This window comes from Oryzias latipes, chromosome 9 (assembly GCF_002234675.1).
Source record: "Oryzias latipes chromosome 9, ASM223467v1".
NCBI classification, from domain to species: domain Eukaryota; kingdom Metazoa; phylum Chordata; class Actinopteri; order Beloniformes; family Adrianichthyidae; genus Oryzias; species Oryzias latipes.
The window spans coordinates 25,453,949-25,693,303 of NC_019867.2; the positions used below are offsets into that span (position 1 = coordinate 25,453,949).

Genomic DNA, 239,355 nt, shown 5'->3' on the forward strand with positions numbered 1-239,355 from the left:
CCAACAGCTCAAAAGATGGTTGGAGTGGAACTTAAAAGCATTTCTTTGCAGTTGGACTGCCAACCCCCTTCCAGCCATGCATGAGATGTCTTTAGTGCATTGGTTCAGTGAAGTCTCCCTGCCATGCAGGTTATTTAACTAGATGATAACATGCTCCCGCTCCTCTAATCTACATTGAGCTAACGGATGACTTGCAGCGCCGCTGTTGCATAACTGACCTTGCGTCATTGAGCCTGTAGTTCCCGTTTGCCGCCGTATCCGTGAGTGGCATCCTACTGCTCTCACTGTATTAAAAGACATGTCAGCATTTTTTGTAGTTTAGTCATGTTTAAGAGCTCTCTTTTGTAGGCATGTATTGCTATGCTGCATGATTAAATATCTGCAATTACTATGACCTATAGTGATACAAAGAGAGCCATATATTCAGCTTTAGAAAATGGAAAACATCGGCCGTCAGGACATGCAAACAGGAGCCTGGTAGGGGGTTTGTTTATTCATTACCAGCATTAGTCTAGCAGTCCTCTTGTTTTATAAATTTAATTTTCTTATACACTATAAGCCTCATTCAGCTCAACAACTGACTATTAACGTTTGAGCTATTTGTGAGAAATGCTGTCATTTTAAGCTAGCAGTATTACACAGGCTTAACTACATAACATGAGTCTGAACGCACCTTCTTCCTGTTGGACTCAAGATTCTTCCCCAGTCTTCTCTGTTTACTATGGAGAACGCCCTTTGCACACGAGGCCACCCAGCCTGGCCCTGTCAGAGACACTTTGTAAACTGCAGGTTAATGTGCTGTCCTAAACGGACTTTTTCTCCTTTCACTTACTGCAGCTTGTGCTGCCACCTGCTGTGTCAGCAAAAAAAAAAAAAATCTGGCTGTGTGACTAGACAAGAAAAAGAACAAAAACATCCCACTGACCTTAATCGTATTTGCTTTTTTTTTGTCTAGATGTTTGTTGTGAATAAAGCTGAAGGGGACAGCTGCTCCCTGTCAGAGTTCACCATCACTGGCTCCACTTATGCCCCAGAAGGAGAAGTGTGAGTGTCCCAGCAGCCTCTCTGTCATGAGCACATCCAGGGAAAAGCGAAAATATCTTTTAGCATTTTTCCTAAAAACAGTATTAATACCATATCATGTACACCTCAGGTACCAGGATGGTAATCTGGTGAAGTGCTCCCAGTTTGATGCTCTGGTGGAACTGGCGACCATCTGTGCGCTCTGTAATGACTCCTCGCTGGACTTTAATGAGGTGTGCACTACATTTGCTTTGTATTCCACTTATGGCATGAATCCACATACACCATGAAGACAGGAGCACACATCTCCAAGAATGTAATTTAACTTCAGAGAAGGTTTCCAGCTCAAAATTCACTGACTTTACTTTACCTTCCGATCTGGGTTCAAACTACACACCCTCACAATGTTTTTTCCTTGCCTGTCAACTTGTAATATTATACAATAAAGGCTGGCAAAGACGAGAGGGATATGACGCACAATGTTCCTGGTGTTTCAGGTGAAGGGCGTGTACGAAAAGGTTGGCGAGGCCACGGAGACGGCGCTGACGTGTCTGGTGGAGAAAATGAACGTCTTCGACACTGAGGTCCACAGTCTGTCCATGATTGACAGAGCCAACGCTTGTAACTCAGTGAGTGACAGCTCCCTCCTCCCTGCACACTGTGCACATTCCCCACCGCTCCCACTCAGCAGCTTTTCTGTCCGACTGTGCTTTCACCAAATCAGGTGATCAAGCAGCTGATGAAGAAGGAGTGCACGCTGGAGTTCTCCAGAGACAGGAAGTCTATGTCGGTCTACTGCACCCCAAACAAGTCCCGGTCCTCTATGGGAAAGATGTTTATCAAGGTATATTCTAGGGCTTTCATACAAATATTTCTTTGAGTGATTGATTAATCAAGACTTGCCATTAATTACCGGTAATCTGTTTTATTATAACCTCTAAATTGCTGTGTAAAGCCTCATTTTGAGGTATTTTCATTTAAATTTGTGACATAATAGGGCAGTAAAAGATCAAACCACAATTTCCATTTCTTTACTTTACTTTTATTCCACCAAGAGATATTTTTTTCAGTCTTGAAAAATTAAGAAAAATAAAAACAAACAAAAAAAACAAACTGTCAGGTCCAGAATGCTCTAATTTACCACTTCAAAAGACACTAGGAACTTTTCTGAGCAATCCAAATATATTTAACACGTACTTCTTATTATTATCATAATAATACATATGTTGACATACCTTATTCTACAGTTTATCATAATAACAGGAAAATACATAATTTCCTTTAACCTGTTTGGTAAATTTGGAAATGATGAAGACTGGGATGCTGCAAAAAAGAAGACGATGCACGAAGGAAGAGATGAGACACAAGGAAGTAAAACCCGAGGAATTGAACAATTTAGAATTTAGTCTTTGTTACTTTGTTGTGACTGGATAAAAACGGGCAGCAAGAGGTGAACTTTCCCTCTCAAATTATTCTTTTTTTAAACTTATTATGTGGTTTATAATATATACCACTTTCTTCTGCTGCTGCAAAGCGAGGTTGGTGCAGGTTCTGTAGCAGGTACCATGACAACGCGTTGCACCGAGTGTCAGTCCGCTTTTTGTGAAAAACAATTTAAACCACAAAAATACCAAGATCAAAGTACTAATAATTTATTTCATATAGATTTTTTAGTAGGGGTCATTTAAATATATTGGATTTGCATCACAGGGGGCCCCAGAGGGAGTCATTGACAGATGCACCTACATCAGAGTCGGCAACAACAAAATTCCCCTCAGCCAAGGCAGCAAAGACAAAATCTTGTCTGTCATCCGTGAGTATGGCACTGGACGGGACACCCTGAGGTGCTTGGCTCTGGCTACAAGAGACAACCCGCCCAAACTGGAGGATATGATCCTGTCCGACACTGCCAGATTCTCTCAGTATGAGGTGAACGTCCATTGTTTACTTGGTTTTTCCTGTAGTTCTCCATTCACTGACCTTCGCCTGCATCTTTTCTTGCAGTCTGACCTCACCTTTGTCGGCTGTGTTGGCATGCTGGACCCCCCCAGGCAGGAGGTGGCTGCCTCCATCAAGCTGTGTCACCAGGCTGGCATCCGCGTCATCATGATCACAGGGGACAACAAGGGCACAGCTGTGGCGATCTGCCGCCGCATCGGCATCCTGACAGAGGACGACGATGTGGAGCAGATGGCCTTCACCGGCCGCGAGTTTGATGAGCTGTCACCCTACGCCCAGCGGGAGGCCGTGACCCGGGCGCGCTGCTTCGCCCGCGTTGAGCCCTCGCACAAGTCCAAGATTGTCGAGTACCTGCAGGGGTTCGATGAGATCACCGCCATGGTACGGCGTCTCTGCAGGGTTTCTGACATGTAGAATCCTCAAATGCATGACAGAAATGTCATCTGTTCACTAAAACAATGAAAAAACTCCTTAACACTTTTTTTTTACAATGCTTAACTAGTAAAGTGTGTACTATCTGACTTACTGTGAACAACTTTGTGCACTGTTTGCTCATCGAAGCCTCCTTTTAAAACGAGCTGCTTGTCTGCAGACGGGAGACGGCGTGAACGACGCACCAGCTCTGAAGAAAGCGGAGATCGGCATCGCCATGGGCTCGGGCACCGCTGTGGCCAAGTCCGCCTCAGAAATGGTTCTCGCTGATGATAACTTCTCATCTATAGTGGCTGCTGTAGAAGAAGGCAGAGCCATTTACAACAACATGAAGCAGTTCATCAGATATCTTATCTCCTCCAACGTGGGTGAGGTCGTCTGGTGAGTGTCCTCTGCAGCTGATGGGATTCCTGGTAACTGCAATTTCAAACAATCATGGTTCTTTATTCTCATAGAAAAAAATGATGCCAGGAAAAATAAGACAAAAACTATTCAAAGTATTAGGAACTATATAATAAAAGTTGCAATGATTTTCTAACCGGGAACTTAACTGACAGCATCTTCCTGACTGCGGCTCTGGGCTTTCCCGAGGCTCTGATCCCGGTCCAGCTTCTCTGGGTCAACTTGGTGACAGACGGCCTCCCTGCCACCGCCCTCGGGTTCAACCCACCAGATCTGGATATCATGGAAAAACCACCCCGCAACGCCAAGGAGGCACTGATCTCTGGCTGGCTCTTCTTCAGATACCTGGCCATAGGAGGTGAGCTGATAAATCATGAAGGGAGTTTCCCCTTCTCTGTACAAAAGCTCACAGGACCAAAAGTGTAGATTTAGTAAAACTACGATTTGTGTGTGGTGATGTATGCTGTTGGTACTTCAGGTTATGTGGGTGCCGCCACCGTGGGAGCAGCTGCCTGGTGGTTTATAGTCTCTGAGGACGGTCCACAGCTCACCCTGTACCAGCTGGTACGTCAGTACATGTGACAAAGCCTCCCATGGATCCTCAAAACAGCCCTTCCTCCCCTCACTCAGTTTCCTTTTCTGCCACAGAGTCACTACCTCCAGTGCAGCCCGGAAAACCCAGAGTTCGAGGGCCTGGACTGCCAAGTCTTTGAGTCGCCCTACCCCATGACCATGGCCCTGTCGGTTCTGGTCACGATTGAGATGTGCAATGCTCTAAACAGGTGGAAGGGCTTTTTAGGGCTGCTGAACTTTCTAGTTAGGAGATAGTAACTCAATAGACGTTTCTTCCAGCCTCTCAGAGAACCAGTCCCTGCTGCGGATGCCTCCCTGGGAAAACATTTGGCTGCTGGGGGCCATCTGCCTCTCCATGTCCCTTCACTTCCTCATCCTTTACGTGGAGCCTCTACCCGTGAGTACCACATTAACAGTGACTTTCTCACTAGGCACAGTTGGAGTTTTAGCTGTTATGTGAGCCTTCTAGTTGTCATTTTTCACAAGAACAGAAATGTATTTGACTTTACAGCCACCTTATATTATAACCTAAAAATCATTTACTCTGTGTGAAGACAGTAAGTGGAAACAGTAAAAAAATTGCTTATTATTATAGTTGAACAGTACATTTACAGGGTTGCCACGGATCCCTAAAAGTCTTTAAAGTTCATACATTTTTTTAACTAAAAGAAGGTCTCTAAGACCCATGCTGATGAAAATTTTGTTTTCGGTGTTTTTACATGTTCATGTGGTGTTTTCCTGATGATGGAGGACAAATATACAGAAAATTCATCTTGAAATTGCTTTTCAAAATATTTTTCTTTATTCAAATTGTTGTGAATCAGGAGCAAACAGAAAAATCTATTGGGGAAAGACTGTATTTGTGAGGTAGATAATTGCTGGCCAGGCCACAAGCTCCCTACTCCGCTCTAGTCAAATTCATCCACTTGCAGACGAATAGATCCATGTACGTCTTTGTTTATCTCGGCTGAGATGACATCTGGCTCAAAACTGTTCAACTAGATAGCTCCGATATTCCATTTTTGTTGTTAGCTTGGGGTTGTGAGGGGCTATAAGCTAGCGAGAGAGTAAGCAACAGGAGGGATGATGGGAAATGGAGACGGGCTTACTCCCTGCCAACACTCCCACCCACATCTCAGTGGAAAATTTCTAATGAACTTCTGCTGATCTGCAGAGAAGATACAGGGTTTTAGATTTTGACTAAACACGGAATAATCATCATTAAAAGACCATCAAAACATGATCAGACGTGGACTTCACAAACAATCAAATCGTCTTAAATTCTGGTGAATGGGTCTTATTTTTTTTCTCATCAATGCAATGTGAATTCCAGGATGGGCTGTGTTGTTGGGTTGTAAACTGGTCATAAATTGTTTAACCTCAGCTGCCCAATTGGTGTTTGAAAAATTACAAATTCATTGAGAAATTGCTTAAAAATGGGGATTACACCCGGTGGTTAAAACCACTAGTAAAGTTTCTGTATGATGCAAACTGTACGGTTTGCTGAAAGACATTTAACCTTGGCACAATGGAGATCATGGCCATCAAATTGTAGACTCTGGCTGTTTCTTTCAGTTTTTTTGCACATACGGCTTAAATTAGAATTTAAGTATTTTTCTTAAAAATCCCTTTTGTAAATCAGTGGACACCTTGATTTTGATCTGATAATTATAGATACGTTTGCATCTCAAGGCGCAAATGATTTTGCGTTATAGTATGACTTTAGTCATCTTTCCCCTGGGAGCTCAAAAGAATCATGGCATCTCTTCAAAGGAGACATGTTGTTCCCTAGTTTAGAAGATTAAAACAGCTTCCTGAGGCCTTTGTCATGAGAACCTTTGGTCAAAATACCATGGAAGCTCCCTGTTTAGTCTGATCTCAACTTTCTTTGTAGTATTTAGCTTCATGCTGACAGATTTCAAAGTTGTTTTTCTAAATCTGATCAGCTGACAAAGACAGATTTTCATGGACTGCTCCAAATGATGTCAAATTGTATTGTTTTGGGTTTGGTAGTAATTTCAGGCACCCAAATAAATGCTGTCAAAAGGGGACATTGGCCATAAAATGTTCCCTTTTTAAAGTGTTGGAGTCAAACGTGAGCCATGAGCTGAAAGATTGCTCTTCTCGCCCAGGTCATCTTCCAGATCACCCCCCTTGATATGACCCAGTGGATGATGGTGCTGAAGATCTCCCTCCCTGTCATCCTGCTGGACGAGCTGCTAAAGTTTGTGGCCAGGAACTACTCTGAATTTGGTAAACAGCTGGAGAAGCCGACCCGCAAAGGCTGCGCACCATTTGCATGCGTCGATGGCATCTCCTGGCCCTTTGTGGCCGTCGCCCTGCCCGTGGTTCTGTGGATTTACAGCACTGACACTAACGTGTCCGCCGTGTTGTGGCCATGACTGACTCCGGCACACAAACCCTCCCGCGCACGTGTGTGAAGTGGACATTAACACACATCTAACACAGTTACAATAACTTGGAATAACCCGCTCCCTGCCCTGTCTGCGGTATTAAGTACACATTCACAAATACATGCTACTGTTGGCTCAGGTCAGGGAGGGGCATCTCTTCATTTTATAATTACTTTTACAGACATTAGATCCTAGTTTTTAATCATTTCACCCCCCATCCTTCCTCTTTCACTGGTTAGAGAAACCCTTTGTGTTGGAGCTTTGTGCTGAGCTGTACAGAGAATTCAAACTATTTTATGATAATGATAATATTTTGTAATTTTTCGGGAGGGGCTTTTGGGGAGATACCGTATAGAACAAATTTATCTTCCCTGACACAAATCTCAAAGTTCTTCTTTGGAACCATCTTCTTCACCGATGGTCATCTTCTGCATAAGGCAGAACACAGCTACCTCAATGCTGTTATTGTCATCACAGGAACCCACTTGTCAGAACAGTTCATAGATCCTCTTTAGACGTGTTGAGGGAAGCTCCAGTTTGTTTTATCCGGATTCGTTTCCATACTTGCGAAATGAATTCAAGAAAGCCTTTTCCTCCCCTTACAGTTGCACCCTTTTGTTTCCATCCTTATCCTTGTAATGTATATAAAATGTGCACATACTGTACTTGAATATGTAAAGACGCACCGAGAAGCTGTTGGTCTTATCAACCGAGCACAACGTGAGCGCTTCAACAAGACTCTGAAGGCTGAAGCGGCTGACCATGAAGAGCTTGTATATTTGTACATAGCACAGAAGGTAGAGTGTATACTTTATTCGTTGCTGTCCAAATGTTCCATACATCAACACTGTTTACTCATGCCGTGGCCTTCCGCATGCCCGCAACAACCCCACCAGACCTGTCTGTGAGTGCTGAGAGACTTTCACTTTTGTAGTTTTGTAGCTAACCGTTTAGCTATGCCTTCCACATTTCTATACATTAGTTGTATTTGAGCTGCATGTTTTCAACCTCATGCAGTTGTTTGTATTTATATACATAAAGAGAGATTATTATGGTACAAGAGGGAAGTGAGTTTTGGTGCTGGAGATTTGGTTACTCTGTCTGCCAGTTCTACGCTTGAAGTATAAATGGTTATTTTTGATTGTAGACTGACCGTCGGACCTCTACCTGAGATGATGATGTTTAAGTGCCCGCATATTTCAAGGATATTTGAAATATTTTTCACATTCCTTCTTTTTTATTTTTTTTCCATGCTTTGCTCCTAGGATTTTAAGTTATTTGCTGCTCGGATCTTTGACGCCTTTCCTCGTATCTCTTTTTCCTTTGCAGCAAAGGCCAAGTAAGCCCAACTCTCTGCTAAAACTGCTTGCAAAATCTTTGGGTTTGGTTTTTGTGGTGTGCATGTGTGTTTTGGGCAGCACATTTTACATGAGCTGCATGCTACAATGTGATACCATGACAAGAGGTTCAATAAGTCCATAAATCACTGTAGAACGGCCACAAATGAATGTCCGATGGAAACCAGGCGGTCCCGACTCATCAGTCCTTCCTGCCTCCTGCATGAAGAGTCGTAGATGAAACTGTCCTCATGCCGTCTTTGTAGGCTAAGATCTTAGAACGTGTTTGTTATTCCATGCCGCATGTCTGCTCAGTCAACCATCTGTTTACCAGACTCTTTAAAAAAAAAAGAAAAGAAAAAAGACGGTGTATAGTGATAATAATTAGACATTTGTCAAATAGTTCAATAGGCTCAATGAAATCAGTTTTCCTAAGGATGTACTTTGAGAGATAAAAAGAAAAAATCAAGCACACTTTCTCTGCTCTGCACTGAGATGTGCAATGTGATTAGAGAAGGTTTTGCCATATCTGGAAAGGCGGACGTGCATTAATGATTGTTTTACTATGAAACCGGTCAGATGTCACTCCACCCATTTTTTTTTGGCCAAACTGCTGTACTGTATTTTTAAACGATTGTACAACGTATCACATGAACGGTTTCAGGTAAATAAAACTGTCATACATGAGGACTTTACTCTTTTGTTCTTCACATTTCTTTTATTGTTTGCAACCTGAGGCTCCTCTTTATTTATCCATTGACTTTTTTGCCTTTAAGGAAAAATGCAATTGGTTTGAATAAATAATAGGCTAGTTTGTTTTAGTCAATTAAGTTTTATGTTTAGATTTTTACCACGTCAGAGGGTTGATCAAAATGATTAAAAGGGTGCATCTGGTTTATTATTGGAATAATCTTAAAGCACATTTATATCTTTGACTGCACAGCAGTGTGTAGTCGCTGTTCAGAGGCAAAGGTAATTTAAATTAATGTATAGAATTTCATACACACGATGGATTTCTTTTTTACTTTGTAAATTTGGATTCTGCACCAATGTCACATTTGAGTTGGCTTTCTTGCATTTATAATTCAAGTAAATCTGCTGCAGCAGGAGGAGCTTAACACAATGTTTTATTTTGAAAGGAACTTATGTCCTGTCAAAAGTTAAAAAAATTAAATGACTAAATATAGAAAAAATATAACACTGCTCCTGATTAATTGTCAATATTTAAAAGCTACATTTTATAAATGAATGGCTTAATGGGATAAATGAAGTTTATTTTTCTTAGTGGGACTTAGTTTGCAGCTCTCTCCGTTTTGGTCAATAAGAAACTGGGTCTTTTAGCAAAAAAGGTAGACCCCTGCTTTTGTGCTTAAAAAGCAAAGATCTAATAGATATTTACAGATGTTTTATATGATGGTCTTATCTAAGAACAAATTCCCGCTTCCTTAGAATTAACATTTAAGCGTTCATCAATTGAAGAAAATTTAAAGTTAGGATTTTAATGGACCAATCTGTGACTAAAAACACCAGTAAAAGGGATAAACAGTGCAGCATTAGGTTCCATCCTGCAGCTCTAGGGACAAAAATGAAGAAAAAACACATTTTAAGTGACATCTTTTTTAATTATATACAAAAAAACAATCTAAACATTTGAGGCAAAATTGTTAAGTAAAACTTTGCAACCTAAAGAATGAATTATGGGTTTGTTTTTGTGCTGCATTAATACAAAACACACAGACATAAATTACTGGATGATGCATGAAGCAGGTTAGTTGATAGAGCTTCATTGTTGTTTTAGTTTGTCAAACTGGTAAAGCTGTGAAACTTACTGAGCTGTGGATCCAAAGACAATATGAGGACTATTTGTAAAATGTCACCAACATTTGCGACTGACGTTGCTCACAAAGAAAAAATGTATATATCAAGACTGATGTGAATGACGCTAAGGAAACCTGATGTAAAGGATGATGGTGAAGAAAAATGGGGTCCAGGTCAGGCTTTGACTGGAGTGCTGCAACTAGCTTCATGTCAGTAAACGTCTGCCGCTATGACGCCATCTCTGTATTCTCCTCGGATCGAGCAGGAAGTAAAGAGCACGCGGCCCTGCGGGGCAGTTTAACTCTCATAGTGGAGCACAAAGGCCAAAGGCTTCCACTGTGGTGACAGACAATGCAGTGGCCTGTGGCCTTGGGTCACTGCATCCCAAACCACTGTTCCTGATCAGCCCACTGAGCTGCTTCGCTGTCACTGCCCTCCAGATCTCCATCTTCTCCACTCCCCTCCATGTCATCACCGTCCAGCTCCACGGTGGCGTCTGCAGGGCTCTCCTCCTTTTCCATCTTCTGCATGCCCTCCAGAGATTTCTGGTCATTTGGATCCAGGCTAAGAGGAGACAAAACATTTCAGTTTTCATAAAATCTGCAGGGATCCACAAAAAAAAACAACAACTGTTTGAGTACCTTAATGCAATGCTGTACTGATCCATGGCTTCTTGATAATCATTTACAGCCACCAGGAAATCTCCCAGCATTCTGTGCAGCACACAGTCACTTTGATTGGCGAGGGCGTTCCGTAAGAGAGCAATCCCCTCTTCATGCTTCTGTTCTCGGCCTTTACCAAAAAAAGAGACAACAATAAGTCAAGCTGAACTGTGTCCTTGGCTTAGAGGGTGGTTAAGACGTCTTTCAACGACATACTGAGCAATTCTGCTTTTTTGATCACAGCTTTGGTGTAGTCGGGTCTCTGGGCCAGGGCTTTGTCCAGCAGAGTTTTGGCTTTCTCCTGAGTGACTGGGTCTTCCAGACACACTGTGGCCAGGATGGTCAGGGTCTGAGCGTTGGCCCCCAGAGTCTTATAGATGTTGTTTGCCATCCCCATTGCCTCCCGAATGCCATTGGAGGCCAGGTAACAGTCGATCAGACCTGGAACATTAAACTTTGAGTGAGGGCTTTTCTATGCACGTGGTCCTGTGGTTTTAAACACAAACAAACCTTCGTAACAGTCGAGTCGGCAGGGCGCCAAACGCATGGCTTCTCTAAAATGGATGATGGCTTCCTGGACTCGGCCCATGTTTCTCAGTGCTGCCCCCTTCAGGAGGAGGGCCTGCACGCTGTTGCTGTTCAGCTGGATCGCCTTGGCCCCCAAATAGAGCGCTCTTGAATAACGCTTGCTATAAAAACTGTGACAACTGGAAGGGAAAAAAGAAAGAAAACAAACATTGCCCTTACAGATGAGATGAATTATACAAACAAATGTCTGGGAAAGCAACTTGATGATCTTCAAACCTTCACTATTCGATCAAAAGAAGAACAGTTCAAGACTTACCCAGAGATCACCCACGGCTCTGCGTGCTGGTCAGATATATTGAATAAACGCCCACCAAGGACTTCAACATCTTCTAAGTGTCCCTCACGAGCCATCAGATAACCATAAACATCCATACCTTCAAGTGCAAGAAGAGAAAAAAAAAGTCAAGTTTTACTGGAAACGGGGCCCATAATGCTTCTGAAACATGCGCACAATTAAATACGCGACTCTTCCATGTGTCTATGGCAGATACTAATTCATAAAAACACAGCTGTATAAGAAGACCCCATCCCATAACTCACCTTTGATAAGGTAAGGATCCAGCATCTGGGCCTGTTCAAATTTTAGAATGGCATTTTTCGTGTCCCCCGCCCTGAAATACACGTCTGCCAGGCTGACCAAGAGGTCCACGTTATCCCGCAAAAGAGATTTCTTCTCCAAAGAGCTGAAAATTGGATTTTTGGAAATGATTCTTTGAGGAGGATGTAGTAAGACGCACCCAGAAAGACACAATAAAATAAAATGGCGTGAAAAAAAAACAGTACAAATACCAAATAGTGTTAATGGCCCTTTGATTGTCCCCAGCATGTATGAAAGCATATGCTTTGATCCAAACAGAGAGCCAGTCCAGGTTTGGGATGCTCTGGATTACATCCATCGTCATGGACGCCACTTCTGCTCCTTTAACTGACAGAGACAGAAGGCCTGGAAAAACAACAACACTTCAAATTACTAAAAATGAACAATCAATGAAGTTGTAACTTTGGTAAGGGAAAGAAAAAAATATATCAAACTTATGTCAACTTGTTTTTTTTTTCTGAGGCATTGGCAGGAAATGTAGAAAATAAAAATGGCAACTCATGTAACAAAACATAACTAAAAAAGGAGCCACTGAGCTGCAGTAGTGAGCACCTTTGTGTAGTAGACTAATGAAACCACTTAGAAAAAAGATTTAGAAGATAAAATCTAAAGAAATCATTGATCAGGAGACAAAATACTTCTGGGCTGACCAGCAAACCACATTCAACTAAGAAAACCATCATTAACTTTGTCAGACATTGATTTAAAAAATTCATTTAATTTAATCAAAATTGAATCAAGCCTCACTTCAAGACTTTGGTATAAAACAGGGGTTAATTACCTGCATAAATGAATATTTTTTAAAGTATTTCTTGTCTTTTAGCTTTTTGGTTCATTTTTTATAAACAAATTCAGAATTCTTATACTGAAAGTTCCACTGTTTAAAATTGAACTGCGATCAAATGTAAATCAAATAAAAAAATGTGGAAGTAGTTCATTCATTGGCTTTGCAGTCTTATCCAGCCCTGTCAACTGTATGACTGCTTCCAGTCCACGTGCACGACCCAAGTGCTCACCAATGATGGCATCCAAGGCGAGAGGACACTGCCGGAGCACCTCTTTGTAGCTGGTCACAGCAGAACGCTCCTGCCCAGCTTTCCTGTACAGGTTAGCGAGCATCATGTTGATCTGAAGTCAAAAGAAAAGCATAAACTCACATTTCTGCATGGATCCTCACTTTGTTATGCAATTTACATGAGAAATCTGTTTATTTTTTTGACAAGTGCCTTATTTTTTATTGCTCTAGCTTAGAACTAAAGCACTAAGGTAAGGTTAGTTCTAAACCTAAAAAAAGTCAAATCTGTAGACACAATTCTCAAAATAACAGTTTCTTGCTCTGGATTATCAGAAAAACTGGTTTTGAACAACAGCAGATCCAGAAGAACCGCACTAATATCTATTCTAAGGTTAACATCAAGAGCAGGAGAAGAGAACAGGCCAGCAAGGGAGCAGAAAACCCAAGGACGTGAAAGCAGGAGTCTACCTTTGGAGTTCTTTGTCTGGATGGGATTCCATCGAGCACAGCAATGGCGTCTTTGTCCAGCTTTAAAATGGTGTAGCATTCTGCTATCTTGTATTTCACTTCAATTTCTGAGGGTAAACTCTGAAAGACAAAGACTCTAAACATCAGACTCATGTAGCATTATTTAGAGGCAGAGAGTAAAATAGGTTTTGAAAAAAACGGTCTTAATATTGCAGTAGCGGTCAGCTGTTGTTAACCTCTACTACTTGATCAGTTGTTTTTACATGAAAGTCCATCTCCAATCATCTTTTGATTCATTTTCAAAAGAGTTCCCAGTGGTCTTTTAATTGTGATGCTGTTTTTGGACAAATAAAAAAAAAAAGTGTCTTTTTCTAGGACATAATTTGTAAGAGCTGAAGGGGTTCATTAGAAATTCACCTCAAAGCTCAGGGAGGGACTGTTGGCATGAACCAACGCCGCCACCTCTTCCCGTTACCCATAACTGATCTTTCTGTTTACACACTTTCCCACTAGCTTTCAGCCCCAACCTAAACATATTAGTGCAACAAAAATAGCTAGCAATATTGGAACTATCCAACCATCTTAATAGTTTTGATTCAGATGCCAGCTTGGAGGGGGAAAACAAAGAAGTACACGGATCTATTTGTCTGCAAGTGGATGTATCAGATTGGAGCGGAGCACGGAGCTTGTGGCCGTAACAAATACAATCTTTTTCAAACGGCATTCTTTAAATCTGCTCCTGATTCACCAAGATTTGAATAAAGAAGTACTCAGAAATGCTTTTTTAAGGTTAATTTTTCTTTACATATGTCCTCCATCAAGAAGAAAATGCCACAAAAAAATGTAAAAACTGTTTTGAATATTACCTGAAGATGAGGAAAAACAAACCAAGAGGTGCCCTTCAAGAGTCACTTGAGATAAAGACGTCTGCTGCCAAAAATGTGTCTATGCAAGTGATTAAAAGGTAGTTTCCCCACTCTAGGATCAGTATTGGTCATAGATCAAAAGCAGCAGGCCAGCAGACACTTTCATGGTCTTCAGTGTTATTATTTTCTTGCATATATTGTAGGGATGCAACCATTAACTTCTGAGATCTATCTATCTATCTATCTATCTATCTATCTATCTATCTATCCATCTATCCATCTATCCATCTATCCATCCATCCATCCATATTTTTTTTTCCTAAATGTGTTGAAGCATAAAGCCCTCACCTGTGTCTGCATGTTGGAGGCTGCTCCACCAGCTGATGTGCGAACCTTGGATGTTTTGCTGAGCACCTTCTTCTGCTGCAGCGCCATGCTGTACTTGCAGGCCGCATTGCGATATTCCTTATCGTGAAAAATCGCATCGGCGTGGTAAACCAGCAGTTGGTACTTCTGAGCCGGTGAGAATAGTTCACTGGAGACAAAAACGAACAAGTTTCATTTAAAAATAACTACAAAGCACAATACCTCTATTTTATGGCACTAGCTTCGCATTTAAAGTGTGCAACGTTACGAAAACAGCAGCTGTATAAAAAATTACATTTTGATTACGGGGAGTTCTGGGGGGTATTCCAGAAGCATGTTTAAACTACCCTGACTTTAAGCCTGAACTCTGGCTGAAATCCGCCTGAACTTGCTTACTCTGGGTATGTCGGTTCCAAAAAACCGGATATGAGTTAGCGTAATTACGCTCCACTTGGTAACCCTGGGTTAATGCACGTGCACAGCAAGTACATAAAGACATTTTCAATGGATTGCCGATCTACGGAGTCACCATGGAAACGCGTGGTGAAAAAAAGAGAGCGCTATACGTCAGTGAGACGGAGTCGGAGATTTGAATGACGGCGTATGAAGATTAAAAAAGTAACACGGCTGCATCAGCAAAAGAGAGTTTCTGCTTGGAGAAAAAGAACGGACAAAGTAAACACAAGAGTTTCTATCTCATTTCCATTGTGATGTGTATATATATATATATATATATATATATATATATATATATATATATATATATATATATATATATATATATATATTTATAAAACTTATCCAACTTAAATGAATTAATTCAATTGGTAACAAGAAATTGAGTTAAATATATTTTTTACGTCTATCCAACTCAATATTTTTTTTAACTCAAATTTACATATTTATCTAACTAAATGTCATATCACTCCAATTCAATTAAATGTTTTTTCATCTTAATTTATTGTACTTCTTGAACTCTCATGTGTTTAAGTTTGAGCCTGCAGATATGCTCATTTTTACAACAATAAAATGCATGAATCAAAACAGATTTGCAACATGACACGTAACTGACTTAACAAAAAACAAAAAAGATTTATCTCAACTAAAGCAAATAATTAAGTTAGATCAATGTAACAAATGTTATCTTTCCAACATCCATATGTGGTCTTATCACCCTCTATGGTGGAAAAAGTATTATCTGAGCTTTTTCATCCACTAAATCATCTTCAAATGGACACACCATGCTGCCTTCACCTCTCTGAAAACAAACTAACCTTCAACTAAACCTGTTCCAGACCGGGTTATGTTCAGAGCATGAGTTGCTATGGCAACTTGACATACTGTGAAACAGACCTCCACTGTTGGTACCGAAAACTGAGATAATCCGCTTCATTAGCCTTAAACTTGCCGTGGTAACTAGCATAACCTGCTTTCTGGAATACCCCCCTGGTACATCTTCTTGAATATAAATGTGGCGAAAGAACAAATAGTAACATCTAATCAACTCCGGAAAATGAAAACATTTGATTAATGTAAATAAAGAAAACATCAATACATGTGAACAAAGTGGGGGGATTTGAGTTCAAACATCCCTCAATGACACTTCACCAAACTGTTATTGCCAAAGTCTCCACATGGCTATGTAATGGAGTGAAGGCTAACTGTATGCATCTCATAACACAAGCTAAGCATGTAGAAAGAAGCTGTGTAGGCTGCGCATTCAAACAATAGCGTAAAGACTACGACAATATGTTTTTTTCATATATATAAAACTGTCGCGACAACGGAGGAAAACCACAAAACACTTGCGTAGAGACTCATTCGGGAAATAGACGGGTCCCAGTCAAGCCATACTTACGGATTGTTATTGCTCATCGTCAGCAGCAAACTGCTCACAATGCGAACATTGGAGTGAAGGCCGGCCGAAGCCATGTCCCGAACGTGATCAATAACATTCATTTTACCGAAAAAATGCAGGCTCTTCTACAGGTTTCGGTGTGAAGTTAGAACTTTTAGCTAAAAAATATCTAGCCTCTGATGTATTAAATATGGCGCTCAGCAGCCTTCCTTCCGTGCACTGCTGCATTTGTAGGTCTGTACAAATTAGTTTTAGCAGACGATTCACGAATGACAGGTTAAGAGCGCAATCAATTCACCCTCATACAATCTTAGTATTTTTATTTAAATCGTTTTAGTTTACACATTCATCATGATGAACGTAAATTTAAACATTTGTTACTTTGTTTTTGTTCTTTGTAACAGTCTTCAATGTGAATTTGATATTTCCGATGGTTATGAACGCATCTTCTGCTTTTCACTGTATGTTTGTATTTAGCTCAAAAATCGACTTTCGCGTGAATAATTGAAAATTAAAGGCTTACTTTATAATTGTTTATTTTTTTCAACCATGTATTATTATGTTCGTGTGCCGAACGAGTTCTTCAAACATGTAGATGTCAACAAACATACGGAATTCAAATATCCAAAAAGCCCCAACATAAAATTTCTAAATTGAAAACATTTCAAACAACGAGGTATTCTGTGTATTTTTAATGCAGTCCTTTTGTAAGTCTAATTCATTGGCAGAAAGATATTTTAACAACACGAACGCGTGGTCAGCTTGAAGCACGCATGCGCACTTAAGCTAGCACCTGAATCTTGTGTCAAAACACGGAGCCAAGCGGCGGCAGCAGCAGCAGCATCGCAGGACCTCCTCTCTGTGTGCCAGAAGATATTTGTCTATACAGACAGTTTTTTTCTTAGTTACGTACGCGTACCATGACCGAACAATCAGCATTACTTCTTCGAAAACAATTGGCAGGTAATGTGATCGCATTCTTTGATATTAAAATTACAGGGAGAAAACAGCTAGTTATGTAGCAGCAATAGGCTAATGCTAGCTTTTGTGAAGCTATGTTTACGCTGTAAGATTCTGGTTAACAGGCGCTTTAATGACCGAAATTATCAGGACGTGAGCAATCTACTTGAGTTAGATGCCCATTTGTGTGGCAAAATTATGATTTCAACGTCACGTTGGAATAAAAGATAAACTAAAACCCACGCAGACCAGCAACGCCGACCGTCCTAGCAAGCTAGCAACTTCGGCGTTATTTAGCGGGCAGAACAAAGGAATAATGAATTCAGGGGCTCACAGCCCTTTTGAGTTTAGCTTTACCAATGATACACATGAATACCGTAATACGTTGGGCAACACACAAACATATATTTTCTTAGTAAACGTAATTGAAAATGTGAAACTCATTATTTAGTTATGTAAGATAATATCTAATCACTTTCTCTGGTAGGATGATAGCGGTACCCGTTGGCATTTTTTAAGTATCGAACGAAGCCCACACAGGAAAATAAATGCGCTGCTTTTATATTGACTAATTTTAAGAGTCATCACCAATATAATCAGTGATGTCATTTTAATGCCAAGCACGATCATCTGCTGAACATGAAGTACGGTTTGCACTGCAGCAGTTAAGCTAGAAAGCAAACGATGATTTATAAACTCTGCGAAAAAGCATCAACTCACTTAATATTTGCGTTCATTAGCTTTACTTAATTATCTAACCTAGTCTTTTTTTCCTCTTCAAAATCACATGTACATACCTACTTTACAGTACGTTTTAAAAGGCAGCATTAAAGCGTGAACAACTTAAGAAAATGTTTCATGTAATTATCATGGCCATATATATATCATATATCATATATATCATGGCCATATATATATATATATATATATATATATATATATATATATATATATATATATATATATATATATATATATATATATATATATATATATATATATATATATAAATTGAAAATCTCTGTTTTAGAGAGATAGATATTCTTCATTGATCCCACGTTGGGGAAATTCTATTGTTACAACAGTTCAGTGAAAAATAGAGAAACAAGAAGAACAGCACTTTTACTTAAGAATATAAATGTATTACATGCCCTGAAAACCTGGTTTATCCTACATTTTTTAATATAAATGGCCCATATCACAGTGCGAATGTTGTACATACAAATGAAAGAAGAAAAAGCTACTTTTAAAGTCAAAGTGGCGTTTAGAACAAGTTAGACATGTTGCAACCATGCTTTGCGTGGCAGGTTGCCATAAGCACTGAAACCGCCATGCCTGAGGATATGGGTGATGTCAAGATGTGTTGAAATCACAGCGTTTAGCCAACATTGTGTTCCAGTTGATGACGGATATAGCAGATTGAGTAATATGACACTTGTACAATTTGTGTGTGACTCAACTGTGTTGCACTCTGATTCCCTGCCACTTTGCTAATTGATGAATCACCTGTTGAATCACTTCAGGAGGGATAATTTCCACAAAATATTATTTTCTTTTTGTGGCAAAATGTAGTTTTCATTTGTTGGATAAAGTAGCAATATTTGGGTTTGATTTTTTTCATATGTAGTATCAGAAATCAATCATTGAATATCTTAAAAGTAGACAGAAAATCATGTTTGTGTTTTTTACTTGTGAAAAAAATGAAGAAACATTGTTATAAAGAGATCCACATTTTAAAGACCCATGTTAATAAAATTGTGCTTTTGATGTTTTTGCGGAATTTTCCTTATAATGGAGGACTTCATGTATATGTGTGTGTGTGTGTATATGTATGCATGTATGTATGTGTGTATATTTAAAAAAAAAAAATATATATATATAACTGCTCTTTTATATGAAAAATGCCACAAGAAAATAGATGACTTATTTATAATAATAATAATAATAATAATAATGGATTGGATTTATCTGCGCTTTTCATGACACTCAAAGTGCTTACATTGTAACCATTATTCATTCACTCCTCATTCATACTTGGTGATGGTAAGCTATGGTTGTAGCCACAGCTGCCCTGGAGCAGACTGACAGAGGCGTGGCTGCCATTTCGCGCCTACGGCCCCTCTGACCATCACCGGGAACATTCATGCAGATCCACACACCAGTGGAGCCACACTGGAGGCAAGGAGGGTGAAGTGTCTTGCCCAAGGACACAACGACATTCTTGGCTGGTGGGAGCGGGGATCGAACCGCCAACCCTTCGGTCATTGGACGACCCGCTCAACCACCTGAGCCACTGTCGCCCCATTTATAAATGTAAATTAAGCTAAAATAGCATTTCTAAATGTATCTTTATTCAAATCATTGTGAATCAGGAGCAGATGAAAAAAGAAAAGCTTGTAGTAATGGCACAGGTTTTGCAGTAGGTGAACCAAACCACTTGCAAACAAAGGGATCCATGTAGGTCTTTGTTTTCCTCCTCCAAGCTGGCATCTGGATCAAAACTCTACGGTTGGATAGATCCAATATTGATTGTCATTCTTGTTGCTTCGGAAATGTTGGATGGAGCGGCTGTAAGCTAGTGGGAGAGCGTGTAAACAGATTGACGTTGGGAAGTGGGGTCTAACATACCCCGCACCAATTGTCCCGCCCATAACCAAATTAAAATAATAATAATAATACTGTTGCTCTGCAGAAACTGTCCTAGAAAAATACTTTTTTTTAAGTCTTTGCTAGAAATTGCATAATCATAATGAAAAGACTGCGAGAGCACTTTTACAATAGATCAAAAGAAGATCTGAGTGGGACTTTAAGCACGAATATGGCTTTTAAGCATAGTTGTCAGTTTTACCCTCCCAAGACCTTTTGTGCACATTAGGGGACAAATGGCTCAGAGGAATAAAAAAAAAGGCACTTCAACCATGAGGTCTCAGGAGGACAGCTATTTTTATATGTACTTTGTCCATTACCAGTATTACTTTTTGCTAAATTTGGTGGAAAACCTATGCCTTCCATCTGTAGCAGATTAGGTTCTTAAGACATATTTTTTCAGCTACACACCTACACACCTTAATCAAGGATGCACACCACCCTGCACACAACCTGTTCATCCTTCTGCCCTTGGGGAGGAGGTACAGGAGCCTCCGCTCCCGCACCACCAGGCTCAGAAACTGTTTCACACACCAGGCCATCAGGATGCTAAACACCCTTTCCCCTGTCTAAATTGTTGTAAATTTTCTTTATTTTCTTTCCTTATTTATTTTATTTTATTTTTTCTTCTCTTGAACAGACATGAGAGTAAGAAACGGAATTTCGATTCATTGTATGTGATGCACATGTGAAGAATCGACTTTTGACTTTTTGTTTCTATATTATTAAAACAAGTAATCTTTTTTTTCTTTTTTCAGAGCTCAACAAAAACCCAGTAGAGGGCTTTTCAGCTGGATTGATAGACGATGATGACATATACAAGTGGGAGGTTGTGATCATCGGTCCACAAGATACTCTGTTGTAAGTAGGACCTACTTTATTTATGATTTTATCTGATTAAAGTGTTAAGTACAGCCTTTTTAAATAAAAAAGCAAAACATGTTTAGACTTCTGTCTTATTCTTATTGTATTTTTTTTATAGTGAAGGGGGGTTTTTCAAAGCATACCTAACCTTTCCCTATGATTACCCACTGCGACCACCTAAGATGAAGTTCATCACAGAGATCTGGCATCCCAATGGTACTCACAATTGGCAGATTCTTGTTTCATTTTGGAGCAATGCTTTTGCAACTGTTACAGTTTCTGCGTGTGTGAAGAACATGTGTTAACTTAATTCTTTCCTGTTGCCCTTTTATTGTTGGCTACAGTTGCCAAGAATGGTGATGTTTGCATCTCGATTTTGCACGAGCCAGGAGAAGATAAGTTTGGTTATGAAAAGCCAGAGGAGCGCTGGCTTCCCATCCACACAGTAGAGACAATCATGATAAGTGTTATCTCCATGTTGGCAGACCCCAACAGTGATTCACCAGCTAATGTTGATGCTGCGGTGAGTCACACTACTTTTTGCATCCCCCCCCCCCCCCCCCCCCCCCCAAAAAAAAAAAAATCATTTATCTTGACTCTTTACTTAAAGTGACTGAAGGATATTTTATTGTAAGAATCTGCTGCTGCTGTTGCAGAAAGAGTGGAGGGAGGACCCCAATGGGGAGTTCAAGAAGAAGGTTGCTCGTTGTGTAAGAAAAAGTCAAGAGATGGCATTCGATTAGGAGCCAGCTGTAAATTCTAGGGTAAGTGGAATATTTCTTACCCAAAATACCGGACCTCAGGAAGTAATAATGATCTTGGTGTTCTTTTTGCTCGGTTAAAGGAAATTCCTTCAGAGGGAAAACTTCAGCGAAAGGCTTTTGCACCTCTTGTTTTGCCAGTCAAAGGTTGGTTGGCCCCAACCCTATTTTCTGTGAATGGTCTGCCAGATGAGCCAATTTGGAAAAACCCTACCAGCGAAATCTCCTGTTTCCTACCTGGAAGTGTATATTTAATTTTATTTATTTTGAAAATTAACAGTGTAAGATATGTCACTACTGTAAATTAACTTGCTTTTTTATCTGCTGCTGAACACTTTCTACTTTCTACCAGGTTTCTTATGCAATGTAGTGGTCAAGATTGTGAAAAAACAAAAGCTCGTTGTCGTTAGGTCACCATGTGTCCTCCCTGCTGTGTACTAACCAGACCGTCAGCCCAACTAATTGCTCATTTGATACCATTTTCGTCAGTGAATCACCGTTGCCTTCTGTTGGCTTCATGTCTCCACACCTCGCTATGTAAAAACTGATGGGTTGAGAACCTTTAATGCAATTTAAGAGGTTTTGGTTTCATTATTATTCTGCATAAATGCCTCTTGTTTCATTTTCTTGTCACGCCAGTGTCTGAAATGTTAACCCCAAGGAGCTCTAAAATCTAGGATTTGAGCCTTTGAATACACCAACAAGACTATTCTAAATTTGTTTTGGGTGATACATTGCAAATTCAACAGTAGCAGATTTTTTGTGCCAATTTTAGGTTCAAACTTCCTAAAAGTCTTGATCAGCCATGAGTGAGACAAATGTAAAATTCCATGTTTTTCCCTGAACTTGTCTTCCTCCTGTGGACATGGAAACCTGGATGTCGTCAGGAAATATTCCAGCCCGTTTCTGCCGGTAAACCAACATGTTTCAATCTTTTTACCAACAACACGTTGAGGGGAAAAACTGGAAAGATTTAGAGGCTCAATTGCAAAGTCAGGCACTATGTATCACATTTGGCTTGAATGAATGTATGTGACTAAAATAATCCTTACTTTGGCATTTAAACACTTGATGGCTTAAATTACGCCCCTTTTCCTTCTGACTCATGCCAAAATAAAGCTCATTAATCCCCATTGTATCACTAAACGGCTCATTTTAAAGTATAAATGCGTGTTCTGTTGAAAATTAAAGACAAATCTAAACTATATTTTGAGAAATTATTAAACGCCTTGTTCGGGTTGTATTCGCTTTTACTAAAGGTGTTGCTGACTATTAAGCCATGTTGACCTCCAATATCAAATGTATGTTACATGTTAAGCTGTGACCAACAGTAAAAGTAGCAAACCCCATCTTTCGGCGCATACAATCAGGTTTGCAGGCGCGAGGTATGTTTTGAGTAGGACGTTGTCGTTGGTAGATTCCGGGTGAATGCGATGTGTACCGTTGTTGCATTCGTGTGGATCACATAACTGCTGTTGACATAACCTTTTTCAGTCTGAATTTTCTAACCCACCATAACCTCCTCTGACCGGTGTTCACTGTATTTGCACAGATTCGGTGCGTTTAAAAATGTCATGAAGCAATATGCTCTGAAAACGCTGTGCGCAGGTGATTCATCCCAGCGACACCATCCATCTGTTGTAGGTTTTGTTTTTGTTTGTTTTTCCCGTTTGTGTCAATGCAATGTATATTGGACATGATGCTCAATAAATTGTGTAAAGAGACGGGTAATTGTTTTGTGTGTTTTTACATAATGGATGAGAACACTCGGGGTTCAAGTGTATCTCTCCTCAGTAACTGGAAGCCAGAGGTTGTGTCACGTTTCAGTACTGGCCTCCTCCTCTTAGGCACCTTCTCTGCTGCCTCTGCAACCAATCGGAAGGAAACATTCTGGTTTATAATTTAAAATGAAGAAGCAGGTTACTTTTGTTGAGCACCTGAAGAACGAGAGCCGTGTCAAACGTGGAAATGCTCACGTCCTAATGAGGTAACATGCAGAAGTCCTTATTTTGAGGAGTTTATTCCCCCACTGAAATTACTGTCTCGTAGGTCTGCAGAATCTGTCAGGAGACACAAAGATGGTGAGTTTGATTACTTTTTAAGGTAAAAAAAAAAATTATCTTTAAAAAGTAGTGAATTTTAACAATTGGCTAGGTTTCTTTTGTTAATTAAATTAAATCTTGTTCTGGGTTTGTCTTTAACTGCCTGAAAGTGATTGAAAATCACCAATTAAAGAAGACACGATTGGTTATAAAAGCGATGGCTCAGCAATGTAAAAGGTTTAAAGGTGATGTATGCATCTGTCATTGTAAGAGTCTCGGGGTTAGCCTGTCTGGTGTCCACACCTCCCACTTACAGAACAATACATCAGTGAAGGACAATGTGTCACATACAGCCTTCAACTGCTGGGAACCTTTTTCTGACTTTAATGGAAATAAAAATCTATCACTGTTATTTAAAAAAAAAAGCGGAAATGCTAAACAAATCCATGCCCAACTATTTTGAGATCTGTAACAGGGATCCATTTGGAAATGGGTTTGTGGAGTGGATCAACTGAAAATGAAGTGTAGAATTTCTCAGTTTAAATTATTTTTATTATTGTATACTCTCCATCCACTTTAGTAGCTACACCTTGCTAGTAACAGCTGGACCCTCTTTTGCCTACAGAACTGCCTTAATCCTTGGTGGCATAAATTCAACAAGGTTCTGGAAACATTCCTCAGAGAGTTTGGTCCATATTGACATGATGGCATCACGCAGTTGCCACAGCTTTGTCGGCTGTATATCCATGATGCCAATCTCCCGTTCCACCACATCCCAAAGGTGATCTAATGGGTTGAGATCTGGTGACTGTGGAAGCCAACTCATTTTCATGTTCAAGAAACCAGTCTGAGATTATTCCAGCTTTATGACATGACGTGTTATCCTGCTGGAAGTAGCCACCAGAAGATTGGTACACTGTGGTCATGAAGGGATGGACCTGATCAGCAACAATATTAAGGCTGTGCCATTGTAACCATTCTCAACTGGTACTAAGGGGCCCAAATTGTGCCAAGAAAATATCCTCAAAGCATTAGATCACCACCAGCCTGAACCATTGATGCAAGGCAAGATGGAGCTTTTTTTTTTTTAAAAAGCAATGCCGTCCTTAAATAAGAATTGGCAGCAGATTATTTGTTATTTCTCTTTTTTTGTAAGTTATGGGTCTTTGTGGCCACCTTTTTAGTATTTTGCATCATGTTGTCAAAATGTCTTATCTACATTCTTAGATCGACCCAAACCAGTGCAGATGTTTGTTTGTTTTTAAGGCTGCTTATGCATTACATTTCTATTTAAACCTTTTGTGCATGACATCGAGAGCTGATGGGGGCTCTCATTTAAGGCATTTCTGTATGTGGCTTTTTGTAATAAATAATAATTTGGACACTTTTTCCTGTTTTTTGTTTTACAGTTCTCCAGCAACCAGCCTCCCAGAGAATGTGTGCAGGTACAGCAATGAAACTGGCAAAAATTGGACATTTAAACCTATTGAAAATATACGGTATATATAAAGTTCTGGATGCCTATAAAACTAAAGTATTAAAGTTGTAGTTCCACACATTTATGGAAAGAAAAAGCATGAGTTGGAAGACTGCAGATTCTCTGAGGTAGAGGTGTCATTGTGTTCCAGGCTCTTCGTGTCGACCTGATCAGCAGGTGAAAGCTCAGTACAAAGAAACAGCCACTGATCTTTGTGGCGACCGACTCCTGAAGACATTACTTGCTCCCATAACTGTCACCTCTGCAACTTTCTTACAGGTAAAACTCTGAGTTTTTATCTTTGCAGTCAATGAGTTTTTCATGTGCATTTTTCAGCGCAGTAACGTTTTTTGTGGCGCTTAGCAGCAAGTCCTCACAGCTGGACAGAAGAGCCACATTTGCAGTGCAGCAAATATGTGCAGCACAGAGCGCATGAGATGGCAGATGAAGAAACACTACCTCAATGTGCTGCATGCATGCATCCAGTCAGGTGTGTATGCTCGTCCCTGGAACACAAACCCCACTGCTGTTTATCTTGTCTTTTGTTTGTGTCCTTTAGGTCAGAGTGACCCCTGCAAGAGGAAGCATGTGGATCAGAACAGAACGCTCACAAAGGATGTGCAGAAGGACACATGGTGGACAAACAAGCCACAACCACAGAGGGAATGCAGGAAAAGGGCTCACTCTGACCTGGTTCTTCCAAAAATTTCCAAAAGATAATGATAAAAGTTCAGGTTTTGTTGGTCTTGGTGACTATACAAACAGTGGTGACTTTTTTTTTGTTTTGTTTCTGCAGAAAGCCGTAATTTCTCAAACTTCATAATAAAATAAATGTGTTTCTCTATTTACAATCTGATTGTATTACTATAAAAGGCATTTTTGAATGCAGAGAGATGGTTCTCACAGATTTCTTCTGCCTGGAACATTTTAACAATGGAGATAAAGTTCTCAAAAATGATTCCTCTTGGTGCTTTTAATTCTATTTTAAGACAAAGAGTCCTTCAAACAGTTACAATCCTCATTGCATATTCCTCTGGTTCTTTACTATTGAACTCTCAAATGCAGGTTTTATGTACAATTTTTATTCTTGTTGCTCAGTCAAATAACTAGAATTTTACATTTCTATACAAAACATACATTTGTGTTTATAGCGTTGAATCCCATCACTAGGCAGCAAAATTATCTCCAGTACTGTATCATTCCTCATAGCAACACTTTTTATTTTTATTTTGTGTAAAAGTATCAAGAGAAATTGGTAATTTATTACAGTGGTTCATAGAGTTGATCAAAGTATTTTAAAATTAATGCTGAACACATCAGAATTGTACCACACAACATACAGCACAAAGAAGATTTACAAAGTAGTACAAAACGTTTAAAAGAACTTAAGATTTTCCTTTGCCAAAACTCAGAAAAAAAAGAAAGGAATCAAGATATGGAAAAATCTAAAACCATCAATTAATTTTTTTTAACGATCTGCACAAAAAATACAATAAATGAAACATGTTGCTTAATTCCAGGTACCCAAACTTAATATGTCTGAGGTATTCTAAACTGAATAATTGTATGTAAACAATAAGAATATCTATATTGTGTATATTAAGATACAGTACATTTTCTTCATTTTATATATATTTATATATATTGTTTTCCTTTTTTCTTCAAAGACTGTAAAAAGGGTGGGAAAAATACGTTTTCTGCTTTCTGTTCCCTTTCATTTCTGGATAAGATCTTGAGTATAATCTTTAATTTGTGCTGTTTTATGGAAACGAAAAGAAATTTTCCAAAATTGAAAAAGAAAAGGAAGGGAATCGGAACAGAATGAGACGTTCACATGCCCTCTGGAACATCTAGACATGGATACAGGAGAATCATAAAACAACTAGAAAAACGTAATTTGTCCAGGTGTTTTATGACCCTTTTCGCTTGCCATAAACATCGACTCCGTCGTAATCCTCAATGGTTGGAATTTGGTTAAAAGAGTTTAAACATGAAGTGTGTCATTGAAGGGAAAAATGCCAAAGGTAATAAAACGCCACAAACCAGAACTGTGGCAGTTATTTAGATCTAGTTTTATGTAAAACTAGTTTTATAGTTTAGTGGCTTAAACTAGCTAAATAAAGGCGCTTACTTGATATTTATTATTAGCTTCAAGCTAGGAGTTTAGTGAATATTTGAATGGAAAGTGTGTTGGAACAGAGTGTTGCTGCTAACCCGGAGCTCTTCTGTCCTGCAGTGTTTGGCAGAGCTGTCCATGCCCTCTCCAGGGTTGGAGATGAGCTGTGGTTGGACCCCACTGTCAAAGGAGTGAGGAGCTCAAAAGAGCATACAGACAGAAGCAGGGCCTCCTGATGGTTCCACAGACAAGTTGTTTTAGTCACTGCATTTTCTAAACTACCAGTCCAATCTCAGTTTTGTTTGTTTAGGAAAACCAAATACAGATCATTTATTCATCTTCTAAAGCCGTTTTTGTCCCTTTTGGGGTCGCGGGGCTGCTGGAGCCTATCCCACTTGCGGCCAAAGGCATGGGACATCCTGGACAGGTCGTCAGTCTGTCGCAGGGCCACAATCACACACCTAAGAAAATTTAGATCATTGTTGATTTAAAATGAACAATGATCTTAACATCTAACATTTGCATATACTTAAATAAATACAGGATATTAAGAAAAAATAACTAAAAAGAATGATCAGTCAGGTTTTTAAAAACAACCTCTATTTATATTTGAAAATCAAACATTACTAATTATTTGATCTGTCTGTCTGTCCAACTTAAAACACCTGTTTTTGTTGTGATTTCTGTTTTCTTTATTAAAAAAAAAGAAAAGAAAAAGGGCATAAAAATAAAGCTCTTATGTAAAATCTTTCTTTATTTTTTTTAAAGTTTCTAAACCAAAGCAGAATTTTATCAGAGGCTGATTCAAAGAAGGTAAAGCTTCTTTGCTTTTATTCGTCTCTTATTTTGTTGACCAAGAATCTATATCTTTCCGGTGCTTTTTGGAACATTGTAACAATCCTTTTTTGTGATTAATTTGCTTTTCATAACAACTTTTAATCCCATTTGTGTGTCTTAAAGCTGGCTCTCAGATCAGTGAATTCGGCTCAGTCCGCCTACGCCTGCTTCATCTTTTCGCCGCTGTTCTTCCAGCAGTACAGCTTCATGGGATGTGTGCCAAAGCAGAGCAGTAAAACGGTCAAATGCAAACTTCTAATGAAGGTGTGTGAGTCATGCAAAAATTGTTTTCCCTTAAAGTTTACAGGGGTTTTGTAGCTGAAGGGTTTTAACAGGACACGAGTGAGCCTATCTTGCCTCTTTAACCCTTGTGCTATCCTAGCCCCTTTAACACTGGGAGTTGGGTCATCTAGACCCACTAGACAGTGTACTGAACCTTTTCTCTTCAATGATTTGTGATCTTCACTGGTGTCCATGGATTACATGAAATCTTTCCACCTTTATCCACCTTTGTCATGGTAGGGAGAACACGTCAATGTAAGGGGGGGTCATTTAAGATAGCACAAGGGTTAAACTGTTTCAAATATGATGTAAGTCATGACTATTGTGCTGCCTGTAGCACTAAAATGCTTCCCACGTGTCTTCCAAGTCTCTGCTTCCACTTTTTCGCTGTCTGACTTCCATTGAGCGCAACGTTGAGTGCTGTCAAATATCAGTCAGTGCATCCAGTGATTGGGTGATTATCCAGTTTTTCTGCAGACATGGTAAGAGACACTTTCTGCAATCAACCACATAACTGTTGACTAACTAAAGAAAACATATATTTTTGTGGATTTCTTTTGTTTGTTTTTTCAATCGTAGCAATTGTTTTTCCAAACCACAGTCAACTGTCCTGCAGCTTCTTTTTTATTTTTTTTATTATAAACCTGTTTATACACCTGATTCAGCTCACCATCAAGGTCTGCAAAGACCCAATAAAGCCCTCACAAAAAAACACATTATCACTGCTCTCCCAGACTTGATGATAACTTGTTCTCCTCATTATTGAAATGGAGCACATTTGTATTGTGAGATATGTAGAAGTTTTTTTTTTAAATCAACTTTATTGTACATTATGCCATTTTACAAGGATATACTTTTAGGTATGCAATAAAAAACACAACTGCAAATATCAAACACACATCTGTAGCGATACGTAGAAGTGTGTACTGTAATGGGAAACACTCTTAAGTTGTAATGTTCCTTTTGAACACTTGGTGGCAGTATGCTCCAAATCCACTAAAACGCCCTTTTTTGTTGGCAGGCATCACCAAAACCCATAACCTACGTTTCCAGGAAAAAGAAGCTCTGCAGGCAGAGTTTGCCTCACACCTCTGCACAAATGTGTTAAAAGCACCTGCCAGGTTTGCTCATCAGCAGTCCATCCTTTACCTGCCTTGATAATCGCAACAAGCTCCATATTAGGTCATGTCTTTACATTAATTAATCTTTCCTTAAATTTTGTGTAAAAACAGCAGCAGGCTTGGTTCAGCAATCCAGTGTATTTATTAACAAGTAAATATACAATCCCATGTGTGTTTATGCAATCAGATTCCTCTGAAGCACGCTCAGTTGAATAGCACTTTTGTTCTTCGTCAGTAAAAAAAAGAATATAAACTTTTTGATCCAGTCCCCCTTTTTTCAGGCTTCTTGGCGATATGGTGATGCACTTCCCGGTGTTTCAGGAGGAGATAACTCTGTCCGCGACGCCGCTGCGATTCAGCCTGAGAAATTACGAGGAAAGTGGTGAAAGTGAGTTCAAGTTATTCCACATTTCTTCGAGTTGAAGTCACCGTTGCACCAGCTTTGATTGAACATGAATCAAACATTGGACAGTCACCTCATGAAGTTAACAAAATAACCCTCTGAAAAGCTGCATGAAACATCTGGTGTGTGTTCCTTCTTACAGGCCAAGTGAAGATGATGTACACAGAGATGTCCTTACACCCAGAGGAGTTTGAATACTTTCACGTCGACGTAAACTCAGAAATAACCTTCTGTCTGAAGGAGCTGAGGGTAATGGGATCATTCAAAGGGGTTCCTTTTGACCCGTCACATAAATATCAATGTTCTTTATGCATTTAAGCCTGGTTCTAAAGAGAATACTTGAATCCAGACACTCTTGAGATTCCAGAAACTCAAGGGTCTATAAGCGAGAAGCTCAACTTCTCTGTTAAACTGAAGTATTTGTACGAATAATGTAGGTTACACACGCTTATGACGTATGGGTAATGTTGTTGTACATTGCTCTCATGCCACACTTTAGCCATTAGTAGGGTGTGTGTACTGGCTCCCTACTGACCTCCTAAATTCTGCACACACACACGGTGTACAGGTGATGCAAAAGTGCTGGAAGGACGCCCATAAGATGTCCACACAAACTACATTCTAATTTCCTCATTTCTAACAGTCAGGCTGCACCTAAGGAGCCTGCAGTTATCACTTGAAGACCTGCATCTCACCTTATGTGTTGTATAAGTGTTCACTGCGACCCGTCACCCACAGCATCATCGTAGAGAAAAAAAAGTACATAAATGTTTTGACTTTAAGCGACTTGCTGACTGGTCTGTGGCTTTGATATTTTGTGCACACCACCTGTGTGCCCTGTACACCAATGATCACCCGCAGCCAGCCTGTATCCACGCAAAAGAGCAGTTATGACTAAGGCCTAAGGAGCTGCTAACGTTCTAAATCTACATCTCATCGTAAAAACTTTTATCAAGTTACTTTCTTTGCCCAATTTTCCAAAGCAGAAACTTTCCCTTGAAACCCCAGATTAGCAGTATTTGTAGCCATGCAGCCAATGAGGCTTGACAGAGATGAACACCCACAACTCTTGCCTGTTCTGTCTGAAGACGCCTCACTGATCAATTATGGCTGCCGCTTTGGGAAAATCTTGTTGAATGGATCAGAAATCTGACTTTAGGTTTGAGTCAGGCTCAGATCACATTTGGTGTTTTTCTTTGTTGTTTCATTTCTAAATTGCGGTTTCCTTTCAGGGTTTCTTGTCCTTCACAGAGTCACATTGCCTTCCAGTGTTGGTTCACTTCGACTCAGCAGGAAAGTGAGTTTCCCTGCTGTTGCTGTAAATGAGACTGACTATCACACTTTTTAAAATCTTCCTCTCTTTGATGCTCAAACAAACGACAGTCTTTTCTTCTGTCTGCAGGCCTGTGTGCTTCTCTGTGGAGGACACGCTCTTTGAGGCCTCTGTGGTTCTGGCTACACTGATAGAATCTAAAAGCACAGACTCCATCCAACCTGTAGGGATTCAGGTCCACGCCACATCCAGGTACCAAATAGTGCCCCACAACTTCAGGTCTTTAGTTTGGAGAAGGCATATTTCTCTCCAGATCTACAGACAGGAAGGCAAATATGTCCACATTCCATTTTTCCTAAAAAGGGTACAGCGTAAGCGCCTCTCCTTCTTTTCTTTTTTTTTAACCTCCAAAGAGGCCAGTCTGACACTGCAATGGATGCAACAAATACAGTGGTGGACAAAATTGTTGGTACCCCGCAGTTAAAGAAAGAAAGTCCACAGTGCTCACTGAAATGACTTGAAATGTTCAAAATTAACAATAAATTAAAATTTATTGAAAATTAAATAATCAAAATCAGCCATTACTTTTGAGTTGTTGATTAACAGAATTATTTAAAAAAACAAACTAATGAAAGTGAAATAAGGCTGGACAAAAATGATGGTACCTCCATTAAAGACTGAGAACTAATTCCCCAGGGGGTCATGGGCCGCCTTTACACTGCATGGTTCAAGTGACCCAATTCCGATTTTTTCCTCTCACGTGGCACAGATCGGATATGATCGGTGAACGTGTAAGCAGGACAAAAGTGCATCGATTCTGTTTTTCTCAGATCGGATACAGGCCTCTCTCATATGTGGAAATAAATTGGAAACGAATCGGATACGTGCATTTGCTTGTGCCATGTAAGCAGACAAATCGGATATTCCCAAATAAATGCGAGTCGTACGTCAGTGACGTCAACTCAGGACACCACCAACTGAGATCACATGACTTATTAAGGTGCTTTTGTGCGCTGATTTTGCTGTCAGCGTGTTACCTTTCAGCCTCAGGCTTCAGACCGTAGTCGGAAACCGCTGTTATGTCCGGTCCGGACGCAAACGGTGACTAATGAAGCGGGACACCGTAGCTCTGGAACAGGCTAGAAGCCGTTTATTTCTTTGGGTGATGTGTATGATGGGGACCGTGTGTGTGTGTGTGTGTGTGTGTGTGTGTGTGTGTGTGTGTGTGTGTGTGTGTGCGCGCGCGTGCTTGCGTGTGTGTGTGTGTAAGGAGAGAAGGGGGGTGAGCATGGACCGGGGGAGTGTCGGAGAACCGTAAATTAAAAATAAGGTGTCTCGCCCAAAAGTTTTGGAGTCTTTCTTAACCCACTCTGGAGGCTGAGGGTTCAGAACGGAAAAGAGAACCCCGAGGAAATCTCCCGTGTGTTTCTGACTACGGTCAGATAAGAGAAGTCATCGCGCAGGAAAGGTTGAACACTTGGATCAAACTGTTAGTACAGCACGTCTGCAAACACTTCCTCATTCAAAACTCAGAAAGAGCCGAGCAGCCCTCCTTTTTTTCCTCCCCCGTGCATCCCCTCTAGTCTGGAGCGCCCAAGGCAACGCCTCCTTCCGTCGCCGCCTTGCCTCCATGACAACCGCAATCACAAACGTCCAAAAGAGGTCCGCGGAGTGCGGAAATACTGCCACGTAGTCCTCAGAACGTCTACGTTTGATAGTTTCAGCATTGTATAGTGTAAATGCAGAAATCAGATACGGGTCACTTTTAAAAGATGATGTAAGCGGGTCGTCAAAAAAATCGGATATAGTCAGAAAATCGGATATGAGCATCAAGACCTGCAGTGTAAAGGCGGCCATGATGAACTCAGGTATGTCCTTTAATTGACATCACAGCTGTTTTCAAACCCATAATCAGTCAGTCTGCCTATTTAAAGGGAGACAAATAGTCATGTTGCTGTTTGGTGAAAAAGTGTGAACCACACTGAACATGGACAACAGAAAGCAAAGGAGAGAATTGTCCCAGGACATTAGAAACAAAATTATAGACAAACATCGTAAAGGTAAAGGCTATAAAACCATCTCTAAACAGCTTGAAGTTCCTTTGACGACAGTGGCAAATATTATTCAGAAGTTTAAGACCCACGGGACAGTAACCAACCTCCCTGGACGTGGCCGGAAGAGGATAATTGATGAGACGGATAGTTGGAACTGTATCCAAAGAGCCCAGAACAACCTCCAAAGACATTAAAGGTGAACTCCTAGATAAAGGTACATCAATGTCAGATGGTAAATGGTAAATGGCGTATACTTATATAGCGCCTTTCTTCCTACAAGGACAATGCGCTTTACAGTCACAGACCCATTCACCCAGTCACACACACATATTCACTCACACATTCACACACTGGTGGCGGCTCCGCTGCCAAGCACAGGCGCCCGCCTACCACCAGAGGCAAGGTGGGGTTCAGTGTCTTGCCCAAGTACACTTCGACTCATGGGCGTGCAAGGCGGGAATCGAACCTGCAATCTTACGATCATGGGTCGACCGCCCTACTGCTGCACCACGGCCGCCCCAGATCGCACCATTCGTCCTTGTTTGAGCCAGTGTGGACTTCATGGGAGACGACCAAGGAGGACACCACTGTTGAAAGGAAATCATAAAAAAAGCCAGACTGGAATTTACAAAAATGCATGTTGACAAGCCATAAAGCTTCTGGGAAAATGTCCTTTGGACAGATGAGACCAAACTGGAGCTTTTTGGTAAGGCACATCAGCTCTATGTTGGTAGACTCAAAAATGAAGCATCCAACCAAAAGAACACTGTCCCTACTGTGAAACATGGAGGAGGCTGCTTTGCTGCATCTGGCACAGGGTGTCTTGAAGTTGTGCAAGGTCAAATGAAATCTCAAGAATATCAAGGCATTCTGGGTAGAAATGTGCTGCCTAGTGTCAGAAGTCTTGGTCTCAGTCGCAGGTCATTGGTCTTCCAACAGGACAACGATCCAAAACACACAGCCAAAAATCACCAAGAATGGCTGAGAGAAAAGCGTTGGACCATTCTGAAGTGGCCTTCTATGAGCCCACATCTGAATCCCATTGAACATCTGTGGAAGGAGCTGAAACATGCAATTTTGGAGAAGACTCCCATCAAACATGAGACAACTGGAGCAGTTTGCTCATGAGGAGTGGGCCATAATACCTGTGAACAGGTGCAAAAGGCTCATTGACAAATACAGAAACCGTTTAATAGCAGTGATTGCCTCAAAAGGTTGTGCAACAAAATATTAAGTTAAGGGTACCATCATTTTTGTCCAGCCCTATTTCATTTTTTTAATAACTCTGTTAATCAACAACTCAAAAGTAATGGCTGATTTTGATTATTTAATTTTCAATACATTATAATTTATTGTTAACTTTGAACGTTTCAAGTCATTTCAGTGAGCATTGTGGACTTTCTGTCTTTAACTGAACCACTGTATGTCAAGCGTAAGACATGCGAGGTCATGTAAAAAGCCTGTTCTGTAATCGCCTCCTCTCTACCACACTGTCCTCTTCAGCTTCACTACTAGAGCAACGAACCACGGTGCAATTCCTGAGTCCTTTCAATTCTAATAAAATTATTTACATGCGAATATCATTCTATTCCAAACCAAGCTGACAAACCCTTTCTAGGTGACTAGTGGTTTGAACGGCGCAGAGGTGAAACTTAGGTCCATGACAGCAGTGGTCCTTAACCTTTTTCAGGCCACAGTCCGGTTTAATGTCAGACAATAGATTCGCGAACCAGCCTGAACAAAGTGGGCATTTGGTCTTTTTCTTTTTTTAGTCTCCAGCAGCGTCGTTGTAACATTAGACGGGTGGTTGCTGAATATTATGCATTATGGTGGGAACAGCTGTCACAATAAATGCATTTTTGGAGTAAAGGCTCCTTGTGTAAATCTGTTAAATGCAGATTTTTTTTTTAAATCAAAGGCTCTTTTTCTGTTTCCTCACTGGCTCTTTTCTGTAAAAAAAAAAAAACAAAAAAAACTTTCCAAATACATTTGCTTTTTGTTAACTTGGGGGGTCTCAATTTAGCAACACGGCGCAGCTGCTTAAAAAAAGTAGTTCATGTGTTTTCCACACGTGACTGAGTGACTTGACATGAGTTAAGAATGAGGCCGAGGGGATGGAGAGAATCCAGCAGATTTTCAAAATAAAACTTTCTTTCGTCTGCATCCCCCCCTGTCCCACGGACCGGTACAGGACCACGACCCAGGGGGACCACTTCCTTACAGTCTATATGAACATGTAAATTAATTTCTGTCGACTCTTCTAATTGAAAAAAACCTACATGTGAGTCTTTTGAAATGTAAAAAGCTGTCACTGCCTTTTAATAATTTAGCATTATGGTATGTAACGGGTTGAACATGTGAGATGCTAAACACTGGGAAGCTAAGAATATAGGATCATTTGCTCACCTTTCCTCTGCTTCTACTTGGGATTTATAGACTTTACTGCCACCATAGTCTTTAATGCCTTGAGGGGGAAGAATATGGCAGGTGTTAAAAGCTGTAGAAAAGCATCTAAGCCATCAGTGATGATTCTTTTTACCTTTTTAGTTGGTAAAATATATGTAGGGTCAAGTAAATCAACAAAATTTCTAAATCCTTCATCCTCTACCACTGAAAATGGCTGACTGTCCTTGATCACCATGTCAACCAGAGCATCGTCTAATAATTGTTTCCTGGAATCTGGAGAAAGAAAAGTAAGAAAAAAAGAGGTTGAACATGTAAAAAATAAAGAAAAAAAAGAAAAATTTTCGTTAGATTGGGTCCATAACATTCATATTTTTGTGTTTAGTCCTGATTTATTCACAGATGTCTCTGTTTTGGTATGGGCAGTCATTTTATTAGGCTGCATTTAAAAAAAATCTTTTTAAGGCCTCAGTTTTTTTGTTCACTCCGTTTTACTTTTTTTCAAAGCAGATTGTTTTATTTTGTACGGAGTAAAACAGAATAAACCCGAGGGTTGCTCGTCCAATCGGGCTTCCTGTGATTTCACGTCAACAGAAATAAAGTTTATTATTACTAATCATTATTACCGTAAACTACTTTTCCTAACAAATGTGAACCACTTTGTGGTCCATCTGTCAGTTCAGGTGTTTTGTTCTACATCTGCAGATAAAGAAAGAAACCTAAAAGTCATACATGTATGACTTTACATCTTTGAGGAATACTATAGTCAAACTTAAGGGAATACTTTTAAACAACAAAAACAAGTAATTTATATTGTGGTTTAGAAATAACTTACACAACAAATTACTATTGGACAAGTACCTGTGCAACAAGGTAGCTTCGTAATTTGAGGACCACATTTTTAACACATTATGAGCCAAACCTTTACTAAAATTGTGTCGCCAAAAAAAAAGCATTTTTTTCTTCTTTTTTTTTTTGCATCTTGCGCATGTTTACAACCATGACTAGTCTCTGCTGAAACACTGCATCGCCCAGCTTTTTGCACACACACACAACACTCAGGAATTCCTGAGGAAACAAACAGCCAACCTTTGCTCGGCCTGTCTCCAGGCTCATGGAAGGACCGGTGATGTCTGATCATGGACGACGTGTTGTTGTTGTAACCAACCTCCTTGTCACAAATTCGACATTTCACCTTAAAAACAAATATAAACACGTGAGCAGAAATCCAGCAACTCGCTGCATCCGACAGACACACACCCCAGAGTCTACCTTGGTGGGAGAAATCATGTCAAAATACTCCCACGTGGGTGAAAACTTTCTTTTGGGTCCCGGTTCCATAGCAGGTCTGCAGAACTCTCCCGAAGCGCTGCATAAAGGAGCAAAACGCCTCTCTGCGCTAGGAGGCCTAGAATGTCGTCATGACGTCACGCGTTGGAGCTACGCTGCCATGCTCACGCTGCGGCATAACGCCACACCCGGAAGTGAAGGGCCTTTTTGTGTGTTGTCAAATTCAAAACAGAGTTTACAAAAATACGTAAACCTACAAAGATTTTCTTCACACAAATGAAAGTATAAAAATTTTGAACAATATCTTATAACAAAATATTCAACCTAACATACAACAATGAAATTAAAAAAACAATTAAAATTAAAATATGGGCCTGCTAAGTAGATATAATAAATTAAAAAAAAAAACTTTGAGCATTCTAATTATTTTTGTTAATTTGATTGTAAATTTTAATTTTTACTATAGAGACAAAAGTTATTAAAGATTATAGATTACAGATGAAAAAACCTGAAACCTTCACTTAATCATCAGAAATATTTAAGTTTTTACCTAATCGTTTTAATCGTCTATTTTAAAGTTATTTTAATGGTTCATAAACAATTTTTTATATAAAATATTATGTGTTTTTATCTGGTTCCGAATTCTGCTTTTACCCTTGTATTCTTTTCACACAGTTCAATGAAAATCCCTGGAAGTGTTTTCACCAAGTACTGCATTTTGCACAGATTGATCTTGAATTATGAGTGTTTTTGCCAGCCATAATTTATGTTTATCAATTTCTGATCATTAAAAAGTACTGATACTGGGTTTGTGTTCCTAGATATGTGGATGCTGCTGCCCTCCGCGTGCATGCATGTGAAGGACACGGTGAAACAGGCAGAGAGCGCATCACATCCAGTCAAGGCAGCACCGTCAGCCCTCAACCCGACCCAATTCCTCCTTTGCCTCAGACTCAACAAGCTAACAAAGAATCTATAAGTGTTAATACAAGTCCAGCTTCCTCTATGGTACTGACAGATGTTTAATGTTTTTTTTAGTTTTTGTTTGTTTCTAAACATTCAGAAAAAATGGATTGAAAATATTTAGGCCTGAAATCTTTTTCTGGATGACTGTTTAACTGCTTCATGTTAAAGGTTTATTCTTCTGCAATCCTCCAAAGAAGAATAAATTCTTCCAATAGTAATGCTCCTATTTCATCCAGCAAGAGGAATTTCTTATATTCCTTTAACACAAAGCAAAGATATTTTCATTCTTTTTCATGTTTGTGTTCTTTGATAAATGTATTTTCCTCAAATAGTTTGTGAGAGTGTGAATAGAGAATGTATTCAGATGATCATTTTTATAAATCACAAGATGCATGCGACACAATTTCACAGTAAAAATATTTTCTAATCTAAATTCTACAAATCAAAGCAACACAAATAGTAAAACCAAAAGTAATTAATGTTTGTTTTGTCTGCAGGTCTGCACTCTTCTATTCAAGGCCTTGTCCTCAGAGCACGATGACAACGTTTGTGCTGCAACTCCGCCTGTTCTGGCTGGTTACAGCGATGAGGAAATGATGGAGGAGTTCTGTCCAAAAAGCCCTTCTCTGTGAGAGCTGTTAAGATGTCATCTGTTCTGACTTGTTCTTTCTGCTAAAAGCAATAGAGTTCACATTTAGTTTGAATTTCCCTTCATTATCAAGCTTTGCGTTTCAGTGACTTAAGGCATGTAGCTTCCTGCTCAGAGGCTGCTTTAAATATTCAGGATGAAGGCATCCTTCTTTGATAATTTATATCCCGACTAGCTTTTCAAAATGTGTATTAATTAAAAGCGAACGGTAATCCTAAAAGTTTGGAGCATTGTTGATTTCGCGGAGAGAAATTTTATTCCAGCAAATATTCAAATGCCAAATGAATGTGAGACTAACCCACACAAAGAACAAACTGTCCTTGAGTGTTATCTGCGACTGGCGTGCACAGCAGTTCAGGCCGAAGAACGCTGTACACAGCCAGATGTCATGAAGCCTTGGTGTGAAAAAGCAGCCTTGAATGGTTTGGAGCAGCTGGTGGGAAGAAACCCCCCCTTGTTCAGTCAAACATGACGTTTGTGTCACAGCAAAGAAGCACACCATGATAATAAATACTATATTCTTTATTTAAATAAAATACAGATTGGATTTCCCCTTGACAGTGCCGAGACCTCCTTACATGTTTATGGTCAACGTGGTCTAGAAGATGAAGTCAATGGGAGATGGACAGAAAATGAGTGGAGGTGTGAGTCAGGATGCAGGGGCAGTGGTAGAACCAGAACATTCGCCTAAAGCTGCTTAGATTGTCATCAGGGATCACACTTTTAAGTGTGAGCCATCCAGTGCCAGCCGAAGTGACGACAGACACAGCAGTTAACGTTCCACTACACGAGTGCAGACCACTGACTGTAAATGAGAACTGGACCGAGTGAGACCAAGTAAAAATGTCTCCAACCAAATGAAGTCCATGCATTCAGTCGCAAATTTGGGGGGGGATTTGCCTTGTTGGAGCCAAATGACATCAGTATGCAGTGATTAGTCCGAGTCAGTTTGGGTCGACGCCTCTATGGCAACAACTCTCGCCAATCAGGAGGGGGCTTGCTGGAAGTCGACACCCCCACTACAAGGAAGCGGGCTTGGGAAACTTTGGTTATATTTTATTTCCCACCCTACTTCCTAACTTCTAAAAAAAAAAAAAACTATTGAGTGCAGGACTATCTAGTGCCCTGGACTTTAAATGCAATTCAGACACCGTGCTAACTACATTTTTTTGTTTTTTAACTGCAAATATAATATAATTGATTTCATAAAGTAAAAACCTAAGTAATACGAGCATTTAACAAAGATTCATTGAATCTACTACATTTTAAAGATGAAAATTAGGAATATTATGTGAAAAAAAGACATTGTGGTCTATATTCTCCAATCCAGTGAGCAATGTTGGGAAATTTCTAGGGCACTTAATTTTGGAATTGTAGATTTTGCCAGCACTGCAAAATGGCAGATGCACTATATAGTGAGAAGTATTGGACTTGGGGCGCCAGCAGGCACCACATACTTTTATTGAGGCATCACATTGGTCAGTTTTTAACTGAACTAGGAAGACCATGTTAAAAAAAAAAAAAAAGGTAATAGAGCAAGAAAGGTTATTCTGAAAAATATGACAGTGATAGCTGTTTATTTCTCAATAGATGTTTACGGGATTTTGGCTTGGATTGGGTACGTCCTGTTAGGAACGCAAAGGGGGGAGGAGTCTCTCAGTCCAGTTCTCATATAATGCAATGAGGAGAGTTTGGTTTCTAAACTTTAAGACTACGTGCAGAGATTTCGGGAGGGGAGGAATCCGGTGGGAATGAAAAAGCCTCTGTGTTTAGACAGCCGGCGCTGTTTGAACTCTTATGGCTACCGTACAGTTTCAGGTTGTGCTCTAAACACCTGGCATATAGGAGGTTGAGAGAACAAAATAGGAATTTGCCAGTATCAACATCACCTGATACAAGGCACATCATTACATTTTTTGCAAGTGCGCACACACAAAAACACAATTATTGTCTTCAACTGTGGGTCCAGACTGCAGGAAAGCACAGAACTCATTAGTAGTGGTGGGATGGAGACATGAGACCAGTATTCAGACAAAACCTACAGTGTGATTTTACCAAAAACAAAACAGCTTGATTGTGAACCACAGTTGAATCCAGGGCAGAACAGATCCAAAACAAAAAAGAAAAAGCTCTGAAGAGTTACAGAAATACACTTGGTCACGTGACCTACTTCCATTTTTCAGATATGTTCCTTAAGCTTTGTGCGTTTATGGCTGCCAGACTATTGAAGCCCAGTGGATATAAAGTAGTCTGAAACCTTCATACCCATTTCAGCAACACAGATTACCTCATAAAACAAACAAGCACGGATGCATTCGTCACACAACAACCCTTCCGTCCAGACAACACGCACAACCACAAGACTTCAGCAGCAGCAGTCATAAGATTAAAGGTAGGACATCCGTTTGACACACAATATAGTTCTAGAGAGGCTTCTGAACTATAAATAACTCTCCCATTATGTAACAAAATAGGTGCGAGTCCTAAACGGCAACGTTAAGGAAAAGGCAGCTGTTGCCTCTCACTATGTAATCTTTATGGGTAAATCATCCACATGTATGCAAATGTACTCTTTATTCAGTAAAAACTAAAGAGTGCATGTTTCCTGAACACACACAGGAGTTTTTTTTCTACCTTTCTTTGTACCATGGACATCGGCGTGCACAGAGCAGCCTGTTCGTTGAGCCCTAGAGCTGCCATTTCCTGTACTCTTCCCTTCTTAACACCAACGGCGGCCATCATCATTTCCCTCCTCACAGGCCAGCTTGCGGCCTCTTTCTGACATCCCAACGCCATCTGCCCCCGTTTTCAGTTTCAGCATCCTCTCTGTTTAATTCACCTTTTAGAGAAAAACCCCTTCTTCCTTTCTCATGAGCCCAGAGACTGCTTATCCTTGGCATTGGGATTACCCAACTAACCATGCAACACTGCCAAGATGCCAACAGTGGAAGCAGGCTAAAATGATTTTATGTTTCCTTCCTCTAACTCTTCTCTTAAGCGCACAGAGAAGATGACCTGTAAACAGTTTTGGAGGACAGGAAGCGGATAGCGTACGGCTGAGGGCGTCCATCTTTCATCCTGACCAGCAGGAAACTAAGCAGTTTATCGCTTCCAGAGACAGAAGTCTAGTCTGTGTATTCTGCCACTATGGAGAGCAGTACTGTGATGTCATCTGGCTTTCCTCCTGCACAGACACAACAGAGATCAATCAGCCTGGAGCAAAAGGAAACAGCAACTTTTCCAACCATGTGTTTCGGCTTACCTCTCACATGCAGTCCATTGGCACAGGCAAACTGTGCAAAAGGGGACATGTAGTTGGGGTCGTACGCCAGTACGTGAGCGTGCTCTGCGATGCTGCGCGCAGTCTGCTGGATGCTCTCATAGTTTGTGTTCTGCTGAGCATAAAGAAATCAGTACGTTTTTAGCTCTGACCCAACCTCGACATCAGACGTGCTGTGACCCACCTTCAGCTTTTTGAGCTCTTGCAGGATCATGTAGTCGGGCATGTTGTCAAAGAGGCCATCAGTGGCAGTGAGGATGATGTCACCCAGCTGCACGTCAAAGGAGGAACTGTCGGCGGCATCAGGGCTGCACAAACACACATATTTCACTGTGCAAACCATGATTACATAAACTATGCACACAAACAAGACGTGCAACAAAAAGTAATGTTTTCCTGGCTTGAGCTCAGAATGGAGACACACAGATGGATTTTTGGAGCACCAAAACCCCACTTTGTTGACACAAATCTAGCAATTTGTTTTAACTTCTGAAGGTTTTAGGTGTTAAACTTCTGCAGCCTGGGAGAATTTTGCTCAACGTCGCATGATTTCACAGCGGCCAATCAGATGTTCAATCCGGAGGCAGACTTTAAAGCCTCAGTCAGGAGCGTGGCAGCATGACTGGCTGAGAGTAAAAGAAGTGCATCTTGGGGCTATTTGTCAACCACAAGTATTTGTTAATGCAAGTGGTGTCACATAACAGAAACACCTTACACATCCCTATGCTTCTATAGACATTGAACATTACCATGAAGAATATAGAAAAGGCCTCAATACACCACCTACTGTCCACCAAAGGACACTGCAGGAGATGACAAACCTTTAAAATCGAATAATCCCACAAAATGAAGATTAATCATCCATCAAATGATTGACATTTCTGTTTCCATCATTTAGATTAAAATATTTTAAATTTAAGACCAAATAAAGAAAGAAAAGAAAAAATGTTTGCATGTTTTGTAGAAAAAAATAAATGATATGAATCATTGCAATTTGTAATAAAAAAACAACAAAAACTTATTTATTATAAACCTATTTCCACTTTTAGCCAGCCTTTCTACTGTTAATGTTCCTCAAAATAAAAAAATATGAGTTTATTCTGGGTTCATCTTTGCTGATGAATAGGAACTGCCAATGCAAGATGAGGATACATTTGATGAGTCATGACATGATTGCAAGAAGCTTTGCAAAGAACAGCCAAAGGTGCTGCCATTGCTCCGACATGAAGGCAGGAGCTCAGGTTGTTGCTCGTGTCTCGTTTGTTTCTTGAAAAATGTCCCAACCCTGCAGCAGACCCCCTCAGGCCAGTCATAAATGTTACTCTGTACAAACTTTAGACGGCATCTGCAGTCACAGCTCCCGGTAACAACCCGTCTGGTGCGGACAGAAGTGCTGAAAGCCGCCCCCCCAACCCCCGGGGCTGCTTAGCAGCCTATTGAAACGTGAACATGAGTCACTAAAATGTCCAAGTGTCGGAGAGAAAAAAACTCATCAGCCACATTAGCTGCTGTGAAGATAATCATAAAAACTGCCATCTATGCCCCAAAGTCATTTTTCCAAATGCCACAAATTGGTCAATAATTCTCATATGTTCAAGAATTGTAAAGGTAATCCTCAGCCAAAGACATCCCAGTGGGTTTACAGCTTGACTTAATGTTAAGAAAGTATCTTACCGGTATTTTGAACAGGATAAACACTGAAACAATTGTATGTAAATAAAATACAAGATGTGGATTTCTATAGGTGATCTCAAACTAATTTTCACCATATTAATATGTTTTACTGGATTTTTAATAAAAAGAAATTGAATTGCTGCATGTTCTGTTTTTGTAAATTAGTGATCACTACACAGAAAGGTAATTTCAGTAACCGGATTTTGATCATCAGATTACTGGAAACTGAGTTGAGGGCAATCAAGGCAAATAAAAATCATCATGTGCTTCTGATCTACACTTTAATAGTTTCCTGCCAAATGCATTAAAGAGTCTTAAAATAACTTCCAGATTAGGGATGAAAAAGTAAAAAGGTGTTTGTCTGCTGGAGCAGGATTGGCTGTTGACTCTCCTCTTTCACCAATCAGCTTGACAGACTTTGACCCGAGTAACAGGGAAAGCTTGGCAAACATCCTTCGCTCTACTGGCGTCTTCTGAGCTGCTTGCTGGCACGCCGCAGCAACGAGACGAGGCGGCACGTGGCCCCCCGACCCACTCTGAGGCCCTACTTATAGCACAGCAGTTGGACCATACCAGAGTCCAGCTGGCCCTACAGTATGGCTCTTTTGGTAGCTGTGAGGGCTCTGGTGCTCCGACCTCTGGCTCGTCTTGCAGAGGTGAGTCACATTTTGTCACTTTGTGGGGACGTATGCCAGCTTTAAAGTTAAAGTCAAACACCTAGGTGTGCGAAAATTGTTCTCCGCATTTGACGCATCCCTTGGGGGAGCGGTGAGCTGCATACACAGCCGCGCTCGGAAATCCTTTGGTGGTTTAACCCCCCAATCAACTCCTTAATGCTGAATGTCAAGCAGGGAGTCATGGGGTCCCATTTTCAGTCTTTGGTTTGACTCGGCCTGGATTTGAACTCACGAATTCCAGTCAGAGGGCGGACACTCTACTGAGCAACCCTTGAAGTTTCTCGTGGCAAATAGGAGTAAACCCTGGCTTCCACTGCATCAGTTAGCTGTACTTAGATGGCGAGCAATCAGCCCCCCCATGACGCTGTTGGCACAGTCCAACCAGCGTGCCCGCACATCGCAGTGACTGTCAGTTAGGTCTGCCACATTTCAGACTTCTAAATCAACAGAGGAGTTAGACCAGCCAGCTCACCTGTACTGTTCATTGATGCATTCATTAAACACCGACAGAAAGAAACCAAAGGAGGGGTTTTTGAGGTGCCTCACCTATCGCTGAGGACAGCCCCCTCTGCCCCTGGGGGAGCTATGGACAGCTGAAAGGGGGTGTTAAAATAGTGCTGCTGCTCATCTGAGCGATGGACCACCTCTCCACCCCGGACCACGAGGAAGCCGGAGTCTCCTAGATTGGCCGTGTGCAGACGGTGACTCTGCCGGTCCAAGACCACAATGCAGGCGGTGCTGCTGCCTACAGAGATGTAGAAAGCAGAAAGATCTTTACAACTCATCTACAAATGCTAAACAAAGATCTAAACTAAAACACAAAAGTAAAGATTACGTTTAGAAATAAAGTAAATAATGTGGAATCAAAAACAGTTACTGGAATTCTATAATGCTCTTTTTTCCACTAGATATTGCACACAAATATAGAAACTGCTTGTGTAAATTAATATCAATAACACTACATTAGTGGTCATTTTACAAATTCGAAACGTATAAACAAAATGTGCACATAGCTACATTTTTTTTTTCAAACCGTCAGGTGTTTTTGATTATTCACGCAAAATATAACTTTTGGATGATAAAAAGCAATGGGGGAAAAGAAAGAAGAGGCCGCCATAAATCAGTTTTTCTCTGCACTGATCATCGGGCCCTGATGCCCTGCATGCTTTGCATGTTTCCCTGCTCCAGCAAATCGAGTTTAAACCATCAGCTCTGGAAGCCTGACGGTGAGTCACAGTCATCTGAACTGGCTGGGATGAGGAAGGGGAACAGAGACAACATGGGCGGATTGTTAGCATAAAGAAACTGAACATACATCAATGAGTGAAATGGTTCTAAAAATTGTTTATAGGTTTCTCCATATTTGGTGGTGCTGTAGTGAAAAAGGAAACAAGCTGGGTTTAGAAGAATAGAGGCACACCCGATGGATGATTCATTCCCAGCACACTACAAAAAATGTTCTCTGGGATCAACCTTCAGAAGCCGCACGCACTGTGACTCACTTCTTTCCTTCTCACATTTCCCTACAGCTACATAAACGGCACACGCTACCACTTCAGGAACCTTACGAACAATAAAGCCATGTTACCCTGAGCTGCTTATGGAAGGATGGGTGGAAAAATACTGACAATCACTTCAAAAGAGACAACTCCACAACACTTCTTGGTTTTGCAGACTTGTGTGCACGTTTTGTCCGAAAAGTAGTGGAATAGGAAAGCTCTGACTCATGATGTAAAAATCTCTATCTGGAACCAATAAACTGAACACTGAGAGCATAGTCCAATTAAAGACTGGAACAGTCCCTGTTGGTTGTTTCAGTGCAGCAAAGACTTTAGCTTTAAAGTTCCACTCTGATCATCTTTTAAAAGTGATCTTTTGATTATGATGATGCCATTTTTAGGCCAAAAAATTTGTTTTCTAGGACATAGTTTCTGTAGAGTGGCAGTAGGTCATTAGAAATTTGCCACTACAATGTGGGTGGGACCATTGGCAAAGAGTAAGCCTGCCCCCACTTATCGTCATCCATCTGTTTACACTCTCTCCAGCTAGCTAACAGTCCCTTCACATTCCCAACATAACATTATTGGTGGAACAAAAATGGCGAGCAATATTGGAGTCATCCAGCCGTACAGTTTAGAGCCAGATGCCATTTCGGAAAAGGAAAACAAAGACGTACATGGATTTTCTAGCTCTTTTCAAAAAGCATTTTTTTTCTGCTCCTGATTCACAACTATTTGAATAAAAAATACTCAGAAATGCAACTTTGCGCTTCATTTCCTTCATAAATGTCCACCATCATCAGAAAAATGCCAGAAGAACATGTTGAAAACATTTTTTTTTCATCAGAGTTGGTCTTTAAGGGGAATATATTTGACAACCTTTCCTACATAAGTGAGATAGAGTAACATGGGAATAGCACAAACTATTCACACGCTGATGATCATCCCCGTTTTTGAAGGCGATCACTGACCCTTGTTTGAGGCAACAGTTACGCTAAAGTTCTCAACCAAAGTCTGTCTTTTTAGTCTTCCATTACACTCATCGCCATGTCTGATTGATCCACTCACCCAGTAGAGGTACTTTGTTCTGTAGTAGCTCATAGTAGCTTGTCGTCAGGACACCAACAGGGTTACTGGGGACAAAGCGTCCTTCCTTAACGAGTCTCTCACACGTCTTCATCAAAGTTCCTGAAAACTGCGATGGATCAACACCATAGTCTCTCCAGCCTCCAACCCCATCTGCAACACCTTCAAGAAAGAAAAAAACAAACTGTGCCTTTAAAAACACAATATATACATTTGCTTTCATAGCATCTTTCTTTGAAACGCTATATATCCATAAATATACATGCAATGCAAATATAATATGAGACTGAAAATAAACATAAAATTAAAAATTGTTAAATGCATAGATGCCAGAACTGTAGTTTCCATGTAAAACAGCCTGTGATTTTCAGAACTTCATCTTGTTAAAAGGGACCTTTTGGTCCAATAGATCCAAGGTTTTCCTGGGAAGGAAACTTTATTATGGTTACTCCCAGAATGCCAGCATCTGCTCCCCTGCCCGTACAAGGACAGCATCTCCTCTGCAGGAGTCAGAGCTCAGACAGGAGCTGATCAGGTCTGACACAACTAAACAACTAATCAGGATTTACTCCTGTAAGTCGATTTAAGTGAGGAAAGTTTGTCTTGTCTTGTTTGATTAGGGAGCCCTGATTCTGAAAGGCCTTAACATTTTTGTTTTGAGGTTCTAAGCTCCTGTGCTTTAGTCGCTCTAATGCAGATTCCAAGGTCTGCATTGTGCAAGAATTTGCGCTAAACACTAATTTAGTATCAATAAACCACAGAAAAGTGGAGGAAGGTTAAGGTGCAGACCTGTAAGGATGTTTAAAAGAATTAATATAAGTCACTGTGTGTGAACACTCAGTTAATAACATGCTTAACAAACATTTATATAATAATTTAACTGTTGCAAGGAGTGACCCCTGATCCCTCAGTCACTTACCCAAAACATCCGCCGATCTGTGTCGAGCGATGAAGCACGCGTCGTCCCCATAACACATCCCCTTCTTTAAAATGCCTCGCCGGAAGTCCTTTCCAAAGCCGCAGCTCGCCGTCACCAGACTGTAATCGCGGCTGTCTGTCTGGGAGAGTCCGCCGATGACAGCTCTGGCTACAAGTCTACCGTACGACAGCACGGACAACATCCCCCACGCAGCAGCGACGCGCGAGCGCACCGGCCAAGCTAGCAGGGCTGCTAGTTTAGCGTCGCCGCTGGAGCCCCCGAAACGTTGCCTTGTTAGGAAGGTTCGAAATGCGCCGCTGAGCTAACCTTAAACCCGCGCCGAGAGCCGGCGGACACGCATGGATAAATTATCTGCGAAGCCTAAAAATGTCCAAAAAGGCTGACGCTGTTTCATCTACGCAAAAATATGCTCCAGATAGAAGTAGTGGCGTCTTCCACTCAGCTGAAGGATTATCTCTGTACGACCATGATGTAATTTTCTACCCTTCAATCCTCACACGCGAACTGCGAACTCGCCGCTGCGTGGCCTCAGACCTCACTGAATGCTGCGCGAGCGCGGTCTTGTGACTGCTCTGACGTCAGACGTCTTTACGCAAGTGACGATTCCAAATATGAAAAGCAGCATCGCCAGGACTCTTATCTAACCCGCAGGTAAAACATCCAGTTTCCAATTGAAAATGGTAGGATTTCGCGTGAATTATTTTTTTAAGTAACAAAAGTGAAATAATTACAAAACACAGGATTTTCACAACCAATACAGATGTTTTTTATGGAAAGTCTCTAATTCTCTAATTTTAATTTTTAATCTCTAATTTTATGTCACTGACAACCCAGTAGGAGCCACCAAGTCTAACCTCATCCTTTACAAAAACATGACACTGATTTATATTTATGTTACTGTTACAATAAATATGAATTAAATTAAGTTTTTTGCGTAAATAAAACAAAGAGAAAAATGTCTTTTTTCAAAATATAAAATAATTTATAACTTTTGACAGAGGTTCTGACTTCATTTCAAAATAAGACATTTTGTCACATAGGATCATCTCAATGCAGCAAATGTAGTAGTAAGGAGTAATGTCAGTACTGATTAAAAAAAAAAAGTTAATTTCAACATTTCTGGTGCATCTCAGCCAGAAATGTGTAACTAACAAATCAGAATTAAATAAGAGCTATTTAGGTGACCCTTATCTTATTTTTTGAACCATAAGGTGCACTTAAATCCTTTCATTTGTTCCAAAAATAACAAAAAAAAATCCATCTCATAATCTGGTGGTCTTTAACTCTGGTTGTGCCAACTGACCTTCAATTGATTTTCCGTTACATGGTGCAAATAAATCTGTTAAAGTGTGATACGTACCGTCCTTCAAATGTTTGTGAATGAGTTTTAAAAAAAGTTTGAGTTAACTTACTTTTTAAAAAACTTTCTTACTTCCCTTATAGTTACTTTTAAATATGACAATCATTTTTCTTTAACCAGAGAGCCACAACAGAGCGATAAAGAGCTGCAGGTGGCTGAGCGCTGGTCTTCGTGGGTGTTTTTTAGTACCTGCTTTATAATTCATGAGCACTTATTTAGACACAGTGAAGTTTTCAACTTTTTATTTTCATCAAGAGCCATAAAAGTTTTAGAAACAAATAACATTAAGATATCAACCCCCCCCCCCAAATACTCTCAAAGTTTATTAGAAAGACTTTGATATTACAGAATGTTTCCTTATTCGTTTAACTTAGCGCGACTTATTTAGAAATATGATGCAATTCTGACAATTCTCTTTGACACTGACAGTCAATGGAGTTTACAAAGGTAAATGTGTCTGTGACTTTCCTCATAGATTTATAGCCATTGTTTATTATTACTGACAGTGAGGAAAAGAGATGACAAATAAACGAGACATGGAAAAGTGGAAAAATTGTGCACAGCTTCAGACAAAGGCATTCCTGTGCACAAGTAGCCGTATTGTTACATTTTCCTGATTGAACAGTCATTATGTGGCAAAGACTAGCTGCAAATGGAGTGCAAAACACCTGAGGTTTTCCATGGTGACTTATCAACTTACCCCTTGGGACAAAACAATAAAACATTTTGTTTCATCGAGTGGGAGCGGGTATCTTCAGTATTGGCAGCGTGAAGAAGACCCGATCTTTCAAATGCGGAAAACAAAAGCAGACCAGAGGAGTGGGACTCTGGCCCCCACCAGCTCCCTGGCGCCTGCCTCATTTCTTGGCTTGCTTGGTCACCATGTTGCGAGGGGGAGTCACAGGACGACTGCCGTTGGGCTTTTTTTTCTCAGCTGGTTTCAAGATCTGCAAATCCAGTGTAAAGAGTTACGCCTTTGTTTTATCACATCCCAAAAAAAACCACACACCCAATAACAGTCCTTTGAGGCCTAGACATTTCTTATTTTCATATTAAAGCTTTTAATAAAGAATAAATAAACAAATGTATACTCAAACTAAAATTCCCTAGTAATACAGAATAAGAGTTACATTTCCTCTTTACTGCTACACAATAAACGATTTCTGCTTGTAAGAAACGTTAAAAAAGAAACAAACAGGTTAGTAAGTGGAATATGTTAATACGGCTTCATCTCAACAACATGGATAAAAGTTATGCTTTAAGAAAAAGGGTGTATTTTCCATGTCTTTGTTTTGGAAAGTTAACCCCGCAGAGAAGACTTCCAGCTGTTGCTGCTGAGAGGCAGCAGCTGCAGCGCTTTATCCACTTTTATAGCTGTCTGACTGCTTTTTTACTCGATCAACACAGACATTTGGAGAAATCAAAAATCAAATACACCTATAGATTCTCCCTGAAGATAACCCAGGAACACTAACACCAAGAACGGCAGCATAAACCACTTGATTGACATTTCGAAATGCAATGTCAATCTTTCTTTAAGGCAACTTTCTATTAAAAATTGACTGTTTTTTTTGGGGGGGGGGGGGGGGGGGGGGTAAACCTGCAACCTCCTTCCCATCATCCTTAACCAGGAGCTCTGTGTTCATATGCTCTCCCACTATCTTACAGCCCCTAAAAACCCAATATTACATTAGTGGTGGAACAAAAATGGCGAGCAATACTAAAGGGTTCCAGTCATACAGTTTTGATCCAGATTCCAGCTGAGACAAGGAAAACTAAGACGTAAATGGATCTATTTGTTTGCATCAGAATAGAGTAGAGCAGGGAGCTTGAGGCCCGCCCAACAAGGTTTCTACGTCACACATACACCTTTTTATAAATAGTGTTTTTATCATTTTAAAGAAAGACATAGAAATGCAATTTTAAGCTTAATATGTTTCCCTTGTCATCAGAAAAATGACAGAAGACCATGCTAAAAACACCAAAAACACACTTTACCGAAGTGGGTCTTTGAATAGGGAAGAAAAGGAATGTGTATTTTTGTTTAGTTTCCATCACTCACTTAGTAAACATTTATTAAAAAAGCAAATCAATTGGTGTTGGAATTAAAAATGTATAAATCAAATCAATATTTAAGTAACTGTATCAAATCCTTAATCAAACTCAAAACAAGCAGTTATGTTTTAATGTCTTGAAATGTAATTTTCTTTAAAGGAATGCTTAATCTAGGGTTAGCCTGAGATCATATTGGTGCAAACAGCTTATGGTAGTATCTTCATGAATAAAGGTAGCCCACCTGAAAAGAGCACATAAGAGTCTCGTCGACACTCATCATGGCACCAGCATTGTCAAACTCCCCGCAGTAATTTGGAGCTGAAAACAGGGTCACAAGCTGCCTCTTTGCAAAAAACTCATAACCATCTTCAACCACCTGAAAGAGGCAGAACGACAATAAAGGGGGTTAAAAGAAAATTCCAAAAAGTGTGACATCATCACGCTTAGTTTTACTGTCACCATGATTACACTCTCTCTCAACTAAAGTGCAGTTTTTTTTAAAACAGTTGCATTTAAAAGGAAATTGATTTTAAATGTCAAAGAATGTCATTTCTATTCAAAAGCTCAGGTTACCAGAAGAAATGCTGTTTTTTCAGGGGTCAAAAATAAATGTCTTTTGATACACTTTAGGTTTCAAAGTCAAAAACAAAAAGTAAACACTGTTTTGTTCAGACAACAGCCCTGAAAGTTAGTTGCACAAGTCGTGATGTTCCTGTATCACAATGTTCTGCCAATGTGCAGAAGCTCCTGCAATTCAGTTTGCAGAACCATGAGGTGACGGTTACCTGATGGGCACGACAGATCAAATCCAGGTCGTGCTTGTGCAGGAATTTGGCCACCACCTCCGAGCCAAAGGTGAAAGACACCCCCCTGTCATTCTCCCCCCAGCCCAACACATCCTTGTCCGGATCAGACCAAAGCAAATCGCACAGCAGGCCCTGGTCGGGCACGTCAGTGGGGCGCATGATGCGCCTGATTTGCTCCATGGACTGAAGGTCGGGTGAAAGTCCTATATTTAATGACAAAACAAATCACATAAAGCAGCGGATTTGACACCATGTCCTATCACATGCAAGTGAGTCCAAGAAGTAGCTGACAAACTGCATAGGCAGCGTTTCACAATGACAAATGCTGACGTCAATGCTGCGCTACTTTCGACATTCAACTTTGCCACAGTGGGAACGTTGACATTATGTGTAAATATTGTTACAAACATGCAGGGTGTAACCATGCTGCTATGAATAAAACATAAAAACCCACCTCCATGACAGCAAAAGATCTTCTCATCAACAATTGCAGCGATAGGAAGGCAGTTAAAGCAATCGGTGAAAGTCTTCCAGAGTTTGATGTTGTACCTCCTTTTACCTAAAAAGTGACGACAGATGTCTTTGATTATGTAAGAAGGTGTTTTCTAATCCAACATGCAATTAAATGGCCATAAACATCTTTATCAGCCACAGCAACTATGTGTAAAGATCAGGGTTCAGCTGTGCATCAAGGTGCACGTGTCCAAAAGCCTCTCTAAAGTCAATATAAAACCACTCACACTCATCGTAGAAGCCATATATTCTGTTGATTGAAGCACACTCGTGGTTTCCCCTCAGCAGAAAAAAGTTTTCTGGATATTTTATTTTGTAGGCCAGCAGAAGACAGATTGTTTCCAGAGACTGCTTCCCCCTGTCCACGTAGTCACCCAGAAACAGGTAGTTGCTCTCTGGAGGGAAGCCCCCATACTCAAACAGCCTGAGCAGGTCGTAGTATTGCCCATGAATATCACCTGAATGATACAGAATACAGGAAACCAAACTGATGAACACACATTCATTCCTTTGTTAATTAGAAGCACCCCTCCAATCATCTTTTCCGGTTTGGGAAAATGTTCTGTGGTATTTTTAAATTATGATTAAGCCTTTTTTTAAAGCCAAAATCAAACAACCTGTGTTGTTTTCTAGAACATAGTTTCCGCAGGAGTTCATTCTAAATTTGCCTCTTGAGTTGTGGGCAATTCCGAGGATGCTTTCTGAATTGTGGAACTGTTGGTATAGAGTTAGCCCACCCCTACTTCCCATTATCTATGTGTTTACACATTCTCCCGCTAGCTCACAGTCACTCACAACCCCAACATAAAATAACAAAATGGCTAGCAATATTGCAGCTATCCACCATACAGTTTAGAGTCAAATACTAGCTCAGACACAGAAAACAAAGACGAACATAGATCTAGTTATTTGCAAGTGGATACGTTAAAAGAGCGGGGGAACTTGTTGCTTGCTGATGGTAGCACCTACGTCACAGCTACAAGCGTTTTCCAACTGCATTTTTCTTTCTGCTTCTACTATTTCAATAAGGAAATACTCAGAAATGCACATTTTAAGCTTAATTTTGTCAACATATGTCCTCCATCATTAGAAAAAGCCCACAAGAACATGTTAACACAACTTTCATCAGAGTGAGCAATTAAGCCTAATACAAACAAACAATACCACAAATCTTCAAAGGGGCCTCAAGCTCGAGGAGAATGGGTTGACTGAGAAAGATCTCCCTAGATTTGAGGCATAATCCACGGATCTCGTTCTCCTGCAGCTGCACATTCTTGCCGGGCTTTGCTCCTCTGACTGCAAGGAAAAAACACAAACAACAGTCAGGAAAAAAAAAAAAAAGTACAGTTCCTGTCAGGTCAGCAATGCCCTGCACAGTTTGTATTAAGACCGTGACAAAATCACTTAATGTTTAGCAAGCTCTGAATTCAAAATGCTCTTTTTAGTCATTTTATGGTCTTTTACAGCATCTATGGGTGTTGTGTCTTTGACGGTAAATGATACACAGATTTTTTTTTGTGATAACAAAAACACGTCGTACTTTAGTTTCACCAAACCTGAAATGAGATAACATTAAGCCAAAACAACATGAAATGATATGATGGTCTTTTTACAAATAGAAACAGACACTTAAATGACTACTATAAATAAGAACATCTGCAGAGCCTGAACATTACAATCCCGGGGTTGTGCGTTACAGACACCATTTACGCTTTACAACACGGTGATTATAATGCGCTTTTGTGCATTTTTGAAACACCAACAATCTCTGTAAAACAGAATTCAGCTAATTATAAAAAAATACGTATTTATCTTTATGTGTTATCGAGTGCGTAAAAAAAAACCGGCGTCGCTACGCTAGTTGTTTTTTTTTTGTCAGATGTGTAGCACAAACAACCATAAAAGCAAAAAAATGATAATTTCCTTACCTTCTAAAAGCCGTTGGATTATACTATCTATGTTGAGCTTGTCAACATCAGCCATTGCAAGCGCCTGCGTTAAAGTCGTCTCTGTCTAATCTAGATCTTTACGCTAACTCCTGTGAAAGCTAGCCTGCTAGTTACCGTAGAATTAGCTAGCTCGGCTGATTTTCCGGTTCAACCTCAGATATGTTAGTCGGACGCACGCGCGGGGGGGATGAATATATAATATTAAATCCTAATTAGGTTATTTGCACGTCGCAGACGTTAAAAATAATCCCATCCGGCGGCGGGTTTTGTTGAGCGTTCGGGACTTGAAGGAGGACGTCACGGGCTCTAGCTGTTAGCTGGTGATGGTGTCCCGTCTGTTATCTCCTCTGCCGCACCTTCGGAACATAGCTGCCGCGCTGCGTCTGCCCCCTACTGGACGGAACGGGGAACGCAGCGTGAAGGAGCGCGCCAACTTCTCAAAATAATGTTTCACCATTCTGTATAGAACCAACAAGACTTCATTTACTCGTTTCAAAAAGCAGTTTATGACAGCAAAATAAATCACATGTTTTGCTACAATATGGTAATTTGAGGTTTGACGTAATGATTTGCACATTTATACATTTTCTTTTACTCCATTTGAATGTTTATAATAAAAGGGCTTGTTTTACTTTGCTGTTGTACTATAGGTTGATGGAGTTTTTTTCCTCTTTACCCCCTAAAGTAAATAGACTATGTTGATTTTAAGAACTAAACAAGCTAATTTCTGGGATTGTTCTTCAGCTCTGGTTTCATTTTTGATAAAGTGAAAGCAACACATATCAAAATGCTTTAAGAAATATTTTTCTACTTTTATTAGCATCTCATAATAAAACCAGAACCAACTGTTTTTATGGATAGTTAGTGTCACGAATACTATCTATATTTATGTGGAAAGTTTAAATCAGAGATAAAAATGTTATGTAATTTTTTATGTTTATTTGGTCTTTTAAAGGTAATTGTTTTTTTTCCTTTAAACAATAATCAACATTAATAAAAAAAGACTGTGCTGAAGCCTCATGCTTATCAAAGGCCATCCAAAAAAAAAAAAAAAACCTACAATTTTTTGTTTTGTTTTTGTGATTCATTCCCTGACTCTTATGTGATCCAAATCTAAACATATAAGTATTATGTCGATTCATAATTTTGGAGCAAAATAAAAAAATGTATTTAGTAAATACAATAAATTAATAACTATGAGTAAGTTTCTCTTTTCAAATTCAATAGTATTCGGTTTGCTGTTTTAGAAAAAGATGCATCTTATCAGTATATAAATAATCAGTACAGATGCTTGACTGGGATTCATTGTCATTTTAGAGGTCTCTGTCCTTCCCTTTACGAGAAATAACCAGCAAGTCAGTTGAGGGCTTTATACATTTTCTGAAATATGATCCGCATAATTTGAATTTATAACTGTGAAGATATGAAAATATTGTTATAAAAGTACTTTGCCTATTCAAAAAAATATCTAGCAAGCTAGAAATAGCATGAATAATGTGGGGAAAAAATTAATGGTTAACAAAAGTCAGCGACTTCGGAAGCTTCAATTTAAAGGTTTTTGGCACAACTAACTTTAGGTTTGAATTCAAGCTTGACAGTTTAAAAAGGAAGAATGAAAACATTTCCTAGAAGAGTGTGCTTTAAAATGAAACTTGGTAAAACCGGCTCAAACTAAGTCCTGCTCTGAGTGTTTTCCAGATGCAAACAAAAGATGCAAAACTGCATAAGAGTCACACGCTGGAGATTTAGCGAAACAGCTTAATGAATGCGTGAAAACGGTATAAATGTTCAGTAATATCCCTATGTTTGCATGAAGGTGACCCTTTTGCTTAAAATGTTGTGTTTTAAAATATAACTGGACATTTTATGGACACTGGCACATCCACAGTTTTTAGTGATGAACCCCTTTATTTAAGGTTATAATGTGAATTGTTTTATTTGTTGCAGCAGTTTGTGAAATAGAGCACATTTCTGGGCACAAACGTGCTCCGCTTGTCATCCAGACTGAAATTTCACAGCGAGGTCATCTATTCTTGGTCTTTCTCTTCCCCGTGTGTTATGATGTGGACCAGGTTCTTGTAGTCTAGATTTCCCGCCACATCTGGAGGAAACGCCACAAACATCTGCTCCATCTGTGGGCATGAAGTAAAGTGCATGATTGAAATGTCGACTGAAAAAAAAAAGCTGTCAGCTCAGTGCTTCTGCAGCATGCGGAGCACAGACCTCTTCTGCGGAGAACCTGTCAGCCTGTGTTGTCAGCATCTCCGTCACACTGAAAAGACGCAGTGAAGGTGAGTGAACTGCAGCTCCTCGCACTGAAAGTCTTTGCACATCCCTGATACTTACAAATCTTTCTTTAAGGTTCCTGTTCCTTCCGGGTCAAAGACTTTGAAGGCATTGAGGATTGTCTCTTCTGGGTCAGCACCTTAGAACAGACATTTGGGAGATGATGAAAACCTCCCTGATCTTTTTCTTGGAACGTCTGTTTACCAACAAACCAAAGTGTCAGGTCATGAGATCACCTTTTAGTTTCTCACCAAACATGGTGAGGAAGACTGTAAAATTGATTGGTCCTGGTGCCTCCTTCAGCATGTCATCAATCTCCTCCTGCTTGACATTCAAACGGCCTGGTGAACAGTAGGAGATAAGGCAGACCGAAGTTTAGATTCGATATTGATTGCTGGAACCTTTTCCTCGCTAATCAATAAGTATTAAACGAAAAGATAGCCAAATTTGGTTTCAAAACCTCCCAGAAGAAAAAGGAACACAAATGGGCACAGTGAGCTCACCCAAAGCGGCAAAAGTGTCTCTCAGGTCGTTCTTGTCGATGAAGCCGTCTCTGTTTTGATCCATGATGGTGAAAGCCTGCAGAACATTGCATGTTTCAAACCAGCCCTCCAGTGGGAGCAGTCACTGCACACAGAAGGTGATAAGATTTGGGGAGAAAGACATCTGCTGAGGAACTCACCTCCTTGAACTCCTGGATCTGGGTCTGTTCAAACATGGAGAACACATTGGAGCTGGCTCCTTCAGATCTCTTCTTTGCCTTCTTGGGGGCCTGCAGGATTTGCCAGAAAACACCCATGCTCAGCAACTCTAATCCGCACACCCCTATAATAAACTAATGAGTCAGCTTGTCAAACGAGCCATCAAAATGGATTCCTAGCATTGTTATTCTGCCATGGAGACACTGAATCATGGCTCCAACTTTACAGAGTGGCAGACTAAGCTTGGAAAGGGTGCGGCCCATTGTCTGTGCTCGTGCAGAGCCCAGATTACCGGGGGGAATAACTCCACAGGGCCTGGTGAGTGACGGGATGGTGGCCCGAGTCACGTTAGATCAGAAAACCCCTCAGAGGGGGGGATTATGTGGAGCCAGCGACAAGACAGCTGAGGGAAAAACAGTGTGAAGGGATGCAGCTTGATGACATCATAGTGCTTGGATTCAAGCACTTTTTTCCACAGCTGCTATGAAACCCTTAAAATGTCACTGTCTTGTGGGAAGCATGGTTTAGTTTGTGGATTTGTCAGACATCTGTTGCTGTTCTTTAACTTCTGCCTCTTTTCCTCAGATTTTCTGAGTATTTCCACACTATTTTTGAATATCTTTTCTAAGTTTTACCATCTTACTTGCTGTTTTTTCTCTCTTTTCTTGTCAATCCACTCTTTTCTTCCATTCTTCTCTTGACTAATTCCTCTACCAATGTCCTTCACCTGTGTTCCTGCTTTACTTTCCCTTTTCGTACTAAGTTTAGAGTTTCCTTGTGAAAAAATGATGAACAGAACTGTAAAAAGATTAAATAGAATTTTTTTTAAAGCCTTTTCATCTTCAAGAGCAGACAAATATAATCAATTTGTTGTCAGCACAGCAACTTGAGCACAATCCTATTGATTCATTTTTCCAAATTTGTATTCTGCACTTATTCTGCATTGACATGAAGTTTATTGATTCATTTTAACTAGATAGAGTTTGATGTATAATTAATCTAAAGAAAGCAGGACAATTCACTGTAGAAATATTTCTGAGGATGTCAAGCATGAAGCATTTCTCGTTCCTTTTGCGTTGGAAAGCCATGACAGTGAAATGCGTGGACTCACCATGGTTCAGTGGGAGCTGGATGGACCAGGTTGCGTCCTTGCTGCTGTTTGATGGAGCTGCACACCAAACAAAGGGTAGATATACTGACCCCTCTGCCCTCAACTGTATAATGGCACATGCTTTATGGACTATAAATATTCCCATGCCTTCTTTAGGCAGGGACGCAGGTAAAGGGACCATTCTCTCACCGCTAACAGCCTCCATTGTCTGAGGACGTGAGATGTAGGGATAATAGCCAAATGCACATGCCCCCATTACTGAGGCCCCAGAATAACAACAGGACATAGCTGTGGCTCAGGAAGGACAGTTGTGTTTGTGAATGACAGCTGCACTTGATGGGATCCATCATCTGGCTGTCCTGCTGGTGCTCCGCTGAGACCCTGGCCAAACCTCGATGGGAGCCACTTCTTAGTAGCACAATAAGCAGAACAGCTGAATAAAGCCTGTTAATAGCCAGCATGCCAAGCTGCAGAAAACATTACATAAAAAAAAATACATATTTTTGCCAAATATTTTATTTTTCTTGAAGAAGGAACTGTATTAATAATCAGGCTAGTATAATTGTTAGTTTTGGTCAATTTTACCCAACAGACAGAAGATGTCTATTAGATACCTAATATACACCTTTTAGATGTCTACTGGACATCTCTGACATCTCTGTGTCGTTACTCTGTTAGACGTCTACAGATAGTGTTCGGAAAGATATCTGTATATAGAGGTCTACTATACATCTACCTGTAGCCATCTAACCTTTGGATGAATCTTTGGAAACTTTTACAGGATGATAAATAAATACTGCAATTTTATATCCATCCATTCATCTTCAGATTACACTCAATCCCTTTTGGGCTCACAGGGTTGCTGGTGCCAACCCTGTTGGGCAACACGTTGCCAGTCTGTCACAGGGCCACACGCTCATACCCTGGGGCAATTTAGAGATACCAGTTAACCTATGAAAAATGTTTTTGGACTGTGGGAGGAAGCTGGAGAAAATCCACACATGTACTGGAAGAACATGCAAAAGAGCTAAGTGGCTGTGAGGCACCATGCCATTGTGCAGCCTTTGTGTTCACAGACAACAAGTAATCTCAAAATTCTACATTCTAAGAAGGAGCAAAGATTTCGACTAATATCTTCCCGGGGTTAAAGGTCTTAGCAACTATCATCAAAACAACAACTACAACAATCCTGCAACTTCATGTGGGAACATCACATTTTCTCAGAAAAATCAGAACAGCACATCTTAATTTTTCAACAATCTTATACATCAAAACCCAACTTTTGGGACATTTTAAACACACACAAAACCCCTAAAACAGGAATCTGCCACTCATGTCTCTTTTAAACCCTCCATTGTGAAGAAAAATTATAACTATTTGATTAAATAATGGTATTTTTGGTGTAATTATTTAAGTTAATTAAGTTTTTAGTCATTTCTGTTTAGACTTTTAACTGACCAAAATGATTGTAAAGGCTTTGATCTATTGTCAGAGTGGATTATCACTAGAATGAGCTTTAAAGCACAGTTTCTTATCTTCTACAACACCAACTAGTTGCTGTTCAGAGGCAAGGTTCTTAAAGTATAGAATAGTATTAACATGGGTAGATAAAGAAAAAAGTGAATTCCGCACTAATGTTGTCATGCTCATCATATTTGACAGTAAAAAGAGAAAAAAGATGGTGATGCATCAAACGTTAGAAACATGTTTGACTTGACTTTTCCAGCAGTTTAATTTCAAGCAAATGTGCTGCAGCAGGAGAATTTATTTGATACACTTATTTGGGTGTGAACTTGTGTGTGCTGCTGTTAAAGTAAAAAAAAAGTTCAAGTTGTTACAAATTCAACAAATATAAAACATCATACTTCAATTATTGTAAATATTTTAAAGCTACATTTTATAGACTAATGGATTAATGGCAACAGAAACATTACTAAATTGTGTTTTTCAAACAGGGAAGATGAACTATGTGGCTCTCACTGGATTTTGTTCAGTTAGAAACCAACCCCTGCCCAAAAATAGCAATTCAGGTAGCAACAGAAACAGGGTGCAACAGACTGGTGATCTCTTCAAGGTGTACTCCACCTTTGGTCAACAGCAGCTGGGTTGACACCGGTAATCCTGTGAGCCACAAAAGGGATTTGGTTGGTTCTGAAGATGGATGGATGGATGTAAAATTGCAGTGTTTATTTTATATCTAGTAAATGTTTAAAAGTCCTCTAATAGACATCCGAAAAGATCCAAAGTTCAGATAGGTAGATGTTAGGAGACCTCTAGATCCAGAACACCATAGGTAGACCTCTAACAGAGTAACAAAAACAAAAGAGTTGTCTGAGATGTCCAGTAGACATCACAACAGATATATATTAGTTATCTAATAGACATCACGTGTGGGAAGAAACCTTTGTATACAACATGTATACAACAGGCTTGTACACAACATGCAAGACATGATGGGACCGCGAGACGATTAGCCGTGGAAAAGTCGTCTACTGGATATCTATACTGCGAAATGCAATAGAGCTCTATGAATCGATGTCCATGGGATGCATAACATACCTGTAAACCTTGAAATAGCTATGATTTAGATACCCAGTGAGCATTGGTTACCAATTTATCTTTCATGTATTGAAATATTTTAAGGATTTTAACTTATGTGTCACTTTCCCTTTAAAGAAAAAAAAAACTTCCTTGATTTATTCCGGAGCCTGAGGTGACCGAGTGAGTAAAGTCTTGCCTGAAAAACAAAAACAGATTTATTTGTCCTTTTAACACATTCCATCCATATTGAGAGGGTTCAAAAATAATTGCTCACCAAATATTTATTGGAGCTGTGTCATTTGTAGTCCATCCATCAAACAGCTCACACTGGGTTAATACAGAGTTGAGAGGTGACATTTAGACTAAGGTGGGGTGGTCAATATGGCGAGCACAGAGGGAATCGTGGTGCAAAAGAAGAAAGCACATAGAGGGACAAACAGAAAAGGGTCCTCTACACTGATGAAACAAAAATCAATCTCTATTAAAATGAGGGAGGAAGGAATAGTGCCAAACAAACAGCCCCATTAGATAAAGCACATGTGGGCTCAAATTGCAGTCAGTGAAGCTTGAATTTATAGCTGATCCCACATTGCATGGAGGCAAATTTTGAATGACAACTTGTAAGGCAAAGTCATTAATCAGATGTCAGATCAGATGCACATGTGTATCTGCTCACAAAAACAGTCTGAGCATGGAGGTTTTCTGTCAAACCCCAGAAAAGGGTCAGGTTTAGAAATTTCCAAGCATCCCCACCGGCAGTGAGAACTGTAGATGCGTGGTAAACTTCTGATGAAGCTGTAAAAACCCAACATGACCCAGATGACCATTCCAGTTATTTTTTAATGCCAGTTTGCTTAATACTAATTTTACGCAATAACAGAAACAAGACTGGACATCACTCTTGGAGAATACTGTTTGCCTTACAAGGTTTAGATTTCATGAGGACCCTCAGCTCAACAAGAAAAAAAAGCTTTAAATTTTCACTGCCTGGTTCTAAATTGAGTACTTTTTCAATCATTTCTATGTAATGTCTTGTCATGAAAGTGACGCTGCGTTATGCAGATATATTTTCCTAAAGGAGGTTTTTAAAAAAAGCAAGTCATAATGAGACAAACAATCTAAAACATACAGTAGATTATTTTTATCAGATAAACTTTCTCTCATTAGCAAAAATTTTCTGCTCTTCATGATTAAACTCCACAAATTTAAATGTGTCTTATTCACTGTATAGACTTCCTTTGCTGCTTCCCCCGACATTTAGCTTGATATTTTGTATTAATAAAGATCTCCCTCTTCTTTTATGCCAAGTTTTGGATTAGTCCTTGAAATATTACTTTACAATCATTCACTGTCCTCAACTGCTTTAGTGATGGGAGACATTTTGTTTTTTTCTTGTTTTCCTCCTTATATTTTTCTTCTTCTAAATGAATGTGAATGCAGCTTATTTTTAACAGACCAGCTTTTGTTTAGGCTCAATCTGTAGACTTTCATTTGGGCTTTTTGTAAGGCATGGATTGTTGGGACTCTGTTTCTGACTTTGCCTTTTTTTTCCTGGTATTGTCTCACCAACCCTTAGACACAGCTCACTAAGAATAACCACAACATCTGATAAACTTTCTATTGTTCCAGCTGGCACTGTAGATGTGAATGAAGCCTTAGGCAAGGCATTTAACCACACCTCACTTCTGATGTGTGCTTCTGTTTGTCTGGCTAAAGGTTAAAATAGATCATGACAATGAGAATGAACAATAGGAATGTAGTAGTAGTAATGTGAAAAAGGATTTAAGGAAAGAAGTCAAAACACTTAAATTCTATTTGTTAAAAAGTATATCTAACGTTTTAGGTTTTCAAATGTATTTTTCCAAAAGTTACACATAAATTTACATTAGTGCATAAAAACTAGAATTTATCCTTTCAAGCATAGTCATTTTTTAGTCATTTTTCTTGCTAAGGATGGGAAATGTTCTAAACTAAATGAAAATTGAGTATAATGTTACTACAATTTTAGGGAGTTTCAGAGTTCTAATTCAGTCGTTCTCCACAGCAGTTCTGTGTATTTGTTTAAAAAATTGTTTAAAATCACATGAATACATGAAATAATTTCCAGAACTGCAGAGCGCTCTTGCCTCATAGAAAGAAGCCCCCTGGTTCAAGTCCCGGCTGGGGGACCTGAAACAGAACATCAATGACCATGACCTTGTGTCTCCCCGTGCATGCGTGGGTTTTCTCCGGGGACTCCGGCTTCCCCTCACTGTCCAAAAAACCTGCTTCATAGGTTAATTGATTACTCTAGTCTAGATTGTCCCTACGAATGAATGTGTGTGTGCATGGGTGTGTGATCGTGGCCCTGCGACAGACTGGCGACCTGGATGTCCCCTGCCTTCGCCCACAAGCGGCCGGGATAGGCTCCAGCAGCCTTGTGACCCCAAAAGAGAAAAAACGGATTAGAAGAAGATGAACGCAGAGCAAGAATCAATTTAGGACAGACCACTTTCATCAGAGTGAGCTGAAAAAGATTTTCTGCCCATCTTGTGCTCTAATAGATCCAAATTCTATAAAGAAAATAAAGAAAATCCTATAAAACAAATTAAGCTTATGGTAATAAGGTGTTACAGTTTAGGTTTCTCCTTTAATTGATTCGTTTTTCTGTGTTGATTACTGATGCTGGTGAGCATGTACTTCGTCATACTTCAGACTCCACCTTCGTCTCCTGTGATGAATCATTACCAAATGTTTCCACTAGAGGGAGCCAGCAAACCACAACAACCTGTTATTTTGCTCCCTCTAGTCATGCTGCTAAACTGAGGTACAATCCTGCAAATAGTTTTACTTCTAACCATTCCACACTTTCCTTTTTTACAAAGAAAATGGCACATTGTGTTAATTTATTTATTTTCATAAAAACGAAAAAACATTGTGCCTACATTTGACCATAAATAGATTTCTAAACCGGCCTTGGGTTAAGTTTTCATTTACCCTCTACAACAATGAAAATAAGAATGCATCATGGTAATTTATTATGTTTTGAAAATTTACTGTAAAATTTAACAAGTCACTTTGTAACTAATACTAAATTTGAAACGGTTTAGGTCCAAAAAGGGGGAAGACAAGTGTAGCCCCTTTGTGAGGCGATGCAGAATTTAGTTTCTTTGTGAAAAATATATGTTTGCCAAGAAAAACAAGTTGATAAAAGATTACTGGTAAATATGAGCTTGATTTTGATGAAAGCTGAAACACCATACTGACAGATTATGCTTTTTTTTCCAACTGTGACTAAAAATGTTTAGGAATTTATATTAAAACGAACCTACTCCAAAGAATTTCATTTCACATTTTATTGCACATACTGCCGCTTAATTAATCAACATAATTTTTGTCTGTGACACAATATTTGCTAGCTTCAAAAAGCATAACAAAGCCATAAAATTCTATAATTTATCAGAAATATGGTGCTACCCTAAATAATAACTGTCAGTATTTGGAGAGAATTTGTTCATGTAAATCCCCCGTTTGCTGAACTCATCAAAACAATGATTTCCTGCTCAAAGATAATTTCTCGTCAGTGTCTGCAGTCCTCATGGAAAGTAGCTGTGCTGCCTCTTAGATTAAGCTTTTTTTGAGTAATGAATTAATTTGAAAGAGGTGACGAGGTTAGTGGCGGAGGCCTGTAGTGCTTTGTTGATGTAGGCTGGTGAATGTGAGGTCAAGATTATATTCAGAGGAAGAGAGCCGACTGAGGATATGGAATTCAGCAGTTTTTCACAAGGCTGATTGCGGATTCGGGAGCTGTGCGGATGAAGCGTCAAATTCGGAATGTCTGAGGGTTTAAATCCTGCCTGGGAGCTCTCAAAGCCCAGGCGTTGTGCATTCCTGCTGAGCCAGAACATGGAATTGCTACCTGACATGTGGACATGCCTGTGATTACAAAGACTTTGCTTGATCTGGGGGCTTCTTGTGTGTCCTGGCTGTGCATGGACACACAAAATAGAAGAGTTACTACTGAAAATCCTCACTTAGTTAGAAAAAAGAATAGAAGTGCTAGGTCTTAAAACCTTCATCTTACTTATCCAAGAGGAGAAAAGTGCAATTTATGGATGTTAAATGTGTTGAAGAGGAGTTCACTGTAAAAAAACAATGGAAAAGGTCTTTCTGAAGCTCATTTGTGAGCTCCTCGTCTTTGTTTCCCTTGAATCCAAGGGTTTAGCCTCATCATAAAGCCACAATGCAATAAACAAAACTTTTAATAAACCTCCTACACTCCCCCTCTGGTGTTTATGGCAGATGAATATGCCACTGTCCCTTGAGGTGTTTGGAATCAAACTCAAGGGAATATTATTTTTTCACCTGGGACTGATTTTCATAAGGTACATCAGCAGCTCCAAGTTGCTTTGTGCTGCAAGGCGCATGCAGCAAATGAAACAGAAACCATCTGTTTTGATGGATACCTGCACTTAGGGATAATGATATATACAGAATAATTAATGGAGGGGATCACAGGATCTGCATTTAACTCCTGGGTGTGCAGTGTCAGCAGGGGGAGCACCTGGCACCGGTGTGGCAGCAGCTGCAGATCTGCTCCTTGACCAAAGGAATTAGTTACTTTAAGTTGACAAAAAGCCCCCTCAAGCCATTCTTAAATCAGAGATAGTTTTGGGGCAACGAGGTTGTTGAGGAGAGCTGTCTAAAGATGCAGCTCATAATAACATTCCCTACTCTTTAGTTTTTTAGAGGAGCACTTTTGGAATAAACGCATTTAAATAAAAAATGTTTTATATTGTGACCATAAAAATTAAATAAAGGTCAGTTATAAAGGAATTTGATCAAAAACACAGATTAACTGAAAACAACATAATGAAATACCTTTATCAATGCTTCAAATCCTTATTTTAGCAGTTCATTTGCACTTATTTTGGTTTTCTCCAGCTTCACAAATATCCTTATTTGCATGAGAAGGAAACAGCGCGCGGACTATAAGTGACACCCTAATAATAGTTCACTACATTTATCGATAACGCAGCCTATTCTAATTTGCTGCCCTGCCTCTAATTACTGCGCGCTCCCGCAATAAACACGCCGAAAAAGTAGGCTTGGCCAAACTCCCAGAACTTCACTAATCTACACATCATCTCCTTCCTTTTCCCAGACAATATTGATCAACCTCGGGCTTTACGTCAGTATTGATAACTTTACCAAGACACGACCAGTTAATGTTACGGACAGAGGCACGAAGAGATTTTATTTTTAATTGTAAAGATTCCAAGAAGGCGCGGGCTGTGCGCCAAATACTCCACTTTCTCTTTTTCTTCTTTCTTTTCTTTTTTGTTCTTTTTTTTAATTCAACTTCCTTTCACAATAAACATGCTGCCGGACTTGTCAAACACATCGGAGGACTTTGACGTTAAGTCTGCAGCTTACTTTTTCTAAAAGTGGGACCGGGGATCGCAGCCGTTGTTTACCGGTTGGGAATCCAGCCCACATATTTATTGCAGCCGCTGAAAAAAAATCTCCTCAATATCCCCCAAGATGGCCGCCGATGTAGGATCGATGTTTCAATATTGGAAGAAATTTGATCTACGGCGGCTCCAGGTTAGTGCTATCTTCATCTTTTCTGCGCGTATTTGGTGTGCGGCGCGTCTCCTCGCGGCGCTCGGCTGTTGGTTTGCGCGTTCGGGCGAGCGCAGGACGCAGAGCTGGCGCTGTTTGCATTGATAGTTATTAGAAATTGATCCCTCTTCTGCCTTTGTTCAGTTCAATCATTGATCAGCGGTGGAGCGACCGTGGAGCAGCGCCGCCTCCGCTCGCCACACCGATCTGGGATCAGCACCGCGGACAGCACTGGCGCGTTACGCGCGGGGGGCTTTTTCCGCCGTTTTTACCCGGTTTATGGCAATCTGAACGCGCACGGAAAGTTTCAATCGCGCCTCCGAATCGCTGCTTTTGGATGTTCCCTGCAACTTTTTCCTAACCCCCCCAACCGTAATGTTTTATGCGGTTCGTGCCGACGGCCGTTGCTCCTGCGCTCCACAGTAGGCTTTAGTGACATTTTCTCAAATGTTTTTTTCTTTTTTCACGTGCATGTCTGGAAGTTTAAGTTGCCATTTTGAAAGTTTATTTCTAATTTGTTTTCATTGGGGTGCTGGTTTCTCCACTCTTCTCCATTAGATTCAAAACATCCAGACATGTCTGTTGTTGTGGTTTCAGTCGATCATAGACACGGAGCGCTGCGCCTGTGAGGATGAGGAGGGTCGTGTTCTGAATAATAGCGCGGAGATTGTGTCAGGTGAGCGGCTTGTTTTGAAGCACACACATAGCGTCGCCCACTTGGCTAAAGTTACGTTTCCCAACGTCCGCCTTTTGCTCGGTTTGCAGCGGATGAGCTAAGCCTGGGCGCAGAAGGAGCTGCAAGCCTCGTTCAGGTGTCCACTCCCCCCCGTCTTGTCCCCTCTCTGTTCCCGCATAGGGCTGCCCGGCCGGGGGCGGGCGGACGGATGGTGGTGGTGGTGGTGGGGAGCTGTGTAATTGTATTCCCCGCTAATGTTTGTAAATCAGCCTCGGCCGGCACAAGGGCACCGTCTCGGCCGCCTGACTGATGTTCTGTAACATGAGAAATGACAGCGGGGGTGGCAGTCCCGAGGAAAAGCCGACGGACGAGCAGAAATCCGAGCGTGGCTCGGCTCGGCTCGGCTCGGGCTGCCTCTCTCCGTCCTCATCCTGATGGCGCTGTTGTTGCGGCTTCTTGGAGCTTCCTCTGCGGCGGTTCTCCAAGTGGAACAACTATAATGTGCAAATGCAAGTTGACATGATGAGGATTAAGCCTCCATAGGATTCACCTGAACCGCCCCCTTTAGGATAACAGTGTTTCAGACTCCAATGTATACAACATAAATCTAACAATTAACAAAATACAGTCACTTTCTTTACTTTAATAGTAAAGAAACATGATATTCTACCCAAATAGATAGTCTCAGAGCATCATAGGGTGAGTATTGGCAGATTTTGTCCAATCTTTTCGTCTTTTAGATATTAAAAGCTCACACAATTATTTATATTATGGACTAAGATTTCAGTTGAACTTAAAACCAGAAGCCTTTTGCACAGGTGGGCGCATCCCACAATGACCAGAACCCTCCCGTCCTCAATAAGGGCGGCATGATATGAGGAAAACTCAAGATAAGCAATTTTAGTGATCTATACTGCATATGACTTGTGATACATGAACCAAAAAGCCGATCCATCATTTTCCTTTCACTGTACCAGTTTTATTTAAAGACCCACTCCAATGAAAATTGTGTTTTTATCATGTTTTTTTCTCACGCAAAAGGGCATATATAAAGATTATGAAGTTTAATTTTGAATTTCTGATTATTTTTTTATTCAAATTGTTGTGAATCAGGAGCAAAAACATGACGTTTGAAAAATATTGTTTTTGTTTGTTACACTGGGCGGACCACAAGCCACCTGTTCTGCTCCATTCTGATGCATCCACTTGCAGACAAATAGATCCATGTACGTCTTTGTTTTCCTCATCTGAGCTGACATCTGGCTCAAAGCTGTACAGCTGGATAGCTCCAATATTGCTCGCCATTTTTGTTGAACCACTAATGTTGGGTTGGGGGTGTGAGGGGCTGTAAGTTAGCGGTAAAGCGTCTAAACAGATGGATGATTGGATGGGGGCAGGCTTACTCCACGCCAACAGTCCAGCCCACAACTCAGAAGCAAATTTTGAATGAACTCCTGCTGCTTTGCAGAAACTATGTCCTAGAAAACAACATTTTTTTTGGATTTGTTTAAAAACGGCATCATCAGAAGTGAAAGACCACTGTTAACGCTTTTACAATGGATCAAAAGATAATCAGAATGGGACTTTAAAGAAAAGTCAGAGTAACTTAAATTATATTCCAAATGTCCCTCATCTACGTAGGAGATCGGCATCATATATAAAAGGGCTCCATCTGATTGCATTATGGGCTCCATTTCTTTTATTGTTTTTGCGTGTGTGTAAACATTTAAGTTAACCATTGATTGTTGTTTATGCAGTTTTGTGCGATATGCATACTGCACAGGCTAATAGATATATATTTGCGATTTATTGTGCAGACCCACCTAAATCGCAGCTTCTGTTTTCCCTTCACCTTTAGCAGGACGTGTAGGAATGGAGATTATAGCTGACGGCAGCTTCTTTTAAATGTTCTTAAAGTGCAAACATGCCTGCAGCTTGAGTGTGACAGCCGCTCATAATGTGTGTTAGAAATCAATTAGTTCACTTATTCTCATTCAGTCATGGCTGGTGGTGCAAAATCGTTACAATTTCCTCACCGTCAGTTCCTGTGTTCTTGCTATAGGTCACCTATAAGTTATCTACTGTAGTGGCTCACGTTGGGACTTTTATTTGCTTCTCATAAGTTATTATATCAGCAACCTGAGTGTGCAGTTTTTTTTTCTTTTTTTTGGAGTGGTGGATTTGTGCACTAGAGTTGCTCAGGATGAATAATTCACCTGCAGGCTGATGAAAGGAGGGCAGTGAAAGTGTGAAGCATTGAGGTGGAGTGACCTTGGTTCCTGCTGGCTGCAGGTCACCTGGCCGTTGCCGTGGTAATCATTCACAGCAGCCAGATGGCATTTCCGTGGGCGAGCATGAAAAGGACGGGTCAAGATCTGTCCTTCCAGGTCCTGCCAAGCCCAGAAACAACTCACGGGCTGCCGCGCTACCTGGGGAGCCAACATTCAGGCTGCTGGAAGACTTTGGGCAGCCTGTTGAGTGGTAATTCCAGGTGGTTGCTACTGTTGAGGCAAAATCCTCCCACATGAAACTGTATTTCGGAGGACTCTTCCTAAAGCCAAGAAACTCTGGATTTGACTTTTAACGCGAGCTTCTTTCATTCCTCAGTTTTTAACTATACAGCGATGTTGCTCCCTTACGACAGAGCGCCATACCCTCCTTTGTTTTCAGCCCTTTTTCAAGAATCAAAAGAGGCTGTGGGGTTTTAGATCAGGAACCAAAGCCTGTGATTGTACTACATTTAGCATGACTCAGTTGCTCTGGTGTCAGCTCTAATCCGCACACAGAGACAACAGTATTGCCAAACAGTGAAATTGCTTTGCAGCTTGTGAGCCTGGCTGCCTTCGCTGCCAGCCGGCTCCGTGTGCTGTTTGCCAGTAGCTCTTCCGCACACACACACACCACCTCTACAACCTCAAATTGGCTGTGAAAATCGTTCTCTGTCTCCCTTTCATTCATGCTTTCTCTTATTTGTTGGCTGTTATTGTTCATGTCACATGCATCAGTATAATCTTGTTGTGTTCAAGAGTAAGAGCCTCAGATTCCTTTTTTGAAATCACAATCACTGCATCCTTTCATATGTCGCGATAGAAAAGAACAGCATCAGAGCTGACCTCCACTCAGGCCATATTATCTAATATTTCCAAGACGTGTCTTTTGTTGTCAGGTCTCTTCAGCAGATTGTGTTCAAGTGCAGATACTCCAACCATCACGCTCTTGTTCTGCTTTAAACGTTATTCAAACGAAGTGGTGGAAGCTGCTCCTCTCATCCTTCAGGTCGCCCCTCTTTCCCTTTCGATGGCGATAACAAAGCTAACGTGAGAGCAGGGAGCCGTTAGGTCCATGTGGGGTAAATTGAGATGTGAAATCCAGGAGCCATAACCCTGAGCGCGTGGAAAGCGGGAAACGTTACAGAGCGAGAGGAGTGGAACAGACTTGAGCATTAAGCTGTTTAACCTCTCTGTGTAGCATTAGTGGTAGAGACTTCAAAGCAGATGCTGCAGCGTTAGAAGCAGAATGACAAATGGGTTTAGAGACGGCAACGGTGAGCATTCTCACAGGAAGACTAGGCCTGTCACTAATGTCAGCTTAATCACTTTGACCTTCCTTCAAGTAGATTTCCATACCTATCCAGTCATTTTGCCCGGCTTTTGCTCCTCTTTGATAAGCCTGGCTGTGATGGCGCTCCTGTTTATATTAGCAATTGTTGACTTGACATGTCCTTAAAGCTGCAATAGTAAATGTTCAGTTCATGCAAATTGCCATTTTTTTCTGTCCTTTTTGACATCTACATTTTTGGTAGTTTGCTTCGTCGTGGCAAAGTGAGGATGACTGCCATTTTCAAAGATATTCCCGCTGGTTTTAGTTTCTTTCAAAGCGGGATTGATGTGGGTTAGCTTCTTAAAAAATCCCAAATCCTAACAACAAGTGTTCATCGTCAAGTTTTTCTCCTACATATACTCCATTTGAACTGACATTATTCTTTAAAAACTGTTAAAAAGAGTTAAAGAAGGAAATCTTCAAATAACTTCTCTGTCCCAGCTATTCAAACACATGGAAGTACTTTATTTTGATGTCAGATTAATTTAAGCTGACCCTTTTTGAAACATCTGAAGTTATTGACAAATCGTAGATTTATGCTTTCTTGCTTTTGCCCACAGACAAATTTGACAATTCTTTTGCCAAAATGAGTACCACTTTTTGTCAAGAGCCTAAATCGACCTGCCGTGGTGTTTTTCCTTTGATCTACTGTTTTTTTCTGTTTTGTGTGGCATTGTGTAAAAGAAAAGTGGATGCGTTTTAACAGAAAAGGCCCCCTCTGATTGTCAACAGTGCTTCATTGCAAGCTTCATAGCTGCCTGTTTTCCCCTCCGCGCCCCAAGGCTGGAGCAATGGCTTTGCAGGAGTAAATAACCAGCGTTGACAAAACTTCAGGGACACATCAGGGTGCCGGAGGATTGCTCCACGGCAGTGGGGCAGCCTCTTCTCCTACGGTAAGGCGGGTGGACGTATCAGGAGGAGAGGGGGTAATTCCTCCTTGGCATGGGTATAAAGCTGTGTCGTCTCTTCCTGCTGACAGCCAGTTCTCTGATTATCCTGTGATTCTCAACTGTGGCCTTGGCTGTATTTGTTTTGAGAGTTGGCTGCATCCTTAACTATGTACATGGCATGTTTAAGAACGCACCAGGCGTGGTGTTCACACTGGACTGTCCCTACCCGATACTGGCAGATGCACATACAGTTGGAAGAGTATTGGTGCGTGGCTGCATGTTTTATACGTAGAGCCTGAAAACTGACTTAAAAACTTGCTTCGCAACACGTGAATGTGAGAGTTATGAACGCACAAGCTTAAAATAAGCATTTGCATGCCTTCACACAGACTTTTTACAAATGGCTGCTTAAATGCGCGTTGCAGAGGCCAGTGTAAACGTAGCATCAGACGTACCGAGTGTGTGTGTTTGTTTCACACTCTGCTCTTGTTGTGCAGGCCTCCATCCTAGCAGCAGCGCTTGCACCTGACACGCCTTTGCTGTATTTAGAACAATCAGCTTTTTTAGCTCCCGAGAGTCTATGTTGTTGTCTGATGAAGACAGAAGCACCCCCCAGCATTTTTACATTGCACATTCAGACGCTGGTTGTCAAGTTACAGGATGTTAGTGCGACATGACGGGCGCCCCCGAACTTGACACACTCATTAGATCGATGCTTGACTAACCTCGTCCAGGTTGTCTTTGGGGAATCTCAGATGGTTCCAGCGCTCAGTCTGTTTGCTGCACAGGAGAAGTGATCCTGTGTACGCTGCTGATTTGTAAGGGCTATTTGTCCTCATTTAAGTGAGAAAACACTTGCAGGAAAGGGGCCCTCCTGGTGGTCTTCCGGGTATTAAAGCAGCATTTTTTATTACTAAGCAGATATGCTCTTATTTATCAAAATAATTTGAAAGCTGTTTTTTAGGAGAGGGAGATGGATCAGCCTTGTTGCACGAGACGGTCTCGTCTACGTGTGGCTTGAAGACCCCCCCCCCCCACGCACACACTTAATTACTTTTATTCATGCCCAACAAAAGGGAAGGACTTGAATAAATCTGAGCTGCTTCTTCACTGGAAAGGTGCATTCTGGGACCCTAAAGCAGGTGAGGTGTCTTCTAGAGGAACAGTTAATCATTTTTAATGGAGAGGTACAGGAAGTGGAGAAATGAAGCTGGGCTCTGTGATTTATACAGCGCCTCAGTCTGGGGAGAAAAGGACGAGTCCATCTCCCTGTCCTCACCTCTGATTTTCCGTCATTCTTGGTGCTCTTTGCTCATCATTCTCATTCTGTGCTTTGCCTGCATAACACTACATGATTCTTGGTAAAACATCTTTCGATGTTTAACTTTTTGTGTCTACTGTGCGTCTGTCTGCTGCTTCCTGTTTCTTGGATGTCAGGGTTTCATTGTCACCTGTTCATATACGTTCCTCCAGGAAGGCATCGGCGTATTGATCAGGGTTTGCAACAGCGTTAGACGTGCTGCAGGTATGTGATACAGGCCTTCAGGCTGTTCTGCCTCTCTTTGCGGTCTCAAAAGCGCTCCCCGAACCTTGTAATCTTATATGAATATGCAGCTTTGGCTTCTACAGAGTCACTATTTTTGAATGCGAGTGTGGTCACGCATAAACTGCAATGCATCCCGCCTGAGTAAATGTGTTTTCGCATGTCAATGAAGAAATTGAGAAAAGAACAATACACAGAGTTGTGAATCTTCCCTTTCAATTCCCCTTGTTAGCCTCTTCTTGCACTCCCCCACCCCTTATTTTTCCTCTCTCCTTTTTTCCAGATGATTTTTTATGATATTTCTCTCCCCACCGCATCGCTCCCTCTGTATCGCTCTTTCACTTCTCTGCAGTTTTCCCCAGACAGGTTCCACAGTGTTTTAGAGGGGATGGATTTAATTGCTCTGTGGGGATTGGTTGGCTGTGCTGGGCTCGGCTGTTTAATTAGTGTACCCTGCCGGGATTGGTTTAATGCTTCATGATCTTGAAATTGTCTGATTGTTCAGCCCTCTGGGGACTCTCACTGCCTACGTAGGCCAGCAGGTTTAGCTAAACACTGCTCCAGGCTTTTGCTGCATGCAGTAGAAGGAAGATCTGCCTAAGGAAGTGGAGTGTGGCACTGATGGGGGGGTGGGGGTGGGGTCAACCTTAGTGACAGTCAGGAGGGCATCTACGTGATTCTACGAGGCGTCATTTTTGTATGTTGCATAATGCAAATGATCAAATTGACTATTAATGCAAAACCAATATTATCTTAGTGTGATGAGAAAGCACATAATTTTGGGCTGATTTAAAGACCCACTGCAATGAAAACATGTTCTTGTGGCATTTTTCCCAAAGATGGAGGACATGTATAAAGAAAATTACGGTAAACTTAAAAATGCAACCCACAGGCTCTGCTCCATTCTGATGCATTCACATACAGACAAACAGATCCATTCACAATTCCCTGTCCTTGTTTGAGCTGGCATCTACCGTAAAAGTGTGCAGTTGGACAACTTTGATATTGATTAGGTTGGGGGTGCGAGGGGCTGTAAGCTAATGGTAGAGCGGGTAAACAGATGGATGAAAGGGAGGGGGGTGGGGTTACTCCCTGCCAACTGTCCCACCCACAATTTAGAGGCAAATTTTTAATGAACTACTGCCGTTCTGCAGAAATTATGACTTAGAAAGGGACAATCTTTTTAAAATTTTGGTTAAAAACTGCATAATTGTAATTTAAAAGACCACTGGAATCTAAGGCTATTAGTTTGTCTTGACCTTGTATTTTTCTTGTTTTAGGTAAAGTTCTACTTTTAAGGAAGCTTCTCTTGCTGACTTATATTGCATCTGTGCTGCGGTGGGGTGATCAGAATTGTCTCTCAATGATGTGCTTGGTCACCTTGAGTTCTGTGGAAGGGGAAATTGCATTTGCGTAAACAGTCGTTTACTGTGTTGTCGTCCCCCTCTGAAGCCTCCCGCTGGATGTCCTTGGTTTGGTGCAGTGATGGCAGCTTTGTCGACCTCAACAGTAAATGCGCTTGGCGTCACATCCTGGAAAAAGGGAAGAGCTCCTGGCGCAATCGTCCAATAATCGTCGTGCCTACTGAAGGCTAAACTCATTCTGCCTCATCAGACTGAAGTGCATAAATCTCAAGTGGATGATAATAAGAACACACTCCTCTGCCTTTCTGCTTGGACTTAATAATGCGTTTGTCCTCACAGAGAATCATGACTGAGTGTTGTAGCACAAAAATGATTACTTTTTGTCTGAAAGCTTTCTCCATTAAGAATCCTCCTGGTAGATGCTGCACAGATCTTTCACAGTGCTGCTGCTGCTGCTGATTGCATTACCTTTTCTCTTGTATTTTTTTCTGTGCCCGGTGTTTATTATTGTGTTTTCCCCCTCAGAGTCTCCAAGTACAATCATAAGATCACTTAGGTGACAACATGGCAACGGAGTCACTCCCAAATGAGACCAGCACCCTTTCTCTCTGGGAGAGATGCCCTGATTACTGAGTGGCTGTGAGTTGAGGGCCCCCTCCAGCTGTTTGGATTAATTGTGCAATGGTGATAAGAGGTTGTGAGTAATCAGAACTACACAATTCTTCTTCAACGTCTACATTGTGAATGATGTACATTCAGTGCAGGGTCAACCTGACTTAGTGTATTTATCTCAGATTAGGTAGGAAACGTCTTTCTACCATAATCTAATATCACCCACTGTGCAGTTTTTTCTTTAATATACAGGTACGGATTCATTATTGCTTTTTTTTGTAACCCAGCAGTCTTAAATAATAATAAGCCCCAAGTCCCAATAATACAGAATTGGTTCATTGTCAAAGATAAGAAAATATTATTGCGTCCCACACGCGTTCCCCTCATGCCATTTAGGCAGGGTGCGAGTTCAGCGTCCGTCTAGACATGCAGCATCATTAACCTGCCACGACCTCGGTCCCTGATGAATTCCTCCTCACATCCCCTGCAGCCCAGCTTTAGCAGTCCTTCTTTAGTCCGCTGGGAGCTGGGGCTCCACTGGACTGTCCATTAGAGCCACTACCCTCTACTGGCAGGCATTAATAGGCCAAGTGGCCCGAGCCTTTCTCTCAGACTGCTGAATAATTCAGACCGTCTGGGCTGTGTCTAGTCCCGGGGCGCAGGGGGGATGTGAAGTGGGGAACAGGGTGCGGGAAGGCATGGAGGTGCAGGGGTTAATAACAGGTCTGCGTCTGTTTCAGCAGCTGCCCCCATGCCAAAACCCCCATCAAACACTCCCAACCCCACCTCACTTATGAAAGAATCCTATTCAGTTGATTAGATTTTTCAAAATGGATCAATTTTTAATCAGTGGAGCATCTGACTACGGTCAATACCATTGTCGCTGAGAAGACAGTTGCTGGGCAGTCGCCTGTATTTACAGGAATGTTTTCTTATTTTTTTTTCCTTATGCAGATAGGGAGGTGGTAAATGGCTAACTCAGATCATTGCACCACTCGTGGCGTTTTTTCGGGCAGAGTGCGGCAGCTTCATTAGACTTTTCGTGCTTGTGAAAAAGCCATTCGACCGCAACAGTTACCGGAACATCAATGGTGGATATTTGGCAGAAAAGTGGATTCGTCTAATATCTTTCCCTGGGTGGGTGTGGGCTTATCCAAAGAGGCATCCTCACACATCTGCATCTCCATGAGTAGGAGTGAGCAGCCAACAAACAAGCTGTAATTCTGCCATGCACATTTCATTGGACTATGGGGAGACCCTAACATCTTAAATAATGAGATGCCCATAAACCTAATGTTCAGAACCTCTTTGCAGCTGCTGACAATTTCTAGTTATGACGGGTATGCAGAATTATGACGTGGCAATGCTTCCCCCTTTATGCTCTGCTCTAGTACACATCTGGTTTTAACATATTTATCTTCCAACTATATTTTGTGTGATAATTTTGACAGCAGAAAGAAATACTTTGTTTACAGGGCAGTTTTAAACATCTTTTGTCAAAATTAGATATTTTTTTATACAAAAGTTAAACTGTCAGCTGTTAAGAACTGACAACATTTCTAGTACCGGTATGTCTGCCTCCCACTGCTCCTTTACTCCCACTATGCACTATGAACAGGATGAATAGGCAGAATGTTTCTGAGGAATAAAATGGACATATATATTCAAACAGACATTTTTTAAGCTTCTTTGCTAAGTAAATCAAATAGCTACTTTTATTAAATAAACACATAAATTACAATTTAAAGGCTTGCAAAAATTCACAGGCTTAAATTAATACATTCATTATCAAAAAAAAACTCTATAATGTCCCCTTTCTGCAGCCAATGTTTTAGTAAACAAGGTCAAATGTGCAACATAGTCGGAAATCAATGAGCTTTTCTCTTGCTGGGGTTAAATCAATTGATCAATCCCTAAAAAAGGATGAATCTATGTTGTGGTAATGAAAACACTCATCAAGCTATCCATTTGAAACCGAATTTACTCAAAGAAATTTTCATTTGCAGGCTAAAAACATAGAAGAAAACAGGGAAATTAAGCTTTTAAAGGCTAAACTGCATTGCTAAACTTTTTTTTACAATATTAAGAACTGCACTTTGTGTGATTAAGAGAACAGGGTGCTCTATGCTGAACATATTAAACTGAAAACAAATTGATAATCGTTCATGATTCATTTAAATTCCACTGATAAACTTAATGATAACAGGTCAATCACACATCCTATAGGGGTAAAGAATGGAAAAAAATGTCAGTAAAAGAAGCATGCAATAGCATTGCATTGGCTTTTATAAATATAAATTAAGGACAAGAAACCTCAGTGTCTAAGAAACATTTTTGGACAGATGTTTGCAATTGTTTCCCTTAAATAGAAAAATGTGCTGTAGACTTAGTTTATATATTGTGGAGGAGGAGGACAAAGAGCTATCAGAAAGAAAATGAATAGCATGGATGTTTAACATTAGTTAACAGCATAATATTGAATGTTTTTACAGTAGCGTTTTAAAGTTCCGGACGACTTTGGTGTTGATAAGACTGAGCAGCTGACATAAATCAATACAGTGGAAGGACTCTGAGGCAGCGACTGGAGAGTGGAAAAAAATCTATTTGCAAGGATACAAAAACAATAAACTGTCATCAGAAAAAGCCCATTCTTTCAGCTTTAAACACAGTTTATAGAGTAAGCATTGGAGTGGACATTTGAACCACAGCAGTCAGCTAACTAAACACTGGTTTCTTTTTATTTTTTGTATTTACAAAGGCTTGCTCTGAGATGCTCTCCATTGTATCTAGCTGGACTGGATGCTATAGATATAACAAGATAAGAACTATCCGTGTCACATTTATGTAGCATAGGATTTTTTCTGGATATATTTGCAGCAAAATGTCCAAAGTGTCCTTCACAAAAACATTATCCGTGTTGAATAGTCTTTTGGTTCAGTGGCAGCATGGCATCATCCCTATCATTCACATTGATTTCACAGCAAATTGGCATAATCACTTATTGACACAGTGCTGTTGTGGTACTGACATTGCAAACAGTGGTATGTTGTCACGCCCTACTTTGCATCTCTGTAATATGTTTAGCATCATTGCAGGGACCCATTGACATGCTGTCAGTTGGATTATGACTTAGAGCTGTGTCAACACAATGACTGACATATCACCATTTAGAACAGATGGTGACTTAATGGTCTATTTGTGTTTTAAAAATGATTACAGTATCATGGTACAACGTGCTCTAAAACATAGAGTTAAATGACGGAACAGAAAAGTTAATTCAGCCTTATTTACTTAGTAAAACAGACACAAAGGATATATTTATGACCATCGTAATTATTAAGCTGTGTATTTGCAATCTTCTTCTGCATGTGGCTTTTGAGTGTTGCCTTTCTCATCCAGCCCTTTTGTTATAAGATAATCTTTAAAGTCCCACTCAGATCATCTTTTCATCTATTTTAAAAGCGTCCCCAGGGGTCTTTTAATTACAATTTTTAACCAAAATCCAAAAACTTGTCATTTTCTAGAACCATTCCTGCATAGAGGCAGTAAGAAATTCAAACTCTGGGCGGGAACGTTAATGCGGAGCAACCACGTCCCCACTTTCCATCGCCTAACTGTTTACACCCTGTCCTGCTAGCTGACAGCCCCTCAGACCCCCAACCTAACATTAGCAGACCAACAAAAATGGTGGGCAAATCCGGCTGCACAGTTTGGATTCAGCTACCAGCTCAGACGAGAAAAATGAGTTGTCTACAAACTGATGCATTAGAATGGAGCAGAGCAGGGAGCTTTTTTCAAATGGGCATTTTTTCATCTGCTCCTGATTCACACCGATTCGAATGAAGAAATGCTCCGAAATGCAATTTTTAGCCTAATATTCCTCTTGAGAAAAATGCTACAAGGACATGTTAAAAACACCATAAACAGGATTTTTATTGGAATGGAGTCTTTAAATCTTTACAAAAATAAATTATTTTTTGTTTCCCTATTTAATATTCAGTCTCTGATTTAATTAAAACTAGATATCATGACATTTGATCCATAATCTGCATGCTTTACTTTCTGACTGACATTGAATAAAACAGAAGAGACCCAAACTTAAAATGAATAGTGTAAATTGTACGTTTTTTTTGCAGAGTTTAGACATGATTTAGACTGTATTTTTCCATCTAATCTCACTGCCTAAACATCATACTTGTGCAAAAAAAAGGCAATGCTTTCACGAAGAACAGGTTTTTTTTAGTTCACTAATGACAATGTTTTAAATCTCCTTGCCGTTCTGCCAATGGCATTGTTCATTTGTTCTTCTTTGCTCTGATTTGTGTAAGCTGAGGTTCAGAATTCTTCGCTGATTGCGCGCCTCTAGTCATCCACTTTCTCTGCTTTTCTCTCCAGACCTTTGTCTCCTGAAAGCTTTTTTCTTTTTGCAGGTACAGAAATGCAATTCACTTTTCATGCAGTTATGCTGAATAGCTGCTGATGCGTGTTGGAAAATAGTTTCGTAGTCAAAACGTGCAGCAGATAGGCAGTCCCACAGTTTGTGTTTAATATGTCCTCAATCACTCGGGAGATTCCCGTTTGTGTGCGCGGTGTTCTGAATCTGCCCTGGCGCTGCTGGTCTTCAGCTGCTCTCTTGTCCTCTCAACAGTTTGCACCCTTCACCTGCTCGCCTGCTTGATATGCTAAGTTCATCATTCAGGGAATCATTTTGAACCAGTGTAAACGAATTGGCAACAATGATTAGCTGGGGCTGCAGAGGGAAACACAACATCATTGCGTTAGTGCATTTGGAGACCATCACCCCTCCCTCAGGTCATCTGGCTTAAAGCACTCCCAGCCTGGAGTGAGGCGCTCTTTAAAAAAAAACAGCCAAAAAGCACCACAGTAATTACACTGAAAATGGACTTACTTAATGGGAGACTTTGCATGCTTAATTGCAAGTATGGATTGAAGGTCCATTAAAAGACATCAGAGTCCACCATACAGTTTGAATATACTTGAGATGGATTGATCCATTGGCTTCCTGGCTTTTCTACCTGAAAAAGTCATTAGAGACACAGAGCGAATACCTCTTTAGAACATGAAGGTATAAAGCATTATCATGGTCCAAACGGTCCTGGATATTTCTGTTTGTGCAGTGTATGAAAGCCTGCTTGAGGGTGCCACAGGAGAAGTCCTGAGAGAAATATCCGACCTTATTTATCAGAGCCTTTTTGGGCCCCAGCTCAATAGCAGCGGTCTGACGGTCTCAGCACGTGGGGACTATCTGGAAAGGAGGAGACGGGTGGAGGGAGCCGGGCCCGGCGTCAGTTCCACTGACAAGCTCTTATTTACCGTCCAGATCTATGAGTCAGTTTATGTACCTAATCGTAAAACACTGAGATTTATCGAAGGTAACGGGACAGTGGGGAATACCCCAGGAGACTGGCAGATTCGGCTCCTCCCCCTCCTGTGCCTCTCTGTACAAGCGTCAGGTTTACTCCACCTGATCCAGCTTGCCAGGACTTTCTGGGAAAGGGGGGAGGTTTCAGGCCAAATGAGAGAGTCCCATAACTCTGCCAGATATAGACAGCTGATTGTTCATCTAATAAAGAGTAGGGTCATAAAAATTGGATGGGCTAATGGATGACTCTGGAAGGATTAATAACAGTTTACTGGCCAGGTCGAGTGACCTCTTGCAGAGTAAAGAATGCTCTGGGGTAAGGGGCACATAGGTAGGGCCATAGATGACGGAATCTATAAACATACCTGTTTATGCACACAAACCTCAACACCTTTACCTTTTAGTTGACCCATATCTAGGTTGGGAATTCGAATTGAAATGTTGTCTACGTTTACAGGAGAAAAGAGATTTTTTTTAATCTCTTTTTGCCCCATGTCTGCCACTCATGCATCATGATGGATGACAAAAGCAAGAAGGTACTTTAGCGCTGTCGTTGTCGTGACAGGAGCTTGTTTCATTCTCCCGTCGAAATTAAAACTAAACTTTCATTGTTGTGCACGCCGTTTAATCCAATAACGATCTGATGTAACAAACTGCAGCAATATCTCTCTGCATACTTAATCGGAGCGGACTTAGCCCTGTCACTTTATATTAACCTCTGCTGCAACCAGAGAAGGGCTTCACTAATCTGCCATTGTGGTGTTTGGCAGTGTGTAGCCAGTGCAAAACACTTTTGGCAGCAAATGTAAAAGTAAAGACTTTATAATGACAGCAGGGCCTCTCTGCTATTTGAGCTAATAATGTCAAAATCTAATAATGCTGTGGCCCTTGGAATTAGATGGGAGGTGAATGAGTGGGAATAGTGGGGATGTGGAAGGGGAATGTTTTGGGGGGGATGAAGCCTTAGCCACTCCACCGCTCCCCTCATTATGTCATTCACTTTATGGCTGTAAATTGGCAAACAATTTAATCCCTAATGACCTTAAAATCCTTTGTGGTTGGGGTTGGGAGTGCAATCACACACTGGACTGTTTTTTTTTTTTTTTTTCTTATCCAAAATGTTCAGTTTCGGAAAACTGTGTGAGATGGATTGATGGCTGGCATGGTGTTTGGATGTAATTATGTTAAGAGGATTCAGGGTTAGCCAGTAAGAATCCACACACTGGACATCAAGAGTTGATCTCACTCCGTTCAGCAAGGCAGCATCTGCCCCATTCTCCAAACACTTGTGCGTTCTCCCCCCAACGCAGCCCTGTAACTTTAAAAGAAGATGGGTTGCCATCACCTCCTCCTTTCATCTTCTCTGCGCAGGGATGAGGTCTCAGCCAGAGGAGTTAAAATAGAGGTTGTTTTACATGTGCTTTAGCATTTTGTCAGTTTGACTGTTCCACTTATTCAGTGTTTTTTGACTCGCGAAGCTTAAGGGGATGTGAGTGCCATTTCGCAGCCAGATCTGAGTTGTGTTGATTGAATTAGACAAAGTCGGAAGATAATTAAGAACCGCAAGGCGCTGCAAAACTGTCTGCTTCCAAACTGGTGAAAATGAGATGCTGCCACATCAATGAGCTAGCTGGCTCTGCTTGATGTCAGTGCTGGGTTATATCAGTTGACACCCTTACCTCCTAGAGCCGAAGCCAGTTTTCTCCTTTCCCTTTAATGTTCTTCCAAATATGATTATTCAAAAGCGCCAAAACTGTTGCCTCTGACGGTGCTCAACAGTCTTATAGCTGTGTTGGTTTCTCTGTGTATTAACCTTGCCTGCCAGGTGCGGTTCATAGTATCAAACCATCCTCTTCAAATGGCATCCTCCCTTGTTCTTGAACACGTCTGTTACTGCTGCTTAACCTGCACTTTATAAAAGCAAAAGATTGTGTTATCTTAGTGTTTTATACCAGATATTATCAATGCTTACTTTAAAAAACGTTATCCTGAATTTTAAATTGTCAGGGGTGTAGCGATTAATTTGAACAACTATTCGATGCATTTCATACTTTGTGCTCGCTGATATGATTCGTTGTCAATTTGGGCTCCTTTTGAACAATCCAGTTCGATCTGATTTACTGACCTAAAATCAATCCAGGACATCTTTAGTCAACAAATCCACCAGTGTGAAGCAGAGATAAATACCTGGATCCTGAACAGCGCAGGTGAAGTTTTTCAGATTCCTTGGATTTCTTTCAAGATAATCAAGTGTAAATTAAATATGTGTAAAAAAAACAAGTAAACAAGAATGAATGTCAAATCCATTCACATTTTAGTTTCATAAAGGTCAGCCTAAAAATGATACAGATTATTAGAACATTACCACACTGTATGGTCACATGTCTTTGCTTAATTCAAAGTGTTTCAACACATTGGACTATAATGATGGACTGATCTGTTTTTCCTTTCATCACGTGTGTATTGTCCACTGTGATGTACTTGGTCATTTTTACGTTATAGTAAAATATAGGCTTACCCAGCATGCCTCAATCCAAATTGTATTTTCCAATATCAATATAATCGATTTGTTTCATTTTGAAATGATTTTCTTATAGAATAGGTCAATTTGATTAACAACTTGCCTCAGACAGATCGATCTGGTTGGATCGTAGGAATATAAATTGATCAATCCATTAATCGATACCTATAAATTGTGGTTAAAAACATTTATTAAAGTGTGCGAAACAAAGAACTTTTCCTGAAAGTCCAAATTGAGTGATGAAAACTGCTGGAAGGTTCTGGCAGCTTGTGTGTATTCAGGCACAGAGCTAAATTAAGTCCCCCCTCCCCTCCTGCATTGTATTTTACACTTGATTTTTATGGGGCTTGCCATGGGTAATGCAGCCATGAGCTTAATGTTGAGAATTGTATGGTTCCAGCACAATACAACTGACACCTTAAGACCCAGAGAAATATGTTTATAGTTGTGCTGTGGGTGTGCCTTGGTGCTTGCTTGAATGTGTGAAAGGTTTTGGACTTCTCTGGGGGGAAGCCCCCCCCCCCCACCAGAGCAGGACTGCAGGCTATGCAGGGCAGGAGCACAGTGGAAGATGGGGTGTCAAAGGCTAATTTTCAAAGCCACTCACGGGCGCTCATCTCTCACTGTGAAGTGGCAAGCGTGGCAAGTGGCTTGCACGTTGTCATGGATACTAAAGCATGGGACCCCAGAGATGGGGAGTGGGGGACGAATTGCTGCCCTGTCTATAGGATTCCTGTCAGCTCTAGCCTGATAGATGGCATTGACGGATCATTTGTCATACTGTAATTGTTCATAGCAAACACAGAATATCCACTAGCATAAACAGCAGTGTGCTGCAGGACTAATAAAGCAGGGAAAAAGGGAAGGAGTTTGCTCTGCTCCTCTGGCTCCCAGAGACAATGGCTCTGTTGTTTGGGCTAGGCCGTCTGATTAGAGCTGCGAAGGCTACGAAAACTGCGTCCGAGAGACTAAAACAAAGCAATCATAAAGCGAAGGGCAGTCACTTCGTTGTATCGACGTGACTAGGCGGGGATGAAGTCTGTGAGATGTGTTGACAGCTAAGGGAACAACAACAGTAGGTCGAGGAGTGATTCGTTTTCTTCCCCCTTTTCCATTTGGTAAGTGAAATGGAGAGACTTGTCCACAATAACAAATACAGCACAAGTGCACATGCATAGCTGGGACGGGGAGCTCTATCTGCTCTGCTTCAAGATAGCCTGGTGTCTGCGCTGGGTACAAATGACTCTGGGTACAAAGGTTCTGTTTGTCCACCCTTGTTTTTGTATGGGCTTGGTGTCTTTACTACTACTATTTGGATTGACCCAGTGTCATCTTTGATTCTGTCTGCATTTAGAGCTCCTCAGAGATGCATCACTAGTGCGGTACGTAGGAGATGTAACATGACGTATTCAATGTAAACAACAATTAAATTAGCTGTAACTTCTTTGTGATTAAAAGTGGTGGCAGCTGGACACAACCGTGCAGAATTATCTCCAGTGCTCAACACCAGTCATCCTGACTGGAATTATTAGGGTTTTGGCAAATTGGATCAAAGTTGTCGACTTGTTCACTCTAAACCTATCTAGGGAGCATGTCTCTCTTATAGCTGTAACCCAGATGTTAGCCTTTTTATGCAGTCGGTAGGTGGATGTTGTGCTGACTAATGTGTGTGTCCTGTCAAAGTTGTTTGGTGAAGCTAAAGGTTTCTGGCACTTCTGGTGGAGGACCTCACCCTACTCATTGTACCTGACACACTGTGGCGCCTGGAGCGCTTCAGGGTGACCTGGCTGCTCACCTCCCGCCTGATGGACAGATTAAATGACCATTAAGCATAATTACTGTTTCAGTTGGAGAGGCCAACTCATCTTGTCAAAAATGGGTACAAATTGCTGCGCCTCTGCCCTCTGCAGCTCTTAAATTCACAATTTTATACCACATGTCTAATTTTTCTTTATCAACAAGTTTGAACTTTGAAAATTTGAGCTCATATACAGAAGATGGTCAAACAAGGAAATAGTTTAAATGGAAATGGGGAGTTAAGTGTAAGCAAGTATATTAAAGTATTTTCATAGGCTTTCCTTTGGCTTTAGTACATCAGCCGATCTGAGAGGGTTTGACGGCTGTGCAGAGAAGTGTGACAGGCAGGTGATGTGATCTGGAGTGGAACGGTGCAAGTGTGTGGTCTACTGTGCTGTCTGTGTGATTATGTAAAATGCAGTGTAACACTGGCTGGCTATTGCAGCGGCCTGCCAACTTTGCAAAGCCTACTGCCAGTTCAGAATGAGAATGTGCGGCAGTGTCTGGTAATGTTCTCCCATGCGCTCGCTGTACCCGTAAGAAAACCCACGCTGCAACTAGAGGGAAGTTGGTCGATACCATCATCCCAGCTGGAGGCCCTTGGCGGCAGACAGAATTTTCCCATTTTTACATCAACACAGAAGTTTATTAGGAGATCTCCCCACACTGTAACATGCTCCTTTTTTTGCTCCATCTCTTCCACATTTGGCCGATTATTACACCCATGGTGAGAACAAACAGTTTCCCTACTTAATAATTCACATCACTTTCATCTGATACTCAGTTACCATGGGCAATTTAGTAGTTGAATAATTTTGTGAAAAATTCATTTATTATCGCTGCGCGTTATGAATCTGGAGAGATGGAGAGTGGAGTAGTGGAGGATTTCAAATTGCGTCTGTGGAGCGAGGGATCCGAGGGTAGGTAATGTGTTCTAATGTTCCCAGCCATATGCATTGTTTTCAGGGCTCATCGGTTTTACATCGATTCCCACTGAAGTGTTTAATTGCATCATGAATATGATCTAATTCTGTCCTTTTCACTGAAACTGGAGCACTCTTTGCAAATGATGTACGGCCTTGACAGCACCGCATCAGGATGTATTTTATATGGAATGTAAATTATAGTGTTAAATTAGCCTGGAAAGATAACTAGCTGGCACGGGGGAATGGACTCAACAGTTTAATTTAGTGTCAAAAGGCCATGAAGGGATAAATCACCTATCTCTCTCCCTCTCTTCCATGCCATATTAGGCTTTAATCATTCTTCTTTTCTTGTATTATCTCTTTTTTCTCACTGCTGCTTTAGGAAGGCTCGAGAATTATACCATATTTTCTACAGCATCACCTGGCTGCTAATACATTTTCGTAGTTGGAGCAGATCAAAACGATGTTTGCAGCTTTTATATACTAAAAAAAGAAACTGATTAAAATGCCTCTGAAATACCCAAAAATCTTTTTTCCGTAATAGTTCCATGCAAGAACAAAAGCAGGTAGAGAACTGTGCTATACATGGCGTCACTGCGAAGTGTGGTAGGTGGAGGATGCATAAAACCAGATGAGAGCCATTGTGTAGGCTTTACTTTAAAAAAAAAGAAACTCTCCTTGCTTCCTGTTCTCCAGACTCAAGTGTTTGTGTGAGTGGCCCCACCATTATTTAAGGTTACCCAAGTGGGCTGCTGTGCCTGGCAGAAGCCCCTTTGCAGCCCAGTGTGTGCCGTGTGATTGGTTTTCAGAAGAAACCACCTGTTAAAAATCTGTTTGTCCTAATGTGAGAACTCACATGGCTTTATGTTCCCAGAGTCCTTACTGGGAGATGACATTCAGTCTAAATCACTTCTTATCCCCTTTGTGGAATGAGAAACAGGGGTGAGGGCAGCCGAAGTGGCAAAATACACTCAGGTGACACGAATGCAGTGTCATTTATGTGGCTAGTAACAGTCACAGCCAGTTGAGTCACCACAGCTCAACCAAAGCTCTCTGTAATGTTTTTAGTTCCTCTTACTGTACTTTTCATTTGACATCTCCTCAAAAAAGAGAACTCTGAAATTATCAACTTCTGTTTACGTTGTTTTTTTGTTGTTTTCATCACCCAAGTGGGAGTACGTGTTGCACTGGGGAAGAATTGGTTTGTTAAATGAGCTATGGGAGGTCTGAGGGTTTTTTTCCGAGACGGGACGCTGTTCAGTCAGACGAGAATTGCTGCGTTGGACGATGGAGGCAGCTGTGAGAAGTCATTTTCCGGGAGTGCAAGCGGGAGAGAGGTGCGGATTAGGCAGCGCCTCTGAGCCGGAACACGTCTGTCTGGGAAGGGATGAAGGCTACAAACCTTACATCTAATTCCTGCTCACGCTGCTAGACAGTGCAGACACTCGCTTGTAGCCAGTGTGAATTAGACCCATTTGCTCCCCTCAGTCTGAAGTGAGCGAAAACGGGGAGAAGACAAGGGAAACTGACAGACTCGTCTCATCCTGGCCTCCTCCCAACTCCCTGCATGGTTTCCAGCACCCCACTCCAACTGTCTCCAGCTTGAGGCTTTTTTTTTGTTTGTTTCTCGTGCTGTAAGTCTCTATTATTGCTGACATTAAAATGAACACACTGCGAAAACGGGATCCAACGCAATTCTAGGAAGAAGTGCATTCTACTGCTATGGCAGAAACTGTTTGCACCTGTGGCTCCATTGATTGCATGCTTGAAACTCCATTGCCCTGAAGTTCATGTCTTTTTAATGTGTCTAATGCTTTGCCTCGGGTCATGTGGTTGCCCTGAGGTGAGGAAGGTTCATGAGTCTGTGTTCAGGGCTGGATTAGCTGACTCTTTGTCTTTTCTTGCTCCCTGTGCACCAAACCAAATATACAATCTTTTTTTTGTTGAGAAAACCTTAAAGTACCACATTTTTTTAAAACTAATTTAAGTGTTCCGAGTGGTCTTTTAATTATCATTATGCCTTTTTTTGGGCATAATCAAATAATCTGTCTCATTTTTTAGAACATAGTTTCTGCAAAGTTGCAGTAGTTCATTCGAAATTCACCTCTGGGTGTTGGGCAGAAGTGTAAGCCCATCGCCACTTAACCCTAACCTAACATAACCAGTACAACAAATATGGCGAGCAATATTAGAGCTATCCAGCCGTATAGTTTTGAGGCAGATGCCAAGGATCAAGTTGTCTACAAGTGGATGCATCAGAACAGAGCGAAGCCTGCCTAACATATTTTTACATCACAAACAAGCTCGTTTTCAAACAGAATTTTTACTTGAATAAAGAAATACTCAGAAATGCAGTTTTAAGTTTAATTTTCTTGATATATGTCATTCATTATGAGGACACAAGAGCATGTAAAAAACACATCAGTCATCAGAGTGGGTCTTTAAGCACAGATCTACAGTCAGATTTCCCTGCCTGTTTCTCACTGGAAATGTCTATGAGAGATTCAAATCTCTTCCAGCAACACTTTTAATATTGTCTTTGTAGTTCCATCAGTATTTTGCCAATTTTAAAGGATGCGAAATGCGGCGGTATTGCTTCAGTCATTAACTATGGTTTTTAGAGGGATGTTGTTGTGAAGAAAGATGGAGATGTTGGGTTAAGAGGCTCCCAATTCACTCCCTGCTGTACTTGTCTCTCCCATCACAGTCCTCTCCACCCTGTGTGCTCAGTAATGAGTTGTATTACATGCTCTGTGGTGGGCATGTCTTGTAGTACGGGGCTGTTTTCAATCTTTGTACAGTGGGTGCAAGGGAAGACTCTGTGTGTCTTTCAGATGCACTGAGTTGTAACGGTGTGCGCCGAGTGGAGCTGATGAGGAGAGAGCGAGTCCTAAGAGGAACATGTGGATGCCTGGCAGGCAGCAAAACACGGCTGTATGGTTGTGTGCACTAATGCTTAGACATGCATCTTTCTGCTTGTGTGTGTTCACTGCAGAGGCCACAATTTCAGGAAAGCGTGTTTGAGCTGAATGCGAGTTCTATTACCTTTTTTGAGTTTACTTAGTCTATATTTGTGGTGGCAATCTTGGTGCATATTATATCAATGAAAATCTACAGAAGTTGGCTCATTCATCACTTGAAACTTTCATTGTGACCTGCTTTGAGGATGTGGTGAGGGGCTTCGCTCAGGGCAAAGTGATTTTCATGAGGCACCATCACAGGGCTCAGGTCTTATTCATTTTTTGTAGGAATGCATTTTCTACTTAGGTGGCAACAAACTGCATTTGCACTTAAAACATATTCTGTAATCTTCTGTTATTTTACATACAAATTGCATCTTGGGCGACGCATTCATCATCGCTCATATTCAGCCCACTCTTAAATGAAAAATGTATCTGAGATGAATAATGGAACCCTCCATAGTATAATTTTGTGTGTTTCTTGAAAATAGTCTGGAGTTCCTTCTCCATTGTATCCTCTAACCCTCCTCCCTACTTCTTGTTTGGAGGAAGTTTTAGATATGAAAAATATCACTTATTTATTCTGGTTATTGTTTACCTGAAAGCCGTACATTATGAGCTTGCTTTAACACGTATGTGTGTACTAATATTGTGCTGCTATTTTAGGACTCTTCACATTTGAGCGCCAGTCAGTCATGACTTCTCACCATGTTTAGTCTGTGGAACACTGGACTGGAAGATGAGGTTGGCACTCGCAGGGGCTGGTGCAGTGGTTTTGTTGTGGGTTTTCCTCCCGGGTTTATGGGTGGGCAGCCTTGTGTGAAGCTCGGAGAATTGAGGCTAAGTAGCAGAGCCCTCTGTTTTTTATTTTTTATTATTTTTTTTAAATCTCTAATTACATGGTGAGGCTTGGGGGAGATTGGGCAGAACTGGAAAGCTCCCACAGATCACTCAGTGGACACCCTTGGCTGTAACACAGCAGGGTCTTAGTGTGTGAAACAGAACTGGGTCTTGTGGGACTCTAATCCCACCACATCTTTTTTCCCTGGGGAGCTCCCCTGCTCTTTTGTTTTTTCTCCTCACGTCAGCCTTTCAATCCAGTGCTGTAGTGAAATCACACAGAGACTCCAGCAGCCCACGCTGTCGTGCTCCACTTGCTGCTGTCGGTTGAAGCCGTCCCTAAAGTTTTCCAGGCTGTCCTGGGAGACATCCTGACACAGAGTTGCAGATGGGAGCCACTGGACCGAGGCAGCTGGTGTCACAATGTGGATTGGAATTCACTGTTGGGATAAAATATGAAAGAACTTTGTCATTATACATATGTTTTCTTCTGTTTGTTCATTCAGCTGTATTCAGCTGGTAATACGTTTAAATGCTAATATTTCATGGTACGTCCCATTGTGTGCTATTTCTCTTTGGGTGGGCGTAGCTTCTTCTGTGTATTATCATCTGCTGCTTAAATAATGTCTGTGCTTTGTTGTTTCTGATGGACGGAGACACTGACGGCACTGCCTTGCAAATGAAAGCAGAATTTCTCCCAGTCAGATATCAGTCTTTTGATTCTTTTGCAAGTTTAATCTTGCGCAAATCAATAAAAGGATGCATGCTGGTCTTGGGAGTCAACAGCAGCAGTGTTTGATGGGTAAACGGATAGCCAAATGGATGATGGGGAGCAGCATTCATCTTTCTTTAGGCAAATTGGGCTGCTAGGCTCTGGCTAATTGATTGATTGCATGAGTTGCTGATACAATCAAAGCCTGACCTGATTTATGGCGATAAATCGATTGATTAATAAGATTTTCCCGTGATGGGTTTGGTCCTTGATGGTGGTACAAAGTGGGGGAAGATGCCTCCTAGTCACACATTCGTCTTGCTGCCAGGTTGTTGGTTTAGTGTGGCAATAATAAAGGCTTGCATCCCCCTGCTGACATTTACAAAGAGCCAGCTGGCAATGACCCGTTCCCAGATTAACCTCCACTTGTTCTCATCAACACCCCTGATATTAAACAATGGAAATGAAGACTGACTTTTGTCAGTTTGGCATTTGCATACGCGGAGAATACAAAATCAATTGCACATTCCTGAATAAACAAAAACAAATATCTTGAAGCAAAATGTGAGGGCGCCGGTGTTGACTCTTTCCAGTTTACATTTAGTTGGGTATTGAAATGGTGATTTACAGCAAGATGGAGTCCACTCCCCACTCCAGCCTGTCTGTCTGCCTGCCTGTACAGAATATGAAATGGAAGTTAAACACTGTGAATCTCCAGTGTGAGGAGGAGCGCTGTGCACGTGTGGGCAGTGTTGCATCAAATAGATTGTGTTTCCTCCCGTGTAAACGCCTAATGTGTGCCGAGTGCTCTGACACAGATGAATGTAAGGAATTTGCCGTAAAGTCTTTACAGCCCTTTTGAGAGACAAGGCTGGAAACTGGCTGTGTGGAACTCGCTCCACGCCCCCCTGAACACACGTCGGCACACATCCGCTGTCACAAATGCTTACACATGCACACATGTCAAGGCACACGGCCCTCCAAGGAGAGCAGCTACATCAAACTGGTGAGGCTTGTGCAGACATCAGGGATACGTTTTATTTGCTTTGGGTCAGAAGTGGCAGCCCTGATGATGTGATGAGAATCATCTTGCAGACCTGCTCTACCCTGCATGCGCCATTAAGGAAAAACGCAATCCTAGTAGTTCTTCAGGCCAAGTTCATCCTGACATCGTGTTGGAAGGAACTTTCGGTGCACAATGGAGAACATTTTAAAATGAGTCAAAAAGAAGCTGAGATTTTAAGTGCCTCTTTTTTTTCTGCATCAGTTGAACTCTTCTTCCAGATACTCAGACCTTTCAGCTCGTGTTAAAAGCTCCTGACTGCCTGTTGTCATTACCAATTTCATTCCCACTTTCATTGCTCCATTTAGACGCATTTTTTTTTTGGTTCGGTTCAAATGTTGTAAAATGAAAATGCATCAGAGAGAAGGAGGTTGAAAGAGTGCTCCTTCCCTCCAAGACAGGTGGCCCTGGTTTTTTTTTTTCGTCGCCAGGCCCCCGGGGGCCTTGCTAACTGAGTCTGAGTGAGAGGAGGGACCCGTCTCTCAGGCTACACAGGTGGTGTGAAATGCAGCCCTGTCTCCACACCTGAAATATTCAGATTCTTCCAGCAGTGTCGCTTTGATCTCGCCGCGATCGACATGGGAAAACGAAGAGAGTAGGGGGGTAGAAAACAACAAAAACAAGAGGAAGAGCTGCACACCTGAGAGCGAACAGATTGACATTTCTTTAGAGAGAATAAACAATTGCAGGTATCTGTGCTGCGACGCTGCAGTTTTCCGTTTCAGGTGAAAGTGGGCCATCGTGGCGATTGCCGCATCTGTGCAGTTTTCCTCCTCTCAATAGCTAAACGGAATGGAGAAGCTCCTTTGCTGAAATAAAGCTCTGTTCCTCTTTACTCACCTTGAAAAACACAGGAGGAGGAAAAAGAATCTTTTCAGCAATTTTATCAGTATGTTTTTCTTTTATTAATGTAAGGTTGACTTCAGATGGCTGCTTTCTCAGCAATTCAGGGATTTATTTTTTCAAATAATGTCAGTTTAGAAAATAAGACACTGTCTGTGTCCTTGGGTATTGAGAAATGCCTGGTGTTATTTCCCATTCGTATCGCCGTTTGATTTGATCATTTGGCCGACAAGGGTTATCGTGTCTTCTCTCAGGTTTCAACACAGCACTCCGCTAATGAATCATAGGACGGTGTAATTAGTCATTCTGGATGCTCCGCACTATGACAATAGATAGGCTGATTGAGAGCCACAGAGTTTGAAAGGAGAAGAACAATGGTCAGTTTTAATGATGATATAAGGTGTTGTAATTGGTCTTGGTGTGGAGCGTTCGGTCAAAGATTGTAATTTCCAAGTTTATAATTGGAAGACTTTTAAATGCATTCATTTGAATCAGAGTCAATATGAGATTGTTTAAGAGGATTCTAAAAGGGCGGTTTGGTGATATCAGTCTGAAAAAAATTAAAGTATTTTCATATAACAGTACAATCATGTGACTTCATGTTGGTTTTAAGGGTAAAGACTGTAGTGGGGTATGACGAATAGCAGTTGACACCACATGTCACACCGCTTGCTGATCACTGTAAGGCTCATTTGGTTCTCTTTCCTGTTAAAGGATTTAGCTTGCTGTTTAAGACAACCTGACTGACTGGGGATTAATTATTTTGGATGAATTTTCCGAGTTTCTGGTGTTTAGAGAGCTAACAAAGTAAAACTCAATTTTATGTTCCTGAAAGGTGAACCTTCTCTCAAGACTAAACAATGTCTGCTAAACATCCACATGTGCTGTCAGGACTAACCCCTCCAGAATAAAACCCAAAAGAAAACTAGTTTAGCTGTTTTAAACCATTTTCATCCAAAAAGACCAGTGGCTCATCAAGTCTTCCTTCTGAATTTGATTGTTATTTTGTTTTTGCTTTCTTTTCTCTTGATGATCTAATCACAAAGTCATAAAATATAAAATTCCGAGCTCAGAATTTTTTTTTTTTAAATTTTTGTTAATAAAGAAAAAAAAATCAAAAGGACGGAAGGTTCAAGAAAGTTTCATGACTGACAAAGTAAGATTGTTAATTTTTGTTTTTATAACACAGAAAAACACTTATATTAGTGATACAGATTTAAAATTTCCCTTTAGGAGTTGATCAAGCATTTTTTTAATATGTTTTTGGTGTTAAAAAGTGTTAGGTTTTTTTTTATTTTATTTTTTTAATCTTCATAAAAACAAATAAATGGAATATTAGTATAATTGAAATCATTTGACTGTTAGAGAAACAACATTTTGGGACAACAACATGCCTGATTATGCACAAAAGTGTAATTTACTGTGAGTATTTGGCAAATCGTGGATAATTTTTTTTGTTATATTAAGTTCATCTGTACCTAATCTGTTGTGAAACACTGCACCAAGAGCAGCTCCACACATGCGGCACTTAGTTTAACAAAAACTCTTGGAATGAAATGCACTTCCAGTTTGACCCGTGTGCAGCGGGCTCTCACAGCTCTATAGTGATGCTGTGAATTGGAGCTGCTCTTGCCAACGTGATGGAGAGTAAAAGTGGATAAGCAGCAGTCGTGGGTAAACAGATGGAGGGAGATGGTCCCCCCTCTCAGCGATTCCCTGTCAAAAGCCTCTTGCTCAGACAGCGTTTATAGTGCGGGGTCACAGAGGTCAAAGGCTCCTCCTGTCCCTCTCTGTCTGAAAAGGTCTAACATAGACATGCAGACACACACACAATCTGGTGTGCCTTAAACTAAAGCTCAGGTAGCCAAAGTAGCCAGATAATACGTCTTGGGTTATTGCTATGCACAGGCACCATGGCGTGCCTTCCCTGCACCCCTAACCCCCACCCTGTCCAATCACTGCCCCCACCCTCTGTGACTGGGGTGGATGCCAGTAATAATGCAGAAGCCATACTAGACTGCCATTGATTGTGGGGGATTGATTTATTGATTAGTGCTCCCTCTCAAATGTGGCTTCTGAAATGCAGGGCTAATCTGAGGCAGCTAAAGACAATCTTGTGGCTCCCAGAGAATGGGAGGCAATAAGCAATGCATGAAAGGAAACTACACTTATCTTAATCACAGGCTAGTCCCCGCTCGGCAATGGTGCAGCCCTCACGTGCAGATACGTGCAGCGCCCGTGTGTACGTAGTCTCTCTTTTGTGTGAGATCTTGCATGCAAGTGTGTTTTATTGTTGCATCAGTGTGTGTGTGTGTGTGTGTGTGTGTGTGTGTGCAGTGGGGGTTGTGAGCCAGTACAGTCACCAGGCAGAACAGAGTGGATCTATAAATTGATGGAATTCAAAGCCTCCAGCATTGATTACCATTATAACAAACAGCAGCACACAGAATGTCTGATTATTTTTAGACAAAGATTTTGTGCTCTCAGCAGCAATTCTGCTGATGCTGTCACACTTTCAGACATCTGCTTATGATTGCAATTAGATGGGATACAAAAAGAAAAATAATATCCCATCTGCATTTTCCCTTCTCTCCTCCTCCTCCCTATTTTTTCCCTCTTTAATTTGTGCTGTCCAAGCCCCCCTGCACACAATAGTGATTTTAACTCAGTCTACCTCAATGCAGTACCTTGGTAGGGTTTTTTTTTCTGACTGTCAACACTTTCCACCTTAGCTTGTCCCTCTAAAAGTCCAAGAAACAGCTTACATCTAAAGATATATACAAAAAACCTGAGGTTTAATGAATCAAAGTCAAATATACCTAAACCCAATTCACAGGTCTGGGAGTTTAGACGTTTCTTTTAACGAGGTGTGTCCCTCTCATCATTTAATTGAACACATTTGATGTCACTTATTTGATGTCACATAGGACGTCCAGCATCTTCTCCACTCTCCCCTTTAGTCAGTTTGCGGCAGACTGTCTGCATAAGTCTGATATTTTTATTGCTTTTTCAGGTCATGCCTCTTAAACCTCATGCCTCTAGGAGTCCTTTTATTTGTTGGGCTATGTTTCTAAATTGGATGTTGCCAGAATTTGTGTCTTCCTGGCATACTGATGTGAGCACATCAGGACTGGCCCCATGCTCAAAATCCCTCTGTCCTGGCCCTCCAGCCCCAGTGACACCCCCCCCAGGGGAAACTCATCAATTATGGCTGCATATTTGACTGGCAGAGGCTTAATGACAGGAGTACTTGTATTGACCAGAGTGTCACACATTGGAAATTTGCTCCTAATTGTCCTTTGTGTAATCTGTCAAATGATTACCAAGAAAAAAAAATCTTCAAATGTAGCTACCCCTTCAGTCTTTTTGTTAGGAAAATTCACATGATGAGGGGTGCAGTGAGAACAATAAATGTTGGCAAAAAGCAAAAAAAAAAAAGTTATCTTTTAGAAGAATATTGCAACAGGCAGTATTATTGTTGTTTTTAAATGCACTATTGATTCATACATTTTCCATTGTTTGTATTTATAGTTTAACTGTTTTTATTCTGTTAGGGAAGGTCACTTTGACTAAACCAAATGCTAAACTGATTCAAATGAAAAAAGACTAACAGATGCATTTTCAATTTTGTTCTTTTAAATTGGGTAATTTATATGGAAAGTTGACAGTTTTAATTACTTTTTTCCTTTTCCTATTTCCACTTTTGTTTGTCTTTGGTATCTTTAAACATATTTCATTTTTGTGTGCACTCCTGAATTTTTTGTATTATTTATTCTTTTTCATGGTGCACTTGTCACTTACTACACATGGTAAAAAGAGTTTAAATATTCCGAAAGGATGACGCACAAAACTTGAAGATGTGTGAGTTTTCATTAAAGTCTCAGATACGGTGTCCCTGAAGAACACATCAGGTCAACAAATCACATCGTGCCAATTGATGAAAAATCTTAGGAACAAGCAAACAGAAGCAAAATAAAAAGGAAATGTTTTGGAAAACAAAAATAATTTCTGTAAAAATTAAAATGAAATGGGGAAAAAAGAAGTAAATTAAAAAGGTGGCCATTATGGGATATTGGTGATTAGATGTTGTTAGTTTATCTTTTCAACCAGAAGTTATTTGGTATGGAAATATCATCTGACAGAAGATACTTCTTAAGGCTTCTGACCTCAGCTACAGTAAAAGTTGGGTAGTTGATTAATCAACTCAGACATCATCATTCAATCAGTGGTGTCCCATAAAACCTACTTTTTCTGATTTATTTCATTTCATTTATGTATTTATTCCTTTCATGAAAATTATTTATGCCCAAATGTTTACATGTTTGTTTTACCTATTAAACATTGTCATGATTATTATCATTATTTTGTTTCATTTTTTTTAACGTTTAATTTTGATTCCTGGAATTTGGTCGTTATAACTTTGCTTTTTTTCTATACATGTAATGTTGTTTTTAAGTAATTGTTTTGCTTTTGTAAGTGTTGTTGTGATCTTTAAGTTTTTTTTTTGCGTTGATCGATTTGTTAATGTGATTTGCACTTCAGGGCCACCGTACTTCTTTATTACCTTTTGTCTCCAACAGTAGGAGTTCCTCCTGTTATCAGTCTGAAGGAAGACACCAGGGTAGCAGTTGGTTCTCCCTCACCTCGTTCCAGAAGGACAGGCAGTAGGTTTCATTTGATGGGCTGTTGCCCAGACTCCCCTCCCTCATTATGGTTTAGAAACTGTGGGGATGCTTTCAAAATAACCACGCCACAATGGCCGCACTGTTTGGCTTGGATACTGCATGAGTATCCACCATTCTCATCAGCTGAGCGGCAATAAAAGTGAACCCAGCTCTATACAGAAACCACTGAAGCACTGAAAACCACCATACTGTTGTATCTTAAGTACTTATAAAATCCACTCAGTGACTTCTTGAAGAATTTTCTCTTGGCAAGATTAGCTGGTCTGGGGCCATTTAAATCTATCCGAGGTTGGCCCGCTTTTGAAAGCCCACTCTCTAATCTCCGGGAAGGCTCATCCTAGATGGACTGTGAGGGCTAACAGGAATTTATAAAGCCCTGTCGCCTTATCCTTTACAGCTACGGCCATTTTGGTGACAATTCACAAGGAATAATGCTCTTTCTCCACGCCAAATTTATTCTGAACATTAGGATACTTTAAACCTTTAATTAGGAAATGCCAGAGTGCTAGCTTCATCACTAAAGAAATTCTCTTGTAGTTAAAAAATAGTAGGGAGTTGGAGTCTCTTTGGCTGTGGATGTTACCTTACCATAAAAAAACTGGCAAAATTACAGTGTTTGTTGTATTGCTGCTTAGTGCATTTTATTTTCCCAAAACTTTAGCCCATCTAGATTATTTTTCTCTTATCTCATTTGGGAGCAAAAGGCAAGACACTGACGTTTCTTATTCAAATATCAGATGACTCTGCCACAATGTCTAGTACAATGTGTCATTTACTAGTTATAGACCCACTCCGATCATCTTTTGATCTATTCAAAAAGCATTCCCAGTGGTCTATTAATTAAGATTATGCTATTTTTAGGCAAAATCCAAAAAACCTGTAGTTTTCTAGGACATAGTTTCTGCAGCGTGGCAGTAGTTCATTAGAAATTCGCCTCTGAGTTGTGGGCGGGACCGTTGGGGAGGAGCAACCCCTGCACCCCCTTCCTCTCCCTGTTTCAGTTGCATGCTGTCACGCTCCAACAAAAATGGCGAGCAACATTGGAGCTATCCAGCCGTACTGATTAGAGCCAGATGCCAGCTCAGATGAGGAAAGCAAAGACGTACATGGATCTATTAGTTGACAAGTGGATGCATCAGAATGGAGCTGAGCAGGGAGCTTGTGGCTTAAGCTTGTAGGTGACACTTACAAGCTTTTTCCATCTCTATTTTTTTCTGCTATTGATTCACAGCAATTTGAATAAAGACATACTCATGCATGCAACTTTAAGCTTAATTTACATGTCCTCCATCATTAGTAAGTGCATGTTAAAAACACCAAAAACACAATTTTTATTGGAGTGGGTCTTTAAAATGCTCATGGCTGGTTTTAGTCAGATAAATAGGCAGGTTTTGACCTTTTATTTTGGTGCAACCACTCTTTTGAGGACCACCTGTTCTGTAACAAAGAAGGTGCATAGCTGCATATTGAAATTGATTTGTAGTTGTTATTTTTTTATTATTGGACAATAATTAGTGTCTATCACGTTAAAAGTTATTTTAATGAGCTTACATTCATCTGACCAAATTTTAAAAAGATTTGCTGTCTTATCGCTGCTTCATGTTTATCTGCAGCTCATGGTTGCTTCCTTCCTACTCTGTTTACATCCAGTAATGCCCGGCTACGGTGGCTGTTTGGTCCAGTTCCGAACACTGATCCTATTTAGACTGAGGAAACTCAGATTGAACAGGAGTTCAGTCCGATTGGAAACAAAACGGACCACAAAAGATGGGTCGGAGAGCAGTTCCTGGTCCCAGACCAGAGTCTCCTAGGATGGATATAGGCTGGAAATTTGCTTTAGATTATCAGGGGAAAATGAACTCAGGTTCACTTTAAGTAAATCAAATGTGTCAGAATAATTCTTAAAAATGGGACCTAATGCTCTCCTGCTTGACACAAGAGGTTGGAATTGGGGGGTTAAACCACCAAATGATTCCCAGGTGTTGCTGTGACTGCAGTTCATTGCTCCCCCAGGGGATGAATCAAATATGGAAAACTAATTTCACACACAGGTCTTTGACAACTAATGGGACTTTAACATTGGATTCTTGGGCAAGAGACTGAAGTCCACATAGAACTCTAATTAACTTGTAATTTGCTAAAGAAAAAAAAGTTTTTTTTAATGTCAATGTATATGACTTAAGGTGTATGACATCACCTGTTAGTTCGAATGGGGACATACATCACATATGTATTATTCCTTTAAGCTGCGGTCGCCATCTTTGCTGGAGATTACATCATTAAAACCCTCCCTCTCCGAAAATCAGTGTTCAAATGTGACGCTTACAACGTCTGACAAGCCTTCTGTATGTGAAAAGTGGCATCTCTCACATTAGACTTCACAATTATTTCTACTTTAGGCACTTTCTGACTTGCCTGTCCAGGGACTTGAACCAGCAGCCCTTCAATTAACTGCTTAGTTTTCTGACCGGCGGTCTGTCACCATCCCACGAGGCCCCCACTGTTGAAGTTTCATCCTTTCATTTTCTGTCCTTTTTTTTTCCATGTGTGATGATTTATTAAATTGCCTTTGAGTAAGACTGCAGATTAATTAAAACACAGTCAATTTAATTTCCCGGCGTCATATATAAATTCGCAGTGGTAATTGAATCCCTACTCTACTTTTATATTGTAACCCAGCAGTTGCAAGAGAAGGTCCTCATAAATTACTGATAATCACAGTGAAAGTGGAGAGCAGATGAAAATACAGTTGTCTGTTGTAGCCCAGCTCAGTACAGATGAGTTGGAAACTGTTTTCCTTTTTTTCTGTTTGCTGAAAGGCCGGGAATTGGATGGCTGATCAATAATATTGGATTTGCGGATGGCATGCGGTGCAGCTGAGTCCAGCATGAATGCAAGGTTCTGATGAAGCGCCTACTCCACACACAGCTTTGAGTAGTGGATCAGACCGCTGCTGGGGTGGAGTCGGCGTTTGGCATAACAGAGACCTAAAGGAGCGACGTGCAGCAACATTAATGGAATAGTGACCAGGGCTGTTGCTTCAGCAAAAGGGGTAATTTGCTTAAAACTATAAGGGCTGCAGTGGCATATTGAAAATCTGTGCGGGATCAATATAAGGATTGGTTCAGGGGAAGGGAGGGAGATTGAAGAGGCTGAAAATAGATCTGACCTACAGTAATTACGACAGCAAGCGAGGCCATTGAATTGAGGAATCGGGTCCTGGCAGGGCTTAGAAATCTGCCCTTCATTTCAGAAGAAGGCTCTATTTGTTTGTAGGGGGGTTTGTCAGGTTATTGGGTCCCTCCACGTGACTCCCCCTCACCTCCTCCCTCCTCTTTATACACACTCTGTACCTCCTCCCACTCGCCCCACTTGCTTACTGGCGTTCTATAGCTGTTGCAAGCCTATTGATTATTTCAAATACTGATTATCTAAAAGGCCTTCTGCTACTGTAGGCATTGGATTTATTTAGGCTTAATTATTTATGTGCCAGGGCTAGCTGTAAGTATTACTGCTGTGAGATCATGAAGGATTTCATTGTTAATATTCAGCAGTGTATTTTTATTTACGCACATGTCGAGCTTTACCGGATGAGCGCTGGCAGGCTCCCTTAAGTGTTGTGTGTCTCCGCTCTTCATCCTCTCACCGTTTTTCTCTCCCTTGTTGGGTGTGTTTGCAGAGGGAGCTAAACTCTGTGGCGTCTGAGCTGGCAGGTCGACAAGAGGAGAGCGAACATTCCCACAAGCACCTGATAGAGCTGAGCAGGGAGTTCAAGAGAAATGTCCCTGAGGTGAGTCTATCACTTTGGCCCCCATTATCTCAGCTCCATGTGTCATTTTCCTCATCTTCACCTCAGTAGGTACCCGAGTGCCTGCATCTCCTCTGGAGCCTGAGCCTCCACCTGTGCCTTTGGAGCCAGGAATTATTTATTCCGTTATAACTGCATTAGGAGATGCATGAATGACAGCACATACGATTTTTGTAAAGTCCGAGCTGACTCCTCCCTCCTTCTTTTGTAGTCCAGGTGATATTGAAATGCTGAGGCCTTGCACTAGTAACCTCTCCCCTGTTAAGATGGGAAACCAGGGTTCATTTGCAAACAGGAAGGCTCCCATTGGTGTTCCACTCCGCTCCAGGGCTAAAAACAACTATTTGGATTTTCAATGTTTTCCTTCCTAGCTTTTAGGAGACTTTTCAGCACAATTTTGGGCAAAATGGAAAAACTTTATGAAAGCTTTTTTTCCCAAATAGATCTAGCAGATAATAGTTCTTTACATGGTTTTATTGCAAAAGTGAACCTGTAATCTGTTCCACTTGCAAAGCCTTTCTACAAAACAGGTTCTGGTACATTTGCACATGCAGTGGTGTGGAACTTTCTTCTTAAAACTTTTTTTTTTATTGTAGAAAATCTAATGAAGGTTTTTATAGGGGGGGTTCTGGCACTGCACTGCAAAAAGAGGCACCTTGAAAATAGGAAAAGAACACAAATCTTAAGAAAAACATTTCTAGAAAGTAGTAAAATGATCTGTCCATGGAGCAAGTCGTTTTACTTAAAAAGAAATCTTATAATAATGATAAGATATCAAAATCTTAACAAGGAGTTCCACACAAGCATTCAAAGCCTAAAAAGCCTAAAATGATGTTAAGTAGAATTACTTACACATGAATGTTAAATACCCCCCAAAATAAGTATTTAATTCTAGTTCCAAACCAATAGTTTGCATTTGAGTTTTTATGTACCAAATTGTTATTCATTTTGATTACATAGACATAAAACTAGTGTAATAAGCAAAAATAACTACTTTTTGAACAAAAATGAGAATATGATCTTGGTACAAATTAGCCTATCTTAATAAAACCTCAAATTGTGCTCTTCAAAACAACTGTGTTCAAGGTTAAAAACTGTCTGAGAGATTTATTGTTGACTTTCCATGTTCTGACGTAATTCTTTTCATTAATAAAATGCATTTAGATGTATTATAAACATTTCTTTAATGAAGCAATTTGAGTGTTTTGAATCCTAAATTATGTTTTTCTATTGTCAAGAGTCTGGAGCAAAAATGATTTTGACTTATTTTTTTAATAATGTCCTTATTAATGAGATTAATAAGACAGAAAATCCTCCATTGTGCTGATTTTGTCAGAAGGTTGGAAAGATGTGGAGTGAAAATAAAGTTAAAAAAACTTCAAACTTGGTAAAAATATCTTGAATGTCTAAAAACAAGGTTTGAAATCTTTTGCAGGAATCTAACAGTTTTCAGTGTGTAAACAGTTGTTCCCCAAATGTCCACCCGTAAGCCAAGTTTGTGCTTTTGTAGCAATTAAAAACACCTTAAAATGATTTTGTGTAATGTTTATTTTTTTTACCATATCCTTTTAGTTGCTTTGATTTTTCTAACAAAATCAATTTTTTGTGATGCAAAATAGGTATTAAATCGGGAAAATCCAAATCTGTGATTAATACAGATAGGAATCTGTAGTTTCTTAATTGCTGATTCATCTTCTAAACCTGTTTTGTCCCTTTCGGGGTCACGGGCTGCCGGAGCCTTTCCTGGCCACTCGTGGGCAAAGGCAGGGGACATCCTGAACAGGTCACCAGTCTGTCACAAGGCCACAAATCACACACTCATGCGCACACACATTCACACCTAGAGACAATTTAGAGTAACCAATTAACCTATGAAGCATGTTTTTAGTCGGTGGGAGGAAGCCGGGGTCCCCGGAGAAAACGCACGCATGCGCAGGGAGAACATGCAAACTCTACACAGAAAGGTCCCCATTGATATTCTGTTTCAGGTCCCCCCAGCTGGGATTTGAACTGGGGGTCCTTCTTGCTAAGAGGCAAGAGTGTTAACCACTGCACCACTATGCAGCCCTTGGTAGTTTCTCATCATTTTTTGAAACGATCATCTATTGACATTTAGCTAAAGTCAAAGAGAATATTTCTATGTTTTATAAATGAACCCTCCGGCTATTTGCTGCACAGCCTACCTATCTTACTCTGAGTATGTGGTGTCGTTCTGTAATCTTGTCAGGATAATTCAGGCATTTAAGACAGGATCAGGCTGTCACCACTGGCAGCACAATCCCCTTACCTGAGGCTGAGAGCTTCACACAAGTCTGGGGTTTTCAGCTTTCGCACACACCAGTGGAAAGCCCCACATTCTGACTCAAAGCTTTTGTGTTAAATCACAAATGCCTGAAAACGTACAACTACCCCACTATATCCGCACAGAATCCATGACCATGAAATACTTAAAAAAAATGTTTTCTTTCTTTCCTGCAGTGGGGCCAGTTGGTTCCTAAACAGGTGGAGCATCTGCCCAGTGAAAAATGCTGAGACTGAGTTACTTTTTTTTTGTCTCCACACAGGAGGTTCGGGAGATGGTGGCACCTGTTCTCAAGAGTTTTCAAGCCCAGGTGAGCCACATATCCCCTCACTTTACAGTTTGCAAACTCTGCAAGGTGAAAGAAAGTACAGAAACTACTGGGTGCCCTTTTATTGATAAATTCTTATTCTTCTAAGCGACAAAAAACAACTGAAAGGAGTCGTTCCTGTTGGATATTGCGTTAAACATTGAGTACCTCGGGCCGCTGTGCACCTGGAAGGAGCACGCTTGTAGATAGGGGAAAGAATCTATGGCGTACTTTTCATGCTACAGCTCATCTGCTGCTTATTGACTGATGCCTTTTCTGTCAAAGTGAAGTAGCATCTATCTGCCATTAGATGATCAGATATCTGGCTATCATATTTTCTCAGCTGAGACAAGCTCTCATTTCCTGTTGTGATGGTGCATCCACTGTGCCCCCTCTGACGTCGCCATATTGGAAAAGTCATCTGATACCTACCAAGTCTCTGCTCCAGCCATTAAACCAAGGTCATAAATCACATTTGTGAGCCGCGTTATGGTCCGCAAAGCAGAGACTTATGGAAATGATACCGCAAATATGTTTCCAGGCTCGTTCTCTCCTTTAAACTCTTGCTCAGTGCCAACCTGAAAGCCCTATCATCTGTAAATATGAGAACACTCTGCAAGGATTGTTCAGATCTCTTAGAAGTGATTATTGGAAGCTTCTTTTTAATGTTTTCAATTGACTATGCAATCATGTCCAGTGCTGCTCTTCACAGCACACTACTCTGTGGTTGATTTTTATTTTTTTTTATTTTGGCCTAATTTAATTATTTCCGCTGCAAAGTTACAGAAGTATCAGAAGCAGCCTTCCATATCTTTATTGTGCAAACAGGATCCCAAAGGATTAATTTAAGCATCACTGATGTCTGACAACTGGGAGTCTAGAGATGTCGTATAGTAGATAAAATAGATAGCTGATAATGAGCGTTGATATAATTTTTTTCCCCCTTCTTCCCCTTAGCTGCAGGCCTCTCAGGGTACCTTAGTCTCTCTTGTGTAACTTCCACATGCCACTGCTCTCTGCTATGGCAAATATTCTGTGAAAGCAGACTGTCTGTATACATTTTTTTAATCCAAACTCTGCACACCATAATAATAAAATCCTCTAGTGTTTTTCCGATGCACTTTGACCTTATTGGTAATGTCAAACAGCTTGCAGAGGCCTGTGAACTTTACCCAACAGCAGTCTGTAGAAAGTCTGTGCGAGCTGTGGGAGCTCGGCCTGCTGCTGTGGGCGAGACATGGAAGGGAAGGTGGAGATGGAGGCGCATGTTTGGCTGTGTGGTTTGGGAAAGGCTGCGGCTCCCCTGCAGCTGCGCTGCACAGGTGGTGAACGCCTGAGACGCCCTGACACGCGAAAAAAGTATGCACATGCGAGAGAGAATTGGGTCCTCGCCTCCTCTTTCTCTCCAAACAAGCACAGTTTGGTGGCCCAGAGGAGTCCCTCATGATATTTGGACCATCATCTTGCCACTTCTAAAGGAGAAGACGGCTTCTTTGAAGTGTTAGCGACATGACAGGTTCTCTTTCTTTTCTTTCTTCATTTCAATGTTCCCCACCCACTTTCTCTCTCTTCTCCCGTCCAATCTTGCCTTCTAATTATCACTAACCAGCCGACTGATTAGAAACACGATGCCGACCTAGTTTTTCTGCGGAGCTGGAGGAGGAGAAAGGGTTAATCCCATAGCTGGTGGCTGTCATTGGTCGCTTCTTTCCTTCTTCTCCTCCTTTTCGTTCTGCTCTTCTCTTTTCTTTCCCTGGAAGTTTGCTAATGAGGTCCCGTCAGAGCTGAGGAGAGGTGTTAATTTGGCCTTGTGAAGTAGGATGGAGATTAAGGACAGTGAGGAGCTGAGTTTACGGCTTAAAATACACCGCTGTCCTTATTAATCCACAAGGCCCCGAGAGACCAGCGATTTTGGTTTTATAATGAACACTCTCTTATAATGAAGGTAATTTTAATAAAAATTTACGGTGGAGAAAAGGAAGACGTCCCTGCGTGTTCGGGCACACCTTCGAGGGCCAGCGATGTGGTGCTTTTATTTCTCAAATAACTGATCACTCGAGAGCTGGGCCCGGTGGAACGCACTTTCCTAGAACTTTCACTCAGACTTCTCTGTGACATCTGAACATGCACAAAACAACCTTCCCCAAGATCCTGCTCTGCTTCTCAATACAATTTACACCTCACTGTCACTTTCCCCTGTAGAGTCCCTTCAGGATAAACGTTTGCGAGGCAGGGAGAAACAGAACAGTGGCTGATTTCTCCTTTTTTTTCCTTTCTTTTTCTTTCCCTCAGAGATGTAGATTCCACTTCACATTTTTCTTATGTCAGCGTGAATATCGGGCCCAAATTAACCAGCCGTCCTATTTTTCTCCTCTCCTCTTGACTTCGTTTGGTGCTTTCAGAGAAAGAAAACGGCAGTATGGCTTGCTAATTACTGAAACTTGCTTTACAATGATAATCCGTGGAGTAATTTAGCGTGCACAATGAGAGTAGTGGTGCTTGCGCAGATGGAGATTCTGATAAATAGTTTGTAACGTGTAATTAGCATCGCTGCCGGTTACATACCATTAACCCCTCGAGCTCAGGAATCATTATTGGTCCTCATTATCAAGCAGCAAGGTACGATGGAGCTGACTAGACATCAAAAACATCAAACAGCTATTAGAGCTTTGGAAACTGGGGGCCGGTGGACACCTGTTTATCAGTGTAACTGTGCCACCTCTTCCCCCGAGGTTGGGAAGTGATGATGAGAGGGAAGACGTTGTGTTTATGCGTGTTGTTGTTTTTGTTGGTTGTTTTTTTCTCTCCGAGAGCAGGAGGAAGTTTGAAGGCGCGGGAGCTTTTGTCTCCACCAAACTAAAGATCCGTCTCAAAATGGCTGCGGAGTCTTAAATCTCAAGCTGTGAAAAGGTGGATGTAAAAACACAGGGGTTGCATCTCTTTGTACATCAACTTTTTCATGATCTGCACTGCAAAAGCAGGGAATGAGGTAAAGCGTGCTTCAAAAGTCAAAAGAGTTGCTTGCGTGTCTAAAAGAAAAAGATGAGGTAGATTTTTTGGTAATTGTATATGTTGCATATCTTGCTCATTGTGCCTGAACAGAGACAGCCCTTCAGACAAACATCTTTGATTATCCATCAGGAGCTGACCAGTTCTTCCTCCTGTAGATTACTTCCTAAAGGAAATGATAATTTCTCTTGAATGTGTGAATATGTTATGAATAGTGGAATGAATCAAAGAGTAAAGGATGATAATTAATTACAGCGCTGTGATAAAAAGCTGTGGGTGCTATGACGCAAGCTTCCTTCGTGTCATTATGAGAGGCTCCGTAATTACCTTTCTGCACGAGCCAGCGCTCCTGGCGGCGCTGGCGGTGAGAGTGCCACTCACTGAGTGAGTCTAACGGTCATAAAGCTTTTCCCTGCCTAATTGTCTGAGGGGCTCTATGGCACTTTCATAGATGAGGGACTGCGCTGTTAGGAAAAGCGCCTGGCGATGCTGCAGCTTTTCCAGCTCAATGAAGACAGATCTTCATCATGGGCTAAACCTTAAGCTTATTAGCTGCAGATTGGTTTGAGTGGAATGCTAACTTGGGAAGGTGCAATATGTAAGCAGCACATTGGTACAGTTTGGTATCGTTTTTAAAGCTGCGCTGGTTTCTTTCTTCGCCATCTATTACAAACTCAAATTTCTGTGCCTCAAAGCCAGATCCCAGATTTAGTTACCTCTGTTTGTTGTTATTCGTGCCCCACCTTATCTGAGTAACCTTTATGACACCATCCTACTGTTTTCTCTGTGTCTCACTCCCACTTTCCTCTCCTCTTTTACGTCCCCCTCAGCTACAATCAGGCTGCTCCATGCTAGGGTGATGAGGTTCCTCCTAATGTCTGCTGCTCAGCTGTCAGGCTCATTGAGCAGCAGGTCAGGCCCAGAATCTCCAAACCATTACCTATTCCCAGCACATCCAGACCTCAGGTCTATTTTGGGGAGCATAATGGGCTCCAGGGCCATGTAAACCACTGGCTTTCTGCTCCGGGTTTATCACATGTGTCCTGTTCATACTAAGCAGAGCGCTGAGGACAGTGGGAGGCACGAGGAGCAGCGTATGTCGTTGTTGTGGCAGCGTGTGCCTGCCTGTCTGCCTGCATTGTTAAAATAGTGCTTTCTTAGAGTTTTTAATGTCTCCTGCATCCAAAGTTTTTATGGTTCCCAATCTCAAAAGCTAATACGATATAAGTCCATTTTTTATGTACTTCTTTTCACCTGTACTAATTCTTTCTTTGACTTATAAAGTAAAACAAGCTCATTTAATAAGACAATTGATTCTAATATTGACCAATTTATTACTGAATTACCTTTGTGGCATGCATTCTTATCAAAATGAAAGCCCCTTCCAACACTGCATAAACAGGCCCTATAGAAATAAGTCAAGTAAAATCTTCCCCATCTGTAAATTTTCTTAAAACAAGCAAAAAATCTGCCAATCGGGTAAGGGAAATGGTCAAAGTGAAAATGGAATTACCATCAGAAAAGGATCTAGTTTATTTTGCTTTCGAAAAGAAACTTCCATAACCCTTGTGCTATCTTAGATGACCCCACCTTGCATTGACGTGTTATTCCTACCATGACAAAGGTGGATAAAGGTGGAAAGATTTCATGTAATCCATGGACACCAGTGAGGTTCACAAATCATTGAAGAAAAAAAAGTTCAGCGCACTGTCTAGTGGGTCTAGATGACCCCACTCCCAATATTAAAGTGCCTAGGATAGCACAAGGGTTAAGACAGAAATTAAGACAATTTTTCTTGAAAAAAATGGTCTGAAGATTCAGTTTTTGCTGTGTAATCTTGTAGGAGGGTGGGACATGATGGGGTACGTCCTGCTCACTGATATGTACAACAATAAAAAAAAAAAAATCAATTTTTTGGAGCAATATCCGAAATGCCCTTTGTCTAAAATTGATTTGGCCAAAAGTCAACAGCAGAATCAACGTGTGAGAAAATGTTTTATTTTATTTTTGTGCATCCCAAACAAAAGCTACAACTCACAATGCTTGGTATGGTCATTTTTGAGATGGTAAAATTGGTTTAAATGGGTAAAAAAAATTGAGTTTGGACTCTTCTTTTTTCCAAAGGGTTTCATAGTAATTTTAAAGACCCTTTCTGATCATCGTTTTATCTATTGTAAAAGTGTTCCCAGTAGTCTTTTAATTATGATTGTACTGTTTTTTAGGAAAAAAATGAAAAAATCTGTGTTGTTTTCTAGGACATAGTTTCTGGAGAGCGGCAGGAGTTCATTAGAAATTCCCCTCTAAGTTGCGGGCGGGACTGTTGGTTCAGATTAACCCCACTCCTACTTCCCATTACCCAACTGTTAGCGCTCTCCCGCAAGTTTACGGCCCCTCTCACCCCCAACTTAACATGGCCGGTGCAACAAAGCCGTACAGCTTTGATCCAGATGCCGGCGAGGTAAACAAAGTCGTACATGCATCTATTTGTCTGCAAGTGGATGAATCAGAAAGGCCCACCCTGTGTATTTTCCATGTCAAAAATAAGGTAGTTTTCAAACGTCATTGTTTTGTCTGCTCCTGATTCACGTTGATTTTAATGTATAGGCAGAAAAGCAATTTTAATCCTAATTGTCTTTATATATATTCTCCATCATCAGAAAAATGCCCACAAAAACATGTTAAAAACACAAAAAACACAATTTCCATCTGAGTGGTTCTTTAAAATAATGTATCATTAGCTCTGCATATGACAACACAAACAAAGCCCAAAGGGTGTCAGCATTTCATCAGTGAGACACCATTCAGCTCTACGTTGGGCTTTTTGTAGAAGTTTAATATATCTGACTGCCCTTGTTTTGTTTTCTGCGAGGTGACTGATTGTTGTGATTCTGCAGGGTGTTTTTATGCTGAGACGCCTCAACCTTTCCATCAGCCTTCCCAGTGTCAGTCTTATCCCTCCTCTGCTGTGAGATGATCTGACAGTGTGTGTGTGTTGGCGTGTTTGTTTTCCTGTCCTGACTGATGCCCTGTCGTAGTGCCCCAGTTGGGTGTATTCATCATTAAGGATGCGTGTTTAGAGCCAGGGAAGCACACCAGGTAAAGAGGAGAGAGGGGGAATTTATAAATAGGCACTTGGCTCTCTCTAGCCATGTGGAATTGATGAGTTTCAGCACATTCTGCTCTGCAGTGCCAGGTTTAATTTCTGCCGTCCTGACAGCACAAACCTCAGAGCGCAAAGACATCACGCCTGACTGCCGCCGCTGTGCAAATGTTAGCCGTGTTTGAGGACGGACGCAGGCGTAGAGTCGGCTTTGGCGCTGAATCTCTGTGACTACCTGCGTGCAGATCCCCTGCTAAACTCCTGTCACCTTAGGAGGCAAGCGGGCGCATTCCTCTGAATCCAGACCAAAGAGGCTGCCCGCAGGAGCACACTGTAACAAATGGAAGAGACGGCCTTAGGACCGAGGCTCCAAAAGCCCATAGTGTGGTCAGCTTCTTTTTTTATTAGATGGTAAAAGGCTTCCTCCTCCCTTTGTGGCCCCCTCCACCCCAAGCAGCATGAGTCAGAGAGCAGCAACACTGGCGGCAGCAGCAGTAAAACTGAGATTCTCCCATTCCTGGCTGACTCTCAGCTGCTGGCAAGAGCACAGTCAAATTAGCCAATAAAAATGTGTGAAATCGGTGGCTCAGCGCCGGCGAGGACATGCCAGGAGGAATAAACATCAGCCCTCGTGCTACCAGGAAAAGCTCGTGTGAGGAGGAAAAGGCGGAACGAAGGAGCTGCCTCGCCAATTCTACGGCAGGATTCTTTGATTCCAGGCGCAGAACTGAGACTGCAAAGACAGAGTAAAGTTGTTTCCTCACTCCACTAAGCAGCGAGACCCAGCCTCCGATCAAGCCACTGGCAGCACAAGTCGAAAGAACATGAGCTTCTGTCAGAGGATACACAGCCCTCACTTGCTGAGCTGATTTAATTCCCTCTGTTCATCCTGCGTTGTCCCCCCCCCCCTCCACTCGCTGCAGTCTGGGAATACTAGTCTTCATTTCACATGATGCTCGGCTGTGAAGTTTAATTTCAGCAAAAATCTAAACACGCTAATTAAATATCATAACTTTCTAAAGAAGGCTGTGGTAAGGGTACCTGAAATTTTAATTTAGACTTCAAAAGAGCGCAGACTTTAAAGCAAATCTATTGTTTTTCATTTAGACTTGCAATTTTCTTTTCTCTGCAGTGCTGCAGCACATAGTTATGATTGATCTGGTAATTAAAATATGCAGAGAGGGAAAAATATTAACTGCTCTTTCTCTTCGCTTTCTTTTTGTTTTAGAAAACAGCCGACACATTTTCCTTCTCTTTGCAGCACAGATAATTAAATTTTGCACATTGATGTTCTTTACACAGCATTCATCTGCCTCATTATTTTTCCATTTTCATCTTTCTGGTGAGAGATCGATAGATTGATAAAATGATGGAGTCTATCTTAAGTTATGCAAGCGGCAAAAAGTTACACTCACTTTGCTGCTGGCTACGTGTTTGAACTTTTATGCTTCTTTGCAATTGTTTTTAATATCCAATGAAGGTACATCTTGCAGTTTTACATGTTGGGGTAAAACATTTATTCAAATTTCTGCTGTCCCTTTGAAGAAAACAGATAGAAAAGAGGCTGCTCATCTTTATTTTATTGTGCCTGTGGTATACGACATGATGCTTGTCAAGGCTAATATCCTAAATGATAAAGAAACTGGCAATTCAAAAAACACAGCGGAAAGTAGGCCAATTAGTACCTTGGGAACATTTAACTGGAAGAGATAGCAGCTCGAAATGTCACATGCAGGAACATTAGGACAGATTGTTTATAATATGACCTGACAGTTTGGGTCTCTTTAATATGGGATTAACTGTAGTGCTAATGAACATGTGGCTCTATTAAAAGAAGAATCTAAAAGTGCTTTTCTCCTGCTAATAAGGAAACGGAGGAACTCCTCTGATGTCCACCTTGCATTGGACTCCTGCTTTTGCCCACTAAGCTAAAGCAGTTTTACACTTTATTACACTATATTCTGCTTATTTTCTCAATTACCGTACTTCTGGATTTTTGGCATTCTGAGTCCCATTCATCGCTCATTAAATATCAAGGCCCTCACATCAGAGTGTTGCTCTTCTGTCACTGACAGATATGTTTTATAGTCCCACCTCGGGACTTTCTGTTTCATCACCAGCATGGAGTGGACACAGCGACCTGTGGAGAGTGTTAAACACATCCTCAATTAAAGCAAAGTAACTTTGCATCTCTTCGTGATTTCTCCTGCAGTCCCTGTAATTGGGTCTCTGTGGACTTAGCCGGAGAACTCAGACTCTTCCTTATGAGTGGATGCCCCAGCCTGAAGTGGAGTTTAGGGGGCAGTCGGAGAGGAAAACAAGCTGTTGGTTGGCAAGACATAAGCTGATGGCCTTAGCAAAAAGGATTGGCTTGTGTGGACTCTTTATTTAAATGCAGTCAGAAGCAAACATGGAGCTCCCAGAACTCCCTGGAGCACCTTAACATCTGGAGTTTTGTACTAATGTCTTATTGTAGCAATCAAACTGCACTTTACATAGAAAAAGAAGAAATTCTGAGGAATTACCTGATTCAAATGAGATTTTCTTAAGTTCATTAATAATGAAAAGATAGCTTTAAGAAAGTATAATTATGAAAAGAGTATCGAATCACAGCTGCAGAAAAGCATTAATCTGAATACAGTCATGATAATGCAAGACTACTCCATAACAGGTGTAGATGAGCTGTGAGCTTAGGGCAATGACATCCTAGGTCATTTATCTATTTATGGAACAATTTGGATTGCAAACAATAGCACTGGCCAACATTAAACTGATGCAGATTTCGGCTAAAATGCCTATAGATTAGAGGTAGAACAATTTGTTTTAACAACAATTCAAGTCATATCATAAATTGTGGTTCCTGCACACAGTAAATATCGAATATACTATACTATCGACTAATATCGACTATACACAGTCGATATTGGTTCATTTTGAACGATCCGATTAATTTACCTAAAATCGATCCAGGATGTATTTAGTCAAAAAATCCACCAGTGTCACTCAGTGATAAACACCTGGGTACTGCACAGTGCAGGTGAAGTATTTTTTTTTTTTTTTACCCCTTAGCCTTCACTCCCTTGGCAAGATAATCAAGTGTAGATTAAAGAAATGTGCATACAAACAAGAATTAATGACAACTCCATTCACATTTGAGTTTTTATAAAGTTCAGTCCACTTTTGTTTTTCCACATCAATATAATTAAAAGGGAACATTATAAGAACTGTTTGGTCACATGTTTGTAAAATTCAGTGTTTCCACATATTGGACTGGAATGATGACTTGATCAGTTTTTGCTTCCATCACGTGTGTTTTTTGCTGTGATGAACTTGGTCATGTTTATGTTAAAGTAAAATAAACCTACCATGTCTCAATCCAAAGGTTATTTTTAAAGATCAATTATAACCAGTTTATTTCATTTTTTAAATGATTTTATAATGGTATAAAGTCGTTTCGATTTGATTCGATTAAAAATTTCCCCCTAGACAGATCGATAGTAATATAACCCAATTTATCAATTAAGTCGATTAATCATTACACCCCTAGTATAGATTGTTTCCCCGTGGATCTTGACCTCCAGATACTTTGATAGTTATAAGCTGCTGCCAACAGATCTTCTATTGTAGCTAATGGTTATAATAAGGAGACCGTAAATGCAGCCTTGAGTGACTCTGATTGCTCCTAAATAGAAAATTGTTCTAACAATCATGCCCTTTATTCAATTTTTTTCTATCAAAGAAAACACAAAAAAGGGAAATCACAGCAGACAAAAAAATCTTACCAAAAGTCTATTGAAAACACTTTTTGTAAATTAAGATTAAATTTTAGGCAAATCTACAGTAATATCCAACAAATCCAATGTCAATACTTTTGTTTTACTTTAAATTGTTGTTTTTTTCCCAAAGGCATCAGTTTCATGAAGATGAAAATGCTTTTAGGTTGACAGGTAAGAAGACGTTACGCTTTTATTTTGAAAAGGAACACTCTCTTCCTTTTTTTTTTAGGATGATTGACAAATGCATATTAAACAGACTGTGTGCTGTTTCAAGCAGAGTAGTGTGATATGTTGTTGCCTCACTAGCTTACCCAATGTGCTGCATTCATGGACAGAAGGGGCTTTGTCTGCATTTGTTTATTAAAAAAAATATGCATTAATTGTAGTCAAATGTTCCTCCTTAACCTTGACAATGTAGTTAAACTAAGTTTGTTGTAGGTCAGCAAAAGTATGGGGGGGGAAAACATTTTTTTTAACCTTTTTATTAAAAAATATAAAAAACAAACGTCACACTCAGGCATGTAGATCTAAAAAGTCTGAGTGGTGGCGTGTATGCAGTGCCTCAGCAAAGCATGTGAAGGACGGTAGAGGGTGTTGTGAGATTCAGTGATGGGATTGTTTTATTGCATCTCCGTCCACTCACCTGAAGGACAGCCAGCTAACTAAATTAGCCAGCTGCTGTGGTGTTAGAGGGCCTCCGCAGGAATGCACAGTCATGCGCTGACACCAAGACAAAATCACAGGCTTGTGTGTAATAATGTATAGTTTCCTACACCAAAAGCCGTCACATTCAAGAACTCGTGTGCACTCACCTACGTCTGCAAAATGAATTTTATATCTCTATAAGGACATAAAATACATTTCCGCCCCTCTCATCCTGGATGTTCTAATCTAATGAGGCTGAGCCAGAAATAGCATTTTGGGCTAGCACTGCAGAACTATGACATCCCATGTGAGAACTTGCCCAAATCACAGTGGCTGCAGCCATGCGTCAGGTTTCTTTATTTATAACCCTTACTGAATTGTCCTGCACATGGTGCATATGAAAGATTATGTAAGACTCAATATCCAGTGGGCAAATACTAAACTCAGGCGACACTATAAAGTAGTAGATACAAAGCTTGTTAAAGACCCACTCCAAGGAAAATCAAGTTTTCGAACATGTTCTTGTGGGATTTTTCTAATGATTGAAAATTCAGCTCAAAATTGTGTTTCTGAGTAGTTATTTTTTGTTCAAATCATTGTGAATCAGGAGCAGATATAAAAAAAGAATTAGAAAAAACTTGTAATTGGACATACAAGCTACTACAGCAATACACAAGCTCCCTGCTCCACTCCATTCTGATGTGTCCACTTGTAGACAAATTGATCCATGTACGTCTTCATTTTCCTCGTCTGAGCTGGAATCTGGCTCAAAACTGTACGGCTGATTAGCTCCAATATTGCTTGCCGTTTTTGTTGCACCTCTAATGTTAGGCTGGGGATGTGAAGGACTGTAAGCTATAAGGAGAGTGTGCAAGCCGATGGATGATGGGAAGAGATGGGCTTACTATTAAACTTCGTTTTTTAATTTTGGTTAGAAACAACATAATTATAATTAAAAGACCACTGGGAACGCTTTCAAAATAGTCAAAAAATGATTCGAGTGGGACTCAAAAGACTTGTTTTTGTACAAAAATGCTCTTAAATAACAAGAATTCTGTAATGGTTTAGGCATTTTAGGTGTTCTGTCAATACTGCATCTGTTTGCCACCATGCTCATTCTTCTGCAAGACAAGGACTTTAGAGCTGGTATCACAGGGATCTTTATGTTCAGCAAGAGTAGGTATCTTACAGCAAATTAACGGGCCTCCACAAAACTCTAATCTCAGCATCATGGAATCAGTCTTGGATTACACAAGGAGGCAGAAGATGCTGAAGCATCTTAAACTGACACAAGAACAGCAACAAATCCCCCAGAAGGCTCACAAAAAAGTGTTACAGAAACTGTCAAATGCTGTAAAAGGGAAAGTAAAATCTAACCTTTTTTACTTTATTTTAAGCCCAACTGTATTCTTTTAGTTGTACAATAATGTCAGACATCAAACAAGTATAAAAAAGAAAAGAAGCAGTCTAATTTTTATATATTTATGTGGCTAGAATTTATGTTTTGACCAAAATACACACATTTTTTTTTTTTAATCTCAAACTAATATAGATCTTAAATGCTTTGATGCATTGCCAGAATATGCATTTGAAAACAGTATTGGGGCGGCAGCTACAAGCATCTCATCTAATTACCCCTCATTTTTTCAAACTGAAATGCCACCTCACGCCTGTCACATTGTATATGAGTGATCAGGCAGAAAGCTGGTCATTACAATCATGACATCAAATGCCTGGCAGCAGAGGTCAATCAGCGTACATTAACCAAACCGAGCTCATTTGTTTTACAGCCTTTAGTGGCATGTTGGCACCAAAGTATATGAGCTGCCGGCTGGCATCCAGCAGGCACAGAGGGCCCCACAGGGGCAAGAATGGTGCCTGGTCACAGAAAGGCATTTATCCCTTTCCGTCAAGACTGTTCAAATGCACCGTTTGAACCCAAAAGATTTTACTTTAATGTGTACGTCTTAAAAATGTCCTTTTTTCTTTAGCCCCTGTTTTGGTGTTCTGCATGCTAAGGCATTACTATGCCCCCATGCACATACCGTTTCATAAATGATGCCCCTAAAGATCCCCTCTAAGCCCTACCTGCTCCTAATAATAGCAGACAAATGCACATTTTGGTGGCAGTCTGGTGATTTGTCATCGACAGGCCCACTCCGGTCTGCCTGGGAGTGATATCTCTCTGTAAAATATGTATGATATTAAAAAGCCTTAAAGGTTATTACAAATTAATAATGAGTAGTGGGCTGAGAGTAGTAAAAAATAGTCTCCCCTTGGTGTCGTGTTTAAATGTTTAATTTAACATGCTCTTGTATAAATGTGGACTGCCTCCCAGCGATGAGTACACAAGCCCCGAGACCCCAGCAGACGTTCAATGGTCTGGAGCAGGCAAGCCCCGACCAGAAGGCTGACGTGTATTGAGATCGACATTCAGATTAGACCGATTCATGCAGATGCGAATGATCATCCGTCAGGAGACGCCGCCTGTTATCTTGAAAGCCGTCTCTTCATCTAACAGTGCACAGAATTATAAAGACACTAAAGAAAGCAGTTATACTCGCATCAAGCTCAAATTCTCTGAGGACTTCCAGACATAGAAAAGCTCTCTCTCTCTCTTTGAGCGTTTTTCCTGAAGCGAGTCAAATCGTTGGCCCTGAACCGCTCTCGCAGTGATGTCAGAAGACACTGTACAAAATTGCCTTATTTATGCCTGTAATGTAAGCTGTCTGTTCTGGTGTTGCTCATTCTCTGTGGAACCAACGACGGTGGCAGCCGAGCCAGGAGTGAATTTGCCGGGCGACTACCTGGGAAACATCAACACTCATTAATTATGTAAAACCCTTCTCAGGGTGGCAGCAGAAAGAGCTGCATACAACTGCGGCGCCCGCTCCTATTAGATCCAGCGTGCTCTACAATGAGCCCCCACTGCTGGGGGCGTGAAGGGATTAGCAGCCCACCGCTACGACCTCCCACAAGAAGACATGCATCCAGCACAAACCCATGCACGAAGCAATGCAACGCCCTATTAATTCCTCTACCCATGTGCAAGTGTGCGAAACTGATTAGAAAAACAGCAAAAAATCTGCCATCTGTTTTCACTGGACATCCCATCACTCACCTCTTTTTTTCCTCTTTTATGTCTGACATTTGGCTGCCAATAGGGGTGTAACAATTCATTTTAACAATGATTTGATTTCTTGTCATAATTTGAGGTTGCCGATGCGATTCATACTAGTTCATTTTGAACAATCCGATCTGATCTGATTCACTGACCTGAAAAGGACCCAGGACATCTTTAGCCAAAACTTCAACCAGTCTGAGTCATAGATAAATACCAGGGTACTGAACAGTGCAGGCGAAGTTTCCCAGATTCCTTGCATTTCTTGAAAATATAAATTAAATATGTGTACAAAAAAAACAAGTAAACAAAAGTTAATGTCAAATCCATTCATATTTTAGTTTCCTAAAGTTTAGCCCACTGTTGTTTTTCCACATCACAATTAAGGGAAGTCTAGAACATTGTATGGTCACATTTTTTTTTTAAATTCAGTGTTTCCACACATTGGAATGTAATGATGGACTGATCCGTTTTTGCTGCCATTACATGTGTGTTGTTTGCTGTGATCCACTTGCTCCTTTTCATGTTTCAAAAAAATAAACCTACCGTGCCTTAATCCAAATGGTATATTCCAGGATCAATATTATTGATTTTATAATGGTATAGGTTGATTTGATTAACAACTTGCCTCAAACAGATCAATCTGGTTGGATGGTTGGAATATTAATCGATTAAGTCAATTAATCATTACACTCTTGGTTGCCAGCAAACTTTCTTGCTTAAATGGATCAAAATGAAAATAAAAAAAACAGAATAAGCAAACGACACAGTGTGTGATTGGCAGCCTTGTTGCCACCAGTGTTGTGCTGGTCTCTTCCAAACTACCTGCAGTGACGTCCTATTCAAAACCTACCAGAAATCTTTTCCCCTGGCAATCTCATTAACAAAAGCAGAGTTATTCGGCAAATAATAGATCTAATTTGAGCACCGTGTGTTTCTAATCCATCTTCTGTAAGCAGCGGGAGTGTTTGGCAGACTTAAAGTCATCTTCACAGCTTAGATTCCTCCATCAGCCACACACCTCAGCGAGACTCGTTCATCAGCACTGTTCTCTTTAGCCAGTGTGGCTTTGGCATGATGTTCTTCCATGCTGAAACAAAGGCAGCACTGACACCTGTAATTAATTAGGCTATTATGCATTCCGCAATGATAATTGCCTCACTGGAAAGTCACCAGCCTTCTACGAGGAAGAGAGAACAGTGGTGAATTGAGAGCGCTATCCATCATGAAGGAGTGCTCTCTGCCTTTTTACACTCCCTCTCCCTCATCCCCCCTCGTGTCACGCTGTCTCACCTTGACTGGTGTAGGCAGGGCTAGAGAAACATTGTCAACATGTGTCTGAGGGCGAGACATGCAGCTGTGCCTCCCCTTTGCCAGGAATGTTCTAACAGCAGCCAGTCCGCTCCTTCCACTCCAAGGCTTTGGTTTTTGCATGGACTCTGTTTCTCCTGACACCCCATCTGTTGAAGCTTTGTTCACTCGGGCACTACAACCCTATGATAATGGGGCCACCTCATTTTTATAATTAGCCGCTTACCTGTTCTTCTGCTGTCCTCTGAACAGTTCTCTCTGTATTAAATCTGGTCCAGGTGCACTCATTACTACCTTTTGCAGCCCTCCCTTTCAGTGCTTTATCTCTTTTTATCTTATCCTCAGAATGCCCTCACGCCCCCCGTCATGCCATGATAGATATATTTTCAGCTATCATCAAGGTTTAGGTCATTCATTGCTCGAAACATTTAAAGGAACGAGCTCAAAGAAAGTGACAACTCCTTTTCTTTTGAAGTACAAAGACAGTCAGAAAAGATTTGTTTTCTTCACCCCGTTTGTCTTCTGACTTTGACTTTGCTGTGACTTTGAGATGCTGGTGTAGAGAACGATGCTTTTGAATGTTGTCAAGAGGGCTGGAAACGCTGTGGTTCTGCTGCCTGTTGATGGAGAAGAGTACCCGGAAGGCACCTGCTGCCTGCCGCAGACAGCAGGCCCTTTGATCTGGGTTTAATGTTGTGTCATGATGTTGATCATACGGCTTCACGTGCCATGTCCTTGGGGATTACGCCAGATGCACCTCGTTCTGCTCTCTTCTGCTTTTAGGTCATTGTCATCTGTTTTTTTTTTTAACATATATAAAATTATGTCATGTGAACACCTCGGTTAAGGCCAAACAATAGTGTCAATTAATGGTGTCTTTACAACAGTGGTTTTTATTGAAAATCAGACACTAATTTATACAAAAAGATGTGATCTAATGTGGTTTTACTTGGACTATTTCATGCCTTACAAAAATATTGAGATCATTTATCCTATCAAACTCAAAGTGTTTACATTTTCAGTGGTGGTTGTTGCTTTTCCTAAATATGTACATTTTTTGATATTGCGGGCAAAAAATATTCATATTGTAAATATTTTGGTGCTTAGAGATTAAACAAGATGACAAAAACTTTATAAGAAGAAATTTAGGTGTTTGATGTCACCCACTGGTTTGTATTGGGCTGATTATGATTCAGTTTTTCACTAGGTCAAAGAATTTTTATCTGATTCAATCTGCATGGTGGTCCCCATCTTGACTGAACATTACACCAAAAATACACCAAAAATGTATCAACATTGCCATATCAGCTTGAGTAATACGCAAACTGCAAAAAACAGCGTAAACTGCCGTAAATGGTTACCTTAAATGTTTGCACATATGCATATACAGAGAAACTATTACGTTTTCTAAATAGCCCAAACGCACACTACTTACATTAGTCTGAATTGTTGCCCATATGTTGTCCAGTACTACCAGAAAGGTAGATAATTGTTCTTTGGTGTCTTTCCCGAACATACAAGTTCTTACCTGCGTCCCATTGAGATAACTTACAGTATAACATAAGTTATGTTGAGTTTTATTTAAATACAATTGTTGCACTCAAATGGAAATCAGGTTTTGGTTGTTTTTTGTTTCGCTTTTGTTCTGGTATCGCAAGTTATATCGTCATTGCAATATTGATCTTGAATATTGCAAATCGCAAGTTTTCCTCATTGCATTTTGTGGTACAAGCATTTTCATTGATGTACCTCAGAAAAGCACACTAGCCACGATAAAATCCAAGATTTTAAAATATATATAATATATATTTCATATACATGTAATAGTACCGTAGCCCATAGGTATCCATCAAGTTTAAATCTAGCTTTTTGTGCATGAACACCCCATATTGCTTTGACTGGGGCAAATAGACTGAATATTTTTTTAGCAATTGAGTGTATGGCAGCCATTATTTATTTTTCTCTTGGCAGATGTGCCTTTCTGAAAGTGGGGATCCTAAGATACAACCATGGAAAATGTTGTGCTTCTACCACAAAATGCATGATTTGTCTGAAATATCAACCTAACCGGCTGACGGTGGTGAACTGTTAGTAAAAGGACCTGTTTTGATCTCAAACATAAAATATATTGAGGTTTGTATAGATTTCCCCCCTGTGTAATTGTTTAAAGGATTTGTATTTCTGTAATTTGATTTTTTACATTGCGGTGAATGGGGATGGAGTTGCCTGTGTCACCTTGACTATTCCTTTTAATATAGCCTTAAGAAGGAAGTGAAGTGTTCCCTCTTGATGTTACCCAGGAAAATGTTAGCAGCAGTGTCGAAAAAAGAAATAAAGTTGTGGTTAAAAAAACCACAAAAGCCTCCTTTTTTCAGTGGTGGAGCTGCTTCTGTCTTGTGTCATTGAAGGGTTGAAATACAAATCCAGGGGAGCCCTTTTTATGTGCTCCAAGCTATCAGGCCGCTGTGACTTATGATGTATTTTCACATTTAATTTGTCACTGCATCCTTACAGGACTTAGTCGCACAAAGAGCAGAAAACTGGTTTTAAAGAATATTGGTGTGGTCAGCTTTGGCCATTTGTTTGGCTGAGACGGCAGCTCTGCAGAGGCTGAGCGGTGGTGGCGTTCGTCTGTTGTGAGCACAGTGCGTTGACTGACAGGCACCACTGATTGGAATTGACGCAGCGACGAGATGTGTGTCAGAGCTCTGACTGCTCATCTCACCAGGCATCCAGAGACGGCCGCTGTAGCCACCGCCATGCTGCCACCATGACTCCAAGATGGCTGTCACTGTGATTAAATCTGCCCTCAAACATAAAATGTGTGCATTGTAAACTACGTGTGCACACAAATGATTTGCTGTGTGTGTGTGCTTACATGCCTCTGAGTTCAAGTGTGTGTGTGGGTGCACATGGGTTTCTAACCATCTATTCTATTGCAATAGTGTTTACCTCTGCCCCTCACCTCCTCCCACTCATCAGTCACTCCTCAGCATCTCATCTCTGCTCCCGCCTTTCCTGTAAACCTACACACACAAAAATTAAAAAGAAAATAAAACAAGACAGCTGCAGAAATGCTGGCTGCTATGGCTAATATGTGATTTTTTTAAAGCCATAAATGCAAAAATTTAGAGATTTCCATATGTTAGCATCAAGCAGCTGTGCGTCTTAGCTTGAAGGAGCAGTGAACATTTTTATTTTTTATTTCTAAGGGCTGATTCAGGCAGTTGGTGGCTTCCTCCAGTTGGTCCTTTGACAAGTGTTGCTGTGGTGGTGGGCTTTTTCTCTGTTTTGTTCTAATAAGCATGGAGCGGGACTGGGGTTGTTGTGACATCCTGTCAGCCTGTGGGCTGGACTGCCGCTCAGTGAGCAGCACAGTAAGAGGGACTCCCTATGATTGTGCACTGACCTTTGCATCATGGGAGAGATGACAGGTAATTTAGAGGCCTCAGGGACTGTGGAACCATACATTTGCTGTCCGCAAACCACCCACCACACAGACCACGTTCACCTTGAGATGGGAACAGCAGGTCCATAAACACTACGCACATGCTCGCACAAACGTACACACGTGCATGCAGTAAAAAGGTGGAATTAAACCGCCGCGTATGCAAACACAGGCCTAGACACAAACACAATCGGGTACACACATTTATTTGCACAGACACACTAGGTGCAGAAAGAACCTTGACACTTGCCCAGAACCCCCCGTTATTGTCGCACTTCCTAATCACCTGCGTCAACACAACCCATCCTAAAACAACCAAATCACAATGGGTGGCAAACTGGCAAGGCAGAGAGGAAAAACGATGATTTAGAGTGCTAATTGCATAATCACCAGTTGTGATAATTGTAATTGATGACTGCATAATTGCTAACTGTGCTCTTTATGGGAGCCTCTCTTTCAGTTGTCTCTCCTTTCTCTGTTGATCCGTTGCCCCTTAACGCTGATCTTTCGCCTTCATTCAGATTTTGCCTTCACCTCCATATTTTTCCTTCACTGAGTACCTGAATTTGCTCTAAAACATACAGTGTACTGTATATTCTGCACCACAGGGCACAACAGGTTATAAGCCACACAGTCAATGTATATATTTTCAAACTCATTTCATATTCGCTCTGAACTACAAGGCGCATTAAGTGAGACAAGATTTAGCAATGAGTCCCTCAGTCAATCAGACTTTATTAACTGCTCTAGCACTTTTTGGAACAGGCTACATGTCAGGCCTGTTAGCTAATGCACAATACCTGTAACTTCCAACCTTGTTTGCAACACATAAAAAAACAAATTGATAATGCTAAATCAAACTTTACTATGACTACACAAACTCTCAACATTGTTAGTCACGTAAAAAACACAAACCGATACCACTGGACTTTAGCTATGTCAGTGTCCCAAACAAACATTTTGACAGAGCGCCGTGTTCTCTCAAAACTGCTTCAACATCAGAATTAATCTATATATAAGACACTTCTTCTTAAAGCGCACTGTCATTTTTTGAAAAAAATTAAGACTTCTAAGTGCACCCTATAGCTTGGAAAATATGTTATACATATGCACACTTGGGGCTGGGTATTGCAAGTATTCTCTAAGGCATATCAGTAAGTATTTCCCAGCAGCCTTGTCCCAGAGGCTGTGCTCTGCCCACTCTGTTTCTGCATGACGACTCATGGAGGAGGGTTAACAGGTTTCCTTTGTTGCTGTCTTTATACTGTGCCCTGGGCTTTACTCTTGCTTGTAAAATCACCCTGCGACAAAGCCTGTTCCCTTGATAGCTGTATCCTTTATCACAACACAGGTGAAAACAAAGAGTGTTTTGGGGGGGGGGGCTAGAGCCACAGTTGTGTAGTGCAGCTCAAAAGGCGATGACATTTTGCGCTGAAAGTCCTCCCTCAAGCTACATATCTGTGACTTCAGGCACAACAGTCCTATCTGCCACTAGTGTGTGACCTGTTGCTCCGAACTCCCATCTGCGTCACCGATAGCAACTTACCACGTACATGAAGATGACTCTGCCATCAGCCCGTCCTGTTTGCAACACTTCAAAGGGCTTTGAAGATATCAGGGGCTGGTTGGAGGGTATCTATAGGCAGGGCTGGCACTAATGTAGGAAGACATCATACAGGGGTGTGATTGATGTCTCTGCCTGCGTCTGTAGGCAGGTTAATGATGTGATTGTGGAGGTAATCTTCATGTTCACTCGTTAAAAGATGATAAAGAACCAGGATGTCCTGCACATATATGAAACAGGAAGTAGTTGCTTTTGAAGGATCTCAAAGTGAAGATTAGCTAAGAGTCAGTAAAAGCTGATCACTAAAGGTGCTCAGCAGTGCTTTTGGTCGTTTATATGCTAACATTCTTCTCCATTGTATTTCTCTTTGCTTGTTATGAACAGTAAAGCTAAAAAAAAATAGATTCATAAGTTGGAATAAAATCCACCTTAGCTTTAACTCAGCTTGGTGAGGCACTTGCAGCAACATGCGTTTATGATGCCGACCCACCTCACACATTTTCATCTTCAATGGAAAAGGTGGTGGGGACCAGATGAAGGTACTTGGGTGGAGGGGAGTCTGATGTTAAATTGAGGACAGAGTGAAACAACAGCAGTGTGTAGCAGAGAGCTGGCAGGGAGCTGCAGACTATTGCATCTGTATTGATTGGACTCTGGCCTTTTCCATTTTCCATGAACTCCTCTGAGCTGCTCCAAGTGGGAGTGATGGGGGAGATTTGCTTGATCTTTATGATATTTCTTTAAACATGATGCTGTCGTTATGTTTCCCTGGGGAACACGCCAACCATTTCCAGTAAATCAAAGGCTCTCTGTCTCTTGCTGTTTTCCACGCACCTTATTTATAACGCCACTAAACAGCCCCAACACACACTGCCACCAGCCTTATAAGTGTTTTCAGCCTGTGTGAAATAAATGTTTTTGGAGTGCGTCTATACTGATGAGAAGCAGCACAGCTCTCTCAGCTCTCTGTTGTAGGGCCCATTTAACTGATTTGACAGTAGTTGTAATCAACAGTGACAGCAATGACATAAACAATACATGACAATCTCAATTCTTTGGAGAAGGCTGATCTGATTTAGTCCTTGTAAAGCTGAGCACATGCAGAGGAAGCTGCTGAGGATCCCTCTTTGCAGGAGCAGACCGACGTTCAGTCTTTGCAAGGTAACCTACATACCTACTAGTGCAGGTGTCCTCTCCATGGGGCCAGGTGGTGCTTAATTTGCTTTTTTTGTCCCTCCTAATGAATCGTTAATTGGTTTGCATCACCCGCCGAGCGGAGGATAGCAGGTGCCGAGTGCTGCCGGTGATGGAGGCCACTGGCAAGCGTCAGCACACACACCAGCACCTACACTTTAGAGGGCCAAATGTCACCTCACAACATGCAACAGCTTGACACGTGAACAAGGAGAATGTTTGTACAGCGGTGGAAATACTAAGTGTTTGGAAACAAAGAGACTTTGAGCTTCCTTCTCTTTACAGTACAGTCTTAGTTTCTAAATTCTCTAAAATAAGTTCAACACTTTCAAATGTGCTTTTGTGAAACAATGTTTTCTACGAGTGATTTGTTGGCCATTCTATCTGTCAAAATTGATTTTGTTAAAGAATGCTAAAGTTTGAATGGAAAAAGTAAAATGTGCCCAGACAATCATCACATCACTCGTGTTTGACTGTTGAAATGGGGCTCTTATTGTGAGATCTTGCAACTGGGAAATACAAGGAAAAAACATTTTCTATCTGTCTTATCGCTAAAGGCATAAGGACATGTAATAAAGTAATTATATAAAATACTTTTTTAATTAGAGGAGTACATTTTTTCCCCCAGAATGTATTTTCTAAATAACCTTTTAGCACACAAAACAATGTTTAGTTATCTTTGTTACAATCTTCAAAGCAACTAATGAAAGCTTTTTTTGTTGTTATTCTTTGTGAGCCTAAATGTCATTTCAGAATTTCATTATGCAATATCATTAAATGTTTCCAACGTCGTGTATTTTGCAGATCAGTTTAAATTAGGCCTGCAAAAATAATTTAATTTAAAAATTTATCGTTATTGTGATATCAGTCTTTTGCGATCCGAGAGGACACCTGCATAAACTGTGATAAATGGTTACCTTTATGCCCGGTGCTCCCATGAAGAAGGCAAAGAAGTCACTGGGCAGTTTTTTCAAGACAGCCCCACTACCTTATCTGGTAAGCATCTTTCACAAACTGTAGAAGCTGAGATTAATAGCTACTTGCTGTCCATGGTCACAGAAAGTGAGGAAGACCCCTTGGTATGGTGAGAACTTCACCAAACTACATTATAACATATAAGCAAGCTTGCAAGGAAGTGTCTTCCGCAAACCTTCAGTACAACAGGAAACATAGTAACATGTCAGCACACATTAAAATCTTGCAAAGTAAACATGTTGGTTAACCTCTCCTTCATTGTAAAACATTCACTGAGGAAGGATGCATATACAGAGAAACTATTACGTTTTCAAAAAAACCCAAACGCACACTACCTACATTGTTCTGAATTGTTGCCCATATGTTGTCCAGTACTACCAGAAAGGTAGATATTTGGTCTTTGGTGTGTTATAACTTATGTTGTTTTTTATCTAAATTAGATTGTTGCATTCAAATGGAAATTATGTTTTGGTTGTTTTTTATTTCGCTTTTGTTCACGTATCGCAATTTATATCACATTATTGATCACAAATATTGCGGATTGCAAGTTTTACTCATGTTGCGAAGCCCTAATTTATACCTGATGTTGATTAAAGGTACCAAGCCTCATGCATGCTACTGCATGCAAGGTTTTATGTCAGTCCTTGTTTTCTCTAATAGCCTGTTTTCCCCTGCAGGTGGTTGCTCTGAACAAGCGCAGTAAGGAGGCAGAGTCTGCATTCCTGGGAGTCTACAAACAGCTTATCGAGGCTCCAGGTGAGTCTCCTGCCAAGACCAGAGCTTTGCATCCTCATAAACAATACCATTTGGTTTCTGATTTACATATGATTGGTATTATTCTTCTAGAGGGACCATACAAACCAAACAGCATGATATTTGATCATTGACGATGAGATGTCAGCATGCTCACAGTTATGTCATGGTTGTGCTGTATGGAGTCACACAAACTAAAAAATAATCTTCTTGCTCTGGATGTAGTGATATAGTGCGATATAGTGCAACGTTACATAGATAGAGGAAACATTAAAGCATATACGCTCTAGCTCTTATCTATTTTCAAAGTCTCTACTCTCTGAGTGGTTTCCAAACTCTGTGTGAGGCCACTTCAAAACGCAGCATTGGTCCTTGAATGTTGCATGGCTGAAAAGCGAACACATGCTTGAGAAGCTTTGCTGTTGATTGCAGAGGGCCAATTAAAATCCCAACTGAAGTCTGGCTTTGGATGGAACGCAGTCCTGATAAGGCCATAGGGGGAGAAAGGGGAAGAGAGGAAAAGACAGAGGGTTAGGATGAAGGAAAAGATTATGTTTGCTTGGTCGTTATTTCATTGCCAGTTCACATGTGCCGCATTGCTGCTTGTTGCAAGAGATGGCAATAAAACGCAGCCCAATCTCAGTCTAGATCAGAGAAACACTTGTGGCAGGAGTAGAGAATGCTGTTTACAGATTCAATGAATACAAGATAAAAGTCGGCGTCTGAGAAATTGCGTCGGCGACAACTGACTTTTAAAGGTCTCCATTTTTCCTTGAAGTCCTTGATATTTATGCCCCCGCGCACACACACACAAACACACATGCAGACACTCACTTTCAATGAAGCTATTTCCCTGATAGGAAAAAAAACTGTTCTTTGAAGACGTATTCAGTTTGATTTTCTGACCTACTCCTTTAATATCAAGACCTTAACTCCAGCATCGAAACATTTTAGGGGCTATATATTTTTTTCTCAGTTTTTTTTCCAAAGGAATGAGTAGAGTCATCTTAATGTTACTTTACCTTGAACAGTAAGAACTTTAAAATAAAGACCAAGACCACTGATATTTGAAGTTTTCGTCATCCCTGTAATCAGTAGTTTGTTTTTGAAATGCAAAACAGACAAAACATTTTTTACACTCGTCTGTGTAAAAAAAAAAGTAATGCATCAGGGGACATCAGGTAACTCGGCCCAGTCAGACACCCACCTCCGTGTGACCTTACACATGTGAAAGGACTAGACAGTTTCTCTTTGTCACTACCACTCACACAATGGGAAGCGAATTGTTTTCATTTGCCGTAAAGGTCAGAGAGTTGGCTGTAATTCTAAACACCATCAAATCTTTACTCATTATAACAAACATGGATTTAATAGTGTCATAAGTAATTAAAAGGTGGCTTTATATGGTTTATCTATTAACAAAACATGATTGTTTGTTGTGCAAACCAGTTTGAAGCCTCCATAGCAGTTTAGGATCTTCAAGGTGCTACAAAAGCTTCAATTCTGAACAAAAAGATGATTTCCATTCATCATCTGCTACGATAATCTGCTTAAATGTGAGGACACGACTTTTGGCAAGTGCATTAATCCTGTTGAGATGAAGGCTAGCTGTCGCCACGCACCCGCAGCTTCTCCTGCATGTTTGGAGCCAAAATCAGAGCGAAGAGAGCTCACTGTAACCTGTGCCTTTTTGTCACTGTACACCTAGCTGCTAGTGTCCAAGGTCACCCCCCCCCCCCCACCCCTCTGTCTCTGCATCGCCCCCTGTCGTGCCCTCCTCTTCCTCCCCAGAATGGATGACTCCAGGTACACTGGAGGACAGTCATTTGGCTGTGGCCCCACTTCATTTCTCTTTGCCCCTCAAAGCCAACAGTGAGCTTTCCCACCTTTCCCCCAACAAACGCCACAGCTCATGTAATTTTAATTTTTTGACAGATGCAATTATTCTTCGCATGCCACGCTCGTTAATCTTAATGCAGTTATTACTATTCACGGCAAGGCATTTATTTCCCCCAACTATTATTTCGTTTTGAAGTGCCTCTCCTCCGATGTGCGTATTCTCTTGCAAAGGCCGGGGGTCCAATCAGATCAGAGCAGGAAGAAGAAGGAGGGAACAGACTCTGCCATTAGCTAAACAGTGACCTTTTGTTTTTAAATATTGTGAACATCTGGCCTTATTAATTAGTTTCATCCTTAAAGACCCACTCCAATCGTCTTTTGATCTATTTTTAAAGCGTCCCCATTATTATAATTAACAATGATTTATAACTAAATTAAAAAAACCTGTGTCATTTTCTAGGACCTAGTTTCTGCAGAGTGGCAGTACTTCATTAGAAATTCGCCACTGAGTTGTGGGCGGGACCACAGACAGCCCACCCTTGCTTCCCAATATCCTTCTGTTCACACTCTCTTCCTCTAGCGCCTGACAACCCCAACCTAATATTACCGGTGCAACAAAAATGGCGAGCGATATTGGAGCTACCCGGTCATGATTTGCCAGCTCGAACGAGAATGTTAAAGAAGTTCATGGATCCATTTCTCTGTAAGTGGATGCATCAGAATGGGTCAGGCACCGATGCTTGTGGCCCACCGACTGTAGCTACAAGCTTTTTTAAATGCCATTTTTTCGTCTGCTCCTAATTCACAATTATTTAAATAAAGAAATACTCAAAAGCACAATTTTAAGCTAAATCTTTTATACATGTCTTCCATCATTAGAAAAATGCCCCAAGAACACGTTAAAGACACCAAATGTTCATTGGAGTGGGTCTGTCTTTAACTACTTTTCAAAACCAGAGAGATTCCAGCAGGAAAACCTAACAAAGTGTTAATACTCCTTTTCAAAAAAACTGAAAATGCTGCAGTAAAGTCAGAGTTGACATACCTTTTTGATGCGAGTGATTGAAGTGTTTTTCTCACTACTTTCACAAGACCTGAATGCCAAGATGTCAATCCACAGGATAGTTTTATTAGCGCAGTATATTTTGATTTGACTGTGACATGTCCCCATGCTGTGCACTGTAACGCCTACCTCTTCTAGGTCTTGAAAGAGACCCCTTAACAGTGCTTCCCTAACAATGTTTATATCATCTCTGCACGGTTTTGATCAGTGTGTAAAAAAAACAAAAAAAAAAAAAACACCTCCATCACTGAGCTCTGAAAAACAGCTGCTGCTTTTTGCCCAAATTTCCAGCTCCTCCAAGAGACTCACTCCGTCGGCCCTTTTCTTCTCCTCCTTCTCTCGTCTCGTTCTGCTCCTCTCTGCTGGAGTGCGCGCATTTGTGCGTGCGCCATTTGAACATCAGCGTTTGTTGCCACCTCTGTGAGAGCAATGAAGCCCTGTCGCCAGGGGCGTAGCCCTGAGACTGACACTCCAGGTGTTTGCTCTTCCTCACCTCCTTTCAGTCTACACTCTCATCCCTCAGGATCCACCCTGCTCCCCCTCTCCTTTAGAACACGTCTCCTTTCATCTAAGCTGGAAGCTCACTGAGATCTTGTGAAGATCAGAATACACGCTTCTAAGTTTGTGTGTGTCTCTGCACTTGAGTGGGGACCACAGCATGTCTAAGAAGTGTGTGCATGTGTGTTTGTGGAAATGTTATGACAACAGCGCTTGCTAGTGCCTACCATAAGTATTGCAGAATGGAAATATGCCTTTTTTTATGTTTTGTCATAAAGACACATATAGTATCATGTTATAAGATGGTTATAAGTGCCTTACCAGTGTCTCTGAGGGTCCTGGGGTTTTCTGATCAGAACACAACGACCTTAATATTTCAAGCCATTCAAATGCATAAAGAGTTGTACTTTACGCTCCCTGTAAACAAATGCAAGTACTAGGAAGAGAAGCCTGCAAGGCAGACTGAGCTGGTTTTATTGTGATTGTGCAGCTGAGCACCTACAGACATGATGAGAGGAGAAGTGCTTTGTGCAAATGTGGCAGTCTGCTGAAAAATAAGGGCATGTAAAAGCTAAAGGAAAATGAAAGCTCTTTGGGCGGGATGAGATTATGCACAAGTGATTAATAAGAGCAGTAATAAACAAAGGCCCAGGAGATGTTTGAGGTGCTTAATAATGCATTATGTTCATAAAAGAGCCGGGCCTCTCCAACTGATCCCCATGGAGTAGGAGACCCCAAAGGGACCGGGAGAGCGTGTGCTCTTGAAAGACAGCAGCTGTGTTTGTGTGTGCATAGGAATGTCTGGATTCATGTGAACCTGACAGTCCATATGGTGCGGGACTGGAAACACCAAGGCTTTGTCCGAATTCCTTTAATACTCACCATATAGTCATTTTGTAGAGCTGTCCAAATCTACAATTCCAAAATCCAGTGCCTTAGAAATGTCCCAGAAATCTCTGCAAAAACCATGTGAAGAAAATGCATTTTTTTTATTTTTTTATATTTTTATAAACATCCAAGTTTTTATCATCAAAACACAGTGGATTTAAGAGTCATCATAAAATGTTCATATTATTGATTAGGTTTTAACTTTGTGAGAAGTGAGAATGGTGTCTGAATTGCTTTGAAAAGACATGGTACTAGATAGTCCCCCACTATGTAGTTTTTTAGTAGTTAGGGAGTAGGGAGGGAATTCAGTCACAACTCTAGAGATCCTTTTGATGGTATTTATTTTCACAGAGTTAGTGGAGGGAAGCTGACGGTTTTATTTCTGTATTATTTCCTGTCAGGTTGGTTTAAATGTCACTGATACAGGTCCCCCCCACCACCCCCCCCCCCCCCCCCCAGTGCAGCATCTTGTGTTAATTTTAAATGCTGCCTCGCTCTTGCTTTTGTTCCTTTGACTCTGCTCTTTGTTCTGAGCTTTAAAATACCCCACAATTGGTGTCATTCCGTTTCCGTCCTTCAGTCTGTCAAAGAACGACGTGCAACAGCTACGGAAGGGAGCACAGGTTAAAAAGTTTCTCTTTCAGCTTTGTTTTGTTCACAGACACACAAGCCAACGTTTCCCACAGTCATATTTTTCATACCACCTCTCCTTTCATGTGAGTATATTCTCGTTTTCCACCACATCAAGGTAAAGTGAGACTTAAGTTTTGCAATGTGAACATCAAATGTTTGATGGATTAAAATATGCTGCAAACAAAAAAATTCAAGGATTTTTTTCCTTCTTCACCTGCTAAAAGCAGTTTGCGTTGCTTTTAATCAAAACTGTGCCTTGACAGGTTGAAGAAGAGAGGTGGGCAATCTTTTCTACATATCTTAAATCCTTTTACATTGTCTGTGAAGGTGAAAGTAACAGGCTTCTGGCATCCCAGTTTTGGTCTTTGCTAACAATATTGCGGCAGTGTTACTGTTTGTTGCAGCAGCAGAGCGTGTTTATGGACCTTGAAGTCCACTAAGAGAAAAGGAGGAGAAAAAAACAAATGCCAGAGTGTTTTGAATGAAAAGAAAAAACCTTGGAGCGCAGCCTTGTAAATTAATTTGTTCATGTTGTATGATGGGAACACAGCTGGCCTCATTAACATGCGCACAACAAATAATTATAGTATGTTTTTTTTCTCTCCCTCTCTCTTCAGCCAGCCAATGCTTGGCTAATGGGCTTGCTGGGTTAATTATGTCAGAGCGTAATTACACAGGGCCCAGGGAGACATAATGGTGCACCCTACTGCGCCCACACCGCCTAATGATGGTGTATCGCTGACAGGGCCAAGACGGACCGCCCTGACACACCTGCTTGTCTTGGCACACAACCCCCCCCCCAAATCCATGCAGACACACATCTAAAACCCATGCAGAACCCCTCCACTAGCATGGCCACCTACAGTCTGCTGAACTGTCAACTCCCGACCAACTCTGGCTCCTGAGGATTCACCCCTAATACAGTAGCTGCCTTCTGCCTTGTGATGTGCAGCAGCACAAACGCAGCAAGCAGCTACAGGGCAGTAACTTCATGATGAAACTCAACATCAATCCAGCGAAGAACTCAAAAGTCCTGCTAGATATTTAGATTATCCGCTTTTACAAATCTGCTTCTTGTGTCGTTTTGACGTCTCTATGGTAGTAATGAGTCAGATAAGCTTTGATATAAGTTTTTGTGGAAGTTGGTCAGAACAAGAGTTTCTCCAGACCGGTGCTTCCTTAATTTTAAGAACATAAGTTTGAAAGTTTTTTTTTCTTTAAATATACAGTGAGTATTAAAAAGCATAAGCACCCAGAAAAATTACATCCATATGTCATGAAATACCTATTCCAACAGCAGTGCCTTTAGCCAAGCTCAATGACATACAACACCATGATAAGTTGACAATTCCTTATTCCTTAGTCACATGCACCTGACTACAGTGGCCTAGTCATTGGTGAGGTGTGCTCATCGGCTCCTTATTGACCGTGTGCAAATACTTTACACACAGGGTGAGCAGATGATGCAGAAGTGCCTTAAGACGTCTGTGGGTTGCCCACAAACATGACACTCTGATTGTCTCATTTTGTAATTTCTAAATGCCAGGCAGCGTGCAAGCCATGTGGAAAGAGCAGGCACTTATCACCTGAACAGCACTAACGGGCTCCCTGTGCAGCGTACAGGACTGCCTGCATCTCACTTTACTTACCCTTATGTGTCGCCTAAGTGTTTTATACAGCATGGAACCCCTGTAGAAAAATGTGCATCAACATTTTCACCTGACGGTAGAATCTTAAAACTCCCTGTGGGCCACCTACATGCACCGTACAGATTTGCCCATCTATCACCCCTAGACAGCCCTTTTCCACCCGTTGGGGCAGTTATGACTAAGACTTTAAAGACAACATTGTATGAAAATTGTTTTAAAAAAAAGTTTAAAAAAAATTCAAACTAGATTTTAGAAGGAATTTAACTGTAGGTCTTCGGAAAAAATCATTGCTGCTCCACACAGGGACAAACTTTCAACTGACATTTTGTCCTTAGAGGGGATAAAATGTCCATAAAATCATCTAACTGAGCCTTTAAAAGAGCTTGTGAAGTAAACTTGGAAAAGAGAACAATCAACAGGGTTTAACACTTGCTCAAAAAATATGAAGTAGGTTACATTTTTTCTTTTTTTTTAAACTGCTGGGACCAAATGCAGAGATTTTAAAACGTTTAGAGAAAACAGCCCTCAATATTATTTTGTCCATATGTAACTTATATTTGCTGGACGTGGATACAGATTAGGACTTTCCTTCATCAGTTAAGGTTTTTTGAGGGGATCTGTGATTTATTCACTCGCACAAGCTGCTGTAAACCATTGACCAGCTGCATCTCAGAGCAAATGTTCACCCATTTATGATTGCAATAAGGGCTGAACTAAACGTTGAACCATTTATTTGCACACTGGTGTGATTTAGAGTCTGTAATACTTCATTAGTTGTGGTATATTTTGTGGTTAACGGGAATGTGAGCTTTGGCGTTGGTTTAGAATTTCTCCTTCAGGTTTTATTTGGTGGATTTAGTGTCAGAGCTGCTTTGAGTAGAGGCTCCACTGCTTCTTATTAGCTGCATCAATTAGGATCTCTATTTTTCAAAGTTATAAGCAGTCTTTCTGGACTCTCCTTCAGTAACTGTAGATCCTGGGCCCTTGAGAAAATCCCTGCTGCTCCACTTTGATGGGGGTTAATTTTGTATACAGACTTAAGTTATATCCCTTCACTTTAAATTTGACTTTACTTTACTCCCCTGCCGTTGATTGATAATCCTAGCTTGTCCATGCGTGAGAGATCCCTTACCATAATCTCTGTCCTTTGATCACTAAAAGTTGAAAGGATATATGGGAAAGAGGCTGATAAAGTGATTTCTGTGACAGAGAGTCGATGGAATAGCACTGCTTTTAGTCATCCTGTTTGTCTTAGAAGAGCTGTGCTCTTAATAGTGATGTCCCCTGTGACTGATGCAATAGCTCTGCAGTTGGTGTAACAATGAAGGCAGACGATGTTTGAGTGTAAACGGTCCTGGGAAATATGGTTCAATCAATTAAATGGCCTAAAATGTTTGTCTGATGAAAATGCAGATATGGCCAGCTGCAATGCATGGCTGGAGTTTCAACAAATTGCATTGTGCAGAAGTTTTTCTCTCCGTCGACTCCGAGTTTTTATTCTCTCTGTGGTGCGTGGCAAAGTTTTATCGTCTGTGGCTCCAGTTCCTTATAGAAGTCGCTTCAGTCACTGCCCATGTAAAAAAAAAAGGATCCAATTGAGTTTCACATGGAAGTCAAAGATGAGTGGATGAAAGTTGTGGGAGAAAAGTTTGTGCAGCAAAGCAGCGATTTTCTTCCTCTTTTAGAGTTTTTGAAGGGCTCCGTTTTGTGTGTATTTGTGTGTGTGTGTGGCTCTACATCTCGCCTCCCCCCTTGTCAAGGATCTCCCCTGAGTTTCCCTCTCTGTGCTTTGGCACTAGAAGTCACCTCCTTTGGTGTTCAGCAGGCAGGTACACAACAGGAGCAGCTCTCTCTCTGAGCTGTTGAACTTTTCGGGAAAGGAAGAAAGGGAAGGGGAAGATTAAAAACAGCCCTGTGATGTGGAGTGCTGAGCTGCCTCCTGAGAATTCCTGGCATAATAATTTAAATGATCAAATGATACAGAGGAGACTTGTTAGCTGAGAAACAGCCTCCTAGTTGGCCCCATGGGCCCGGTGCTGCCGCGCATGCATTGCAAAACAGCTCCTCTGTTGTGCTAAAGAATTACGCTTTTTTTTTTAACCCCCTTTTCAGGAGCATACTTTTTCAACACTTTACCTAGGTGTATATTTGGCACTGAAGTCTCAGTCACATATTTATTGTAATCTTTTTGTCTTCCTTGCCATTTATCAGCATAGTAGAAGACTCATTAGGTTTGAGCTTTGTACATGCGAAGAGTCTGAGCAGCACTTGTGTCATTAGGTCCGGCCTGTGAACATTTCAAAGGCGAACGAGTGAGGGAAGTTTAAGAGTCACTCTTTGGAAACAAGTCTCGGTGGAATTGTCCCCCTGTGTTGAAATTCCGACGCAGAAAGCTGTAGAGGTTTACAGGCAGCACACACAGTAAAACGGCTTTTTTTTCTTTTGAAAATGAATGGTGTGCTCATGTGACTCGAGCCTTGGTAGCTCTATCTGCAGAGATTTGTTTCTGTCTGTGTTCACAGATCCAGCTCCGGTGCTGGAGGCCTCCCATTCCCTGGAGGAGAGACTGCAGCAGCTTCAGAGTTTCGCCCCGGACAGTGAAGCGCTGGTACGGGAGATCAGCGGGCACTGGAAGAAACAGCTGCAGTGCCTTGAAAAGACAGGTCAGGCCATAGTGGTGCAAAAACTCAAAAATATTTTGGAGGGATTATGATTTTGCTTCCAATTTTATGGAGGGCTGATCAACTAAACTTCTTCATTTCAGCAGAGCCTGCAGGGGAGTGTCTAGCAGTTACAGCTTTGACAGAAAAGACACCAGAGGCCAGACCTCCAGCCTCCCTGATGACCCCCAACAGCACACCGGCTCCTGGGGCCCCAAGCTCTCCCGGCCAGGACTACTCAAATCAAGGGTGAGAAGAAAAGCAAGGGTGTATTCAGACTGAAACACATTTTGCTTGCTTGAAGTGGACCAGAATTTGTTTTCCCCGATAATCCGGAAAAAATTTTCAGTCTGAATACACCTAAACAGCTCCTGGTCCTGGACCAGGAGCCGCTCTCTGGCCCATCTACGGAGGTGGTCTCGGTTTGTTTCCAATCCAACTGAGCTTCGGTTCACTCTGGGATTCCTCAGTCTGAATACAATCTGTCCTCGGCGCGGAACAAATGGATCAAAACAGCCACCGTAGCCAGTTGTCACGTGATGTAAACACAGTCAGAATGTAGCAACATATGAGCCCGGACAAATGTAAAGCAACAATTGTCTTGTCATCAAAGAGAAAAAAAGGGTTATAACGTTTATTTTAACATGCTTTCCTGTGTCTCCTTACGCGGCACACGCTGTGGTGACGTCATCCTAAAAGCTAGCTTGTAGTTCCTTAACATAATTCTCTCAAAATAATCCCATAACAGCACAACAATGAGAAACAGCTACTCATTGAAATGTGGTCGGATGAATGCAGGGTCATTAAAACTTTTAACGTGATAGACATTGCTTCTCACTATTTTCTCCACAATCGATATGTCATAAACACTTAATCCGTGTACCTTCTTTGACGTCTTCTTGCCAATAAAATTAGAATAAAAAATGTTTAGCCATGTCGTTGATCCAGGCGTTTTCAAATTTTTAAATTGGTCAGTAAAATTAAAAGTTTAAATGAACTACCTCGAGAAGGACTACAAAGAACTTTCATATTTTCTGTCTCTAGTTGGTTTTCTCCAGCCTTATAATTTCTGATCAATGAGAGAAGATATTTTTGTTCACGTGGTTTTGTTTACTACCTTTGGTTCATATAAGGAAAGGCTGTTTGACGGCAGTCTGAAATACCAATCAAAGGCAAGATTCAGGCCTCGATTCAGGCCAGAATAAGTGGACTGGGTCCGGAACAAACGGTTTTCCCAGTCTGAATGCACCCTTAGAGACCTCAACTACCTAAGCTTTCGGTGTTTTTTTTTAGAAGAACCAACCAGTAAACATAGCAGTTTTGACAAAACGGCATTTGCATTGCAGCTTTATGTTTTTGTCCGTGATGTAGCGAAGGGGCTGACAGTTTGTTCTCGTAGGGAGGAGGAGGAGGAGGAGAAGAAGAGCACTGATGTCGGCTCGGCTGACAGACTATCAGAGGCCGAGGAGAAGATCAAAGTTCTGCATGCATGTAAGTAGTTTAAACACTTGCATGTATGCTGCTGTAAAATTCAATTTTAACTTGTGAGGAAGATATGTTGTGAATAACTGCAGTTTGATGCCCCCTGCTGAAACAGATCCCCCCCCCTCGTATCTTGTTTTTACTTGAATAAGTGTTGAAATGATATTTGTATCTATTTTTTCCTTCTGCTGAAATTGGCTGATTAATACTGGAAGAACTACATTGGTTTTGCTTTAACCAGTCGCACCTACAGAAAAACTTCTGGGAGGGCCAGAAGCCTAATAAACATTTTAGGATGGCATACACATCGCTACTTCATGGTTCAATAACTCTGGTTCAGTTTTGCCAGACTGTGGCTATATGATACATAACTTCAAATGAAAAAAAACATGAATTTTAATTCTGAGAAAAACAATAATTTCAGAAAAACTCTACTTTTCAACAAGACTTTGTTCATTCATGAAACTCTTTGGAACATGAAAACTTGGGAAGAATTACAAATAAATCAGTAAATATGAAACCTATATTGAAACACTGGGTTTTTGAAGGTATAGCAGCAAGGGTTAATGGTCTAAGATGTCGTTTTATTTTAGTTTAATTAGACTTATGATAAATTATTTAATCCTAAAATGATAGGAAAGACCGAAATGCAACAAAATGTTCTCCTGTGTAGCTTTAAGGTCAAAGTTTGTGTGTTTTTTTAAGTTAATATCTCACTTCCTCTGCTTTGTCTCACCAGCCTTGAGTGCAGCACAGACAGAGCTGCTGGACCTGCGTTGTAAATACAACCAGGAGATGGCAAACAAGTAAGAACCTGCCTTACGTTTTACCTTTTGCTTTCCTCATCTGTCTTCTGACACGCTGTGGTGTGGTCGTGATGGTTACACCTTTCAGTTCGTGCAGCCTCCTTCCTCTCTTGTGGCATTGGAAGCAGTTCTTGTTCTGGACTTGAAGTCATGTGCAACACAGAGCTGAAGAATGCCACGGAAAGGCAAAAAGTGAGAGTGAGTCAGTCGCTAATGCAGGTCGATGAGAGAGGTCTGTGTTTGCTTCTACTGGCAGCCGGGCCTTGACAGCCCTTGGGAAGAATTGCTCCATTTAAAGATTGCTTCAGAAAACACTCTACCTTGTCCTGGTCTTTGAGCGCAATGTATCCACTGCACGGCTGAAATGAATCTAGCGCGTATGAAGGATGTCAATAAACTTTCAAAGTAAACAGTCCGTTGTTTGGGTTGTGCTCGAGAGCACAGTCAGCCGCTACTAATGGATTTTCTCCCAGGCTTAATCCATGGTGCAATTGAAATGATGTTTCTAGACTCAAAGCCATCCGTTTTGTTGAAATGGACACATTTTCCATTTGCCCCTTTCCTGTTTTTACTCAGGGCAGCATTTTTCATAAAACCAAATATTTCCACAGATAGATCCGTTATATTGGTTGTCACCGAACACTTGTGCTGTCCCCGCCACATTCCTGGACGGCGGCAGCATTGGCAGCACTGACCTCGAAGCTCACGTCCATCACTCTCACTGACCGTTTCCTCAGTGTTGATAAGAAAGACTGTTTGTCTGCTTCAGCTTGTGCAGCTGAGCAGGTAATCAATACAAAACATTTTCTGTAGTGCACAAGTTCATTAAACGTAATGCTGACACCTGTTAGTGCTTGCTGTCAGTTTGGCGCCATCTGTCTTGGCTTATTGATAGGGGACTGGGCCGTGTCCGAGACCCTTTGACACCAACTCTGTACCACGTAATGTTGAATAACATTATTGTCCATTTTCTGATACTGTCTTGGTGTATGTTTGCTCTCCCTGTGGCTAAATTGTTTTGTGATACAAACTGAGAGGGCTAACATGAAAGATGAAGACAAGTTTTTAATCTCACTGCAGTCAGTTTTATGTTAAACCAAACGAGAAAGTCTATGTTCTCTGACAATCTTTTTCCTCTCACTTTTGATTAAAAAAGATTTGCATGTCCAGAAACTTAAGAAACCTATTTAACTCAATCACAGCCTACTCGTTAGTTCATCCTTATCTACCTTTTGAAAATGATGTCCCATGTGAGCAAAATGAAAGTATTGAACTTCAAACAAACCTCATAAATAATCCCAGTGAGCTTCTGTTTTAAATTAGACTACTCCGATTGTTGGATACAAGAAGCCAGTTGGAGTTCAGTCTTAGGAGTTCTGAGGAAGCAACTGATTAATTCAGCCACTTGCTGCTCGGCCACCTAGTTGTGAAGTGCTGCAGAAATCACTGAGGACAAACTGATGGCCTCACAAGGATTCTGGAAGACATGGTTCAAACTTTGGTTGGCACACACAAAATTAGATTTTAAAAAAGTGCACGTCTTCCCTTAACAGATATATTAGCATTATTTTATTACATACACATTCACACATCCTTGTTTTTTTTCCCCAGCCAGCATATTGTTCTTCATCTTTTATCTTATCCCTTTGGGGGTCGCCAAATATGATTTTGGCAGAGATTTTTTTTTATTTTTTCTCATGCTGGATGCCCATCCTAACAAAACCTTGTATTTTATCTGGGCTGTGGCCCCCTTGTGGCTACATTGTTAGGCAGTAGCGTGTAGTGTCTTGCCCAAGGACCCACACTAGATGCAGCTCTCCCTGGGAATCAAACCCCGGTTTCCTGCGGAAAATAACATAATCCTACAGAAAATAAAAAGCATTGATGGATCTTTGAGAAAAGCCTGTTTGAAGATTAAAAGTTAGGAGGATAGAAGACGAAATGAATAAGAGTTGACTATTATTTAAAAAAATCAAATACTTTTTATTCACATTTTAAAGTAAAAATACATTAAAAAACTACTAGGTTGTATTTCTGTTTTTATTCTGGATATGTGTCGGTTAACGTTTGAAATTCAATTATGGATGGTTATTATATTTTTGTGACATTCCTCACTGTCGCTGTCAGTATAGTCATGCCATAAATGGAAGTTACAGTGTAAAATAGTCTTTGACTGCATATTTTCATTAGGTGTGCTTAAATCTCATAATACTAGAAAACGTGATGGACGTAAATAAAAACATTTGACTGCTAAGCGTGAAAAAGACTTGACTTTGATTATCATTAAAAAGTATTTTGTTGAAATAGCAGCAAGTACAAAGAGGCAAAATTTGTTTCCATCCAAGTTATAGTTAGTTATTATAATAAAACGTTTTAGACAGACTTAATGTGGCTGATCTTTACAGTTATCTATGTGAGATTCTTGTCCTCTTGTAGATCAGAAAGGACCTGATAGAAGTTGAGCCTGCAAATCAATAAACTGTTGGCTGTTGTCTTAGTTGTACCTAGAAATGATTATGCAAGGCATTTGGTAAAATCCAGCTGTATCTTTAGAGTAACATCACTCCAGATGTAACAGCTAATACTGATGCATGAAAAGACAGTGAAAAGAGTTCTTAAATTAGAGAATACTATAATTTTATTTATATTTTGTTTGTATTTGGATTAAAATAATTGCATTGATAAACCTGCGGTGAGATTTGACCTCAAATTGACTGTATATGATAACTGGACTGAGTGACCCCTCCCCCTATACTTTCCAAATAGGAAGTACCCGCTGGCTCCAAGAATCCATAATCTCATAGACTTCTATAGAGAAAAAAACAGCTGTTACTCAGTCATTTTGTCAGAATAGCCATTCTTGCTCTGACACCTTTTTCAACATGTTCTTGCTAGTCCCCTTTTATTCACAACTTGCTTTCTATAAAAGCAAGTTGATCAAGGTATAAACTGGCCAATAAGATGCCTCAAAAAAAGTATGTGGTTCCTGCTGGCCACTTTGGACCAATCACTGCAAGTGATAACATCCGGCTTCAGCATGGCAGCGTCCATATCGCAAAAAAATGACAACCGAATTGACTTCATTTTGTTGGAACCGGAAGTATCCGTTTTCTATGGATGATGTCACACTCACTCGATCCAGTTCTCGCTAGCTAGATGGACATTTTGAACATTTTCCTACACAGCAAATAAACCAAAAATTATTAACGCGTAAAACTGATTTTTTTTTTACAGGTGTTCTAAGAATGAAAATGACAAAAGTAATTGAGCTGAAAGGCTACGTCACGTCAAAAAAGTTGTACAACACCCATCCTGGTTACGACATGGTTGTTGTTTTTTTGGGGGGGGGGCTGTTTTAAACGTTCGTGGGATAAGGCGATTGTCTGCAACCTTTCCCAGCAAGATTACCTTAATTAAAAATGGAATAAAAGCCAAGTCAAATAGTATTTTCTATGATTATGACTTTGAGGGACATCATCATTTTTCTCCTCTTACAATAGAATAAAAACATAAATTCCATTTTTCATCTATAAATGCAATTCTAAACTTTAAATCTTTACTTCTGAACACCAGCTAGCTAGACAGGAGATATGAATATTTGCTTTAAGCTTAATCTAATGATAAACTTCTCTGTTGGTAGATTAAACATTTTTCCATTATTTGTTAGTTATCTGACATCTGAAAATAGAAACATAAATAATACAACATAAAAACTATAACCAAAACTAAAAAAAAACATTATTTACTCAAATCAATTGCCTTTTTCTTCAAATCTGCATGTGGCTCTGGAGCCTCAGGATGCAAATCCCTGGTTTAAGCTTTATTATGTCATTTTAATTTTTCAAAAAGTGTAACTGTACCTTGTAGGTTTGGGCAGAATGTTAAAACATTTGATTTCCAGGTTTATCAGCTTTTTTCTCAATAAAACTGACAAACAAGGTTAGGACTTCTATTTTATTTTTGGGATCATTGTTTTAAGATTTTGTATTCACCACAATATAATTTTTTGTAGTAAATGTATTGAAAAGGGAGACTCTCAGATCTCCTCATTAATCTTCTTGTTGCGTGTATGTGTTTTTTCCAGGGCTGCTGAAATCGATGCCATGATGGCAAACCTTGAGAAGGCAAGCCAGGTGAGTGCAGTCCTGTTGTGCATTTCTCTGATTGAGAAGCTCCTTCGTTAACTTAATCACTACTGTAATCAAGCTTTGCCTTTAATTAGACACGTCCTTGCCCCTCCTCTTTCCTATTCTTCCTCCCTTTCCCCGATTGTGTTATTAGTGAGTGTAAACTGGAGGCCCTGTTGGTGGGCGCCATACAGCAGCACGGCTCCACTCAGCTGAGATCAGAAGATTATTTAGCATTGTTTGTGCCAGAGAACTGAATACTGGGCTTTTGAGTTTTTTCATTGCCTTGATTGCTTTGTCTTCTGTTGATAGATCTTTCTTCTTCTTCTTCTTCTTTAAAGTCTTCTCTCTCTCACGCTCCTTCTCTCACTCTGCCAGCAGCTCCCAGATAAATGCTCTCAAAATGAATCATTACTTAGTAGGCCGGGTGTGACAGAGCAGGTAAACAGTTTGGGGAATAAAGTGGGCTGACTAAACAGCCCCTTCAGCAGCATAAAGCGGTGGCTGCACTCATCTGCTTGCACTCCTGCTCAGGTTTCCTCCCAGCTCTGAATTTCAAGATCTTTGATTTATGTTTCTGCTTTGGACTTCATCATCTCATTAGCCAACTGATATGGATGGTGTATGTAAACTGTAAAGCTGGTATACCTGTTTACAGAGAGCAGAAGTGGCCCAGAGGGAAGTGGAAAGGCTTAAGGAGCAGTTAGCCAGCGGTTCTGGTGCCACTGCAGCCAGCTGCCTACCAGAAGAGGGAGCCAGCAGGGTGAGAACAATGCTGTCTAAGGATGCAGATATTTATTTATAATTGGTGTTTTTTTTTTTTAAACTTCAGTGAAAAATATTTTCTGCTTTGGTCGCTTTCTTTCAGTTTCTTCAATAGTTTTAGACTGCAGGTGCTGCATTTTTATTATTTTCAATAAAGTCATTTATTAAAAGGAGACTTGCCCTTCTTTTGCTGTTTAGCCCCCAAGGACCACATAGAACTTTGCTTTTCTGCTTATTAAAACAGGTTTAAAGTGTGTGAATGCGTCAAAACCTCCTAAAATAAAATAAAAATTAAAAAAGAGCCTGACACGAACAAAGAAAATGCTTGATTTAAATCCAACTGTAGGATTATTGATCCTGAAATGTTTTTAAAATGTATTCTTTTTTTTCTGATGACTGTTTCTAGTCCCTGTCTCATTCTCTGTCCTCCTTCCACCTCTGCCAGGCTAAGAACGGCAAGGTCGACACATTGCCTTCCCAGCTGGAGGCCACTTTGTTGGCCAAAGACCGCGAAAACCTCAGACTTCTTGAAAATATTCAAAGGCTGCAATTTGCACTACAGGAAGTTCAGGAAACCTCGGCCAATCAGATATTGGAGCTTGAGCGGCAGCTGGCGTACAAGACAGAAGCTATTGAGGTGTGGACCAACTCATCTGTCATCATAATGTGATCATGACCACGCTTGTTTGTATCACCTAAAGCAAATTTTTTCCCCCACATCAGAGATTAGAGGCTAAACTACAATCCCAGATGGACTATGAAGAGATTAAAACTGAACTCAGGTGAGAAGACGATCTGTATTACCCTAAAAAGTGGCAATATGTTTGTATATACAAATATCTAACATTTATTTCTGTACAGCATCCTAAAAGTTCTGAAACTGGCTTCTGCAAACGGCAGCTCGTCCCAGGTATTTAACTTTTGTTGACACAGCAGTTTGAAAAAAAACCCAGAGACCTTTGGTTTCTTCTTGATGTTTTTGATAGTGTCACATAATGCTTTACTGATCCATCACCTATTATGAGATTAATGATATCCACTGTAATTGATTAATCTGATTTTAACAGCCTATGTGTATTTATAGGATTCTGCCAAAGCTGCTGAAGCTCTTCTGCTGGATAAAGAGGCCTTTCTTCCATCTCACAAGTACTTACTGGAGAAGACCAGAGTATTGCACAGCAATGGTATACAGTTCATGTCTCTCTTGTGTCAGTTTCTTTAGTACAATATGATGATTATTTGGTATTTAGTGGTTAACATCTGTCCATTATGGAGTGGAACTTTCCAGCTCTATTTAGTTAGAACTTTTAAAACAAAAAGAGCAGGTTATTAGTTCATAGGATATCTATTATTTGAAGAAGGGCACACCAACTATGTCGACTGTTTTGTACCATCAGGTAGTGACCACTCCGAGGAAGTGGGAAGAGAGATGGGCAGGCCACCTGGCTCTCACTCTTCTTCCTCTCAGGCAGACAGTCGTGCCTCCCCCAGCCCAGGTCTTCCCCCCCTGGACGGCTCCTCTTCCAGCCACGATCTCCCCCGCCCTTTCTCTGTGTCGCCGTGCTCTGGGGACCGACTGTCAGGGGACCACATTCTTCACAAGCAGCTCCTCTCTCCGCATTTCAAAAAGGATGGCCTCATGGCTTTCCCCACCGCACTCTATGCAGCCAAAGTTGCACTCATGTCAGCCACTCAAGGGTCCGCAGGTGTGGGCAGCGGCGACGCCAGCCTGCCAAGTGACCAGTCAGAAAGTGGCAGCTCCACTGCAGGAGATGACGACCAACTGGACACAGCAGAGATTGCCTTTCAGGTGAAAGAGCAGCTGCTGAAGCATAACATTGGCCAGCGAGTGTTTGGCCACTACGTGCTGGGTCTCTCTCAGGGCTCAGTCAGTGAAATCCTGGCAAGACCCAAGCCCTGGAGGAAACTAACAGTCAAAGGGAAAGAACCTTTTATCAAGATGAAGCAGTTCCTCTCTGATGAACAGAACATTCTGGCCCTCAGAACAATCCAGGTCAGACAAAGAGGTAGGTTAAAAAGACTCAGAAGAACATTCAAAAATAAAGAAATATCACAAAAACACCTAAAAATATGTTTTTACAAGGGGTGTATCGATTCATTTCAACCACTTGATTCATATCACAATTTGTGGTTGACAAAACAATTTATTTACTATTTTGGTTCATATAATTGATTCGATTCACCTAAAATCGATCCGGGACATCTTTAGCCAAAACTTTAGCAAGTGTGACTCAGAGATAAATACTTGGGTCCTGAACAGCGCAGGGGAGGTTTTCCAGATTCCTTGTATTTCTTACAAGATAATCAAGTGTAAATTAATTATGTGTACAAGCAAACAAGTAAAAAAGAATTAACGTCACATCCATTCATTTTTAGTTTCATGAGTCAGCCCACTGCTGTTTTCCACATCAAAATAGTATAAATAGAATGTTTTAGTAAAATAAACCTATTGTGCCTCAATCCAAATGGTACTTTCCAGTATTGATTTATTTCATTTTGAACAATTTATAACAGTATTTGTTAATTTTGAACTTACCTCAGACAAATTGATCTGGTTGGATCGTAGGAATATAAACTGATTAAACCCTTAGTTTTTCCCTTGTTGTTAAAAAACATTTCAAGAAGGTCATTTTGAGTATTTTGTTCATGTTCTGTCTCACCTTGAAACACTTTAAAATAAAAGTTTGCACTTTTTTATCTTAAAAGGACCATAGCCAATTTAATCATTATAGTTTTTCATATTTGGAAAAGAAATACACTTGCACAGGAGCTGCTGTGTATGGCCAAAAGTACCAGAACATGGACGCTGTGAAACAACAGGGCTTGTGTGCTTATGCAACGATGCCTCTTGGTGGTTAAACCCTCAGACCTGTGTGTCTTTAGACCTCTGATTCCACTTGGACCACATCCTTGACTTCTTAACAGCTTCCTCTGCCATGTTTATGGTTTTCCTTTAAAACATTGTTTTTTCCCTAGATTCGCAGCTTTTTGAAAGTTGAGCTTTCCGTACACTGCAACCTCAGACAGCAAACGCTCAAAGGCAGCCATTGATCTAGCAGTCAAAAGCAAAGCCTTGGAACTGCTCTCTGATCAACCATCCCACTCAACCCCCTTCCCTCTCTCTCTTTCGGTTACCCTCTGTGGCAGGGAGCATCACTCCACGCATCCGAACTCCTGAAACTGGGTCAGACGACGCCATTAGGAACATCCTAGAACAGGCCAAGAAGGAGATCCAGTCTCAGAGGGGAGGTGAGGATGAAGCTGCAAGTCATAAACATACTTGAAGGCTATATTTATAGAGCTTTACTTCAACCTGACAGTGAATTTGAGCGTGTATTTTTATCATTGCTTAAATGCATCTCGGTTGGAAAGGTGACTTTAAGAGGTTTTTTAAGGATGGATTTTTTTTTTTAGGTGATGGCAGGTCCTCTTTGCACACCTCATCTGGCAGGAACAGCAACGGCGCAGGAAGCAGCTCAGATGAAACCATTAAGAACATTTTAGAACAGGCTAGAAGGGAGATGGAGGCTCAGCAGCAGGCCTTGATGGAGATGGAGGCCTGTGGAAGGGCCTCCAACAACAGTTCAGGAATCCAAGTAGAACGTCTGGGGCCACCGGAGCGATCCAGGGTTTTCCCTTTACCCATCTCTGTCAAACAGGAGGAAGGGGGCTGTGTTACAGTGTGCATGGCCAACTCCATCAGCAGCCCCCAAACACCTCTCAGCGTTCTTTCCCCAGCTGCTTTTGTTCAGAACATCATCCGTAAAGTTAAGTCTGAAATCGGTGAAGCAGGAACATACTTTGATCAACACTGGTCTCAGGAGCGGGGGTCCATGGTCCTCGGTGGAGGGAATGGCTCCCAGCCCTATAGTTCTGTGTCTCCCTCTCTTTCCTCCTCTTCCTCCGGGCCTCCTGCCATGACCCGGCCCTGGCCACGCCTTGAGAACGGCGAGGGCCTTCCCAACAGTGAGGAGGCCTCAGCTGCGGAGGATGAGCTGGGCCGGCCAGTGGAGGTGGAGGTGAAGGTGGAGTCGGACACCTCAGTGAGCGGGGAGTCCCCGGGCCCTGGACGCCTTTCCTACTACCCCGCATATATTCCTCGTGCACTGAAGCCCACCGTGCCCCCGCTGACCCCAGAGCAGTATGAGATGTACATGTATCGGGAGGTGGACACTATAGAGCTGACCCGGCAGGTGAAGGAGAAGCTAGCCAAGAATGGCATTTGCCAAAGGATCTTTGGTGAAAAGGTGAGCAGCTGCTTTTTGACTCCTTTTAGGTACCACAGTCAATAAACCCCCACCAAAAAATAATGAATATTATATTTTGTGATCAGTTTAGCAGCATAAACTGTACTTCTAAGCAGCAACAGATTCAACATAGGTGCTGTGCAGGTTCCTGCTATCCATGGTTTAAAATTGTGTCATTTGTTAAGATGAAATATATCTAAGGGATTTTCCAAGGTAAAATGAATCATCGCAAAAAAAAGTCAGTTTCCTTTTACTCTTAAAAGGTTCAAATATTTAGTTGCAGCATCTGACAGTTTAGACATTTTTTTTTCTTAAAGCCTTACAGCTCTTAAGTGGGACCTTAGTGGATTCTGCTTTACTAAGCCTCCTTTGTACTCCAGCTTTCATTTCTCCTGATATCTGGGCCATTAGCATTGGTTTAGCTGAGAGGCCTGTGTTTGGATGAGTGGTTATTTGTTCCCTGAGAGAGCTTAAGGCACAATGCTTAGGTTTTATCATAAGACGTTATTTTCCACATAGATAGCTCCTGCTGTACTTCAACACACATTTGTCTAGGTTGAAGGAAATTAACAACCTTTCTTTACTGCACCATATTTAAGTTGATTGAAGAATTAAAAAAAATAAGAAAAGAAAAACCTGCTCCACTTAATAAATTAGTCAAACTTGTTTGAAGACAATGAAAGATTAGTTAAGTAATTAAATGTGTTTTTTTTTACATATTATGTTTTATTTAGAATAAAAAAATGAAAACATAAACTGCACTAAAAGTGGCAACATAAACGTGAAAGTTATAGAAATATCTTTCTGAACTTTTTTCTTCAAACCAATCTTTTCTATATGTGATGTGCCGTCTCCCTCTAGTGGCCGCTTTGTAAAATGACCACTTCTGTTATTGAAAAACTATATTTTGGTTAAAAGGGCAAAAGCTCTTTTCTGCTCTTTTTCTGTCAGCAGTGCACTGAAAGTCCAAAATGTTTACATGATATATAACGCTTACCGCACTGCACAGGTGCTAGGGCTCTCTCAGGGCAGCGTCAGTGACATGCTGTCTCGACCCAAACCCTGGAGCAAGCTGACCCAGAAAGGCAGGGAGCCCTTCATCCGCATGCAGCTGTGGTTGCTCGATCAGCTCGGCCAGAGCCTCAGTCAACCCACAAACCAAAGCCACACTCAGGGTGAGGCTGAATTTTACTAAACATTTTCCCTTCTTCAGAGAACCACCTTGCTTTGCACTGTCTTGCCAAATGTAGTCAAATGCATCACTTGAAAAATAAAATTGACTAAGGGGATTAGAAACTGACCAAAAATTCCCGATTTCAGATAAAAGCCCAGTGACAGCCCAGGCATCACCTTCCCCACCTCCTAGCCCAGCAGAGAGCCACCCAAGTCCTCTAGCGGAGCCTGCAAGTCTCTCTCTGGAGAGCAGCAAAGAGAACCAGCAGCCAGATAGTCTAGTAATTGGGTTGCCCACCCACCCAGAGGGAGGGAAGTCCACCTCAAGTCTCATGACACTACATCAGCCCACAAACCCACTAGGAATTCAAGAGCTGGTGGCCATGTCCCCAGAGCTGGACACTTATGCCATCACCAAGAAGGTCAAGGAGGTGCTAACAGACAACAACCTGGGTGAGTCTTACTTGCACTTTTGAGCTAAGATGACATCCACATGAATGCAGTCACACACATGTTGTGTTTGTTTGCCACAGGCCAGCGCCTTTTTGGAGAAACCATCCTGGGTCTAACTCAAGGTTCAGTGTCCGACCTGCTCTCCAGGCCCAAACCTTGGCACAAACTCAGCCTAAAAGGCAGAGAACCGTTTGTCCGCATGCAGCTTTGGCTCAACGATCCCCACAATGTAGACAAACTGAGGGCCATGAAGAAGATGGAAAAGAAAGGTGAACACACAGTACAAGTTGAATGTGATAAGGTACGATTTGTGCTATAATCTTTTTTGGATATGTGTTTGCTCTTTAGCTTATCTAAAGAGACGGTACGGGCTGCTGAGTACCGGCTCTGACAGTGACTCGCCCAGCACTCGTTCGGAGTGTGTGAGTCCAGCCTCAGCTTCTCTGGACTTGTGCCCGTTCAACCAGGTGAAGAAACCGCGGGTGGTGCTTGGAGCTGAAGAGAAAGAGGCCCTGAGGAAAGCCTATCTGCTGGAGCCCTATCCCTCTCAAAACACCATTGAGATGTTGGCTTCACAGCTCAGTCTAAAAACCAACACTGTTATCAACTGGTTCCACAACTACAGGCTAGTCCAATTTCCCTTTGTGTCAAGAATTAAAGCTTATTTAACTTCTTATTTGACTTTTTTTGCTGATTGAGTTCAGTTTAGCTAAATATCTAACAACAGTATTTGCATGCAGGTCCCGGATGCGACGGGAGGTCCTGATGGAGGGTCTTCCAGACAATGACACAGATGTTGAACACCACAGCTATTCCCCCTCAGTGACAAGGAGCCCTCACTCTGATGGGGAGGAGAAGAGGCTTCAGCAGCCCCCAGCACGCACGCCCTTAATCTTAAATCCCTGCACCAACGCTGGATCCCCTCATGTCAAACAGGAGGCAGCAGAAGGGGAAGACAATAGAGAAGGGGAAGAGGCTGGCTTGATGAAGCTATCAAGAGAACAGCGTTTTTCCTCAGCAGTGTCACTCCCTCTGTTAAAGACTGAGCATGAGCACTCCATTACTGACTGTTGTGAGGCCAACTTGGCTGGCCAAAGCCTGAAGCAGGAAGACGGGGTGAGCAGTCCGGTTCAGGGGCTCTACCCTAGTGCTGTTTCCGTGGATGGTCCTCAAAGAGCTAAGCAAGCTAGGCAAGAAGGAGAAGAATCTGTGAAGCCAAGTGTTGATCCAGTCAGCTTCAAAGCTTCATCAGAACCCTGCCGGAGCAGCCTAGAAGTTTCCCTCAACTCCCCCTCTGCTGCGTCGTCACCCGGACTCATGATGTCCGTCTCTCCCATTCCTTCATCGTCGGCTCCCATATCACCTTCGCTGCCCAACCCTCCATCAACAAGCACCAATCCTAGCCAGGACACAAGCCCAATCCCCTCCTTCCAAGGCCCCAAACTCAACAGAAGCACTCAGAGACGCAATGAGAAAATGGCCAATCTCAATAACATCATTCACAGGCTGGAGAAAGCAGCCAATCGAGAAGAAACGTTGGAGTGGGAGTTTTAAATTCTTTGTGTCTGTTCTGTGTCTAGACCTTCGTGGCACGCAAGCAGTTGAGGTGGACATTTTAAGGAGGCTGGCTCTTGAAGAGACCTCAGATCGATCGGTCGCTGGAAACACAAAGCGAAACATGACGCTGAATTCACCAGAAGAACTTAAAAATTGAAAATATAATTTATAAAAGCGTATTTGCTTTTTTTTTTTGATAATGGGTACTACTCCGAAATATATTGGACAGCAGTAGCTGTTGTTTTACGTACTAGACTTGACATGAAGACTTTTACAGCTATGGTGTCATAAAATGTACACTGGAGTTCTGTAGATTGCCACTGGGTGAGATTAAAAAAAGACCCCTGTCTTAAGCCATTAAAAGCACTATAACTATTTGAAAAGGGACTCTGACCAAATTTGCTACTTTTTGAATAGTAATTTTTCAACATTTGTCTGTGAGACCGGACAGTTTAAGTCAAGTAACATGAAATCTTATTACTGACTGAGGGATAGTCCTTTAAGACTCTAAATATACAACATCCTGTATGTACTTAGTTTCTTGGTAATATGTTTTAAAATCTTTGTAACTCACACTTATAAAATGTGGTTGTACATGTTGTAGGGTTGTCTGCAATAGCCTTCTCTAAACCTGATGTAGCATGGTACTCACCTGACCCTGTTATTCTCTGTAGTTAGTCATCTGTGATAATACACAAGGAAAAAAAGTTGAAAACCTTAAAAAACAAAACAAAAAAAAAACATAATTTTAAATTTAGTACTTCTATACTTTAAGTATTTTTTGGGTTATTTCTTCAATAATTGTCCAGGTTTACACTTTAGGGCCCTTATGCTTTTGGTGGAAAGTGAAAGTTTCACTTTACATGAGCACAGTTTACCTGTCTTTTTATTTTATTTGGTCAAACTTACCTCTTTAAGGCACTGGTTCTCAGACTGTATTGGGCCAAGACTCTTGGTATACCTCAGATTTTGTTAACGCACATCATGCTTTGACCACACATTTCCTTCTTTTACCTAAAACTCTTCCTGGATTTCTTCGATTTGGCCGAAGTGAAGTCTTTTCACATGACACTTCCGCTCTCAGATCAATCGTAAAGCAAGACGAGTGGTTTTTCTTAGCAAAATTGTAGTCTTTATATTTTAAAAAACAGTCGCTGTTTGCAGATACGAGAAGGTAATGGTTCCTTGGTGCAGTGTGTTTGTGACCCTTTTCACTAGGTATCACCTGATTGACCCCTCAGAATGTGTCATTTATCGTGACATAAATAAACTGCCCTGGAAATAACACCTCATCTTCCAAGAGCTGAAAAGGGATTTAGGTCATTAAGTGTGTTGTGTTGAAAAGCATGGCACATCTACAATCCCTCATCAAAATGAAAACACTCTATCAGTATGTATACTATATTCAAGAGCGCCCTGTCATATCTTGGACCACTTGTGTACTTGTGTCTGTAGCTGTTTCTTTGTCATGCTTGCAGAACGTTCTGTTGTACTTTGCATTTTATATTTCATACTCAAAACAGCTAACTAGATATTCAATACCTCGTGTATGAAGTACTTGCAGCACTTAGATTTTGATAATTGTGAGGACTCAAAAAAAAAGAAAAAAAGGCAAATATCAACATTATCTTAACGTAGTGTCAACAAGTCTTTGCCTTTGATGTATTGTTGCAGTTGGTAGAAAACACTTGCACATGTCTACATAGTTCAGAGGACTTGGATTGTATTATGTAGAGAAATATATAACACAATTATTAAAACAAATGTCTTACATTCTTGGGACAAAATGTGCGGCTTATATTAAAATAGAGTGTACAGATTTAATAAACCAAACCCATTTAAGCCAGTTGGGGTCTGGCAGGCTTGCCCATGTTTTAGAACTTCTCTCAGGGTAGTCTTGCTTTTTAAAGCTTTATTGAAACAGTCACTAGTCAGCAGTGATGGGTATGAGAAATGTGTGGTGGAAACAATGACTCTCTAATGCTGTATATTAACTGATGATGTGGAAGTTGAATAGTTATTGAAATTCAATATTTCACACTAAATGCTGGTTACCTAAAGATTTGTTGCCATTTTTTTTCCTTTTCAGGGCACAGGTGTTCCAAAGTACAGTGCAGAAATCCCTAGAAGATGCTGACGAGTGAAATCTTTTTTTTAGATCGGTAGTCTTGCTCGGTAAAACACTGTTCTTGTTTTCTCTGTGATAAAAAGATGATTTACTGCAGGTTTTCTTACTACCATATTTTGTGCATAATATACTGTATGGTTACTGGCATTTTCTTATGTAAAAATGCGTAAGTGGAAAAAAAAAAGAATTGTATTTACCTTGACCATTTTCTTCTCATGTAAAGCTCATCTCATTGTTCTGCATGCAATCTATTCTGGTCATTTATGAAAGAATAGACTGATTTTTTGTAATACTGTTCTTGCACAGGGACGTTTAATCTGCACTTAAGGTCTTCTTGCATTAGTGAAGTCCATGCATGGTGCAGTTGATAGATATGGCTCTCACAAAGTCACGATTCCAGTAAAACAGGAACTCTAGAACAACCTTGTAAACTTTGCTTCCAGGTTAATGTTTAAATCAAGATTATTTAGTGCCATATCGTATGCCTCATACATTTTTTTTTTGTGTGTTACAATGTGGTATGACAGGTTTTTGGACCCTTTTGTAAACCAACTCAGATAAAGCAAAGCTTTTGTTTTTTAAAAAAAAAATATATTTATGATTTCTTCAATTTTTCTTTATCTTATAATTGACATTTAGTCACTAAATCATGAAGTATCTTTTCACCAAAATATGATTAACTGTGTTAAAAAGTTGTGCATTTTTTTCAAATCTGGCACCAGGGTGCAAATGATTAGTTATTTGACGTGAGCTGAGAGCCGGTAAAGAAGTGCCCTGCAGTTTCCAAGAACTTTGTAATGCCTCACATTTACAAATGTAATGGATTAAAGTCTGCCAAGCATCATGGAAGTTAAATTACATATGTAAGCCATCAGTCAATACATATTTGTTTAAGACCTTGCTGTTTTGTGTTTTCATTTATTTACACAGACGTGGGTGTCCTTTAGCAAAAAGCAGTGCACCTGAAGTTTATTTTATTAAGCGTTCCCAGTGGTCTGTAATTATGATTATTTAAATAAAAGTATAGCAAGTATAGGCAACAATAGACCAGTGTTTTTCAACCAGTGTGTGTCCAAAGAGATGGTGAGGTGTGCCACAGGAAATTACTCATTTTCACTGAGCTAAAAGCATTTACCATCACCAGAATATCAACTCTACCACAATCAAAAAAGGCTCAAGTTTCACACTAAGTAGTTTGCCAATAGCTTTCTGGAGCTCTTCAAAAACAAATTAGCGTTTAGAAAGAATGTCATTTTATTTGGTTTCTGTGAGGTTACATAGTGAGGTTACATAGGACAGGACAGAAACAAGAACTACCTGGGTAAAGTTTTAAACTAATTTAGTTGAAAATTATTATTGAAAACTATTGCAACTTTTAGGAAAACCAGCTGTTACTTCAAATTTTTTGTGCCTCAATTTTATTTAAAATTTCATGCAAGATCAAGGACGGACATCAATACAGAATTTCACTTTTTTGGGTGCTGGTCTGCTGTTTTATGTTTGTCAATGAAAAAGTCTACCTTGGTTCCAAAAAGGTTAAAAACACTTCTGTAGAACTTGTACATGTAGTGTTGGAAATATATTACTTAAATACTTCCTCAGACTAAACTGGAATATTTTAAAGACACACTCTGATCATGTTTTGATCTGTTGTAAAAGCGTTGGTCTGTGATTATGATTATACCATTGTATTTCAAAATCAAAAAAATGGTGTTGTTTTCAAGGACAAAGTTTCTGCAGAGTGGCAAGTGCAGAAAGGTGGCTCTGAGTTGTGGTTGGCGCAGAGTAAGCTTACTCCAACTTCCCATGATCCATTACTTTACACCCTGTCCTGCAAGCATGCAGCCCCTCACACCCTCAACCCAACATTACCGGTACAAATAAATTAATTAATAAAAATAATAAAATAAAAATAGGCGAGCACTATTGGAGCTACACAGGTGTATAGTTTAGAGACAGATTGCAGCTCAGACGAGTAAAACAAAGATGCACATGGATCTATTTGTCTGAGAGTGGATGCATCAGAACAGAGCGGAGCAAGATGCCTTTGTAGGTTCTACATTACTTCTACAAGTTTTTTCCAACTTCATTTTTTCATCTGCTCCTTTTTCTCAATGATTTGAATAAAGAAATACTCAGAAATAAAACATTAGGTTTAGAGTTCTTTATATATGTCCTACATCATCAGAACAATTCCACAAGAACATGTTAAAGACATCAAAAACACAGTTTTCACCCGAGGGGGTCTTTAATTTGCCATATAATCATGATACATAAAACGTAAATTTAATGTATACTGCCTCACTTTTAGTACAGACTAAGCATAGACATACACTTAAATAGACTACTACATGATTTTACTAACTAAGGGGTCTCTTGTGGGATTTAAAAATCACATTCTGGTAAAATAAATAAATAGATAAATGAAAATAATATCAATAATAATAAAATAAATATAAAACGAACTTGTCACGTGCATTTGCAGTGATCTAAATGCATGACTGTTATTTTTATTCTCTTAAGTGGAGGTTATTTAAATGGCGCCATGCTTTCTCGACGTAGTACTGTATTATCATCTCCATCCAGTGTTTACATGATCGCACCGCGTGGTACATCTGAGCCCCTCCCTCTCGCAGAGCGTGATGGCGTCACTCCAACGTAAGCTGTCGGGCTGGAGAATTCGCGGCGATGGCGACGACGACTCCGAGCTGGAAGGGGATGCCGTGAAGCTAGCGTCGGCTCGGATATGACTACTGCCTATTTGATGGAGATTGGCTTGCTGTTCTGTTACTGCATGGGCTTCGGATGACTGCTTCGCCTCGTACTCGACGTCGCTCCGTTCTCTGGTGAGTCCGCCGGCAGGAGCGCGTCTCTGTGTGTTTTGACAGAGGCCTCCGCTCTGGGGTCCGCCCTCCATCTCATAACAACAAAAACAGTTGCAGAGCCGCGCTAGCACAACCGGCTAATGCTAACTAGTCAGCTTACTGGCTAGACCGTGGAAAAGCTTTTAATGCCAAATACCGACAGCTAAGAGATTGCCACACCACATGGACGTGTTTATTAGGACTGTTTGCAGCCTAAACGAACCCTTTGACCAAGTCTTAGGCCGTTAACAGTACTTTTCCAGGAGACTGTTTGTTCGTGGATGTTAAGGCGCTAAAATGTTGACTGCCGATGTGAACCCTTAACAAATACATTTAAATAAAAAAGTGGAAGAGCTTTAATATTAGTCACTGCATGTTACTCTTCGTACTTTGATGCTTCTGGCGTCAGTTAAAAATAAAAAGTAACCCAAAGGAAATTCGTGTTTATCTTAGCGTTAGCCTGCAAGTCTTAATATTGCGTATTATTTTCAACACATATTCACATTATTATTGTCAAATGCATACTATTGGCCTTGCAGTGCAACTTTAAGCTAACAAACCCAATTTTTAGACTTTTTAGAGCGCAGCTGTTTATATGGGGGTCGCGCTGCTTACCTACCTAGCCTCGTTTTGCTGCATTTTTACTATCCACGTCAGTGAATATTAAACCTAAACGAAAAGTTAGTCTGTACTGCCAAAGCCCGCAGTGCATGCCGGTCTATCACGGGACACGAGTAGGGTTAAGGCTCTAACGGGCTAAGCCGTCCGTGCGTGATTGAGTGAACTCGCAGCCAGACTTGATCCGTGGGTCATGAGCCTGCTGTCGTAAACAGAGCCGTGCGCTGGCAAGATATACTTTATCAGGTAGCAGCAGCAGCAGGAAAAGCAGGGTGGCCCAGTCAGTTTTGACCCTCCTTGGCCTCCATACACAACACTGAAAGACCAAGCTAAGCAAAAAAAAAAAAAAAAAGCCTTATTGTTTCTTATATTTTTCCATATAAGTATTTGGTTTTTTTTGCATATGCATCTGCACTGTTACTCAGGTGCGCTGAAACCACTGATTCAGTGACCCCCTTGGATCAGATTTCAGCATCTCCAAGAGTGGCCGACGTTTTTTAACCGTTTATTGGTCAGTTATATCTCTTTTTATTTGCCTGCCATGGCTGCTGCTCAGCTGGGACATGTAACAGCTTGCTTCTTCTAAAATGAGATGTTTAATCTTACCTGTTGAACTTATTAACAATGTAAGTGGCTGATTTTATACTTATATTTATGTCCCACCTAAAAGAAATCATTAGGAGTTCTAAATATGTGCATGCATTTTTTTTTTTTACTTTTGTTTTTACAGTTCCCATCAACCTGAAGTAAGTGCCTAAACTGATGTGGAGTTACAGCTGGCACTTTTCAATTTTGCATATGATTTTGCATTATATATCAGCTGGAATGCAAAGTGACCACAGACAATATCATTTAAAAAAAATATATCATTAAAGTGTCTGTAGGGCTAGTCAGTTTCATGTGTATATATGTCAAGAACAACTTTGCGTGATCAAGAGCAATGTTTGATGGTAAAAATATGTTATTTTTTATTTTGCAGATGTTCTTGTCCTACTTTGAATTTCCAAACAGGATCATCTTTGCTTAGTGATTGTCTGTGGGTAAGTCAGAAACTGCCATCATGTGAAGTTACTGTTTTCACCACAATTTCACACGTGATGTAAATGTTTACACAGAGGTTGTACTAGAAGGTTATATCTGCTGTTGTAAAGCCTTTTTATATAGAAAGTAAATGCTGTTAAATATGTAAAAAATATTATGCAAAAGGTCAGCAGATACAAAATGACTTCAATGGAAGACCTTCTTGAATTCTGAGTTATCACAGAACCAATGCATTGAGCAGAGTTTGCTTAGGTTGTTGCTGTGTTTTCTATTTTTTATGATCACTTTTCTCACTGACTTTAGTTTTTCTGAGCAGTGTGCTCTAATACAGACATTTATCCAGTCGTGAGTCAGGTATATCACTGGGCCTAAACATGTTTTACTTGAAATTAGTTTCTTTTGTTTCTGCTTTACATTTTTCAAATAATTATAGTCTTTTGACGGACTGTAAAACGCCTTGATTCTTATTAATTTCTTGTTTATTTTTAAAATTTGGTTCAACTTTAAACATAAAGAAAATCTATTTTAACTTAGATTTATGTATTAATGTGGGATTCACGGAAGGTTAACTCATCACTGTCTGAATCTAATTTAAGTCACCAAATGTCGAAATAAAAACCAACTTCTGGTTGCTGTCGAAGCGGAAGTGTCTACGGCCTCAGAGACTCAAAGATTCTTGTCTCGCAGAACGACTTCTCGAACACGTTTAACATCTTATCTTGACTAACCTGCATTTGTTTGCACTGAAGCCACTTTCCATTCATTTTAACCTAAATTTGATTTCAAATTCTTGGTCTTATTTGTGGTTGAGAAATAAACTTGCCTGGATACACCACAATCTTATCCTGAGTAGCTGCTGGTTTGTTGCAGTTTCAGAAGGTCCCTGGTGGTCCTTGAATGTTTGCTGTTAGTGACGACTTCCCTAAAAGTAAATCTTTATGTTCTGTTGGCGAATTTTATTATGTTTTACGTACAGCTGTTATTTAAATAAATGAGGTTGATCTCTGTTCTTTGTTTGTTAGATCTGTGAATACAGATGCTTTTCCCAGGTGACCTCCAGTTTTGCCTCCACTCAGAATTTAAAATGCATTGATCCGTCAGTATTCTTAGGAGCCAGAAAAAAAGCCTCTTGATATGTGTGTCAATATAATCAGTCAGTGTCGCATTCTCAGCATCAGGCTAGTATTGGATTTTTGAAACCTCAACTCAGACTAGATGGTGAAAAGGTGATTTAAGGATTGTGGATAAAGATCAAATTGGGTAATGCTACAGTATCTGTGCTTTTCTCTAATAGTTTAAACATTTTGTGCAAACAATTACTGTAAGTAATTTTATTTTTGTGTTTTGTTTTTTAAAGACTGATTTAGATCAGCATCTGTTGTTGGGTGACCCACACTCCTTCCCAGGGGCCATGGTAAAGTATCCACTTTTCTATACTTTGGAATAATGACTTCTGTGTTTCTTGATCAATGTGCTGTCTGCAAAATCGGACTTCTAAATCAACTGACCTTAAACCAGTTTTAATCAGCACTGTTTATCTGGAAGTAGACTGTTGCGTCACATCCAACAGTGGTAAAGGTCCTTTAAGGTTGCTGTGAAAGCAAGATAACTTTCAGTTTCTCCTGTAAGGTTGTAATTTCTGTGATTACATTGTGACACGAGCCCTGATCTAGAACTTTTTCATGAAATCCCAGCTTGTGCAAGAGTTTGTAGTCTCTTTAGGCTGTTCTGTGGTGTCAGCTGTTTGTTACCTCTGCTTTTGCTAAACCATCATCCCACAGGATGTGTGGCCAACAACTATTGTGTATTTGTATCCACAGTATCTTCCCTTAGTAATTGTTTGGTTTAAACCCTGACAAAATATGCTTTAAATGTCTGTTTATATCTGTCACTGTGACAACAGTCTTGTTTTTCTTTTACTTGTTTACTATTGAATAAGTGACTATCGCTCCTCGATCTTCTTCTAAAAGCTTTTTCTGTCTGGTGAAAGTTTTTGTTTTACAACATTGCTGTTGCAGTTGTATTTTTTTTAAATCAGGTATACACACACAGATTTACACACACATACACACACACACACACACACACACACACACACACACACACACGCACACACACGTAAGTTACAACTTTAGACTTTTGACAGGACTGTCCTGTCTGATCTAATCAACCAATCAGCACCTTTCTTTTGTGAGCAGCAAATCAGATTGCAAAAATCCACACATGGATGCATTTTCTTTGTTCCTCATAGTTTAATTGTTGTCACCAAAACACTGTCAGTGTATTATTTACCATCATGAAGCACACATCGTCAGAAACGAGTTTGTCCAGCCAGGTGCTCTTCAAAACCCCTCACATTAATCCATTAAAATCAGAATTTTATGGTAAAAAAGAAAAAGCTCTCCTACACTTGCCGTTTGTTGTGTTTGCAAAAAGATCAAAAGTCTTCACCTGTTTATAAATTGTTTAAAAAATCACACAAAGTAAGGTGATCTTTTTCATATTCATGTCAATAATCAGATGCCTGCCTGCAGAGAACCAGTTCATCATGTCACAAAGAAAATATTTGATGATTTAGCTTTTTTATGCTCTGCTTCAGCTTGTAGAAGGTGAATCAGTTATAACGTAGTTTCCAGTGAAACACAGTGACATGAAAACTACTTATATTTGTTGACCATGAGGCCACTTACATATAAATTTAGTATACACTTTTATAGAAAATGCTATTTAAATTACAATTATTGGTTTTAATTTTTCTGTGCTTGTTTAAAAAGTTTTCCAATTACGAATTCCTGAAAACCAAAAGGTTCCATGAAAATTGAATCAGATCTTTGGTTGGAGGTAAAATAACTTCTGGATACTGGTAGTTTTATTGGGTTTTGCTGTACAGCATAGAAACATGTTTTTGAATACGTATTTCACAAAAAAGCTGCCAAAATTGCACACATACACAAGTCTTAACACGCTGAAATCACTGCACACACCAGCACTGTAACAAAACAAAAACAAAAGCAACATTTGAAAAGAGGTGTCATAAAACAAGAAGGGAGTGGTTGAGTATGACCTTTGGATCTCAGATTTCTTTGAGTTTTTCTGGGGTTGCCTGAATTGGCTGCCAGATCCTCTCAAAGTGCACCATTGTTCCTTTCTTACTGAACGGGATCAGTTTCATCCCAGCGTTCAAGATCCTCTCTCAGAGACACATTTTTAAACACAAGTCAGAAGTAATCAAACTTCCCAAGTAAAGGGTTTTATTTTAAATCACAAATATGAAATACCAAAGAATAGGTACACAAACAATGTGGAATTTTGAAATAATCTATTAAAAATTGGATGTAGAAAATTTGATATATTTGCATTATTAGCACAAAGTGTAGATCAGCTGATTTTCAACCAAAGAACTTAGAACATTTTTACCTTTTGTGTTATAAAAATATTTTTTTATCAGAAGAAGATGATCTTTTTGCAAACATAACTCATGTAAAATGAAAGCATAATATCAAAAACAAGAGTTTAGTTGACGTGAACATAGTTTTTCTGACAGAAATGTAAAGTAATGACCTGTTAGACTGACTGTCAAAAGTAATCACAGATTTCACGAAAATTAAAATAAAAGAAAACAGTAAATATCTGTTTGTTTATACCATGTAATGTTTATCAATCTGTGCTGGTGGAAAGGTAGCTCTTTGGTTGGCTTCTAACAGGTGAACAGTGCTGATTGGTTGTTCTGTTGAGATGGAACATTCATGTCAAAAGTCTGCGTGTGTGCGTGCACACTCAAGAGAAACATGTGTGTATGTGTTGAGGACCTGCAAAAAATGTTTTTTGAGGTGGAAAATGCTTTTCCAAATGTGCAAAATATTCATCAAGTATTTTTTACTCTCAAAAATCATTTTTATGCAAAGACAAATAGGTTATTAACCAGGCCAAATTATTCTGCACTTGAACATTTTTATAGATACTAGCCTTCTGTTTGCAGATGTCAAATTTGTTTACTTGAATGAACATCTTTCCACGAAAGATAGCTCCATAGCTGTCACCCCAATTGCTTGTCCAGTAACACTTGTACCAGTCAAATAGTTGATTTAGGAAGCCCCAATGGGCTCCAGGTCCTATTTAAATCAATTCACAGTTTTATTTCTATTTTTGGAGCCTGTTGCCCTCATTGGTTATACAATGACTCGTCATACCCCCAGTATGACATCATCCAGCAGCACAAAACAGTGTAGGTGTGAAGGGAAAGAACTCTACATGCAACACTATCAGATTGTTAAAAATCAACTGTTTGTCCCAAGTGATTGTGACACTTTTAGGAACTCCAAACAACCACCGGACGTTGATGGAGTAAATATAGAGATTAAGCTCAGAAAAGGTGTAGCACTGCTTTTACTGCTGGGAAAGAAAAAGGAAAAAAAAAGGACAGTTATGTCAGTTATTTTTTGGGGGCGGCCGTGGTGCAGCGGTAGGGCGGTCAACCCATGATTGTAGGATTATACAATCCTACAATACGCCATTTTTTATTTTAAAAGTTCAAACTAATGAGAAGTATGTATGTGCAACGATGAAGTGGTTTGAAAGAATGTTGGTTCCCTTTAAAACAAGATTGTCTTCGCTCTGCAGGAGGAGGAGGGGCAGCAGAGCCTGGAGTGCATCCAGGCCAATCAGATCTTCCCCAAGAAGTCCCCTGTCCTGGAAGAAGAAAACATGCAGGTGAACAATTCCTGATGTTTTTGAAGAAAAGAAACAGGAAAAGAGAAACTAGAGCATTCAGTACATTTTATTTCGTCAGTTCTAAAGCTTGTTACTTTGTGACTTTTACTGCCTGTTTAACCACACAGTAGAGCACATTGAAAAAAACATCGATTGTGGGTATTACTCCCCCGAGGCAATAAGCAGCAGAAAAAAACGTTGTTTTTTTTTTTTTTAATTGATTTGGTCTTGGTTGGGAAGTTAAACAGTTAAACTGTTGTATAAACGCAAGAAAAGAGGAACTAAAGAAGAAAAATAGAAAGCCTTCAATGAAATGTAAGTCAGCATGACCCAGCACCATCAAAACGGTTGCAGATCTGGACTTTAATTCCATCTAATTAAGCCAATTCTCTTATTTCTGCATCCGCTTGTAAAAAGAGGCCTTTGCAATGCCACTTTGCACCTGTTTGCCAGGCCACACGGCAGGTCCACGTAAAAACCCGAATGACATGGGCTAAGCGGGCTGACCATGTAGATCCCTGTCCATCTGGGAAAACAATAACAAGAGGCACAGACAACACATACATCCTTGTTGCAAAAAAATGTTGCTAGACGGTTTGTATCATCTTAGTCTTGCAGTTTATTGTTGTATATGCTCCCTTGTGTGAAGGTTTTTGGTTCCTAACCCCCAAATTTAGTTTTGAGTAGAATGTGCTCACTTGAAGAACACAATTATGTTTGAGGTCAATGAACCCACAAGTCCAAAATGGTCTGTCAAACTGTTTTACTTTGTTTCATTAGAACTGAAAATAATGCTTTGAAATCCTTCTGAATATTTCAGGGTTGTTAGTACAAATTATCAAAATATTCTTGATGTTTTTGTTGATGTTTTATTTATGTTATTACTAGTTTTATTTTGTAAATGGTTGTAACTGCTGGTTTGATTTGTGTAGTTTTTATATATAGATATATATTTATTTCCTGCTGTTGCTAGGTGCCCTTTCCTGAGCTACACGGAGAGTTCACAGAGTATGTGGGGAGAGCAGAAGACGCCATCATTGCAATGTCAAACTACCGCTTACACATAAAGTTTAAGGAATCTGTTGTCAATGTAAGTATCTCTAAAAGGGGATTCATAATTTCTTCTATGTAAAGTACTGTAGTGTTGTGGAGTCTGTGTGAAAGTACGTGTTATTGTTTTGTGAGTAGCTGGAGCCTGGGCTGCTGTGCCAGAGCAGTGGTGACTGGGTCATTCAGACCTGATCTCCACTGGCAGCAGCACCACGTGACCCCTCATACGCTCCCTTTCTGTAGTCACCTGCATGCTATGCTTTCTCTCTACACTTGCTGTTGCCATGGTTGCACAAGTTCCAGAAGGGATGCATAACATTCACAGCCTCCCTCCCCATCTCTTTTCACCATAATATAAAAGACCAAGTACCTTTATTACCCAAATCTGGAGTTTTTCCTTTCTACATTAACCAGCATCCTCATTTACCACCACATGCTCTTCTATGGTATTTAGTATCCAACATCAAAGCATGTGTGCACACTCCTTTTATGTGTGTTGGAGTGCATTTTTTCTTCATTTATTTTGTACCTGTGAAGGATTAAAACTGTAGTCCGCTGCTAGGAACCTTACAGCACCTCCACTTTGTTTGAAGACATCTTTGCTCTATAATTACACGTTGGCTGTAATTTGATAAAACAATAATTCCCTTGAGAAAAACACAAGGTACGTTAGATCACCAAGCTGCTCTTATGCTCATGCAAGAGAGAGGAGATTGTGTAATGGCAAGTCATGCGCTAGAAAAAAAAAATAGGGGATTGTGATCTTTCTTCCTGTTTTTCTGCAAAAAAACTAACATGGTTGAAGAAATGACATTTTGCTTTAAAGAGGTAGCAAAATGCATGTTTAGAAAACTTTGTTTTACTCCTAAAAGCTTTATTCTACAAGTTAACTGTACTCCTGGAGCATCCTATTGATCAAGTTTCTAGTTCTAAAACTAATTTCTATGACCAACAGTGTTGATCTGTTAAAAGATGTTATTAGGCATTTCTCTGTTTATTAATGACTCTCCTGGAAGGGTTGTTGTGTTCGGTTGGTATGAATGTGTTCGGTGCTTAAAGCCACGGCTGGGCTGGAAACGTTGGAATCAATGCATTGCTTGTTTTTCTGCCCTTTTGGATGGCTTTGCACAACCAAAAAGGATTAAGCTACTCCAGTTACAGCCTATGTTGTCTGTCCTGCCGCATTTTTGACCCATCAGCTGCTTTTATACTCAAACTATGATTTACGGCAATATGGCTATTTACACACAGTACTTACTAGACTAGGTAATTTGTAATGAAATTACTCACTCGAATCCCTATTCTCTACTCTTAACTTTGGTTTAATGTAGTTTGTTTAGTTTCTTCAGGGGGCTTCACAAAAAAAAATATATGAATACTATTATTATTATTATTATTTTTTGTTGCACCAGTAAGGTTGGCGTTGTGAGGGGCGGTAAGCTGGCGAGAGAGCATGAAAACGGATGGGGGACAGGAAATGGGGGTAGGGTTTCATCATGCCAACAGTCCCGCCCACAACTCAGAGGCCATTTCTAATTAACTACCGCCGCTCTGCTATGTCCTAGAAAACGACAGTTTTTCTTTGTTGTTTTTGTTTTTTTGGCGTAAACATGCATAATCACAATTGAAAGACCACTGGGAACAATGTCACAATAGATTAAATGATGATTGGAGTGGGACAGCACTTCCAATGAAAAAGATTTTTGCTTTTCAGTGAGTTTAAATAAATAAATTAAAAACATTTGGAATGTTTATATCAATCCTGAAAATAAAAGGCATACAATATTTTATTTTGGGTTCGATTGAATAACTTCGCTCTACAAAATGGTAATAAATGTATGCATTCATTTTTCATATAGTTAGAAAAGATGTTTTTTTTCTTTACTAATTTTAACTTCATGGATGAGAAAACAGAAGCATTCTAAAGGCACTCATCACTCTAACTGTAGTCCAAGTGAGATGATCGTGTTAAATTTTACATTATATATTTACCTGGGTAGGTTGAAGATAAACAGCTGATCTGTAGTTCTTGGCCATTCTTTGAAAAAGTATAACCATCAACCATCCTCATGACTCAGCAGAAATGTTTCCACTGTCGGCACCAACTTTTGTTAATGTACAGCTTTGGCTTTTTACTGAGGTGAATCTACTGTGTATTAGCCATGCAAAGCGTCTTTATCTGTGGACACGCTCACGCAGTCAAAACAAACACTACTAGATTGTTAACTTTGACATTTATTCTGTGGAGCATGCGTGTGATTACATAAACTGGTATGTGACTGAGTTGTATGATGCAGAATTTCTGTCTTCTTTCAGTTTAAGCCGTAAACTTTCTGGGATTCTGTCCTCATTTAAAGCTTTTATTTGAAGGGCCTTTGCCTAAAGTGGAACAAGTTTATCCTGCATTAATTATTGAAGAGAGTTTTACTGTCAGTGTATTTTTTATTTTATTTTTTCCACGTAACAATGACAGACGTCATATCTTATTAAATGGGCAGCCGCAGTGCAGCGGTAGGGCGGTCGACCCATGATCATAAGATTGCAGGTTCGATTCCCGCCTTGCACGCCCAGGTGTAGAAGTGTCCTTGGAGAAGTGTAGAAGTGTTCGGAAGCGGAGCCACCACCAGTGTGTGAATGTGTGTGTGAATGGGTCTGTGACTGTAAAGCACTTTGGGCCTTGTAGGTAAAAAAGCGCTGTATAAGTATACATTTACCAATTACCAAGAAGGAAAAATGGTTGAAGCACTCCCAGCAAAACTGTAAACAGCGACTTGAATTGACAGTTACACCTCCAATGTGGACTGATTGGAGCATTGTGGAGCAGTGTGAGTACGGTAACTAGACTGTAAATTCCACTGAATTTACCCAGCTTTATATCTGTAGATCACATCAGACGTGGATTAAAGACCCACTCCGATCATTTTTTGATCTATTGTAAGTGTTCTCAGTGGTCTTTTGATTACGTTGTTCTTAGCCAAAATCAAAAAAAACTGTCATTTTCTAGGACATAGTTTCTACAAATCAGTAGGATACAAGTTTACTTCTGAGTTATGGGCAGGATTGTTGGAGCCCCCCCCATTCCCATTGTTGAGAGCTCTCTATTTACATGCTCTCCTGCTAGATTACAGCGCCTCATACCCCCAACCTGACATTACAGGTGCAACAAACTTAGTGAGCAATATTGGAACTGTCCAGTTTTGAGTCAGACGTCCGCTGGGACGAGGAAAACGAAGCCGAACAGGAATCCTAGTCATCTACAGCTAAATGAAACTGCAGGGAGATTGTGGACTTAATAAATAACAATCTTTTCCAAACAGGATTTTGCTCTAGATTTACAACGATTTGAAACCGAAATAATCAGAAATGTAATTTACAGTCTAATTTTTTCTATTTATCAGAAAAATGGCAAAAAAAAAATGTGTTGAAAACAAACACCCAAAGCACAATTTTTTTTATCAGTTTGGTTCTATAAAGAATGATGTGTTCTTGGTTCCTTGGACTGGGTATGGGCCCAGGTCTGTTTGGATGGATTGATGGGAGATCTGTATCACATGACTGGACTTTTGGAGCTCCTAAATCAGGGGCGGGAGGTACTGAAAAAGAACAAATGTGGTTAAAAGCAGCTCAGGAATTTTGATGGTGGCCAGATTAAGAATGTAGAATCGAGCTCGGCAATTAAATAATGGCAGCAGGACGCTCAACACCCAGAATGTACTCTAATTACCTCTCACACTTGCAAAGACAGAAATGGACCAGCAGCCTTTTTGTAATTATTCTTTCTGTTTTCTTTTGGATAGACTTGTTGTTGTGAGGTGTCAGTAAGTATACAGCAAAGCTGCACGGAGTGAAATATACGATTTAACTTTGTGTGCCTGAACTAGCTGCTGCTGTTTGGGAGTGGACTGGCCTTTATTCACCCGTTTAACATCACACCTTACACTTTTTAAGGATGAAAGATTTGAGCAGCAGTTTCAGCCTGTGGACTCAATCTCCATGTCCTGTCAGTCTGTTTATGAGAGTTCATCCATATTAATGACCTGCTGGTGTCTGTGCATGACTCCTGACTGGATGAGCACCAAGCTTGGCCCACTCATGTCACACAAGCCCAGGATGGTGCTGAAAACAACTCTTAACTAATTAACAGTTGGAAGACAGAAGCAGCACAGCTTTCTTCTTGAACTTTTCAACATATTCTCTTAGGTTATGAGCACATGACAGCGCTGCTCTTCAGATGGTATTTGCTCTGAACAGATAAGACTGCAGCTCTGTGTCAAGAGGGAAATGAAAACAAGTTATTCACATTGAGTTGTCCAGCGGTTTTGCTCTTCCTTAGGCAGAGTTAAGAGGATTAAGCCTATTTAAAGAATAATGAAAGCTGTGCTGTGGAATACTAATAGAAATGCATCGTTTTGGCATAATACTTGATCATATTTTGGTCTTAAAAAGTACTTTTTAACTGTATTTACTACAACTAAACGTTGCTGCCCACCACACTTTTTACTGACTGCATGAGTTTGGTACTTTTATGATAAATGTCACTTTCAGGAACTCCAGTATCAGTGATGAGAACATTTTTCTTCTCAGCTATGTAGCATCAGATGAGATGTTGTGTGTTTGATTCCCTCCCTGATATTCTGCTCCACAGGTTCCTCTGCAGCTGATCGAGAGCGTGGAGTGTCGGGACATGTTTCAGCTTCACGTCACCTGTAAAGACTGTAAAGTTGTCAGGTAAGGACAGGAAAAGTTGCAGGCGTTGTCATTCAAAATGCATCTATTCCTCTGCATTTGGAGGCTGCACATTCTTTTCATCCAGAAGCAACGGATCAGAAATAAAAAGTAATTTCTCTAAGTTCTTAGAGTTTAAGAGAAGCCTCAGCTTTATGGTGTTTTTCTGTTTTAACAAGAAAGCTGTAGACATGTAAAGACGGTTGGTTGAATAATGATTGCCACGTTCAGAAAAGCTCACATTGATGCAGCTCTAATATTGTTGTGGAGTCTGAAAACGTTTAGTTCTGTGGGTTAGAAACATTGAAATTAAGTCACTACAGTAGTAAAAACATTCCCTCTTTTTTGTTCTTTTTTTTTTTTAACAAAAATGTAAATTACAGGTAAAGATAGTTTCAGATGTGTTTAGTTTTGTGTGTAATGTGTGTTCTACCAGCCTTGAGGCATGTTACAGATGGTTTGGTGTCTCTCTCAGGGGTCAGTTCTCCACCTTTGAGCAATGTCAGGAGTGGCTCAAACGCCTCAACGCAGTCGTGCACCCTCCATCTCGCTTGGAGGATCTCTTCTCCTTCGCTTTCCACGCTTGGTGCATGGAGGTGTATGCTGGGGAGAAGGAGCAGCACGGTGAGCTGTGCAGACCAGGTGCGCCGGATTCTCTCACTGGCCCCCAGGAGAACACGGAAACTGGTCTGGCTGAATCATTTGTTGATGATCTGCAGGTGAGCACGTGACTTCTTGGTTCAAGAACGAGGTGGAAAGGATGGGCTTTGACACTCACAATGCCTGGAGGATATCGGACATCAACAGCAAGTTCAGGTAAAGGAGGCTTTGACAGGGAACAGTGCTGCATAGATTTCCTCTGTTCACACAGAGGATCCTGTCCTTTGCTGTCATCGGCAAACAAGGCTGTGTTTGTGTTATACGGCGGGTGGTTGTGTTATTGTACTCCAGTGCTGCTGCACCCCTGGGCTGGCACAAGGCTAAAGTAGGATTAGGTGTCTGTAGACAGAGACCTTTGTTGAACTGTCACTCTTTTTTCCTGTTTGACTTTGCTCTCTCTGGTCCTCTGTCATTCCAGGCTGTGTCCCAGCTATCCACAGCAGCTCCTGGTGCCCGCCTGGATCACTGACAAGGAGCTGGAAAATGTGGCGGCCTTCCGATCTTGGAAGAGGTTTCCTGCTGTAGTTTATAGGTTGGTGCTCTCATTTCCTTCAGTGTTTCTCAAACTTCATTTTAACTGTAGTGGCTGCTGCTTCACATACGTAAACCCTCTGTTTTTTATAACCTATGGAAGTTTTATCATTGACACACTTAAGTTTCAGTCTATTATTACACAGAAAAGAAAACTTTTTTTGCGTAAATAAAACTGATCTTTGATAAAGTTTCTGTTTGGGACTCAGGTCCTGGATCTTAACTCGCTAACAGAGTTCAGTCACACCTTCTGTTAATTAATTACCTTTTTTTCTGCAGGTTTCAATCTCTTTTTTTGTTCAACAACCTTTTGTGTTTAACTTTGCAAGTCTGTATCAAAAATGGCATGAAGATGTTGCACACTATGCCTGATGTACAAGTCGTAGCTTTTTTATTTCTTCACAGACAAATTATTTCAGTTCAGTTAGTTTGTAGTTATTTGGTGCATAAAGGTTTTTACCGCAGAAATTCAAATTTGGCTGCACGGTGGCGCAGTGGTTAGCGCTCTTGCCTCACAGCAAGAAGGCCCCCGGTTCAAGTCCCGGCTGGGGGACATGAAAACACAGCATCAATGGGGGACCTTTCTGTGTGGAGTTTGCATGTTCTCCCCGTGCATGGGTGGGTTTTCTCCGGGATCTCCGGCTTCCTCCCACCGTCCAAAAACATGCTACATAGGTTGATTGGCAACTCTAAATTGTCCATAGGTGTGAGTGTGAAAGTGAATGGATGTGTGATTGAGGATATTCTACCCTGCGACAGACTGGCGACCAGTCCAGGGCATCCCTTGCCTACGCCCAAGTAGCCGGGATAGGCTCCGGCAACCCCGTGACCCCGAAAGGGAATAAACGGTTAAGAAGATGAATGAATGAAAATTCAAATTTGAAATTTCAAATGTTTTTTCAAGCAATTTTTTTTTTTTACTTTTCCAAAAGAAAAGTTGAAAAACATAAATTTATTTTCATATTTGTCAAAAAATTGAAATAAAAAGTTTCCTTTGTTTGCTTATTTATAGAAGAGAATATATAAATTCTTGTGACTGATTCTTCTTGGTCATGTTTTTCCCAGTTTTACTTGAAGCTAAATGTGTTTGTTTTTCAGTATGATTGTTTCTATGGTAACTTATGTCCTCTCTTCTGTGGCTTCCTTCTCTCCTGTTGCCTCTCGCTTAGACATTTGAGCACAGGAGCCGTTATCGCCCGCTGCGGTCAGCCGGAGGTCAGCTGGTGGGGTTGGAGGAACGCTGATGATGAACATCTAGTTCAGTCCATTGCCAAGGCCTGCGCCGTTGACAGCAGCTTCCGGAAAAACCTTCAGAATGGCACCTACACCAACGGCTCCGACCTGCCCGACACAGACTTTGGTAGAAGCTCGCCATCAGTCTGACTTGACGTCTCTTAAGATGCACACTCCAAACAGATTACACTTTAAGACCGACTGAGCGATAAACATACTGTAGATTAACAGTCAATAGATAAAGGAAAAGCCCGTCTCTCAGCAGGGCTGCTTTATTCTTTTGCAAATCTAGATGTGAAAAATCTCAGTATTTTGTTTCACTGATAAAACATCATCAAAATCACCTGAGAGATGCCGTCACTCTGTCTGCACGTCTGTCTGAGTCCAGCTCTTTGTTCTTTGCTCTTCTGATGAAACCATTGTGAAACATTTGATCGGCGCTTCATTCCTTTCTTGTGAATATTTTATCAAAGAATCTTTAATAGTCACGGGAATATGCGAGTTATTTGGCATTTGGCTAGACTGAAAAATGACTTCATTTTTTTTTTTTCGATATTTGTTTTTCAGTAAACTTGTAAAAACAAAGAGTTCTTTGAGAAAGGAGGCAGGAAGTTGAGGATTTTTATTCAGTCAATGCTTCCAGCTAATTGCACACCCTGACTTCCACATGGAGGTCTTGCTATCTGAGGAATTTGCGCACACTGTTGTTTAGAACAACCTGTTGGAGCATGTCTGAAGTTGCTGGCTTGAACTTAACGTGTAGATCAAAGTCAAGCGTTTCTTCTAGATAAATTAAATGAATCTTTTCTGAGCTGGAGTTTTTCCTGCAGAAAAACAAACAAACTACATCATCTTCCTCATGAAGTGTTTTCTCTGTGTTTGTGTGTCAGAATCCTCCATGACCAAAAGCTCAGAGGTAGAAACTTTAGCCATCCATCCCCACAAGCTGTTAATCCTGGATGCAAGGTCTTACGCTGCAGCCGTGGCTAACAGAGCAAAGGGGGGCGGCTGCGAATGTCCCGGTACGTCCTTTCAGTTTAGTCTAAACTTTGAAGCATAATTGAATCCGTGTGTGCGGCACTTTGAAGTCGACCTCGGATTACCTCGAGCACCATTGTTTCCCCAGCTGAGGTCAAAACTGTTTCGTCTTTGTCCAGAGTACTATCCCAACTGTGAGGTGGTGTTCATGGGAATGGCCAACATCCACTCCATCCGCAAGAGTTTCCAGTCTCTGCGTTTCCTCTGCACTCAGATGCCTGATCCAGCCAAGTAGGATTTTTTTCTTTTACCTAGGAAAGTTCAGTGGAAAATCAATAAAATTCAAATAGCAAACTGAAAACAGATTAACAAATGAATGCATGTATAAATCTGTATATAGATGTCAGTGCTGGTATGTCATGTACAGGTTTGGCAGTCTGTCACAGAATTTTTCATGAATCATATTTTAGCATAGATTTTTTAAATGACCAAGACATTTAAAGTGAAGCCTGAGTCTTTTATTTGGACTTGATTTCTTTGAGTGTTTTAGAGAAAAACTAGCCTAAGAAAAATAATTCAGATCAAAAAGCTGCTATACTTCATTTAGCCACTAGGTTAAAGGTGGCAAGGGCGACCCCCCCCCCCCCCCCCCCCCAGTTTTTTTGCATTACATTATATAACAAGTATAATATGGTACATACAGTGTTCCTTCATTTATCGCAAGAGTTACAGTCTAAGAATAACCCCCGGTAGGTGAAATCTGCAAAGCAGGATTGCAGATATTTTCAAACGGTGAAAGCCCTCACTACACACTTCACATTTTCACACTTTTCTCTGTTGTTTAAACTCTCCAAGTTTAAAATTTCATAGAAATGTAAGTCCAGTATTATAGAATGACAACTACCTGATCGCGATTAAAGATTTATGTAAACGCATTCTGTACAGAAGTCACAGCACGAAGGAGATTGATTGATAAGATCAACTGCCAATCAGAACGCAGAACAAAATTAGCTTAAAAAAAATTCATCCAAAGTTGCACTGAAAAAAATCTGCTAAAGGTGAAGCCCGATATAGCGAGGGAGAACTGGATATTTGAAATTGTATTTTGAAATGTTTTCTTTCATGTGCTGAAAATGATTCAATATAAAAAAAATATTATTAACAAATCGTAATGTTCAAACATTGCATTTAATAAACATTGCATTGTACAAACCCCAGCATGTAAGTAGACATGCTGGTGTTGATGAACTGATTTCCTCTGGTGTTTTGTTGTATGAGTTTCTGTTTTGCTACATGAATCTTCAGGCAGATGCAAACTTGCTTATGTTAAAGGCTCATGAGCGCTGTCATTGTCCACAGCTGGCTGTCGGCTCTTGAGAGCACCAAGTGGCTACAGCACCTGTCTCTGCTGCTAAAGGCAGCCCTGCTAGTTGTTAATGCAGTGGACCGAGACCACAGGCCCGTCTTGGTCCATTGTTCTGATGGCTGGGACCGAACGCCCCAGATCGTCGCTCTGTCCAAGCTGCTTTTGGATCCTTATTACCGCACCATAGAGGTATGGACTACTTCCTTTCCTTCAGTTGGATTACCATTTTCTGTCAGCCGATAGGAAGCGGTGACAAACTGACATTTTTAAACATTATCATGTTTCGTTTTCGTGCAGGGCTTTCAGGTTTTAGTGGAAACAGAGTGGTTGGAATTTGGCCATAAGTTTGCTGACCGCTGTGGCCACGGAGAGAACTCTGACGACCTGAACGAGCGCTGCCCCGTCTTTCTCCAGTGGCTGGACTGTGTTCATCAGCTGCAGAGGCAATTTCCATGCTCCTTTGAGTTTAACGAGGCCTTTCTGGTATGTACAAGTGTGACAAGTCCCACACTGAAAACATTTTTTTTTTTTTTGGTAAAGTGATGAGGTGTAATGCCCAGAGGGGCAGTGTTTGTACATGTGGCACATGTACGGCTGTTAGGAGTCTTGACCTTTGTTGTGTTTTTGCAGGTGAAGCTGGTGCAGCATACCTACTCCTGTTTGTTCGGCAGCTTCCTGTGCAACAGCGGCAAGGAGAGGGAGGATCGGCACGTCCAAGAGCGGACCTGCTCAGTGTGGTCGCTGCTCAGACCGGCTAACCGCACACTGAGAAACATGCTGTACTCCTCCCACTCTGAGACCGTAAGTCCAATGTGTCTGATGCTCTTTTTGCCATTTGGTGCAACAGTTAGCTGCTATACTTTTACAGCTAAAATTGATGAAAGCACAACAAAGCAGGAAAAAGGATTCTTGCAAACATTGCAAACCCGACAGCGTTCACGCCTTGGTTTCTTGTTTGTGTTTGGAGCATGCCATCAGATGTCAGAGCAACCCCCCTGCTGATTGCACAATGCTTTTGAATTATTGTTTACTGCTATGGTTACTTGGACGATTTATAGTTTTTTATCACACCCTAATGAGAATTAAAGTTTTATGGTCATAGCTTTGGTTTTGTTATTCTGTCTGAGCCAGAATAACAAAACCAAAAAAAATCTATGGTACATAAAAAAACTTAGCTCTGATTTTTTTCTTCAAACTGCCAATAAATAATTCTTTCCATTAGTTCTATTTCATGTTTGGAGGCGTCAGAGTTTAGATGTGCTTCAGATTATTTTCTTGTTGCTTTTCTTTGTCTCCTGTTTTTATCCCGAGTGACGTCTGAAGCTGTCTCTGCAGGTTCTCCACCCTGTGTGTCATGTGCGCAACCTCATGCTTTGGACTGCGGTCTACTTGCCCAGCTCCTCCCCCACCACTCCCACTGATGACTCCTGCGCCCCCTACCCTGCGCCTGGTGCCAACCCGGAGGATGCGCCCCTGGGCAGGTGAGCCTGACCCACTGGCATCCAACCCCTTCCCCACTTCCTGTCTCATGTAAGATAAGTCAAGGAATTTGCAGCAAGAGGGACCCGGATTTTCATCTCTACTGCTTTTGTTCTTTGCTCTGCACAGGCCGATCACTGATGCTGTTTTACTGAAACGCTTTCTAAAAAACGTTTGTCTTTTTCACATCTTGACATACTTAACGATTGTTGCCTTCAAAGTTAATGAGTCAAAGCCTGAATGTTTTTCTTTTATTATGTTTTGTGTTGCATTTTTCCCACTGGAGCTTGTATATGGTCAGTTAGTAGAGCGCTTTGTTATTCTGTTTTTTCGGGGGGTTGTCTGTTCATTTCTCCTTTAATTTCCTGTTCAGGCGAACGAAAACTCGCTCTTTTGACAACCTGCCCAGCGCCTGTGAGCTGGGGAGCTCGCTGGCTCCCAACCGGCGCTCCAGCGACCCGAATCTCAACGAGAAGTGGCAGGACCACCGGCGCTCTCTGGAGATCAATGTTGCAGCAGGACCCGAGGAGGGGGGGAACCAGAACCATGAAGTCCCGCCTAATGGAGAATGTCCGTATCCCGATGGAGTGGACTCTGAACCGGTCAACAGCCCGCAATCCCAGGACTCTCAAGATGTTGTCTGTCAGGAAGCCTCTGTGAACAAAGCAGGGGGGGGAATGAAGGAGGCGGAGCTCTCCGTGGCAGTGGGAGTGGCTGAGGGCCAAATGGAGAATATTCTTCAGGAAGCCACAAAGGAGGAAACTGGGACAGATGTTCCAAAAGAAGGAAGTGATGTTGTAGCTGCTGCTGTCTCGGATTTGAAGCTGGAAGAGAGGTTTGAGCAGGAGCATCTGAATTCAATGATCTGTGGAGCTGAACAGAGACAAATACTTGTAAATGGTTACCGTCCAGAAAAGAAAATGGTTGAAGTTGAGGAGGATGGTGACTCTGCTCCTCCGGCTCCTCAGGAGAAGGAAGCGGATCAGCCAGAGGCTCTGATGAAGCAGGGTCTCCAGAGCTCTTCTGTTCACAATGAGCTTGAAGAGGGACCCAGGGAAAGTTGTTTAGGTGAGCCGGAGCAGCCTGCCGCTCAAAGAGTGGTAGCCAACGGCTCTGTGGACAGCTCAGCAGAAGATGCAAGCTTAGATGATTCCTGTCCGGACACTGATCGGGTTGAGACATTGGACAAGAGAACCTCCTTGATGGAAAGCTCCACAGAGACTTTGACAGATGAAGCCTGTGGTAGACAAGAGCTTTCAGCACAAGGTCCTGTTTGTGTGAACCTTCAACCCTGCAGCGATGACAGGAGCCAGCTTCCCTGCTCCAGAAAAGAGAAGTGTCTGGAGGCCGGAGAGCTCGGCTTCAGTAGAACTTTAAATGGAGGCAGTAAGCAAACCTCTGTCAGTGCCTTTCTGTCTGCAAGTGCCGACCTCAGCAGGGACGGCCTGAGCAACGGCGACTGCTCTGATGGAGTTCCCAACGGGGCTCCTCACTCAGCCAAAGTAAACGGGGAGCGGGCCCCTCTTAGTCGACAGGTATCTCAAGTAAGCTGCAACTCTCTGATCCTCCACCCGCGGGGCAGCTGCTCTCAGCACCGCTGGTGCCACTCCATGCTGAGCCGGGCCACCACCAGCCCAGAGCAGCCGTCCCGCAGTCACCTGGACGACGACGGGCTCACCCTGCACACCGACGCCATCCAACAGAGGCTGAGGCAGATTGAGGCGGGTCACCAGATGGAGGTGGAGACTCTGAAGAAGCAGGTGCAGGAGCTATGGAGCCGCCTGGAGAATCAGCAGCACGCCGGCTCCCACAGAATCAATGGGGACATGGGAGATGAGCTGGTGAGAAAAACACAAACCTGATGTCTTTGGATGAGTTTGTGTCATCATGAAGCTAGTCTAAACATCAACATTTACTGGGTGAAGCGTCTGTCATTAGAACGGTCTTCTCTCCACACAGACCTCAATGACAGACTCTGAGTACAACCTTGATGCAAACTGCTTGTCGCGCTGCAGCACGGAGCTCTTCTCTGAGGCCAGCTGGGAGCAGGTGGACAAGCAAGACACTGAGGTACGGAGTTGCTTTAAGAGACTTATATCAGGACAGGAACGGCCTTAGCTCTCAGAGCAAAGCCAGATTTTTACCAGTAGTTGTGGATGGAACGAGTGATGTGATGTGACGTGACGTGATGTGGTTTTGGAAGCTGTGAAAGACTTTTCCGTTTCAGGTCACACGTTGGTACCCGGATCATTTGGCTGCCCAGTGTTACGGCTGCGAGAGCAGGTTCTGGCTTGCTACCAGGAGGCATCACTGTAGGTAAGAACAGAACCCAACCTGGATCTGATGGACTTCTGCATTCCCCCTTTTTCTTCAGTTAGCAACAAATTATTTTCCTCCTCCGGTTCAAATGAGTAGCTTTCGCCTTCGTTCCATCCATTAGTGAAATATAAAGTGTTCTGTTCCAAAACACCTCTTCTCACAGCTCTAAGTATGAAAGCTGTCTTGCTTCTCTGGAAGCTCTGACCCAGTTTTATTCCTCTAACATCTGGTAATCTGTTTAGGTTGTTTCTAAATACTCCCACATGAATTAGGATCAGTATAGTTTAAGGTCTAGTATTGCCTAAAGGCTCCAACAGAGTAACGGCATCCTGTCTGATATCCGGATGACCTGCTGATCTTCAACATGGAGTTCACGTCATCAAGTCTGATGGTTTTTAGAAGTTTTTTTTCGGATTCTCTGTGTGAGAAGTTAACTAGTTTGCTTCCTTGACTGCCTGATGATTTAAACTTTGTTGAATGGGCTTGCTGTTAATGTGGACCGGGATGACACAGTCAGAAGAAATGGAAGGTCTTTTTCTGTCTCACGTCATCTGCCGAGGCATTTCCTCTGCTCTTATCGCATCTCCACATCGGTTAAGTGCTCCTCGCTTCCTTTTTCTCTGCCGCCGCTTGGATCAAGTGAATCCATGGAGTGAAAGGAATATCCGGATGAAAGCTCTGTTCTCGCTGCAGCTTCAGGCTCAGCTGGGGCAGCGTGCAGCCTGTTTGAAGGCAGCTCTTCAGCAGGCCGTGCGCTCTGTGGTGTTTGTTCTGTCCACTGTTCAGGCAGATCTTACCCATTGTCTGCCCCTCTCCTCCTCCACAGTGGCAGGGAGCCTGTCCAGGAGGTCTGGTGAGATCCGGCTCCCCGGTCCTACCCCAGCCTTCCCCTGCCCTTCTTGATCTACCATTGCTGCACCCACCTGCTCCTTGTCCTAACCCCCCACCCCCACCCCACCCCCCACACTGCATTGCCGTTCAGTTTTGATTAGCAGCGGCTTCATACGATGTCTTCTCATGTTTTTTTTAAGAAAGCGTGTTTCCATTGAGTGTTTTTACTCGTCTGTGGTCGTTGGCACTGTGCGGTCAGCCGGCCGGCTGTGATTGGTCGAGGGCTGACTAATTTTTATGGGAACGCTTATTTAAAACCAAACAACCCCTCCTTTCAGCCTCAACCCACCATAGCAACGCATTTACCACCAGCCTCCCACCCTGCAGATAACCTGGCAGCATGCTGCCCAGCACCGGCCCCCCTGCATCCCACCCCCTCAGCAGCACGGCTTGGTGTTAGACGCCTCTCAGTCCAGTCAGAAACTGCAAAAACCAGCCGACTCAGAGTTGATCACAAGTTTGTTTTTTGTTTTTTTCTCTTGCTCATGATGCAGGTGAAAGGGCACTGTGTGTGTGTGGGTGTGAGCGCATGGCCTTACATTGAAATCTGAGCATGTGGTTCTGAATCCTTTACTGTGCCCTGATGTGTTCAGAGTTAAAGACCCACTCCAATCGCCCTTTGATCTTTTTTAAAAGCGTTCCCAGTGGTCTTTTAAATTATGATTATGGCGTTTTTAGCCCAAATACAAAAACTTTGTCGTTTTCCAAGGCATAGATTCTGCAGAGTGGCAGTAGTTCATTAGAAATTCACCTCTGAGTTCAGGGAGGGACTGTAGCCGTGGAATGAAACCTTCCTTCACTTCCTGTCACCCATCTGTTTCCACTCTCTCCTGCTAGCTTACAGTTCCTCACAACCTCTGCCTGACATTATCCGTGCAACAAAATGGTGAGCAATATCGGAACTATCTAGCAGCACAGTTTTGATGACGAACATGGATCTATTTTTCTGCAAATGGATGCGTCAGAATGGAGCGGAGCAGGGAGCTTCTGGCCTGCTGATTGTAGCTCCTGATTCACGATGATTTGAATAAAGAAATACTCAGAATTATATTTTGAGCTTTATATATGCCCTTTGTTATCAGAAAATACCACAAGAACTTATTAAAAGCACCAAAAACACAATTTTCATTGGAGTGGGTCTTTAAGAATTAAGGTACTGTTGTGGTAGAGCACCTTACCTGAGACAGCATGTAGAAAAGTTCCACAGCAGAGGTTAGACTTTGGGGTTTACTTGCATTTGTCATCTGCACTTATCACATGTCTCTGGAGGGTGGAGTCTGTGCTTATGTCAAACATGTAATCAGTTTATAATGAATACATAGGAATTCTGTTTTCTCTGACTCTCACCAGCACAATGTGCCCAGGAGATGTGTGGTAATAGGAGCTGTTAAGCGGCTCTGTATCAGTCTGGTCCTCTGATGTGTCTACGTCTCACTGCAGGAACTGCGGTAATGTGTTCTGCGCCAGCTGCTGCGACCAGAAGATCCCAGTGCCAAGCCAGCAGCTGTTCGAACCCAGCCGCGTCTGTAAGACCTGCTACAGCGGCCTTCATCTCAGCTCGCCTCCCCTGGACCTGGAGCTTGAGAAGCCCATCACAGCCAGCTCCAACTAGGCTTTTTTGGGGGGGAAGGAGGGTGGACTGTACCACCACCAGCTGCTGACACAGACACTTGTGAAGAGCACGGGAGATACACAGAATGTCCCTTTTTACTTTGTGCGTGTGCTGCAGGTATGAATAGACAAAGTGTTGAATGGTGGGTGTGCACAGGGAAAGAGTAAAGTGTGTGAGGGATGTGTCCACGCAAGCTGTGTGTCAGGGACGGTTTGCAGTTCGAGGAAAGACGAGTGAGACTGCACATCCAGGCAGAGCATAGCAGAGCAGAGCGGGTCGTCTCACTTCTCTCACCAAAAGTCTCATGTCTGACTTGATGCTTCTCGTCACATTTCTAAGAACGTCAGAGCTTCGACTCCTGACGGAGCAGGGACTCCCATTTTATCCAGAAGTTTAAAAAAAGAGGTCTTCTTTTTTAAAATTAACATTTATTTAAACTTTTCCCTGCCTCCTGTCACAACATTGTAAATTCTGTCAAGTTACATATTCCAGCAGAATGAGAGAAAACAGTTGTTTGCTGTAGAAATTTAAAGATTCCCCTAAATATTTTCTGTAACGATCTAGTTTTTTATCTGAACACTTTCAACAACTGCAGTTTCAAAAATATGGTCTTCACTTGTTAAGCACCGATAAGTTTCAAACTCCTCTCCATCTCCATGCTGTGAGCAGCAGCAGTTTTTGAGCAACAGCTCAAAGTGTAGCTAGAAGTCAAACGTGTTTGTTTTTCCCAGGTCTTCTTATCGATTCTTGAAAGTCCAGACTTGTTTTCCAGTTCCTGACAGCACTGAGCTTGTGAAACTCTTCTGTTAAATCTTCCAGCAGCTTCAGACAGAAGCCTGGCCATTACCAGCTGACAGCTGCTGAGCTCTCTCCCCGCTCAAACACTGTTATTATTCGTCTGCAGAGCGTGAACCGATGAGCTGTCAGTTTCTGCAGGACTGCAGAGGTGCTGCAGTTAGTTCATTTAACCCTTACTGAAACCTTTCAATTTGTGCCCCTCGTTCAGCCCGGTAATGACGCCCAGAGTTGAACATCTCCCTTTTCATTTATTTTTTTAGTCTTCTGGTAGAAATCAGGTGGTGATGTTTTACACGTTTCTGAACTGTCTGAGCAGATACTCAGTCAGGATCTGACAGATTTCCAGCAGAATGAACGCAGAGCTGCAGCAGCAGCAGCAGCAGAAAGGGCTCTCGGCGTTTTCGCTGTAAACACACATGAGGCATTCGAGTGAAGCTTTACTGAGACGACCGCTCTGCAGCACACCCATTCAATGCCCTCTTTGCACACACTTTTGTTTTTGTAAAATAAGTAAATAAAATAATATATTCAGATACGTATATAGCATTTAAGAAAATGTATAGATTCCGTTAATAGTGGCTCACTTAGTCACAGTTTTATAATGCTTTGTTTCCCTTTGTTAATAATTGCAGAAGAATACCTATATTTTGCAAGCTTTGGAGATGAAAGGTGTGTAGTTTTTTTCTAAATTATAGAAGCAGGTTGTCCTGTTTTGATGCTGCAGTGGTTTTCCCTTTCAAATGCGATCTTTCCTTTATTTATTGAGGTGTTGTTGAATTGCTCTTAAACATCCAGATGATTGAACGGCCTCCGGATAATCAGTGTTTATGAGGCGCCGACTGAAAGATGTCTCTGAACTGTGGATTTGGCGGCCCTAATAGTTTCAGGATATTTTGCATTAGCCAAACACGGCGGGATGAGGGGATGCAATCATCTCCCAGTCATAAGGGGGGTACCGAAACGGAGGTTGAGTGACATGGTCAAACTCCAGCAGCATCAACCCAGTACCCCCTTAAACCCCCCAAAACAAAAAGAAACACGGAAATGACTTCATTCAAATTTTGTACCAAAACTACCTCTATCTTAGTCCCACTTTCTTTTGTACGCTAAGCTTGTAGTTGCAGAGTGGTTCCTGCTTTCCACATCTTCATTGATGGAGGCCTTTTGTTGTTGATCTGAAAGGTACAGCATACATCCGGATGGAGCTGGCCTATCGTTTCCCCGTCATCCCCGCTCATCCTGCTGTGCAGCGCGCGGCACCACAGTTCTGACTATCAAACGAAACGCACAAACGGACCGTGTGATCAACAGCGAGGTTCCGCCTCGTCACAACAGCGGCTTGGCCCGAGTGCGTGTTCCTGACGCCTCCTGCTGGATGTGAGGGTGGTTGTAGGGTGAGGGGAGGATTGATATGCAGCGAAGCTGCAGACTTGAACTCGTCATAGCCAGCCTCCAATCTAAAGCTGGTTTGTCCATTTCTCAAATTTTGAAAGGGGATCCAGAGGGATGGCTCTCAGAGATGGGAGGGGGGGGGATGTTTCCTCATAGCTGGAAGCCTGCATCGCTCTCTCCTCTTTTCCACCACCATCACAGAGCACGTCTTGCTTAATAATCCATGAATGTGAATTGTTCATATAGTAAAAAGACAGAAAAGCTCCTGTTTTGCACATCAGTAGGCAGACACGGCCACAGAGCGCATCAAGAAAAAAGTCCACCGGAAAGAGCGCTGCACTTTTGGGTGGTGTAATGAGCACGATGAAGACGGCTTGTGACGGCCGTCATTAGCCGACACGCAGCTGCGCTCTTCCTAGCGCCTATTAGCTCCTCTCACCTGCTTTATTCTTCTCCACCAGAGGCTCCACTGCATCGGCCCAGTAATCACTCATCGCGTGGGTGCATCGAGCATTAGTGTGACTGTGCGAATGCGTCTCTTTTCTCGGAGACTGGTGCCAAGCAGTTTTTATTACGGGTCTCTCACAAAGGGATCAGTTTGGATTTATTTGTTTTCTTTTCTTCTTCCCTCCTTTTCTCCCTCCCTTCTTTTTGATAAGCACTTTCAACCTCGTGTCTGTCAGAGGACTGTGTAGTTGTACATAGCGATTTCCTGTAACAAGTGCTCCTTGTTTCGTCTGAATATTTTGTTTTGTTGGATTTACTTTTCAGAGCATTACCTTGTAGAATTAAAGGAAAATAAACTAGAAGAACCGACTGCAGTGTGATTCCTGCTCTCCGTGGCCTGTGGGAAAAGTCACAGTCAAAGAAGAACACAGATTCTTTGATCATGTTTAATGTATGTTCTGATTTACATCTCTTAAAAACTCAAAGTCTTAAGTTACTGTCTAACACCAACACCTACTTATTGAATGCAGATAAATACATAAAAGAAGAGAGAATCGATCAGAAAGCCTTAGGTTAAGTCATGCCATTGATGTGTTGGATGGAGGTGATCTCACTGAGCATAAAGAAACGGCCCCCTGACGGGTAGAGTTCATATCACTGCACAGAAAGAGGACATGTACGAGCAGCAGTAGCAGCGGCGGCGCCATACTAGGAGCAAGCTGAGGCGGGCGGCTTCAGCCTGCTGGACTGCACAGCATCGGGCACAGAGCTGCATGTTTCTTTGTCATAGGTTTGCCAATAACGACACAAGGAACACCTGCAGCAAAACAATGCTTACTTGCTGTATAACAGGTTATAGCTAGACGGTCTATAAAGCAATCATAGGCAGTTTAATATTAAAGGCTATGCAGTGAAGAAGATCAAATGGTTGATCAAAAGAAGTGGGTATGTAACAAGAATAATGTCTTAAAACTCCTGTTTAAGCTCTTGTGCAAAGTGTTGCCCGTCAAACCTCTTCATGGTTTAGTTGAGTCGTTAAAAAGTTAGTTTGACTCTAAAGAAGGAAAAACAAGTGACATTCAGATCTAAAGGAGAACCTGATTCCCCAGTTTTAACCAACTTCATCAATAATCTTCCTGCAACACCTCTGGAAATGTTTTTCTTTTTTTATAACAAAAATAGATGTGGCTTTTCCAGCCGAGATTCCCTTTATCTATAAAAACTCCCTGTGATATGTACAGCTTTGATTATATTATAAAGAACCTGCCGGTCGGTGTGGTTTCCCTGCCGCCAATTCCATTGTGGGAAAACGAAAGCCCGAGCCACAGAAGAGGATTGTCTGAGGAGACGTCACCCGCTGCAGGTTGGTGTTGCTGAACAAGAACTCAGGCAGCACTATGTACAGGCAAAGGGGCTGACGGTCAGCCTTGGCGATGCGTTTGTGTGCTTGCAGTCGGAGGGAATAAATGGTTTTCCCACACACACTCTCTTCAACCTCCGGTCTGGATTTACACTGAGGACTGATCCCACACCTGAAACAGGGCAGAAGATGAGAAAACGTCTGCAAACAGATGTCAAAGGTTGTTCTTGCAACCTGATCTAAAGATGGGAGTGGGTTTTTATTTCTAAGATGAGAGCTGTGTTCTTTTATTATGCCAGATTACTGGTAATGCTGTATCGGTAAAAATTCAAATGTCACAAAACCTGAACATCAACATTCAAAGACTTTTTGACAAAACTAAACTGTAGGATACTACTCACAATAAGTTAGGGATATTGTGTCGTAAACGCAGTGTTTGTTTCATTTCACAGATTTTTGGGATATGGAGGTAATTTTATTGGAATGATGGACACACCTCATTTAATGTTTTCCACATAATAGTCGCACAATGTTGACATTGAGCTTTACTTATTGGGGTCAAAACCAAAACATTTGAATGCAAAAACTTTTCAATGTGGTTCAACATTTTCAACATTCTGTGGGTATAAAAAACAGACTTTACCAGTAAGTCTTTCCAAATTCATCATTCAAACAGCCATGATCACATGGCGTTGCGTAATGGATGAGCAGCGACACCTGGCCATTGCGCCTTCAGGTTTGTAGTAGTCAGTCAGCTGTTGCAGGATAACTTTGTGTCTCAAAGATTCATCAGCATCAAGATACAAAACTACTGACAGAGTTTAAGACACGCCCAGGAGCTACCATGACCAGTACCTGAGGACCCGTGCCCTCGGACATGGTTCTGAAAATGCCACACTGCTGCATTACAGTGGGCACAACACCATGCGACCTACACAATGGTGGTCTACCATCCAGTTCACTAATGAGAGTTGGATCACCTTGCACAGAAATAATGGTCATCAGCTTTGCAAGAGAAGGCGAGGTTAGTGATACGCAGAGGTCAACATGGACCCTAGGGTTTACTTTGGTGGAGGAGGTGTAAGAGTCTGGACAGGCATCACCAGTCAGCGCTCATTTGGTTAATTGTCATCCATCATCATCTCCCGGTTCCACCAGCACACCCCAACTTTCTGTTCATGGATGGTAGGGCTCCACCAAATGGTACCAGAATTATCACGTTTGGACTTCAGGAAGTGGTATGCCTTATATGGTATGACCAGCAATGACCCCTGACCTGAACCCCATAGAACATGTCTGAGACAAGCAGAAGCAGAGACTGGATGATGGTACCCCACTTGCAAGTGACCAGGCAGAACTGCATGTAGCACTTATGGAAGAGGGGAACGCAGTGCCTCAGAACAACACCATCAGATTAGTGAGGGACATGGGATGCCGCTGCCAAGCTGTCATTGGTCAAATGTGGAAATAACTAGCACTGACAAGGTCATTTTTTGTTATCTTGGGGCTATCGTTATGGCCCCCAAAAGTCTTAATTATTTTGGTCAATGAATGATGTTTCTTACCAGTAAATAATAGGAATATCTATTTGAACTTTTACGTATTTCATTCAAATTCAGACCAAATAGGAAAACCCCTCATGTAAAAAACAATATCCCAAAAATAATGCGAGCAGTAAAATTCATTGTCTGTTTTTTTCTCCTTTAAAGTGTTTTTATATATTTTGTAGTAGGTACAGAAACTTAAATCAATAATTTAAACCAGTAATAATATATTCAAAATCTACATTTTTTTTAAATTCCTACTATGTTTGAACAGACAGGGGTACCTTGTTGACAGGGGCGAGCTGCGTTCTGACAGACCCGGCATGGAGTCGGGTGCTGTCTCCAAACCTCCCCGGAGACCTCTCCCTGCGGCTGTCCAACACCCTGCCGGGTGACTTTTCCCTGTCCAGCGGTCGGGCGGGGGACTTGTCTCTCCTGAACTCTGTGCGGCCCTCACGGTAGCGATGAGGGGTGCTTGGCTCACGGTGCAGGCCGTCGTGGCTTCCAGGGCCCGAAGTCAGACGCTTGGTGATGTGCTCTGTATACGTGGGGGGGCATCGCTTGCTGGGACTTCTGTTGAAGAAGAGGACTCACTTCAGGTCTATGTCATTAATCATAAAGATATCCAAAGATGAGTGGTTACGATAATAAAGGTCAAAGGTTTTAGTGTCTATGTGATTAGCTGACCCGCGGCTGGAGCCGGTCCTCTGCAGCTCTCCAGACTCCCTGATCAGGCTTCCTTTGCAGCAGATAACCCGCAGCTTGTTCTGGTAGGAGGACGCGAGGTAAATAGCGCCAGAGGAGATAGCCGGACCCAAGTAACGAGGATTTGGGATATCCAAGTGGGCTAGCACTGTCGGACTGGAAACGAGCACAGAGATGCATCAAATCTACCAAAGCGATGGAGTTTTTAAAACAGTCAGAAGGTCTTAGATGTGTCTCACCCTAGAGCTGAATGTCCCTGAACCTCCACAACATCCAGGGAATTAAAATAAGTGACAAACAGGTAGGGCTCTCTGTAGGCTGCATCAAAGGAGGAAGGCAAAGGTTAGTAGTGACACACAGTAAAGACCTTTAATCAAGCAGAAAAAACAGCAAGGGTTACCAAAAGACAGAGGCAGGCGGCTCCACTTGATCTCTTCAGTGCGGCTTCTTCGTCCGTATGAGTCCACAAACACACCAAACTCTGTCACACAAACGGCACCCTCAGCAAACTGGATGTCAAACAATTGCACAAGCAGCCGCAAGGCAAGAAGATAGGACAGTTTACGGTGTACACCCTAGCTGAACTGAGCACAAGTGTTCGATGAAAAACATTAGGGTTTGGGCTTTTCATCAGCTCCTGGTGCATTTGGAAAACAGCGCTCAAACATACCGTGAAAGCAGAGAAGGTACTCCTCCTTCTGCATACTGGTGCCCACCTGCATGATGGCGATGGGGAAACTGTGAGAGGAGGCTGCAAACACAGCAGACGCCAACGACACATCGTTCTTGTCTAAGAACTCTGCAGGGGATGGAGAAGAAGGTTTTGGGGAAATAAACCAAAGTGATCCTCCAGTGAATCCACACTCCTTCCTTGTACAGGTCGTATGGTTCTGCTGCTCACTTTGATCCAAGACCATCAAAAACTCTTACCCTCCAGCACATACTGCTTCATTTCAATCTCGTAGAATTTGTTGGTGCCGATGATGATGCTGTAGCTGGTTAAATGTATGCAGCTGCAGGGCTCAAGAGTTTCAATTTCCTGTGAGACAAAATGTTTAGAAGAAAGCCCAGAAGACTATTTGCAAGTTATTACCCTAAAGAATAATAAGTAACATAAACAGACAGGAAAGGGGGACAAAATTGTAAAGAAACCTCTAGTTTACTTAAAATGTAGGTAATAAGAAAAAGAAAGCTACGTTTCTATTTTTAAATTTAGGGAAGACCCCAGCAATGGCGAGAACTGTAAAAACAACCACAGACCAAGCTGGCGAGACCTGGTGCAAAGAATCCCCACAGGATCTCCAAGCTACTGTTGGATAAAGGAGGGGTTACTCCCTGAACAGGTCGCCAGTTTGTTGCATGGTTAGATAATCCTAACCCTAAATTGCACGCCTTAAAGAAATTTAGAGTTACCAGTTGACCTATAAAACTTGTTTTGGGACTGTGGGAGGAAACCTGAGTGTCCAGAGAAAACACACAGATGCACAGAGAGAACATGCAAACCTCACACAGAAAGCTCCCAGCCGGGATTCAGACCTGGGCCTTCTTGCTGTGATGTGAGTGCTAACCACTACGCCCCCATGCAGCCCTTTGGAAGATTTCATGATGCCTTTTTTTTTAATTGTGATTCAACTTTTGTTTTAATAAATAAAAGTAAAATTATTTGAGTTCTATCATATTTGTCCAGGTTTCAAAAGCAGACACAAACTATGATACTCCCACCACCTCAGGTTACATATTTTGTATTTTTGGTATGATGCTGCCCTTTTATTTCCCGGAAAAGTCAATGTCTTTTTACTTTAATAAGGTCTCAGAATTCATACCAAGAGTATAAGTATTGACAAAATGCTAAATAGTTCTAAGCACATTTTCCCATAACCTGCATTTTTTTACTAACAAACTATAACTTAATATAAGTCAATGAGGTCAAACATATAAAGCTTTGGTTTGAAAACTATTTAATGAAAATAAATCTGAGTGGGAAAGATTACAGTGTTAAACCAACTGTTTCATAAGGAAAAAACATAAATTGTGTCATTTATGAATGTACATTTGGGAGAAATAAATATTGCCTTTTATGTTCAACTTTAACTGATAATTGATGTCTCTGTTTCTCAGTCGTTCACCTTACGAATGCAGTATTTGTTGAGATTTTCATTGTAACGAAGGATGGTGATTTTGTTCGGCATGGCCGCACATATACAGGGCCCATTGTCGACCTACAAAAAAAGAAGCGCAGGTGTGTCAGTATGAGCTGCCAAGACTACAAAACATATCAGACAGCGATTGCATACCCTCCCAGCAGCGAACAGATGACAGCCTTTAACCGTCTCAAAGATATAGGGGGCCAAGTCAGACTGGCTGGGGAGGTGGGACTGAGCCAGAGACTGCTTCACTCTCTTGATCTCCACCAAACACAAAGCTCTCTCGTCTCCTGCAGAACGCAACACACACAGATTATCTGATTTAAAATAATCATAACCTGACATTTTGTGGTTTTTTTCTGGGACTGATAAAAGACTGAATTGCCAATGCTTCTTACCAACAATCATCAGCAGCTTCTCCAGTTCTTTGATGACTTGTATCTGAAACACAGATCCGAGTCCTGGAATGTGAGTCAGGGAGTTCTTGATGACATTCAGTGCGTACAGTCCTTCCTCAGATCCCACCAGAACGATCTGCACAACAGCAAAGAAATAGAATAAAGCATCTGCCGATCCACCAACACCAATGAACTGCTGAGATCCTACACAGAGTGAGCTCCGGTACCTGATCTGTGAGAGGAAGGGTGCAGTTAATGTCCAATCGGTCGTCTCCTTCCAGTTTCAGCAGAGAGTTCCCAAGAAGCTTCTGAAAGAACAAAGACAAGGGGCAGTCAGCTGGACCTGCTCATTAGGATTTTAAGGGAAGCAGCAGGAGTGCAGGACAGAGGAAGTCTGGTGCGGGCCTTGGGTAAGGGGTGGGACTAAGCCACATGTCAGTCTCAGACTTCAAATTCAAGTTTGAGTTCCACATCATTTCATTCTGAGCGTCCACTGAATGACTGAATTTCTACTGCCTGCCTTTAAAAAAGCCAAACTTTAATCATTTATGTAATAAATGTATTACATTTTCAACTGCATTTTGTAAGGTAAGAGTAGCAACAGCCTCCAATCAAGTCTTTAATTACCATTTAGATGTTTTAATTTAAAAGCTGGTCTTTCAGAGTAAAACTCCATCTGAGTCAGCAGTAAAGGAGGCTATTATAATAGAGATTGTAAAGCACATCTATGTCAAAGTTTTCTATGTACTTTACAGCTATTTATAAAATAACGCTAATGTTGATTCGATGGAATATTTTACATGATTCCTAAAAGTGAAAAACTAAGTCTGTCTAAGATATATTTCAAGTTTTAAAGGAAACTTTTGAGACATTCGCATCTTACATCTTGCTTCTAGGTCATAGTCTGTAGCTTGCATTAAAATGTTGCCATTTCAACAATACCAGCCTTCTGCTTTGCTGATAAGTTTGATTGACAGATTCGTTAGCCAATGATGACATTAGTTGACCTGCAGCGTGAAAGGAGTCTCAATATTCACCGCAGAGAAATCTCTCACAAATGTGGGGTGATTCACAAATGAGAGTGGGTTTGTGAATACACATTCTACAATTCGCATGATCTGCGAGTTCATATTACAAGTGTACCTAAAAATTATGTTTGTAAAGAATCTATTGTGCATTTCTGAAAAATTTGTGGTGAATTTCTGAAACATTCATTGTGTTTTTGTGAAACACAGCGTGCACATTTGTGAGAAACACTTATTGTGCATGTGTGAAACACAATGTGTGTGTTTGTGAAACACAGCATGAACATTTGTGAAACGCAACGTGTGCATTTCCAAATTTATATTGCACGTTTGCATAAAATTACAGTTGGGAATCAGACCGTGTGTATTTGTGAAACAGGTTGTGTGTATTTCTGATTATTGAAACCAAAGTTAAATTCCATAATCAAGTATCAGAGCTTTTTACATCAGAAGTTGGACAAAAGTAAAAAGTTTTGTGCTTCTTCCATCATTTTGTTGACAAATGCTTTTTGCTTCCGATTTTTTCAATGACCCATGAAAACTCAGTCAAAGGAGTTGTTTCTGCCAGATTGTTTACTGTCATTAGATCTGATGAAGGCCAAAACACATTTAATTAAATATCACTCCCTCTTTGTGGTGGAACACCATTGCTTTCTGATCCAGATCTCACATTATATTTGATCAAATGAGTCAAGTCACTTGAATCCCAGTCTGAGAGAAGGCTCAGAGAAAAACCTAAAAGGGTGAGCAGACATCTTTTGATCTGAACCTGCAGACATGTGCATTAATTCCTCTTAGAGACAATCACACATTGTCATGTCAAAGCGGAAATTAATTAAGGAAAGGATAAAACAAAGGAGACTGAGGAGGAATGAGTGGGAGATGCTGGTGAGGGAATGGGGCAAATGATACAAATGATGACAAAGGTGTTGTCTGTGCCTCAAAAGGGTCTTGCAAGGTTTCATTTCCACTTCTCCGTAACCCTTTACCTGGACCAGAGAAGACACTACCATTTGTCTTTTGAACATTGCAGCCTGTGTGCAATAAAACCCAATGGAGGTAACAAGAGGAGTTTAAAAAACACATGCCCACATCCAGACAGACAAGGTGCAGTTTTGACAGGAAGAAAAGCAGCAAACAGATGAGAAAGACAAAGAAAAAGAAGGAAAAGAGAAGCCAGTTAATGACATGTTAGTATAACATTTAGCATTTCAACAATTTTCAGATCTTTTAAATGCAGACAGAACAGACACAGGGTGTAAATGTTTGTGATTAATGTCTGCAGACATCCAGAATGTGACGGGCCTTCGTTGATGCGTCTCTGCTGCAGAATCACTCACAGCGTCCGCCTCTGCTTTCTCTCTTGAGGCTCGCCCCCCTGCCACCACTGACTCCATCACAGCCACCCAGCGCTGTTTGTCTGGGAAACTCGGGGCCATGAAGTAGATGGACTGACCAGGCCAGCAGGGGGTATGACAGCGTGACTCCAGCTTCAGTACGTAGGGGACATCTGGCAGAAGAATCAGAGAACATGAATGATAAAGCTGGAACCCGCTCAAACCAGGGATTTGATACAGTGAGGCCATGACTCCTTTAAATGGAGAGCTGGGAATCTTTGGTTTACCTGATTTAGCGGTGTTGGGCAGTTCAGATGCTCCGACTGCTCCGTGTACTAGCACCTCTCCATCAGACAGACAGAGGTCAAACTCTTCCAGAGGCTTCACCGAGTCTGAAAGCAAAGACATCAATGACGAAAGACGACAAAAGCAACTCCAGCAGATCTTCGGGTTTAAATGTTTGATAAATGAACCTCTCAGGTCTAACTGTACCTTCTCTTGGCTCTATATCAAAGATGGACAACTTCGTGCCATCCAAGACCATGTACTTTCTCTCCCAGCCCTGGCCTCGTTTTCCATTCCTGCAAACACAGGATGAAAGACAATCCTGTGACATTCCTGTTTAGGAAATTCTAAATCCTGTCAGAATCTGCCTTCTTTGTTTTAAGCATGTAAAATGTTCCCTAGTATTTACATTATGGGTGTAAGGATATAGATACATTTTTTTAAAATTGATCTAGTACTGGAAGCAACAGCAGAATCGGTTCAAAACCACAGAAAAGATTATAGAGTATTTTGTTTAAAAAGGCATTTAATTGATCAGGAAGTAAAAAATCCCTTTCTGGCCTTTTATGTGTTGCAAGCAGAAAGATGTCCAATCACAAGCTTGATTCTACCAAGTCAGGTCATGAACCACAGCAAAGGTTGTGTGTTGATTGCACTATGATAACTCATTTTTTCCCAGCATTGTAAACAATACCTGAATATATTGTTAGGACACTTGTTTTACCACATAGAACAAAACAGTCTAATAGATGGAGGTTTTTATGTTTGAAGCTGTCATGTCCGAAGATGAAACATGTCAGTAAGGAAAAGAGAAGTGTCTCTGTAAAAATCTATTTTCATTTATAGTTTTAATGCTAAATATCTAGATTATATTTATGTAGATAAAGGAATTGGACTGTATTGTATCAACTCTCATGTTTGTTAATTCTGTTATGTATTGATTCATGGAGCATATTTTGAGACATTGGAGCATGCGAGAGGGTAAGATACCCAACCCTAACACATATGATGTCTGCAATGCATGGTGTGGGGAAAAGCTAGTTTCATTCGTCTTCATCCCGGCTGCAACCTCTTAGTTTATTAACAGCAGGTTTTACCACAGACATGAGTTCCGAAACTTTATTTCAAATCACGGAAATTGGTTTCAGTTGTTTTTCGCACTTACAGGTCCATGAAGTCTTTAAATGAGATTTATCAATGTAGATTTTACTTTTTTTTTGCCACTGCACAAACGCAGAAGTTTCTAAAGTTTATGCCTGTAGAACAGATTCATTCATTTTTCTCAAAACAGATTTAGTTCCCTTTCCAGGGTAAAAGTTAGCAACAATTCTAATAGATTTGACCATCCCTGAAGAGAAATCCATTTGTCTGTGTAAGTCAATTAAAATAAAATCTTAAAATGTAAGATGCTCACCCTTACTGCAAGTTTTCTAAACATACAAGTCTTTGTTAATCTGAGGTGTGTCACCAACTTTAGGATTGATTAGGCAACAGATTACTTTTCTAAAACCTGTCAACTTGAGACTGAAGGTTTTGCGTCTCAAATGTCTCAAAGTACTTTGAATAAATAAAGTTTCTCCTAATAAAAGGATGCAAGGATTTTTTCACTCAATTTGCTTGTAGTACAGATTTTCTGCAAACATTACAGTAAGCCAAAAAGTTATCTGTATTCAGATAAAACCTTTTTGGAGGATAACAGGCAGAAGCAGAAGTTGAAACACAAAGTTTGTCCGTGGCTGACCTGGGCTGTTTCATCCAGCCCTCAAGGTGCATGTGTCCTCCGGTCTCTTTGAGCTGTTGTGCTGGAGAGCTGCCTTTGTCTCTGCACGAGCCCTCGGAGAGGTGCAGGGAACAGTCGCTGGACATGCCACACGTGGCTGGAAGGCAGGGGGAACATTTTGGGTGGCACAAAGCGTGACATTCTAAAGGGTGGGAAACAAAAACCATCAGAAACAAAGTGATCACTATTTGACTCATTTTCATCTGCCCAAGAGAATAACAAACCTCAGCAAGGACTCAAAGAACAGAGAGGTTTTCAAAACACCAGAGAAAGGAAGTGGAGAAACATCACAGAGATTCAAAAGAGCAGGCAACTGAGCAAGCAGATGGAAGAAGACAGTGAAGAACCAAGCCAAGAAAAGAAAAATATATAAACCAAAAATTAGAAAAAAATAAAACCAGGAAAGAAGAAACCATGACAGAAGCTATACAATTGGGGAAAACAGGCAAAATGACTATGGTTCTCCAAATAACAACTAAAACCTAAAACGTTCCATTTACAAAGGCAGTGATTCTAACAGCAGATATGGTGATGAATTTAACAAGAGCACAAATTTTTTTCAAAAAAACACAAAATAGAAATTATATAACTTCTGAAGCAAAACAGATCAACAGATTAATCTTCTTCATGGCTGTTTAGATTAATCTGCAATACTCACCGAGACAGGTAGCTGCTTGACGCCCAAAATGAACCGTATCCAGGCAGACGGTGCACTTGGCAGCTCTCATGTTGAGTCCCACCGTGAAGCGGTGAGGGGTGTTGTGGTGCACCACCCTCTCCCGCTCCCTCTCTCTGTCTCTTTGACTGTCCTTCAGTCGACGGCTGTACTCTGGAAACAGTCAGGAAACTTTACAACACAGAAACAACTGAACACTTCCAAACCTCCAGTGCACCATGCTGGATCATGGGAGAGACGGAGCAAAACTCATTTGAAAGGAACCCTGTGAGGCAAGTCAAGGCAAAGGGAGGGTAATAACTAGTGATAAGGGTGACAAAGTGGTTTAAAGAGACTACAGCGACAAATGCATGTCAATTCTGAGAACAAAAGTACTTGTAAAGAACAACAATGGCTCTCCTAGTGTCAAAAATGCCCTATATTAAGTATTGTCAAGTCTGTTATCGGGACAGATGTGGGACACATTAACAGGACATCTACTTAATTGCAACAATACCATGTCAGATGTTTTCAAAAATTCTAAAAACATTGATCCAAACTTAATTTAATATAATGTTTAAAGTCCTAAATAATGTTTTTAAAACCATTTTTTGTTGCTTTTTTCTAAAAATAGATTGAAATCATTGATATTTTAACTCTACACTATAATAAATCAGGATGACTGGATAATACCATGTAATCAGACCAAAAATTTGATGGCTTTGTGCAGAGTTTTTGTGAGTGATGTGAAGTGGAGGTGGTGCTGCAGGTGTGTTCAAGAACAGAGCCAGGTTATGCAAATCAGCCGCAAACAGCTCAGTAGGGCAGAGTTAAGCATCAGCAACCGAGACAAAATGCTTCAGATTTGAAAAGCTTTGCACTGTGAGGGTTTCTTTCTCACACAGAAAAAGTATGGAGTTCAGACACTGGAAATGGTGCAGGGCTTTTAAAATCTGGCCTGTCAAGGATGTGAATGTTGCAAAATGAGCAGTGAAAAGGGGAATTAAACAGCATAAACCACAATTTAGAAACACTTACTTTCAAAAGTGACAGTCCTTCTCTCTGAAAGTGTGTAAAGGAGGATAGTAAGAGCTTTAGAAATGAACATTTGAAGGTGAGACGATGTGTGTTTTTGCACGCTGTGATAGCATGTTTCAGGGATTATATTGTTGTACTGCGGTTATTCTTAATGTTTCATGGGGGACTTGACAAAGAGGCTGAATACCGGCTGTGACTCACCTTCCGGTGTTGGCGTGTCCTTCCTGCGTCCAGAGTTAGAGGGTGCCAGGTTACTGGGGCCCTGCTGGTGTTCAGGGGACTTCACCATAGCTGACATGATTATCTGCTGCCGCGCTGCAGCCGGATTTGCTGCGCTGCCGTGTTCCTTGTACTGAAGAGCTGAGGTGGAAAAAGCTGATTTAATTTACTGCTTCAACATCTAGTATGTATGATATGAACATTCTTTAGATCCATTCTTGGGTTACAGTGTATGTTTATGAGCATGGATTTATTTGACACTTTTTTATTTTATTTGATAAAGCTCTATGAAATTCTAAGTTTAAAAAATAAAAGACTAGTATAAATAGTCTTTTAGTAAATAACTAGTAAATAAAAGAAGTCCAGATTGGCTCAGTTAGATTTCGACTGGCTGTGCTTCTATGCGAAATGCTTGTAAATATTGCACTTCTCTGGACTCAAGGCGTGCAGTAGATGTGTAAACATATTTGTCTCCAGTTCTGTAAAATTCTTTTCAGTCTGAAATTTTGCATGCATGAGTCACTGAATGTTATATTTACTCAAGTAACTCAAGTCACAGCTTCAAGCATCAGCTGGATGCATGCAAACTGCTGACTTTCCTGTTAAAAATGACAAAAATCTCTCCAAAGTTCCTTTGATCTGCAATTTTACCAACCAAGATTTACTTTGGGAGTTCTAAGTGACCTCAAATGGAAAGAGGTTTTTTCTTTCATTTTCACAAAGAGCAAAACTTTGTGTTTTTGTACTTTCTGCTGCATCTTCTTCTTCTGACCTTCTTCTCTCAGAGATCGCAGCTCTGCTCTCATCTTCTGCAGAGCATCCTCTAGTTCGGAACAACGAGAGCGCTCTTTATCCAGAGCTGCCTTCATGTCACTGTACTGCAGGGGCACCGGCTGCATTGGGGGGACGGGGGATACCTGGCCTTGGCTCTGTCCCTGACCCTGGGATTGGGCCTGGGCAGCCATTGCAGCCAGCAGGTCCTCCCGACGGCGCCCAAAAATTCCCTAAAAGACACACGAGCAAACAGTTTGTCCTGCTCTGATCCTAAGTTTTGCATGTAATTTTTAAGCATATTAGACCACTTTGGTTTGATGAAAAACAACCTTTTTCTTCTTGGAGCCTCCATGAGCCTGGGCCTGCAAGAAGTCTATGAGCTTGGTCTGCTGGGTGATGGTTCCCTCCATTTTCACCTTCTCATGAGAGTAAGCAGCCTGCAGGTGGAGCTAAGTGAACATCACTACTGCCATGAATTTCTCCTCAAGTACCTCACTTCACACAGAGAGGGTGACAGAGAGACAGAAATATGGGGGGGTATGCCTTTGGGTAAAACAAAGTGTTTTTTGGGAGTGGGGGTCTCACATTCTCGTGTGGTTAAGAACAGAGAGCAGAGAAAACAAACAGGACTGGGAAGGACACGGGGATGGACGCCCAGTTCAGGAAGTGACTGTGCATGCGTGTGTTTGTGTGAGGATATATTTGTGCAGAAGCACCTGGATGTTCTCCAGCTGGTATTCCAGATCGGTCCTCTCAGTCTTGAGTAAGTCGGTCTGATCCAGAGCGTCCTGCAACCCCTGGGTCAGACGGAATATGTGGGTTTTTTGGGCATCCATCTGCTGCTGCAGTTTCTCTTGCTGTTGATGAAAAGAAGGTCTCAGCTCACTTTTCATCTTTCCTTTTTGTAATGCAATTAAATCCAAACATATTTATCAAACAGTGATGCTATATTTCAAAATTGTAAGCAGAGGAAGAGGGTTGGTCATAAAGTAACATGTACTTTGAAAATACAAAAAATGTAGACAAACATGAAAGATTTGCATAAAAAGGTAGAATTATTTAACAAAAGAATTCGATGTACTTCCTCTAGGAGCCTCTGCTTCACATCCCTTTCACTCTCCAGCTTTTGTTGCAAACTGCGGGCATTCATCTCCAGCATTGAGTGCTTCTTCTCCAGATCAGTCAACTGAGGAGTAAAAACACGAAGGGTTGGCGTGACTCCAGTCATAGGCGAAATATTCATGCATCAGGGTGGAGCTTCTAACCGTGTCTGCAAGGCTCTCAGCTTTAAGCTTCTGGTCTTTCAGGGCTTGCTGCAAGGCCAAGATCTCAGCTTTGTGCTCTTTGACCGCCTGCTCCACAGCCTGGCGAGACTCAGAGCTGCGCTGATCCGCACGCAGCCTGGAGTAGAAAAAAAAGGTTGGCTTTTTGTTTGTACGTAATCTGTCTGTGCATCTAGGATTTTTCTGCAAACTCTTGTTGCTTATATCAACCCAGAATAACTCAACATGCCCAGGAGAGCAGACCTGGAGCATTCACCGCATGTAGGCATGAAGAGCCAGAAATAATAATGTCTGCAGAAGAAAATCAACAGCAGAACCTGCTTTTCACAGTTAATATGAAGAAAAAGTAAAGTAAACTGGCAAAAAAAAATCATGTTATTTTCTTCTACAATGCAGCATAGTTAATTTCTAAAATATTATCTATAAGGTATTACACAACCTGACATCCTTTTAAAGTAATGTACCCTCAAGCATACCAGAATGAACAACATTTCTGACATTAAACGTTATAATAATTTTTTGCTGGTCATCTTTTGATCTATCGTAAAAGTGTTTTTGGATTTAGCCAAAATCCCAAAACACATCGTTTTCTAGTACATAGTTTCTACAGAGCGGCAGGATTTCATTGGAAATTCACCTCTGAGTCGCGAGCGGGACCACTGGCAAGAAGCCCCCCCCCCCCCGGTCCCATCACCCATTGCTGAGCTATCTGTTTAACCCTTGTACTATCCAAGGCACTTTAACATTGGGAGTTGGGTCATCTAGACCAGTGTTTTTCAACCTTTTTTGAGCCACGGCACACTTTAACCTTGAAAAAAATCCCGCGGCACACCGGCATCCAAAAATTAAAAAAAAGGAGAAACTCATAGTTTGTATTGATCCACAGCCCCTCTGCAATCTCACATGCATTTTTGTGATAATAATGGCAGAAAAAGTTTGAAGCTGCAGCTGTTTTTTTCTAAAAGATCTAATAAAAGTAAAGTTAGAAGATTTAAAAACTGTTTGATGTGTGTTCGTTGTGGTTTCAAGACATTTTACGGGGAAGACTCATTGTACGCTCAGACACTGTCACTTTAACCCAATGCATCATGGGAGATGTAGTGCAAACAGCGCTGAACACAGACAAACTAGCATCTCTGAGCTTCATTGTTTTGTTCACTTGTTCCACGGTCTGACACCAGATTCTGTGGAAAACTACACCACTAAAGATGAGCTTTAACTGGTATTTTTGTTGGAACTGAGAGACTTTATGAGCAGAATCGTAACAAGGACGTGAAGACTTTAACCACTTCTGATTGGTCAGACTAATGACGTGTTATTAAGCCTCCAACAATGATTGGCGGAGACAGTTAAAGGGGTGGGACTTTTCAGTAAACAGTTGTAGCTGCAGCTAAATCGCACTACCATCATTGTTATCAAAGTGTCTTTAATAGAATCAAATAAACACAAAGAAACAATAATTTAATGATCTTTTATATTCCTTACTTCTCAGTGTTTTATCAGGGCCTGTTTGGATGAACACAGAGCTGATATCCTGGAGATGGTAAATGTTTTTAGATCAGTTAATAAGGGCAATTTCCCACGGCACACCTAACCATCAGCCGTGGGAAATTTTCACACTGGTTGAAAAACACTGATCTAGACCCACTAGACAGTGCTCTGAACCTTTTTTCTTCAATGATTTCTGATCTGATTTCTGGTGTCCATGGATTACATGAAATCTTTCCACCTTTATCCACCTTTGTCATGGTAGGGAGAACACGTCAATGTAAGGGTGGGGTCATCTAAGATAGCGCAAGGGTTAAGAGGTCTCCCACTAGCTCACAGTCCCTCACACCCAAAACCTAACATTACTGGTTCAACAAAAATGGCGAGCACTATTAGAGTAGTTTTGATCTAGATGCCTTCTCAGACAAGGAAAACAAAGATCTTCAAGGATCTATTTGCATCAGAATGGTGCGGAGTAAGGAGCTTGTGGCCCGCCCATTGTAGCTTCTACGTCACAACAACAAGCTTTATCAAACAGAAATTTTTTGTCTCCTCAGAAATTCCACTTTGAGCTTAATTTTCTTTATATATGTCCTCCATTATTATAAAAATGCCTCAAAAACATGTGAAAAACACACAATTTTCATCAGAGTTGGTCTTAAACACAAAGCTGAGCTGGATGAACATTTGAAACTGTACCGTCCTGGCACTCAGCGGTCCCTCATGTCCTTACAGTTACAGTAACTCAGTCTGCATCAGAGCATGGTGGTTACCTGTTCTGCTTCTCTGTGTCCAGGAGCCTCTGGAGCTCCCTGTTCCGCCGCTCAGCCTGGCTCTTCTCTTCCTCCAGTGTGGCTCTCCAGGCTTCCCACTGCCTCTCTTTCTCCAGCAGCTCGTCGTTCATGGTCTCCAGCTCCAAAACTTGCTCCTCCAACATTGTGCAGGAAGTTTTCAGGGTCTCGAGGTTCTATTCAAAACAACAGGAAGTTTAAAAGCAAACTCAGTCACAACCAGAGATTGCCATGGTCAATAATTCCTTCAAGGAGAAAACAGATTAATTTATTTATGGCCCCCAAAACAGGCAGCTAAACATAGAAAGAAAACAGTGTTGCTGCTTTCGTCAAATATAAACAACAATGTTCAGGAATCTTAGTCATGTATTTATGGTTTAATCACACTTTTAACTCACTTTCAATTTACATCAATTCTCAATTAAAGATCTCTGCTAACCTTTACCTGGCCAATCATCAGGAATATCAGGCCCCCATGTTTTTTAGGCATTTTTAACATGTAATCTGATCTTGCACACCTGATTATAGTCCCAAGCCTTTTCACCATCAGCACTCCTGGGTCTATCACAGCTATCATTAAGTTGAAGCTGTGGATCAGTGTCCTCCTCTTAAGCCTGGTTTGAACTGCTAGGCACTGTAATTTCCTGTCAGTCTTTCACAGCCTCCTTTGTTCCCTTTAGTACATAAAAAACTGATTTGATTTAATGAAGGTTTAAAAAGACTCTAAGATTGTTTTCTTAGATGCAAGGATTTTCTCCTTGCTGTGGTGCATCCATAGTCTTCACATCTCACAACACGCCGCTTTAAACAAAGTATTTGCAGACAAATATAGCCTCTGCCGGCGCTGCAGCAACACCATAGCCCTGTGAAGTCCAACGCTTCCACAGCCGACACGACCTGGGAGTGATGGGGATGACACATCCCTCCCACACTCCACCCCGTCCCTCGACTATGACTTCCATCACCGGTTGCACAACCAGCAAGACTGAGAGCACTGCTGGACACCCACGAACACATCCTCCCACAGGTGCAGCGCAAACATCGTGCAGCCTGCTCTCCTTCTTTCTGCAAGCACAATGATGATTCTAAAAATACTGACATGATCCCAGAGGTTCTGCCGTCTCATTTACTGTAAACGTTTTTAGAGGTGAGGGATGTCAGGTCAGCTTTCACAGAGACTGAGAACAAGATTAGAGCATCACTGTGACTTAGGTGAGAGGAAAATGTCCACTCTGTAGGGATCTGCTGAAACACGGTCATGTTTAAGAACTGTATAGAAAAAACAAATGGGAAACTGTTGCTTCTATGTTCATTTGTGAGTCATCACAGCTCTCCTTTCTACCACCTCTGACCAGGTTCTTATTTCTTCTCTCATTTTTATGGATCTTATTCTGTTATTAGAATTTCTTTTATGGCTTATTGATTTGCATTTTCAGTTGTTTGTTTTTCTTCTCTGAGAGAAGAAGGTGAGAGTCTAAAATGAATTCTTTGAAAAAGAGAAGCACTGCAAAGTATATGAAAATGAAAGACATTTCTTAAAACATTAAAACAACAGAAAAACTTTGTGTTTTAAGCAAAATCTCTTTTTAAATAATGACATGTATGGTTGTTTTTTTTTTTAGGTTTAGGGATTTAAATTTTTTTCCCATTTTAATTAGGGGCTCCATTCAAGCCTGATTGTACTGGTAAACATTTTTTAAAAGTTTGAACTGCTAAAAACTGGTTAGATTGCTTCACACTCCAAAAACTGAATTTCAAGAAAGTAAAATATATTACTCTATATTAAATATATTATGTCAACTCTTGTTTTAAGAAAAAACGTATTTTTTCCTGTCTTGCAAGAAAAATCATCTTATCAAGAACGTTTCTCAGTAGCAAAAAAGTCTTAGTTTAAGGAAACATGTCTTAGTGACTAGATTTTATTTTCTTAAAATAATATTTTTTTGTAAGACATGTTTTCTTACCCCATTTGTGGATTTTGTTTGTGTGTGCTCATTTTGAGAAAATCTGCCAATGGAGTGATCATTTCTGACTTATTTTAAGGGGGTTGTTTCTGCAGGGCACAATTCTGAAATGATATCTCTAAATTATCTTCACTAAAAAGGCAAACGTGGTCAGTTTATTGTAAGCACTCTGTACATAGGCAACCTGTTTCTGGTTGTTAAGGTGCATCTCCCGATCAGCAACCTCCCGCCGCAGCTGGTCCACGTTCTGGCTGAGCTGCAGACGATCCTCTCGCTCATCCGAAGCTTCATCCAGCTGTTTAGACAAGTAGAAGTTCTGGCGGTTCAGCTCAGCATTCTCCTGCGTCAGTGTGGTTAGCTGCTCCTCCAGGTCAGTAATGACCTGCAGATTCATCACAAAAATGAAATCATTAAAAATAATTTAAATATAGAGCTATAACTCTAAATAAAACAAACAAACATGCAACCTCTTTTTTTGAAAATAAATTAAAAGATTCTGTGAAAAAGTCAGCCACAAGAGAGGAAAGACAGAATTAAAAAAATTTTAGTTATCAGACTTCTGACAAAGCAAAAAAAAGTTTAAGAATGTTAATTTTACATTTTTATTAAGTGAAAAATTGTGACCAACTTTAAACTTTTTAACTCATATTGTGGTTTATAAAAAAAAATAAGCTCACAACATTTGTCACTCTTTAAAGGGTAAATTATAAAGTATAGTTTGTGTGATGTTATGGTAGGGTGAAAAACACTTTAAGATCTTTACAGTCCTTCCCAAAAGAGAATACTGAATACTCTGCCTTGACGTGTTTTTATTTTCCTTCTGTTCATTTGAGAGAGAAATCCTCTTTGGGATCCAATGAAAAATGAAAAAGATGTGTGAACATTTATTTATTTAGAGTTGAATAATACCCATATTTGCGAAAAATGAAGGAAATCTTAGATCTATAAATTGCTTTTGGTGTAAGAATGTATTTAGTATAAAGGAAATGACTCTGTTTCTAACCCTCACATTTACTTTTCAGAAAAAAATCAAAATAAAAAAATCAACATCTGATGAAGAAACTAAGTTAAAACAGTCTAATAGGAGCAAATCTCCAACACTTTAGGTTTTCTTGAAGAAAGATGAGCGTCTCTCAGCAGACTGTTTTGAACTGGAAATCATTTTGGAACAATAAGTAATTTATAAACATAAAGATTTTCTAAACATGCAGTATATAATGTCAGAACCTGGAGAATGAAAAGCACTTGGTGCCTGTTCCTCTGCATTTCTGTCAGTTGGTGGGTTTAATGTGTCCATTCTTTAGTATACGTGAGAACCCCTCAAATTTTCCTGCTCCTTGCACTCATTACAGTTATGTCGTGGCTTTATCCTAATTGTCAGAGCCTCATGACTTCAAAGTGCCACCAGTTTTGCCTGTCAGCAGTGATTTCTTGTGGCAGGCATAGAGAACAGCACTCAGCATTGCTTGTCAGCGAGTGGATGAGGATAATACCTCCAGCACAGTGTGTGATCTACTAAGCCAGAGACAGCTCTGCCTTGCTGTCAGTGTTTGCAGCTCTGCACCAGAGCACACAGGACCCGGGTTTAAGGAGTAGATGGACCAGTTCGAACAAGTAATCACATCATCATTGTCCTGAAAGTTCTCACCAAAGTAACTCCAAAGGTGTGCAAATGTAAGGCCTCTCGTTCCTCCTCACATGGGCATTATTCTGACAGAACCACAGTGTTTTACTGAAGATGATAATGTGTTCAGAGCTAGCAAAGGAACTGTGATTTTGGTTCTGATCACATTTTTGAGCAAAACATATCTGTAGAGCATTTCTAAAAACGAAAACAGCATCAGCTTTTAAAACAATGTCACTGTCTCCCAGGCGTTGAGCTGACAGAGTGAGACTAACTGTAGAACAAGAACAATGTTTTCAAAGTGACTGTCAAAGTTTATCCACAATCACTTAAAAAGGCTTTGGTCCAGAAAGTGAGGTTATATAGAGGGTCACAGTGATTCTGGATGATACTCAATAAGGGCTCAGAGGTACAGCAGTGAACCTTTGATTGCAGGGTTATTTTCTGTTCCATGCATGTGTGTCCTTGGGTAAGACGCTGAACCCCACATTGGTCCTGTTGGCATGGTTAGTGCCTCGCATGGCAGCTCTGCCGCCATCGGGGTATGTTTGTGTGTGTGAGTGTGTGAAGGGAATGTGATTTGCAAAGCGCTTTGAGCCTTAGGGAAGGTTTGACCTTGAGTAGACCAATCTGTCTGGAAATATCAAGCAGTTACGAAAGATGCTTGTTTGACTTTAACTTTCCAGAAAAGCTAAGAAAAAAATCCTGGCTTCCCCTTTCTCTACAACATATTGATAAGCATCTCACCTCATTGCCAGAAGAGACAATATTTCCCAATCTTTTTGGAATGGGCTGTTTTTGTGCCAACCAATTAACCCATCCATTCATCCATCCATCCATCAATCAACCAACCAACTGGCGTTGACCAAGTTGACAACATTTTAACAGCAAACCAGTATTCAGAACCCTATCTGCTGCCTTTGGAGTCAATACTTAGAGGAATTTGTTTGTGGAGCTGCAGACACAGCCGCACTCGGGAACCATTTGGTGTATTAACCCCCCCCAATCCAACCCCTTAATGCTGATTCTCAAGCAGGGAGGCATTGGGTCCCATTTTTAGAGTCTTTGGTATGACTTGGCATGGATTTGAACACCCGACCTTCCAGTCACAGGGCAGACACTCTACTACAAGGCCACTGAGCTGGTTAAAGTGAACTGTTGCAGAACTCCAGAAGAATTGCATTAACCCTCAGCTCAGTGAATGATTCTGCTGAGAGGCACAGTGGAAAAAAAATCCCCATTTAGGACACGGTCGTGACTCAGTAGTTCACCTTGTACCCATGAAGGGATTTCTTTGGTTGAAAAAACAAATCTAGCACAAAGAGGAAATATAAATGTACTTGGTATAAAAAAAGACATTTTTTGGGGTATCAGGAATCAGAGTGATGATGAAACTAATGGAAATATGTGAACTCACACATCTGTAAGATCCTCCTTGATGTTTTTCAGAACATTTTCCCTTCAGATATTGAGGGTTCTAACTTTGTTCTTAAAAGTTTACAGGAATAAGCAGAATTAAATAATTCATTTTGCTTAAAGGGACATTAATAAAAGCAACTGGCTTGTTAACAGTTAGACTCATGACTTTTCAGTAAAAGTAAATGAGCTCAGACAGAGAAGCATTTTGTGCTGCATGTTGTTAAGAGTCCATTACATCCACAGTCGCAGCAGCTGCTGTGTCACAGTGGCAATGATATTCCATAATCACAGCTACAGCCCATCTTAATGAGCCTAAGCAGCATCCAGTGAACAAGCTGGGTCAAATAGCACCCTCTGTTTCTGACTGCAGAGGCACAAACGTGGGCCTGAGAAGCTGCAGCTCAGAGACCCATCTCGTTGCCATGACCAGCTCTTGTCGAGTTTATCCAATTTTTAAACTTCTAAGCTTTAACAAGTAGTAGCCTGGGACATTTAATTTCCTTTATTTCTTTTTTTTAGCTTTTTCTTTACTTTAAAATTTGCTCTGTCATTTAATTTGAGGGCTGCAAGGTGCTGCAGTGATTAGCGCTCTCACCTCACAGTGAGAAGGCCCTGGCTCAAATGCGGGCTGGGTTCTTTCTGTGTAGAGTTTGCATGTTCTCCCCATGCATGGGTGGCTTTTCTCCGGGGCCCTCCCACAGTCCAAAAACCAGCTTCATTGGGTAACTGTTTACTCTAAAATGTCCCCTTGGGGTGCGTGAGTGATTGTGTGCCAGGTGCCCTGGACCCAACTGGTTACCTGTCCAGGCTGTGCCCCACCTTCGCCCAACAATATCTGGGACAGGCTCCACTAACCCCGTGACCCAAAGATGAATATGGTGGATTTAGATAATGGATGGATGGAATTTATGTTTTGGCAATGCTTGATATCCCATTGAGATGACTATTGTTGTAATATTGGGCAATATAAAGAAAACTGAATTGAATTGCCATTCTTTTATATCTTTCCACATAGCCCAATAACTCCACTATGAGCCCAAAACTGTTCAGAAAACTAAATTGCAAGTAGTAAATTTTGTCATTTTCCTTACTGCAAAAATCACAACAGTTAAGATTTGACAGTTTTTATCCTTTGTTTCAAAAATAAAATGTATAGACACAAAATAATAATACACACATCCAAAATAAAAGCAAAGACAAGGTCACAACTTTGTGAAAAATGTCTAAAAAACCCAGGCGAACATAAATTCAATCGGAAACCCATAAGAGATAAACTTCTGCTTAATCAGTTAGTGACGCAATGAGGTAAATGTTTTTTTTGTTGTCTCATTTACCACAGGCAGTAGTTTCTAGACAGAGCAGGCTAATGGTTTATTCAGCAACAGTTGGCTGCCTTGGTTAGCTGTGAATGCCGGACACACTGTGGGGAAATGGTGGTTAGAGCCTGATGAGGCTGCACATGTAAAGCCTCTAATTCTCGGCTGTAATGGGAGCGTGCAGCAACACTGAGCTCAAGGCTGCAGCGGGGGAAAAGGAAAAGCTTTTAAGAACATAAATTAGCTGTCAGCTTGGCATTGGCTCGGAGCATCTGCTCTCCTGAGGCAGTAGGGTGACGGTATCAACCGCACGGCTAAATACTTAAAGGGTGCAAAGGTGGAATGGCTGCAGTAGTCATAGGTATTTTTTCCACTTTACTGTTTTGTTAGTCTGAACAGTAGAGCGTCCAGAAATCCTGAGATAACTCACATTAAGAGCTTTGTGTTCTTCTGAAACACTCTTGAATGCAAATAGCTCATTTCTATTTATGGAAACTGTGGGTGGAAGTCTCCTTAATCAAAATTAACATTTACTGGAAAAAAAAACAGACACAGCTTTGCTTAGTTTGAGTCCAGAGTGAAAGACCAACTGGCTTGAAGCAAAATGTAATTTGAGCACTTTAATGCAAATATCCTTTGTTTTTTGTTCTTTATTTACTTCTCTGTGTTAAATATTGTGGGTATATTAGTCACCCCTAAATACATGGTGAGGAAACTTGCAGCGCTCAAAATCAGCAGGAAATTAAAAAAAAAGGTTGGAGGCTTTCACTTCTTACTTAAACAGTGAAGGTCCAATGAAAGAAAACCATTTTACAAAGATGACCCGTTCACCTCCTCATCCATCGATACCCGGGAGCGCCCAGATAATCGACACATGCATCTGTGGCCACAATTCACAAAAACAAATTGGGTCTAAAGCACCTCCACAAGAGTGGAGCAGGCACTGGTGGGCATGTGTCCCACCCCAGACAAATAAATGTGCTGATCCTAAAGCTACGGACAAAACAGGCACCTGATGCGCTTTCAAGAACATGTAAAACACAGGTTCCTGAACGTGTGTTTAGGACACCGTGTTCATACTGGACAAGCAAGCATGGGCTTCTTTGTGTTTCTCATTTTCTACTATTTACTAGCGAATGTTTGCCATCTACAGTTGGTGTGAAATGTTGAAGCGCTGCAAATCTCGTGAATCTTGCTCAAGACTTTTTCTTTCGCTTTCGCTTTTTCTTTATTCTGATATATGAAAGACTTGGTGTAACATAATTCCAGCTGGACACAATCTGCAATTATCAGTTTCTCCTCCGTGATCAATTTTCAAATGATTGGCACTTCTGTCAATTAAAACAGTCAGCATCCATACGTTTCTACCAAAACAAAGTCCTCGACTGTTCACAGTTTGACCTGGTTTAACTTGCAACACGTTCAGTGGACGTGCCTTTTGTACATGCGTTTTGAAATCTGTCTTAAAAAACTTGCACAGCTACACATGAAGGTGAGACTTTTGAACATGGAAATCCAAAACATGCATTTCTAAGCCTTTAAATAGACTTTTCATTGGAAGTGGACCCTTTGAGGGAATGCAAGACTTCCAAGTTTGCATCAACTTTAAGAGAGGTATGTGGGATTTGCTTCTTCCAGCCCTACATCCTGCAGATTGTGTGAATCAGGAGTACTCAACCAATACCAGAATATAAGAATGTAGTCATAAAATGCAGATGAATGGCTTTTAAAGGGAAGTTAGACACCTCTGTGTGACTTCATGTCCTTTTAACACACATGGAGAAGATGGTTTGCAGCAACATTAGCCAGAGATTTACATATGTCCTTTTTTCAAATTCAAATAATTTCTTAACTAGTTGTCAACTAAATTTATTTCAAGCTATGAAAAAATACATTTGTTTTTGCTTTAAATTAGGTGCAAAATTAAGGTTAATATGTAGCTGAATTGGTTAACGCGTCAATAGGCATCAAGGGATGAAGTCTTTGACTGAAAGTCCAAGTCAAATTTCAACTAAAACTAATATTTAAAACTTAAAACATTGAACATGGTATTACATTGGGACAATATGTTATCGTATCTTGTAGAGACACGAGAATAGAGACTTGGTGTACCTGTGGTCTTACAAATGAAACAACTGTAGAAACATAAAGGGAGTTTTCGTTCCTTTGTTTGAACTGACAGTGATTTTGAAAAGTCTAAAATCGAGTCTAAACTCACAGGCTGTAAACCTTAAATCTGACAAAAGTCTCAAGTCTGAGTCTTCATCTCTGACAGAAGCCCACGTCAGGTCTCTTCTGTCAATGAAGACGAAGAAACCAAGGCTACAAGTCACAGTATAGGACAATACAAGATGTTAAAAAAAATCTCAATTTCTGCTCTGATTCAGATTTAGTCAGATAAAAAGATTGGAAAAAGATCCTTTCTGTTCTTTTGGTGCCTATGCTCAGAAGCCATGGCCAACCTCAGTGCTGCTTTTCACCATGTCAATCCACACATTAACACAGTGTACTCATCTTCTGAGGGATGCGTCCAGCAGCACAATGCTGCATGAACATGACCTGACATGACATAATTGTCAAAAACTAAGCATCTTTGGAATGCAGTGGAGCTGTAGTTTTCCAATCTAACAAATCTGCAATTCTATGTGGTGCTATTCTAGAAAACTGCAACTTTATTATCACAATTTACATTTTCAGAAGCTCTGTTTTAAGGTTCAAAAAGTAATTTAAAAAAAAGAAAAAGTTAAGTTTTGTTCACTAAGCTGTCAAAACAAAGAATCTCACAAACTTGAAAAAATCTTTACTAGTGTTTTATATTTTGCTTGTTGCAAATCTTGGCTTTTTCATCCTGAACACTGGCCAGCTGAATCTATGCAAACCGATCTCTGAACAGTTTACAAGTGGGAGGATTTTAAAAGTAGGGCGGTGATGCCGTTACACGTGAATTTATGCCAAAAAAAAACTTAAATAAAACTGCTCTGATTGATTTAGCTGTGTGTCTGACATCAGGATGAACAATCAGTGGATAGGGGAATCCATCAGAGCATAATTCATTGTTTGTTGTTTGCTGCCATGTAAAAAAAAAAGCCTTTACTGCCTCTGAGGTGTAATATTGGACCATTGGGCCCTCCATATGGTCTGGCTCTATGCAGCTTAAATAAGAAAGTAAAGATGGAGGAGAACTGCGATAAAACAGACAAAGTGAGGAGTGAAATGATTTGAAATGGGTTCCTAGTGTGATAGAAATTCATCGAAATGTGGCTACTAGTAGTCATGCTTGATGGTTCACAATGATTCAGCTGGTGTAAACTGCCAGGAGAACAGTTTATTCCTGGAAAGAGTAAAAGTGCCAAAAAAGAAAAAAACAGGAGGGAAGGAAGCAGCTTACTGCACAGCTGTCTCTCAAGGCGTCATATTTGCGTTGTATCTCATCTCTGTGTGCCTGGGAGACATGACAAGAGAGACACAGATACCATCGTCAAAATTAGACAGCATCCCGGGCTCCTCTGTGTTTTTCTCTCTTGGTGTCTCACTCTGAGCACAGTGATCTCCTCCTCTGCTTCCGCTGTGGTCTCCTCCAGCTCCGTCTTGGCATGCTGGAGCTGACTCTCCAGGGCGTGGCGGGCCGCTTGCAGGTTGCTTATCTGAGATTCGCGTTCTTGCAAAGACAAGGTCACCTCCGTCACCTGACGCTTAATCTCCAGCTTTTGCTCCTCGTGCTCCAGCCCAATCTGCAGAGGTGGAAGTGAAAGGATCAGCCAGAGGCCTGCCAGCATGTGGTATGGAGTGGAAAGGCTTTCCATGGCATCACACACGACCACCCATCTCAATAAACCAAAGAATCCACCAACCCACCAGATCTCTGTGGCCTGTTTTAAAATGCAGTGTTATCTGTATTTATTTTTTCTGAAATTCACTTTTGCCACTGCAAAAACAACCCCCTTAGAAATAAGTCAAAAATCCTTACCCCTTAGCAGACTTTCTTTAAATAAGCAAAAACCATCTACCAATGTGGTAAAAAAAATGGCCTTCCCAAGAATTCTCTTTTAAGAAAAAAATTCTCGTCTCTTAGACGCTAAATGGTAAATGGCGTATACTTGTATAGCGCTTTTCTACCTACAAGGACAAAGCGCTTTACAGTCACAGACCCATTCACCCAGTCACACACACGTTCACACACTAGTTGCCGCTCCGCTGCCAAACACAGGCGCCCGCCTACCACCAGAGGCAAGACATACTAAGATGCAAAATAAAATTATGTTGCTATTGAAAAACCTTCTAAATAAGATATTCTTGCAACACAGAAAATAAAACTTTTTTTAAACAATGGTGTTTTTACTTTTTTAATATTCAGTTTTTGCACTGTGCTTCTGCTTCATAATATTAGGTCGTCTTTTCCAGGGGATTAACTATACATGTTTTATAAGAAACTAATAAATCCACTAATGAACACCCTCGTGTCACATCCTTTACAACAGTAAGATGCAAGAACTGTGATGGAACCAATTAAATAAAGAAATTAATATCAAGGTTGTTTTCATTTTGATCGGTTCATAAATCTGCTGAAGTCAGCTTTTCCTCAGTCTCACCTCACGGAGCCTAGTTTCCAGCTCCAGCACACGGCTCTTATGGCTTTGCTCCTGCTGGCTCATTTTCTCCAGATGCTCCTCCAGTTTAGCATTCTGGGCCTCCAGCTTCCCTGCTTGAGACTCCAGGTAGAACTTCTGCTGCCTGAGCTCTGAGATCATCTCCTCCTGGGCTTTCCTGACAAAACACACATCGGCATGAGCAGATAATGAGCTATTCCAAGATAAACAGAAAAGTAACGTTGTTCAAGTATTTTTTTTATACAAGGTGCAGCTTCTAAAACAACCGAGAGGTGTGTTTATCACTCTGAGATTAACATGAAAAGCCATACTTTTATCCAAGTAAAAAAAAGATGTAGTATTTTTACAGTAGCTGGTTGAAAGACAATCTTTAAATGTTAGAACTCACATGTTTTTCTGAGTGTAGATGCTGCTGTTGGCTGCTAGCTTGTTGGCCTCAGACAGCTCGGCTATTCTCTGCTCCAGACTGTTCATCTTTGAGTCCATGGCATTTATGGTCTGGACAAAGTTTTAAGCAATAGTACACAACAACACCTGTGTTTTAATCTCATGCTTTTCTAGACTTTATGTAGACTTTATATTTGGAAAAAAGTAAAAAAGACACAGGGCTCTGTTTGTGCTACATAATAAGATTAGGTGAAATCTGTGTCAGAATGACTGATGCAAAAATAAGACTGAAAGAGTGTCGCTTCCAAGCTGGTCACTTCTTACCGCCTTCTGTTCACTGATGATGCTGCACTTCTCCCGCACCTCCTCCTCATATTTGCTCTGACTGGACTCTAGCATCTCCTTATCTGCCATGTCCGCCTTCATCTGAGCCTCCAGCACCTGTTCAATGCCAGCCAGTCCACAAAACTGTAACCAGGATATTGCTTAGGGTACAGACAATGCTGTGAAGATCACACACTGTGGAGCATCCGGGCAAAGACCACAAACACGTTACTTGCATACACAGATATGCAGTATTTAAAATATGGTTTTCGAATCTTATGAAGTAGCTTTTGCTTCAAAAAACACATATTATGTACTTGGAAAGAGAACCTTTATCTTGTCCTCATAGAGCTTTTCCTTCTGTTTCAGATGAGTCTCCAACCGCTGTGCAGTGGCCTGGGTTTCACGGAGATTCTCCTCAAGTTCCTTCAAAACAGGCACAGGAGGATCATCAGTTATCCCAACAAGGGCAAAAAAACAGCCATCCATGGTAAATGTTTGGCTGGAAGGTAGCGCTTTACTACCTTCACAGAAGGCCCAAGGCGCTTTACAGTCACAGTCTCATTCACACACACTGATGCTGCAAAACACCAACACCAACCTAAAACCACCTGGAGCAATGTAGGGTTCAGTGTCTTGCCCAAGGAGACTTCGACACAAGGGTGAGCAAGGCAGGAACTGAACCTGCAACCTTCTGATCAAAGGTCAACTGCTCTAACACTGCACTACAGCCACCCCATAATAATGTTTTTACCCCAAAAGCACTCCTTGCTCCTAAACTCACCAAGAGTTTAAAAAAAGAGAGGACATGTGCATAAAGATTGCCTAATACACTGTACAAAATTGAGATTTGTTATGTGAGAATGTTTTTAGCTGAAGGTCATCATGTATTCAGAATCTCACAGCATCCTAAACCTTCAGCTTTTTGGCTTTCAGCTTCTGATTTATTGATCAATGTTGACTTATAGGCATCAATTAAGTTTCTCTCTGAACGTAAAAAAATAATACATTGCAAGAACATTGTCTTTACAGGACAAAAGCAAAGATAAGATGACAAAATACCACATAAAAAATGTAAGAGAACCATGAGATTTGAAAGTCATGGGAAGTGCAATAAAAATCAAGAAGACAATAACCTTTGTTTCTTTTTTTGTTTTTATTTTTGTTGATTTGGGTAGTAGGATGCTGTGAATTGAAGCACAAGGTTTACTTCAAGTCTGAGATATTTTTCTGATTTTCCCAAAAGACATAATTATGTCAAAAATGAATGCCAAAATTAAACTGAATGAATTTCAGGAAATAAATAAGAGATTTTTAAAATTTGTACACTATTTTCCTGATTTACTTAGTAAATATAATTAAGTAGAATTCAATACATTCTAGCTAAATATCTTTTAAAATTATCCTCTATTTGTTCCTCTTCAAAGCCAGTAGGCAACATGTGCTTCACTTTGCAGACTCGTGTTATGGCAAACACACGGCAGAAAGAATAAAGCTATAATCAAACCTTGTTTTACAATCAGAAGTGCTGCAATCAAAAGCTTTATCTTAAAGTGAACTTTAAAGTTGTTCAGAAACTTACTTATTTTATTAGCTGTAACAGACATTTTTTCTCATTGGGGTTTGACATAGAGTTTGTGTTTTCATTCTATTTGTTGTGATGCGTCCACCTTAACAAGTGAAGAGCTGCAGCACAATAACCAGTGTCTCTCCTGTTAGCAAACAGTCCCGCACACCTCCAAACTAACATTACGGGTGCCACACAAATATTGGAGCTATCCAGCTTTACAGTTTTAAACCAGATGCCAGCTTAGACAAGGAAAACAAAGACAGTCATGGATCTAGTCCTCTGTAAGTGAATACATCAGAATGGAGCAGAGCAGGGAGCTTGTGGCCCATACGTCACACCTACAAGCTTTTTTAAACAGTATTGCTTCATCTGCTCCTGATTCACCACAATTGCAATAAAGAAATACTCATAAATGCCATTTTGAGCTTATTTTGTCTATATGTGACTTCCATCATAAGAGAAATGGCATAAGGACATGTTAAAAACACCAAAAACATAGGTTTAATCAGAATGGGCCTTTAAATGTGTGTTGTTTTTGGCAACTCATCATGGGAAACTCAAGCCCAGAGACCTGGATGATTATTTTATGACTTGTTTAAAAAAATAAATCAGGAAAGTAAGAAAGTAATATCACAATTATGTTTTTGAGCTTAGATATAAAAAGAATTGTAATATTTAAGTAGAAAAAAAATGCCAAATTCAAGCTGTTTAGAGAGTCATAATGAAATCCTGCACTTCCTCTGCCAACATCACAAAGAGCTATGTTTACTTCACACCTCCTCTGGTTATTTTAGCTCTGCTTATGAGAAGAAAAGGTAGGTTACCAGAATCTTATCTGACATCTGCTGAATCTGCTGGGCTTTGCTCTGGAGCTCATCTTTAAGTTTAGTCTCCCGGCGCTCAACGATCTCCAGCCGCTTCACTTGGTTTTCAAGAGTCTTCCTTCCATCCTGAATATAACAAGCAGAAACAATGCATGAGCCATGGTAAAACAACGTTTGGTCAAACTATTTTGCTATTTCAGGTAAATCTCAAAATCCACAACTGTAAGATTTCCACTTAGTTCTACTTCAAACCTGCTGCGGAATGTTGTAAAAGGAGGAATATTTATGTGCAAACACACTTTTGTGGTCATCCTAAGGACAGGCCCTCCATCATTTTACCACCCAAAGCAACAAAAAGCTGACAAAAGATGCATTTGTTGACCAGAAAATACAAGATTTGCATGACTGCACCGAGTATCTGCCGAGCTGTCATGCTGTGACAGAACAAATGTTCCTAAGAAAGTGCAAACACGTCTTCAAGAGAACATATGCGCTCTTCGTGCTTTAAACACAAGCCAGATTTTTCATGCAACACTTAAAATGGTCAAAAGTGATGCAGTGCCGTTTTCCTCCTTCACTAGATTCTGTTCTCTTGGACAGAAACCAGCTGAGCTGCCCTCACATAGCATGTCATGACACACAGAGTGAGACAGAAAACAGAGGATGAGACAAGAAATGCGTGGATGTGTGGGTACCTCAGTTTCACGGAGTCTGCGACGGAGACTGTCGCTGGAGTCTTCTTTGTTCTGTAGCCTCTCCAGATCCCGCTCCAGGCGCTCTTTGGACACTTTCATTGCTTGAAGAAGGTCTGTTGCCTCAGAATTCGCCTTTAATGCCTACCGAAGACAACCCATCAATGAAGAAGTTCTGAAATCTGGTCTGCTGCAATCAAATCTAATCCTTTTCCAAAAATATGCATAACTTTTACTCAGTTTTAACACCTGCTGAAAACAAGCCTTTGCACTTTTTTTTTAATGTGTGTATCTCCATACAATCACAAGAGCCTCAGTATATTCTGCAAAACAAGTTCATTATATTAAAGGTAAAGGTTTTTTACTCTTTATGTTAACAATTTAAATGAACTAATCTAACAGGAATCAGTAATCCAGTCTGCATACTCAAACTAAACCTGCTGCAAGTGCGGTTTGCATTTTGAGACACAATCCTAATTTATTTATTAATAAATAAATACAAATACCTTGGTGAGCTTCTCTTGAAGCTCCTGGATTTTTGATTGTTGCTCTACGTTGGCCTAAAAACCAAAGAATAGTTACTAACAGAGTGATTTGTTGAGGTACCTAACACATTCAAGAAGTTTTCCTCTTTACCAAAACGATTAATTTGTAATATTTATTTCAACTTCACAACACACCTTATCTAGTTTGGCAATCATCTCCTCAACTTCTGCTTTGCCTTGATCTTTAACCTTTCAAGATTTAAAAATTACAATCATTATACATCATTAAAATTCTCTCCACAAATGAGTTAATGCATGAATTAAAATTAATTTTAAAAAAACAAAATAATTCATACAAATCTTAATGCTAGTTCTTTGCAAGTGTGTAGAACCATAAAATCAAATATTAATGGGAGTTTCGTGTTCAAGCACTGAATTAAAAAAAACCTTCTGCATCCTGTGCTGATAGTCTGTAGCCTTCCTCTTCAGTTCCTCATTGGCCTGTCGAGACTCCTTCAGTTCAGCCTCATACAGGTCGCTACGGCGACGAGCAGCAGACAGGTCCTCCTCCAGCTGTCTGATGGAGACTCGCATCTCCTCGATCTGAGCGTGATATTCCTACAAAAAGAGAAGATAACATTTAAACGACTGGTTAAGAGGATCAAAACTCTAACACAAATTACTAAATGTGAAAAAAAAAGACAATGTTGTAAAACAAACCATCACAGTAACTGAAATACTGCACTTTCTTGTTTTTAGCCCAGCAGCGATATTCTACTGTATGCTAACTGAAGTGTATCTTAGGCCAGTGCAGGCATTTTCGTAGAAATGTAAGGATTTCATTAAATTATTAAACTCAGTCTTGTTCAACTTTAATCTCAAAAAAAGGTTCTTGTCAAAAATTATCATAATAATAATAATATCTGCATCATTTAAAAAGGAGAAAACCCACTCAAGCATGGGGAGAACATGCAAACTCCACACAGAAAAGTCCCCCCATTGATGTTCTGGTTCAGGTCCCCCAGCCGGGGGGGGCCTTCTTGCTGTGAGGCAAGAGCACTAACCGCCGTGCCACTGTGCAGATTAATCAGTAAAATCAGTTCAAGGGCTTTGGCCCACTTGTCCATCCATCTTCAGAACTCACTGAATCTTTTTCAGCTGCCAACTGGCTTTGCCCAACTGTTGACCAAAGGGTCACACCCAGAACAGGTCATCAGCCCATCACAGGGCCACACACCCGCATTCACACCAAGTAGCAAGTTAGAGTCATCGATGAACCTTTGAAGCATGTTTTTTGACTGTTGGAAGAAACCACAAATGCAAGAAGAGTGTTAACACAAACACCACACAGAAAGTAAGGATTTGAACCACGAGTGCCAACCACTGCACAACCATGCAACCTGGCCTGATTGTCAGTTTGCTACTAAAAAGTAGCATCTTGTGTATTCAGGAAGAACAAAATAAAATAGAACAATGGTGATGTATATATCCAACACCACAGTTTACAGGGGATTTAATCCCACAATAATGCGATGATTTGGGAAAATAAAACAGAGAAAACTTATTTGTGATACCCGTCCTTCCAATCTCCGCCATGTATACTACTAGCATAATATATTAAAGCAAAGATTTTTCTAATTAAATAGTAAAATATTTACATTAAATATTTCTTTCACAATCAAGGCAACTTGAACATCTTATAGTTTTATAATTAAATGACTGAAGTTAAATGTTAAAGCTTTAAGATCTTAGGGTAAGTAGATTATAGAAATGAGGACGCTGTGTGTGAAGAGTTTGGTGGTTTGTTCCATTACTGCAGGATCGCTGAGCTGTGGAGTTTGGCTGCATGGAAATGTCTCATTGAATTAGTTTGTTTCTGTTGGTGGCGTTTCAGCCATGTTTTGTGTGTTGGCTTTTGTGTTAGGCTTATCATGTTTAGCTTAGTGTTCTGCTCGACCCTTTGCACAATTGAATCGGTGAATTCAAAAGGGGCCAACGTCCACAATTTTTCAAAATAGAGATATAATATGTTTTATGGTCTTCAAGGGAAAAGCTATCTGATTATGTACAAAAACGTCCCAAGTCCGTTGTAATGTACTGACTATGCATGGCATTTAAAATGCATTGTGTGCAAGAGGGGCCAAACTCCTGGACTTGGGTCTCTCTTGCATGGGTTTACCTTTTTCCATAGATGGCAGCACATGGTGAAAAATACGCAGTTAGCAAATACAAGGAGTTCAGATTCAGTGCAGACTTCAAAAATGATATAAAGGTTTCTGAAAATATGTCTTCTCAGGTCACAACCAGATTCTGCCTTCTAAAGCCCATGGTAACGGTTATTACATACCCAGAGGAGCCACTCTGCACTGGGCAACTTGGTGTAAAGGCAGCAAAGGTAAAGGATGTTCAAGGGTTGGTTCACCAGAGTTCCTCAATGACTTAAGAGTTGGAGATACTAGGGACAATGATGAGTCTGACTTTGAAGATTAGGTGTATCTTTTTAAAAACCTGTTCCATTTTAGGAGGAAACGGACGTACGACTGCATTCTAGATCATCTGATTGTTCAGACAGGACGTCTTTTCAGAAAAGTGAATCTGATTTTTCAGATGTTGTTGAGAATATGAATCTGAATGCTTGGGGAAATTGTGGGGTTACCTGTACAGGTGTGGTGGAAAGTAAACGCTGTCAGCATTTTGGCTGAAAACCCCGTTAGAACTTTTTCAGGATTATTTGGGTTTTAAAGTGTTTCAGATTTAACACCTAAAAACATAAAGACAGAAGCATGCAGCACTTTACAGATTTTACAAAGACAGTTAATGCATTTCGGAGCGTCTGGATTTTGGTGTTTGAATTATTGTTTAATATGTAAATGATGTTTGACTGCTGCATTTCTGCAGGCTGTGGGGCTTTCAGGGCAGCAAAAGCAGCAGTATGTCATTAGGAATTCTGCTGTCAAGTTGTCAGAATAATCATTTGGTGCAAATATTGAACACCTTTGCAGAATGGTGGGCAGATAAAACACAGAGAAATTAAGTTTGACTCCTGAATTTGCACTCTAAATACAAAACAGAAATATTTACCATCTGCATATTAAAATGACTGCATGCAGACACAGATCCTTACAATTACATCAATAAGGTATCTCGATATGCCATCTTGACTCTGTTAAAACATCTCCATTAGAGGCTTTTGGGGTTTCTCTGCTTCTTTCTCATTTGTCTTTAATGCAGTTGTGACTTTGAACACGTTTACAGCTTTGACAAGTCTCAGCACAGATCACTTAATTGCCTCTGAACATGAGCCTATCCTCAATCCATATCTTTTGTTGATCCAACACTGCATGGCTTCTGCACGGACATGATAAACACTGCAGTCAAATGACAGCGCGTGGGAGACAGTTGCTTTGTAAGATGAGATCCTGGATTTAGCGATCCTGCTGAGAGGCACCAAAGGGAACGAGCTGCAGTGTAATAGGCATGACCAGCAAATCTTTTTCAGTTGTAATTCTTTCTTTTTTGTTCACATTTCGTCTAAAAATGTCAATTCAATACACTTTGAAACAGAGTTGACAGCAAATTTATGTTTTCTATCTGTCTTTTTCCCTCTAGACACTTAAACACATTTTATTTCTTCCACCAGGTGAGCACTGCTCCCCCTCTGTGAATAATTTAACTGAGGTAAACATATAAGAAGACAGTTTGACAAAAACATTGGGGAGGAAGCAGACGTGATGGCTCTGCTAACTAAATTTCTCTCTATACTTCTCAAAACTGAGCCAACAAATGTGGTTGATTCAACTTTTAGGAAGTTTGGTTACGAAACAGCTCTTTCGGTAACCCTAAAAAAAGCGATAAATGTTATAGATGCTATAAATTCTCTCTTTTAGGCTTTTTTTAATAACTGGTCTCTGTAGTAAATTTGAGTACACATCTTTGTTCAGTTATGGTCCATTCCTTCAGCAGTAAAGCAGATCTTAAAGTCCCACTCTGATCATCTTTTGATCTATTTTTTTAAGTGTTCCCAGTGGTCTTGTAATTATGATTTTAACCTTTTTACCCAAAATTTTCAAAAACGTGTCGTTTTCTAGGACATAGTTTCTGCAGAGTGGCAGGAGTTTATTAGAAATTCACCTCTGAGTTGTGGGCGGGATCATTGCTTCATAACAAGTCTGCCCCCCTACCTGTCCCCATTGCTGAGAGCAGGGAACTTGTAAGCATATTTTTTGTCACAAATATAATCTTTTTCAAACAGAATTGTCTTTTGTCTGCTCCTGATTCCCAACAATTTGTACAAATAAATACTCAGAAAGACCATTTTGATCTTAATTTTCTTTCTATACGTCCTCCATCATCAGAACAATGCCACAAGAACGTGAAAAACACCATTTTCATTGGAATGAAAAAAGATTAATTTTAGTTGTTTGTTGTTGTTTAGCTAAAACTTTAATTCCCCACAACACCAGATGGGAGGTTAAAAAACAGTGAAACAGTTTCACTGGAAAAATAAAACGCTTCATGCTTATTACAGAAAAAGCATTAAGGCACAAAATGCACAAGGAAAATTAACACAGAATATGATAATGTTCACACACATGGACTGGAAGATATAAAAAAATGAGGGATTACAGAATATAAAGAATGCAGCCATAATTATTTACAGTCTGCAGTGTCTCTCTGTGCTAATCGAGTCCTGGGGGTTGCTGCAGCCCATCCCAGATGTCATCATCAAAAATAGTTTCTCATCAAAGACCAGGTCACCTCTCCATCCCAGGTCCACACACACAAACAACAGTACCGTCACTGCTTTACGGGGCAACTTAGAATCTCTGATTAACCTATGAAAAGTATTTCATGAAAGAGAAAACATCCACACTCACTGAGCGAACATGCAAACACCACATAGAGGAGCATCAGTCAGGATTAGAATGTTATCTTCTTGCTCTGAGGCCCCAATGCTGATAAACACCAACATAAAGCCTCAGGATCTAGTTATAAGATTTCAGATAGGGTTACAGTTTGCCTTTTAACATCAAACCACAAACAAGCATCAATTCAAAACTGTGTTTTTTTTCAATTCTCCGTCTGGGGATTCCCCCAGATTTGATACCAAGGAGTCCGATGTGGTTCACAAAATGAAGGCAGCACTTGAAAATGAACTCATGCAAAAGAAATTAAAATATTTACTGAGAAGGCGATGAAGATCCAGACTGAAGAATGTTGGAGACTATGCACTGACATTATTCAAGACAGACAAATGTAAGTAATGTTTTCTGAAATGTGTATTTCTGTGTATGTAAAAGCCTGTAATAATGCCTCTGTGCTGGCTTGACCCAGAAATGATGATATTGCTTTGAGACCAACAACAGTCAAAGAGATTCATGCTGCAATAATAAGATTATTATTAGAAACTTGAAGAAGAAAAACTGAACTGGAAATTTTTAAATCAAGTTTTTAATCTGAGTTTAAAATGTTTTTGCATTTTCGTGAGAGCTGTTGATCAGCATGCTTCTCCAAAAACGATAAAACAAATCTGCTAAAGCAAAGACTACTTTTCCTAACTATAACATGTCAAATTCAGAAAATAATTTTGGGAACTTTGGGAATGTCTGAAGTCATACTTTGAAAATACAAATGAAAGACAACAGGTAGGTTCACTGATTGAACAGTAATTTGGGGTTTTAAAAGTACAAATAGCCATAATTTGTCTGAAATACTCTTTACTTCAGGAGTCAAGTCTCTGCAGTTAAGTTTGATAAATAAATTTCTTCAATTTTAATTAATTCTAACATTTAAAAAAATGATGAAAAACTGTTTTTTGAGAAAAAAAACAAGTCTTGTTTTTTTGGGAATAATTGATTATCAGATTTGACTAATGCTTGAATTTCCATTAATCTTTTTTTTTTTATGTAGCCCTAATGCCTAATACATTCAACTTCTTAAGTTTCCCAGAATTAGTCTGAACAACAAGAGAAACAGCCAGACTTACATAACGCGTCCTCTGGGCATGGGCAGAAGGAGCCTCTTTTGAAGGTATCTGTTCAATTCCCGGCTCATGCCTCATCTCTCACCAACATTGAGAATTGAGAGCTATAAAGTTCTTCATTATTGATGTGTTTTTCCCTTTAAAAAACAGATCTGTGACATTCAACACACACACTACAGTTTTAAAGTGATCAGAAGTCATGAAGAGCACAGGGAACCTGGAGGAAACCTGAGACACGGGTCGATGTATTTACGTAGGCGGTACATGATGGTCAAACAGGGTTCTCAAACAGTGCAGGCAAAGGCCCCAGCATCTCATCACAACAGCCTGCCCACTGCAACAATTCTCTCCTCACTCTAGGTAAATGGCTCTTATCACCATGGCAACCACTGCACAATGTGTTAGATAGCTGGTAACCAGCACTTGCGTAGGCTTACAAAAGCAGGTCGCTTTTCTGATACCCTGACAACAACGTTTCTTTTTCTTTTTTTTCATGCTCGTCATCTATAAAACTACCAAACTTGTGTTTAACGCTCACTGATGAGCTCACACTCTCTCAAAGAAGGCACACTGTCATGTTTGATTTTAGTAATTAAAGGTGTTAAAGGTGGGTGTGCGCCTGCAGTCTCTCAGCTGCTGATTTTACAAATTCACTCTAAGTTGACCCAGAATGCATCAACAATAGTCTCAGCATACAGCGAGCAGAACGACTACAATCAAATGACCCTCAGAAATGACCCCTGTTTTCTGCACTTAGACAAATAAAACACAGGAGAGCAGCATTTACAGAAAAAAAGTGATGATAATCATTTACGTTATGAGTATTTTGCACGACTTAGCATTTACCTATTAAATTATTGCACCCCTGCAGAGAGTGGGGGGTCCGACATTATGAGCTTGTCTAATCAACTCTCACATCTCATTCACTCTGCCTTAGTGTCTTTATCTGCTTCTTCTGGAGACCTTTAGGAAATAATCCACTTTTGCAGATGTTTCTTTTATTAAATTGTAATTAATTTCTTGTTTATAGGGGTGTAACAATTAATCAACTTCATTGATGAATCAATCCAACCAGATCAATCTGTCTGAGGCAAGCTGTGAATTCAATCAACCTATTCCATAATAAGACTGTTTCAAAGTGGAAAAAAAATGATCATATCGATATTGGAAAACACCATTTGGATTGAGACACGGTAGATGTATTTCACAATAACATAAATATGATCAAGTACATCACAGCAGACAACACACATGTGATGGCAGCAAAAAATGATGAAGCCATCGTTCCAGTCCAATTTGTGGAAACACTTTGAATTTGGTAAAAACATGTGACCGTATGGTGTGGTAGAATGTTCTATTAATGTTCCCTTTGTATTATTTTGATGTGGGGGAAAAACAGTGAGCTGAACTATATGAAACTAAAATGTAAATGGATTTGATATTCATTCTTGTTTGTACACATATTTGATTTACACTTTGATTTTCCTGCAAGAAATAAAAGGGAATCTGGAAAACTTCACCTGCACTGTTCAGTAACCAGGTATTCCTCTGTTAGTCGCACTGGTTGAAGTTTTGGCTAAAGATGTCCCAGATCCATTGTAGGTCAGTGAATCAGATAATTCAAAATGAACCAGTATCGACTATATATCATATCAGCAACCGTAAATTATAATATGAATCAAATAGTTGTTAAAAGGAATCGTTGCACTCCTAGTTTAGTTTTTGGAGCAACAAGAGAAGTAGAGTTCAGTGTTTATCTTAACGCTGTGATTCATGTTGTGGCTGACCTGTTCCTTGATCTCCTGAAGTTTGTTGCTTTGCTCCCGGATGTCATGCAGGAGCTGCAGCGCTTTGTCGTCCTCCTGTGAGACCTCCATGCGTGCCTGTTCCAAACTGCGCTTTAGACTCTGAAAACATTGTGTCCGCAAATTCATTCAGATGAGCTAATAATTCAAGCTCCTCAAGGCTGTGAAATAGCAACAAGAAGGCCCATGAACTCCAACAACTCACACTGCATTCTGTGATGTAAGTTGCCAGGTCTTGTTCCAGAATTGTCCTCTGAGTCTCTGAAGCCTTCAGCTCTATGTCTTTCTGCTGGAGCACTGACTCGAGGTCGGACATCTTCCTCTGAACCAGCGAGATCTCTTGCTCAACCTGCAAAACAAGAACACAGCACAGCTTCCATCCAGCCATCCATATTTGACCATGAGGTTAGTTTACACAACCCAATGGAAGGATTCACCATCAGGTGTGACAGTCAGCTTTTAATGTCCATCTAAAGTTAAAGTTTACCTCAAATTCAAAGAAAACCATATCTGAAATTATTTTTAACCCTATGTAGTCTGGAGCCTTTTTGAGCTTTGTTTTCTATTTTACAGTTCGCTCTAATTTATCTTGTTTAAATCCACAAATTAACCGAAGACAAGGTCAAAATAATGTGGGAAAATAAAATAAAAACTCAGGTGAAGCTCGATTAAACTACATACAAAAGTTCCAAAAACTTATTCCCAGGAGTATCACAATAATATATCATTACTCTTCCTATGTTTGTTGTAAGCCAGAAAAACCTTTGACTAAAAACAGTACAACTGTGTGTGTGTATTTGGGGGGGGGGGGGGGGGGGGGGGGGGTCATTGTAAAAAACCAATGTCACTCATTGACATCAAAATGCAATTTTACAATAGTTTTACTTTACTCCCTTTGCAAAGAGACTATCATCCTTAATTTTAATAGGACTTAAAAAACCTAGTTTTTTTTCTTCTTGACTGTCAGTGTAGCATTATGATGATGTAATTTAAATGCATGAATCATCTCTGAGTTTAGGAGGTCTTGACACTGATTACCATGGAGCTCCGAAGTTCATCACAGGTCTCAGAGCTTTGACCCAACACTGGGGGCTTTGTGCTTTTGTGAGCTCTGGAATCCTTCACACTCAAGCACCAGTATTTATTCATTTTGAATATATATATGCCTGCAGAATTTGCTGTTAGGCGATTTTATTACTCTCTGTTTCAAAACCTCAGTCCAGTCTACAGAAAATTGAAAGTTTTCTGCAAAAATAATAATTTTCCATTTTTAATATAGCAATTGAACAACAATATTTATTTCGTTATTTGATTTTGTCCTGTCTTTTGTGTGGCCTGTGAACCCCAATGAGTATTTTACTGTTTAAAAGGGGTTAAAAAAATGTCTAATTTATTTATCTAATTTAGCAAAGCTGTGATGAGCTGTGATGAGCTGAGAGCACCTCTCTTGTTGTTTACCTAAAATACTTTACACCTACTCCTGACTGAACTCGATTTCAAACAGAATAAAGCAGCTTCAGAAAGGTAGTAAACAAAGTGTTTATGCAGTTTTACTGCTGAAATAACTAAACACTTTGAGTACCTGGAGGTCACTGTTACACCACAGGGTTCAAACAGAAACAAAAAGCAGAAAAACAGCATCGCTGCCGTCACAGTTCCCCACAGAATCACAACACCACTGCTGACTATAACAGAGCTAACACTGGTGAAGAAACACATCACCACAATGTGGGGAAATTGGCCAACACTGGACCCAAATCTTGCTAATAATCACAAGACACTTAAAAAAGTCATTCACAATTTTTTGATGAGCAGCAAACAGCTTTAAAGACCCACTCCAATGAAAATTGTAGTTTTCATGTATTAACATGTTCTTGTGGCATTTTTGTGATGATGGAGGACATACAGAAAATTAAGCACAAAATTCCATGTCTGTGTATTTCTTTAAATTGTGAACCAGGAGCAGACAAAAAAAATTCCGGTTGTTTAGTAAAAGCCACAAACTCTCTGCTCCACTGTATTGTGATTCATCCACTTGCAGACAATTAGATCCATGTATGTCTTTGTCTTCCTTTTCTGAGCTGGCATCTGGTTCAAAACTGTACAGCTGGGTGGCTGCAAAACTGCTCGTCATTTTTTATTTTTTATTTTTTGCACCGGTTACGTTAGACTGGGGGTGTGAGGGGCTGTAAGATGGCGGGAACGAGTGTATGGAGCTGGATGATGGGAGTGTAGGGCAGGCTTACTCCATGCAAACAGTCCCTCCCACGACTTTAGAGGTGAATTTCAAATCAACTCCTGCCGCTCTGCAGAAACTATGTTTTAGAAAACAACACTTTTTTTGGCTAAAAACAGCATCATCCCAATTAAATGACCAATGCATCTAAAGATTATTGGAGTGGAACTTTAAAGAGTTATAACAAGTTCAGATGCATTTATTGATGAGAACATACAAATTATATTTCACACAAAAAAAATCTTTTCTGAATCTAAATGACATCTGTGTCCATCAAATCCAGACTAACTTTATATTTTACTTAACATTTGTTAAAATCCAAGCTCATAAAGTTGAGCCAATACATATAGCAAGTGAAGTGCATGATTGCAAAGTTCAAGCACCTGTCTACCACACTTTTGATGTGTTATTATTATCATAAAAGCTGTAAAAGCTTTCACTTCTCTTGTGAAAAGGTTTCTGCCACATAGAAGAGATCATCTCTATAATATTGCTGCTGTGAAGAGACCATGAGCTCCAGCAAAAAGAGAAATGAGACTTGAAACGATCAATAAATGATCAACAGTTTGGCTGAAGCGCACCCCAAAAAGAAAAGAAGAGAAAAAAAAACCAGTTTGACTTCGTTTTGTCAGGAGACAAAGTGCTACCATCAGAGGGGAAATACCTGTGACATTTGTTCAGAAATTCCAGAATGCTTTGTGCTTTAGAAGAGGTTGGACTTGTCCGTTGAAGATGGGGAATCTGGTCTGATCTGTAAGGGGAAGAAAGAGATGTTTGATAGAGAGAAAAGAAACTGCTCAGCCTCTCTTGAAAACGCTCAACTGACTCAGAGCTCTTACATAAAAGCACTTATCTTTTAAATAGCTCACCGATCTGCATTTGAAACTCTCATTTCTGGTTTATCTTAGATGATTCAATCAAAAATCTTTAACAAAAAAAATGACAGTCCTCAAGAGAAATCAGATTCAGTAGTAAAAAAAAAAGAGCAGATATTGATGACAGACTCTAATTTTTAAAGTTTACTGCTCTGGCCATTCATATAACCCTTTTGTATCTCAGCAGAAGCTATCAATAGCCTGCTCATGCTCACACAACGGCCTTTTTTACCACCCCTGGATATATTTGGCAGCTTTTGTGATCAAGTAACAGGCATGAGAATGAGCGACAGAAAGAACTTCTATTAAAAGCACAGCCTCACCTCCCACTCCTCCTCACTCCATCCTCAACTTGGGCTCAACTGTGCTTTTACTGTTGCAGAATTGCATGAAAAATGCATTGCTGGTTGTCCACTGCCATTTTAAATGGTTCAACTGTGCTCTGTCAGTGAAAGTTCAAGAATCGCTGCACGGGCAGCCATGTCGAATTGGAGAAACCATGCGAGTATTATAGGATGGCTGTGCTGTTCTCGTGTTTTCACAGTGTGACTGATGCAATTAGTTGTTTTCAGGAGTCATTTGCAGGGTGCGAGAGCCAACGTGTTAAGCAACATAACCGTCTGCGCTGAAAGTGCTCAGGCTACATCACAACACAGCCTGCAGCTCAACTTTCATTAGCATGACACGACGCCGGAGCAGGTGGCTTGTAATGAGTGATGATGCATGAGCCAAGGTAAGCGCCTGCTTATCTTCAACCTGAAAGATGTTCAGATCCTTGGTGCCTAGTTTTGTTAGTCAATGGCCTCACAGGTAACCAAGTTTTTGGATTTCTGTAGGTGTTAAGTACTTTTGCATCATATCTGCTGCTCGTGGATCTCAAAATGTGTTCAAACTGAGCGTGACCCTGTTTTGCGTATTGTGCAGAACAGTGGCAGGATTGATGCTCATGGGGTGCAGCTTCCAGATGAGATGTCAAACTAACAACACAGAAACATATTAAAGATCACAATGACAACTATAAAGCAAAAGAAATGATAAAAAAAACAACATCACATATCGTCACCTTCTTAAAATAATTGCCTATTTTTTCTGATTTTTCAGGAAACGCGAAAAACTTAACAGTTTGTTGAATGTATGATAGTAAGTAACAATTTTAATCAAAAAAGCTATGACAACAGATGCCTGTTGACATTCAAACAACAATTAAATGAACGACTTAGGCAACATTATTTGATTAGGATAAAACATTATTAACAAACTAACTGAACATAATGCTTAGGAGGAATGTGCATTTCTTCAGTTCTCTTTCCAGATCTTCTTTGTGTTCTTTTATAATGTCTGTTAGTATGGGAAATTGTAAAATAAGTGATGGGTTTCAGTGACTGGAGGTTCAGGAACTTTCTTTTTGAATGTCAGAGCACAACAATCTTATCCATACCAATTGCCCATTTGACATCTGTACCTTTGTGGCAGTTCTTTCCATACAGAGGCTTCTGAGAAGGACAGTCTGAATGGACCTTGCCATCACTGATAAACTGAAGAGCCTGCAAGTAATCCACAGTTGCATACCAATCTTTTTTCCCTGTAGCCTGAAGAAGGATCTATTAAGTTTCAGGGATCCACTGTGCTTAAGCACTTTCACATGTTAAGGGAATAGCCTTATACTGCAATCTGAAGTATAATGCCATGGTCTCTTTGGGTGAAAATATCTGCTAACTATGTTTTGTTTAATAGTACTACAAATGCTGTCACACTTCATTTGTAAGACCTGCAACAAGGTATTTCTGAGTTATTAGTACCCCATATTGCAAGCTCAGAGTATGCATTCGCCTCACATGCATTGGGATTCTGCTAACAGCAACAGTCACTTCACACTAGGATTTCCTTGAGTTCTAGATAGCCTTGATCACACCTTTAAAATGACAATATTAAAGAAGAGCTACAACCTCACGACACATGTCACCTTCTGATTTGTCTCAAATGCAGCAATAGCTTTCTTTGAACCTAAGTTGAAAAGGGTAAAGGTAAGGGGCCGCAGTTTTTTTTTGCAATATAGACTGCTGGCTGGGGTTTTTGGACACAGTAGCACAAGTTTCATTGTTCAAACAGACTTCTCTTCATTGGCAGAATCCTTGTCCTGAGACTTCTCTTGCCTCGCTTCATCCTTCTTGTAGACACATGGGTCAAATACATCCCTACTAATATTCCCGTGTTTGAATGAAACGCAAAGGTCCAATTGATCTTTTCTCGAAATAAATACATAACAATAATAATAATAAACTGGACTGGTCGGAGCAGGCTCATGCTCTGTATAAGAAAGGGCAGAGTAGGCTGTTCTTCCTGAGAAAGCTGAGGTACTTTGATGTATGTACTGACATGTTGCTCCTCTTTTATCAGTCGGTTGGGGCGAGTGCTGTCTTCCATGGGGTTGTATGCAGGGGTGGCAGTATGACCACAAGGAATTGCACACGATTGGACAAACTGATCAAGAGATGTGCATGTGTGATCGGGAGGAGGGTGGACTCTCTGGGATCTGTGCTGCAGAAGAAGATGAGGGCCTTGACTCAGAGCATCCTGGACAATCCCAGACATCCCTTGCACAACACGATGTCTGGTCAGAGGAGCTCACGGACTAATAGGCTCCTTTCACTGCGCTGCAGGACAGAGTGCTGTAAGAACTCATTTGTCCCAAGAGCTATCAGGCTGTTTAATGAACCTGCCTGATATGAACTGATATTATTTTGTGAACTGTCTTTTTACTCTTGTTTGTTGTGTGTGGTTGTGTGTTTTGCTACCGGACACCTGAATTTCTCCTTTGGGAGATTAATAAAGTTTATATCTATCTATCATCTATCTATAATAGTTCTCATGGAAAACATTGGGAAATATTGGAATCCAACAGCCTTCACCCCAGAAGTTACAGCCTTCTATTAGTATTCACAATGTAGTTATGAGATGGTTGTACCTGGGTAAAGGAATTCTAGTCTGTGTACGGTAGCTCTGCTTCTGCAGTATAGTGTGAATCAACACTGGGCAGGTCCCTCAACCCGGTCTTAATGAAATTCTTAAATTCAGGTTCAATCTTTATCTGCTTGTCTCTCTTAGGTCCATATTTAGATGGGGCCGGTGCATGTTTTTCACAGTAAGTGGGATTGTTCAACCATTTTTTTTTGTTTTTCAGGAAGACCAAGAGAAGAGAAATGAAGTGCCTTGCACACTTTAACCTTTTTCCATTTTTAAGCTTCAGTTGGTAGAAAAATGTGGAATTGCACCAGGATCTGTCAGCAACATTTTTATGTTAATTTTTGTGACCAAAGTGGTGTCGTACGACTGGCCGTATGACTCTTCAAAAATGTATGACTACTGTGAGAAACATTGTCTTGCGGTCTATTTAATTAAGCTACATTTAGGATTCCCATAATGGTTTGTAAGTTGCCTTTAGATATAGCAGAGCAGCATACAATTACACGAGTCAAATCATGTTATGATAACTCAAATTACATATGACTAAAAAGCACAAAAGTGTAGAGGGTCATTTGGGATCCTTTTTAGATTGTAGATTGCAATACAGTATCAAAATGTTAATTGGATTATAGACTGTTGAGAAAATGAGACATCAAAATCCTATGGTTATTCAAACATTGTTTGATAACGACCCTGGGAGTATTTCAGGCAGGCAACTCGAGCAGTGCGTTTACCTGGTTACTCCTCCCCGCGGGAGGGGCGGGGGAGTAACTAACTCCCCTGTTTAGTATCCTACTTGAATTCCAGGTGTGCGGTCTAATTCCTCTTCTTCCATTTCCGCGAGCTCTGCATTCATCACCCCACCCTCCTCCCCGGCTTCCACCTGTGAGCTCTGTTAGGGGTAGTTTAATACCCAAAGTTTTCCATGGAGATCTTTGTTTCATGTATCTGAACGGAGCCTTATGCCAAACTAAAAGAAATGTGGAATAAATCTTCTTTACTGCATGAGTTGTCTGACTGAAATAGTATCACTTTTAAAAGCCATTTTACTTGTATCGTTTTTTTTAGCTGACTTCCAAAACTGAAATTTTAACACAAAAAAAAGATGAAATCTTATGGAATATTTTTAGCCTAGTGTATAGAATAGTAAACATTTTAACCTACCAATATGGGAGGAGCACTGAATTATGGAAATTATGGGAAAAATATTCTATTTCTTGAATCAGCTGCCATCATGAAATGCTTATAAAACTGCCTAAATCACATTGACTCGTGAGTTACACAAAATAAAACTGCCTAAGTCACACTCTTGACATAGGCAGTTATACTAAAGGAGTAGAATGGCATGTTCTGTTTAACTTACGATGTAAGAAATTTTACCAGAGGTGGCCAGCATCACGAGGAGAGGATTTAGGCAAAAAAAATCATATTTGTCAAAAAATTACTTAGGCAATAATTTCAAGAAGGCGACGAAATTAGAAATCAAAACAAAATAAAATAAAAATTAAATTAAAAATGAAATGTTTTGGGAAGCAAAAGTAATTTTCTGAAATCAAAATGTAATGTCAGAAAATAAAACACCACAAGAAAAAGGAAGGTACAATGGGACATCACTGATTGAATGCTAATATCCAGTCTCGCTGCATGCCAAATGACTTTTTCTTGAAATGATGGACAAACGTCATCATTCAATCAGTGATGCCCCATAATGCCTACCTTTTCTGGTTTCTTATTGTGTGTTTTTTTTTTTAAGAATTTTATTTTGGTTACCGGTAATAGAAATTTGCTTTGTTTTCTGAAACATTTAATCTGTATCTATATTTACGTGTTTTTTGGAGTTGTGCTTTGATTTCTAAAACATGATTATTTTTTATTATGTTTTTGCTTTTTTACTTGTCGTTGTGATCTTTATAATACTTTTGAGGATTTGTTAGGGATTTGTACTTCTGGGCCACCGTAGATATAAGACAGGAAACAGATCTGGGTATTTTGAAAGAAACTACACTTTGTAGCTCATTCTGCTTCCTAAAAAAAATCAACACTTGACTTCATCACTGATCATTACATAAATATTTTTCATCTGTGGGTGAGCAAACTTAACATCCTCAAGCTTAACATTTCAAAAACAGACTGAGGAATAGTTTGGTTTCATAACATCTGCAGTTACGTGTTCCACTAACAATGCCAGACAACAGCAACATCATTCACAGAACACCACATAGCCTTCCACTCTTTTTGTGAGTTGAGTAATATGTGTTACTCTGTGAGTCAGAGTTGTTGAAGAGGAGGAGAATGGAGAAAGGTTACATCCTAGTCATGGTGCTGCTCCACAATCAGTCTGGGTGACCATGGAGCGACGCTATGGACCATAGGCAGCACTGAATCACACTCTAGTGCCACAAATTCCTCTCAAAAAACATGCTTTTGTGTTGTTTTGATTTCTCTCAGAACGTACTATCCACATACATGGTACTAAGAGACATTTCTGATGATGGTCATGACAACAACAAATTTTCAATGCAAAGTCATGCAAGAAAGATTGTGCAACACACAGCAGTCCTCTGGTCTAACAGAACTCTTCAGCCCTGAAGTTTCCTTAAAACATCCATGAATTCACAGTTTGGTGAGTTTTACTTCCGTCATATTTGTGATGAAAAAATCTGGGCAGCAATCTTTGTAAAACTACTTTAAAAACTCCAAGTTGCAATGCCGAGTTAGAAACTACACCACAATTGTTCAGTGGAGATGCAATACTGTTCCTGCGCTCTCCAGTGACATGGCTGTAACGAGGTGGCACGGCAAACACTTCACGGGTCACTTCAGGCACAAGGACCGCACTTGAGCAGTCTGCAGCTAAAGACTTATTCATCTGAGATCAGTGAACATCACAGTCTGTAATCGCGTGTTGAGCTCTGGAAAAGCACTTTAAAACACGGCCCACTATTGTCTCACAATGACAAATGTGGGCTTGTGATGAAGCCATTTGGGAAATAGCACGCTTACAGATTTGGAGCACAGAAGCACTCTTCTCATCAAAGCTCAGTTTACCTTTAGCAGAAATGTCCTGCTGTTTTTTTTTTTTCAAACTATCCTCTCAGGTGTGTGTTTCCTTCTTTATCTTTAATCATCAGTTTGGTCTGACATTTGGAGGCAGTTGCACACAACTCCTGAATAACTTTGAACTCCAACATACAGCAGATAATGTCTGGGCATCCACTATATCCAGTTAAATTAGTGCTATTGTTTCATCTTTGCTGTTTCCAGTTTTTGTGGTGAGCCTGAATAATTCCAGTCAGAGCTGAAATGTCAGATCTAGCTGAATCCATACCAGAAAGAAACAGCTCGCTTCCTTCCTTCACCTCTCCTCTACCCTTGACAAAACCTGCTGTTACCATAGAGATACTTTCCTCCAACCACAGTCTTCATTTTGCTATACTTTTTCTTCCTGACTTTGTGATCTCAGCACTTCTACTGCAGCAATTTCTGCTCACAACTTCTTCAATTAATGTGACATTGTCCAAAAACAAAAAACCCTGCAGGAGTCACATTCATGAACTTTACCTCAAACTTCCTTTGTCATGTATGTACAATTATAGAGTGTTTGTTAATGGGGGGGTGGGGTTCTGTATGATCCATATATGAAAATCTACTAATCCTGGGGAGTCCAAAGATGATTTATGGGGGTGATAACCATCTGTATGAGTGTGTGCTTCACTGAGAACAGCAACAAGGAGGAATGAGCAAACAGACATCCAGCATTTCAGCGTCGTGACCATAAGGAGTGCTCAGCCCTAATAGATGAGATACAGCTGCTGCGTTGGCTTGATGCTACTTTAGTAACTGCATGCACTCTGTTAATCTTCACTGTAGTGTCAGTCAACATATTATTAGTCCCAGCATGCTCTTAGAGGAAACAAAAAACTGTGGCAGTGCAGGGCTGTCTAGAAAGCATCCTGGCTTCATTCTGCCCCCACCTCAAGCTCCTTTCTGACAGGATGCTCAGTAAAATAGTGCAACACTTACCCTGAGACTGCTAGAGCTGTCAGATCTTTTTGTGAAGCCCCTTAGACGCGGCACCTATTCGTCCAGCAGGATCGTTCATGTGGGGTCTCCCTCAGAAGCCTCCTGCCTAAATGAGAGCCTCGCTGCTTCATCAAAATCGGGGATGTCATCCTCGTTGGGGAGAAAGTAAAGCCGACAGGAGAGAGAGCTGCACTGTGGCGGGGTAGAAGGCTGTGCGGCGACCAGAGTGAGCAGAGACGACTGCTTATAAGGAATGAGGGAGGGAGAGGAGGACTACACAGGACTGGCATTCTGAAGTATTGCAGCACAGCAGTGATCACATGATATCGCCCTCACATCTTCATCATTAGCTTCATGATATAAACCTTAACTCCTTTTTCCTTCATACTGTCTGTTAAATGTTAACATTTGTGTACATTTACCTGTCATTGTTTCATGACTTCATTTCTGTTCTGCAGGAGAACATTTGCAGGTGTGATGACATGTAGAAGTTGATTTATTGAAGTTGAACGACAAGTCACGCACTAATGAAGAGATAACAGTACTGTAAACTTTTGATATCCTTTGCAAGCTACTCAAAAGGAAAAAAAAAAGTATAAACCATGCACTGTCAGCTGCTGCACCTTCCATTTCCACCAGAATCGTTGACAACAAGATGCTTAACACAGCAACAAAACTCGTCTTGATTACATGTCACAAGTACATTCTATTCACAGGCTTTACACACACCAATGCTACCTAATCTTGCAAAAGGTGTTGCATCAGAGAATATATGAAGAGTAACCTTTTGAAGAAATCTTTGAAAATATAATTTATTTGGTGCTACAGTGATAGCTGGTAGCAGAGAAAACATGAACAACATTTCATAAATCATCACCCAAGTTTGAAGCTATTTTCAAGCAATGTTCACACCGCCCTCAGCAACGAGTCCATAAATGCGCCTTTTCGGGCTTCCATGTTCAAAACTCTTGAGTTCACATGTAGCACTGCATATTTCTATAACGTTTTTGAGCTCTACATACAACGCGTGCGCACATTGACTGTGTGTTGAACTTTGACCAATCAGGGACTCAGATATGATAGTGACATATAATAATAATAATAATAATAATAATAACAACAATAATATTAATAACAATAATGATAATAATTAAAGGCGCGAGCGGCGTTGTATGGCCCGCAGACGCTACCCGCCCACGGCCTCGCCCCCCACCTCTACCCGCTCTCACACTTGCCACCCGCCTCTATGCACCACCATCGCCCTTGCCGCCCGGGTCTAAGCACCACCGCCGCTCTCACCACCCACCTTTGACACGACCCCACATGCTGAGCGGCCACTACGTGCATTTAACTCACTCTTCTCTTTCTGGCTATAATTCAGGCTAAAATTGCGAGCATTGCCATCAGTATCATCAACTGATTCAGAAAAACATTTTACTTAAGATGCTCATTATGCTAACTATGCTATATATGCTAATGAGGCTAAAAGTGCTAGCATTTCGATCAGCATCATCAACTCACTCAGAAAAACACATTGCTTAATAGTATCATATTGGTAAGAGCTACATGTGAAAAGTTGATAGAAAATTCATTTTTTTCTAAATGGTGGCTTTTGTGTTGATTTTCTCTCCATGGCAACCACTTTATGTTTTGGTTGCCTGGGGATAACAAACATAACAAGGTCAGTTTCAGAGAAATCGGACAAACGACACTTTTGGATGTCCTGAGCAACAGAGGTTTTTTGCTAACCACACCCACATTCCTAAAACACATGTTCAGTTTTTTTTCAATATTTTCAGTTCCAGCCATGGATGCATGCATTCAATTTCACAGAATTCAATTGAAAAACATAAGAGTTATTACAGTACGCCACTTTTGCGAGCTTGCCAAACGCACGCTGTTCAAAATCTACGTCTGATTGCAACACTTTTTCCACAGTAGCTTGCTATTGATGCCCGAGAAGTTACGACACGTTTGATAAAAACCCCAATGACAAGTTAACATTTGTATCCGATAGTTAAGGTGCTTTTTTTTTTTAATTCAAGATGGCAGCCTTTTCCCGAAGTCAAAGGTCAATGAAACTCCAGAGGTGGTTGTAGACTTAAGATAGCGACATGTGCGTGAAATTTTGTGAAAATCGCTTGAAAAAAAATTCATTTTTCAATATTGTGTAAAAACGCAAAAATTGCGAAATCACAGATTTTGGCACAAAATGGCCACTAAACCGTAGGTCGTGTCGCCATCCCATAATGATTTCAAAACTTTGTTTGGATATCCTTAACAAGGTTATGTTGGTTTTGTTAGCTGATTCTAAAAAACATTTCCCGAATTTTCTCCCTTGAGCTGAGTCAGCACATTTTTTGCGACCTTATTTGTTTACTACAGGCACATTCCTTTATCGAATTTGTCGTGTCTTACATCCTTTTTCCGCGTGGGGCAAGGAATCGCATATTCATTTTTTACGACGTTCCGATAATGGGCACCAAGCCGTAGGTTGTGTGGTTATCCTATAATGATTTCAAAACTTCCTTGGACATGTGTGTTTTGGTTTTGTTACTGATTTTTGACCTTTTATCTTTTTTGACTCCATGCGCATTTTTTGGCCCATTTAATTTTTTTACGTTATCACTAGCTTGCATTGCATTTCACACCGAACCCTTCAACTGTAAGTGGCAGACATGTGCTTGTAAACAATAGAAAAAGGATGAGAAACTGCTCCATGCTTGTCCTGTGTGAATACCATGGGCTAAACGCAAGTTCAAGAACACACAAAATGGAAATTCTTGAACACGGGTCAGATGCCTGGTGTTAACGTGGCTGTAGAATGAGACAGAAATAAGCCACATTCTAAACTGTAACACCAATTTTGGAGGTATTTTGATTGTTTTCCGATGTATAGAAATTCCATCCTTCCATTTTCCAATCCTGCTTAATCCTTTTGGGGGTCACACTAACAGGGTTGCTGGAGCCTATCCCAGCCACTGTCAGATGAAGGTGGGTTAGACCCTGAATGGTTTACCATTGCTGGCCAGCACAAATTTTGATGCAAACCAAAAAATCAAATAAGGCATTTCCTTGTTGTTAAAACGGGATTGCTGTCATCTACAGGTTACTGTCTTGCCTCCAAGTGTGAGATGATACAACAGTGTGTAAACCTTTGCTGTTGAAAGATTGAAGACCAAGCTGAAAAGTTGTACTTGCTCATCTTTGGCATGAAAATGTAAAGATTTTCATGAGAAATTTAGCAGTGGTAATGTGGTCCATTAAACACACGATTCCAGCTTCAACAAAAATTGGAATTATTGATAAAACTTCCCAGTGAGACTTGTAAAGCAGCAATTCTAGAAAGGGTGTTTTTTGATTGCAGAGATCTTCTGGTAGACTAGACAGGACCAAAACATTCTCTGCCTCAGAAAACGGAATGAATGAATGAAAAAATCCAAGAGTTTGGTGTCTTCGGGGGGGAGAAGTCAACATTTCAGAGAAGATGTCTTATTGATCTTAAAATATCCCCAAGAAAAGCAAAATGCAGTGGTTTATAAATAGATTTGGTCTTTTTGTGCCATTATGTAATGCAATGTGATGTTAGAGGTTTGTGCTGCTGCCACTGTACAGTTTTTCCAAACTGCCAAATATGATGCTATGGAAACCTGCAAAAAAATAAAAAATAATATTAAATCGTAAAGTACAGCAAACACGGCTAAATCCCAAATACAAGAAATACAGTTGAGTGCAGAACTGTCGGCGAAAAATGCAACATCTGCCTTTTTGTGCTCTTCTGTCAGTGTTATAGAAATGCATTTAGTGAAATGATGCTAGGCAGAATCGAAGGCTTAATCATGACGTTACCTAGCAACAAGGTATTGTTTCTGTGAAAAACCAATAGCATCTTCATTTTAACCCAAAAATAAAAAAATAAGGTCAGTTATCGGAATCCATCTAATGAAAGACACTATAAACATTAATAAAAATCACAATGAAAGTCATCCCATTATAATAGTTGCATCTGAACATATATAAATAAATATATATTTTGCTGCATGAATCTATTTTTTTTTTTAATGTAGTAGCTTAACCTAAAAGAAGAAAAAAAACTTTGCATTATTCCCATAAAATAGTTCCATATATCAAAGTAAAAGTCGGGTAGGGTATACAGCCTCATCAGAAAATGCTGAACCTTTTCACGTCACAGTAAAAGTACACAAACACTGCCATCCACTGGATGTGAACTCAGCCTGCCTCACCCCAAAACAGTGCATTCTCCCACGCTGATGCTGTCAGGAAAAACAGCAATCCTTGGGTTTAAAATGCCCTAATTTTGTTACATAACGTTGAGCAGAAACTGGCACTCCCGTAGAAAATAGGCTGTGAGAATAAAAAACTTATATTGTATAAGCACACACACACATTTTTCAAAGAGTCTGCTCTTAATATTTAATGTTTCCTCTCACTTTCAAAGTGCATGGAAATCTCAAGTTTATGACCTAAATTAAATCCCACAAAAGCTAAAAAGAAAGTAAATAGAGGACATAAGTATTTGGGCAGTTTGAATCTTCATAAGAATTCCTGTGAAGACATTATCTTTGTATTTAATGCATTTCTCTGGTAATTTTCCTTGTTTATCAATTCTTTTAAGGCGTCAACATGCAGTTCCCTTTCCTTCCTACAGAGGGCACTCGCTAACAACCTACCTACAAAACTTCACCGTTGCAACGAAATATTCTCAATATGATCATCCCAACAAGCTCCATGCTGCATTAAGCTTCAAAAAAGTATTATTTTGAAACATTTGTAGCATATCTGAAGCTACAATAAAAGCACAAACAACCAAAACTCAGTGATGTTTAATGTTTATCCCAAAGATTTGTCACCATTAATTATCAGTATTAGACTAATAAGGATAAAGCCGATGAATCGACTTAGCTTTGAATTTCATTCGTTGAGATTTTAATTTGCTTTGAGGAAATCACTCATTGTCCATGGTAGGGGGGTACCCCATGCCCCCCCCCCCCCCCCCCCGCTCCTAATGCTGCAGGAGGCAGTGACCCACTTCTTTTGTACCTTCCATTTATCAGATCAAGAGGCTTTGTTTATAATCATTCATCCCCAAGACCCAGCCCCCAACATGGTAGCCTCAACGCCAGTCCATCCTGCCCCCCCACAGTGCACAAATGTACTGGAAGATCTGGGGGCCTAAGTTCACAGAGAAAATTTCAAAGCCTTAACCTTTGACTGGTATTCACATCATAAATGCTATAACTTTGAAATGCTCGTTTATGCAGTAACCCTTAATTATGATAATGTTTAGTCAATGGCTGTAGTCCTCCCATTGTTGTGAAAAATCCATTATAAAATGGGTATAAAGGAAGAAGGCGTAAATATTGCTTTATTTACTGTTTCAGTTAGAAAAGAAGATCATTCATAGACCGAAAGGTGCACAATTAGCTGAAAGCCAAAGTTTTAAGAAGTCCAATCTCCTAATCATCTACCCATAAACCCTATTTGCTCTCAGATTTTTCTAAATTTGTTTTGAGACAGATCTTGTTTTTAATAAACAGTTTTTTAGAAAAGAAGTTGATGGCTTGGATTGAGAGTAGGGCTGTGAGAAGATTTCCTGGATGTTACAGAAAGACATTGAACTGTTGTACGAGACGAGTGATAGTCTTCAATTTATGCTGTTTGAACCTAGTCTCATACCAAAACGTGTAACGACTGTCCAGAGGGAAAATGTATTTCCTGAAAACAGCTCTAAAATTGTACAACGGCTACAAATTACAGCGTGCCTGTTAAAATGAACGAGAAAAGTATTCATAGTCAATTTTAGAACTGTTTTCATGAAAGGCATAGGTTTTTCCCTGTGTACAAATTTAGGTATTGCATGTTTCTTTTTTTTAAATTGGGTTTCTAGCTTAACAGTTCTCAAAAAAAAGTTGACCTTAAATAGGAGAATATCAAGATCTTCCAGAGCAGTAATTGTCTGTCAACAGTTCTCATTTTAGGAAAAAGCTCTATTTTTGGTCAGTTAGAAGGACCAACAAGTGTGACTCTGGAAATCATTAGATTATGAAACTATGCAGCAAGATTTTCACAGACCTAAAAGTCTATTATATCTTAAAATTTTCTTTTCTTCTTTCACATTTATTACTTTTTAGCCACTTTACTCCAAACAACTTTGATTAAACTTTTATGTGGATTCAAGCTGTTTTAGCCAACTTTAACATTTCCCAGAGACATAACTGACTTCAGTCTTTATCTATTTGATCTCAGGGTTGTTTAGTTGTTTGTATGAAAATTTCTTACATTTCTTTTTGAATCAGAATGAGCTCTTGTCAATGTTTTCTCCCCAAAGACCCACTCCAATCATCATTTGATCTATTCTTAAAGCATTCCCAGTGATCTTTAAATTATGATTGAGCAAAAAAACCTATGTTGTTTTCTAGGAAAGTTTCTGCAGAGGACAGGAGTTCATTAGTGTACCTCGTCTCTGCTCCTGCTGCTACACCTGGCTGTGGTTCCTGTCTCCGGCTCGACTCGCGCCCCTGACTGTCCCCCCAACCACGGCTGGATGAAGCTCGTCTGCTGGACTTTATATATGTAGTTGTAGATTTAGATAAGTTATTTCTTCTCTAAGAGTTCTGGTAAATCGCCTGTCCGTCCTGGGGGAGGATCCCTCCTTCATGTGGGCACCCCTGAGGTTTCTTCGTTTTTTCCGGAATCCGTTTTTTTAGGAGTTTTTCCTTAACGCGAAGGGGGTCTAAGGCAGTGTTTTTCAACCAGTGTGCCGCGGCACACTAGTGTGCCGTGGGAGATGGTCAAGTGTGCCGTGGGAAATTGCCCTCATTCACTGATCTAAAAACATTTCCCATCTCCAGGATTTCAGCTCTCTGTTCATCCAAACAGGCCCTGATAAAACACTGAGGAGTTAGGAATATAAAAGATCATAAAATACTTTTTCTTTGCCTTTATTTTATTTTATTAAAGACATTTTGATAAGAATGACTGTACAGTACCGCGATTCGGCTGCACCTTCGGCTGTATTTTGGAAAAGTCCCGTCCCTTTAACTGTCTCCACCAATCATTCTTGGGGAGCTTAATCACATGTCATCAGTCTGACCAATCAGAAGTGGTTAAAGTCTTCACTTCCTTGTCCCGATTTAGCTCGTAAAGTCGCTCAGTTCTAACAAAAACACCAGCTTAAGCTCGTCTTTAGCGGTGTAGCTTTGCACAGAATCCGGTATCAGACCGTGGAACAAGTGAACAAAACAATGAAGCTCCGAAAACCGATCTCCAGCCGTTTTATGCACTACATCTCCCATGATGCATTGGGTCATGAGATTGACAGCGCACAAGGAGATCTGTTGTTAAACGTCTTGAAACAACGAACACACATCAATCTGTTTTTAAATCTTCTAACTTAACTTTTATTGCATTTTTTAGGAAAAAAAACAGCTGCAGTTTCCAGCTTTTTCTGATACAATTATCTCAAAAATGCATGTGAGATTGTGGAGGGACTGTAGATCAATACAGACCATGAGTTTCTCCTTTTTTTTTTTTTTTTGGATGCTGGTGTGCCGCGGGATTTTTTTTAAGGTTAAAGTGTGCCGTGGCTCAGAAAAGGTTGAAAAACACTGGTCTAAGGGCAGGGATGCCAGTATAGCTTAGTCAGTTTGTTAGTTCATTTTAGTATTTTCCTATTGAACTCTTTGTATTCATGATCCTTTTGAGTTCATGTTTACTTCGAAGCCCATCGAGACGACTGTTATTGTGATTTTGGGCTATATAATTAAAATTGAATTGAATTCATTAGAAATTAGGAATTCATTAGAAATTCACCTCTTGTGGGCGGGACTGCTGATGCAGAGTGAGCCTGCCCCTATTTCCCATTATCCTTTTGTCTACAAACTCTCCCGCTAGTTTACAGCCCCTTACAAGCTTACATTACTGGTGCACCAAAATTGTAAGCAACATTGGAGCTTTTCATATGTACAGTTTTGAGCTAGATACCAGGTCAGGCAAGGAAAATCAAGACGTATATGGATCTATTTGTCTGCAAGTGGCCTGTATTTACACTATGTCACATATATACAATCTTATCTGACTGAATTTTTGTCTGCTCCTGATTCCTAATAATTTGAAAAAACAAATATACAGAAGTGCAATTCTAAGCTTAATTGTCTGTATGTATGTCCTCCATCATCAGAAAAAAATCCCAGAGGAACATTGGACCAAAAACACAGTTTTCATCAGAGTAGGTATTTAAATGGCAAGATGACTGAACCAGATGTCTACTCCACCTTAAAGGGCAGTAGGACTATCTCTTGCGGTGCAGTTACTGAACTTTATTTTAATGGAATAGAACTGATGCTTAAAGAAAGTTAATCTTAGGGAATTTACA

At 40.7% G+C, this 239,355-nt stretch overlaps 11 protein-coding genes and 1 long non-coding RNA gene across 25 annotated transcripts in view; 6 read left to right on the forward strand and 6 right to left on the reverse strand.

Moving 5' to 3' along the window:
• LOC101160819 (sarcoplasmic/endoplasmic reticulum calcium ATPase 2) overlaps nt 1-8,835 on the forward strand; it is a 24,375-nt gene extending 15,540 nt beyond the window's left edge. Inside the window, exons 9-21 of the mRNA XM_023958729.1 lie at nt 956-1,044; nt 1,154-1,256; nt 1,521-1,652; nt 1,748-1,867; nt 2,734-2,952; nt 3,028-3,363; nt 3,575-3,795; nt 3,972-4,174; nt 4,295-4,380; nt 4,465-4,598; nt 4,669-4,786; nt 6,522-6,642; nt 8,133-8,835. Of these exons, the coding sequence (XP_023814497.1) occupies nt 956-1,044; nt 1,154-1,256; nt 1,521-1,652; nt 1,748-1,867; nt 2,734-2,952; nt 3,028-3,363; nt 3,575-3,795; nt 3,972-4,174; nt 4,295-4,380; nt 4,465-4,598; nt 4,669-4,786; nt 6,522-6,642; nt 8,133-8,146 (1,896 nt within the window). The 3' untranslated portion in view covers nt 8,147-8,835. The remainder of the gene's footprint in view (nt 1-955; nt 1,045-1,153; nt 1,257-1,520; nt 1,653-1,747; nt 1,868-2,733; nt 2,953-3,027; nt 3,364-3,574; nt 3,796-3,971; nt 4,175-4,294; nt 4,381-4,464; nt 4,599-4,668; nt 4,787-6,521; nt 6,643-8,132) is intronic.
• A 906-nt stretch (nt 8,836-9,741) lies between these two features.
• anapc7 (anaphase promoting complex subunit 7) lies at nt 9,742-16,602 on the reverse strand. Its single transcript, XM_004072768.4, has 11 exons — nt 16,380-16,602; nt 14,504-14,690; nt 13,290-13,409; nt 12,823-12,934; nt 11,998-12,151; nt 11,749-11,891; nt 11,465-11,582; nt 11,131-11,327; nt 10,837-11,061; nt 10,600-10,750; nt 9,742-10,522 (listed from the first exon to the last, which is right to left on the reverse strand). The coding sequence occupies exons 1-11, from the start codon at nt 16,478-16,480 to the stop codon at nt 10,333-10,335; spliced, it is 1,698 nt and encodes a 565-aa protein (XP_004072816.1). The 5' UTR covers nt 16,481-16,602; the 3' UTR covers nt 9,742-10,332.
• Nucleotides 16,603-17,173: 571 nt separating this feature from the next.
• LOC101161315 (ubiquitin-conjugating enzyme E2 G1) lies at nt 17,174-23,334 on the forward strand. 2 transcript variants are annotated; one of them, XM_011479557.3, is made up of 6 exons: nt 17,174-17,342; nt 20,744-20,846; nt 20,968-21,065; nt 21,194-21,372; nt 21,506-21,613; nt 21,688-23,334. In XM_011479557.3, exons 1-5 carry the CDS (start codon nt 17,300-17,302, stop codon nt 21,590-21,592), a joined length of 510 nt encoding a protein of 169 aa, XP_011477859.1. In that variant the 5' UTR covers nt 17,174-17,299; the 3' UTR covers nt 21,593-21,613; nt 21,688-23,334. The 2 variants fall into 2 exon arrangements, with proteins under 2 accessions (XP_011477859.1, XP_004072817.1); XM_004072769.4 differs by having other exon boundaries at nt 21,694-23,334.
• A 98-nt stretch (nt 23,335-23,432) lies between these two features.
• LOC105354786 (protein FAM216A-like) lies at nt 23,433-26,029 on the forward strand. 2 transcript variants are annotated; one of them, XM_023958731.1, is made up of 5 exons: nt 23,433-23,691; nt 25,062-25,097; nt 25,281-25,408; nt 25,496-25,619; nt 25,689-26,029. In XM_023958731.1, exons 2-5 carry the CDS (start codon nt 25,088-25,090, stop codon nt 25,847-25,849), a joined length of 423 nt encoding a protein of 140 aa, XP_023814499.1. In that variant the 5' UTR covers nt 23,433-23,691; nt 25,062-25,087; the 3' UTR covers nt 25,850-26,029. The 2 variants fall into 2 exon arrangements, with proteins under 2 accessions (XP_023814499.1, XP_023814498.1); XM_023958730.1 differs by lacking the exon at nt 23,433-23,691 and having other exon boundaries at nt 24,736-25,097; nt 25,496-26,029.
• An 842-nt stretch (nt 26,030-26,871) lies between these two features.
• Nucleotides 26,872-39,075, forward strand: rad9b (RAD9 checkpoint clamp component B). The gene is made up of 11 exons (XM_020706216.2): nt 26,872-27,153; nt 27,366-27,436; nt 28,206-28,346; nt 28,732-28,846; nt 29,386-29,485; nt 29,767-29,873; nt 30,031-30,137; nt 31,121-31,185; nt 31,291-31,413; nt 37,730-37,916; nt 38,372-39,075. The coding sequence occupies exons 1-11, from the start codon at nt 27,120-27,122 to the stop codon at nt 38,504-38,506; spliced, it is 1,185 nt and encodes a 394-aa protein (XP_020561875.1). The 5' UTR covers nt 26,872-27,119; the 3' UTR covers nt 38,507-39,075.
• LOC110015646 lies at nt 29,182-37,099 on the reverse strand. Its single transcript, XR_002290889.1, has 5 exons — nt 36,891-37,099; nt 36,708-36,813; nt 35,755-35,894; nt 35,622-35,679; nt 29,182-29,845 (listed from the first exon to the last, which is right to left on the reverse strand). It is a non-coding gene; the product is annotated as an uncharacterized LOC110015646 (long non-coding RNA).
• Nucleotides 39,028-48,242, reverse strand: pptc7 (PTC7 protein phosphatase homolog). 2 transcript variants are annotated; one of them, XM_011479560.3, is made up of 6 exons: nt 47,659-48,242; nt 46,722-46,901; nt 44,701-44,899; nt 41,988-42,111; nt 41,786-41,918; nt 39,028-41,707 (listed from the first exon to the last, which is right to left on the reverse strand). In XM_011479560.3, exons 1-6 carry the CDS (start codon nt 47,858-47,860, stop codon nt 41,649-41,651), a joined length of 897 nt encoding a protein of 298 aa, XP_011477862.1. In that variant the 5' UTR covers nt 47,861-48,242; the 3' UTR covers nt 39,028-41,648. The 2 variants fall into 2 exon arrangements, with proteins under 2 accessions (XP_011477862.1, XP_004072818.1); XM_004072770.4 differs by having other exon boundaries at nt 41,786-41,915; nt 47,659-48,238.
• Nucleotides 48,243-49,349: 1,107 nt separating this feature from the next.
• ppp1cc (protein phosphatase 1 catalytic subunit gamma) lies at nt 49,350-54,718 on the reverse strand. Its single transcript, XM_004072771.4, has 7 exons — nt 54,342-54,718; nt 53,578-53,709; nt 52,641-52,871; nt 52,355-52,459; nt 51,880-52,103; nt 51,336-51,470; nt 49,350-49,986 (listed from the first exon to the last, which is right to left on the reverse strand). Exons 1-7 carry the CDS (start codon nt 54,394-54,396, stop codon nt 49,897-49,899), a joined length of 972 nt encoding a protein of 323 aa, XP_004072819.1. The 5' UTR covers nt 54,397-54,718; the 3' UTR covers nt 49,350-49,896.
• A 1,531-nt stretch (nt 54,719-56,249) lies between these two features.
• LOC101162219 (myosin regulatory light chain 2, ventricular/cardiac muscle isoform) lies at nt 56,250-58,576 on the reverse strand. Its single transcript, XM_004072773.4, has 7 exons — nt 58,461-58,576; nt 57,331-57,420; nt 57,152-57,227; nt 56,885-56,989; nt 56,709-56,787; nt 56,586-56,634; nt 56,250-56,494 (listed from the first exon to the last, which is right to left on the reverse strand). Exons 1-7 carry the CDS (start codon nt 58,461-58,463, stop codon nt 56,390-56,392), a joined length of 507 nt encoding a protein of 168 aa, XP_004072821.1. The 5' UTR covers nt 58,464-58,576; the 3' UTR covers nt 56,250-56,389.
• A 7,451-nt stretch (nt 58,577-66,027) lies between these two features.
• Nucleotides 66,028-153,218, forward strand: cux2 (cut like homeobox 2). Its single transcript, XM_011479562.3, has 22 exons — nt 66,028-66,587; nt 100,700-100,810; nt 103,393-103,440; nt 126,258-126,336; nt 135,426-135,566; nt 135,671-135,812; nt 136,963-137,054; nt 137,785-137,851; nt 141,936-141,984; nt 142,637-142,741; nt 143,189-143,380; nt 143,467-143,525; nt 143,605-143,653; nt 143,828-143,927; nt 144,141-144,770; nt 145,912-146,013; nt 146,179-147,011; nt 148,021-148,186; nt 148,332-148,637; nt 148,718-148,906; nt 148,986-149,262; nt 149,378-153,218. Exons 1-22 carry the CDS (start codon nt 66,525-66,527, stop codon nt 150,189-150,191), a joined length of 4,614 nt encoding a protein of 1,537 aa, XP_011477864.1. The 5' UTR covers nt 66,028-66,524; the 3' UTR covers nt 150,192-153,218.
• A 1,261-nt stretch (nt 153,219-154,479) lies between these two features.
• mtmr3 (myotubularin related protein 3) lies at nt 154,480-181,398 on the forward strand. Of its 7 annotated transcripts, XM_020706230.1 has the most exons (23): nt 154,480-155,168; nt 156,230-156,315; nt 156,784-156,844; nt 158,203-158,259; nt 161,466-161,555; nt 162,529-162,645; nt 166,403-166,423; nt 167,251-167,333; nt 167,806-167,972; nt 168,050-168,146; nt 168,409-168,522; nt 169,691-169,881; nt 170,645-170,776; nt 170,912-171,023; nt 172,092-172,287; nt 172,396-172,581; nt 172,729-172,899; nt 173,434-173,579; nt 173,951-175,418; nt 175,537-175,647; nt 175,805-175,893; nt 176,723-176,749; nt 178,228-181,398. In XM_020706230.1, exons 4-23 carry the CDS (start codon nt 158,257-158,259, stop codon nt 178,397-178,399), a joined length of 3,693 nt encoding a protein of 1,230 aa, XP_020561889.1. In that variant the 5' UTR covers nt 154,480-155,168; nt 156,230-156,315; nt 156,784-156,844; nt 158,203-158,256; the 3' UTR covers nt 178,400-181,398. The 7 variants fall into 7 exon arrangements, with proteins under 7 accessions (XP_020561889.1, XP_020561888.1, XP_011477866.1 ...); XM_020706229.1 differs by lacking the exon at nt 156,230-156,315; XM_020706226.2 differs by lacking the exons at nt 154,480-155,168; nt 156,230-156,315 and adding an exon at nt 156,439-156,550.
• A 70-nt stretch (nt 181,399-181,468) lies between these two features.
• Nucleotides 181,469-231,222, reverse strand: LOC101170523 (citron Rho-interacting kinase). 5 transcript variants are annotated; one of them, XM_020706221.2, is made up of 40 exons: nt 230,961-231,220; nt 223,763-223,849; nt 221,068-221,211; nt 220,845-220,964; nt 213,522-213,692; nt 213,270-213,323; nt 213,096-213,149; nt 212,593-212,733; nt 211,898-212,023; nt 209,834-209,929; nt 209,504-209,620; nt 209,181-209,290; nt 208,775-208,949; nt 207,719-207,916; nt 207,574-207,627; nt 200,011-200,208; nt 197,845-198,038; nt 195,566-195,701; nt 195,382-195,486; nt 195,017-195,157; nt 194,630-194,737; nt 194,299-194,530; nt 193,509-193,667; nt 193,308-193,331; nt 192,273-192,443; nt 191,576-191,756; nt 190,042-190,130; nt 189,837-189,941; nt 189,553-189,722; nt 187,415-187,495; nt 187,188-187,323; nt 186,940-187,079; nt 186,772-186,864; nt 185,576-185,684; nt 185,316-185,444; nt 185,046-185,126; nt 184,885-184,963; nt 184,628-184,801; nt 184,225-184,513; nt 181,469-182,568 (listed from the first exon to the last, which is right to left on the reverse strand). In XM_020706221.2, exons 2-40 carry the CDS (start codon nt 223,769-223,771, stop codon nt 182,545-182,547), a joined length of 4,917 nt encoding a protein of 1,638 aa, XP_020561880.1. In that variant the 5' UTR covers nt 223,772-223,849; nt 230,961-231,220; the 3' UTR covers nt 181,469-182,544. The 5 variants fall into 5 exon arrangements, with proteins under 5 accessions (XP_020561880.1, XP_020561879.1, XP_020561883.1 ...); XM_020706220.2 differs by having other exon boundaries at nt 194,630-194,749; XM_020706224.2 differs by lacking the exon at nt 193,308-193,331.
• Between the last annotated feature and the right edge of the window lie 8,133 nt (nt 231,223-239,355).

Excerpts from the sequence above, each read along its gene's own strand:
- anapc7 (XM_004072768.4), bottom strand. The coding sequence starts at position 16,480 with ATGAATGTTATTGATCACGTTCGGGACATGGCTTCGGCCGGCCTTCAC. Across the intron at positions 12,935-13,289 it reads CCAGACAAAGAACTCCAAAG|ATCAACATGATGCTCGCTAA; the intron begins GTAGACTCCTGC and ends TTTTGACTTCAG. Across the intron at positions 11,062-11,130 it reads CCGACTCGACTGTTACGAAG|GTCTGATCGACTGTTACCTG; the intron begins GTTTGTTTGTGT and ends TTAATGTTCCAG.
- LOC101161315 (XM_011479557.3), top strand. The coding sequence starts at position 17,300 with ATGACCGAACAATCAGCATTACTTCTTCGAAAACAATTGGCAG. Across the intron at positions 21,066-21,193 it reads AGAGATCTGGCATCCCAATG|TTGCCAAGAATGGTGATGTT; the intron begins GTACTCACAATT and ends TGTTGGCTACAG. Across the intron at positions 21,373-21,505 it reads CAGCTAATGTTGATGCTGCG|AAAGAGTGGAGGGAGGACCC; the intron begins GTGAGTCACACT and ends CTGCTGTTGCAG.
- LOC105354786 (XM_023958730.1), top strand. Across the intron at positions 25,409-25,495 it reads CCTCTGCAACTTTCTTACAG|CAAGTCCTCACAGCTGGACA; the intron begins GTAAAACTCTGA and ends GGCGCTTAGCAG.
- rad9b (XM_020706216.2), top strand. The coding sequence starts at position 27,120 with ATGAAGTGTGTCATTGAAGGGAAAAATGCCAAAG. Across the intron at positions 31,186-31,290 it reads CACTTCGACTCAGCAGGAAA|GCCTGTGTGCTTCTCTGTGG; the intron begins GTGAGTTTCCCT and ends TTCTGTCTGCAG. Across the intron at positions 37,917-38,371 it reads CAAGTCCAGCTTCCTCTATG|GTCTGCACTCTTCTATTCAA; the intron begins GTACTGACAGAT and ends TTTTGTCTGCAG.
- pptc7 (XM_011479560.3), bottom strand. The coding sequence starts at position 47,860 with ATGTTGTCCGTGCTGTCGTACGGTAGACTTGTAGCCAGAGCTGTCATC. Across the intron at positions 46,902-47,658 it reads CAGATCGGCGGATGTTTTGG|GTGTTGCAGATGGGGTTGGA; the intron begins GTAAGTGACTGA and ends TCTTTCTTGAAG. Across the intron at positions 41,919-41,987 it reads AAGAGCTCAAAAAGCTGAAG|CAGAACACAAACTATGAGAG; the intron begins GTGGGTCACAGC and ends CTTTATGCTCAG.
- ppp1cc (XM_004072771.4), bottom strand. The coding sequence starts at position 54,396 with ATGGCTGATGTTGACAAGCTCAACATAGATAGTATAATCCAACGGCTT. Across the intron at positions 52,872-53,577 it reads GGCCCCTTTGAAGATTTGTG|GTGATATTCATGGGCAATAC; the intron begins GTATTGTTTGTT and ends TGTATCATTCAG. Across the intron at positions 49,987-51,335 it reads CTCTTATGTGCTCTTTTCAG|ATCTTGAAACCAGCTGAGAA; the intron begins GTGGGCTACCTT and ends CTGGATTTGCAG.
- LOC101162219 (XM_004072773.4), bottom strand. Across the intron at positions 56,788-56,884 it reads GTTTGGTGAGAAACTAAAAG|GTGCTGACCCAGAAGAGACA; the intron begins GTGATCTCATGA and ends GTCTGTTCTAAG. Across the intron at positions 56,495-56,585 it reads ACAGGTTCTCCGCAGAAGAG|ATGGAGCAGATGTTTGTGGC; the intron begins GTCTGTGCTCCG and ends TCATGCCCACAG.
- cux2 (XM_011479562.3), top strand. The coding sequence starts at position 66,525 with ATGGCCGCCGATGTAGGATCGATGTTTCAATATTGGAAGAAATTTGAT. Across the intron at positions 135,813-136,962 it reads CAGGACTACTCAAATCAAGG|GGAGGAGGAGGAGGAGGAGA; the intron begins GTGAGAAGAAAA and ends TTGTTCTCGTAG. Across the intron at positions 143,654-143,827 it reads CAAACGGCAGCTCGTCCCAG|GATTCTGCCAAAGCTGCTGA; the intron begins GTATTTAACTTT and ends GTGTATTTATAG.
- mtmr3 (XM_020706226.2), top strand. The coding sequence starts at position 156,459 with ATGTCCCACCTAAAAGAAATCATTAGGAGTTCTAAATATGTGCATGCA. Across the intron at positions 167,334-167,805 it reads AAAGACTGTAAAGTTGTCAG|GGGTCAGTTCTCCACCTTTG; the intron begins GTAAGGACAGGA and ends TGTCTCTCTCAG. Across the intron at positions 176,750-178,227 it reads GAGCCTGTCCAGGAGGTCTG|GAACTGCGGTAATGTGTTCT; the intron begins GTGAGATCCGGC and ends GTCTCACTGCAG.
- LOC101170523 (XM_020706220.2), bottom strand. Across the intron at positions 208,950-209,180 it reads ATCTACACTCAGAAAAACAT|GAAAGCCCAGGAGGAGATGA; the intron begins GTGAGTTCTAAC and ends GTGTTTTGTCAG. Across the intron at positions 186,865-186,939 it reads ATCTGTTCGCTGCTGGGAGG|GTCGACAATGGGCCCTGTAT; the intron begins GTATGCAATCGC and ends CTTTTTTTGTAG.